At 34.1% G+C, this 217113-nt stretch overlaps 5 protein-coding genes and 7 long non-coding RNA genes across 17 annotated transcripts; 6 read left to right on the top strand and 6 right to left on the bottom strand.

Moving 5' to 3' along the window:
- The first annotated feature begins 6709 nt into the window (after positions 1-6709).
- LOC101899774 (protein aubergine) lies at positions 6710-21014 on the top strand. The gene is made up of 9 exons (XM_005191964.4): positions 6710-7099; positions 8975-9188; positions 11065-11567; positions 11628-11820; positions 11877-12004; positions 12068-12222; positions 18405-18794; positions 19239-19349; positions 19430-21014. The coding sequence occupies exons 1-9, from the start codon at positions 6992-6994 to the stop codon at positions 20328-20330; spliced, it is 2703 nt and encodes a 900-aa protein (XP_005192021.1). The 5' UTR covers positions 6710-6991; the 3' UTR covers positions 20331-21014.
- Positions 21015-44763: 23749 nt separating this feature from the next.
- On the top strand, positions 44764-146771 carry LOC101896025 (pseudouridylate synthase RPUSD2). Of its 6 annotated transcripts, none has more exons than XM_059130599.1 (11): positions 94877-95125; positions 125784-126640; positions 136977-137075; positions 143717-143804; positions 143871-144093; positions 145062-145149; positions 145223-145443; positions 145630-145820; positions 145938-146153; positions 146211-146422; positions 146529-146771. In XM_059130599.1, exons 2-11 carry the CDS (start codon positions 125870-125872, stop codon positions 146754-146756), a joined length of 2337 nt encoding a protein of 778 aa, XP_058986582.1. In that variant the 5' UTR covers positions 94877-95125; positions 125784-125869; the 3' UTR covers positions 146757-146771. The 6 variants fall into 6 exon arrangements, with proteins under 6 accessions (XP_058986593.1, XP_058986582.1, XP_058986559.1 ...); XM_059130576.1 differs by having other exon boundaries at positions 94877-95697; XM_059130586.1 differs by having other exon boundaries at positions 94877-95697; positions 125765-126640.
- On the bottom strand, positions 56588-57959 carry LOC131806494 (uncharacterized). Its single transcript, XR_009344058.1, has 3 exons — positions 56947-57959; positions 56752-56856; positions 56588-56689 (listed from the first exon to the last, which is right to left on the bottom strand). It is a non-coding gene; the product is annotated as an uncharacterized LOC131806494 (long non-coding RNA).
- On the top strand, positions 73599-74254 carry LOC131806486 (uncharacterized). The gene is made up of 2 exons (XR_009344053.1): positions 73599-74027; positions 74081-74254. It is a non-coding gene; the product is annotated as an uncharacterized LOC131806486 (long non-coding RNA).
- LOC131806490 (uncharacterized) lies at positions 73964-74562 on the bottom strand. Its single transcript, XR_009344054.1, has 2 exons — positions 74278-74562; positions 73964-74205 (listed from the first exon to the last, which is right to left on the bottom strand). It is a non-coding gene; the product is annotated as an uncharacterized LOC131806490 (long non-coding RNA).
- Positions 130276-131564, bottom strand: LOC109613423 (uncharacterized). Its single transcript, XR_009344056.1, has 3 exons — positions 130851-131564; positions 130697-130761; positions 130276-130561 (listed from the first exon to the last, which is right to left on the bottom strand). It is a non-coding gene; the product is annotated as an uncharacterized LOC109613423 (long non-coding RNA).
- Positions 146772-168902: 22131 nt separating the features above from the next.
- Positions 168903-175384, top strand: LOC131806467 (uncharacterized). The gene is made up of 2 exons (XR_009344050.1): positions 168903-169849; positions 175173-175384. It is a non-coding gene; the product is annotated as an uncharacterized LOC131806467 (long non-coding RNA).
- A 7098-nt stretch (positions 175385-182482) lies between these two features.
- LOC131805807 (uncharacterized) lies at positions 182483-182975 on the bottom strand. Its single transcript, XR_009343834.1, has 2 exons — positions 182793-182975; positions 182483-182728 (listed from the first exon to the last, which is right to left on the bottom strand). It is a non-coding gene; the product is annotated as an uncharacterized LOC131805807 (long non-coding RNA).
- Positions 182976-183083: 108 nt separating this feature from the next.
- On the top strand, positions 183084-185962 carry LOC101895853 (casein kinase II subunit alpha-like). The gene is given in 4 exon segments (XM_059132114.1): positions 183084-183098; positions 184853-185636; positions 185639-185855; positions 185857-185962. Coding segments are annotated over 4 exon segments (1107 nt in total). The 3' UTR covers positions 185948-185962.
- Positions 185963-191429: 5467 nt separating this feature from the next.
- Positions 191430-192273, bottom strand: LOC131806465 (large ribosomal subunit protein uL6-like). The gene is given in 4 exon segments (XM_059130562.1): positions 191430-191821; positions 191881-191937; positions 191940-192130; positions 192255-192273. Coding segments are annotated over 3 exon segments (570 nt in total). The 5' UTR covers positions 192121-192130; positions 192255-192273; the 3' UTR covers positions 191430-191489.
- Positions 192274-196843: 4570 nt separating this feature from the next.
- On the bottom strand, positions 196844-197645 carry LOC131805804 (uncharacterized). Its single transcript, XR_009343832.1, has 2 exons — positions 197169-197645; positions 196844-197103 (listed from the first exon to the last, which is right to left on the bottom strand). It is a non-coding gene; the product is annotated as an uncharacterized LOC131805804 (long non-coding RNA).
- A 16192-nt stretch (positions 197646-213837) lies between these two features.
- Positions 213838-216526, top strand: LOC109613422 (uncharacterized). The gene is made up of 4 exons (XM_059132113.1): positions 213838-213895; positions 214120-214298; positions 214378-214462; positions 214517-216526. The coding sequence occupies exons 1-4, from the start codon at positions 213838-213840 to the stop codon at positions 214849-214851; spliced, it is 657 nt and encodes a 218-aa protein (XP_058988096.1). The 3' UTR covers positions 214852-216526.
- Positions 216527-217113: the final 587 nt, after the last annotated feature.

Here is a 217113-nt window from a genome sequence, read left to right as displayed (position 1 = left end):
CAATGTTATAGGACTAAATTTGTCACGAATATTTTTCCTTATTAATGCCACTTTGTACTCATGCTCTAAATCCGAATACGAGGACAATGAAAAAAGACTAGTATTCATAATATATTTGTACACATGTATTTAAACACAAATCGGCAAATGAGGTAGGAGGAGAGATAGAAAATTGTGCTTATTTTAACCCCAAACCAGAATATAGGGAGGTGCCGTTTGCAAGTATATTTTATTTAAGAATATATTGCGGTATTAAAAATGTTTATTTCTAGTAGTTATAAGCCGTATGGTAAACCCATGGTAGAAGATTACAGGTAGATGCATCAACGCTTGGGAACATTGATATGTCAACATTTTTAAAACATTTTGTCAAAAATAAGTAGATTTGATTAGATTAGATCGGAGGTTGTTATAATCTTCTTTTTTCAAGAATTTTTACAAATTTCAGTAATTTTTCATTCAACATTTTCAATTTCAAAATCTGTTTGACAGTTCATTGTCCCAGCAGCTGTGTCGATGCGACTACCTGTATTCTTCTATCATGGGTAAACCCATGGTACAATGAATTTAAGGTAGGGCAGAACTAACATATGATTTAAACTTTTATTATTTTTCTGGCTTAATATGTCAACTTCATTTGCTTATGTGTGTGTCTTCTTTTCAATAATAAAAAATTGTTCAGAAAACATTTAAATTCGGGTGTTTTCAAAATGCTTATTGCAACGAATGCATCGACAAAATCTACAGTTTTTGTCGCGAAATAAACCATAAGAGATATATAGAACATGATATTGAAAATAAATTTTGACCATTCATTCAGTTATCGCGGTTTTAAATTATTTATTGAAAATCAATGCAACAAGTTGTTTGCTTTTTTATTGTTTTGATAGTAATTCTGACATTACAAACCAAACAGGTAGACCTCTATACTTGCAATTTTTTCAAAGTTGACCTACCTTCTCTTCATTGTACCATGGGTAAACCTAAGTTGGAGGGTACATATAAAAACAGGATTGGTTTCATGCAACTATGGTGGACTCTAAGTCTCTACATTTAACGCAAAAATAACAGCAGTAGCAAGGAACATGTCATTGTCATGTCAAATTGTGGTTTTCATATCAATTGCAAAATGCCTATCCAATTCTAATCAAAATAATAATTTTTAACAAAATTTGAAATTTAAATTAAAGTTCAAAGAAATTTGAATTGACAAGTGTATTTACAAACAAATATGACAAAAGTTTATAACCATATGATTGTCAATTACACATTATTAAATACACCTTGAGTTCCATAATAAAATGGAAATGAGCCATGCAAGCCTCACACGATACAACTGGTTGTACAACTTAGAGAGTACTCAAATTGTGTGTTTCGGTCACAAACGATACAACTTATGCAAGCCACGCTCGAAACACCTGGTTGTACAACTTGGAGAGGTTGTATTCAAGATTGTATCGTTTGTGGCCCGGTTGTACGAAGTTGTGTCTCGGTTGTACAAACAATCAATTTTTTTGATATTTGGTATGTTGTACCAATCGATTGTAATGTTTGTGGGCAAGTCGCAAACAATTCCATTTTGAGTTTATTTTCAAAGAGGCAACACCATTGTTTCGCACATCAAAACAAAACGAAATCCAATCAAATGTGTGACTTCAATGAAAATATAAAAAATTTTCTTAACTCAAAATAAACTGCGAAAAGTTGTACAAAGAGGTTGTATTGCAGAACCTACAAATTAGTACTAATTCTGCTACAATGCGTTCCCGTACTCCAAAAACTAGCTCTCGAGAAAAAAAAATGGCGATGAGTGGTGCCCATTTCTGCTTGTTTTAGCTACATGTATATTTTTTTTTTTTTTTTTTTTGGATTTCGAAACAATGGCCACAAACGATACTATAGTACAACAAAAATGTTAGGTAGACCCATGGTACAATGACTTCAAAGTAGGGCAAATTCGGGTGTTTTCAAAATGCTTATTGCAACGAATGCATCGACAAAATATACAGTTTTTCTCGCGAAATAAACCATAAGAGATATATAGAACATGATTTTGAAAAGAAATTTTGACATTTCATTCAGTTTTCGCGGTTTTAAATTATTTATTCAAAATCAATTCAACAAGTTGTTTGCTTTTTTTATTGTTTTGATAGTAATTCTGACATTACAAGCCAAACAGGTAGACCTTTATACTTGCAATTTTTTCAAAGTTAGCCTACCTTGTCTTCATTGTACCATTTTTTAAACGTACATTGCTGGACACCCATTAAAGATAATCGCCATGGATTTAAAAAAGCAAACTGTTTAGATCATATTTTTGAAAGAAATTCCAGGCATTTAATTCCTTTTTTCTCTACATTGCTGTAGTGTGGTGAAATTTTATATCAAAACAAGTGAATACATTTTGTATGTCAAAACATGGAATTAAACGGAATCCCATGTTAATAATTATTATGATATGTTCTCATTTCACTTTCAATCACGTTATTCGCTCTCAGAATAAGGTACACGAAGTAACCCGTTCATACGGCAGGATTCGTCGTCTCGTAAGTCATAGTAAAATAATTCCTTTTTCAAAAATTTTGTTTGTTGATTTTAATGGGAATTTATACGAAAATACATGAAATTCTCAATAAAATGGATAGAAGGAATTATTGTTTTTCTCCGAAAAAATCCTTATATCATTAATTTTGCAGTTTTCATTAATGTTGTTTAAAATACATGAAATTGTCACTAAAATGAATAGAAGAAATTATTGTTTTTCTCCGAAAGATTCCTTATATCATTAGTTTTGAAATTTTCATTAATGTTTACAACTTTTTGTATGCATGTTGAGATTTTGAACATATTTTTTGTATTTTTCTATTTTTAAATTCTGCTGGAGAGACACTTGTCAAGCAATTTTTCGTCCATACGAACATTTTAAAAATATTGCCTTTTTTGTTGGCAGTTTTCTGTGAAAATCTCAACTCGTGGACAAAATGCGCACCTCGGATGAGAGAGAAAACAAAATGTACCTTCGTTTGAATGTACATACGTCATTCAACATTGTTGTTTTTATTCAAAATTTTCAGTCCTCTCAAAAATTTTAAAATTTTTTCTATTTTTCATCTTAATTCTGAGAACAAGGAACAAAAATATTTGTTTGCTCAGCAAATTTTAGTTGTGTTCCAGAACCTGCAAATTAGTACTAATTAGCACTAATTCTGCTACAACGCGTTCGCGTACTCCAAAAACTAGCAAAACTTGCAGCTCTCTCGAGAAAAAAATGGCGCTGAGTGGTGCACATTTCTGCTTGTTTTAGCTACATGAATTTGGCCGAGCAGAAATGTGCATATTGTAAATTTGACATTTAATTGGCAGGGCTAACAAGGTTGAAAAATGTATTGATACATTTCAATAAAGAAAATGATCAACTTGAAAACTAAAGGAAAAACTAATATTTGTCGTGCAAAAAACAGAAAGAGAAAATATGGAGCAACTGATGTATTCACTTTTGGATGATTCCAGCAGTGAAGAGGACTGGCTGAATGAGGATTAAGATTATTAAATATTATTATAAATTATTAATTTTAACTTATCGTCTTCAATACTCATTTTTTAAATGTTGGCGCTCTTTTCAGTAAGGTTTCACCAGTCCGATTTAGGCTGTTTACTTTTGGAATTTTGACATTTTATCGCATTTCTGCTAATTTTCCGTTCCCTTATTTTTTGAACAAACCTAAATGAGAATGACATTTCGAACTGTTCTCTCTTCTGCTAGTTTTACTACTAAAAAAGTACTGGAACACAACTTTTGTTTGGGGAAATAAGTAGATATTTCTTAACTAATGGTCGTACAAGGAATAGAGAGAGAATCACGTGCCATTTGAACTTAGCATTACAGTTAGCAGCAAACATGGTAGAATAATATAGGTGGGTGCATAGACACAGCTGCTGGGACAATGAACTGTCAAACCAATTTTGGGATTGAAAATGTTGAATGAAAAATGATGACAGCAAACATGGTAGAAAAATACAAATAGATGCATCAACGCTTAGGAACATTGATATGTCAAAAATTTTTAAATGTCTTTTCAAATATAGGTAGATTTTTATTTGTTATCTTATACCACGTCATTCGGAGGTTATTATAATACGCGTTTTTCAACAATTTTTACAAATTTAAATAATTTTTCATTCAACATTTTCAATTCTCATTGTCCCAGCAGCTGTGTCGATGCGTCTATCTATATTCTTCTACAATGGCAGCGAACCCAAGTGGATTTTAGGGTGGAAATACATAAAGCGCATATTTGCCTGGCTTAAGTCATCGGCTGGCTTCTTCGTAGATGAACAAAGAAGTATTAGGTTGACTTAGTTCGATTTTGTCCCTAGGCTCCTTTTTTGATTTCCTAAGAAACCAGTCGATGACTTAAGAAAGCAATATAAGCGCTTTATGTATTTCCACCCTTACTCCATAGCAATACAAATGTCACGTTCTGTGATTATGATTCCATTTTTAGATATACAAAAGGTACATGAACAAAGAATTATTAGGTTGATTTAGTTCGATTTTGTCCCTAGGCTCCTTTGTTGATTTCCTAAGAAGCCAGTCGATGACTTAAGCCAGCAAAATAAGCGCTTTATGTATTTCCACCCTTACTCTATAGCAATACAAATGTCATGTTCTGTGATTTAATTCCATTTTTAGATATACAAAAGGTATATAGTTTTTTGATATAAAATTTCACTGGCGTTTAATGTGAACATATTTTGTCTTATACTAGAAACAAAACACCAGCAGCGATGGTTCGCAGTAAAGGAACAGTACGTTTTCCACGATTTTCTAGCGGTTGCTTGAAGTGTTGAAAGATTTGGAACTAAGGGAGCAAGTACATAAGAAGCTTGAAGTCATGGCTGGGCATATTTTGTGACATTTCATAAAGGAATTACAAAACCGCACTAAAATCCTGCCGTCGTTTTCCTTTATAATTTGACATTAATATGCCTAGCCATGACTTCAAGCTTTTTATGTACTTGCCCCTTAAAGCTAACAACTATATATTTAAGGGAATAATCATGGTAGAATTAAGAAGGTAAAGTCATGCAAACATATATTTACAGTTTATTTCAATTTTATTCATTTGACAACGTCTCATTGTCAAAATGATTATTTACAAATCCATTATACATACACAAATCAGAGATGGGAACTTGCTTTCTTTGCAGTGAAATTTGACAAGGTAAATTACAGAAAATGCAAAGATGGGAATGCTTATTTGAATAGACTTTACCTTCTTAATTTTACCATGGGAATAATGTGAAAACATTAAAATTAAATATTTAAGAACTATTCTTCGACATTTTAATCTAAAAATACAAATTCCAAAAATTTAATGTTTTTAAATTAAAATAACTTATTAAAAATTAATTGTTTTGTTTACATTCTTGGTCATATAACACTGAGACTTTTAATCCGGACAAAAACAAATGTGTATGCGGTTGTTGTTACCCGTATTATTCTACCAAGACGGGATCCATGTAAAAACCTGCAAGCAATCAGCTGATTTACACAAATAAAACAGTTTATTCGCCGTATAAAGAAACAAAGCACGTTAAAACTTTGCATTTTTCTAAGAATAAAATATGTAAGCCTTATTCTCATTGTTCAGGCTTGCAAACTAAACATAAAATAAAAAAAACAAACACAATTTCTCTCTGTGATCGCTTTTTTACAGAATTTTTGGTTAACAGACGACTGTCAGTAATAATTTGCAACAATTGTTACAAATTTTAGGGTAACATGATAGTAAAATATTTACTATATAGCCAAATCTGCTGGTTTTTGCTGGTACCTGTTATAATTTGTACTATGGTATGTGATGTAGAATAGTGACCATGGTCCAAGCAGAAGGTCCCCGCTCCAAGACAACTTACTAACAAATTTAATGCCAAATGCATTATTGTAATTGAAATCACATGGCAAAATATAAACAAATACCAAACAAAGTGTAAACAAATTTTGACATATCTTGTTTTAAATAATTTGCGGCAACACCTTATTATTGCGCCATGATTGCGACTTTTCATTAAGCTGCCCTCAGACACACCAACAGTTGGCCCAACTTGTGACAAGTTGGTACAACTATTGGTGCGTCTGAGGGCTAGTTGTACGACTTTTTCGAAAGTTGGTTAAAGTTGGTTGGAAATATCAAAAATTTTTGATAATTTCGCAAGTTGGGCCAACTGTTGGTGCGTGCGAGGGCAAGTTGTACCAACTTCCGTGTTTTCTTCATTTATGTCTTGACTTTGGTGAAGCAGCACATACATAAGCTGAGCGCTGAGCGCAAGAAGAGAAACTAAAACAAAACAAGAAAAAAAAACTAAAATAAAACATAAATAAAAATGAGTCATTGCGAAGAGGAAGCGTCAATGCGCGATTTTATAGAGGAATATAATTTTTCTGTTTATGAACCCACTGCTTTGACCACAATTTTTTCTTCAGCTTTTTCTTTCTCTGCAGTTGTCTTTCTTCTTCTTCCTCTAAAATTATATCAATTCCAAGTAGCGCAAGAGCATCCGAGTTCATGTTGACGCTTCAAAAATACTTTGTAAATGAAAAGTTGGTACAACAGTTGTATGAAAAGTTGGTACGTGCGAGGAGACCGACCAACTTTTTCATACAACTTACAAGTGACAAGTTGGGCCAACTGTTGGTGTGTCTGAGGGCAGCTTTAGACTGAATTAAACAAAAATTTGGCAACAATTTATTTTATTTGACTTACGGTAACCCTTAAAAGCGCGTCTGTTCAATAATATTCGAAGTGCTTAGCTTCAACAAGGCTATTTATTAATTTAGCGCGTTATAACGGTAATTTGACACCCAGAAGGCGTCATAGCTTCTTTCGTTAAAAAGAAATTGTAAAGATTGTAGGAAGAAATACAGTTTCATCAATCTTTGCGGGTGATTTTTTCAAAGTTCTAAAAAATTTCTTGGTAAGCGAATATAATGGATAAGCCGTCTGGAAGCGCTGGTCGTTCCCGTGGACGAGCCAATGCAAGCCAAGCACAATCTGGTGGTGAAGGTATGGCACGCGGTAGGCGTCCCCAACAATCCGTAAGTATAAATTCCAAGTTAATAATCGGTAATATAGTCTATATATTTAAAGAAATATTGGTGTCGTTAACTGGAATGCAACAAGTTGCATTTTCGGCGTGCATTTGAAGAGAACCAAAATAAATTCCATTTCACCCATACAAAACGTAAAGCATCATGTTCCCAAAGTATGTAAGAAAAATAAGCGCCACTCAAGCCAATGACTTAGCATTGAAATTGTATTTATCTGTGAGCAAATAGCACCAATTGCGCCCTAGACGTCGTATTCGCAATTAATCTAGGTTTAACTCACAAAAAAAAAAAAAAAAAAAAAAAACATTACATTGTTTCCCAAGCCTATGGAACATTTAATAGGCGACAATATGGGTCTTGTCATATGAGTGGATCATATTGACCCGAGCGGTGATATAAAAACCTTAAAAGTTTTTTTTTTTTGTAATTTTTATGTAGCCGGTTTTTGGTCAGTGTCCCAGGTGTTTTAATTTGGAATGTGCGCAACACCTACTTATCGAACAAAAGTTTTTAGATTATTTACGTCTGAAATATGTCCAATACCGTTACGAGATCCGAAGTGCTTCTAAATTGTATACTCTCCTAGAAGGTAGGAGCAAACCCTAGTTTATTTCATTTAATTATAATGTCAATAATTTCTTTGTTGAAAAATTGATGATAATAAAACTAGTTTATTTAGTTTTTCCTTTAATCATTCGTTAGATTTTACACATTTCTGCAGTAGTTTTCATTATAAATATATATATATATATATATATATATATATATATATATATATATATATATATATATATATATATATATATATATATATATATATATATATATATATATATATATATATATATATATATATATATATATATATATATATATATATATATATATATATATATATATATATATATATATATATATATATATATATATATATATATATATATATTTTTTGTTTCCATTATAAATATATATCCCCATACTTTTATTTAAAATGAGGAAAAGTTTGGCCAATTTTATGGGCATACACAGTCTAAAGTGGAACTCGTTTTAATATTGAATCCCGATTTTATTTATAATGGATATAGGACAACGTTTTTACATTTTTATATTCAATTAAAAAGACCACCGGTTATTTTTTCGTCATTAACAATGCGAATGTATTGCTAAGACTTGACGCTCTATATAAATTTACCAACCTTTCCCACTATGGTCAATTGTTTTTGTACGGTCGTACTACCCATATACGCAAGGTCCTTCCGTTACCGTTACAGAACATGTCGTCGTACAGGTGACAGGATTTCTATGGTGTTCCGAATTTTAACTACCAAACAAACAGTTTATATTAAATATTGAAATGAGCACAATATATCAAATTATAGTCTACAACTTGTCTTTTCAATATGGTGCTATATGTCAATATATATTTTGGTTTTGGTTATTTTGCTTCCAGATATTTGGTAACAAGACCTACATAAGGCCTTGTGTAGGGTAATGAGCGACAAAAATAAAGATTTCAAAATGATCAGAACTACTGGTAATGTAGAATGTAGTTTATTACATTATATATTATACAGCTCCCAAGTCTGAGTTGAATAATCTAAGTTCATAATCTGGGCCAAATAGATTTTCACTTTCCATTAAAAACATAATTATTAATAACTATATTAAATAATATAATAATGAAAGCGTGCAACGAACAAATATTTTAGTGGTTGTTGTTGTTGTTTTAATATTTAGGCTAATATTGCGCAAATTTTCAATGCGAACCTCAAATACGAATATTACTAATTAAAAATAATTACCAAATATAATAACTCATCAAATAATTTGCAATACATATATATATTTTTTTTTCGTCATAAGGTTCATCCTCCAGGTGGCGGACAGCCACCCACAGTAGGCGCAGGTGCCGGTTCATCAGCATGGGGACAGCGTCCAGTAGGTGTCGCTAGGGGAAGTTCTATAATGAAAGCTGCAATGCCAACATCAAATCCTCAACAACGTCCACCAGCACCAGCAGCTTTAGGCCGCGCTACTACACATAGGGATGTCTCTGTTGCAGAAGCTCCAGCGGGAGGTATGTTAATGTGTGCATACTTTGACCGTTTTCTCCCAAACTATTCGATTTGTGTTTAAATAGTCTTAGGATAAACAGTTAAAGTATATACTTCATTATTCATTATGATTGGTTATCGCCAATAGCCGATCGTATCGAATTTACATGATTTGCACATGGTATGTGTTCATAACATCTTCGACGAAGTTTTGCTTACGAGAAGTATTTTTTTTTCGTCGTTTCATAATAAACTGTTTCGTATGCATTTAAATATACTTGATTAAATTATGTCTAGAACTGTGTAGAGGTCACGAAGAACATTCAAAACGTTATTTTATCATTGTTTTTATTCATTTAACGCTTGCCTTATGTTAGATTTCATTTATGGATGCGTAGCTACACGGGATTCGGCAACTACTTCGCTCGGAGACCTTTGGTCCACTGTGTTCATCCTAGGAAAAATAAGTTATTGGTGGTTTAAAAGTTTCATCAGTCGATAGATCAATCGACTGGGAACCTTCTCGAGCTTATTCATCAGCCACGTAGCTTCCCACTATGTTGCTATGTCCTGTAACCCAACAAAGCTTAATCTTAATGAGGGCTTGCAGTCAAGAGTGGCTCTGGATTTAAAGGCACTTGGCTTGATAGTTTCAAAAGCCGACTGACTATCGACATATATAGTCACTGGTTCTGTTATGCATCTTCTGTCTTCTTGATTGCAAGAATCTTCGCCTGAAAAGCGCTGCAATTGTTATTAGGCTTATATAAGTGTTTAATCAATTGGTTGGGGCAGATTATTCTAGCACGGGTGCATACATCCATCTTAAAACCTTCTGTGTAAATGGCCAGACCGTCCAGAGGAGGTTCCCTATTAGGTATTTTAACATCAAGAGTATATTTTGACTTATTGGTATGTCCAGGATTCGTTCATGACACCAATAGGTCATAACTGATAATTTAATTCTTCCTTATGGTGTTCCTACATGAATTGAGCGCAATGAGGCCGTTTCTTGCACGCGCATTGATGTTCTTGTTCCAGTTTAGACGCTGGTCCAAAGCCGTACCAAAAAAATTAGCACACGAGGAAAGATTAAGTGCAACTCCATCCAGTACTGGCAGCGAAAATTAATCTATTTTGCATTTTATTGTAAACAGTTAGGAACACAATCAGACTGCTGTACTAGTGCCCTTTGCATTAGGTTTGAAATAGTTGGATGAAAACGACCACTTATCAGCACCACTGCATTTCGACATAAGTATTTCATTGATCACCAGAAGCCATAACAGGGGAGAGAGAACAATCTCCACTGACTGAACTTTGTCGTAGGCGTTCTGCGATATAAACTTATATTTCTTATTGTCGCTGTTAATGACTCTGGCTCCCATGTAGATTCACCACTCGTCACTGCTCGACTTCGTCGGGAACGTAGATCTACCGGATCTTCTCGTCGATCAGCAGCCGATTATCCTCGCTGATGATGTGAAGTCAGCTGAATAATTTACGTATACAAGACCTATATTTTCACCAATTTTTCGAAAAACATGATCTCAAATTGGCCACATCTGCCATCTGACCACTAAGTTTGGTATCAAAGGCATAACTGTGTTTGCACTTCAAAGAGAGACAATTCAGAATAGTGCAAAAATTACTACGTTTATTGTCAAAAATATTCTCCTTGGCTTACCCTTTATATACATTTGCAACTATTTTTGTTAATATATAAATTGCTGCACAAATTTAAATACATATTGTGGTATTTCTACAATTAATACATAAAGTCTTATTTTCGTTTTTTGGCGTAAGAATATTTAAGCGATTATAAAAACCTATTCTTTAGGTTTTCTCTAAATCGTTTAATGATGGAATATAATTTTCTGTAAAATCTTATATTTTAAGCTGTTGGCAAAGAAGATACCCGTGGCGCTGTACGAGGAAAACGTGTCATAACTGAAATAGTGCATTCTAGGCCACAAGGTCTCGCTACAAAATCCGGTCAAACTGGTGGAAAAGTACCAGTTCAAGCAAATTATTTCCGCATACTCAAGAAACCCAAATGGTCCATTCACCAATATCGTGTCGATTTCAGACCAGACGTAGACATGATTCGTCTTCGCCGTGCGTACTTAGCTAGTCATAAGGAATTATTTGGTGGCTACATATTTGATGGAACTGTCCTCTTTTGCACAAACCACTTCATTGATCCTTCAGATAATGGACAAAAAGAACTCTTAACCAAAAATCGGGAGGGTGAAACTATTCAAATCAAATTGAAACATGTCGGCATTGTTGATGTTACAGATGTACAACTAATACAAGTACTCAACTTAATATTACGAAGATCAATGGAAGGTCTAAAATTGCAACTTGTTGGTCGAAATTTCTTTGATCCAGGTGCCAAGGTAATGTATAGCTTTTGATATCGGAATTTATAAAGGAAATATGGTGATCTTTTATTGCAGATCAATATGGATAGTTACCGTATGGAAATTTGGCCCGGGTATCAAACGTCTATTCGTCAACACGAACAGGACATCCTTCTATGTTGTGAAATTACGCATAAAGTAATGCGTACAGCAACCGTTTACAATATATTAAAAGATTGCCTACGAGATAGTGCAGATTTCCAAACATCGTTTAAACAACAAGTGGTTGGTACGTATATATTGCCATATTTCTAGAAGTATAACTAATATTCAATTGATTCTTAGGAACGATTGTTCTTACTGACTACAATAATAAAACTTACCGTGTGGATGACGTTGATTTTCAATCTTCACCCATGTCGAAGTTTTCAACTAAGGATGGTGAAATTTCTTACATGGAATACTACAAACAGGTACTTAAATAAACTAATTTCATTGACTATTATAATACTTTCGTAAATTTATTTTATTTTTAGCGTTACAATATTCAAATTCGGGACCAAAAACAGCCGATGCTCGTTTCAAGGCCCACTGAGAGAAATATTCGTGGCGGTCAAGATGAATTTATTATGCTTATACCAGAAATTTGTCGTGCTACTGGTATAACTGACGCTATGCGTAATGATTTCAGGTAATTACTATATATTTCTGAGTTTGTTGTCACATTTTTTGAGCTTGCTTAAATTATAATGTTACACATCCTAAAGTTGACCGGGAAGCTATAGTTTGTAACCTCGTTTACTTTAATACAGCTGATTTGAGAATAAGCCGCAATAGTTCTTGAACAGTCTCCCATGTACTACTGACAGTTAGTGTCCTTGACGACTTTTAACTGGGGATGTCATTCATACCGTCCTACTTCCATACACATCGTCATAAGACAACCTGCAACCTATGACCATTGCTGTTCCTGCCTTCAAGTTTTACTTATCAATAATTCGATCTGAATTCCGAGAGCAAATTTCCGCGATCCTATACTAGTCAACCGCTCGAGTCATACATTAACAACTGCAAAAAGTTGTATACAATTTCGGATTTTCTGACATATTCGTTTCGGAATCTTGGGATGTGGCATTTTCTTTCAGCTCGTATTCTAGGACATATATGATACGTTGTTTGTGTCTTCAGGGAATTGAATATTGTGGCTTTGTATAGGTTCGAAATGTTTGTGATGTGCAAATTTTTGCGGAGCGTGTTGGTATTTTCCAATTGAATTGTAGAACGTATGTTTGTTGTGTATGGCGACAGTTTTCGGTTCGAAGTTTGGTCCGCATCATATTAAGATTGATATAAATCTGGTGTTCGTATTTTTGTGAATTATTACTCAAATTATATATGACATATAAGGTCTTATGCAGCTTATTCCTAACATTATCAAAGTGCATTTAAAAGGAAAAAAAAAATCTAGGTATTTATCATGATCAACAACCTAAATTTTACTTGTACACGGTATCAATATAATCGTTCAAGCCATGATTTTTGTCCAAATAGTCCTAATTATGGAAGGTTATGTTTATTTATCTCTTAGGAATGTGTTTTGGGCTAAAATGCATAAATGTTGTTATATTAGTTGATAACTTTACCATTATTATGACAACCACTCCGTGACCAAATTAATCTCACTTGGCATTCTTGATTTGGCTTTTGGGTGAGCTTATCTGCTATTGACATGAAAAGGTTATGCTTTTTTGAGATATTTCACCATATCGTTGACATAGATAATAATTTGGCCCCTGTGGCACTCCATACGCTGACCAATATTCACTGCCGTAATTTTTATCTATCTTTACCCTGAAGCTACGGCAATATAATTATACCCTACAACATTATGTGTTGTATGTAACACCTCGAAATATTGGTTTCCCACATAGGAAAATATATATGAATCTTCCTATCTCGCCGAGCTGAGTCGATCTAGCTATGTTTGTCCATCCGTCCGTCTGTCCATGTTAATTTGTAATCACTCTACAGCCCGATCTTCACGAAATTTAGATGAAGGTGGGGCTAGGGCCAGAATAGAAGCCTATTGTCTTTGGAAGTGATCGCATAATATTTAGAGGTTGAAATTAACCAAAAACTGAACAATTTCCTGATTTTGCAATTGCTCTATAGGTCGAAATTATAAACCAATCGAAGCGCAAGTTAGCATGAGTCTAAAGCTTGGGGTTGGGCAGAAGTCTTCCAATTTTGATGGTCATTGAGTAATATTTAGTGGGTGCAATAGACCATAACATTTGTGTTAAATGAAAGTAAAATTTTTCATTAAACCGCGAATATTTTCAATACCGGCGAATTCACAAATAGACGAATGGGTCAGTTCTGACCGTTACGTAGATGCCAATAATAAATATATCGGATATATATAGCGAAATATATTCAATGTGTATATACAAAGGAAGGGGATGTTAGCTAGAATGCTTATATCTCAAGAATGGGCTAGGCCTATTGTTTTCAAAGATGTCCGCAATATATTTAGGGGTCCGCAATATATACACAAAAAGTCTAAATTTGGAGATACAGATTCTTTCTTTTGGAGATGATCGCAAAATATTGTGAGGTTCAAATGAACCAAAAACAGAAAAAAATGTAAGGAAAGGGAAGGATTCTAGCATTTTGGATGACCATTGGATTATTTTTAGCTCTAAAATGGACCACAACAACTAACCCTGGTCAAAATGCTAAGAGTAATACCTGGACAGTGTTCCGTGACATAATTTCGAAAGCGAAATCTTCCAAAATGGATGTGGACATAAGGTAGCTTGTAACATATTGTAGTGTTGTAGGGCATCATATGGTTGGCCCCGCACGACTATAGCCTCTGCTTACTTGTTTTGAAAATACCAACGTGTCAAAAGCTTTGGTAAAATCGATAAACATCGCTAAACATTCCTTTTGTTCGCTTATATTTTGGGTTTTTAAGGCAAAGACTTCCCGAAATAATTTCTTCTAATACTTTCTTGAATTTTAAATTGGTGATATAATGCCACTCTTGAATATGTGACGAATTAAAGCATTTATAAGTTATATTAAAATGGGGGCAGTATTTTTGACATTACTTTAAGTTATACTGTCAATTATTACTTTGTTTTTAATACATCTTCGATTGTTTGCTCAAGATACATTATGTTTGGAATATTAGTTCGTATGCAAGGCATGATTTTTATTTCTTATACATGAACAACGTTTGATTTAAATTGTTGTGCGAAATTTTCAGTTATCTCTGAAATATTTTGGTTATAGAAGATGGTTTCGTATACACTAGTTTTGTCCTCAATGATTTGAGTTATCGTCTGTAGTAGGCAGTTTAAGTTCGAAAATTGGCCATGTCGGTCCACGTTTTCGTATAGCCCCATATAACGGTACCTCTGAACATTCAATATTTTGATTATTTTAGCGATATTGTAGTCCGGAATTGTTTCAAATTTGGTATCAAATGAGTAGTACAACCTATGACAAAAAATTACTTATGCAGGTCCACGTTTTCGTATAGGCTGTTAAATATTTTGTAGATTTATTCTTAACTTTTGTTTTTTTTTTTCGATAATAACAAGTTATCTCTAATGTTCTAGCATTTATTTCAGCAATTCGTGTGTCATGCTATGTTCTCATTGCCATTTCAATCACGTTGTTCGCTCTCAGAATTAGGTACACCAATTAACCCGTTCATACGGAACGATTCGTAATTCATAGTAACATAATCCGTTTTTTCGAAAAGTTTGTTGATTTTAATAGGAATTTGTAAGAAAACATATGAAATTCCCATTTTTTTAATATTTTATCAATATTCTACAATATTCATTCATGTTTTGACACTTTCCAGTAATTTTTGCAATTTTTACACCCTACAACACTATGTGTTGGGGGTATTATAAGTTTGATTGGACCAAAAATTATGTAACACCTCGAAATATTGGTTTCCCACATAGGGAAGTATATATGGATCTTCCTATCTCGCCGAGCTGAGTCGATCTAGCTATGTATGTCCGTCCGTCCGTCTGTCCATGTTAATTTGTAATCACTCTACAGGTCGCAATTATGGGCCGGGCCGAAATTTAGAATGTAGGTCGGGATAGGGTCAGAATAGAACCCTATTCTTTTTGGAGATGATCGTATAATATTTAGGGGTTGAAATGGACCAAAAACTGAAAAATTTCCTGATTTTGCAGTTACTCTACAGGTCGGAAAGTTGGCATGGGGCTTGAGCTTAGGGCTTGGCAGAAGTCTTCCAATTTTGATGGTTATTGGGTAATATTTAGTGGGTGAAAAAGACCATAACATTTGTGTTAAATAAAACTCAAATTTTTCATTAAATCGAGAATATTTTTAATCCCAGTGAAATCACAAATAGAGGAACAGGTCAATTCTGACCGTTACGTAGATGCCGATAGTAAATATATCGGATACATTTTTTCATATTTTTTTTTCAATTTGATTTAATATTGAATTGTATATTTTGTAATACTTTTTCACCTTAAAACACAGGTTGGGGTTATTGGGTTATATAAAAATTGCAATTATCGTCCGATCTTCACGAAAATTTTCACAAGGATAGGGTTAGGCTCAGAAGGGCCCATATGTCCCAATATATTTAGGGGTTAAAATGGACCAAAAACAGAAAAAAATTCCTGATTATACACTTGAAGCAAATCGACACGCCTGAGAGGGGAGTTAAGGACAGGGAAGGAAATATTGGGCAAATGTCCCTGTTCAAACTGCTAGGGGTAATATCTGGGCGGTGCTCCGTGACATAATTTCAAAAGCGAAATCTTCCAAAATGGATTTGGACATAAAGGTTCTTCTAACATATTGTAGTGTTGTAGGGTATCACATGGTCGGCCACGCACGACTATAGCCTTTGCTTACTTGTTTTTAATATATTTTTCAGTTTCAGTTTTTATTGCTGAAGAGAAACTAGTCAATCTATTTTTTGTCGATTCTTTGAAAATAGTGCCTCTTGTGTTTCCAGCTTTCTACAAATATTCCAACTCTTGGACAAAAAGCGTACCTCAGATGAGGGAGAAAACAAAATGTACTTTCGTTTGAATGTTCAAACGCCATTCAACATTATAATTTTCATTCATAATTTTCAGTCTTCCTGAAAAATTTGAAAATTTCATAAAATCTTTCTATTTTAAATTTTTAAATGTCATAATTTATTTTTTTGATATATGCTCTCATTTGTTAAAAATTGCACATATTTCATCTTTGTTCCACAGCAAATTTTATGTGGGGAATTAAGAAGATATTTAATAATCAATGGTCGAACAATGAATAGAGAACTAATCAAGTGTCATGTGAACTTAGCATTATTTTGTTTTTATACCCTCCACCATTTTATGTAGGGTATATTAACTTTGTCATTTCGTTTGTAACTCCTCGAAATATTTATAAAAGACCCTACAAAGTATATATATTCTGGATCAGCGTAAAATTCTAAGACGATCTAGCGATGTCCGCCTGTCTGTCTGTTGTAATCACGCTATCTTTCGAACGAATTGAGATAGAGGGCTAAGTTCGTAGGCAGGTTAAGTTCATAATTGGGCCATGTCTGTCCACGTTTTCTTATAGCCCCCAATAAAAAGGCATCTCCCGATATTCGGTATTTTCATGATTTAAGCGACATTATTTACCGGAATTATTTCAAATTTCGTATTTGAAGTTCGTAATGGACACTACAGCCTATGACAAATATTTTTGTATGCTAGAAAAAAATTGTATGCTGGTCCACGTCTTCGTATTGCCCCTATATAACTGTACCTCCCGATATTCTATATTTTCATGATTTTAGCGATATTATTTACTGGAAATTTTTAAATTTTCGTATTTGAAGAAGGTGCTACAGGCTATGACAAAAATTTTTGTATACCGGTCCACGTCTTCATATAGCCCCCATATGACGGTACTACTCGGTATTTTATGATTTGTGCGACATTATTCATCGGAATTGTAACAAATTTCGTATTAAAATTTTGTAATGGCCTATGATAAAAAATGCGTATGTAGGTTCGTATATCCTCTATATAACAGTGCATCCCAATATTCGGAATTTTGATGATTTTAGCGACTTTATTCACCGGAGTTGTTTCAAATTTGGTATTTGAAGTTCGTAATGGGTACTACAGCCAATGACAAAAATTTTCGTAAGCAGGTTCACCTCTTCGTATAGTCTCTATATAACAATTTTCATTTAAGTAGTATTTTCGGGAAGTTTTTTTGAAATTTTCGATTGGATTATCCCTTTTTACCAACTTTTTATTATTAATGTTAATTTTGAGCTCTATTATGAAAAATCTTCCTATAAACGGTATCACAGACAATCAAATTATTCTACAAAATTATTTGTCATAAAATTCTACTAAGACCCTACAAGGCGTCTAGATCATACTTCTTACCTGAACGCCAGGACTTCATATATTTAAAAGACGTACTTTTTGTGAGTTTGTTCAAAAATCTGCAACAAAGTAAAAAGTCTATATTTCGTAGCGATTGTATTTAACACTACGACATGCATTTATTGTACCTTTCGCAATTTAAAAAGGAAAATTCCCTCCAGGATTGATAACAGACAATTAAAATTAAGAAAGAAATTTAAATATATATAATTATAAGGTAATTGTGGTTGGGAAGGCAAGAAAAAAAGTAGTAGAAATTAAAGGTTTGTATTATCAAAGTGGGATTTGCATGTTTCATACAAGTTCAATTTAAAAAGAAGCATTTATCCAAGTATTAATTTATTTTTACTAGATTACTATCACAAAAAAAATAATATTTGAAAAGTCAACAACAACGAACCTTCGCTCTACAATTTTTCAGATTAATGAGAGCTATGAGTGAGCACACTCGGCTAAATCCGAATAGACGCATTGATCGCTTGCGAACATTCAATACACGACTCCAGAATTCGAAGGAAAGCATGGATGTATTGGCGTCATGGAATATGCAACTAGACAAACACTTGGTTGAAATTCCAGGACGAGTACTTCCACCCGAAAAGATTGTTTTTGGAAACCAAAAAAAATACATTTGTGATCAAAACGCTGATTGGTCAAGAGAATTTAGAAGCACAACCATGTTTTCCCACGTTGACATAAAACGTTGGTATGTCATCGTAGCAAGACGTAATATACGTGAAGTTCAAGAATTTGTTAAACTTTGCATTCGGGCTGCTGGATCGATGAAGATGCATATCTCTGAACCAAGATAGTAAGTACCACGTAAAATGTTCACCATAATGCTGTTTTGTTGCAAAATGGTCAGGCTAAATCCCTTTATTGTTGTTTTTATAAAAACAACGTTTGTTTATTAGTGGAGAATGATGGTAATGTTTACCAGGGGGTAAGGCTGGAAATACTAATGTTTCAGAAAGAGCCTCCAATCCTCATCAGTTCCCTTGTTTTTGTCTGGGAGTTATTTTAAAAATAACTCCTATGATAAAAAACTTTTATTACCCAAGTGACGAGATCGTAAACCTAATAGAAGAGGAAATTCCAAAATTATTTTGGAAAATCTAAATCTTACAACCGCACTTATAAACATTTTCATCTTTCTCCATTTGTTATGCTTTCGTTTTACATGAATGAAGTAGCATAACCATGTGAGTTTGTTTTGTCTGTTACAAATAAATTTTAATTGTTTATTTCGTTTAAGTGAGGAAATGCCTGATGATAGAAATGGATCATACTCTTCTGCAATAGACAGAACTACATCCCAGGATCCTCAAATATTGATGTTGGTCCTAACAAACAACAATGAAGAAAAGTAAGTAAAGTTATATCATATGTTAAATAGCTATGTCGCCTTCACCATTACCTGTATCATGAAATTTTTTTTTCGTTAAGGTATGCTTGCATAAAGAAGAAATGTTGTGTTGATAGGCCGGTCCCATCACAAGTCGTTACACTAAGAACAATTGCACCACGTGGTGATAAATCATCAGGCTTAATGTCGATTGCAACTAAAGTCGTTATTCAAATGAATGCAAAGTTAATGGGCGCTCCTTGGATGATAGAGATGCCATTGAGTGGACTAATGACCGTTGGATTTGATGTTTGCCATTCTGCCAAAGAAAAAAATAAATCATATGGTGCTCTAGTGGCTACGATGGATATGAAAGTATCAACCAAATATTATTCAGCGGTCACACAACATCTAAAGGGACAGGAACTTTCCAACGAAATATCATTAAACATGACTTGTGCGTTGAAGTCATATCGCGCTGTTCACGGAACTTTGCCGGAGCGAATACTCTTTTATCGTGATGGTGTCGGTGATGGACAACTGCATCAGGTGTTTAACACTGAGGTACAGTTTCTTAAAAAGAAGTTGGACGAAATTTACAAATCTGCTGGTATCGAAAAGGGATGTCGTCTAGCATTTGTCGTTGTATCTAAACGTATAAATACTCGTTACTTCGTCAATGGCCGAAATCCTGATCCAGGCACTGTTGTCGATGATGTCATCACACTTCCCGAACGTTACGATTTTTTCCTCGTTTCGCAATCCGTACGACAGGGGACAGTGTCTCCGACTAGCTACAATGTAATACATGACAATATGGGTCTAAGTGCGGATAGAATGCAAATGTTGACTTACAAAATGACACATTTGTATTACAATTGGTCAGGAACGTTGCGTGTGCCAGCAGTTTGTCAATATGCCCACAAACTGGCATTCCTTGTTGCCGAGAGTATTCACCGTGCTCCAAGCAATGGTTTAGAAAATCAATTATATTTTCTCTGAATAACAATATCAAATGAATTAAAATGCAAAGTGCCTATATATAAAATACGAATAAGGTTAAGCTTTTCTACTTCAACTCATGACTATATTTTTTACCAAATGAATACAATTTTACCAATGATATATAATACAACTAAGTTCCTCTCATTCCACAATTGATAATCATATTTTTGCTTAAAATAAATACTTTATTTGTGTACCTATTGTTTGAAATCTGCAAATAACCTAAGTGTATTAAATATACCAATAACAGTCTTGTTGTTATTCTGTTTCTTTTTGTTGCAACGACGGAAATTTAATGTTAAGAAGTAACATAATTACTTACAACTATATACGACGTAATACAAATATATCTTTACTAGAAGGTGCAGAATTACAATACCTCTTAACCCATAACAGAATAAAGTTAATAATCCTCTTGTCCCTTTGTTTAGTACCGTTTTCCATTGCTATTGAACAAAGTGTAAAATACCTTTAATGGATTTACTATACCCTTTTCATGCACTGAAGTTTTGTTTTTGTATGAATAACTGTACCTAAGGGAAAAATCAAATTATTTTTGTATTGCATAATACCGAATGAAGTCAAAAAAATGAATTATACGTTATTTTTATATTTTAATATGTACTTATTGTTTTAATTGTATAACAATGAATTTGAAATAATAAAAAGGTTAACAATGAATCTTCTATGTAATTAAAAGGTGTAATTTTAAGTGAAGTGAGGATTTGGAGAATATGAGATGAACTGTCTCTGTTTATGACGAGGTAGTAGTTTAAATTCAGAGTATGGGCGAAGGAGTTGAGCGTAACAAAAGGATACATAAAATACTATACTCGTCCAAGGCCTATAACCATCCATCACACTGTCAAAATTTTTAAAAATTTACAATTACATGCCTTTTGATGATGAGAAAATCAGCTGGTCTTATTGTATTGCCCATGGCCCAATTATTAGACCCCCTTCCGAGCCAGCTGTCTAACCAAATCACACAAGATAAACAAGTGGCCAACAAATTTAGTCTATCTTACAACTAAGTTTGTTGTCAAAATACATAATTGTGACATGAAGTTTAAAGAAAGTTAAATCACAGTAATTTGAAAATAACTATGTTTATATTCAATTTTTTCTCGGAATTTGTTTCCTTTTCAATAATTCGCCATCGCCAATCTGTTCACGGGGAAATGTGGCAACTTCGAAACAAATTCCCCCCATCGAGAACGCTATTTTAGAGGAATTTTGTCCGCCATTTTCTTTTTATACCCTTCACTATATTATGCAGGGTATTTTAAGTTTGTCATTCAGTTTGCAACACCTCGAAATATACATTTTAGGCCCCACAAAGTAAATATATTCTTGATCAGCCTAAAATTCTATTTCGATTTAGCGATGTTCGTCCCTCTATGGAAATCACACTGGCTTCCGAACGAAATGAAGTAGATTGATAACATTTTTTTATACCCTCCACCATACTATGGAGGGTATATTAACTTTGTCATTCCGTTATCATACCTCCTCGAAATACTCATGTCAAACCCAACAAAGTATATACACTGGTGGCCAAAACTAAAGCAACTGAAATTACAAGGAGAATGAATTCCCTGTAACTTTTTTAAAATGTAAGAAAATGAGAAAGTTTTTCTTGTTTTAAATTTTTTTATTCATTTTTAAAAACCTAAAATTCAAAACATCAAAATTCATTTTTATATAAAAAAAATAATGTATGGTAAAGTCAATTAATCCGATTTTGGCTTGGATAAAATAAAAGCAACTCTGTTGTACATTCAGATGATCGCTGCAATTTCTGTTATATTTATCGCTTTTTGCTTCCTTCGCTTGTCATAAACCCTTTTTGAGAAGTTTTTTACAACAGCAAGTATTTACTTTTCGTTTTTTAAGTACTGCCCAAAAAAGTTTAATAATGGCATGAATAAAATAGCAAATTATCAGTGACTATGAAAACATAATATCACAGAAAATGATTTCCGACAAATATTTCATAAATATTTCTGTAATTTCATAAATATTTCTGTATACTAAGTCGGTCTTATGAAACTGGATCAGTAGTAACATTCTATAACGGATGAAGGCAGTGAAAAACTTCAGCCCGTACTGATCAACAAATTGTGAGAGAAATAAAAAAACAACCATTTAAGAGTTCAACTGGATTGGTGAGAGATATAAACTCGGATATAAACTCGAGATCAGTGCGTAGACTAATAGTGGTAGCTGGTCTGCATGCCCGTAAGCCATCAAAAAAGCCATTTATATCTGAAAAAATCAGAAAGTCTTTCGGAAACGATAGTATTAAGTGGAATCGAGCTCAATGGAAAAACATTATTTCTGGGATGAGTCTACGATTAATATTAAAAGCTCAGACGTGAATAATTTTACGGTGAGAAGACTAAAAAATGAGCCGCAGTGTCGCAAAAGTACAGTGAAGTATGAGGGAGGGTCAAAAATGGCGTGGCGCTGTTTGTCTTTCTATGGACTTGGGCCTATCCATGAAATAAAGGAAGTTATGGATCGGTTTGTTTACAAAGATGTGTTGGACATCACGTTGTTCCCTTACGCTGAGTAAAATATTCGGCTCATTTGGGCGCTTCAGCATGACAATGATCCCAAACTTGCATCAAAACTTGTCAAATATTGGTTACGGGAGTCAAAAATTGATGTTTTGTCATGGCCGGCACAATCACCTGACCTAAACTCCATAGAAAACCTTTGGAGTATCGTAGACAGGAAGATCAAGCGAGATTCGGAAATAAATAAGCACAACATTTTCCAAAGAATTCGGGGTGCCTAGGAAAGCATACCCATGGATCAAAATGAGCGTGTTATAGATTCTATGCCTCGGAGGCTGCTATCAAAAATAATGGATGCTATCGACTAATATCCAAAAATTAATTATTTTAAAATAAAAAATCAAAAAGTTGCTTTATTTTTGACCAAGCAAAAATTAGGCCATTTTAATTTTTCATATTTTTTGTTCAAATTTTTTTTTTTGTATTTTTATACCCTCCACCATACTATGGAGGGTATATTAACTTTGTCATTCCGTTTGTAACTCCTCGAAATATTCATGTCAGACCCAACGAAGTATATATATTCTTGATCAGCGTAAAATTCTAAGTCGATTTAGCGATGTCCGTCTGTCTGTTGTAATCACGCTATCTTTCGAATTAATTGAGATAGATGTCTAAAATTTTGCACACATGTTTATTTTTCCAGTAGGCAGGTTAAGTTCGTAAATGGGCCATGTAGGTCCACATTTTCATATAGCCCCCATATAACGGTACCTCCCTATATTCGGTATTTTGATGATTTTAGGGACATTATTCACCGGAATTGTTTCAAATTTGGTATTTGAAGTTCGAAATGTATACTACTTCCTGAGACAGAAAATTGTCTGTGCAAGTCCATGTCTTCGTATAGCCCCCTGTAAACCGGGATCAATTAAAAGACGCAAAGTCTTTTCCGTTTGAACGTTTGTAAGACACTAAATTTATTTATTAAAAATATTTCTTAATTCCTACTTATTATAATATAACTTAACCTAAATTATCGATAAGGGCAAACGAGAGAGAGAGTGAGATAGATACCAATTGTACACATGCATATGCACCATGCCACTATAAACCTTAGGAGGAGGTCATAAACACGCATAACTATCTCACATGTGGCAAGCAAACATGCTGCACTTGCTTATCAGTCTGAGTAAAGATTACATCCCATAATCTAACTCCACCATACCACATGCAGCAATTGAAAATTCTGTATTATTTATTTCTATCTCGAAGGTCTGCTCACCACATTTTCTTATCTTATTTAATGTGGACTGTATTAAGAAGATCCCAGTTTAACAAATCCCTCTCATCTACATTAGGCAGCCCGGCTATTCTCTTTTATTATAAAAACATGTTCACTTATCCGTGAACATTCTTGGCAGGGGCAAAAATACATATAAAATATAAAAATTACAAAGATGAACAATAAAATAGATCTAATAGAATTGACATTTTAAGAGAAAAGATGTTAAGTTATAGCACCCAAGTAAATCCTCCATCTTTCCAGCCTGTCTCTCTTGAACATCCCACCTCCTTTATCTGCCGGCTTCAATTTCCAAGCCGAATCCTTTTTATCTGTCGTCTTCTTTCTGTAACCAAAGTTCTCATCCTTCTCTGGAAGCGCTATCTCACCGACCTTGGACAGTTTATCGTTCCAGCTTTCATAATTTTCTGTCACTTCGGCTTGTATTTTATTTTATTGCACCACTTCCACTAGGCATCTTCATTACAACTTCACATTCTTCCAGCATCTTATTATTCCAACGACGCAGATCGCTTTTCTTCTTAGTCTTCATCTCGCTGGCAAGCAGCTTATTTTCGACTTCTTCCAACCTCCCTCTGTCCAGTTTTCCAGGGAGGTCTTCCATATAAACCTCTTCAACCATCAGATCTTCGTTGATATTAACCGCTAATTTTGCAGCCAATTCATCAGCCTCGATTTTGGATGTTTTCTGCGATATGAGCAATTCTACTTTTAGTTGCAATATATCAGCTTCCAGCAGAAATATCCTTCTATCTTTCTCTTCACCAGCTTCTAGATTTGCAGCCAACCCGTCACGTTCGGTTGAAGCTGCAAGTCGTTCTCTTTTTGCACAAGACAACTCATCACTAAGTTGTCTTATTACCGCCTTCAAAGACTTGCTCTTGCGTTCCGCCTCCTGCTTAGCTGCTAGTAATTTACCCTTAGTATCCTCGGCAACACACATAGCATTTTCAACTTCCTCCTTCGAACTCGAGAAAAGTTTAAGGGCATCTTCCTTTTCATTTTTCTGTGAAATCAAGGCAACCTCCATTTCCTTATATCACCTTAAATTTTTCTCATTCCGGCTACCGCTACCTTTCGCTCGTTGTCCAATTCGGATGTTATGTAGGCCATTTGTTTCTTAAAGCCAAGGACTTTCTCTGTGGTCTCCACATTAAAAGCCTGCGTGACTTTAAGGATGGCCTTAACATCTTCCGAATACAGCCTCGCTGTCGCATTCGGCTGACTTGCTCTGATAGCAGCGGCTAGTTAGGACTTCTTTAGAAGCATCTCTAAAAACCGCCTATGAACGCCTGTACATAATATTACGTCTCTTGCCGCGTCCATAATTTTTTCTTTGGCGAAGTCAAATACGCCTTCTATGGCTTCTTCCGTCTTTAATGGACTCATTATTTCCATAATTGTACCCATCATTTCGAGAAGAGTGGCAGCCTCTTCCTTTATTTTCATCATTGGCGGCCATTTCACCGATTCGCCCTCCTGGAGATTCGTCCTTCTGTATGGGAACAATTCCAGCTGTAGTTTTTGCTCGGTAATTTTCCACTCTTGAAGACCAATTTTAGCCTGACAGAATTTCCTCGATGTTAAGGAAAATTCTTCAACATTTATCCTTTACCGATCCGGTTCGAAGGACCAATGTAACTGGGATCATTAATTAAAAGACGCAAAGTCTTTTCCGTTTGAGCGTTTGTAAGACACTAAATTTATTTATTAAAAATATTTCTTAATAACTACTTATTATAATATGACTTAACCTAAATTATCATTAAGGGTAAACGAGAGAGAGAGAGAGATAGATACCAATTGTAGGAGAAGGTCATAAACACGCATAACTATCTCACATGTGGCAAGCAAACATGCTGCACTTGCTTATCAGTCTGAGTAAAGATTACATCCCATAATCTAACTCCACCATACCACATGCAGCAATTGAAAATTCTGTATTATTTATTTCTATCTCGAAGGTCTCCTCACCACATTTTCTTATCTTATTTAATGTGGACTGTATTAAGAAGATCCCAGTTTAACAGATCCCTCTCATCTACACTAGGTAGCGCCGCTATTCTCTTTTATTATAAAAACATGTTGACTTATCCGTGAACACCCCCATATAACGGTACCTCCCGATATTCCGTATTTTGATGATTTTAGCGACCTTTTCCCCGGAAGAAATTTAAAATTTAGTATATGAAGTTCAAAATAGATACTACACCCTAAGACAGAAAATTGTCTGTGCAGGTCCACGTCTTCGTATAGCCTCCATATAACGGTACCTCCCGATATTCGGTATTTTGACGATTTTAGCGACATTATTCACGGGAATTGTTTCAAATTTTGTATTTGAAGTTCAAAATAGATACTACACCCTAAGATAGAAAATTGTCTGTGCAGGCCAACGTCTTTGTATAGCCCCCATATAACGGTACCTCCCTATATTCGGTATTTTGATGATTTTAGCGACATTTTTCACCGGAATTGTTTCAAAATTGGTATTTGAAGTTCGTAATGAATACTACAGTTTAAGATAGAAAATTATCTGTGTAAGTCCATGTCTTCGTATAGCCCCCATATAACGGTACCTCCCCATATTCGGTATTTTGATGATTTTAACGACATTGTTCACGGAATTGTTTCCAATTTGGTATTTGAAGTTCGTTATAGAAACTACAGTCTGTGACAGGTCTTCGTATAGGCCCCATATATCAGTACTTCCCTATATTCGGTATTTTGATGATTTTAGCGACATTATTCACCGGAATTGTTTCAAAATTGGTAATTGAAGTTCGTAATGAATACTACAGTCTAAGATAGAAAATTGTCTGTGCAAGTCCATGTCTTCGTATAGCCCCAATATAACGGTACCTCCCGATATTCGGTATTTTGATGATTTTAACGACATTATTCACGGGAATTGTTTCAAATTTGGTACTTGAAGTTCAAAATGAATACTACACCCTAAGACAGAAAATTGTCTATGCAGGTCCATGTCTTCGCACAGCTCCGATATAACGGTACCTCCCTATATACGATGTTTTGATGATTTTAGCTACCGTTTATTTCAAGTTTCGAATTTTAATATGGTAATGGCTTAACAAACAATGCCTATGTAGGACCCATAACGGCTTTATTTTGTATTTTTTAAATTTTAACAGAATGTTTTAAAGATTTTATTTTTTGAAAAATTTCAAATTCGTTCCATATGGTGGAGGGTATTAAAAGTTCGTTGAAGTTCGGTATGCTTTTTAACTTGTTGGTATTTAAAATGGACCTTGTAATTCCACGTTTTGGTATGGCCCCATATATCGGTACCTTCCTATATTCGCTATTTTAATGATTTTAGCGACATTATTTAGTGGAATTGTTTCAAATTTTGTATTTGAAGTTTGTAATGGATACTACAGCATAAGGCAGTAAATTGTCTGTGCATGTCCACGTCTTCGTATAGCCCCTGTTTAACTCAGGGGAGTGGGGGAAAGGCTTCGATAGCAGTGGTTACAACAAGAACTCTCCAGAGTTATTATGATGTGAGAGGTGATGTATAGGTGAGAGGTGTGGCAAGGGTGATTCGCGCGTGTGTAGTAGGATAAAAAGAAAGACAAAATCAAGAAATGAAACAAAGATAAATTAGTATTTTCTAAATATAATTTATGCTTTATTGTGACTCTTTCTTTTCAAACAACAAAATTACCTCTTTTCAAATATGGTGTTGGCGACAGTGGCCGTGTTGGGTTTCGCTTCAAAGACTAAAGACAAGTGAACGCAGAGGTTCTAGGTGATCGCAGAGGATCTCATGTCTGTCTACTAATACAACTACAACTACTTCCAATGAGAGCATGTGTAACAAGGTGAGGTTACCGACAACAACCAATGCCCAGCGACGATCCGCTGACTACGGTCTCCGCCAGGGGAGTTGTAGAGGAGATGCCTGTGCGCCAATCAGCATCCGTGATTGATCGAGCAAGGGAAGTTGAGGGGCAAAGTATCTAACTTATACATTGCCGCCCACCTTGATATACATGCATGTGTATCAACTAATTAAAGCTCAAAGGAATTATGTTATATATAAATATGTACAATAAGATTTACAAGGACGTAAGTTCAGTTTATTTGTGAGCATTTTATTCAAATCATTTTAATTCATATAATTGGATATCTATACCGCGGCAATTACAAATTGACGGGCCCGAAATTACCCAACCAAACGAGGTATATTTCGCAAACAACAGACTTAATTATGTAACACGACTAACTAGACGACTGGTCGCCGAACAATACCCTGAGCATTCGGACGCTTGCAACGCGTACCTCTTACCATCATTACCGGGATGTATCTCGACTAACGTTCAAACTAAACTATTACTCTTCTTTCCACCTAATGCAAAACTGAACAAAACTATGCCTTCAGTTTTCTATATCGATTGGCTAAATTTAATAGCGATTCTTCAACAATAGGTTCTGGCCGAGCAAAAAGGGAGGCGCCTACAAGGAAGTTTGCGTTAAAGCGGATTTTCATTCCTAAAAAAATGGACTCAGAACATTCTGAGGCGAATCACCAATTTTTAGGCTGTGAAGAAATTCAGTACGGATGGGAAGTGGGACAACGTAACGACCCTTTGAGTTTCTCGAAGTTGTGGATCGGTAATTGTCCTCGCAGAACTTGTCTGATGACGAAAGTAATTTGCGTTTGGGAACCTCCTCAAGTTCCCCAAAACGGAGAATGGTTTTATTGAGGCTGTCTTCCTCACTAAAGCTCAAAGTAGTCGCAAAGACCTGCAAGGGTGTTGTACCCCAGGCAACAATATTTGCGGATATAAGTCTGCACCCAACAGCATATCTACTGAACGACAGTCAAAAATGTTTGGGTCAGCCAACTGGAGATTTGGCAGAGAACGAACTGAAGCAGGGTCAGCAGAAAAGGATGGAAGGTTACTAGAAATCTTGGGGAGAACAAAAACATCGGTTTTCAACAAAATTGAAGCACTTAAGCGAGAACTTATTCACACCAGAAATGGTTGCAAGAGTGGATCGAGACGATAACTTCAATCTATTTTGAAGGTTCTCAGTTATGAAACTAGCCTCAGACGCAGGGTCAATGAGGGCTCGAACAGGATAAGAATTTCCTTCGTGAACAATATTTACAATGGCGGTACCGAGAAGGACTCGAGAGTTATGCGATGTGTGAAACACTTGACGGTTTACTACAGTCGGATTGGCACCAGTGGATGTAGAGGCAACATTATCTAGAATAGAATTGGAAGCAGTTCTAGGGACTCGGACTGTGGGCGTCACATTTGAGGAGGAACTATTTGTAGGTGTCGAACGATTAGGTTTATGCATAAGCGTATGATGTTTTTCATGGCATACATAGCAGCTATGTGCACTGGGACAATTACTAACAGAATGACCTCTTGACAAACAATTGAAACACAAGCCATACTTTTTTACAACAGTAATTTTTTGATCGAAAGACATCTTTTTGAAACGATGACAAGAGTAGAGCGCATGATTTTGATTAGGGCATAGAACACAACGATGTTTTGGATAAGATTTTACTGTATCAGGGGAAGATTTCGCCACATGTACCTTAACGTTGCGTTTGTTTGGGGATTTTGATGAATCTATACCTTTTATGTCCCGCAAACAGGCAAGCGTCTGAATTCTCTCCGTGAGGAACAAATTGAGCTGAGCCCATGACGATAAGGAAGACTTATCTGTGAGACTCTGTTCCCAGAGTGTCACCGTAAGTTTTGGCAGACCCTGAATACAAATAAAAACTAAAATAGGATCCCAATGATCCGTGACAATGTCATAGACTGACATGGCAGATAAACAACCATTTATGCCTCTCTGTAAAGTCTTATGACCTGAACTCGTTTCATTAGCTATTGATGGAAGATCGAACAGAATTTTTAAATGACTATTGACTAGAATTCTTTTGTTGTCATAAGCATCCCCAAGAGTTTTCCAAGCCAGAACAAAACTTTTATGCGTGAGTGGAAACTTCGACACAATTTCCCTAGCCTCACCTTGAGTTTTCTTAATCAAATGACACAACCTCTCAATATCAGTTAATCGGGAATTATTTATAAACATGGCAGAAAATAGATCCCGGAACGTGGGCCACGACAAAAAATCTCCGTGGAAATCATCTATATCGCACGGCGGTAAATTAAGATTATGCATGGTGTCGGAACCACAAGGCGGTAAACTCCAATTCGAAACTGAGATATCAGAAGTACTCTGAATATCTGGATAAGCCATATTGGATAAAGGCGGCAAACTATTATTCAGTACATTGTTTGGATTGGTAGTACCTGACTGTGATGTATTCGACCTATTGCATGACCGCGCCACAGAAACCTGATTTTGGGCATTCTGGGGGGTACTAACACGAATTTCAGATGGTGTGGAAGGAGGTGTTTTCGCAGACCTTAGTTTCTGCAACATTTCAGTTATTTCCGACAAACATTCAACGTAGTTTTCTCTAGTGGACTGATATTTCTCATCAGCAGAAGCAATTCCGTCTGAGGTAGTACCCTCAACGGTTATGAGATAATCGAGATACTTTTCATAAGTATCCTTGACCTTGTACCACAAGTCCTGAAGTTCGGTGTTTCGAATTTCTAAATTGAAAACCGTGTGAGTTTCTGCTTTAATCAATTTAAAAGCAGCGGCAAATTTAACAACATTATCGGATGCCCGAATAAATTGAGTTAGTGGAGTGACCGACATGGTTTTTAGAATTCAATTTCAACAAATACTAATCAAATATTCAGCTAAAATGAAGCACAATGACGCAAAGTCTTATTAAAAGCACCCAAATAAATGTATAACTGAAGAAAGTTTCAAAATAAAAGGCGAAATATTTGAAAAATCCCAAAACTTCCAAAAATTTACCAAAGAAATAGCAAAAAAGAACAAAAAGGTTATTTAGAATGAAATGTATTACGAAAATGCAAATAAAAATGAATATAAATATCCAAATAACAATTAAAATATATTTAAATTGGCGATATTTATCAAAAATACTGAAAAAGTAAGAAAAAATGATAAATTGTCGGTTTGTGCCGAGTGTAGGGTGCACGTATTTCCAACTGACAAATATTGATATGTACGCACGAACTAATAATTTCTTTAATATAAGCTAACCTTTTAAGATAAGTTACGAAAATATCGATATTTTTCTCGCAAACGAGCACTATGAAATGTACATATAATATGCCGAATGTAGGGTGACAAAAATTAAAAAAGTCCAACAACACTTTTTATCGACAATTATCAAAAACAAAATAAAAATTATTTTTCAAAATTTTATTTTTTATAATTCACAATTTTTTTCTACTTGAACTGTGCAGTGGTGAATAACGAATACCGCAAAAGCAGTGTTTGATGGTCGAACGGTGACGGGGGTGGGTTAACTACCACACTACGAGCTGACCGACGACAATGATCGCAACGGATATCGCACAAAAGAAAATAAAACACAAGCAGCGTCAGCAGAGCGCTCAGTGTGTGTGGGTAAGCAACTGCCTCGTTACGAACTAACCAACGACAACGAACCAACAGTGAGAGTTGGAGAAATAAATAAGTTGTTGTTATAGTTGTTGGTTAGTAGACTGACGCTAGAAAAAGGCGCTTGGAATTTTAGGGATTATTGTTATTGCAATGACAAGACAAACAGACCAACGAAAATGACCAAACAGTGTGTGTTGGGGCGAGGTACGGGGGGATTTAGCGATGTTGGTATGTTTGTATGTTAATTAGAAAAAGCGGCACTTGCAATGTGGTGATTTTATTCTCGTTGAGAGTAATACCGAATTGGTGAGATGTAAAGAGATCACTCGACAATGCAGAAATGTGTGGAGAATATAACAATAACCGAAAACAAAATTATGCACACTACAGCGGCAGGTTATTTTATAAACAAAAATATATTTCTTTTTGATAAATTCGAATTATTAAACACAAATTAACCGGGAAATTGGATTATTTCGCAACAAAATGGAAAATAATGCGAATAAATCTCGATTTAAAATTAAATCTTTAATAGATTTTTCAGCAAAATAAAATTGTTGTGGACTGTAAATTTAAAGATACCGCGACTAAGGGTAAAACAAAGGCGACCAGTACCGCGAAACAAACAAAAACTAACACCTTTTCACTTGTTTTTCAAAAAATAAAGCACTCTAAGCTCACAAAAACAAAATTCACTGAACTTACGTACCTTTTTTGATGTTGATGATGATGAATAAGATGATGTTGATGCGGTGGTGCGATTAATGAGGGGGGATGTATGTTTTGGAGTTGATTCCTTTGCAAAGAGATAACAAAAAAACAGCAATTAATATCCAGGCAAACTTCTCAACTTGGCAAATCCGGCTCGATGCGACCAAAATGTTTATGTAGAGTAATGGGGGAAAAGAAACAATAAGAAATAAAACAAACAAATAGAATTAATTTCTTTTCATGCAAAATTTGCTGGTTTATTGAATTGCTTTTGGTGTGTTTTCGACAATAAGTATTACCTCTTTTCAATATGGTGTGTTGGCGACAGTGGCCGTGTTGGGTATTCTCTCAAAGACTAAAGACAAGTGAACGCAGAGGTTCTAGGTGATCGCAGAGGATCTCATGTCTGTCTACTAATACAACTACAGCTACTTCCAATGAGAGCATGTGTAACAAGGTGAGGTTACCGACAACAACCAATGCCCAGCGACGATCCGCTCACTACGGTCTCCGCCAGGGGAGTTGTAGAGGAGATGCCTGTGCGCCAATCAGCATCCGTGATTGATCGAGCAAGGGAAGTTGAGGGGCAAAGTATCTAACTTATACATTGCCGCCCACCTTGCTAGAACTACGGGTCTAGCAATTAATATAACTTTATTATAAGTTAGGAGAGAACGTAAATTCAGATTCCTAAGTGAGCTATAGTTGCAGATTTTCAAATTATCAACGCGATATGACGAATTATGAATTGATGCGATTTACTATTACATGTTTAGCGCAAGTGACAATTTCAACAGATTTTGATTATATATGATACGATTCTTTTCTAAATTGGACGATTTCAATTCGTGATGCAAGATTAGGTTACAGTCGAGGGAGGTACTGAACCGGTAAGGATGTACCCGAAAATAGATTTTTGGGCCAGCAACGAATCCAAAACAATTTTTGGAGGTTCAGCTTCTAGAATTTTGGGATACAAGTCAGCGCCAAGTAACAAATCTATTGAGCTATTATCGAAAGAATCCGCTAAATCTAAGTTAGGAATCCGAGTCTTCAAATTGCTAATAGTTGGTGACGAAAACAACTTCCCCTTAACGTTTGGTAAGACTAATGCATTCGTTTCTACAGTCTTAGATGCATTTTTAGGGGAGGACAACTTCAGAGAGCAAATTTCCTTTTTAGATTTAGATTTTTCTAAAACACGAGTTGTAATGCCAAGTGCATTCTTGAGTTTCTTGCTAACAATTGATACCTTAGAAGAAGGGTCTACTATAGCACGAGCAGTATGACTTTTTTCATTATGAACCATATTAACTAGTGCAGTTCCCAAGAGCACATTATTTTCAATGGTTTTGGGAGACTGGCTGTTCGAATTATTTTTTGCAGAGAGAGGGTGCGTTTTAGACGGACTTTTGACCTTCGTAAAAGTCGGAGGGGGATTTGGACCTCGACTTTTGACTTTGGTAAAAGCCGGAGGTACCTTCTTAGATTTCAAAACTACTTTTTGCGATGTTGAAATAACTCTACTAATTTGTGGCCGGTGAAAGAGGCTGTGATGCCTTTGTTTCCACGATTTGCAACTATTTGTGCTGTGACAATTTTTAACAGCATGACCACGAGATAGGCAATTTATACAACACTTATTCTTCTTGACAACCGAAAATTTGTCCTCAAACGAAAGATTTAAAAAGGTTGGGCAGAGTCGAAGAACATGAATCTGGTTAGAACAAATGGGACAATTACTATTCGACAATGAACTAGTAGACCGAGGGACACGCACAGATTTTGGCCCATGTGCCAATGGCTTTTTAATGGTGAAACTAGATGTAAAACATGCTCTGATGCCAACGATCTAGTGGAGCAGCAAGAAAGTTCAACGCTTTTTGGCAACAACGATTTCTTTGTAGATCTAGAACTAACATTCTTTGATGACAACGACGAATTGGGAGAAACAACGTTGGTGGATGGATTTTTACACAAATTTTGAATACATTGTAAAGTTTGTATACTCTCTGTGAGAAAAGCATCTAGGTCTGGCCAGGAAGGTAACAACGACTTATTTTTGATACTTTGCTCCCACAAAGTCAAGGTGTTTAAGGGCAAGCGCTGCAAACAAATATGTACAATAATTGGATCCCACTGATCCGTGGCGACGTCATAGACGGCCATTGCAGCAAGACAACTATTTATTCCATTTTGAATAATTTTCAAACAATAGCAATTCTCTTTTTCAAAGGTAGCAAGCTCGAATAAACGTTTAATGTGACTATTTACCACGATGCGCTTATTATCATACGCATCCGACAAAGCTTTCCAAGCTAAATGGAAACTACTATTAGTGAGTGGAAATCTGCTAACGATTTCTCGAGCCTCACCGGTAGTCTTCTGTCGAAGATGACAGAGACGTTCAATATCTGAAAGGCGTGCATTTTTCACAAATAGGGTGGTAAATAAATCCCGAAACGTGGGCCAAGACACAAAATTGCCTGCAAAGACTTCTATTTCAAGTGGAGGTAGGGCGAAATTATTGCAATCGAAAGGCGGACTGGAGCAAGTATTGGTGGCAGAAGATTTGGAACAAGTATCAACGGGTGGAGAAACAGACTGCACAGGAACCGATAAGAGAGGTTCGCTCGAAAGCAAGCTTGAAGGTGGTGTTCTATTAGATTCATTACAAATAGCTGTGTTTGGTACGTTAGAACTGGGAGCAGGTAAGGACTGAGGAGCCTCAGCAGGAGAGCCAATTTCATTGAGTGGGGATTTAAAGGGGGACAAGATGCTTGTTTATGGTGGTCAAACACCAATGATATGCAATAAATGCATTATTGTACTTATCCTCAACGACATCAAAATGGTCAGTCTGTGCAGTCTCCGATGCCGTGAGGTAGTTTTTACACTCAGCGTAGGTGATCAAAACCTTTTCCCACAATTCTCGTATTTCCGAAATACGGATTTCAAGATTAAATACTGTAAACTGGGATTCATTTATCTGTTCGAAGTATTCAACAGACTTGAGAACAGTGTTAGTAGCTCTAATTAATCGAGTAACTGGTGTTATCGACATTCTGTTACGTGGATTAGACGGAAAAACAAAGCAAACAAATGCAACTACGAGAAATAAAAAGCTCCCTCAAGAAACCTCCACGAATTTGGTAAAATTGGGAATGAAAACAAAGCTAAATAGGAGAAAATTTAAGAAAAACTTTTCCTATATGGCAAAAACTACAAAATTTAAAAAGAATAAAATTGCTCCAATATTAACAAAATTAAGATAATTAATACTTTAGTAATGCCGAAAGTAGGGTGTATTCTTCCAAAAAATACCCAAAACCCTACAGAGAGTCACAAATAGTGTAAACAACTGTGATTTATTTACCCAAACAATTACGAAATAGCCACAAAAACAAACAGATTCAACTAATATGTGCTGCGTCAATATATGCACAGAATGCCGAATGTAGGGTGAATTTGTCAAAAAATTCCAAACCCCTACGTAGAGTTGCAATTGCAAGCAGAAGTTAAACAAAATCTAAAAATGTTGTAAAATTAACCAAAAAACGATTAATTTGCACCAATATGTTTCACTAAATATGTCTGCAAAGAATGCCGAATGTAGGGTGAATTTATCAAAAAATTCCAAAAACCCTACTACTAGTCAAAAATATTTCAGAAAATTATCGAAAAATAATTTCTAAATTAAATTAAAAAAAATTCAGAAATTATGCTGTTTTACCCCACTGTGCCGAACCAACAACGGATATCGCACAAAGAGGAATAAAACACAAGCGACGTCGGCAGAGAAATGACTATGCGTAAGCAGCTACGCACCCACACAAAAACCGACGCTACAAACGATCCAACAGTGAGAGTTGGAGATCAAAACAATTTGTTGTTATTTCTATTGAATATCAAACCGGCGCTTAAAAAGGGCGCGTGGAATGATGGGGTGTTGTTGTTGCAATTTTGGCAATGTAAATTCTCAAGTGAGAACTGATCAATTTTTCAAAAACAAATGAAGAAGGAATTGCGACAACAGTGAATGTGTGGTGGTGACCACGGCAAAATAACCAACCGACAGTGAGATAGACGGTTATTGCAAGAATGTTGTTTTTGCAAATGAGTGTTGCTCGTTAAAGGGCTCAACCTTTGAAACGTGAAGGGGGATAACAACAGCGACCGAATGTGTAATATGTATTTATGTTATGGACAAAGCGATGATGCAAAATTCTTATTCAACTAAATTGAGGGGATAGAGAAAGAACGAGGGGGAATAAAACAACATCAACAACTCGATGGAAGGAGGTTGTTGAGAAAACTCTGTCCGTAACAAAGAGATTACAAAACGAAATAGAATAGAACAACACCAAATATTTTTTTATGATCAACGCGACAACGGATGATCAGTACAAGAGAAGCTAATTACGAGTATTTTCACAACAATAGAGCTACTTGGTGTAGGGAAATGCACTTGATTAACACAAGAAGTGTTAATACGAGTCGACAACTGACTTGTTTTCAAACGAAAGGCAAATGTATGATCACCGCGGCGTTGGATGATCAGTACAAATAATATTTTTTCTTGTACAAAGACGAGAGTGGACTGTATATTGAATGCAACAAATACACGCGTAGAATAATTGAGATTCGACCAAACCGAAACAATTTTAATATGCACTATGAATCGCGGGTAGCTCACTTCAAATGGAAAACTGAATTTACGTACCTGTTTCTTAGTCAAATATTTTGGTGATGATATGATGAGAGATAATCCGATGATTTCTTCATGCAAACGAGGGAGCAAGAGCAAGTGATGGCTTCAATCCGGCTCGATGCGACCAATGTTTAACTCAGGGGAGTGAGGCGAAAGGCTTCGATAGCGGTGGTTACAACAAGAACTCCCCAGAGTTATTATGATGTGAGAGGTGATGTATAGGTGAGAGGTGTGGCAAGGGTGATTCGCGCGTGTGTAGTAGGATAAAAAGAAAGACAAAATCAAGAAATGAAACAAAGATAAATTAGTATTTTCTAAATATAATTTATGCTTTATTGTGACTCTTTCTTTTCAAACAACAAAATTACCTCTTTTCAAATATGGTGTTGGCGACAGTGGCCGTGTTGGGTTTCGCTTCAAAGACTAAAGACAAGTGAACGCAGAGGTTCTAGGTGATCGCAGAGGATCTCATGTCTGTCTACTAATACAACTACAACTACTTCCAATGAGAGCATGTGTAACAAGGTGAGGTTACCGACAACAACCAATGCCCAGCGACGATCCGCTCACTACGGTCTCCGCCAGGGGAGTTGTAGAGGAGATGCCTGTGCGCCAATCAGCATCCGTGATTGATCGAGCAAGGGAAGTTGAGGGGCAAAGTATCTAACTTATACAGCCCCCATATATCGCATTTGAATATTGTATGAATATTGCAGGTCCACGTTGTCGTTTAGATCCTAATATGACGGCAACATTTGGTATTTTTAAACTTTTATTTTTTTGAAAATTGCCAAATTCGTGGTGGAGAGTATTCAAAGTTACTTACTATTTTTTTACTTGTCTTTTGTTCATATTAATTAGCGGAATTGTTTTTTTTTTTCTTTCAATACCTTCAAAAAAATATGTATATATATATATATATATATATATATATATATATATATATATATATATATATATATATATATATATATATATATATATATATATATATATATATATATATATATATATATATATATATATATATTGATTTTCTCGTTGGAACATTCAACCAATGAAAAGAATTTAAAGAAAAGACTCAATTATTAAAAAACTCTTGAATTACTGGAGAAAGCGGCAACCGTGGATATACGTTTTCTTTTCTACATATCTTTAATTTGTTTCTAAATTGCTTCATTTCATTTCTCTCATGAAACAATTATGTAAATACTTTGTTGTTTGTTTTGCGATAGAAAATAAAACATTCTTGTCTACAAAGAAAATAGAACAACACTAGTTTTGTAAAAACTTTCGCAAATTTTTGAAATTGGTACCCAATGTGTGATCTAGAGATATGAGTCTTTAAACCCGGAAACCCGATTCTGTTTAGTACATTGAACCAAAGTTTTTTTGATACTCCCTTTGAGATTCTATGCCTCGGAGGCTGCTATCAAAAATAATGGATGCTATCGACTACTAGCCAAAATTTAATTATTTTAAAATAAAAAATCAAAAAGTTGCTTTATTTTTGACCAAGCAAAAATTAGGTCGTTTTAATTTTTCATATTTTTCTTTCAAAATTATTTTTGTATTTATATACCCTCCACCATACTATGGAGGGTATATTAACTTTGTCATTCCTCGAAATACTCATGACAGACCCAACGAAGTATATATATTCTTGATCAGCGTAAAATTCTAAGTCGATTTAGCGATGTCCGTCTGTCTGTCTGTTGTAATCACGCTATCTTTCGAATTAATTGAGATAGATGTCTATATAGCCCCCATATAACGGTACCTCTCTATATTCGGTATTTTGATGATTTTAGGGACATTATTCACCGGAATTGTTTCAAATTTGGTATTTGAAGTTCGAAATGTATACTACATCCTGAGACAGAAAATTGTCTGTGCAAGTCCATGTCTTCGTATAGCCCCCTGTAAACCGGGATCAATTAAAAGACGCAAAGTCTTTTCCGTTTGAACGTTTGTAAGACACTAAATTTATTTATTAAAAATATTTCTTAATTACTACTTATTATAATATAACTTAACCCAAATTATCGATAAGGGTAAACGAGAGAGAGAGAGAGATAGATACCAATTGTACACATGCATATGCACCATGCCACTATAAACCTTAGGAGGAGGTCATAAACACGCATAACTATCTCACATGTGGCAAGCAAACATGCTGCACTTGCTTATCAGTCTGAGTAAAGATTACATCCCATAATCTAACTCCACCATACCACATGCAGCAATTGAAAATTCTGTATTATTTATTTCTATCTCGAAGGTCTGCTCACCACATTTTCTTATCTTATTTAATGTGGACTGTATTAAGAAGATCCCAGTTTAACAAATCCCTCTCATCTACATTAGGCAGCCCGGCTATTCTCTTTTATTATAAAAACATGTTCACTTATCCGTGAACATTCTTGGCAGGGGCAAAAATACATATAAAATATAAAAATTACAAAGATGAACAATAAAATAGATCTAATAGAATTGACATTTTAAGAGAAAAGATGTTAAGTTATAGCACCCAAGTAAATCCTCCATCTTTCCAGCCTGTCTCTCTTGAACATCCCACCTCCTTTATCTGCCGGCTTCAATTTCCAAGCCGAATCCTTTTTATCTGTCGTCTTCTTTCTGTAACCAAAGTTCTCATCCTTCTCTGGAAGAGCTATCTTACCGACCTTGGACAGTTTATCGTTCCAGCTTTCATAATTTTCTGTCACTTCGGCTTGTATTTTATTTTATTGCACCACTTCCACTAGGCATCTTCATTACAACTTCACATTCTTCCAGCATCTTATTATTCCAACGACGCAGATCGCTTTTCTTCTTAGTCTTCATCTCGCTGGCAAGCAGCTTATTTTCGACTTCTTCCAACCTCCCTCTGTCCAGTTTTCCAGGGAGCTGTTCATTTACCTCTTTCAAAGTTGATTCATTTGCGGCAATTAGGTCTTCCATATAAACCTCTTCAACCATCAGATCTTCGTTGATATTAACCGCTAATTTTGCAGCCAATTCATCAGCCTCGATTTTGGATGTTTTCTGCGATATGAGCAATTCTACTTTTAGTTGCAATATATCAGCTTCCAGCAGAAATATCCTTCTATCTTTCTCTTCACCAGCTTCTAGATTTGCAGCCAACCCGTCACGTTCGGTTGAAGCTGCAAGTCGTTCTCTTTTTGCACAAGACAACTCATCACTAAGTTGTCTTATTACCGCCTTCAAAGACTTGCTCTTGCGTTCCGCCTCCTGCTTAGCTGCTAGTAATTTACCCTTAGTATCCTCGGCAACACACATAGCATTTTCAACTTCCTCCTTCGAATTCGAGAAAAGTTTAAGGGCATCTTCCTTTTCATTTTTCTGTGAAATCAAGGCAACCTCCATTTCCTTAATATCACCTTAAATTTTTCTCATTTCGGCTACCGCTGCTTCGCGCCCCTTTCGCTCGTTGTCCAATTCGGATGTTATGTAGGCCATTTGTTTCTTAAAGCCAAGGACTTTCTCTTTGGTCTCCACATTGAAAGCCTGCGTGACTTTAAGGATGGCCTTAACATCTTCCGAATACAGCCTCGCTGTCGCATTCGGCTGACTTGCTCTGATAGCAGCGGCTAGTTAGGACTTCTTTAGAAGCATCTCTAAAAACCGCCTATGAACGCCTGGACACAATATTACGTCTCTTGCCGCGTCCATAAATTTGGCGAAGTCAAATACTGTACTCATTATTTCCATAATTGTACCCATCATTTCGAGTAGAGTGGCAGCCTCTTCCTTTATTTTCATCATTGGCGGCCATTTCACCGATTCGTCCTCCTGGGGATTCGTCCTCGGTGTGCACCGCCACTACAGACTTCTGTGCTGAAGTCTCCTTCTGACTCAGCATCCTTTTATTTGGCTTATCAATTTCTTCTGTATGGGAACAATTCCAGCTGTAGTTTTTGCTCGGTAATTTTCCACTCTTGAAGACCAATTTTAGCCTGACAGAATTTCCTCGATGTTAAGGAAAATCCTTCAACATTTATCCTTTACCGATCCGGTTCGAAAGACCAATGTAACTGGGATCATTAATTAAAAGACGCAAAGTCTTTTCCGTTTGAGCGTTTGTAAGACACTAAATTTATTTATTAAAAATATTTCTTAATAACTACTTATTATAATATGACTTAACCTAAATTATCATTAAGGGTAAACGAGAGAGATAGATACCAATTGTAGGAGGAGGTCATAAACACGCCTAATTATCTCACATGTGGCAAGCAAACATGCTGCACTTGCTTATCAGTCTGAGTAAAGATTACATCCCATAATCTAACTCCACCATACCACATGCAGCAATTGAAAATTCTGTATTATTTATTTCTATCTCGAAGGTCTCCTCACCACATTTTCTTATCTTATTTAATGTGGACTGTATTAAGAAGATCCCAGTTTAACAGATCCCTCTCATCTACACTAGGTAGCCCCGCTATTCTCTTTTATTATAAAAACATGTTGACTTATCCGTGAACACCCCCATATAACGGTACCTCCCTATACTCGGTATTTTGATGATTTTAGCGACCTTTTTCCCGGAAGAAATTTAAAATTTAGTATATGAAGTTCAAAATAGATACTACACCCTAAGACAGAAAATTGTCTGTGCAGGTCCACGTCTTCGTATAGCCTCCATATAACGGTACCTCCCGATATTCGGTATTTTGACGATTTTAGCGACATTATTCACGGGAATTTTTTCAAATTTTGTATTTGAAGAAGAGGCGAAAGAAAACACATAACAAGTTGTTGTAAAGCTGAATTCGCCCTTAATAAATGCAACACAAAAACAAAGTTTGTTTATGTCTTCTTCACTAAAAATATTATTTTCTGATATTTCAAAATGGCTTTCTTTCTTTCTTTATTTAATTCATACTTAATACTAAAGCCGCCAAGGCCAATTAATTGTATTAATAAGGTACTCAATACCAAGTAGAACAATTCAAAATAACTTATAAATAACTATCACATTATTAAAAATCAAGTTATAAAAGGCTGCCAAGCCAAAACTACAAAAAAAAAACAAAAGTAAAAAAAATGAGTCAATAGAGGCATAATAATCAACAACAAGCAATTAAAAAGTTTTTAAGAAAGGTGAACAATAAAGGCGACAATAAAAAAATAAACTATTAAAAAAGAGTAAAATGAAGAAAATAAAAGCTCAAAACAACGAAAATAAAACTAATTGGGATAAATACCAGGGTACAGGACATGATACAACATTTTCAAACGAAAGGCATTATTAGAATGGGAAAAAATTCTAAGGTCAATAGGTAGAAATCGTTGAAAAACACGCATTATAATAACCTCCAAACGACGTTGTATTAGAAAACATATAAAAATCTACTTACATTTGAAAAGAAACTAAAATAATTTTGACATATCAATGCTCCCAAGCGTTGATGCATCTACCTGTATTTTTCTACTATGTGCAAAACGTACAATTAAATACTTTTCAAATTTTAAGTTATGCTATGTTCTCATTGCACTTTCAATCAAGTTGTTCGCTCTCAGAATCAGCTACACGTATTAACCCGTTCATACGGCACGATTCGTAATTAATGGTAAAATAATTCCTTTTTTCAAAAATTTTGTTGATTTCAATGGGAATTTATACGAAAATACATGAAATTCTAACTGATATGAATACAAGAAATTATTGTTTTTCTACAATAGATGTTTTCAACTTTTTGTGTAAATATTGACATTTTGAACATAGTTTTGTATTTTTCTATTTCTGGATATACATTTGTCAAACAGAAACGGTTCTTAACTTTAACTGTGATTCATATTTTATTGATTATTTATTTTTACTTTATAGTAATTAAATGTTGTGGAGCCCATTTTTATTAATATTAATAAGAAATAAATAATACATAATAATTGGTAATTCAATAAAACAAACGCTCTTGAAAAAGTTGGAAACAAGCCAACGAAACGTTGAGAAGAATATAAAATAAATTCGTTTATTTTCATTTAATTAACCTGACCATAAAAGTCCAATAAAACCATATTGAATAAACTCAACATTGGTCAACAAAATACACTTCTGAAACATTTTTTCTGCCTATACAAACATTTTGAAAATATTGCCCCTTTTGTTTCCAGTTTTCTGTGAAAATTTCAACTCGTGGACAAAATGTGCACCTCGGATGAGAGAGAAAACTACGCTACGAAAATATGCCTTTCAAAATTGTACTTTTCATTCATAATTTTCAGTCTTCCCAAAATTTTGTAAAATTTCATTAAATTTTGAATTTTTAAATGTCATAATTTATATTTTCGATAAATGCTCTCATTTGTTAGGGATGGCACACATTTCATCTTAGTTCTGAGAGTGATTTGAATGGAACAAAGAACAAAAATCTTTGTTCGCTCAGCAAATTTTGTGTGGGGAATTAAGTAGATATTTCTTAATTTATGGCCGAACAAGGAATAGAGAGCGAATCACGTGCCATGTGAACTTAGCATTATTTAAGTTAAATTTAAGAGAAAATTTAGAGTGAATTGCCAGTAAAAAAAAATAAAAAAGAAATTGAAAAAGTTTTCCATTTGCAATAAGAAATACCGTGAGTCATGAGAGCTATGACTTAGTCTTATCTAAACTACTAGCCCCAGCTCTCTGTGGTCTGTGAAAACTCTTTGCATGGTTTGGGGAATTTGCATCGGCTCTGCTACCAAGAGGGCTTTTACTGGTGACGTTATTGGTGCTATGTTATTTTTTTTTTAAACTATTGATCGGCAACACTTGCTTCTGTTGTGTCATGTACCGGAGTCGGTGTAACCTCTGGTTACGAACATTGGCTGGTATATTAATGGTATTTGTCGATGACACAGAAGATATTTCAGTTGTGGTTTTGTATAAACATTTCGGGGGCTAACTATCAACATGGGGCTGTTACAATGGTCCCCCGAGAGTCGTATTATTACTTGGCTTAATTTCCACACACAACGTAAAATGTAAAAAAACACCTCGTTTCGCAAACTTTAAATGTCATGGCGAATGTATGTTTTTCGCCCTAGATGCCAATTTTGACATTTGAGGGTACCACAAAAGTTGCTTTGTTGTAGCATTTCACGGATGAGGTTACCTGTTAATCTACCATGAACTGTACTTTCTTATCATGGTACAATGAAGAGGAGGTAGGCCAACTTTGAAAAAATTGTAAGTGTAGGGGTCTACCTGTTTGGCTTGTAATGTCAGAATTAGTATCAAAACAATAAAAAATCAAACAACTTGTTGCATTTAGTTTGAATAAATAATTGAAAACCGCGATAACTTAATGAAAGGTCAACACTTCTGTTCGAAATCAAGTACTATATATCTCTAAAGGATTATTTCGCTACAAAAACTCTAGATTTTGTCGATGCATACGTTGAAATAAACATTTTGAAAACACCCGAATTTGAATGTTTTCTGAACAATTTTTTTGTTATTGAAAAGAAAACCCATACATAAATAAATAAAGATGACATATTAAGCCAAGAAAATAAAAAAAAATTCAAATCATATGGTATCATAGCCCTACCTTGATATTATTGTACCATGTTTCTTATTACAATTTTTGACGCCGACAAAATTAGTGTCGACTTCGTATTTTAGGCCCACGTTTCTATGTTTGTGATCAGCTGACATTTGTTGTTTACAAATATAGTTTGTATAGTTTGTCTTCATTTTAATTTATAAATGTCCATTGAATTATTCAAAATACTCAAATTTAATATATTAAAATCCACTTTCTTAAACCAATTTTCAAAGAGATTTGACGTAATACTGAGTGCAGAAAACGTAAAAACCTATCTTCTAAATATTAGCCAAACACACCAAAAAAACAATATTAAAGTATTTGGCGATATTCGACACGGCCTTAAAACTGAAAGTTATTTCGAAATGTTGCTTAATAAATTATTGAGACATGCTCAAACCCAACATAGTGATTTATCCAATAATGATGGCAACATAATTTTATGCAAAGCAAATATATTTCCTGAGACTGTTTTGGATACAGTCCATGTTAATCAATCTGAAAGTGCGGATGTTATAGTAACAACAACTAGCCCAGAACTGGAAGAGTGCGTTTGGTTTTACGAAGTTAAGGAAAAGGAGTCAGAAGTCGAAAATAAGGTATGATTAGTCTTTATCATATTATCCTAACATTAACCATTCTGAAAGCCCCCAAAACTATGTTATTTGTTCTGAGTAAGATATATATTTGACTTATGTTGAATTAAGAGGCTATGATCGGATTGAACTGAAATATTTATCACATGTGGGAATTTTTAATTTGATTATGGCAAAGTAATTTTTTCGAGGGAGAAATACCCGGTCATTCGACCCGAAAGTTCGCAGTTTTTATCCCATTCTATTGAACCGATTTATGCAATATTATTTGAAAGCTTATAGAAGTTATATAGAAGAATAGTTTATAGTTATGTGCCGTAAATTGTTAAAATTCCTCAAAATGTCTTAAATTGGCCCTTTATTAGATAACATATATAGTCAACATGTTGCCTTTCCGTTTATGTCCGCATTAGTTTTGGATATACCCATTATTATGTGGATTAGGTCCGCTACTTTCTACTACTTTACTTTGGGGATTATGGCCGATTTTTTCTTGAACATAATCCCCATTTCATTACAGGGGTAGTGACCGAAAAAATGGGATTATGTCCCTAGGGATTATGAAACGGCACTGAAGGAAATACCTAGAACTATAATATTTTATTTTAATGTCTAATAATTCAAAAAGATGCCTGAGAGCATGTGTCAATTTAATTACTGCAAGTAGCCTCCTTATATTCCAGTATGCTGTGTAGACTAAGAGTTCCAGTAGTCGACATTTTAATGATTTGCATCTCTTTAACCGTACCTTTCCAAGAGCAAAATTTGTGTTACATAAATTTTATATAGGGTAAGTGTACCAGTAGTCGGCACTTTTAGGATTTTCGCGCTTTTAATCGCTCACCATTCTGAGTGGAACTTTTCAATTATTACAAAGTTAATTTATTCAGATTCGAAATTTTGTATAGTTTTTGCAATAATAAATAAAGTTTTAATAACTTTTTATTAAATTTCATAAATTTGTAGTTTTATTAAAACAATGCTTTTTTGCCAGTTGTTGTTGTTGTTGTAGCAGTAGTACATGTGTGTGTTTGTGTTCTGCTAATCTGGTTCCAGCTCCAGGTTTAGAAATTCGGCTACTTTAACGGGCTGTAGCCAGAGATCCTCTGGAGTGAGTTGGGTAGGTTTGGCTGAGCAATTAAAAAGGTGTAGCGTATTGTGCGGGCCTGTATCGCACGCCGGGCAGGCGTCACGCACATCTTCATCAATTAGTGCCCAATACGAATTGAGGCGACTACACCATCCTGAACGTAATTGCGCCAAAACTACCCTGGTTTGTCTAGGCAGCTGACGTTCTTCGGCTGCAATGGATGGGGGGTGGACTCCGAGGACGGCATTCACTTTATAACTGCTAATAGCATCCGCGACTGCATCGGTGTGAATGCCACTCAGACCTGCCTGATAGGCTTCTTGATCTAGAGGCTCTCTCTTGTAGCGCTGGACCTCCCTCTCTAGATCATGTATGTCCTTCCTGACACGCCTGGGTGGGGGAGAGTTATCCACCATATGATGGTTGGGATGACTCTCACGGTAACACCCAAGCAGGTACTGCAACGAAAGCATATGATTATGCTGACGTAAGGGAAGGACTTTCGCCTCCTCATGTAGATGGTCCACTGGTGTCATGAGGAGGCACCCTGTCGCAGTTCTCAGGGCAGCGTTCTGGCAGGTCTGGATATTCTTCCACTGCGTAGCACTAGTATTCGCAGACCACACTGGAGCCGCATAGTTGACCACAGACCGACCTATCGCGTTATAAGAGGTCAACAAGGTTTCTTTGTCCGCACCCCAAGAGCTGCCGGCTAGCGCCTTGAGGACCTTGTTCCTACTTTTCATCTTGTCGCAGATAGCTGTGGCTTGCGCGGACGACTTGAACATGCTGTCGAACGTTACCCCAAGAATCTTGGGGTAGTTCGTGGTCGGTATTAGATTCCCCTCGACCTGAACATTCAGCTGTGTTCTCATCTCCGCAGACCATGTGGTAAAGAGTGTGGCCGTTGATTTCGTGGCGGATATTTTCATATTCCTCGCGTGGAAGTATGCGGCAAGCTCCGCGAGATAGGGGTTCAACCTTTCGCATATGTCATCGACCACTGGACCCGACGCCATGATCGTACAATCATCCGCATACGTTACGATCTCAATGCCGTCTGGAGGGCTAGGAATTCCGGAAAGGTAGAGGTTAAACAGTTTCGGAGATATCACCCCGCCTTGGGGAACTCCCTGTTTCACTCTACGGGCTTTGGACTTCTTGTTCCGGAATTCCACGTACGACTGGCGTCCACACATATAGTTGATTATCCAACGTTTCAAACTTGGCCGGAGGGTAGTTCTCTGTACGTCCTCAAACAGTGTGGCATGATTGACCGTATCAAATGCCTTTGATAGGTCAAGGGCTACCAACACTGTTCTGTCACACGGCCTGTTCTGGTTCAGTCCTCTACTAATATGTGTGGAAATGGCGTGTAATGCTGTTGTGGTACTATGTTGTGGACGGAATCCATGCTGGTGGTTGGCAACTGTATAGCTTCCTCTAATGCTGGGGAGGAGTAAAGCCTCAAGAGTCTTTGCTACTGGCGACAAAAGCGAAATCGGCCTGTACGATTCGCCTTTACTGGCATCCTTGCCTGGCTTCAGTAGCGGGACCATCCGGCCCATTTTCCAGGTTTCGGGCACTATGTGGGTGGCTAGCGACAAATTGAGAACTTTCGTTAAGTACTCGACTCCCGGCGTATCCAGCTGCTTCAACATTACCATTGAGATTCCGTCCGGGCCCAACGCTTTGGATGACTTAGCGTTACGGATGACATTTGCAACATCACCCATCGTAAACTGTGGTGGTTCCTCCTCGGCGGGAAGAGATCTGATACGACGTAGTACTCTTCGCTTCGCCCTATCGCTCTCGGGGTGCTCGACAAATTGTCGGTTAAAATATTCCGCGCACCTTTTCGGATCAGTCACCGTTACGTCGTTAAAAGTGACTGAGGTCCTATCATCTTTTTTTCCAGGGTTCGAGAGCGACTTAACCGTTACCCACAGCTTACTCATATCGGTTCCAATGTTGCAGCACTTCAGATGGTCTAGCCACTTTTTCCTCTTATGCTCCTGTACCAACCGGTTGACTTCCACTGTCAAATCACTGATTCTAGGATCAGTAGGGTTGGTACGACGGAGATCATCACGCTCGTTTGCTAATCCCGCTGCCTCTGCTGGGAAGTTTGGTCTTATCTCGGGTATTCGACCAGCAGGTATATAGCGAGCGGCTGCAGCTCTGATGATGTTTCGGAAAATCCTTTCTGCTACCCGAACATCAGAAGGGTTGGGCAGTTCTCTGAAGCGGCGGTTGGTGAATTCTCTGAACTCTGGCCAGTGAGCTTTCCCATGGTTAAGGAAAGTGCGGCGTTCAGAGGTTATGAAATCGGGCGACCTGCTTATGGAGACGATTATCGGGAGATGGTCTGAGCCAAGAGAAATGACGGGTTGCCAAGTCACGTCATTTATCAGACCGGGTGACACTATGGTGAAGTCTGGCGAACTGTGACACTCTCCTCTTATTCGGGTGGGGGCATCCTCGTTAACCGTGCAGAATGTGGAGCAGTCAGTCTGCTCTGCCAGCGCTGATCCCCTCTGGTCATTACCTAGGACGGAATGCCACAACTCATGGTGGGCATTAAAATCCCCTAGTACCAGGCGGTTATTGCCTACCAGTAATGGGCTAATATCAGGCAAATAACGCGGTTCACAGCTATTAATCGGCGGGATATACACATTAAGCACCTCTACCTCGGCAGTTCCACACTTGACTGCTACCCCCATACATTCCATGTATGGGTCACTAGAGACTAGCTTAAGCGAGATAGGTCTGTACTGAACAGAATGGTGTAACAGGAACGCTAATCCCCCACCTCCACTTCTGGTGCGATCCTTCCTTAGTACGTTGTAACCATAACAACGTTGTAGGCTGCAATTTTCATTCAGCTTGGTTTCCTGCACCGCTGCGATCTTAATATTCCTCCGACTCATAAATTCCACTATCTCATCTATTTTGCCTCGAAGTCCGTTGCAATTGAATTGCAAGAATGATGCACAATCTGGAGTTGGAACAGCAACATGTGGCGTTAGGTGCTGCGGTGTTGGTTGCTGTTCTGGAGACTGCGGTGGAGTGCCATACTCCGACGACGTCTCTGACGAGGACGACGAAGAAGAGGACTCGCTGGGGACTACGTTACTGCAGCAAGTCGCAACATAATCCCTTTCGCTGTAGTCTCGCAAACGCCTTAATCCGGAACAGTTCTTGAAGTGCACCCACTCTCTGCATCCATTACATCGCACAGAGACAGATCTGTGGTGGATGACGTTCTGACAAACCGAGCAGAACCAAGGTCCGGGGTTTTCCTCAATCCCGGCACGGACCAATAAAATCCGGAGCAAGCATTCCGGGATATGCTGCTCCCAATGCAGAAAAATAAACAAACACAAACATGTACATACTGGGTTGGCAGCCGCTGGCCGAAACTGGAATCTTGTTGTTTCGGGTCAATCCGGTATCGTAGAACCCGCTGCCGTGGGATTGTTGCCAGTAGTCGGCACCACTTGCCAATTGTCGGTATGGCATGTTCCAACAGTCGGCATACCATTTTTTTTGTAAGAATAATTAATAATATTAATAAATTAAATCATTAAAATATAATATTTTGGTGTAGTTAAACTGACTCGACGTCTTTATTGTACCTTTCTTAAGAATATGGATTGTTTGGGACCTTCACAGACAAAAATTTAATTTTTATTAGAATAAATCATCTTTTCTTAGCGAAATTGTACACAAAGATAACTGACAATATATTTGAAGTAAACAAAATACATTTAGTTATAAAAGTTTCATATATTTGGGCTTAAAAATAGAAAGTGCCGACTACTGGGACATGCCGAACTTAGGCACACTTACCCTAACTATAATTCGAAATTTTTAATTATAGATGAAACAAATTGTTTTTCTATTATTCTATTATACGTTTTAAAAGTTGCAACATTATCAATTGTAAGCATGTGGTGCTCCTATAGGCGTCATGTAATATAAATAATAAAGATCAAATAAAAGCACAAACACCGGAAACATTAGCAGTGTAATTGTTCTTTGTCCTTCTCAAATTCGAAGCTTTTATGGATTTTTCCGAAATATTCATGGTGTAATCAATTACAGAAATTAAAAACAGCGAAATAAAAAAGGTATTTTGAAACTTTGGAACATCATATCTTGGGAAGTATGGATTTCCCCAAAAAATTATGTAGTAATCTGTTAAAAGCTTATTCAATTTAATTTTCACGTAAAGTTGCATATTCTTAATTTTTAGTTTTAACACAAAACATTATGACCACTGGGACATGAGTACTCTAGAAGCACTTGCATAATATGCGATATAATTTATTAATATGTCCAAGCACTGTCAATTGTTACCATTATCTTGCGGAACAACATTTTCAATATGGGTATCGAACTATAATTTATCTTCGATCACAACCCCCAACAATTTAATACTATTCACAATATCCTTTGAGTCAAAACCAAATTAGATGACAATCAGTCGGTTAGACCCCATCCATGTATGCAGCAAATTCATTGGCCAAGTAAACTTCGCCAAAAAAATATTGAATTACCAGCAGATGTTTTAAAAACCAATAGTATATCCGCAAAGAATATGGGTGGCAATAACTGTGAATTGCCCCAATAAGACCATTCAAAAACATTATTAATAACGTTTTGTCTAAAACAGAGAATTGGGAGAACACATTTTACCACATAAAACAAAACCTTGACTTCGTTCTGTTAAATGAGAATGTATAAGCTTGAACGCACTTAAACTGAAGTCATAACAATTTATTAGCTTTTCAATTAATATTTAAATATATCAAATATGTTTTCTAGACCTAATAACAACAGAATTTTGAATTGTGACAAAAGATTGCTCTCAGAGAGACTTCTACTCACAGATTCCGTTAGACCCATCAATAACATTAAAGTACTTCCAAAACTTCGAAATCCGTATTGTCAGTTATTTGTTTATTTAGCTTCAATTGTTCTAGGACGTATTAAACGACTTTGGACAACACTAGGTGTAGGGCTATTGGTCTATAACTATCTCAATGTTTGAAGTTGGTTTATAATGCATTTCCTAAAATGAATTAAAATAATAAAAGCATAAATAAATGAAATAAATACAATAAAAATAATAATAGTAATAATAATAATAATAATAATAATAATAATAATAATAATAATAATAATAATAATAATAATAATAATAATAATAATAATAATAATAATAATAATAATATAATAATAATAATAATAATAATAATAATAATAATAATAATAATAATAATAATAATAATAATAATAATAATAATAATAATAATAATAATAATAATAATAATAATAATAATAATAATAATAATAATAATAATAATAATAATAATAATAATAATAATAATAATAATAATAATAATAATAATAATAATAATAATAATAATAATAATAATAATAATAATAATAATAATAATAATAATAATAATAATAATAATAATAATAATAATAATAATAATAATAATAATAATAATAATAATAATAATAATATAATAATAATAATAATAATAATAATAATAATAATAATAATAATAATAATAATAATAATAATAATAATAATAATAATAATAATAATAATAATAATAATAATAATAATAATAATAATAATAATAATAATAAAATAATAATAATAATAATAATAATAATAATAATAATAATAATAATAATAATAATAATAATAATAATAATAATAATAATAATAATAATAATATAATAATAATAATAATAATAATAATAATATAATAATAATAATAATAATAATAATAATAATAATAATAATAATAATATAATAATAATAATAATAATAATAATAATAATAATAATAATAATAATATAATAATAATAATAATAATAATAATAATAATAATAATAATAATAATAATAATAATAATAATAATAATAATAATAATAATAATATAATAATAATAATAATAATAATAATAATAATAATAATAAGAATATAATAATAATAATAATAATAATAATAATAATAATAATAATAATAATAATAATAATAATAAAATAGCTCATTTAAAGCAGTAATTCCATATTAAATAAAAAAAATATGTAGGACATTGATCAGGTGATATCTACTTCTCATATTCTTTATATATCACTTTTCTGAAATTGGAAAAATACATAGTACACATAATTAAAGAAATATGTTTCTTACTCCCATTTCGTTTTAAGATCTCCACAAGTCTTTATTGGAAAATATATATAATTTTAAGATCTATTCCCTTATTCTTATTCAATTATATCTACGATTACATGTAAGAGAGAATGTAAATTTATGTGAAATAATATTAAATAGGTTATAATATTTACTTATTCTCATATTAAATTGGAACATAACCTTATTTCTGCATGACAGTCTCAATAACTTTTAAAATAATATTTTCAAAAGCATTATATAAGAAAAAAATCAACAATTCAAGGATTTTATTGGATTTTCATAAAAGTACTTTGATTTCGACGGCTAAACTTGATTTCCTATGACCAGATTTACCGTCGTTTTTTAAATTAAGAAAGAAGCCGGGTGTATTCATGAAATATTCTTCCACATCTTGTTAGTACGTTGTAAATAAATTTCGAAAACAGAATGAACGTAGTATTCTAGTATTTCCAAAGCTGTTTCATTGTATTTCTCGTAGTTATATTCCGCAACATGAAGGCTATACGCGAAATGCAGAAGACAAAAGTGGTAGGATCAATTGTCGTCCACATCCGTAAATATGAATGAGTCAATAATGGCCGAGACTTTCTATACCTCCTGGCTTTTTACAAAATACTTTCTTCATATTGCACACTTTACAACGTCCTTCCCCAATGCTGGCCAACGATTCTTGCCAAAATTGAGATCAATAGTAAGCTAAAAGATTTGTAAAGAGCTAGCCCATCAACATTTATATCAAAGTAATTGATAATATTGTTTTCAATTCACTTTTAAACTTTTCGACTGATTATTTAAACCTTTGTGAATATATGAACCTGGGGAAACAGTTCTATCGACACAATTTTGATTATTTATAAAACACTATCCATAAGGACTAACACTATCATTAAGATCTGGATTATGTGAATTGATAGATTTTATGATATTTTAAATAGATTAAAACTGGAATGTGTTCCCAGTGTTAGAGTTAAAAATGTCCATGAATAACGACTGAGTTAAAAATTCAGGCTTAACTATAGACTATACCAATTACACTGTTGCTAGGCCTTCATATACCTTAGATTGTCGTAGATCTTTACTTCGACAAGATTAAAAATAATTTTAAATCCAAACCTAAATCTTTTTATCATTTCAATAACCTAAAACGATAGGTATTGAAATGTTACAATAAGTATTGAAATGTTATAATAAGGAATTTGTCACAGGCACATATATTTTGAATTTTTCGCAGATTTTTTTGCCACAACCTATTCCAAATACAAACTGCAAAATCAAAGATTCCTATCCATATAAGTTGTCACAGAACGATCAAAATTGTATGCCTTTCTTATAACGTCAAGAAGTATCCAATAGTTTGTGTAGTTTAAAATCGTTTATATGTCCAGTTCCGGATGGCATACCTAATATTATTCTTAAGTATTGTTCAGACATATTAGCACTCCCTTAAACTATATTGTTTATTTTTTTCCTTATTCTTATTATATATACATAAAAATACAATTCGCCTCAGCGCCTAGTTGGCTTTTGGAGGCTAGCTGGCAATATTATACCAGTTATTAATTCTTCAATATAAACATAACTTCTTTAGATATAAATTTTCTATATCTGTTTATACATAAACAACAAAATCTAATTATGTCTTACGATGACAGAAGTATTTCTATATTACTAATCACTATTGTCTCATCTCCCGTTTAAACGTTGAAAGGTCACATAACTGCTTTAAGAAAATGGGAAATAAATTATTGCTTACATAGGACATTGTATTTCTTGATGTATAAATCATTGGTAAATATGTCAAATGAGAATGAACCAATGACTGATAGAGCATAATTTTTGATTCAATACTAAGCTTGTTTTTAAATTTGTATAAAATGACAACACCAGATGATGTCTTAGACTCTGAGTTGCAAATGTGTTTCTCCCATGACAAATTTTGACTTATATATGCCAAGGTAATTTATGACCTCAGATTCAAAAATTTCATGACCGTCTACATGAACACTAAAAACGTCATCATTATTTAAGGCATATGATCGGAAACGCACCAATTTTGTTTTAGGAGGATTCAATATTAGTCGGTTAACTCTTAAATATTCACAAAAGCATCTTTTTCTATTTGTCTTTTCAATACCCTAGAACTGCTATATTCGTAAATAAGACAAATATCATCTGCAAACAAGAACAATTTTAAGAAAAAAGTCATTCATGTACATTTTAAACAATAAAGGCCCAAGAATACTTCCCTGTGGAACTCCGCATGTTACAGATAGTATGTCACTAATAGCATCCCCTATTTGAACACACTGCTTCCAGTTATGTAAATAATTTTCCAAGAGTAAGCACGTACTAGAAGAAAATCGTTCGAGTTCTACCAAATCGAATGCACTGGTAAGATCAAAAAACATTCCTGCCACCCCTTTATAGCCTATTATTTTCAATGGAATTTACAGTTATCATTTCATTTATTTTGCTAAAAACGCAATCAATACGGAATCTTCCAACCGGGCGTGTAACCAAATTATGACAAGATACTATGTTTACAGATGTAAAATTGTCAAGAAGACAATTTCTCCGATTATTTAAACAAAGTAAGTTAATGTTCAAATCTCCCATAAATAAGCAGGGAGAGTTATTAACTCCCAATAGAAGGGATTCCAATTTAGAAATGAACTTGTAAAATGAACACTTTTGCAACCTGTGTACAGAGTATATAATAAGTGGTTTGTTGTTGATTAGTGTTATTCGGCAAACAAAACATCATGACATCAACAAAATCATGACTCTGATTATTTATTATTCCATATTTTATGTCTTCCCTTATATACACGGTTGTCCCACCATATTCATCATCTCTACAACAATTAATTAAAGAAAATCCTTCTATACGATACAATTTTATATTTCCTTCATTAAACCAGGTTTCCTGCACAGCTATAATTGCTAGAATACATTTTAACTTCAAAACCATTCCCCTAAACTCATTAAATTTGTCTATTGACGAAGTACTTCTGACATTCAAAGACAGGATATTTAAAAAATTACTATCTTCTTCATCATTCTTCAATGAAAAATATATTAAATTGATTGATATTATAAAAATAATTAAAACTCATCAAAAATTAAATAAAAAATTGAACAATTTGAACAATTAACAACAATTTTATTTAATTAGGTGAAGCAAAAGCATCTTCATCCTCTTCTTCGTATTCATCACCAGTATTAATTTCATCTTCATTGGTATCGATTCTTCGTTGACAAGGAGACATTCTAATTCGTCTGCATAAAATATTGTCAAAATCTTTTGCATCATTCACACGTCCCAGTCAGCATTTTTTGACATTTTAATCATATTCGAGTCTTTTTTGATCCGGTTGCGCGATTAAAAAGCTGGAATATGAGCGCATTTTCTGATCATAAAAGACTCAGTTGTCGGGAGAAAAACGTGACCTCCTGCGACTCTTCTAAATAAAGCACATATGAGTCTGCCTCTAGATTAGTTAAGTCTTTTTCGACCATTTTCTGATCGTTCTACGAGTCTTTTTCGAGTCGTTTTCTAATCATTTATTGCGCTAAAACGCTTAATCTTTTTCGATCTTAAATTAATCTTTTTCGAGTCTTTCTTAAGTCATTTTTTGATCATTTATGTGTCTTAAGTCAGTAATTTATTAGTCTTTTAAGTGTCATATATCACTCATATGTATATTCATTTAGGAGTCTTTTATGAGTCCCCTTTGTCTTAAATTCGAGTCATTTATGAGTCTTATATGTTTACGATTCTACGAATCACGTACGTGATTTCTATATATTCGGATGTACCGTAAAAAAGAATTTAATTATATATGTTCATACAAAAATTTATTTAAAATAAAAATAATTCAGCTTTTATGATTATAATTTGTACTGTAATATCAATAAATGCGATTGTAAAAAATATAGTAAAAAATTAAATAAGAAAATGAAAAAAAAATTAAAAAAATGAAAAATCAAAAAATAAGAAAACAGGAACTGCAATTGGGCCGTTTTCTATTTGTAACGCGGTCTCTAGCGTGAACAAAATGTTTTTGTAGGATTGTGTTAATATCCTTGTCGTTACTTGAGTATTTGAGATGACACATATCTGAAATAAAATATGTACAAGTCTGTCCATTTTACTAATACGTGTTAAAAAGACAAACTTACTTTTGATTACTGTAAATAAATAACACTTTTCTGCACTCAGATTTACCCTGTCCCCTTCCAGCTGTATTGGCAGGCTAATTTATCGGTTTTTGCAATAAACTCTTTCTGGAAATAGATTATCAAAAAAATATATAAGTATTAATAGTTTATAAAGTAGTGAATTAATCAATCAAATGCCCAATTTTCTATACTTACAAATCAAGTTCTGTCTCATTTTGCTTCACCAATTCACGTTTCTGGCAATTTTCTTCATTTTTCTCATATTCAGTTTACGTCTTTTGTGCCTCTTTTTGCCATCGTTTTTATTTTAGCCTTTTCTATTTTTGTAATTTAACTTGCTGACATTTTCTTTATAAAAATTAATAAATAAACAAAGAGATAAACGTACACATTTTCATATTTTTTTCACTTTTGCTGTTGACGCCTCCATGCACTTTTTATAAATGAACAGTAATTCAACTTTTTGATAGTCAGTCAACAAACAAAATGGCCCTTGCATAACAAAACAAGCAGTATTTATGCACTTATCTGTGCAATATATGATCAAAAATGACACAATTTTGATCACTTTTCAAACAGCTGCCAGATCCTTTTAAGACTAATCATTTTTCATTCTCTAGATGATCGCAATTCGATAATAAATAACGGAAAAATTGTCACATTTTGCACATCTCAATGATTGATTTGCGATTCCCCTACATTTTGTTGTTGTATATTATACTGATCTCTTTTCACTCATTAGAGAGAGTCATTTTCGAGTCTCTTTTCGATCATACAAGTCAGTTAATCATTTTTTGGTCACCAAAAGGACTCGAAGAAGACTCACCAAAGTGATTTTTTCAAAAACAATCTTCCAAATGCTAGCTGGGGTATTGCCTTTGCATTATCATCTCATCTCACAAAACACTTCCATGTTTCACAAAAATATGTTTGTATCCGGCAGCTCTCAACGATTTCGTATAACTGAATAGATGCGAAGATTCTCTGCTTAAAAAATCGTTCACATAGACTCCTTTTAACATATCAAACTGTTTTAGTTCGGGTTTCTCATCCATCAGTTAATTTTAGATTTAGAATTAGCAAACTTTACGATAAGAGATGTTTTTTTTTGTCTCTTTTCCTCCTTTGTCTACATAAAATACTTGGTCTATGTCATCTTTTTTAATATTTGCGACCATTTTATGGCAATTTCTAAACACATATCAAAAGCGTCATAGTCATTCTTTAAACGACTGTCATTTAAAAAATTCACAGATAACTTAACTCCTTCACTTCAAAGCACCACTTAATTGTTTTTGTTTTGAACTACTGTATTCATAATTTCATCACACTGAGATGGCAAATAGCAGAGGATTGGCCAAATTAGGAGCCCTTCTAAAATTGTTTGAAAACTTATTTACTGCATTAATTTCACTCAAAATTCAACCTTTATTGAGTCCATATCAGCATGGTTTTCGTAGTGGCCTCTTAACTATAACAAATCTTATACAATTTATGTCAACAGTGATGAAAGGATTTGTTCAGTGTAATCAAACTGACACAATATTCACTGATTTTAGTAAAGCTTTTGATAGGGTTCGGCACAAACTTAGTCAAATGGATATCATCTTCCTTAAAATATAGATCACAACTAGTTTTGTTTGAAGGATATCTATCTAAATCGATTAGCGTCCCATCGGGAGTTTCAAAAAGAAGTCACATTGAGCCGCTTTTCTTTCCTTTATTTATTAGGAATTTACCTAATTCCATAAATTATTCGAAATTGTTAATGTATCCAAAGATGTTAAGTTATTCAGTTCCCATAACTGTGAGAAACTGGCTAATTACCTCAAAATGATTTAGATAGCCTTTTTCAATGGTGTAGGTTAAATTGGATGTGAGAAACTGGCTAATTACCTCAAAATGATTTAGATAGCCTTTTTCAATGGTGTAGGTTAAATTGGACGGATTTAAATGTAAGCAAACGTAAACATATGTGTTTCCCCAGATATTCTTCTCTGATACTGGAATATAATATTGACTGTCATTCACTGTCATTCGATCTTGGCCTCTTGATGGATCCAAAATTAAATTTTAAAATTCCATTTAATAACAATGGCAAATAAAGCAAATGGTGTTCTAGGTTTTATATAACGGTGGGCCAAAGATTTTTCTGATCCATATATTACAAAACAGTTATTTACGTCTCTTGCTAGATCTATATAAGAATATAGTTCAGTTGTATGGGATCCACAATATGCAATATACTCAGATACAATAGAATCAGTTCAAAAACAAATTCTGCCATTTGCCTTACTAGCAGGCAAAAATTAATTAGAAATTAGTTGAACTGCATGTTGCCACAAAAAATAGTATTGGCATGAGTTTAGATGTTATTAAATCTAGAATATTTTTTTTTAACAATTAAAATACATATGTTTTATTGTTAGACAGATTAGCGGATGAATCAGATTTTGTAGCTGGTTTTCAATTTCCTACTCAATTCCCATTATGATGCGGATCATGGTGTGTACGCAATAAAGGCCAGCACAAGACGAGTTGTATGAATTATGCTTTTTTCGACAAACTGACTATGTCAATTCAATCATGTGCTATGTATTTGATAGGCAATAACAACCAACAACATCCCCCATTTTGATTCATGTGTGTCATTGTCTAAGGTTCGATCGTGGCATGGCTGACTCGAATATTTGCATGGTGTTTTCTATCAATGGAGGGTGTCGACGTTGTCATCAAATTTGACGATGACACGAAATTGTGTGTCATTTGTGTACGTGTGCTTAAATTGAGAGAGAGTGTGTGTGTGTTACTTTCCACGGTGAGGATATGTTTTTGCGTGTGCTGTAATTTTGAAGTAACAAATACCGCGTAAATATAAAATTGAATACCAAACCAATAATTTAAAAATATTCTTATTATTATTAGATGAGGGCAGATATGACTCTCATTCAATAACAAATAGAAAGTACATGATTAACAAAATATGCATAGACATCAACAAATGAATAGAAAAAAATGGAAAATATACTGGACAATACCAATTTATTGTTTACGTGAATTAAAGTAGCACTCATTTTCATTTACACCTCAGTACTAGAGACAAAAATGTATGAAATTATAATCAAAATAAGAAAAACCAAACCGTGTTTTTATTAAGAAAAATTGTCAGGGGATTATTGTTTTTAATAAGGATTGATATTTTGGATTGTTTCGTCAATAACCACGAAATGTGAAAATTTTGAGTGAACCAATTGGAAGTACCTGAAATATGTAAGTAATCCCAAGAAATATTTTAGTTGTTTTCCAGTACTTTTTTAGTAGTAAAACTAGCAGAAAAGAGAATAGTACGAAATGCCATTCTCATTTAGATGTGCTCAAAAAATAAGGGAACGGAAAATTAGCAGAAATGCGATAAAATGTCAACATTCAAAATTCCAAAAGAAAACAGTCTAGATCGGACTGGTGAAACCTTACTGAAATGGACGCCAAAAATTAAAAAATGAGTATTGAAAATAAGTTAACGTCGCTTATCAACCTTTGTTGACACTAGACTTTTTCGCGCTGGTCGCTTTTTTTCACAAACAAACACAACAACAACAAATCAACACAAAGTCAAAACACAAACAAACCTCCATTTTTTTTTCTTTTATCTTGGTTAAAAACAATTTTTGCGAAATTTTTGCCAATTTTTTTATTTCCTCCACCTATTGGGGATACCAATAAAAGAAGAGCCAAAAACATTGAAAACGATAATAAAAGTTTTAAAAACAATAATGGCCATCCAATAAAAACACCAACACCAATAAAATTTCATCCCAAACCACGGACAAAATGGGCACCGAATACAATTACAATTCGCTAAATGATGGAAATGTACTGTATACACCAAACCATCCAGGGCCATTTTATGTCATAGTGTCGTCAGAAACGCCAATCAGCTCTAGGAGGAAAAACTGCGAACTCCATTTGTATATACGTCTAAAGCAAATCAATCTCACTAACTATGCTTGCAAGTGTGTGGGATATAACACTTTTAGAATGACGTTCAACAATTTTGAATCTGCCAACTTATTTGCCACAAATCCCAATTTAAAAAACTGTTGGATTAAAAGCATACATCCCAGAGAGATTTGTTCAACGTTTTTATATTATCAAAAATGTACCTACGTGCCTTTCTGCAGATATTATAAAGAAAGAAATTATGCAAAACAATGAGTGTGTGGAAGTAGTCTTAATTTATCGCTTTACTAGGAAAAATGATTCTGGTTTAATCGTACCCACAGAAACGATAAAGATTGGTATTATTTTTGATGGAATTCCTACGAAAATATATATGTGTGGAAAAAAAATAACACTGGACTTGTATGTACCACCTGTTCGGCTGTGTTTAAACTGCGGCCGTTTAGGCCACATTGCTCTTCGTTGCAGGTCGACGAAGAAGTGTCTAAACTGTGGAAAAGATATTCTATGTGCTACAAATTGCAGTAAGGAAAATAGATGTTTAGATTGTCGTTCTACAACAACCTGTAAAGAACTATGCATGTCTCCAAGATGCATACTTTGCAACAAAATAGATCATTTTGCAACAGATTCCAAAAAGTGTTTGAAGTGGAAGTCTGAAAGAAATATAAGCAGCATTATGGCGCTAACAAACCTATCTAGAAGGGAGATTCTCCAAAATTATCCAGAGAGAAGAAATCGTTTCCACATTCTTTCTGAACGTGATTTTAATAATGAGTTCCCGCCTCTCTTAACAAACAGGACTCCAAAAATTAATATACATGATGCAGTTAACAAAAAAATTACAAGTATTAAATATAGCAAAGTTGCGGCTCCAATAACGAAAAATCAACATGCCATTGCAAGCCCAATCCATGTAAATCCAACCAAAGCAGTATTTGATCATCAAAATTTTTCTAAAGTGACAGAAATAGAAAGAGCATTAGCATCATTTTCAAGGCAAATGTCCACAATACTAACGTCTCTTAACTGCACAGAAGGTCTTGATGTTTTAAAGAAATTTCAACAAATAGTCATTCCAGTATCAGCAAACAACCAAAGCCCATATCCATCAGAAGCAAATGAAGAAAGCCAATTAGTAACATCCTGAAAAAGATAAAGTGTGATTATTCTGAAATAACTGCAAATAAATAATAACAATTTGTTTAATTATCCATGAACATCTTACAATACAATATACAAAGTCTTAAAAAAAAAACAAAAACTCTCTGGACTTCCATTTAAGAAAACTTAACATCGATATATGCTTCCTGAGTGAAATTTTCAATATAGATGAAAAACAAAATTCAACAACTTTTCAAAATTATAATATAGTTTCAAAAAAGAGAAAAGATAATTATGGTGGCGTCGCGATAATTTTAAAGAAAAATATTCAGTTTAAAAGAATCTCTTTTCAATCAACACTTGACATACTAATTTGTCAAACCACTAATTTAAACAATAACCTCACTTTAGTGGATGTCTATTTCCCACATTCCGTAAAAAGTATAACCATTAAAAATTAACTTGAAAAAATAACATCCTTCCTCTACTCTAATCTAGTCCAAATACATTTATCTGTGGCGATTTTAATGCTAGACATTCGGCCTTTGGTGATTTTTTTGATTCGCAACGTGGAAAAATGCTTAAAGAATTTTTTGATTATTCAAACTTTCGATGTTTAAATGATGGAAGTTACACTTTTAAAAACGAATCAATGACAATACGGGATCTGTTTTGGATCTATCATTTACCAACTCAACTCTGTCACTATCTTGGAAAGTTCAAAAAACAATAATTGAAGGAAGTCACCATCTCCCAATAATTCTGAAATTAAGCGATACTATTTGCAACGCCAAAAATGTTCTTAGCGAAAAAAAGCTCATAAGAAATCTTGCAATATTAAAATTGAATCCGGACTTCGAGGAAATCAACTTCGCCATGCATGCTGAAATCAAAAAAGCTATGTATGTTATTGATAACAAAAGAAATCCAAAACCTTGGTGGGACCCTTTTGTCGAAAAAAATTTAGATTGCAAGTAGCCGCGCAAAAGAAATATGATTTGCATAGCCATTAAACATTTTAAAAACGCCACAAAATATGCAAAACGACAATCTTTTAAATCAAAAATTACAACTTTAAATATGGAGCCTAACTCAAAATCATTATTTCGTCTGGTAAAAGGATGTAAAAACAGTTTGTCATGCAATGACGGTGGGAAATGGTCCGAAAATAACAACAAAATATTTTTAATACACCTTCCCTCCAAACACGCAAAGAATACCCGTCGAACTCACAATGGAAGAATTCTCATCTGTCTTAAACAGTAAGAAAAAACCTTCAGCTGCAGGGTTAGATGGCATAACATATGAGATGATAAATAACTTATCAGAATCATCTAAATATAATCTTTTTCAAGCAATGAATTCAGCTTGGAAAAAATGTGAATTAAGAGAAGATTGGCGAAAAATCAAAATTGTTCCAATACCAAAAAAAGGAAAAGATCTGGAAATATTCACAAATTTTCGACCAATATCATTAATATCAGTTTTTCTCAAAATTATAAACCTGATGATGAAAGAAAGATTACAGTCATTTCTTCAGGAACAATATATTCTTCCGACCAACACATACGCATACAGGAAAAACTTCTCTTCATCCATGTGTATCAATCATTTACTATACACAATAAATTATCATAAGGAAAAAGGAGAAAAAGTAATTCTACTGTCTATAGATATTGAAAAGGCCTATGATTGCGTAAATCTATTAATTCTTTATAAAATTTTGTCCGAGATAAACTGCCCGGAGGATATCAAAGATTGGATAATAAAATTTCTTAAAAAACGCACAATTGTTATGGGCAATGAAATGATAGATATATATAATGGATTACCTCAAGGCAGCTGCTTAAGTCCAATACTTTTTAATATATATATGCTTGGTCTACATGGGATTGCAGATTAAAACACATATTTATTTCAATTTGCGGATGATTTTATTTTACTATCCACTCACAAGGAATTTGAAATGGCAAATGAAAATCTACAACATAAAGCGAATCATTTTTACCATATTTTATCCCGCTCGAATCTTAAATACAACCCTGATAAAACCTTCGTCATGTATGTAGCAAAAGGCCTTCGTAAAATCCCAAATATAAAGTTACAAAATACAAACATAAACTCTGTTGAAAAAATAAAATTTCTGGGAAGATATATTAAAAAAAGTTTATCGCTAAAGGAACACTATGATGAAGTAACGAATTCCTGCACCAACTCACTAAACGCATTAAAAATGATAAACGACACCAAAAACGGATTACTCCCACACATATCAATAAATTTAACAAAATCCCTAGTGTTCTCTAAGACGGAATACGCAATATCATCTATGGCCCACATGCCACAATATCTCAACAAAAAGTTAACTAGCTTTCAAAATCAAATGCTTAGAAGAAGCCTTGGACTTACCCCTTCCACACCAATACACAACATCTATGCACTGGCTGTTATGCTTCCTCCTGAACAACGTTCTCAGTATCTTGCAGCTAAAGAACTAATAAAATTCAAAATGTATAACAATACGCTGTACAACTGCATCACCATAGATTCCTCCGTAGAAACAAGTTTGGGTTTTATCTACAACAAATTTAAACACATCCTTGACCGAACTATGATAAATCAAAAAAGGATACCTTCAAAGAAAATAAGCTTTTTAGATGATCTCTTTAAGGCAGTAAAGCACTCCAAGTCCAATGAATTTTTTAGAGCAATTCTTCAAGAAAACTAGTATGTCTAAAAAACCAGGGTCATTCCATATGGTCAACTGATGCATCAGTCACAGACAGTAGTACAGGTTGTGCGGTCTGCAACATATCAATGAAACAAAATTATGCTTTCAGAATAACATCAAAAACCTCTTCTCTAATGGGAGAACTACATGCCATAAATAAAGCAATTGATATAATGATCGAGGAAAACTCGCTCAAAGCAGTCATTCTTACGGACAGTAAAAATTCTGTCTTACACTCAAGACATTAAAATCGAGGCCTCAGACATCTGCACATTTTGTGGAATCACTGAAAGAGAGGATCACAAAATTTTTATTTGCCCAAAATTCTGCAACGAAAGGAAACAATTTAAAATCTTCGAAAGGTACAAGGACTACGGGAACGCGTTGTAGCAGAATTAGCACTAATTAGTACTAATTTGTAGGTTCTGGAACCCAACTTTTATTACAAAAAATGTATTTTTTCATATATCGGAAAAACAGGTAGCGATTGCGCTTTGCCTTCATCCCGTGTGTGTCTTTTTCGTTTGCAATTGTTTCATAATTGTTGTTGTTTTTTTATAGAACATTTTTGTATGACATACTATACAACATCCCCCTTTATTGGTCATTACATGTTATGACGATGGGTTTAAGTGTGACCGACATGACGTTATGTGTTTGATCAAACAGGGCACAACATGACGAGCGTCTTCTCTCCATGGCATAAATAGAGAAAATTGTCACATTTGCAGCCCTTTAGTACGCGATCCCTACGTAAAGGGAGGTCTCTCCTCGGTCGGTAGGGATGGGAATGTTAAGCGTGGTAAGGTTCGAAGAAATAAAAAATCGGGAATATTATACATATTTTTTTAACTGTCGTCAACTTCTACATCGTTCAGTTTTTGGTTGCACACAAAGATTTTCGTTTTTATTTTAACAAATTCTTTATTATTTTCTATATTTTATATAATTATATATAACTTATGAAACAAAGAATACATTTTTAATATTATATTAAGGAATTACCCATGGTAGAATAATACAGGTAAGAGCAGGTGCTATTGTACAACAATCGTATCAACAACCACATACAAATTTGTTTTTGTACGCAATACAAGTGTCAGAGTTATGTGTCCAAAAATGTAAACAAAATAATTAATTTTCAATAAATCATTTTAATTTCAAAAATGTGCATTTTTGAAATTTGGAATATTAAATTTAAAATGCAGAAGAAAAGTTCTTAATTTGTTTTATTGTAATACCCCTGAATGTATAGTTGTTAGCTGTTGGTCATAATCTCTCAACACTTCAAACAATCGCTAGAAAATCGTGGAAAAAGCAACATCCCTTTCAAGTTGACACCAAACAGCATACATACATAAAGTATTCTTCTACGCGACGTGGTGTCGCTGCTCCGAACCATGGCCTTTGGCGTTTTGTTAAGTACAACGGCGATTTTTTGTATTAGCAAAAAAACATGTTCACATTGCCCTGCAGTGAAATTTTATATCAAAAAAAGGGTATACCTATTGTATATCAAGAAATGGAATTAAATCACAAAACGTCATATCGAGTTTGACACTAGTATTACTATAGAGTCAAATCAGCTGGGACTTGCTGTTACCTGTAATAATTATACCATGGAAATTATGTCTTCTCGCACAACATAATAGGCTAAATGACATATTTGTGTTTTGAGATGTCGTGGAGTTGGCATACAACCGACTGCAAAAACAAGAAATTCGTTGCACGAAAAAAGAACACATCTGCAAATTAGGGTATGCAATGGTTAATTAATGTAAAGTTTTGAACAATTTCAATTATCCGTTTGATTCGTTAGGATAAAAGCTGTAATACATTTTTAAAAATGAATTTTAGTATTTACTTTTTGCGAAAATTGCTTTACCTTTCCCATTCTTAAGGTGATGATGCATACGCAGATTGGTATGGTGCATGTCATATTAATATCAAATTTTATGATACATAACCAAACATGCAACGCCATGATGCCAAGATGTGGATCACCTCTAAACACATTTTATAATTTAACTCATATAAGGCATAATTTAATATATTTAAAAATGTAACGAAATGGCCTACTGCGTTGTAAGTCCTCAGTAATGTAAATTGTGTATGAAAAAAGATTAAAGGTATGTGAAAGAATAAGAACTACTCCCCAATAAAAATAGAAGAGGTCGTTATGAAAACATTTGTGTCCAGATTGATTTATATTCACTGAATTTTGTGTTATCGAACAATTTGTTAAAATTTGTTCAAGTTATTGAACATTTGTACATACCTAATTATTTTTATTTATTTTTATTTTCATCAAAATTCTTAACCTCTTATCATTTTACAGTTTTCCTCTATCAATTGATTTATAATGTATTTATTGTAACTTTAACATAAGTTCAATAAGTAAAGGTTTTCTAACATAATGTATTATTTGAAAATAAACCAAAGTTCAAAAATTCCCACAAAATGGAATTTTGTTGGGTGTGTGCAAAAAAGTTATTCAAAACCCCAGAAAATCTCTCTAATACTATTTTTTGCAGTTGTAATTTGTAAATGTATAAAAGAAGGATCACTTTGTATATATTTTCTGAGGACAGTAATCCTCAAATGTCCAGTTCAAGATAGTAGAATATTATTCCGGCTTTCATGAGCATAAATCTGATTAAAATATCTCGGGAAGTCAATACAATAGTTAGTCAAATAATAACGTAATAGGCTCTGTGTTAAATTATTGTCAAAACAATTAGTGAGCATTCATAGAGCGCAAAACAGTATTATGACTGGATTAAGTCATCGCCTGATTTCGGCGTAAAAAAGCGGTTTTAGGTTGACTTGTTCCATCATTTTTACTTGTTTACTTTACGATTCGTCATTCTTTTACGAAGAAGCCAGCTAATGACAAAAAAAACCTTTTATGTACTCTCACCTTAAGTTCGGGCGGACCGAACTTTTAATACCCTCCAATAAATAAAGAAAACATTTCCACTGTAAACTACAAACATCAGTAAGACCGTTTGGATAATGCAGTTCAAGTTTTCAAAAACAATAAAGTGAGTAGAACGGGTACTTATATAAACAAATTTATACTACAAGGATTGTTATCTATTGTGAGTCCTTAATTCCAAATTTTAAAAAATTTCTTAGGTAATTGTGACTTTGTGATTATTAAAATACCGAATATCGGGAGATGCCGTTGTATGGTGGCTATACGAAAACGTGAACTTATATATACAATGTTCCGCCACCGGAGCTTAAACCCATTCCGAACTATAAATACCATTTACCTATTACGAACTGCAATTACTGATCTTGATTATATATATACTTAATGGGGTCTACGACGAATATTTAGAGATGTTACAAATGTAATATACCCTCCTTTCAAGGTGGAGGGTGTAAAAGCTCGCCTAATTCACTGGGAAATATGTGCATTACAGGGTGAAATAAAATAATTTTTACTTCTTTTTTAAATTTCATTGAATGAAAGCAAAAAATGTCGGAAATAGCATCAAATATTAGAATAATAAATATTAGAAATAGATTTGTTCGAATTGGTCACCTTTGGCACGAATTATGGCCTTCGACACTTTGGTGTTTTTTGGTGCCAACCTTGCTTTCCAAAATACTCCAGACACAATAGTCCAATGGATTAGTATCCGGAGATTTTGGTGGCCATTGTGCGCTGGAAATGAACCTCATTTTGTAACAATTCTTGGGTTGCGCGTGCTGAATGCGATGGTGCTGAGTCTTGTTGGAATGTCCAAGGTCTGCGGCCAAAATGTTTGCGTGCCCAAGGCTTAAATACACCTTCCAGAATATTTTCGCGATAATGTTCGGCATTTATTCTGATGCCACGGTCGATTAATACGAGCGGAGAGCGACCATCGGTTGTTATTGCGACCCACACCAACGCCATGGCCGGCGCTTGAGTTCTGGTTTCCAACCGAGGGTGCACATTTTCAGCTGACCTCTTTGGCAAGTAAACACGATAATTTTGTTTGTTTACAAACTGCTGGACAACGAATGTTTTCTCATCGGAGAAAACCAAATTCGCCAGTTCACCACTATTGGCCAAGCGCAGCAACTCTTAAGCTCTTTTAAGTCTATTTTCTTTCTGTTGCGGTATAAGTTCTTGCATTTTTTGGGATTTCAATGGCTTTACCCCGAGCTCATTTTGTAATATTTGCCGAATGGAATATTGCGATACGTTCAGCTCACGAGCCATTTTTCGGCCACTGTGACCATTGCGGGTTTCGATCAAGTCGCTTCTTTGCTTTTCGAACCATTTCTGCTCTTCCGTCCACTTCCTTGACGTCGGGCTACGCTACCAGAAGTACGGTAACGGGCGATGGTACGAGACACAAAAGATTTATTCACATTTAAATGCTGGTGTGCTCTAACGATAACCACTTGTGGTTTTCCAGCCAAATTTAAATAAATCACACTATCACGCTTGAATTCCATTACGAATAACTTATTTTCTGGAAAATTCTCACCAAAATGCTTTTGTACGCTTTCAAACAATATAATGAGCTGTCACTGGAATAATTTTAAATGCTGCCGGACGAGTGGCTTAGAAATGACAGAAGTCTGAAGTTGATTGCAGTTTTTTCATCACACCCTGTAGAGTTTTATCTAACGAAGACTTGTGTTGGTAAAAATAGGAAAAAATGAGTTAAATAATACCCCCAAAGCCAAACTTGAATTGCAAAAATCTTGCGTTAGCATTACATGTGCAATAAGTCTAAAATAAAAATATTTAATATTTTTGCTTGTGTCAAATCATGGACCGACATTTAAAAGCTTTCTTATGAAAAATTTTTATCCAGTGATTAAAAACAATTATGTTTAAAACAGGGTTTAAAACTTGAAATATTGAAGGATTTGTGCAGAGAGTGATTCTATTGTTTGAGAATCGAAATCACCAAATAATAGCTAAATTATTTGGATTGCGTTTGAATAGGAATCGTGATAGTTAGAATAGAAATCTACAGTTTAGTGGTGGAAAAGAACCAACCAGTTAGATGCCCCAAATCACCGTCTCGTTCTCTTTCCGAAATGGTCAATTTTTATATATTTTACAATTTGCTTGAAAAATCTTGTCCGTTCAGCAACCCAAAATTGTTTCGAAAGACATTTATCGCACTAGGCTGCGAGTTCAAAAATAGAAGGAGTTGACAAAACATGGATGCATTTTGGTATAAGTACTTTTTCTTGGCATACAATGTCAAGGAATATATACTGGGAGGGCCGGTCTACATGATATGTAATGAGCTCTGACATTTTTGTAACTTTTTTACATAATAATCGATATTGAAACAAATTGAATAAAAAATGACAGTTTCATTCCCATTCGGTCGAAAAACTTAAGAAGAAGCAATAAATTGCAGTATGTGTTTTGGGTTCTGAAAATGTAGAATTTCGAAAATTAATATGATTGTCATTTGTATTTTGATAGAATGCTGTTTCATATTTCCCAATATCATAAAATATCTATGCAAGTCGTAGACACCGTAAAGTATATAGACACCGTAAAGTAAGCAAAAATATTAAATATTTTTATTTTAGACTTATTGCACATGTAATGCTAACGCAAGATTTTTGCAATTCAAGTTTGGCTTTGGGGGTATTATTTCTCCGTCAGATTAAACTCTACAGGGTGTAATGAAAAAACTGCAATCAACTTCAGACTTCTGTCATTTCTAAGCCACTCGTCCGGCAGCATTTAAAATTATTCCAGTGACAGCTCATTATATTGTTTGAAAGCGTACAAAAGCATTTTGGTGAGAATTTTCCAGAAAATAAGTTATTCGTAATGGAATTCAAGCGTGATAGTGTGATTTATTTATATTTGGCTGGAAAACCACAAGTGGTTATCGTTAGAGCACTCCAGCATTTAAATGTGAATAAATCTTTTGTGTCTCGTACCATCGCCCGTTACCGTGCTTCTGGTAGCGTAGCCCGACGTCAAGGAAGTGGACGGAAGAGCAGAAATGGTTCGAAAAGCAAAGAAGCGACTTGATCGAAACCCGCAATGGTCACAGTGGCCGAAAAATGGCTCGTGAGCTGAACGTATCGCAATATTCCATTCGGCAAATATTACAAAATGAGCTCGGGGTAAAGCCATTGAAATCCCAAAAAAATGCAAGAACTTATACCGCAACAGAAAGAAAATAGACTTAAAAGAGCTAAAGAGTTGCTGCGCTTGGCCAAAAGTGGTGAACTGGCGAATTTGGTTTTCTCCGATGAGAAAACATTCGTTGTCCAGCAGTTTCTAAACAAACAAAATTAACGTGTTTACTTGCCAAAGAGGTCAGCTGAAAATGTGCACCTTCGGTTGGAAACCAGAACTCAAGCGCCGGCCATGGCGTTGGTGTGGGTCGCAATAATAGCCGATGGTCGCTCTCCGCTCGTATTAATCGACCGTGGCATCAGAATAAATACCGAACATTATAGCGAAAATATTCTGGAAGGTGTATTTAAGCCTTGAGCACGCAAACATTTTGGCCGCAGACCTTGGACATTCCAACAAGACTCAGCACCATCGCACTCAGCACGCGCAACCCAAGAATTGTTACAAAATGAGGTTCATTTCCAGCGCACAATGGCCACCAAAATCTCCGGATACTAATCCATTGGACTATTGTGTCTGGAGTATTTTGGAAAGCAAGGTTGGCACCAAAAAACACCAAAGTGTCGAAGGCCATAATTCGTGCCAAAGGTGACCAATTCGAACAAATCTATTTCTAATATTTATTATTCTAATATTTGATGCTATTTCCGACATTTTTTGCTTTCATTTAATAAAATTTAAAAAAGATGTAAAAATTATTTTATTTCACCCTGTAATGCACATATTTCCCAGTGAATTAGGCGAGCTTTTACACCCTCCACCTTGAAAGGAGGGTATATTACATTACATTTACATTGCAGTTCGTAATAGGTAAATGGTATTTATAGTTCGGAATGGGTTTAAGGCGGAACATTGTATATATATGTTCACGTTTTCGTATAGCCACCATACAACGGCATCTCCCGATATTCGGTATTTTAATAATCACAAAGTCACAATTACCTAAGAAATTTTTTAAAATTTGGAATTAAGGACTCACAATAGATAACAATCCTTGTAGTATAAATTTGTTTATATAAGTACCCGTTCTACTCACATTATTGTTTTTGAAAACTTGAACTGCATTATCCAAACGGTCTTACTGATGTTTGTAGTTTACAGTGGAAATGTTTTCTTTATTTATTGGAGGGTATTAAAAGTTCGGTCCGCCCGAACTTAAGGTGAGAGTACATAAAAGGTTTTTTTTTTTTTGTCATTAGCTGGCTTCTTCGTAAAAGAATGACGAATCGTAAAGTAAACAAGTAAAAATGATGGAACAAGTCAACCTAAAACCGCTTTTTTACGCCGAAATCAGGCGATGACTTAATCCAATCATAATACTGTTTTGCGCTCTATGAATGCTCACTAATTGTTTTGACAATAATTTAACACAGAGCCTATTACGTTATTATTTGACTAACTATTGTATTGACTTCCCGAGACATTTTAATCAGATTTATGCTCATGAAAGCCGGAATAATATTCTACTATCTTGAACTGGACATTTGAGGATTACTGTCCTCAGAAAATATATACAAAGTGATCCTTCTTTTATACATTTACAAATTACAACTTCAAAAAATAGTATTAGAGAGATTTTCTGGGGTTTTGAATAACTTTTTTTGCACACACCCAACAAAATTCCATTTTGTGGGAATTTTTGAACTCTGGTTTATTTTCAAATAATACATTATGTTAGAAAACCTTTACTTATTGAACTTATGTTAAAGTTACAATAAATACATTATAAATCAATTGATAGAGGAAAACTGTAAAATGATAAGAGGTTAAGAATTTTGATGAAAATAAAAATAAATAAAAATAATTAGGTATGTACAAATGTTCAATAACTTGAACAAATTTTAACAAATTGTTCGATAACACAAAATTCAGTGAATATAAATCAATCTGGACACAAATGTTTTCATAACGACCTCTTCTATTTTTATTGGGGAGTAGTTCTTATCCTTTCACATACCTTTAATCTTTTTTCATACAAAATTTACATTACTGAGGACTTACAACGCAGTAGGCCATTTCGTTACATTTTTAAATATATTAAATTATGCCTTATATGAGTTAAATTATAAAATGTGTTTAGAGGTGATCCACATCTTGGCATCATGGCGTTGCATGTTTGGTTATGTATCATAAAATTTGATAATTATATGACATGCCACCATTTCCATTGAAGAGTTTGACAGGGGCCAGTTCCACGATATAGTGAATTTTAAATAATTTATTTCAATAGAATCACCCAACCCTAAATGAAAAAAAATCAATTCTGTATACGTCATTGATCTTAAAGTTCCGCGGATATGGACAAATTAAACAAAGTTATGGTGTTTTTAAGACAGTATTTTTAACACTCTATTACATTGAAGCCCATCTCCTCACAGTAAGGTATTGTAGTAGGAATAGTTATCATCACCGCTGCTCTGAACGTTCTATTGGAAATATTCTAATAACAGTGTGGATGGTAATGCTATGAAGTCGCTTGAAGATTTGTGTCTAATATTATAACTCTTATGTCAACTTTTCAATATTTATAGCGGGCAAATGATGTGACCAATCCTTTCCCGTGCCGCTGTTCTGAAATATTTCGTGACATTAAGCATGTTGGATTTAACACAAACACATCACGAAAGAACAGCCAACAAATCTAAACAACCCCACTTTAATTCACACAACAAGCACACCCCGAAACCAGTCTATTTTATATATTTTCCTGAAAATTAGGGTATAGAAATCTAAATATTAATGCGTCAAAGTACATACAATTAAAAGGAACGACTAAAATGTGAATATTAGCCTAAACACCAATAATCACACACACACACGCACGCAGCACTCGGCACTAGCCCAGTCACATACTTTGCTTGGAAAAAGTGTGATCTCACTCATAGTTTAATTAAATCACAAAAATGACCTACATCTTATTAACAGCCTGTTCCACGATCTCGAAAGAAAATTTGTGCGAACGAAGGCTACTCACTCACTTTCGCATAAGAATGCGTTCCACTAACTTTCGTTCTTTCTTTCGCATAGCCTTACGTGATTCAGTGTTGCAAAATATTTTTTGGCAAAATTAATCGCGAAATAAGGCAAAAAAAAGCGCCAAATGTCTAATATAAACGCGAAAAAGCAGCAGTGGCTCTGTCTCAACTGACAGTTCAGTTGTAAACAAACAAATTGTAAATAAACAAACAAAATAAAATGTCTAGTGATTGTGTTCAGATTATTTGTGTTCTTAAAAAAGAAAAAAATGAATATTTCTGTAGCCCTATTTTTTATGGATGATGAGGAGGAGGTTCAAATTGTGCCACGGAGGCATTTAAGAGATGCTTCGAATTTATTTGAAGTACCTAACAACCAGTAAGTATGATTGTATTTTTACATTTTTAAAATAAAAAAATGATTTTTTCTAGGTTTGTGTCTTCCAGTGGTCTTCATGGGATTGCCTGCTGCTTCCAAAAATTGGCACTCCTCTGGCGAACTTAGGATTCTCCCCCATATACTCAACTATTGCCCGCAGCTGTGTAGTTTTTTCGTGCTGGAATTGAGAAAATAAAAAAATATATATTTGTTGTTCACAGATTAAATTGCATTTATTATTTTTACTTACATTTTTCTTTCCATTTTCAATCAAGAAATGTTTATGTTAAAACAATTTTCCTTAATTTTTATCATTCGACAGCAAACACACAAGTGACTGATTTTGACATTTGTGTTCGCATGCGTACGAAAGAAAAAAGATAGTGGAACGCAAAATTACACTGAAACGCTTACGTTTTCGTTCGCTTTGATTTTCGTGCAAATTTTCGTTCTGATGGATTTTAGTGGAACGGAAATCAGCTGTTTGTCGTGTAAAAGTTGTGCGAACGTGTTCTTTCGACATCGTGGAACAGGCTGTAAGACTTGTCACGAACCTTGCCAAGAACAGGGCTTGCCCAGTATCGTTCACCCTATTAAATTCTTATTAATTGCAATATACTGAAATCAGCAGGACAAGGTTGCCATGCAAATGCCAAAAAGGTTGGGGGATATTTGGGAAAAGTATAGAGTTTAATATAGGTATTACTACTCATACATTTTTACGTAACACGGTGTCTCACGTCAATATGGAAGAATTTTGAAAATGAAATTGTCAATGAGTTTTTATTCATTTTATATTCTATCGTTGTATACCTGAAAGCGTTGGCAACCTTGGCTAAACTGGCTTTATAAGAGTTTTATGTACTTTTGTGAACATGAGTGTGTTGATTTCTGTTATACGATAATTAGTTTGGAAGTAGGTGTGTGTGATTCCTTTTTGCCTTCTGTTCATCATATACCAATGTAACGTATTTGCAAGCTAACTTACCGCATGTTCGCTGGTATTGACTTACAACATTGGGGTGAATCATTCACTTAGATCGCTTAAAAAAGGAAACAAATAAAAATATTAAATAAAAAAAGGTCGGAAATAGCATCATATTTTATAATAAGTTCAGATTTGTTCGAATTGGTCACCTTTGGCTCGAATTATGGTCTTCAAACGGCCCATGAAACCGTCACACGCTGCCCGAATGTTGTTTTGCGATTTACTTTGGTCTTTTTTAATGCCAACCTTGCTTTTCAAAATACTCCAGACACAATAGCCCAACGGATTGGTATCCGAGGATTTTGGTGGCCATTGAGCGCAGTAAGTAAAGCGATGAACCTCATTAACCATTCTTGAGTGGCGCGTGCTGAGTGCGATGGTACAGGTTCTGCCATATAACTTTTTTTGGAAATTCTACAAAAAAAAAAAAAAAAAAAAAAAAAAACACTGAATATTTTCTCAAAATTCTTTTTTTTTTTTTGATTTGATTTTAAATTCCTTTCGGTTATCAATGAAAAAAAATATTTCCCGTTAATGAAAAATAAAAAGGCAGCTAGACACTGTCAAACACTCACCACTATGCGACTCGTTTCGCCGTTGGTTCATTAGGCATATTTGATCTGGGTGATGGCTTTGGAATGTAGTATTATTTCGAAGTTATTGCAACTAAGCCCATACGAATTAAACATCAGAAAACATCCAAGTTCGGCTCAGTTCTATATTTTCAAAGTAATTTTGCTATATTTTTCATATTTCTCATTAGCTAAGTGTTATGAGCTGCTTTGAGATCTAAAGTTTGCTTTGAGATCTAAATTTTTGAAAAGGACCGCGAGTCAGTAATTAGAGTTATTATCATATTGGCATTATACAAAAATTCGGTATGGTCAAAAAGTTCAGCACGGCCAAGCACAAAGCAGCTTTAATTGTGATCATAATCTTCTCGATACCCCTACGATACTTAATTACATACCGTTACATAAATATATATAAAGTAACTTTATTTCACTCTCTTTTATGGGAGAAGTAAAATCACCACCTTTGTACTGCTGGTATGTGTGGATCGAACCAATTGATTTCACGTGGGTTTATCAGAGGATTATGTTTCAAAACATGATATTAGGACACCTGTCAATCACGACATAGACGTCGTTCACACTGAAATGTTTTATGGACATTTTATATATTCTTTAAAAATAAATACCACATGCCATCGTGTGATCTTACATTCACTATTTGTTTTCATGGAAGACTAAAAATAACTTGGATGATACCCTAATATCTAGCTATTCTACTCCCAACACAATGAAGACCTCTACCTTCCCAATACAATCGTACGTCTTCAGTGTGCGTGTATGTGCTCAGACCACCACCGCAAACGATTTTTATGTGGTCTTTGGCGTGCTCCTGAGTACGCGTGTTTGTCGGTGTTAACGTCAACGTGTATATGACTGCTAGCCGTTTGCCCAGTCAGTCCCTGCTATATTCATTCCTTCAATTCCTCACCACTGCCGACGTTCGTATTACTAATGAAGCGAATTGTTTATTGTTTTTTTCCTTCTTTTCAGTGCTTCACGTGGTGGGGGTGCTAAGTGTCACGTGACGTCAGATATACAGTGGGAGCTGAAATAGAACAAACACAAAACATAGCCCAAAGTAGAACAATTTCGAAATATATATGTAGCTTAAGTAGAATAGGATTTTATCGGCAAAAAACTCTGTAGCATTGGTATTGGTCAAAGTTGGTCTAGAAGAAAAACATTGTTGGTGTTGTAATTGTATATCACTAAATGGTAGGGCTGAAGACCCTCTTACATTTAATACAATTTTTCTATCCTGAAAGTTATACCCAAAATTCCCGAATAACTCATTTCAAATAAAAAAGTAGGTGGAAAATAATCGCTTGTCTCATTAAATTTTACAAATCAAGCCAATTTATTTTCCTCATTACCAAAACCGATTGTTGTGAGTTTCAGACTCAGCGTCGACAAACGGAGAAAATCGTGGACTTTATTGACTCAGATGAATATTTTGAGTTGTGTTCAACGAAATGAACATCTCATGGTAGGCCAAAAATTGGTGTTGTAATTTACTCACAAGTGGAGTCTATTCTTCATTTGACAAATTTTGCAATATTATGATTTTTGTAGTTGTGTTTTACTCTTGCACAAGAACAATTAATTATAACTTTAATTGGTGACGTTAGGGATTAGATAAGTAGAAAAGCTATCAAGTTTGGCCTGGGCGAACATTTATTACTGCTCACCATTTAAATAGTACCACTTACGAATTATGTCTATAAGTGCTGAAGTCAAATATTCGACAGCTAGGGGTTGTTTCTCTAATTCAGAATTTGCGATAAGAATCCGTTGTAAAACGTGATTCATATCGGACTTTTGCAGAAAAACTTCAAATACCGAATTTAAAACTATTTTTTTTTTTTGGAGAAATGTGGCTAAATTGATCAAAATATCATCTGACGATCGACAAGGTTCAGACATAGAAGTTTAAACCCATAAGAATGTCTTAATACCATGGTACGAAAATAAACTATATCAAACGTTTGTAATTGTTTCGTTCTGTATTTTCTCGGAGTACAAAATCGAACAAACCCGATATTAAGATAACGAGGCATGTTTTTCATTTTGTGGGTGGAAACAAACATAAAACTGGAGTATACTTGGCTGGATGACGTAACATTGTAAATTAAATAATACTAAACTCATAGGAAACGTTTCGCTGTTTATTAACTTAATACAAATAAAGGAAAAGGCAATACTAAGTTAAATGCATGTCTTTTTATTCAATTATTATGTTCATTATTCAGTGGAAAATGTGAAAAAAAAATGTTGAGCTAAAAATCAAATCAAACTCAAAATATATCAGTCGTCATTTGGCACAGCAAACGTTTGGAAACGTTTCCTAGCGATTCGTTCGCAAACGATACAGTTCGACAACTCATAGCAGAAGTACATAAGGAAATCGTATTGTTTGTGTATTTCTGGCATTGAAATGTTGTGGTTTTTGTTTGAATTAAAAAAGATTGAAAATATTTAAAAGCTTGCGACTTCGTTTAAGGTTACGTTTTTTGTTTCGTTTGTTTTCGTTCGCCGCTAAATACATTACATTAAACAATTCTCTTATAAAGTCGGCCAAAATCGTCAAAGTTCCGAATAATGGAAGATAATATTAATGCGAAAACGTGGTTCAATATGTAGATCTACCTGCAGACAAAATGTATAAAATTTCCGCTTCGGATATGGTTGATTTGACCGATTACTCGCAGTTTGAGTTATCCAAAATATACGACATATTCGGGAGGAAGAAAGAGGGTTTGGACTCCCCTCGTCGATCATCGCCGTTTGTAAGACAAGGCAATATGGTCATTAAAGTTTTCTTAATTCCGCAATTGTAATACAATGTAGAGGCTCATAACTTGAAAAGTACTCAGGACCTCAAGAGAAACTTGTAGTAAAATTTTCAAATCGATCCGAGAGGGTGACCAAAACCTTAATTAAACCCAAATGCGTTAAACCGCTTGTGGATATATCAGATGATTGCTATATTTTGTCGTTCACTGTATGAATTAGGTTGCACACAAATTAGTAATGGACGAGAACATTTGAGTTTTCCAAATGTGAGCAGTTGACCGATAGTGGTGGTGGAATACCTGGCTAACTCACTAGGCTCCGTTTTCTTTTGGCGGCTAACTGCGAAAATTGCTGGTCATCCAATTTGTAAAGTGAAGTTCGCATGCCAATGGAGGAAATGTGTGTCCACATACATCCTCGCATATATATATATATATATCACCATTTGCGTGTGGCTCGTATTGATTAACGGTTTTAAAATCTAAATCTAAAGGATATTGAATAACACGCCCACCCAATACCTGACGTACGTCTTCGACGTTTTTCACCACAAGAGTTGAATACACGTAATTAAAGTAATGTTACCGAAATACGTCGAACATATACATTTTTGAAGTTGTAACCTTTTCAACTTTGACAAAATTTGTTCTTCCTACGTTGTATGCTGAAAATAAAATACGAATCATAGATAAAATCAAATTTCAAATTTAAGACTGAAGAAGGCCATTCAGTACAACATTTCAAAATTTTCACAATTTCAATTTTAAGACTGAAGAACGCCATTCATAACAACATATAAACATAATGCATAATGTTTTTGATACAAAAAAATCTAATTATTTCAAGCTGGGGCACTTTGTGGAGAGCGTATTATGACTACTAAAGAAATCTATTGATACAGATTGTTCCAAAAGCTTTTAAATGCAGATTTGTAACAAAGTTTTCAAACAAAAGTCGTTACTTTAATTATTATACCATCCACCCAGGAATAAAGAATATATTTGATTTGTCATTTCGTTTGTAACGTTTATAATGGCGTTCGCCTGTCTGTCTATTTGACGTAGAGATAGTTTATAACTTGGATGGTTGGTATGGAAAATAAGGTAACTCCTCTAGAACTGTACTTCCTGATATTCAGTATTTTGAAAAATTTAGTCTCATTTTTCAACGAAATTGTTTCAAACTTGGTATTTAGAGTTTAGAATTGTTCCAACTCATCAACATTGTGTATATACAGGGTGAGATAAAAAAATGGCAACAAAGTCAAACGCCATAATTTTTACATTTTTTTTTTTAAATTTTATTGAATGAAAGCAAACAATGTCGGAAATAGCATCAAATTTTAGAATAAGTTTAGATTTGTTCGAATTGGTCACCTTTGGCACGAATTATGGCCTTCAAACGGCCAATGAAACCGTCACACGCAGCCCGAATGTCGCTCTGCAGTATTTTGACCCATTTCCGGCTATGCGCTTGCTTGAGGTGATCGAAACGTTGGTATTTTTTTAGTTCCAACCTTGCTTTTCAAAATACTCCAGACACAATAGTCCAACGGATTGGTATCCGGAGATTTTGGTGACCAATATGCGGTGGAAATGAAGCGAGGAATCTCATTTTGTAACCATCTTGAGTGGCGCGTGCTGAGTACGATAATGCTGAGTCCTGTTGGAATGTCCAAGGTCTGCGGCCAAAATGTTTACTTGCCCAAGGCTTTAATACACCCTCCAGAATATTTTCGCGATAATATTCGGCATTTATTCTGACGCCACGGTCGATTAATACGAGCGGAGAGCGACCATCGGCGGCCCACACCATCTCCATGGCCGGCGTTTGAGTTCGGGTTTCCAACCGAAGGTGAACATTTTCAGCTGACCTCTTTGGCAAGTAAACACGATCATTTTGTTTGTTTACAAACTGCTGGACAACGAATGTTTTCTCATCGGAGAAAACCAAATTCGGCAGTTCACCACTTTCAGCCAAGCGAAGTAACTCTTTAGCTCTTTTGAGTCTATTTTCTTTCTGTTGCGGAGTAAGTCATTGCACTTTTTGGAATTTCAATGGCTTTACAACGAGCTCATTTTTCAATATTTGCCGAATGAATTATTGCGATATGTTCAGCTCACGAGCCATTTTTCTGCCACTGCGACGCGGGTTTCGATCAAGTCGCTTCTTTACTTTTCGAACCATTTCTGCTGATGTTGCTGTTTTCTTCCGTCCACTTCCTTGACGTCGGGCTACGCTACCAGTAGCACGGTAACGAGCGATGGTACGAGACACAAAAGATTTATTTACATTTAAATGCTGGTGTGCTCTAACGATAGTCACTTGTGGTTTTCCAGCCAAATTTAAAGAAATCACACTACACGCTTGAATTCCATCACGAATAACTTATTTTCTGGAAAATTCTCACCAAAATGTTTTTGTACGCTTGTAAACAATATAATGAGCTGGAATAATTTTCACAGCTGTCGGACTAGTGGCTTAGAAATGACAGCACTCTGAAGTTGGTTCCAGTTTTTTCATCTCACCCTGTATGTCCACGTTTTACTATAGCCCCCATATTACGGTACCTTCATATATAATATTTGGTACTTGAAAATCGTAATCGGCTCCACCGCCGATGTCAGAATATCTGGGGCGTTTCAGGGGTAGCAGTCGAAATATTGAAGTCACTCAATTCTTAAATGTAAAAAAATAACAACAATTGTAGGATATTTAACAGTTAAAAACTATTTCATAATAAGACATGGGTACATATTACATGATGACATCAGTGGAATTCTTGAAAACTATGAAATAGGTTTTCGAGGTCGAGTGGGTTGACTGCGTTAATCAGCATGTTGACTATGCAAAAGCGTGCTGAGAGCCAACTGGATAAAAAGACAAAACTAACTCTTCGTTGTCTATATAATCATTAGTCTATGATATATATACAACGGAATGCTCCCACCACGTATCATCGAAAAAATTCGAATCTGCAGATGCCGTATATGTTGTTTTGAGGGATATGAGTGAACATATTGAAGTCACTAAAAACTTAAAATGTTAAAAATCCTAACCACCACAAATAAAAAACTGTCCCATGCTTGATAACATCGAAAATATTCAATCAAACAATTGTGATCTTTGCAAGTTCAAATAATATTTTTTCGAAGTCGAGTGACACTTGATCGCGCAAAAACTGTTGTTGCAACATCTGTTAGCAAACTATATTGAAAGCTTTCGTTGTCTATATTTTCATTAGCCTATGATGACATTACATCGTTGCACGTTTTTGACATGTTTGGGAAACAATGCGTTGAATTTGTTCTTAGGTGAGTATGACTCAATTTATTTTAATTTTAGAGATATTAATTATTAAGAGTTTACACAAGCTTACCAGCATAGGCCCTTATCCTCACGAAATTTTGCCCGGAGTAAGGGTTGGGGTCAGAATAGAAGCCAATTGTTTTTGGAGATGATCGCAAAGTATTTTGGGATTGAAATGGACCAATAAAAGAAACAATTCTGAATTTGCAGTGCTCTACAATTGAAGCTTGAAGTTTGAGTTCAGGACAGGCCATCTGATAATATTTAGCGGTGAACATGCAACTTTTGTAATAAATTGTTTTGTATACCTAATGTCACCGGTCAAAAAAGTAAAATTTTTGGCATTAATCCAAAAACAAAATTGAGAAAAATGGATTTGGGTCTAAGAGGGCTTTCCAATACATTATAGATTTGTAGGGTATCACATGGTCGGCCACGCACGACTACAGCGTTTGCATACTTTTTTTAAATAGGAAAACCCCCTAAAAAACAACTGCATTGATTTGATTCATATTAACAAGGTCAGAACCAATTTAAAGTTAAAAGTAAAAAAATCATTAGGTAGGAATTTTCTATATAAAAGTGACGATTTGTGGCATTCAATCTATCTATATGAAAACAATTATAAGTGAAGACAAGGTTTTCCATTTTAAAATTGTCAATTTCGATAAGAAAACAAAACAACCAGCAAAAAAATCTTTCGATAATGTGAAATATTGTGCATCATTGGTGAATGAGAAAAGAAAACCAACCTAATGGTTTGGCTGTTGATTCAATTCTGATTTTCTTACGTAACTTAACCTAGTCGCAGCCACACAATTGTTCTTATCTATTCTAATACTGAATGGAGAACATTGCAGGGCTGCTTGACATCTCATTCAAGTGGTCTTGTGCATCTACTGAGCGCATCGATATATGTGCGTGTGGGTCATAACCTTTATTATCTCTCACATTATGGTATGCGTCAGCGCACAAGATCACCGAATTCTTCACATGTGATATTTTATGGCGGCTGGGAAATATTTAATTTTAGAACATTTATGTTTTATTGCTATGTACAAAGTATTTTGTACAATTGGAAAGCTAAAAAACTTATGACTTTCTGATTGCGATTCTGATGTACACTCAAATTGAAGTAAAGAAAAATTTATTTATCGTATTATATTACTGATACGATGTAATTTAATTTTTTAAATTCCCATTATGTACAAAAACCTTCACACAAACAATTGTAAAGATTGATCCTGCTGGATAACTTTTTTTAACAACTGATATTTAGTTATGCTGATTGAAATTATTAAGATATTCCAGAACAAAAAATGTTGGCCAAAAAAAATCGGTCAGTGTAATTTTTTTCTGGGTTGTCACACAATTTAAATACGTGTGCAAATAGTGTGGGGATCGATCTTGTGGCGAATGAACGTAAAAAATACGACTTTTTTTAAATGATTGCAAATATATAGTCTTAATCTCAACTCGTACTAAACATTTATTTGATTTCCCATTTAAAGCCAAATCAATAACGCAAATAAACACGACAATAGTATAAACACAAACAATACTGACATAAATCATGACATCATCCGCAAATACCAAGTCCACCCGACGGATTTCGAAATGAAAACAAACATGAAAATGGAAAAGAAAATATTTACAGTTTACAACAACGCCACGAAAATATATTTGTCCATATGTTTTACGGAAACTAAACACGAAAGTATCCCGTTGACCATTGGAAGTCCTCATCATATATTCAACGACAAAAAATAAATTATTGCGTTTGCAAAAAATGAAAATAAAATGAACTATTTTTCGCCAACTAACAGTCTTGTTTGGGCCGTTCCATATTTAAACACTCAAACCAAACAAAGTGGCCAGGAAAGTATATACTGAGAGATCTACTTATCTTCAATGTGATATTTAAAATCCCAGCATTAATTAATTGAAGTCTCCCAACCCGAATAGACTTTCCTTTAAGACCACCACATAAAGGATTGGGCCGACATATCGCTGTATGAAAGAAAGAACTTAGCTTTTTTACGTTTAAAAATCAAAGTAAAATATATATTTGGAATTTATTGTTCTCACAGCATAAAGCATTCAGGTTAGATCTGAATAGTTACATCTGGGACATAATATGCCGATTTATGTCAAAACGAGTCGAAATGGTTCCCATCACATATCTGATAAGTCGATCCGTCTGTCTGTCTGTTTTTGTTTTTAATTTTATTCAATGAAAGCAAAAAATGTCAGAAATAGCATCAAGTTTTAGAATAAATTTAGATTTGTTCGATTTGGTCACCTTTGGCACGAATTATGGCCTTCAAACGGCCAATGAAACCGTCACACGCTGCCCGAATGTTGCTCTGCGGTATATTGGTCCATTCCCGGCAAAGCGCTTGCTTGAGGCGATCGACACTTGGTATTTTTTATTGCCAACCTTGCTTTCGAAAATACTCCAGAAACAATAGTCCAACGGATTGGTATCCGGAGATTTTGGTGACCAATGTGCGGTGGAAATGAAGCGAGGAAGCTCATTTTGTAACCATTCTTGGGTGGCGCGTGTTGAGTGCGAAAGTACTGAGTTCTGTTGGAATGTCCTAGGTCTGCGGCGAAAATGTTTACGATCCCCAGGCTTAAATACACCCTCCAGAATATTTTCGCGAAAATATTCGGCATTTATTCTGACCATCGGCTGTTATGGCGGCCCACACCATCTCCATGGCCGGCGTTTGAATTCTGGTGGCCAACCGAAGGTGCACATGTTCAGCTGACCTCTTTGGCAAGTAAACACGATAATTTTGTTTGTTTACGAACTGCTGGGCAACGAATGTTTTCTCATCAGAGAAAACCAAATACGGCAGTTCACCACTTTCGGCCAAGCGAAGCAACTTTTTAGCTCTTTTGAGTCAATTTTATTTCTGTTGCGGTGTAAGTTCTTGCATTTTGTGGAATTTCAATGGCTTTACCCCGAGCTCATCTTTCAATTTTTGCCGAATGGAATATTGCGATATGTTCAGCTCACGAGCCATTTTTCGGCCACTGTGACCACTGCGGGTTTCGATCAAGTCGCTTCTTTATTTTTCGAACCATTTCTGCTGATGTTACTGTTTACTTTACTTTTACTGTATACCCTCACCCCGAAACTGCAATTTATAAGAGTTGTGATCATTTAAAATGTTGACCCTTTGTAGGCACAGAAGGAGTGGACCGATATTGCCCATTGTTGAACTCGATGTAAAAATCTTAGAAAATGTGAAATAAGATCTAGATTAATGAATGAGTAGAATGGACCACTCCTTCTGGCTCCTCCCCCGGGTCAACGGGTCAACATTTTGAATAACCGATCGGATTTCATTTAAACTCCGAACATCTATACCATCCGAATGATGGGATATATGGGTCCATTTCTTCTGGTACCTCACACACAATGGGTCAAAAAATTATAACTCTCATAAATAAGCATTCGATTCATTTCGAATTTCCACATTCCAAAATTTTTACTAACCCAAGATCTGGTGTAACGATGATAGGCCCACCTCTCCTGGTACCTCCCCCACAAAGGATGACAATTTCAATACTTGTATCTATCATAACTTGCGAAACAATTCATTTTTTTCAAACTTCTGATGTAAATTATGTAATATGGAATTTATCGGTTCACTCCTCCTGGTACGTTGGGGAGGTTAAAAAATTACAATTTTGATTAACAATTATTCGCATGAAATTGGAAATAAATGTTCGTCTTTCTTAGAATTTTTGCACATCGTAATAGTTTTATAAGTACTAGAAGAAGTGGAATTATTCGGTCCACTACATCGGTCTGTGTATGTGTATGTTCTGTAAATGAACCGAGCAGTGAACCAAACCATTTTCTAAAAAAAAACTTTTGAACCGGATATCAAAAAAATAATAATCCTCATAATTTTCGAGTCCCAATTGGTATTACTTTTAAATATGTAAAATAATGTAAATACGCGGCATAACGTTATTTTTTATGAAAACGTGCGTGTGAGAAAGCGACACCTACAGATAGATAATACAAATAGTTTGCCTCTCTAGCTTTTTTAGATTTTGTGGAAATTGATCTTTGCACGTGGCAGCAAATTTTTTCTCACTATAGCTCTGTTCTTGAATGGGTTAATACAGGGCGTTTTTACATTCGTCATTAATCTTCAAAAAATGTATCTGTTTTCAACCGAATATTAAAAAATACCGTGCCCAAAATAATGTTGCTTCGAGATGAGGATTTGATACGGATCATTGGGGACATAAATGTTTTATTTGGCTGGCTATTTGGGATATAGATTTGTTTGCTCAGCGTGTTTGTTATATGATTTATGTTTTTAATGTATTATGTCGGGTTTGTAATTCAAAAAACGATCTAAAAATAACGTTTGACAGCGGGTTGACGTTACACAGAGTTGTTGACGGCTGTTCTATTTGTTTGCTTTTGTTGGAATATCTCATTAAAATTTATTTTCCGTGAAATGATTGTTTGGTTGGTATCCCATTTAGCCGTTGGATGTTATTTGAAACTAATATGAGAGATTTGTTTTATACGACCCACCACACTGCGCTGTGGGCATTTGAGAAAAATATTAAAAACCGCAGATTTATTTTTTTTTTCAATCTTTGAGCGAGCAGTTTAAGTTATATGTAACAAAGATATATACGGTAGATTTCGGATATAACCAACATCGGTTATAAGCAACTACGTCTGCAATGAACAATGCATTTATTCCCATCGCAGACTCCATCGATTTCCTGGCGTACGACATCTCTTATAACGAAACAAACATTTGATCCCACAAGTAAATTGTATTCGTCAAACCAAATATTAAAACAATCAGGTTCTTAAACGTGCATAAAGAGGTAATCTTTAGAGCTGGGCTGATAGTACTACGGTCAATTTAGTAAAAACCTAAACAACCTCATTAAAATCTTGTAGGGACAATATTTGTTTTTATTGAAAAAAAATTTAACGCCTATTACGTTTAATTAATTGTTAATTTACACACTCGTATAATATGGCTTGTTCTTTCTTCAAGTCCAATTAGTAAACCCGCTATATAAAAATTTCACATTTTTCCACAGAAACTGGCCAAAACTGGCGTATAGAGCACTATGTTACATTAATAGAACACTTTCCATGTCGATTTGGATACTTGAACATAGCTGCCACACATAATTTCCTCTGATTTATTTTTTTTCTGATAATTAACTGCGGAATATCCAACACATAGAGTCGAATTAGATCACATACATCCTTCAAATACTTTCGCCAAATTTGGTGAAAATAAAACACAGCTCTCATATATATCTGTATTTGAATCACATTGAGGCCGCAATACGCATTTAATAACGATCCTAATTGGTATTTTCTTCTTTACGAAAATCTCAAAATAACCATACATTTGATACGAAAGTTTGGCGTGAAGGCAGAGTGGTTTAGGGTGTCATATATTCGACCGTCCGGCCTTTGCCCCTTCCTTACTGTTTTTGTTATTTTTCGTTTTCTAATGCCATGTTAATGGGAATCTTTGAACATCAAATTTCATCTCTATACTGTAGGTAATTCAACCCAGGCCATTAATTCTAACAAGGGCTTGTAACACGAAATTTTTAGCTATATTTTGTTCATTGATATTACTTATTGGACTGTTTGTATTATGATCGGGATACATCCAATAAAATGTATTAAAAGCTCGCTTCTTCTGTATTAAACATATATTAGATATATGGAGATGCATCGCAATCAACCAAGTGTGTCTCTTGGTAGGTAAAAACTGGGGAAAGATTTATTCAGGAAATCTACGACACGCCTTCAAAGCCGAAGAGAATTGTTTTTATATTCTTAAAACTGGAATGGAAACGGGTTTCACTCTCTACACAAATTCGAGCGGGAATATTCCTGCGAGTAGAAAACTGAAATCGAGTATATATACAATTAGTTTCGAAATCAAGCAGATCGCATTCTTGCCGATGGCTCTTTTAGTTTTGTGATACCATTGTTTTATTAAATACGCGTATTATTGGACCAACAGCCGCAAACGAAACAAAAACAAATACGCCAAAGAGCGTTGTAGCCAATCTAAAAAAACATATGATAGTGTGGTTGCATTTGATGTTTTTGTAGCAAACAATACATTTATTAACCACTCAATCCACTAGATCAGATGGAAAGGTTGACAATATCGGCCGACCCATAACTTATATGAATTGTGAAATAAGAGCGGAATTGTCTTCAAATTCCGCATATCCTAATATTTTACTAACACAATATCTTGTGTGATGAACGGATATAACGAACCACTCCTTCTGGTGCGGAATAAGAATGCAATTCATTTTAATATTTCTACCAACACAAGATTTTTGTGAAGGCGGTAGATCTCGAACCACTCCTTCTAGTGCCTACCCATAGAGCGGTCAAATAATTGCAATAATTATGTATCTCATAACTTGCGAAACAAGTCAGAGATTCTTGGAGTGTCTAAATATTTCTCTCATCCAGAGGTCTGATGTGAATGTGGAATATATTTGTCACTTTTTCTGGTTCCTTCCCCACATAAGATAAATATTTTGATTAACAATTATTCGCATAAACATTTATTTTTTTTAATTTTGCACATCTCAATATTATAATTAGTAGTAGACGGAGTGAAGTACATCGGTCCATTATATCAGGAATCCCACGCACATTTCAACATTTAAAAAAAATCATATAAAGCATAAAAGGAAGTAGTCGATATAGTCCAAATTTGTCATGTTTTAATACTTATTTCGAACTTATGTCAGATACGAACTAGAAAATATTGGCCCACTCATTCGGTACCATCTCAATAAAGAGTCAAGTCAAAATATATTCAAATATACGCCTATTTGCTGAAGGTATACAGGGTGAGATAAAAAACTGCAACAAAGTCAAACGCCATAAAATTATAATTTTTTTTTTAATTTTATTGAATGAAAGAAAAAAATTCGGATATAACATCACATTTTAGAATAAGTTAAGATTTGTTCGAATTGGTCACCTTTGGCACGAATTATAGCCTTCAAACGGTTGATTGAAACCGTCACACGCTGCCCGAATGCTGCTCTGCGGTATTTTGGCCCATTCCCGGCGAAGTGCTGGCTTGAGGTGATCGACACTTTGATATTTTTTTTTTGTGCCAACCTTGCTTTCCAAAATACTCCAGACACAATAGTCCAACGGATTGGTATACGGATATTTTGGTGGCCATTGTGTGCTAGAAATGAAGCGAGGAACCCCATTTTGTAACCATTCTTGGGTGGCGCGATAATATCCGCCATTTATTCTGATGCCACACTGTCACCATGGCCGGCGCTTGAGTTCTGGTGGCCAACCGAAGGTGCACATTTTCAGCTAACTTCTTTGGCAAGTAAACATTTTGTTTGTTTATAAGCTGCTGGACAACGAGAGTAAACACTCATCTGAGAAAATCAAATTCGGCAGTTCGCCACTTTCGGCGAAGCGAAGCAACTCATTAGCTCTTTTGAGTCTATTTTCTTTCTGTTGCGGTGTATGTTTTTGCACTTTTTGCAATTTCATTGGCTTTACCCCGAGCTCATTTTTCAATATTTGCCGAATATTTCAATATTTGCCATTTTTCGGCACTGCGACGCGGGTTTCTATCAAGTCGCTTCTTTACTTTTCGAACCATTTCTGCTGATGTTGCTGTTTTCTTCCGGCCACTTCCTTGATGTCGGGCTTCGCTACCAATATCACAATACCGAGCGATGGTATGAGACAAAAAAAGATTTGTTCACATTTAAATGCTGGAGTGCTCTAACGATAGCCACTTGGGCTTTTCCAGCCTTTTTCTAACTTCTAACTTTTTTTCTGGAAAATTCTCATCAAAATGCTTTTGTACGCTTTAAAAAATATAGTGGGCTGTCACTGGAATAATTTAAACAGCTGTCGAACGAGTAACTTAGAAATGACAGAAGTCTGAAGTTTTTTCATCTCTCCCTGTATATCTATCGGCAAAACCGACTTTTGCTTTTTAGCTTGTTTAATAGTTTAGCCGTTGTTTTTATACAGGAACGAAATATGAATATTGGTGTGAAAAACAGCGAACGAAAAAAAAAAAACGAAACTATTAACGTACCCTCTCACGAAGACAAAAACTTTTAAATTTTTTCTCAATCGTTTTGTATTCCACACAAAACAAAACCGCAAATATTTCACTGCCAGAAGTACACAAACAATACGAAATTTGCTGTACGAAATGATGACAGGTACATTAAGAGTTGTTATTCTTAATATTGTTTTTGTACTTTTTTACATTGTATGATAGTCCAAAAAATTAATAAAAAAATAATTTTAACATTTAATTTGTTTGTACATTATTTGTAATGAGTTAATATACAGGGAAACATTTGCAATGAGTATTGTACTGTTTCATTTCCAATGTTGCAACATCCAGCAGAGTACATTTCAGTTTTGTTTTTTGTTTCCACTCATCTACACAAACAGTACAAAATAAGAAACAAGTCCCGTTATTTTAATATTGGGTTTTTTCGTACTTTGAAAAAATACAGAACGAAACGATTGCAAACGTTTCCAATAGTTTATTTTCGTTCCCTGGTGAAAAATATCTAAATTTGCATCCATAGCGTATATTTGTTATCAATATTCCTTTCTTTTTGAAGAAATCCAATGTACTTAATGAAAGTGCAATTTACATTTAGATTGATCACGATTTCGTTGATGTTGACTAGCGAACGAAAACAAACGAAACGATTAACGTATCCCTCTCGCGAAGACACAAACTTTTAATTTTTTTAATCGTTTCGTACTCCAAACAAAATAAAACCACAAACATTTCAATGCCAGAAGTACACAAACAATACGATTGCCTTAATGTACTTCGTGTGTGTGCTGCCGAGTTGTATCGTTTGCGAACCAATCGCCAGGAAACGTTTGCTGTGCGAAATGATGACTGGTACATCAAGAATTGTTATTCTTAATATTGTTTTTTGCGCTTTTCACATTGTATGATGGTCAAATAAATGAATAAAAAGGAATAATTCTAACTTTTAATTAGTTTGTACATTATGTGTATTGAGTTAATATACAGGAAAACGTTTGCAATGAGTATTGTATTGTTTCGTTTCCAATGTTGCGTCATCCACCAGAGTACATTTCAGTTTTGTTTTTGTTTTAACTCATCTACACAAACAGTACAAAATAAGAAACAAGTCCCGTTATCTTAATATCGGTTTTGTTTCGTTTCGTACTTCGGGAAAATAGAGAACGAAACGTTTCCAAGAGTTTATTTTCGTTCGCTGATGTTGATTCTCTCGCCGAAAACTGTGATGTGAAATAGTTTTTTCCGTTTTTTTGTTAATTTTTATTTAACTCTGGATTTAAGTTATTCGAACAGGGAGATCCGATAGTTTGAGGTATGATTCAAACAAAGGGACGTGTGAATTACAGCATCCTATATTTGAATTGAATATAATAAATTGAAATGGTCAAAATTTGTATTCCAATTGTTCCGGAAGGATATTACTGTTTTATTAAGTTGTTTGAAATCTATATATGTCAAATCTGATTTTCTTTAAATTTGTACCAAAATCAATTTTATTTGCACATATAATGAGGTATATGATGAAAAAGAAACGTGAAATCGAAATTGGTTACATATGTGAGCTATATCTAAGTTTGATCCGATTGAACAATTGCAACAGTGGGCGTCCTTAGTCTCAAACAACTAAGTGCAGCTGTTTGTCTAAAATTAACATTTAATTGATTATATGATGGAATATGGATATAATAACTTGACTCCCCATGCCAGGTGACAATAGTGTTGCCAACAACATGTCAACGTAGAGCGAGTACGAAGGAGATCGCTGACAAGAAGTACCTACTATTACTATTAAAAAATAGATAATATCAAAAATCGCGTGCCTTATAATTTTGCTTAAATTACAGAATTCACAAGTGTGAACCTACAGTTGAATACATACATTACCTTGGTCATTATATTATGAGTAAAAATCAATTTTTCAACATTTCTGTGTAGCCTTTATCGATTAGGTTTTCGTGATGGAAAATTAATTCTCGTTTTTCTGATACACATCTACGCACAATAAAAATTTTATTTGGGCTGTAAGATTTCACATTTATTTGTTCAAGAAAAATACTTTTAATTTTTCACTTACTTTCAAAATCGTGTAACCCTACCTGCTGTTAACTTCTAACATAATTTGTATTTGCCACACACACACACACACACATTTCAACGCAAATGATTTCAAAGTGAGCACATGCGGTGGAAGTTGCAATGAAAAGGATGCCATGCCTGGTTCGCAAACACAATGCAACCACTTATGGTTATTTTACTAAGTAAAATTTACTTAATTTAAATTTTAAAAGTAAATGTGGTGTGCATGTGTAGGTGGGTGGTTAGTTGGTTGGGTATGTTTATGCGTGCATGCATGCATATTAATCATAATACATAAGCAGAGTTGAAAAGTAAACACAACCTAAGTTTGTGATGGAATTCATACGAAAACACTACCAACATGTCGCATAGTACTTGTATTGTTCAAACTCATACACTTGTGTGTTCGTTCGAGGCAGACGGTCTGGCGGACATGCTGTTAAGTGTGCCTTAAATATTTCGAAAAGTTGCCACCGTTTTATATGCTGTCAAAAACTCCCTTATTTTTGCCTATTCCGAAAAAAATAAAAAGTCAGTATGTGATTGGAGCTAAATTCAGTTTTGTTTTCATATTCTACCTATATTTTCTCTACTAAATGTATCTCTTGATGAAAATAACTATTCGGAGTGTCACTGATCTTCGGCTACACGCGTATTTTGGGTTTGTAGGGAAGGCAGAAGACTTTTCGATTTTGTTTCCAACCGTAACATAATAAATATAGTTCGATGTTCCCAGGTAAAAGCCCGTATTTTTCATCGTCGATTTCTATAAACGTATTGAAGCAAAAGAAAGAAAAAAATAGGCCAAACTATTGGAAGGGGTTGGTGTGTCATATATTATCGACTTTAAGAAATGGTAGGATGCTTACAAGGGACGTCAAACTCACATTTTAGTCAAATACAATCTGTAGATATAAGTAAAATATATATTTCTTTTTAACGCTTTCTCAATTTTGTTCGGCATAGTGGTTTAATGTCCGCACAAAAATCTATGTACCAGGAAAGTAAGTAAAATCGCTAAAATTGATTAAACAATTTTTTAAATTTTTAACATATTTTGCAAAACATGCCAACGCAGTTTTTTTACAAAAATGTTTATCAATAACAAAATTATCACAATTTAACAAAACAATATAAATTCAGGGTTATACAAATAAAAGGAAAGCTTAAGATGTTACCAGTCGAACAATATTCAATCCAATCTATTCAGTTAAGCTCCTCATTACCAAACTATATGTCTTCTAACAAATTGTTGCTACCAATCTTAGCTACCAAAAAATCCATCAACTAGCCCAGGTTAAGACATTTAAGACGTTTATTTAAATTCGTTAAAATTGTTGAAAAATGCATATCAAAACAACCTCCGATTGGCGTCGTATAAGAAAACATATAAAAATCTACTTATTTTTGAAAAATCACTTTAAAATTTTTTACATATCAATATTCTTAAGCGTTGATGCATGTATCTGTATACTTCTACCATGATTCATATGAAATGTACGACAAAAAGACTATATGTAATATATGAAAAAAGGAGAATACATGGAACCTACACTTCGATTAGCCGGCTGGGGACCGATCCGACCATAAATAGGCTGAAGAAGAGATTCTTATAAGTTCAATATTGTCATTCTGTTTGCAATATTTCGAAGTATTCCTTCGAGATCAAAAAATGTGCATACAATATGTCACTTTACACTCACAAAAAATTCATATCTTTCAATTTCTTTCTAAAAATTTCAATATTGTGTGCCTTGTAACACTATTTTAATTCTATACATTGTTAGCTGAAATATAATGCGGAAAAATGTCAAATTAATGTAAATTAGACACTAAATTAAAACTGAAATAAAAACTAGTAAAATTTTCAGGTGTCACAAAATACTTTAAACAAATCACATTTTTCATTTATTTTCCCAGAAAATTTTCGAAAAATGGTACTTTAACTAATAATAAAGTCTTTGTACAGCTCTTGTATAATCCAAGTCGATTTAATGATGTCAGTCTGTCAATATAGAAGTTAAAATTTTCGAGTTAAAGTAATAAAATGTGACATAGATGTTTGTTGTACTTCCACAGTGTTTGACATTGAAAATGCTCCACATTTGGGTTTAGCTCCATATAAGTATACCTCTGGACTAGGTTTCACATGGCGGACGAAATAAAAAGTTCGACCCTGTCGATTTTTTACTTGTTAAAATTTATTATGGTTCGTCCGAGGTTTGTATAACTTAAAAAGTATAATTCAAGATAAAAGAATCAAAAATATTAAATCCAAAATATAAGTTAGACCTTAAAAAAATGAAGATCAACTTGATTTTTTACGCGACACTTTATCAAAAAGGACCGCGTACCCTTTTTTACTTTATAAGTTTCAATTGTCAAAAGTGAACTTACATTCGCCAAACGTATCAAGAGCTTCACTGCTACCTATTTACGGATTAAAAATCAACTTTATTGTTTGACTGCTAATAAAAGAGTGACATAAAACTATTTTACATATTTTAAGTGAGAATGCAATTCTTAAATTTATTTGACTTTTTATTTTTACTTAACATTTTGACTTTTCATGAAATCATGCCACTCTTTTGTTTAAAAATTAGTTGTTGCTACCAAAAAGAAATTCTAGTTCGAAGTCAACTACCGATAATGTAAGCTATGGATTATAAAATAATTAATCGGAATTAAATGTTGGGAATATTTAAGACAGACGAATGTCTGTCAATGCAGTTTCATTGGAATTGGGTTAGCAGCTTTTGCAACTTTATTGTTGCTGGACTGGGAATTATTCTTTTGAATTATTTTTTAGGGAAATTATATTTTATTGGGTTAACAACTAGTTATTTTTTCAGGACTATGTTCTCATATTTCTTATGTTAATGAAAATTTCCCCCACTTTTTGAGCTTCTTCACAGCTAGGTGGCATCTCTGTTGTGGCCACCAATAATTTATGGGGGGCAGAATATCATTTTGTGCTGCTTAGAACACAGTCGATGGTCGCTGGCTGGTCGGCCCGTGGTCGCAAATCTGAAGTTTAGTCGACAGTAATAGTTCGTTACGTTAAAGTGTATATCGGGACGGCACAACGCGCATCTCATTTCAAAAAGAACTGGCTCGCGTGAACGTCGTCGTACTACACTCATCATATTTGTTTTTTATTCGGTTTCGTTGAAAATCTATTTAATTTGTTTTATTGAGAATTACTACTCCAGCATTTTTTTGCGTTCTGTTATTTGCAATGTAAGGGAACAACAACAACAAGTTTTTAAACAAATAACTCCAACAACAAGCACAATTTGCGTACCTACAACAATAAATGAAAATTACACACTGATTACAACGACAAACCTATCAGAAACAATTAAAGTGCCTTGATTCGAGCTGTTTTTTCGGTGTTTATTTTTTCGAACTTGTTCATACATTTGAATTGTTTTGAAATTGTTGCGCTTGGCTGCACGTGGAAGGTACCCACTTTAAAGTGTTAATTGAAATTGTATTCCTCTCGAGCGCCAAATACATTCACATGGATTTGAAACTTTAGCTTTAGTCCGTGTCGACGAAAAGTACTTGAGAAATGTTTCAAGTTGTGCGCGACGTCTGACTGTGGCAATTACAAAATCGTTAAAATCGTGTATACTTGAGCTGTTTTTTCCCCAAGCGAATAGTTAAGCGAGTACGGGCAAAAGTGAAGTGAGGTCGAGAATACAATACACGTCACAAGTCGGATGCAAAGCGTGAGCAAGAACACGCAAACAGTAGAGAAGTGAATATCGAAACACGGGAATGATCACCACAAACAGGGAATCTCCAACGTAAGACAATAGTTAGTTACTGTTGCAATACTACACTACATATGTATATAGCTATGTGAATACGTATGTATGCGTGTAAACGACACATTGTGTGCAACGTTAATGCAAATATCCAGCTGACTGCTTCTGCCTTCCGCTCATTCGAGACACCGCTCATCTTAATCACTCATTGCAAATGAACATCGGCCCTTGCTGCCCGATCGATTCATCGAATGAGCACCGAGATTTCAATTAACCATGACAGGTGTAAACATTAACAATGCTCAATGCCTTGAGAATTAGTGATTGTGATTTTGAAAGTGGCTTCAATTGTTTTTAAGCTTATGAGGTAGCTATTTTTTGTGATATTTTCGATTTCATTATTAAGCAATCCATTAGACAATTAAGTTATGAAGGTTACCACAAGCAAGCGTTTTTTGGCCAAACTCTAATTCGACGCTTGGTTTCATCTGACTTCCGTTGAGTCCCACGTAGCATGACATTAAATAGTAACTTTATTCGTTGCATTTGGTTTGCTAGTGCTGGAAGTGGGCACAGGACATTTGTTGCAGGGGTGAATGTGGTGTGTTCAACAAATTAATTCGCTTGAGTTCCATGATGTTTATTGCACCCCCATTCCCCCCCCCCCCCCCAAACACATTAGATTGTTCTACCTTTCCACTGTACCATCCTTAGCACAATTGTCAATTGGTATTGTGTCCACAAGGAGTGTGTACAAGTTGGCAACCACTCATACCAGGACGAAATAATTGTTTAGAGAATTAGGCAGAGAATTAGATACTGAGAAACGCAGAAGTTTGAAAAAAAATTACGAAATTAGTGTGAATCACATTTTAACGATTGGACTGATTTTTCTCACATCAAGCAGATAATGGAGTACGGATCTAATGAAATGAGTAAACTTTAATTGAATTATATGATTAACCACTTTGCTAAAATTAACCAAAGTTTGAGGAAAATATTAAATAAGGCCTCTAAAATATGCTGATTCTATGACGGTTTCACATAGCTGATGCACCAAACATGATATGTATGTCCGATTCCAATAAAATTTGAAATAAGTGACGGAATTTGGTACAAAAATGAATTTGCCAAATTATATTGAAATCAGTTGAGGCTTGGATATAGATTTATACAGGGTGAGATAAAAAAACTGCAACAAATTCAAACGGCATCATTTTTATATTCTTATTAAATTGTATTGAATGGAAGCAAAAAATGTCGGAAATAGCATCAAGTTTTAGAATAAGTTTAGGTTTGTTCGAATTGGACACCTTCGGCACGAATTATGGCCTTCAAACGGCCAATGAAACCGTCACACGCTGCCCGAATGTTGCTCTGCGGTATTTTGGTATTTTTTAGTGCCAACCTTGCTTTCCGAAATACTCCAGACATAATAGTCCAACGGATTGGTATCCTGAGATTTTGGTGACCATTTTGCGCTGGAAATGAAGCGAGGAACCTCATTTTGTAACCATTTTGGCGTGTGCTGAGTCCTGTTGGAGTGTCCAAAGTCTGAATTTATTCTGATGCCACGGTCGATTAATACGAGCGGAGAGCGACCATCTGCTGTTATGGCGGCCAAAATATAAAGAAATCACACTATCACGCTTGAATTCCATCACGAATAACTTTTTTTCTGGAAAATTCTCACCAAAATACATTTGAACGCTTGTAAACAATATAAAGAGCTGTCACTGGAATAATTTTAACACCGACGAGTGGCTTAGAAATGACAGCATGTTAAATGTTTTTAGAGGAAATACCAAGATGTCATTTAGACTTAAATATGTTAAGCCATATTTTTCAAATGTTGAAAATCGACCCTTGCTAAATCTGGACTTATATTGACTATTCTACAAATTGTCAAACGTAAATACTAAAGTATAGCTTATTCGGTTGGAAAATGTGTCAAGGGACTTTACAATAACTAAAGTTAACCGGTATCAATTTATAGGACCTAATCCAAAACACGAAACATGAGTGGCACCAGTAGCAGGCAAAGTGAAAACCAAACCAAAAAAAAAAAACCAAAAAATCGACGGGTCATTTCAATTGAAGCAAAGACATACTAATACTAATTCAATCAGTAGAAAAAATTCATTGAAAAGTCTTTAAAATGTGGTTGCTGACGCAAGGTGTCCGTGATAGCCATCGTGTCCTACCACCTATCGCACAACAAATTCGCACCAATTTAATAATTTCACAGCACCAATTTAATAATTTCACAGCCTTAATAGCATTTTGGGCAGACAAACAATAATCTACATTTTGTACAATACAATACAACAACACACTATATTAACTTTTTCCATAAAGCGAAGATCATTGCTTATTTTTAACGGGGTGTGTATATTAATTACAAATCTATCCATTCATTCACGGGACGTCTATGTACATTAGGTCGGAAAGCAAAACAAATTGCACTAATATATTACTATGGGAATAAAGAAAAAAAAAGATGATTGTGTTAACATTGAATAACACTTTTTGTGGGAAACGGGACACAATAGCTGTCATGGATATATAAACACAAAAATACGACTGGTGGTGGCTAACGCATGTTTGGGATAATTTATCACGAACAATTGCCTTGTACATATGCCTGCCTGATTGCAGACTAATTGATTTTGAGTGTTTCTGATATTGCATCCACACTTTATGATTCTAACGAACATATGGTTGCTGCTACCACACAAAGTCGCATTGCATTATCGAGCCACGGGCAGTAAGCCCTTCTGCATCGATGTGTTGCAGAAACACACAAACAAATAATAAGTTAATTCTGACGATGTTTCTATTATCCATACCAAGTCGATTTTGCGATGTCCGTGCATTGTCAGTGGGCAGGTCATGTCCATAAATCGGCCAAGTCGGTGCTATGGGTCCTATATCCTGTGGCAAAACACGTATTCCCGTAGCACCCATATAATAGTACTTCCAGGTACAAGTGACTAAGACCATCAAACAAATTTATATTTGTATTGTAAAAACTTTATTCAAAACTATTTGCATTAATATTTTTTTATTTTTTTTTAATAAAAGTAAATAAATTATTTATTTAATTTTTGAACTTAACGTTCCGCTTGTCTCTTTCTAACTTATTCAGGCATTATTGTTTAAAAATCAATTAGTTTCAATTAAATTGAGATTAAATATTGTCACTAATTATTAAAAGAGTAGACATCACATCACAGAATTTTGTATTATCTGACCTAATTGTGAATAATAATGTAATAAAAAATATTCCAGCAATAATTCAAATCTATATCACAGAATACGTATTCGTATTTAATTAAATGTATTTCTGGGACATTTTTATACCCTACAACACTATGTGTAAAATAATAAAAAAAATATATAAAAATATCTGAAAATATTGGTTTTGTAACATTATCTCATATTTTTTCAATTTTGTCATATTTTTGGCATATTTTCATTTTGAATTAAACATTTGGTAATATTTCTACAGCTAACAAAACTAAGTAGTTGGGATATCAGGATATAATATACAGATCGCATTTATGGCTCGATCCTTACGAAATTTTGCATGGGGATAAGATGAGGGTCAGAATAGATGCCTACTCTTTTTGGAGATGATCGCTATATATTTAGGGGTTGAAATGGACCAAAAAAACTGCAAAATTGTCAGCAGGTCGTAATTATCTCCCGATCCTCACGCCCATTTGCAAATTGTTACCGCACCGCCCATTTGTTACCGCACATTGCAAAAGCCAAGCAGTTCCGGATGGCCATCCAAAAATATTCAATGTGTGAAATAGTTTGCCAAATTTTGTAGACTAAATACGAAAATGTCCATTCCAGCGACATCTACCAATAAATTGGAAATGATCAAATTCGTTTAAGTTGCTACTATCCGAAAATTAGAGAACGAAACATGATGGTTTTCTTTTATTATTTGTCACAATATCTTGTAGAGTTCTTTCGAGTATCTCGCCTATATAAACTGTATGGTTTATTATAGTGTTGTAGGGTATTCAACGGTCGGCCCCGCTCAACTGTAGCCTTTGCTTACTTGTTTAATTTAACTCCTGAAGAGAATACAAACAGACAAAACAGAACTTTCAGCAAATTCACAAATTTGCCGATGCTTGTTGTAATAGGCTTACCTACTTGTCTTTCCCGCTCGCTAACACGAAAAATAAGACAAGAATTCTAAATCGGACAATACATACAACATTAGCATATTTTTTTAATTACATTCTCATTTCATTAAGGTGCGCACCTGATCTGGGAACTATTTTCAATGGTTAGAACTAGAGATAGAAAGGTATTCTGTTATTGCTACAAAATGGAATAATGTCATCTGTTTGTGTGTTAAAATCATCATAGAGTCCATATTATTTTCTGTAGATCATTTTTTATTTGAGAACTGTGTTTTTTATACCCTCCACCATACATAGTATGGAGGGTATATTAAGTTCGTCATTTTATACCAACATTAAGATCATTTTATTAGACCCAACCAAGTATATATATTCTTGATCAGCGTAAAATTCTAAGACGATTTATCCCTGTCCGTCTGTTGTAATCACGCTACAGTCAAAACGAATTGAGATAGGAAGATAAAATTTTGCACAGATCTCTCTTTTGTCTGCAGACAGGTCAAGTTCGAAGATGGGCTATATCGGTCCACGATTTTGTATAGCCCCCGTATAATGGTACCCCGATACACATTTTTCAACGGAATTATCTAAAATTCTACACAAGGAGTTCTTTGTCCACAATACCGTATATCCCCCATTAAACGGTAGCCCCCGAAATTATTTATTTTGATGATTTTAGCCACATTTTTCAACTTAATAGTCTGAAAAATCACACAAGGAGTTCCTTGTAAGTACTTTATCCCTTGGAAGAGAATTATCTATATAGGTCCACGATATCGTATAGCCTCCATCTAACGGTACCCCCCATATTTGGTATTTTGTTTTTTGTATTTGATTTTAGCCACATTTTGCAATGGAATTGTCTGACATTATACACAAGAAGTTCTTTGTCAGCACTTTAACCCCAGCAATAGATTTGTCTATATAGGTCCAAGTTAAAGCTTTTAACAAATTTTTTAATGGATTGTATTTTTTTGAAAATTTGTTAATTCGTTCCAAATGGTTGAGGGTATTCATAGTTCGGCCCGGCCGAACTTAATGCTTTTTTACTTGTTATACCTTAGCTTTTTTGAAGGCATTAACCAACCCGCTTGATGTACTGTTGGAAGTCATGAGTTACTAGATCCTTACCTTCTAGACCAAATTTATCACCGATAATTGGAAATAAAAATGGTGAAACTAGATAGAAGGAAGACAGAAGGAACTACCTCTACTCATACATAGCATTGTCAAAGCAGACACTCAACATTTTTTATCCGAGATTATTATTTAATAACCAATAAAGTATATAAATATATTTCTGACCACCTTGAAATTATGAGACGATGTAGCGATGTCTATCTGTGGTTATCAACTTGGATGGCTAAAATTTTGGACACATGCACGCACACGTTATTCGATATTTCGATTTAAAATTTGGTATTGAAACTTCGTTTATCTACCAGGCTAAAAAATAACCCCATATCAGTAGTAGAATTAGAAAAGCGACTTTCATTGGAAATGTACAAAAAGTCATTTTTTCAAAAGTAAAAAAGTTCGGTTTCTATGAACATGGCACTCTCACACCTTCAATCACCTAGTTTTGTTTTTATTCGTTTAAGATTTTGCGATTAAAATCATATTATTTTTCGCTATGCGCAATTCTAATCCAAAAAACAACATTTTAAGAAATGCCCACATGTTCCAATCGTACGATACCTAAATATAATAGAAATAGGACCACTTGATGTGAACTAAGGAACTACTGTCAATAGTATCTAGTTGAATGTATTGCACAGCCACTTTTAGCTGAAACATATTGTCACAAACTTTTCAGAGGAGAAGAGTGTGTTTTAATGCATATCTATGTCTGTGAGTGTTTGTTACCACATGTGTTGGTTACACTATTGTATGGTAATTGCGGAAACTCTAAAAAGTCCATGGTATTGTCACATAAAATTCTAAAAACAAACATTTCCATCACCTGCTTGTGTGTATATTTTCAGGATGAGAGAGAAATAACACAACAATCCCAACGTTGTAACATTAAATACCCTTGTTGTCTTTACCCGGATTGCAAAAAAAAAAAAAAAAAAAAAAAAAAAAAAAAACACCGCTGGATCTGCAAGCATTTACATACATTCATTTATACATATGTAGTTTTATTACACCTCATCTGCTGCCTGCCGCATCACATCCTGGTTGCCCATTGAAATATATCATAAAGTTTAGGAACTTTGCGGAAACTCTTAAATGGTATCTTGCAGGCATAGATAAGTTCAGGTTTTATTACATATTCATGCCTAAATGACAAGAATCGCATGAAGCTTGGTGACTTTATTTTGAAGGAATCACATAGTGTAACCATAACCTTCATAATCATGATTCTTTGGTAAGCATATGTTGCGAGTTACAAAACTGTTTGGTTAATTATAACAACAGAATAATTAAAAAAACAGCAATTACCGATAGTGTGTCTTACAGTAATTCATATTTATTTGGCAATCTCTTCAGTAGTTCGCCGTGCGGGGCCGACCATGTGATACCCTACAACACTACAATATGTTAGAAGCGCCCTTATGTCCAAATCCATTTTTAAAGATTTCGCTACCCATATATTACCCTTAGCAATTTGACCAGGGACATTTGCCCAATATTTACGCACTCCGTCGTGTTGTTAGATGTTGTGGTCCATTTGACAGCTAAATATAATCCTTAACTTTAATAACTTTAATTGTATGATCAGGATATTTCTCTGTTTTTGGTTCACATGAACCCCTATATATTTTGCGATCACCAAAAGCAAGAGACCCGTGCTTGTCTACAATATTTGGCTATATTCGTCCACGAAATCAGCATCAGCAAAACCAGAAGTTCGCCTTTTTTGTACTTCGGATATGATCTGTATGTAATGTTAGTATTTTTTCACACAAATGTAGTTGTCCATTCTGCCCACTGTCCTAAACTCTAACTTCATGCGAGATTTCGTGACCTTTGGTTTCTATTTGTGACACTTATAACGGCTGCAAATTAATAAATATTTTTAGTTTTTGGTCCATTTCAACCCCTAAATATATTGTGGACATCTTAAAAACAATAAGCCTAGCCCTTCTGAGCTTAACCCTACCCTCATGAAAATTTTCGTGAGGATCGGACAATAATTGCAATCTGTATATAATAACCCCAACCTGTGTTGTAAGGTAAAAGAATATTACAAAATATACACTTCAATATTATAAATCAAAATTAAAAAATCGCATGCGATAAAAAATTTGAAAAATTAAAAAAATGTCACAAAATACTACAAAATCTATATTAACTTCATTATTGGCTCCTTTTTATGAGATTTTTTAAATGTTGTACTTTTATGCCAGAAGGGCATTCTGAATTGACAAAAGTTGTCAAAATCGGTAAAGCCATTCTTGAGATATAAGCATTTTAGCTGACATCCCTTTCCTTTGTATATACACATTGTTTAGTTAACAGAAATGTTATGGTCTATTCCACCCACTAAATATTACCCGATGACCATCAAAATTGGAAGGGATCTGCCCAGCCCTAAGATCAAGCCCCATGCTAACTTCCGCTCCGATTGGTCTATAATTGCGATCTGTAGAGCAACTGCAAAATCAGGAAATTTTTCAGTTTTTGGTCCATTTCAACCCCTAAATATTATGCGGTCATCATCAAAAGGATTCTATTCTGGCTCAAGACCCACCTCCATTCTAAATTTCGTGAAGATCGGACCATAATTGCGACCTGTAGAGTGATTACAAATTAACATGAACAGACGGGCGGACATACATACATCGACTCTGCTCGGCGAGATAGGAAAGTTCCTATGTGGGAAACCAATATTTCGAGGTGTTACATAATTTTTGGCCCAATCAAACTTATAATACCCCCAATACACAGTGTTGTAGGGTATATACAGCGAATTTTTCATTTTCCCAAAATTGTATGCATTTTTCTGAAATATTTATGTTTACACTGGGATTCAAGTAGGTCAGAAGAACACTATGTTTCTATGAAGTCGATGCAAAAGCTTGAAATGGGAGTAAATGTTTTTGTTAGTGTTAATGAATGAAAATGTCACTGTTTCTTCGTTCTCACTCAAGAAACTCTCTGAATCCAGAAAAAAAATCAAAATTACTGTCTATTTTTACATTTGATATAAATAAATATTAGCAAAACTAAGAGGACTTTAAAAAATGTCCAGCTTTTAGTATTTTGGTGGTACCATAATTTTGCACATAAGTGTCTTTTTGTGATAAACAGATGACATTTGCGGCCCCCGCGTGTCTTTTTAATCAGGTCAAATCTTTATCTCTATTTTCATTAACATATCACAAAAATCGGTCCAATCGGTAAAATAATACATACTTCTTGTTATGATCCAATTCTGGTTTGTGGGTGCCAAATATGCGTTTGGTTTTTCTGGGTCACTTCGTAAATTGATTTTATAACGGTAAATATAGAGAAAATCCGAGTTTCTTTAATTTTTTTCAACTTCTATTATTCTTTTCTTTGAAAGGGCCGAGTGCTTCTTTTCAAAAAATCAAATCTTCAGTTTTTATACAGTTCGTCAGTTTTTCTCAATTGTATGCGGTTTTGTTTTTGTTCAAAACAAAAAATATATAACTCATCTCCTTCTCAACCGATTTTAATGACTTTTTCTGTTTCTGAAAGCTTATTAAATTCCCTTTTTATACCCTTCACCATAGTATGGAGGGTATATTAAGTTTGTCATTCCGTTTGTAACACCTCGAAATATACATTTTAGACCCTACAAAGTAAACAGGATAAAATAAAAAAATAACTGAAACAAAGTCAAACGCCATAATTTTAACATTTTTTTTTTTTTGATTTTATAGAATAAAAGCAAAAAATGTCGGAAATAGAATCACATTTTAGAATAAGTTTAAATTTGTTCGAATTGGTCACCTTTGGCGCGAATTTTGGCCTTCACGGCCAATGAAACCGTCACACGCTGCCCGAATGTTGCTTTATGGTATTTTGGCCCATTCCCAGCGAAGCGCTTGCTTGAGATGATCGACACTTTGGTATTTTTTAGTGCCAATCTTTCTTTCCAAAATACTTCAGACACAATAGTCCAGTGGATTGGTATCCGGAGATTTTTGTGGCCATTGTGCGCTTGAGCTGCGAGCTCATTTTTCAATATTTGCCGAATGGAATATTGCGATATGTTCATCTCACGGGCCATTTTTCGGCCACAGCGACACGGGTTTCGATCAAGTCGCCATCTTTGTCAGTATCACGGTAACGAGCGATGATTCGAGACACAAAAGATTTATTCACATTTAAATGCCGGAGTGTTCTAAAGATAGCTACTTGTGGGTTTTCAGCCAAATTTAAAGAAATCACACTATCACGCTTAAATTCCATCACGAATAACTTTTTTTTTCTGGAATATTCTCACCAAAATGCTTTTGTACGCTTGTAAGCAATATAATGAGCTGTCACTTGAATAATTTTAACAGCTGACGGACGAGAAAGACAGCAGTCTGAAGTTGGTTGCAGTTTTTTCATCTCTCCCTGTATAATACACCATACAAAATAATTCAGTGATTGTCAATTATAATTATACTAATTAAACAAAAATCATAAAAATAATTTATTACATTTTAACACATTCGTTTTTATACTTTTTAATAAGTGCCTCCTACACTCGAATTTGTTGTCACATTTGTTCGTTCGATGAAGATTCGGGGGGTAAAACAAGCATAGTATTGACGATCTGTTGATTTATGCTCCCCACATAGCCATAAATGTTTGGAAAATGTGTTCATAAATTTATGGGTTTCCGCGAGGAAAAGAAGAATTTAAATGGAAATGCGTTACTGACTAGAGCAGAGAGGGGAAAGTAAAGCATACTGTTTTGATTTTTATTGTCAATAAATTTTAATTATTATTTCATTCTCATTAACTCAAAAACAAATGTTCAAGTTGAACATGGGAATGGAAGCAGTTCAACACAAGTACATTAGGCTGCTAGCTGCAGGCCTAAAAATAAGGGCGTGATGGGATTTTGTCTAAAATAAACAAGCTATTATAGTTTTTAAAACTGTTGGTGCATTTATTTCAAACCGATTTTTGAGGACAAATTAGAGAAATTAGTTTGAGAAAGCAGTCATAAATGTATTTATTGATAAAAAAGTAATGGGTGTTCTAATTCTGACCATGAACAGATCAAACGCTTTAGCGCACGACGGACTTTTTTACCACCTTTAAAACGTGCGATAATTGTCTGTCATTCAAATTTAAATATCGGTGTATTTAATTAATTTAATTATTGGGCTGAAATAGAATTAAATTAGAAATAGTTTTTTTTTTAATTTAAACAACAATTTATTTTATTTAATTTTGTTTAGATAATACAAATTTCATCTTAAAGTTATTCATCAAATACCTAATTTGGCATTTATATTTGTATACCCTCCACCATACATATATATTAAGTTCGTGATTCCGTTTGTAACTCATCGAAATAATAATTTTAGACCTAACAAAGTAAACATATTCTTGATCAGCGTAAAATTCTAAGACGATTTAGCCCTGTCCATCCGTCCGCCTGTCCATCTGTTGTAATCACGCTACAATCAAAACGATTTAAGAAAGGAAGCTAAAATTTTGCACAGATCTGTCTTTTGTTTGCAGGCAAGTCAAGTTCGAAGATGGGCTATATCGGTCCACGATATCGTATAGCCCCCACATATCGGACCCCCCCCCCCCCCCGCTATTCGGTATTTTGAAGATTTTACCCATATTTTTCAATGGAATGGCCTGAATTTCTACACAAGGAGTTCTTTATGAGTACTTTACCCCCTGAAGGAGAATTGTCTATATAGGTCCACGATATCGTATATCCCCCACATATCACGGTACCTCCGATTTTTGTCTCAAAATCCACACAAGGTGTTCCTTCTGAGTACTTTACCCCCTAGAAGAGAATTATCTAAATAGTTCCACGTTTCAGTATAGCGCCCATATAACGATACCCCCCGATAATCGGTATTTTCATATTTTTTTCTGCATTATTCACCGGAGTTGTTTCAAATTTCGTTTATTAAGTTCGCCTATGACACAAATTACTTATGCAGGATCATGGTTTTCATTTAAGCTGTATATTCTGACGAAATTTTCTTCCAAATGGTCGAGGGTATGAAAAGTTCGGCCCGGCCGGACTTACCTGTTTTTTTACTTGTTTAGAACTCAAGATATGTCTCTGTCTGTGGACCAAAACTTACTTTGCCTTTAATTGTTAGGAACATACATAGTGTTCAAATCAGAACTACTAACATATGTCCTAGCAAATGAACTATGCCAATTGGAAAAGCAAATTAGCAAAATTATTACAATTTGAAATCTTTTGGAAATATTGTATACATTAATGAAAAATTAATTATTAAGTATAAAACGTATATTCATTGAACAAGTAAAAAAGAGAACGGCCCTTGTAAGCCATCATCCACACCAAATATGCCTGATGAGCCGCTTAACCAACGGCGAAACGCGTCGCATAGTGGTGAGTGTGTGATAGTGTCTATCTGGCTTTCCTTTTCACTGCAAATTTCAGATCATTAAGCTCGTCTCGAAAGAGAAAACAAACAATAAATCATAAAACATATGATCTTCGCCTTAACAAGGCAAAACTCAAAAATTCAGCCGAGCCTGGCTGTGGGATTTGAACCGCGGACCTCGGTGTGCAGCCAACTAGAAGTTGCCGTCTCTACGTTCAGAGCCATTAACCCGTCTTCCTAAAGCAGCACTAAAACAAGTGTATGCATTGGAAGCAATGTAGTTGTTGTGAACAAAAAATCCATCACTACAAAAACAAAACTTTGCTGTGAAAAAGATCTGCCAATAGAACTTGAGTCGAACCTGGAGAGTTTCTAGTGTATAATTCGCATATGCTAATTTGCAATAAGTTCGAAATATATACTACTTTCCAGAGAACGGCCCTTGTAAGCCATCATCCACACCAAATATGCCTGATGAGCCGCTTAACCAACGGCGAAACGCGTCGCATAGTGGTGAGTGTGTGATAGTGTCTATCTGGCTTTCCTTTTCACTGCAAATTTCAGATCATTAAGCTCGTCTCGAAAGAGAAAACAAACAATAAATCATAAAACATATGATCTTCGCCTTAACAAGGCAAAACTCAAAAATTCAGCCGAGCCTGGCTGTGGGATTTGAACCGCGGACCTCGGTGTGCAGCCAACTAGAAGTTGCCGTCTCTACGTTCAGAGCCATTAACCCGTCTTCCTAAAGCAGCACTAAAACAAGTGTATGCATTGGAAGCAATGTAGTTGTTGTGAACAAAAAATCCATCACTACAAAAACAAAACTTTGCTGTGAAAAAGATCTGCCAATAGAACTTGAGTCGAACCTGGAGAGTTTCTAGTGTATAATTCGCATATGCTAATTTGCAATAAGTTCGAAATATATACTACTTTCCAGAGAACGGCCCTTGTAAGCCATCATCCACACCAAATATGGCAGTTATCGTTATAAAAGAGGCTATACCAAAACGTGGACATATATATACAAGGTCACAGAAACTAGAACTAAACTACAAATGCCAATGTTTAGAAAAATGTGTTCAAAAATTGTGGCGAAAAATACCGAATATCGGAAGATACCGGTATATGGCGGCAATACCAAAAAGTGGACCGATATATCAATAGCAACCATCCTAAAAACAGTACAAACTGTTGTGCCAAATTTTTAAGCAATACGTTAAATAATGTGGGCTGTATCGTGATGTCAACAGACAGACGAACTTCTGTAAATCGACTTAGAATTGTGTCCTGATCATGAATATATATATACTTTATGGGGTCTACGTCGAATATTTAGGGATGTTACAAACGGAATGACAAAGTTAATATACCCTCTTTTCAAGTAGGATGGTATAAAAATGGAGGTACGATTCGTCCATTGATTCAAACTTGGATATGTTTCTAAAAATGAACGCAATGATGAATAACTTAGCCAACCTGAAATGCTCATTAAAAAAAAAAAAACAATCAAACAAAATATTTTGCTTGGGTTTCTTCCTGAGAGTGGTAATTATGAAGAAAGGCTAATTATTCTCCTGAAGTGAAATTATTGGTTAAAAGTGGGGCCAATTTGGCAATGCGGAGTTGGCTGGGTGCATTTGTCGCAGCTCGATATTAGTACCAACTTCTCATAAGCGACTCTCAAGTGTAAAAATGATAAAAATCTAGAAATGGATTGTCATGGATCTCGTCGCAAGTATATTCACATTTACATATGGAGGGACGTTTCCTCATTGTTTCAAAGCTTTAAATGCAGTGTTTCATATTACAAGGGCAAGTGGCCAGTGTTACAAATGAACGAAATAGTATGTGTGTGTTGTGTGTTGATGCGTTTCCATATAACGTGGTTAGATGGGTAGGTATTGGGCATTCGGCTGGAGATGTACCTTGGTCACAGAGCAAAAAGCTCACAACAAACAAGATGATTTAGTCCATTGCCACATAAAGAAACAACTGCCAAACAGCCAAGACAACACTGCCGTCAACTTATTGGTACACATGAGCAAAATGAAAGATGCCCGCCGTGTTGGATTTAAATACAAGAGAAAAACTATTATATGTGTGATATGTACGTATATATTCAAATGAACTACTGCCTATGTATGTCTAAATGTATTACTGAACATGCATAAATATGAACGAGCACCCTTCCATCCATCCACCCATTCGTTTATACATTCAATTTTTCCCATCTAAAATTCTTACATACAGATTTACATATGTATGTATATGTACTTGTATGTATTTTGTGTATTGTCTGTTTGTTTTACCTATTTTTAAATGCGAGCATCTCAACAATATCAACTGCTAGACAGTGAATATAGAAGAATAAGTAGGCATGGACATATTCTATAGCTATGTACAACTATGTATATGAATCTACACGTTTACAGACATGCATACATGTTTCTGTGTGGGCGATGTTAATTATGTGTTATCAACTCACGCACTAATGCGTTTTAGGACTGATTGTTTACTTGTCACCGGGATTTGTTTGAATTATTTAACATGGAGACATACACACAGACACATACGTCACCAACACTTCGGATGGAATTTATCCCCGGGGGACCTCGAATGGACATTCATGTCGCTACTTAAATATAGAAAAATCTTAACTAATATTTTCCTTACATTACAGAAGAGGGGACACTAGCTTTGATATCTGGATTTATTTTTTATATCATTCTTCTATATTATAACAACCATATGTAGGTATACAAGTCGAATACGATATTTTAGATGTGCTTGAAAACAATTTAAATTTGTATAAAAGCTTATCACCTAAAAAAATATAACATTCTCAATATTAACGATGATAGTCGTTCTATGGGGAAATGACAAAAGATGAACATATTGGACATCATGACCTATACTAGTTATATTGCAAAATTTCTACCTCAATTCAGTTGAAAGCTTGAGCTATTAGAACGGATAAACTAACGTAACATAATCAACTTGGAATATTTGTCATGAGATGGTGACATACTAAATGTCCCTTCTTTATATATTATATGACTTTGTAACAAGGTACGAGGGCAGTTCGGAAACTTCTTAGCCTAGCACAAAAAGCGCGTTATAAACAGAAACAAGTTAAGTGTTTTCGTTAAATTTTTTAAATTTTGTTTCGATCTGGCAACTCCTTCGTATAGAAAGAGGTGTTCAAAAAAGACACATCCGCATTCAGAAATTTTCTTTAATTTCGTACTAACTATGCTCTTTCATTGATAGGCTAAGAAGTTTCCAAACCGCCCTCGTAGTTATCAATGTTAATTCATTTTAACCGCTGAGGCATATGCAATTAATTGAGAAGGCCCGTGGAATGAAGTTTTGAAACCAAATTTTCTTTAATTCACACTTTTATTCATCATTTTTATCTACAGGGCGAAATAAAATAACTGCAACAAAGTCAAACGCCATAATTTTTATTTTTTTTTTTTTAATTTTATTGATTGAAGGCAAAAAATTTCGGAAATAGCATCAAATTTTAGAATAAGTTTAGATTTGTTCGAATTGGTCACCTTTAGCACGAAACGACCAATGGAACCGTCACACGCTGCCCGAATGTTGCTCTGCAGTATTTTGGCCCATTCTCAGCGAAGCGCTTGCTTGAGGTGATCGACACTTTGGTATTTTTTTAGTACCACCCTTGCTTGCCAAAATACTCCAGACACAATAGTCCAACGGATTGATATCCGGAGATTTTTGTGGAAATGAAGCGAGGAACCTCAATTTGTAACCATTTTTGGGCGGCGCGTGCTGAGGGCGTTGGTGCCTGTTCCTGAGTCCTGTTGGAAAGTTCAAGGTCTGCGGCCAAAATGTTTACATGCCCAAGATACACCCTCCAGAATATTTTCGCGATATTATAATTTTAGGCATTTATTCTGATGCCACGGTCGATTAATACGAGCGGAGAGCGGCTATCGACTGTTATGGCGGCCCACAGCATCACCATGGCCGGCGCTTGAGTTCTGGTGGCCAACTGAAGGTCCACATTTTCAGCTGACCACTTTGGCAAGTAAACACGATTATTTTGTTTGTTTGCAAACTGCTGGCCGACGAGTGGTTTCTCATCGGAGAAAACCAAAATCGCCAGTTCACCATTTTCGGCCAAGCGAAGCAACTCTTTAGCTCGTTTGAGTCTATTTTCTTTCTGTTGCGGTGTATTTTATTATTGCAATTTTTGGAATTTCAATGGCTTTACCCCGAGCTCATTTTTCAATATATGCCGAATGGAATATTGCGATGTGTTCAGCTCACGAGCCATTTTTCGGCCACTGCGACACGGATTTCGATCAAGTCGCTTCTTTACTTTTCGAACCATTTCTGCTGATGTTGCTGTTTTCTTACGTCACTTCCTTGACGTCGGGCTATGTATCACGGTAACGGGCGATGATACGAGACGCAAGAGATTTATTCACATTTAAATGCTGGAGCGCTCTAACGATAACCACTTGTGGTTTCCAGCCAAATATAAAGAAATCACACTACCACGCTTGAATTGCATCACGAAAAACTTTTTCTGGAAAATTCTCACCAAAATGCTTTTGTACGCTTGTAAACAATATAATGAGCTGTCACTGGAATAATTTTTAATAGCTGTCGGACGAGTGCAGTTTTTTATCTCACCCTGTATTGCACTTGCATAAGAAATCTGAATTGCACTTGTATAAGAAATCTGAATGGATGGCAATATAAATATATTTTAAAAAACTATTCATGTTGATTCCAACTTAACAAAAAACTGAGCGAAGTTCTGTAGTGAAATTGTTATATCTGTTCTAAACGAAACCACACTATTTTTGTGTTTATCACGTTTCAGTGATAAATATGTTTTGAAATAATCATGTGACCGAAAACAATGCTACAAAATGTTTTCAACAACAAATGTCCATGGAAACTTTAGGTACAAGAAATATATACAAGTTAAGTGGACGGACAGTGCCATAATTTGTATGCTATAATCCCTGTATATGCTTTTAACAGAAAATACACAGGAAGAAATAACACAGCAATCTCCCTCGAAATCTGGGCGTTTCTTCATCTCTTGTTGTTTTTGCGTGATTTATAGAAATCATTCAATTAAAATACTATTCATGTCATTTTGAAAACATTTTATTTTGGCCAAGGAATTTGTACTATATGTAGAATATAATGATGGCAAATCTTTATTTCTTCAGTGTACATATATATTCCTGGTGAAAGATTAAATGAAAGTGCTGGCAATATTCCAATTATTTTTTCTTTCTCAAATTATATTTGTGACTGGGTATAAATCTGTCATTTCATTTTGTGGACTGCCCAATGAAATTTGACACATTTCACCGTTGTCAATCTTCATTTTAAGAACAAGTATGCAAAGCGGTATTGGGTAGAGGTCGACCCTGTGATGCCGTACGCCACCATTCCTAGAATTGAATTATGTATACATATGTGCAGGAACGTGCAAAATTCAATAGGTTAATCAATACCATAGGATTTTTAAATATATCCTAATGCAATCATATTGGCTTCGAAGCGAATTTAGGAAATGTAACAAAATTTTATGCGTACACTGATCGGTTCCAAACCCTTCCGTCGGAATTTTCGTATGCTTTATCAGGCCTTTCACCCCTAATTAAACCCCTTACCTGGTGGATGCCAAAATGGTATACGAAAAAAGGAATAAAAATTAAATTGTCAAAAGCCGAATCATAACGAAAGCAACTATGCCTCCATTAATATATGCAATCTAAGCCCCGGATGTGTCTCTATGACAAAAATCCCATTTTTTAAAGGACCATTTTGTTTAAATTGCTGGCAAAATAAAAATAATACAAATATGTTGTATCTGTTGTTCGAAAATAGTTTTGAATTTTGTACGTGTTTTGTGTTTAAATTAACAACTTTTGTTATTGGTTACATAGCAAATACTATTTGTCATACTAATACTAGTAATTAGCACGCTGCAATATTAAAAAAAAAACAAAAACAATAGGCTATAAATATTGATTATCTCCATAAAATCACGCCGGCCGTGTATTATTGTAATAAAAGGCAAGAAGTCTTTATAGTTCGATCGACATGAGATTTTGTATAATTGTTTTGTGTTCAGGCACGAAGCCTATTGACTTTGGTGGAAATCGGTTCAGATTTACATGCAATGCAACTCATATATATTATTCTCTATAATTTTATTTTAATAAACAAGCTACTTTTCTCCAAGTGAGAGATTTTTAGCTCTGACATAGCTAGATATTCTATGATAACAATGATATTTTTTACGATATATCACATTTTGTCTATTTTGTTTGAAATCGGTTCAGATGCAGCTATGGCTATCATAAATGTATTTCAGTCGTCAGTCACAATGACATGCAGTACGAGCAAAGACATAAATGAATGAATATGGGGCAAAAATATTGACACAGTAGACATATTCTGTAACTTTTTAATGGCTTTCGATTCGAAAGTAAGAATACTTTATTGAGCATTTCCCTTTAACGATACAATTAATAACATTTATATTCTCTAGCAATTAACAATTGCAATAGTTGTTATTATCCTTTTAAATGCAGCACAAAAGTAGCCGTTGTTAATTTATCGACAACATTTTTAAATTTTGGATTTGCCTTGTTGAAAGTTGAATACTTTTGAAATGTTATCGATAGTTCATCTAAATGTTCTATAGAATAGATAGTTCATCTAAATGTTCTAACAGTTAACAGAATAGCCCCATCGTTACTTCAAATATAATATATATACAATAAAAAAATTTATTGGCATATTCGCTATAGCTCCAATATATATGTTTCATACGATTTGGTGTTTAAGATCCTCACATCCGTAATATGCATTCGACAACAATGATATTTGGTACCAGATATCTTATAAAGCTCGGAAATACCTTTATCAAATTTTATCGAGAACGGCTAAGATTTGGATAGCTTCCATGTATGTATATCCTTAATCCGATTTAAGGTTTATTGTGCAAATAATGGCTAATATCAGCCCAAATTAAGTGAATTTCGGGACGTACGTTCCCATTTTGTGCAACTCGGCTCCGATACATATATATTTTTAATATAACACTTCTCCAAGTGATATCATGCACTCTATAGCAAAACTATAACTGCTCTAAAGCCAAATGTTGATAGGTTACGGGAGCTCTACTAAATATGCATAGTAGTGTAGGGTATTATGTAGTCGGACGGGGCCGACTTTTTCTTATTGGTTTTAATCTAAAAATAATCGCTTTATAGTATAATAAATGAATGTCTCATGTTATTACTACAGGGAACCCTCAAAGATTTTTATACCCTCAACCATTCTATGGAGGGTATATTAGCTTTGACATTCCGCTGGTCATAATAGACCCTACAAAGTATATATATTCTGGATCAGCGTAAAATTCTGAGAAGATTGAGAAATGTCCGTCTGTTGTAATCGCGCTATCTTTTGAACGAATTGAGATAGAAGGCTAGAATTTTGTATATATGCAGGTTAAGTTCGTAGGCCATGTCGGCCCATGTCCTCGTATAGCCCTGTACCTTCCGATATTTGGTATTTCCATGATTTTAGCGCCATTATTTACCGAAATTATTTCAAATTTCGTATTTGAAGTTCATAATGGGTACTACAACCTAGGGCAAAAAAATTTTGTAAGCAGGTCCACGTCTTCGTATAGTCCCCATATAACGGTTTTCATTTAAGTGATAGTTTTCGGAATTTTTTGAAAATTTCAAGTTCTTTCCAAATGGTGGAGGGTATCGAACGATCTTAGCTGCGTTTTTTTTTTTTGTCAAAGTTGGTCCAACCAAATAGTCTGCAGATTTTTATGTGTTTTCATTGGACTGCAAAACTTCCAGTATTAATGTAGGTCCATCCCAGCGTACCTATCTATGCCAGACTCTACATAGTTCTAATGAATTATAATTTTTAAGGCTTCTCTAAAACCTCTCTAAAACTACTTAACATTGAACGATAAATCAGACGAATTCTTTTTTGGCAGACTGGTTGCTATTGTGATGTCAACTGTTACCGGGCAATGTTTTTTCTTTTTCAAACAGAAGAGCGATTGTTTCGTTGCGTCTAAGAAAATGTTCGCTGACGTACAATGAAATGATTCCTATGGAAACGCCTATGCATATATCTTTGTCCCAGGGCCAAAGCCTAAAAGAAGGCAAAAATATCTGAATTATTATATAGCAATCTTATAAACAACATTAAAATAATATACCTACCATAACAACAAATTCATTAACACTCCTAGTGCTACCTGCCCAAAAAAGATACTTCTTTCGGAACATAGAAAACAACACGTTGCATTCAATATTTAGATCTGTCAATTATCTGTCATACCGATTGAAAAAATAACACTGTGAACCACAGTGGAGCGTAGTACACCGTAGATTTGTATGCCCCTATTGAACATTTCCCATATGTAAAAACATTTATCATTAACGGAAGATCTGCAGTGGAAGTTTTGTTAGTTTAAGTTGTATATGAAAAAAAGATAGATATATTTTTAATAAATAATATTATCTAAATGATAATATGGAATGTTAATAACTTATTAACTTTTTTGAAATACTAAACATATTTACGAATAGCTCGTATTCGGGACTAAGTAGGCAAAATTGATAGATAAAAGAATACGTTGGGCCTTTACGAGGATATAATGCGGATCAAATGGCGTGTGTCTGAAATGGCACTTGAATGCAACAGTTTGTGTGGGAAATTACTGAAATTTTTCTTCTATATTTTTATATATGATTAATATATGATATCTAATCATAGACAATCTTAGACTATCCACCAAAAAATTCGGCTGTTTCCGAAGAAGATAGAGAGAGTGGGAGAACTAGGGAAAACCTTAATTTTATACCTATGATATTGTGTGTTGGGGGTATTATATGTTTGATTGGGCCAAAAAGTTTGTAACACCTCGAAGAATTGGTCCTGGACATAAAATGTTATATATGGCAATTCCTAACTGAGTCGAACTAAGTATGTATGTCCGTCCAACTGTCCATGTTAATTTGTAATCATTAATGGCCCGATCCTCACGAAATTTCGCATGGTCAGAATAGAAGCCTAGCTGATTTTGCAGTTGCTCTGCAGACCACAATTATAGACAAAATTTGCACGGGGTTAGAGTTTAGGGCCGGACAGAAGGTCATCGATTAATATTCAGAGGGTGGAAAGGACCATAACTGTTGTGTACAAAACCACAAAAGTTTCCATTAAATTGCGAATATTTTTTTTATCCCGGAGAAATCACAAATACACGTTAAGGTCATTTCTGACCACTACATTGATGGTAATAGCCAAGATACAGGATATATAGCAAAATATGTACAACTAAACATATACATGAAAGGGATATTAATTACAGCGCTTATAAGTCTAGAATGGCTGGAACGATTTTCTCACGAATTCAGAATGGCCTATCGACAGAAAATAGGGTAATGTCTAAAGAAATCGATTAAAATATTCCAATACAAAAGGGAATTTTTTTCGTTAAAGATATTTTTTGTAATTTTTATATCTCACGAGACATTTTCATACGCATATATTCTAGTTTTATTAATTATTCACAGAGATTACAACAAAACAAGTTATTATTTATTTATTTTTAAAATTACTGGCCTCTATTTTGTATTATTAGAAAACCAGAGTTTTCAACTTCTTTACTCACTTTACTTAATTCAAAATGAATGAATGTGGGAATCTTCTACTATCTCTTATTTTCCTTTATTCTAAACCAATTCAGAATTGAGTAAATATTTTCTATAGTGAGTGAGACATGCAAAAAAAAAAAAAAAAATAAAATGGTGATTGATGAGGTTCAATCATTTGGATGCACCAAATGTTAATAATTAAATTCAAAAAGGCGTTCCATCTAGATTTAGAACATTTGATTTTTTTCCCATTTCCCACACTTCACATTTTACATTTACTAACGGTGGGATTGATCATATCAGCTTTTTGAATTTACAGTTTGACTCTGTTACGAATATAAAATGTCGTTCAAAGAATATAATTCGCCCATTTCGTACAGTTTCATTTTTTTGCTATCGTAAATAGTAATATTGAGTCGATCGTTCATTTTGTACTTCTGTGCGATCGCTAATATGTAGTAATATTGAGTCGATTGTGGTTTGCATAGTGGACACCTAGACAGTTGGCAATGGACGCCACTGTTTTTTTTTTTTTTTTTTTTGTTAAATTATGTTATTTATGTTTATAATGCCATCACATACCTCAATCTCAGTCGGAATTTGAGTGCTCGCTGGGCATCTTTTTTCGCCGCATATTGAATGTCACCCAACGTATAAGACACTTGAAGAAAATAGCCAATATACACATACATACCATCGTACATAAATCATTCGTGTACGAATCTTTGTATTCATATAAATATGTATTTATTATATGTTCACATACATATAGAGCAGCATGCCAAGGAATAACGCAACGATTTTTAATACACGTATACTAGTAATTTGTTCTTGTTTTGTTTTTTCTGGTTTCATTTTTTTTTGTAAATACGGAGAAAATTTTGAAAATTTTAAATTGTCTTACGTCTACGTACAGATAGATTTGTTGCTATATGCGAAACAAACAAATCCCACTAAAACACAGTGGGCTACTGATATTGGTATGTTAAGAATAATACGAGAATCTAGCAACTGTTCCGAATAATAGCGATTAAAAAGAATTTCCATGTAAATTTAATCGATAAAAATCAGCGAATCCCCCATAAAGACGTCAGGTCTGTTAGATTGCAACATAACATTAGTTTATATATCTCAATATATTATATGTCTTGCATAGAATTATCAAAGACATATGATATATAAAGATGAGACATTCCATTGCTGTTATATTTCCGCAGATGCCGTTGGTAGTAGAAAATAATATTATGTCACCATATCATGACTTAACAACATAACATTGTGTTGTCTTCTAACATGCCAGACGTTCTTATAGGGGATTCCCTGAAATTTACGGATCCAATGTTTCTCTTAGGCAATATATGGTCAAACATATCATAATAAAAACATCAAAGTTATAGATATGGATTCGAAGAAAAATTCCCTATACATTGAATCAAAAAATCGTTTAAAAATCCATAAAAATGTACTCCTTTTTTAATAGAACATAATTCTACCATTTTTTTCTCATTCTACCATGCAATCTACTTCAAACATACAAACAGTTGAAAATGCAATCTCAACTGCCTGTTTTTTAAAGTTACTTTCACTCGAATCGTTCGTATTCAAACGTATCCGTTTTGATATGTGTTTTTATAAATATTTAAAAAACTCTCGTCCATTTTCGAAGTGTTGATATTTCAGGGTTTCCATAACCATTATTTTGTTATTTGTTTTATTTAATTTCGTTAGAAGTTGTGCTGATTGTGGCAACCCCAATAAATTCCTAATTTATAACTAACTTGCTGGCCCGGTCCGCCTGTAATTTTAGTCTTTAATGCTTATTATATCCTCCACCTTGGAAAGGAGGGTATATTAACTTTTTCATTCCATTTGTAGCATCCATAAATGTTCGTTATAGACCCCATAAAGTATATATATTCATAATCAGCATAAAATTCTAAGTCGATTTGTCCGTCTGTATGTTTGGTTGTTTAAATTACGATGCAGCCTACATTAATTGACGTAGATCATCAAAATTTAGCAGAACAATTTGTATTGTGTTTAGGATGGTTGGTATTGAAAATGAGATCTATAGGTCCACGTTTTGGTATAGTCCCCATATAACGGTATCTCTCGAAATTCGGTATTTTGATGATTTTTGCCACATTTCTCCTCGGATTTGTCTAACACATATAACGATACCTACCGATATTGGGTATGTTGATAATTCTAGTCACACAATTGTTTCAAATTTGGTATTTTAGAAGGTTTGATAGATGACAATCCTTGAAGTATAAAATTGTCCACAGAGGCTCCCGTTTTGGTATGGCCCCATATACGGTGTCATTCACTTTATGGTTTTTTGATAAGTTAACTGCATTATCCAAACCTTTCTGGTACATGAAGTTTAAAGTGAAACACGTTTGAATTCAGATACTTTTATATAAAAATGTTTTCTTTACCCTAAGGTGGATGCTAATAATAGTTCTGCCCGGCGAACTTAATTTTTTACTTGTTTTTAAAGTAATATGTAGTATTTGTCATTGAAATTGCTCGTTGGAGACCCCATAATGTCCGTATCTTTTATCATAGTATAATTCAAAGACGATTAAACAAATGTCCGGTTCCTTAAATCATATGATGGTTATACAAAACGTGATCAGTTTTTGCAAGGATGGTTTCTTTCCAAATTACCAACATTTGCCGAAATTAGTATGAAAATATGGTTAAAATGTAAGATATACTTGAAATCGGATTGTATCATAACCCAGGGGTTATGACCCATATCATGAACTGCAAAAGTGATTTAAGGTATCGTGAATGTTTAGGAAGAATTTCTGAAAAAATAGAAATTCTTTTCCCTCTTCTTTTTTGCGCCCTTTATATTCGGTATTTCACTGATTGCAGTCCCAATGAATTTTGCATATTGAGTTCTCATTGGACGGATTATTGTCATGTGAAAGAAGTAGGTAGGTCCACGTTTTGAAATGAGCCCCAAAACGTTTTGCCAGTTTTTTTTTTGTTTGTTTAAATGTGTTCGCTTCTTCCAGCTGAAGCACGATGTAGATCCTGGAATTGAAAGCTAAACGACAATTTCAGACGCTATTGCGTACTATTTCATTTTTGATGTTATTCATTCAGAATTCAAAGCAATAAAAAATGCACACTTCTATATAATTTTTAAATTGAGAAAATTTCACGCCAAAAGGATTTTTTCTTTTATATTTTTATTGGCATATTTTACGCAATTTTTTGCCAAGATTCCATTCCGAAGATGTATGAATTGTGAAAATCCGTCAAAACGTTCTTGAGTTATAAGCATAGTAACTAATAAACAAATTGAAAAAAATATCTTCAACTTGTTCGCTGGTTTTTTACAGCGAATGTTTAAAGGACCTTACGAAGTTTGGTCCTTACTATAATTTTGAAATTTGATTCCATTGAAAAAAAAAAATGTTCTCTATTTTTCCCGATTTTAGAGTTTCTGGAATGCAATAGACTCTTTTTTGATTTTTTTAGCAATTTTGAAAAAAGTAATTATCTTTTAACTTTGGTTTGACCACGTTAAATTATTTTGACATCATCTATTTAGGTCCGCCACTCCATAATTGTCGTCGCTTTATACTACCAAAAAAAACTACACATCATATTAGAATTCAAAAAAAAAAAAAAAAAAAAAAAAAAAAACTCCAAATGTACATTCCAAAATAGTAAGTCAAAAAATTTGCAAAATAAAGCTTTACTATTGTACAAATTCAAAATGAAAATTTTCAAATTTGACATTTTTACGCAATTTTTTTTTTTTTGGATTCTATCTATTTCTGCCAAGAGACAATTGAAAAATGTCAAGAAAATATTTAAAGAATTAGTTCCTGCAAGATCCGCAAACAAAAAGTTGATATGTAAAAGTAGTTTATATATAAATTCCCCGTCATACACATACAATGTTGGCGAGATTCTGTAAAAAACAGCAAATTTCTGTTCAAAACATTGGGTCTCCTCTTATCGTTTTTTTTTTATGACATTTCGTTTGTAGTTTTCGGCACAAAAACCAAAAATACAGGGGGAAGAAGCTTTATTGCGTTTGTCAAGCACAGAAAAAACATACACTATAAAAACCCAAAATATATTTTCTTTCGACAAATTTCCAAACTAATGAAAAAATAGTGTTACAAAAACAGGCTGTAAGACCCAATTACACATTAGAGGTTAAAGTGCTAAATTGTTGTTATATGCTCTCACAGAAAAAAAAATACTTAAAAAAAGTACGTCAAAATCATGTCAAAAACAATAATCACGCTACAAAATGCAAACGAGTATAAGAAAATTTTAGATTGGTTTGATTAGAAACAATAGATATCACTTTGAATGAAATGTCAAATTAGTTGTTTGACAGATTTTTACTTTTACTCGCCCAAATTCGTGACGTAAAAAGCTTCTAAAGAAAAACATATAAAAGAAGTGAACGGTTGCAAAATCTGTTTAGAGTGCGGGAACGCATTTTATGTTCGACCAGGCAATAGATGGCCGAAGACCTGGCTAAAATGCCTTAGATATGCATGGTTTCAAGAATCTTGTACATAGAATCGATAAAAATCAGTGAAAATCTAATATATATATATATATATATATATATATATATATATATATATATATGTATATATATATATATATATATATATATATATATATATATATATATATATATATATATATATATATATATATATATATATATATATATATATAAATATATATATATATATATATATATATATATATATATATATATATATATATATATATATATATATATATATATATATATATACCACTACCAACGTCAACTATTGCATCAAAGCACGTCATCTATTGAATCCCATTTTTATATATTTTGCCTTTGTTTTACATTTTTAGCATACTTGAAGGTTTTCTCATCATGTCATAAATGGCATTACATTATGGCCAGATTACACATTAAGTTAGAGTCATACTTCCTTGACCATTCCTGGCCAATCTCTAACTTTTTTCCACTACACTGGAAAAGGTGCGTGGATCAGGAAAAATTGGTTTCAACTGCATATGTCTGCATTTATGGTTCCTAAACTTTAAAAAGCGTCAAATGTGAAATAATCTTTACATGTGAGGTATACCAAACAGAGGGACTTGTTGCCAAATTGCATCCGAATCTGTTGATTTTTTTCTAATATTACAAATCCCGCAAATTGGGCGTACAGTTGGTGACAAAACCAAAAAAATATGCAATGTTGACAATTTTTGGTAAATCAATTCGTTGCCCTATCCGAAACATAAATGTTAAATGTCAGGAAGATTGATTAAAAAATATGGTAAAACCCTTCAATGATTTCAAATCAGAGGTGGGGTTCTATGTGGACTATTCCTAAACGTGGACCTATCTTTATCAGTTTTTTTTTCGTTAATTACTCTATACTCATTATGAAGCTGTCTTATCGATTATTTGCATGGAAACATTATTGTCACATCTTCCGAAATATGTTGAACAACTGTGAGGTGTGGGAAAAATGAATAAAATAAAATGTTGGATAGATGTTGTCCTTTTACTTCTCTCTATTTTCGTACGAAGGAGTAATGTCCTCCTTACTCTCCTAAAATGACTTACTGAAAAACGACAAAATTAACAACATTGTTATTCCTGGGCAGTTTTAAACAACAAATGTTCTGTTGCAGACCCAGCAAGAATGTTATCATAAAAACCGAATTTGACTTTATGATAACGAAAAAATTTTAAAAGCAGGATCTGGTATAAAGTAAAATGTAGTTCTTATCGTCTTATCTTATCGTCGTATAAAAAATCGAAATTGTTAAAAACTGTTATACAATAGCAAATTCGAATAGAGTGAAAATATACAAGCTACTAATATCTAAAATGTTTAAAATTTTGTGTTCCCGTACGAAATAAAAAACTTGCAAAACTTTTGAGATTTATTAAACGCTAACAATATATGAACATCAACAAATTTACAAACAAACATAATCCTGGAAAAATGAATAAATTAATTTTCCAAATCAAATTGGCTTTATGGCAAAAGTTATTTCTAATTCTCCCACTGTGAAACGGATTCTTGTTGAGAAGTATGTATGTATGCTTTAGATGTATATTTTAGGTCGCTATTATTGTGTCGACGGTGTCTACGAGAAATTCTAAAGATGAACAATGTTAGAGAAAATAATTTTTGTTTTATTTTACTTAATATAAGGCGGTCTATAATACTTGGTATTTTGCATACATATCTGCGTCTATCTGTGTATCTGAATGCTGCGTCAATATACGTGTTCTATTGACCCGTCTGTCGAAAAAAATCAATATCATCTTATTTACATAACAAGCACTATGTCCGTCTCTAATTAGTATATAATAATCTGCATAATAATCTACCCAACACCCTCTAAGTTGGGAAACATGTGTGGATGTATGAATGTGTGTTACCCTGATTGTTATTTGCAAAGTGATCTCAATATTCACTTAGTTTTGTAAAATTGTCTCAAATAAGGTCAATATCAAAATATTCTCATAGTTCACACAACAAATCGTAACACAGTGCGTCAAAATGCCTGAAATATATTTTAAGATTTGACCGGTCCGAATCGGCCATCAGACATGGCATAGCGCTCACAACACATTTAATTAAAACAACGTTTATTACTTGAGATTATATCTACATATTTGCTAATACAAATTTAAAATGCTGTTATAATTTTGATGTACACTTGGCCAATTGCTTTGAATACAGTGTTGTCATTATTATGTTCCACTTACGATTTTTATACCCTCCACCATTGTATGGAAGGTATATGAAGTTTGTCATTCCGTTTGAAATACCTCGAAATATACATTTGCGACCCCACAAAGTATATATATTTTTGATCAGCATAAAATTCTATGTCGATTTTGCGATGTCCGTCCGTTTATCCGTCTGTGGAAAATTACTCAAAGGTATATTTACATTTACAAATGTATATTTAAATTTGACTCAAATGTATATTTTGTCTGCAGGACCTTTCGTATTGAAAATGGGCCATGTAAGTCCACGTTTCGGTATAGCCCTCATATAACGGTACCTCCCGATATTCGGTATTTTGATGATTTTAGCGACATTATTCACCGGAATTGTTTCAAATTTGGTATTTGAAGTTTGAAATGGATATTACAACTTAAGACAGAAAATTGTCTGTGCAGGTCCACGTCTTCGTATAGCCCCCTATAACGGTAACTCCCGATATTCGGTATTTTGATGATTTAAGCAACATTATTCACCGTAATTGTTTCAAATTTGGTATTTGATGTCGTAATGGATGCTACAGCCTATGACAGAATAGCCCCCATATAACGGTACCTTCTGATATTCGGTATTTTGATGATTGTAGCTACATTATTTACCGATTTTTTTAAGTTTTGCATTTGAATATTGTAATGGCTTATGACAAAAGTTACCTACACAGGTCCATGTCGTCGTATGGACCCTAATATGCTACATTCGGTATTTTTAAGATTTTAACAGAATTTTTAACGGATTTTATTGAATACATTCAAATCTGAATTTACGAATTTAAAAGCAATATTAAAGTACTTACTTTTTAAACTGGCCTTATGACATTTAATAATGCCAGACTCTTTTCATATTATATGTTGTACTTAGCAATTCCGCATGCGGATTTCCCTAATGATAATATCGATCGCTCGTGGCACAATTACAGCAATTGAATTATCGAACGAGATTAATCACTTACAATCACAGACAAAACTAATGTTGTAAATTTGCGAAAACACCTTCAAGGGGGAAAGCCGTACTTTTTGTGAATCCGTGTCAAGGTCTACAATAAAATAAAATTTTAGAGAGATGCTGTCAAAGACAAAAATATTCTCCAACACATACCACAATTGAGCTTGACAGAAATACTCGAAGTATTTTACTCTTTATGTAGGCGCTATGCATTTTGAGGATTTTTTGTTTACCGATATGGCATTATTTGATAATGTCCATTTGTACCCAATCGTGATTATTTTTTGTTACCGAACTGAGCCGAAATCTGATAGAGCAATTCACAGTGAGCTATATTCTCCATTAAAACCCGCTAGTAATATAGGTTTATTTACAAGAGTATCTATTTTGGATTATTCTCGCATTTTTCAGCCTATTGAACACACAAACCCAGAAACCATCACTTTAAAAGCAGCAAGTTTTACCCTTATATGTCATACGCAGGTACATTATATAATTCCACTTTCAAGTAGCGATCTACTTATTGAACACGATTGTATGGATCATATGTACATTTATTAATAGACTGTATATAGGTCCATACTAATTCACTAAATTCGTGGACACCATTATATATTGACATTTGCTTCTGATCAGATTTCTTCGATATATTACAAATTTACAAGCCCTTCACACAATGGTGGAATCTGTACGGTTCAGTTGTCTGCACAAAACATACTCATGTATATAAATGAAATTAATTAGGTTAGATATTGCTGAACGTGAATATTTTGTCTGGGGTATGTTATTTCTTTACTTCGCAAGGCCGATCGGGCATTACTACAGAAATTACTTAAATTTCGGGATACTTTAAAGTGCTATGTACATATGTAGTTTTAGTGCACACTTTTCGACCATAACTATTCGGAATGCAGAGTTAAATGTGTACATGTGTCGGGTATTTGAAAATGGAAATTTGGTAATTTTAATATAAGCCCTGGAATTTTCGAACAGATTTTTGTGATAATAAAAACACGTAGCTGTAAAATATCAGGAAGAGAATACAAACATAATTTAATTGCAAAAGGCAAACAAATAATATGCAATATCAAGGAGGATCGTGGTACCTACCATGGGGTATACCAATACAGAAAATGATTCCAATGGCATATGGCCAGCCTGGATCTACACCCATGGATTCGTATTTGGCTACCAACAATACGTCTCTAACATGTCACGTCCTAACGAATCCACACCAGGGTAATGTGAATACAAACGCGGTCAGTCCCATTCAAGTGCAGGCCAATGCTGCGACGAATAACTATCATCAGCACGCAACATTTAATCCGCATGCAGTGGGAAAGCTGGCTTGTACAACTGCCGTGGATAACTTGCATGGAAGTAATGCATCCTCGACGAACGTTCAGCGTCCCGGATCCGCCTTAACTTCGTCAATTCTGAACGGCCATCCACGAGCCATACTTCCAAATGCCCCATTATCGAGTACCCATTCACCACACCAAAATATGTTAATGTCATCATCGATGTTTGCGCCCCTCACACTGCCACAGTATATAGCATCGCCCACCGCGGCCGCCGCAGCCGCTGTAGCTTTAAACAATTCCATGACGGGAATGTCCAACAACCGACCAAGCCTTCCCGATTGCACCCGATTAATTTCTCAACAACAACAGCAGCAACAATCGAATCAAAATACGACATCTACCTCCCCACTGGCATGCATTTCATCTTCGGCGTCCCCAAATCCAGCGGTTCCAACATCGCTTAGCCTTAACGTTGATGTGGTCGCAATGCGTCATCATATAAACAATGTAAATGTGGCCAACAATCTTCCAATACCCCTTACAAAGGTAAGTGTGTTAACCTCTTTCCAACATTCACTTAATCAAACTGTGATTAGCTTAACGACAACGGGTGACGGGCTATGTAGCAAATGCATCCACCCAGCTTGCTTGAATAATCAAAAACGTTATTGGCCTGAAAGATAATGTTGGCAGTGAACGAATTGGAAATACTCAGGAAAACCACTCAGAACACGCCGCCACCCATTGAATTAAAGTCCGTCATTACCGTTGACCTGAAGAAGACACTAAAAGATTTTGCATTGTTTGTGACCATAATCCGTTTTTCTTTAATTGACAGGCATCGGTTTAATGGACAGCTATAATTTAAAAGGCTCTAGTAGGACCTAGTTGGAATCATATTCAAAACACAAACAATAATTTTGACCGTGTGTCGATTGGTACTTTGAATGTAGGACTAAAATTAGAAAATAAGATAGTAATATTGAAAAACAATGGGACTTTTTGATTTTTTGTCAACAAAACTTAACACATCCAAAAGTTTCTCAACTTTGGTTGATATGGAGTTATGCCCCTGCGTATTTTGATAATATGGCTGTACAAACTGCCTAATAATCATGAGGTGTATTAAAAAAAAAAAAAAACTTATGTCCTGTGCCATCCTAAAGCTATTACCCATGTTTTAGCTACTAAAAGTCGACAAATGAGTAGGAAATACAAAATATTTGTTTTAATTTTAGAATCAATACTTATTTATCTGATGTGCATTTTGCGGAAACAGAGGTTTAAAAACGTTGCTGTCAAGAAATATGTGTCCCTTTCATTCCGAAAATAGTAACAGATGCTATATCCAGGGATACTAACGGACCTCATTTAAAAAGGTATACAGCGATTCTAATTTTCCTTGTTAAAACACGGATGCCTATCTTAAATTTGTGCAATTCATCGCCGCTTTGCAGTTTTTGTTTGCACTATAATGCAGATGGTGCTACATATTAAGCTGCTATCAGACGATAAGAGTTTTACATATGTAGTGTCAAATTGTTCATATGTAGAAGTTGCACACATCGTGTGATTTCAGTTGTGAAATACACAGATGAGGAAATCTCAAGCACCGGCCGAAGCTACTTACATAATGTTTAAGTCTTAATAACCTGCCAATGTCTCGAAATAAATGAAGAGGTTAATTAACTGCGGTGGCAAATAGCGCAAAATGTTCCCAATTTTTCAAGTGGAATATAATATATAAGCAATACTAGAGGGCAATCAGAGGGATGACATTTTTAAATATTTCCAGAGGAACAAATCGTTGGGTACACAAAGCGAGTTTAGCATATATCACCAAAATCACAAGTGGTAGCAATGTACATCAGTACATCATCTCTCGCAAGTCCATCATCAACAAATTCAACCCTTATAAATCATCAACAAATCAGTGTTAAAACATTATTTATACATATTTTGTTATTATGTTTTTATGTTATTATGCATTATAAAGAATTTTAGACAACATTCATATTTATAAACAACTAGCTGGCCTGGTTGGCGTTGGCATAATAAATCACAGATCTGACTTTTGTAAGCGGCACAATTTTTATTATAAGTAATGACTCCATAGTAATTTCTAAATAGAAATAAATATTCATGGCAAACATTATTATAAATGATCACCTACCGTCGGTTTTAGATATCTTAAATAGCCTGATCTTATTTTTCAGCATTATGCACCTATATGATATAGAACATCTATAATAGCCCCATGTGAAAACTCAGCTTCCGAAATTTTATGAATTGTGAAAATCCGTCAAGCCGTTTTTGAGTTATAACTAACATAACTTCTTTAATATGAAATGATATTATTCGTATAGTTCCACTTACCCAATAAATACATAAAATTTATAGATAACAGTTTTGTCCGTTGTCGCTCTACACATCATATTAGAATTCAAAAAGAAAAAAAAAAAACACTACAAATGTACATTTGAAAATATTAAGCCAAAATTGAAAAAAAATTATGCAATATAAAATATTACGACTGTACATATCAAAAGTCAAAATGAAAATTTTCAAATTTCACATTTTTAAACGATATTCTTCGATTTTCTGCCAAGAGAAAATTCCGAATTTGTCTAAATCGTTAAAATCTGACCAGCGGTTCTGGAGTTATAAGCGTAGTAACTAATACAACTTTCTTTTATATTCATAGATTGACATGAATCCATAAATATAAAAAAAATATATAATATTCGGTAGTTTTCTCTTTGGAGTTGCGCTAAGAAGATGGCATGGAATCTGGCAAAGTCCCACGCACCAACCAGTATCATCAGGCATATTAGATGCTTCTAGCGGCTAGACGAAGATCAAATGAGGAAAGTTCCATTTATAAATTTATAGTTCCATTAGATAAATGCATGGCGTTATCAATGCTTAACATATACAATGATAGGATTTCTTCCGACATCATTTGTATTTATCTTCCAGTTCGGAAGTTTTACAAGAGAGTTAATTCCAATTTATATAAAACCTTTTAAGTCTTCCTGGAACCTATTCTAAGTGTACTCGGGATAATAATTCTATGCTACTTAAAAATTATCTGACACCTATTGTTTAAAATGCATATCATTGTGTTAAAATTTAATTAGGGCGCTGTCTATTCAAAAATATCTCTGCCAAAACTCATTGATGGTGGTAACTAAGTTCACTTCTTTTTTTATTGTATATAGTTATTTCTATTGTATATCCCAAAATTTACATATCTTCTGATATAGACAAAATGTCCACATCAAAGTGTGGAAAGATTTCATCCAAGAAAATAACATTGAAACAGATGATCCAACTGGTGAACAAAAAATTGTGTTATGCCCATTCACAGTGTTTAAGTTGGCCTTCAACTTCCCGAGTCCAGTCAATCACGGATGCTGATTGACACAACGGGCATCTCCTCGGCATACTTCCCTCGGCGGAGACCGTAGAGCGCAGATGCCACCGGGCGGTGGTTGTTGTTGGTTAGCTCACTTTGATACATACGAGACTCTGCTCTCATTGGAAATAATTGTAGATGTAGTAGTAGTAATCGACATTGATCCTCGGCGATCACTGCGATTGCAAGAACCTCAGCGTTCACTTGTCGTTTAGTAGTTGAAACGTAAGCACTAAGGTCTCTGTGCCACCCCAAATTACATAAGGTAATTTTGTTTGTTTGCTCGAAAAGAACAACTCAATAAACCACCAAACTTATTTTGAATTAAACTAATCACTACTTGTGTTTTATTTTTATTTGCTTTCTTTCACCTCCTCACAATTCCCCGCCTAAACACACGTTAGCGATTTTTGATAGTAACTGAAAATTACGCTCACTCTCAATTTAATAATGCACATCATTGATGTAAAGTTTTACTGCACAATCTGGATGGAAAGTCACCCGAAGAGTTTAAAACATACATACATACAAAAAATATTTTTGCACATACATCTTCCATCTGAGACCACAGACAATGTAGATGCGACCCATCCAAAGCCTGTATACAATTTCTACTTACATTTACACAGCGATGGCCTAGGCCTTCAGACGAGTCCGAAATCTACCGACAATGTAAGCGAATGTTGGATGGCTCCGAAATCTATCAACATTGTAAGCGAAGGTTGGATGGGTCCGATTCCATCTTCATTTTAGATTGTGGAACTTAAATTTCAGCTGTTTTTTATTAAAATATTCGTATTATAGAACAGTGTTTTCGACAATAAAATATTCTTATTATAATTAGAAATAATGCATAAAAACGAAATTCATAAAACTTATTCAAAAGACGTGGGAAGAAACAAAGCTTATACTAAAGGAAAAAAAATTAAATTTTCTAGTTTTTTATTCTAGGACATTGTTCGGAAGTGTCTGGCCTTAGGGATTTCGAAACAATTTCTAATTTTTTTTGGCGTAATCCTTTTTATTGAATCCTTCACATATGACAGCTTCTGAAATAAGGATAGAAAATATAGAACAATTTTTTTTATATTAAACAGTTATACTATAGAATAGACTAATGGACTACATTTTAAGGTAATATAATATCACTTTTCAATAAATATGTAAGAAAAAATTTAACTTACCGAAAATAACCATGATTAAAAGTTTATATTCCTTAAACGCCTTTTTATTTTGGGTACCATCATAGCTGTAAGATAATATTATAGAAATGTCAATAATTTTGCAGAAGTTTTTAATGAGGCCATCTGGTGAAATTAGAATTTCTATGATACTAACCTGAAAGAAATTAAATTATTAATGGATTATAACGGAGAATTTTTAATATTCTTACATATTTTCCAAAATCTTCTACAATTTTTGAATGCATGGAATCTGCTCATTTAGTACAATATCATTGTTTTCCAAACAGTCCGTCCTCAACTGTGCATTTCTTTTTAAATTGTCTGCTTCCACTTTCTTTAATCGCCTTAAATTTCTCCTACTGAATCCTGACATTTTATTTAACTTATTTAACACACAACACTTACTATATTCTTATTCTATTAATTTATTTTATTAACTTTTTTTCAATATTCACAACTTGCACTTTCAAAAACACTTCACAGAATAAAATTTTGCTTTAAAAAAGAAAGAAGCATCAAAAATAATAACGGTACAACTCCGGCTGCAACAACTCACACAAAAAACTTTACAAAACAATACAAAGGCATCCGATTCAGATGCAAGTGCGATGGACACATTTTATTATATTTTATTTTGTTCTTTAATTCTAATATGGATTTTGTTCCACAATGTAATAGCAATGCGACTCATCCAAATCGGATGCCAGTTGTATGCTATAAACCACTGTTATTTCATTTTTTCCTATTGACAAAACAGCATACATTTGGATGGGTATTAAATTGTAATGGCTAGCGGACTGCTGGGAATTGTAAAACGTAATGGAAAATGGAATTTCATTTTTCTCTTCAATAATCTCTTTATATGTTTTCGCTCAGCTCTCGATCAATAATATTGACGTTTGTTTACTATCAGAAACTTGTCTCAAGTACGGAGAGGCGGAGACGTTGTCATATTGGTAAAAAAAAAATCCTTCATTTTTAAGAATTTCCTATAATTTCCACTAAATTAATTGAAAATATTGTTCTAGAAATTGTTGGACAAAGAAAAAGAAGATTAATAAATTTGGAACTAAAACTGGATCTATTAAAACGTTTTAGATCGGGAGAAAAGGTTGTTAATACAAGAAGAGCTTTTTGATTAATTTGTCAATTTGTCACACCATTCCAATCTAAACAAGATACAATAGGAATAAATGCCACTTTGGATACATGATGAAAGTAGGCGAAGAATGCCACTGAACAAGGACTTTAGTTTCTATTTACTTCGACATTTAGAAAGTTTATGCATCTAACAGGGTGAGATGAAAAAACTGCGACCAACTTCAGACTGCTCTCATTTCTAAGCCACTCGTCCGACAGCTATTTATATTGTATACAAGCGTACACAAGCATTTTGATGAGAATTTTTCAGAAAAAAAGTTTTTCGTGATGGAACTCAATCGTGATTTCTTTATATTTGGCTGGAAAACCAAAAGTGACTATCGTCGGAGCACTCCAGCATTTAAATGTGAATAAATCTCTTGCGTCTCGTACCATCGCTCGTTACCGTGATACTTGTAGCGTAGCCCGACATCAAGGAAGTGGACGGAAGAAAAGAGCAACATCAGCAGAAATTGTTCGAAAAGTAAAGAAGCGACTTGATCGGAACCCGCGCCGCAGTGGCCGAAAAATGGCTCGTGAACTGAACATATCGCAATATTCCATTCGGCAAATATTGAAAAAAGAGCTCGGGGTAAAGCCACGAAAAATTCAAAAAGTGCAAGAACTTACACCACATCAGAAGGTTTGATGTAAAATGTGATATAAGTATTCGATATTGATAAAATTTGGCATATCGCCATATTTTTGACTTTATTAAAGAAATTGTGAATATATAATGCAATGGGGAAATCATAAAACAAAATCGACTATGTTTTTTCTCAAAATTTGAAAAAAAAAAACGATTTGAAAACAACAATCAGGGACTTATTTCGAACTTATATTACTTTTCGTATATATAAATATATAATCAAGTGTTAAAACTTGATATCTGTTGGAATACCGATTAAATTATTGTACAGATTTGAATAAGAGAAACGTTCTGAAAAGCCAGGTATATAAGTGGAACGTTTGTAAAATTTTCCTGGTTTTTGTTCAAATATAAACAAATGAATATAAACAAATGTAATTATTATAATTGTTAATTATGTTCAAAATTTTGTTTTTGTTATTTGGTATTTGTTTTTTTAAAGTTCAATCCCTGATGATGATCGTCGATGTCGATCGAAATATTGGAAATAAAATGATGAAACAAATTAATTGTTTTTTATTCTACTGACCTCAAGCCAAATTAAATAAGAAAGAAAATTGAGTCCAAAGGTCAACAAAAACCATACAAACATCAAAACACGGATGGCACGCCGTAAGAAACGATAATATGCATCTTTATAAAAATATTAAACAAAAATACAAAAACAAAACACAGAATATTATTAAACAATTCTCAAAATGTAACATCAGATTAACAACAACATTCCTCATCAAGTGCAGAGATGCAGGTATTATCCACAATTTCATCTCCAACACAACTAAACACATATACAATATATTTAAAACCAATAAGACAATACCAATAAGCACCAAAACAACAGTAGTTAAACTTCTATTTAATTTCCATTTGAAAATACTCAAGCTTGTAATACTGGAAAGACACAAACAATCAAGCATTACCGATAAAACCATAACCGACATTAAAGATCATCTTTCGAATCTCTTAGAAAGAGAAGATTTCAACTTACTCATTGAGAGTGAAGATATTATTCTCCATACACAGACCGTTAAACAAAAAACGACTCATATAAACAAACTAAAAACCTTAAAACAACAACAAAATTGCTATCTCAATATACAACATAATAGAGATTGGTTCGTTAACACTACGAACGTTGACATACCAATGAATGTTGAGTGGTTACTCTCACTTGGGCCTAAATTCTCATTACCCACAACAAAGACGACATTTCCCTTCTTCAACATTATCGCTGAGGGAGAGGAATTAATACAGACATTGGATAACAAAGAAAAACAAGAGAAAGCTAGAATATAATTTTATTACGCTCATCAATGATCACATCAAGAAGACAACATTGAGTAAAAGAGAACGACTTATACCACATACAGTGGGACATATAAACAAATGTTGAAGACAAAATAAGGAAATACTTATACTTTACTCTGACAAAGGGGGAAAAACTGTAGCGATGCTAAAAACGGACTATGAAACAAAAATGAAAAAAATTAACAATATTGTTATGGATATGTGTATGTATAGATGTCTGAGGAAAGATCCAACAACAGGATTACAAGAAAAGAATAACAAAGTCATGAAATTGTTTGACTTAAACATAATATCTGTAAGTGATACATTTCGGTTGCTAACAAAAACATCGGTTCCTCCAAAAATATATGGACTACTAAAAATCCACAAGCAAGGAATCCCTCTGTGCCCAATATGTTCGTTCAATAACTCGCCAACTTATGAATTTTCAAAATATATGGCATCAATTTTAAAATGTTTAACCAGGAAATCTGAATATAATATAAAAGACGCTGTAGGATTCAAATCAAATGTTAACCACCAATATATACATAACATTGAAATACTAGTATCGTTTGACGTTGTATCTTTATTTCCAAGTATTCCTGTTAATTTGGCAATTAACACAATAAAAGAAAAGTGGAACATCATTTAGGAATACACGAATATGTCAATGAATCTATTCATAGACATTTTAACGATATGCATAAAGGACTCCAGATATTTTGTATATAACGACAAAATATTTGAACAATTAAAAGGGATGCCAATGGGATCACCTATTTCCCCTATAATTGCTGATATTGTCATGAAAGAGTTACTCGATGCAACCATGAAAACATTAACTTTAAAACCAAGAATATTAACAAAGTATGTCGAAGACATATTTTGCATTGTCCTTCTGCACAATGCAAAATATGTCTTCGACATACTTTGTTAATATTCTTGGTTTTAAAGTTAATGTTTTCATGGTTGCATCGAGTAACTCTTTCATGACAATATCAGCAATTATAGGGGAAATAGGTGATCCCATTGGCATCCCTTTTAATTGTTCAAATATTTTGTCGTTATATACAAAATATCTGGAGTCCTTTATGCATATCGTTAAAATGTCTATGAATAGGTTGACAACACCTTGAAGACACTGAATATGTATAACAAAAACATAAAATTCACAATGGAATGTGAATAGGACCTCCAATTACCATACCTTGACGCTGTTGTACTAAGACAAGGCAACCTTCTATTTCTAGACTGGTATCAATAACCAACGTCTTCAGGAAGATTAATAAATTTCCATTCCAAACATCCACGTAGAATCAAGGTAAATACCGCCACTAACTTTATTCAGAGAGTTCTAAACATCAGCGACGTCAAATTTCATTCCGATAATATTAACAAAATCAATAATATCTTAAAGATGAACGATTTCCCTGATAATACGATTAACGAACTTATAAGACACGTGAGATACAAAAGACTGGACAATATTTACAAACGTTCCACTTATATACCTGGCTTTTCATAAAGTTTCTCTTATTCAAATTTGAACAATAAAGAAAAATATCAGTTAGCATTGAGAAGCACCAACACTAACAACAATTTTTTCAGCAGAACAAAATCAAAAACTCCTCAAGATGACAAATCCAATGTTGTATACAAAATAAAATGCAATGGCGATGGGTCCAACGTATGCAATAAAGTATATGTTGGGACAACAAAAACAAAATTAAAAACACGGTTAAGTGGTCATAAATCTGACCAAAAAGCTAAAGACAAATCACTTAAACAGAAAACAGCACTTGCCGCACACTGTGCAACAACGGGACATACTCCTAATATTAAAAATGTTGACATATTAACACAAGAGAACAATTACAAGCGATGATACATGTTGGAAATGCTTCACATAATTAATGTCCCCGTTCAAAATAGAAAGAATTACAAATCAGACACAGAACACTGTGCGCAAATTTATAGAAACAGAATAGAAAGACACCGAAAAGTTTAGTCTGAAAATCTCTTTAATGTTATGTGGAAGTGAAATTGTTTTTAAGAATATAAACAAATGTTATTATAATTGTTATTTATGTTTAAAATTTTAAAAAACTAAAATGCATGTTATTTGTTTTTTAAAGTTCGATCCCTGATGATGATCGTCGATGCCGATCGAAATATTGGAAATAAAATGATGAAACAAAATTAATTGTTTTTTTATTCTACTGACCTCAAGCCAAATTAAATAAGAAAGAAAATTATATTTTTAGGATTACACGAATGAAATAAATATTTTAGGCATATTATGGCGTTTATATACTGATAAGAAATCAATATCACCAAATAAAGATTTTTAAAATATGTTTTCTTTATAAAACAAAAAGGACATTGCAACACGGGTGCAACATCCAGTTTTATGAACGCGAACAGATTTGAAACCACCTTTTTTCTTAGACCATACATTATAACCGATCATGTGTTTGGAAAGATCTGATCCGCTCAGCTCTAACAATCGTCATCAATGGAAAGAAGAAAATAAAAACTTCGTTGAAGGAACGAAGGGACTGCTAGCGGACAGCAAAAAACGAAACAAAATATGAAGTATTTGGTTGTGCACCCCTCACAAAAGGGCCAAGACTTAAAGTAGTATTAATTTATTAAGATGTGTCTTAGAATATGCAATGTCAAAAAACAGATGCGCCTGCCTTATGAGCAGAACTTCGAAAAAATCGCACGAATCCGAGTAAAGAGTAAAACTAGCTCGAAGTACAGCGGGAGCAATCTTGGGAATAGAAAAAAATGAGCAAACCCATTTTTCGTATGTTTATTTTCTGAAACCGCAGTAGCAAACAAAATAAAACCAAAAGCGTTGAAAAGCACTGTCGCTAATCTGTACCAACAAAGCATGTGATAGTGTTAATGCTTTTGTAAACACTCTCGAGTAAAAAGGAGCGAATCTGTGCCCTGCTCATGAGTAATAAAATATGTATCAGACAAGCAGGACAGTTTACTCATTTTTCTTGTACAAATGACAAATTTAAAACAAAAATATTTTAATTTTCGGGCCATTATAGCTTATTGCAAGGATAATATTGTATTACTTCGCGAAAATAACTAAAACATCTCTAAAATATAATTTTCCTTATTATACAACAAAGTTCTTCTTTATTATTATTTTTAACAAACAAAAACATATTTTACTTTCAGATATTGTCTAACTTTGATGACTATAAAGAAAAGAAGAAACCCAATGTTTCAGAAAAGCGGAAAGTCGAAGACAATGAGCAATTAAAAGATTTGAAAAAGGTACGTATTTATCTGCATTAAACAAGTTGTTTCTTCATTCAAAATGCAACAAGAATTGATGGACATCAATCAATAAAATGTTCAAACCAAGTTTACGAAATTTCTGGCTGGTATAGCTTCAAACATGTTTAATGGAAAATGTGTTCACTCTAACAATTTTTCGGCTGCCTACAATGCAATCGCATGAATGCGAACTGTCAACTGGATATTTACATAAACTGTTGTAACGTAGTATCGAAAGAAAATAACAATCGACTATTTTTTAGCAATATCTGTTGAATATGTATAATAATGAAATTAATATTCATCTAAAAGCAATACGTCTAAAAAATCTGATACACAGAAATATAAACGATCATTCACTTCATAAAAATCAAATTCACATTCAACTAGCTTCGAACACCAATTATAGAACTCACTTTTTTTGGCACTATGAATACCCGACGGTACGACACAAATGCACATTTTTTCATCCTCAATGTGTGAGCGCAAAAAAAACATCTCATAAAGAGAGAAACACACTTCATTTATTTTCTTGTCTTCATTTCTTTGAACAAATATAACCACACAAGCAGAAGAGAAACAAGTAAAAAAGCTGTAAGTTCGGCCGTGCAGAACTCTGAATACCCTCCACCATTTGGAACGAATTTGTGCCAAAAAAATAAAATCCGTTAAAAATTCTGTTAAAATGTTAAAAATACAGAATGTAGATGTTATATTAGGCTATATACGACGACGTGGACCTGCATAGGCACCTTTAGTCATAAGCCATTACAACATTCAAATGCGAAACTTGGAAAAAAATGGTGAATAATGTAGCTAAAATCATCAAAATACCGAATATAGAGAGGCTATATCAAAAAGTGGACCTGCACAGACAATTTTCTGCAATAGGCTGTAGTGTCCATAACGAACTTTAAATACCAAATTTGAAACAATTCCGGTGAATAATGTCGCTAAAATCATCAAAATACCGAATATCGGGAGGTACTATTATATGGGGGAAATATGCATACAAAAATGTATGTCATAGGCTGTAGTACCCAATACGAACTTTTAATATGAAAATTGGAATAATTTCGTAATATAATGTCGCTAAAATCATAAAAATACGGAATATTGGGAGGTACCGTTATATGGGGGCTATACGAAAACATGGACCGACATGGCCCATTTACGAACATAACCAGCCTACTAGTAAACTATGCATGAATGCAAAATTTTAGCCTTCTATCTCAATTCGTTCGAAAGATAGCGTGACGGACGCACAGGAGGAACTAGAATAGTACAAGAACTAAATACATAGAAAAATGAAGATACAGACAACGAAATGCTCTTACCGTTTATCTTCGAAAAATATCGAATCAGCAGATGTCTATATCGTTTCAGGTTTGAGTGAGAATATTGAAGTCACTCAATTCTAAAACGTTAAAAATAATAAAAACTGTAGGATACTTGTCAGTTGAAAATTTTTCTATAATAAAAGAAATGTGAAAATTACGTGATGACATCAAAAAATTCGGGAATAATCAAGTAAAATTCTAGAAAAACGATAAAATGTGTTTTCGAAGTGGCGAACTTTTCAACACTTTTCAACTTTTTTATGCTGAATTTATGAGCGTTAAAACAGTTACAATTAAAAGCCGAAAGAAACTAATATATGGCAGGCTTCTATCGTATTCTACTAAATTTGACGAATGCATTTGTGTCTGAATTGATATTCATTTAAATATTTTCCTATTTGAGATGATATTACACTTTTTAGGCACAATAAACGTGAAATTGGATGAAGATATACATATATGGGAGCTACATCCAAATCTATGCTGTATCTGATAGTTGGCACAAAATATCGTTGTAGTGGGGAGTATTTTACGGGTGTGAGGGAGTAAAATACAATATCGGATGAAACACATATATGGGACCTATAGTATATCTTCACCAAACCGATCTCGATAAAATTTGGCAAACAATTTTGACACACTTGTTTCTAGGCTCAATTTCTTTATGTGTGCCAAATTCCGTTCTATTTGGGCTAATATTACACATTTGGTTCACAATAAAAGGCAAATCAGACGATGATATACATGGGAGCAATATCTAAATTTTGACCAATTATCTCCAATTTCTAGAGGATTCGTACTTGGACCAAACAAATGTATTGCACAAAGTTTCATCAAGCGTTGTGAGGGTCATTTCAAAAAGTGGACCTGCTTCTTTCATATGACAATAATTCGTCCAATGAGAACTCAAAATGCAAAATATATTGGGACTGCAATCAGTGAAATACCGAATATAAAGGACGCAAAATAGAAGAGCGAATTCGACATTTAGTAAGAAAAGGATTTCTATTCTTCCAGAAATTCTTCCTAAACTTTCAAGATACCTTAAATCGCTTTTGCAGGTCATGATATGGGTCATAACCCACGATAAGGGTACAAACCGCTTTCAAGTATATTTTACATTTTAACCATATTTTTCATACTAATTTCAGCCAATTTTGGTAATTTGAGAAGAAACCATCGTTGCAAAAAATGATTACGTTTTGGTATAACAATCATATGATTTAAGCTATTTTCGGGGTCGTGGACCATTTTTTTTAATTTTTTTTCGCCCTTATTTGGCATCTTGGTGTCTATCGGGGTATGAAACCTCTTCGCATATAATTTTCAATTTTCGGAATAGAACCCATCTTGGTCTTGACCACATTCTTCAATTGGTTTGGCTAAAAAATTGAATTCAGGTTACCCTGGAGTAGAGAACCATCTTACGGATAATTGTCACAAAGGCATTTATTTAGGTTTTTCCCCACATTATTGTACCCGCAAGTCCACATTTCCAACTAATGTGTGGTCAGAAAAGAAAATTTTGTACTCTACTGAATTTGTAACCCCCAAGAAACTATTGGTTGGGAACGTAGATTTGGGATGTACGTCTATATAAAATAAACTCCGAAATGCCAAATGGGTACTCATTGAGTGGGAAATTGTGGCAAATTCCGGCTCATTTGAATGGAAAATGTTGCTAAGCTCTTTACAATCCCAAAAATTGAGCTGAGTTTTCACATGGGGCTATTATAGATGTTCTTTGTCATATAGGTTTTTAACACTCAGATTAAAGCATAATGCTGAAAAATAAGATCAGGCTATTCAAAATATCTAAAACTGACGGTAGTTGAGCATCTATTATATTTTTTGCCATGAGTATTTATTTCTATTTAGAGATTACTATGGAGTCATTACTTATAATAACAATTGTGCCGCTTACATACGTCAGATCTGTGATTTATTATGCTTTAAAAATATGTATTAAAGACTAAAAGTACGGGCCAGCAACGCGAACCGGCCCAGATAGTTATTCATAATTTATTCATAGAAATAAATATCCATGACAACAATTTCAATACAATAATTTTTTTAGAAAATGTTGATCTTTAGTTGTGGTGGTGCAAGGAGTGGACCGTTTAAACAAATGTCCTAAAACTGGTTTCAGGTCTAAACCCCTTATCTCGATGAGACCCATTTTGGTCGTTTCAAATCGTATAGCTATATGGCCAATGGTATAATATGTATCTGTGAGTTGTGTCTAGTCATTCTGCTACTTTTTTTCCACTATCTTGATTGGGGTGGAAGTCGTCCCTTTGAATCCGTTTGCCTTTATTAGGTGTTTCTCGTGTTATCCAAGGCTTTTTTAGACATACCTCCTATTTCGATTTCGGTGGTTTACTAACGTAGCCACCGATGGTCATTTTAGATATTCGCAATTTTTTGCCAACGCGTTTCTTTGCGGTGAAAAGGAAAGCTAGAGAGACGAAATTACAAACTCGACACTGTGCGACGCGTTTCGCCATTGTTAATGCGGCTTTGCAAGGGCCGTGCGTGCGTACAGGAAGATGACATTCTTCATTTAAAATGATCTACAAAATATTGTTTATGGCAATTGTCAATATTTCATTTCTGGTAGCCTTATAGTGTATACAAACGGACATTTTTGTTTGTGTATATTTATTATGGCGAATTATGCTATATGAATGACGGCAGCGTTACCTTAAATATTTCGTAATCCCGACGTATTTGGGTAATATTCAGGGCCTTACCCAAAATTCGACGTAACATACACAAATGTTCAACTTCCCCACTATAGTAAAATGTTTTACACGTCCTGTATGTAATTAGGAAAAAATTTAAATATTTTATTATCTTTTATGACCTGGGTTAAAAAATAATCCAGTGGCGTCCATGATTATATTGGCTCAATAAAAGTACCTAATAAGAACAATAATTAGCAAAAGTAATTGTTTCCCAAAATCAAACACGCGTAAAAATTTTTATTTTACGCCAGGTTCATATCTTTAAACTTACCAATTAATAAAGTTGTAGAAACTGATAATTTTCAAAATTCTCCCATTTCCAATTCGTTATATTTTCCAATTACAAACATTTACATTTTGTGTATTATTCGTTTCTATTTTCAACATACAAAAAAAGAAATTGTTCAATTGTCAATGTTGAAATTGTTCAACTTTGAAGTTTCGTACGTCCGACGTATTTGTTTAACATTTATATAAATACATGTGTTTTAATTGTTTGGCAAAAAACGTATCCTGAGTACGTCGGATTTTAGGTAATGCTGTAAAATAAATGTACTATTTGCTTTCGGATATATTTTTAACATCTGTAATCAGTTTTCGTGAATTATTATATGTTTTCTGGTCCTTGAGAATCGTACCTACAATTTTCTAAGAACCTTTTTGTAGATCATTTTAATTGCGGAGAAAGGCATCTTCTGGTATTAGGAAGCATGAAATAATCTACCAAAAAATCTTGTCCGATTTAAATCGAGAAATATGACCACAAAAATAAGCAACACAAGCCGCAACAGATAAATGAGTCGATTTCATGATGCACTTCGACATTGTAAGCACAAAATTCGTCGCGCCATAATTAGGAATTTCGACCTACGGTGAATCTGTATTACACTCGCATATATAGGATGAAAAGACTGCAACAAAGTCAAACGCCACAATTTTTACATTTTTATTTAAATTTTATTGAATGAAAGCAAAAATGTCGGAAATAGCATCAAATTTTAGAATAAGTTTAGATTTGTTCGAATTGGTCACCTTTGGCACGAATAATGGCCTTCACAATGAAACCGTCACACGCTTCCCGAATGTTGCTTTGGGGTATTTTGGCCCATTCCCGGCGAAGCGCTTGCTTGAGTTGGTCGTCACTTTGGTATTTTTTAGTGCCAACCTTGCTTTCCAAAATACTCCAGACACAATAGTCCAACGGATTGGTATACGGAGATTTTGGTGGCCATTGTGCGCTGGAAATGAAGCGAGGAACCTCATTTTGTAACCATTCGTAAGAGGCGCGTGCTGAGTCCTGTTGGAATATCCAAGGTCTGCGGGTAAAATGTTTGCGTGCCCAAGGCTTTAATACACCCTCCAGAATATTTTCGCGATATTATAATATTAGGCATTTATTTTGATGCCACGGTCGATTTATAAGAGCGAAGAGCGACCATCGGCTGTTATGGCGGCCCACACCATCACTATGGCCGGCGCTTGATTTCTGGTGGCCAAACGAAGTTGCACATTTTCAGCTGACCTCTTTGGCAAGTAAACACGATCATTTTGTTTGTTTACAAACTGCTGGACAAGGAATGTTATTTCATCGGAGAAAACCAAATTCGGCAGTTCACCACTTTCGGCCAAGCGAAGTAACTCTTTAGATCTTTTCTGCAGCGGTGTCACTGGAATAATTTTAACAGCTGTTGTAAGAGTGGCTTAGAAATGACAGCAGTCTGAAGTTGGTTGCAGTTTTTTCATCTCACCCTGTAAATTTTTTGTTTAATTCCTTCAACTTTGCACACAATGTTCTTCCTGTAGATATTTTGTATGAGCTTGTCATTCGGAAGTCACTAGTGACATTGGCAGTAGTTCTTACGTAGGCATTACCAGACATTGGAACTGATGTGTCAGTAATCCATTAGGGTCATATGAGGACATTGGACCTTGTTACTCAGCAGTCAATTTGAGCTATAAAAATTCATTAGTACCAGAATTGTTGAACCAGTTAATCCGAATTTGAGGAAATATTTACAGAATTTCATAACTAGCTGATTTGCACGGCGAATGTAATACTAATTAGGTGTGTCCTGCAGGAATTGTCCATCTACTTCTCTCTAAGAGAGTAAAGCAAATGGAATCCCTGCAAAAACTAGCAATCAGCTGGTTTGTCAAAACAAAACCATTTGTGCATCATAAACAAAGGTTACTAATTAATCAAGATTTTATACTGCTTGTCCAAAAATAAATCACCGGAAAAGGAGAGGAGGAAGAGTTGCAATTGAGTGCAGGAAGAAATTTGTGCAGCAAGATTTGCGATCTCTCGCTAAAAGAACTTTCAAAAATTTTCTATCAAATCGCCCCCTTTTGCAGATCTTTCGTGTTAACAGTAGTAACACAATTTGCAACAATTGTTACAAATTTTAGGGTAACCAGAAGTAGGAATATATGGATCAATCCTATCATGAACATATTCATGTCTGTTACAATTTTACTAATATTATCAAGTCTTCCTATTTCTTTATTTGAATAAAACACATAAACTTATAACGATCGTTTTTATTTTTAGGCCAAACTTGAAACAAAGGCTCTGAAGGCAAAAAGGCCAGGTTTTACCGATGAAAGATATCATGAAACTTCTTATTATATTGAAAACGGTAATGTTTATATTTGGCTTTTGTAAATCACTGATTTCTGACATAATTTTTTTGTATATCCTTCAGGTTTACGGAAAGTTTATCCCTATTATTTTACCTTTACAACATTTACAAAGGGCCGCTGGGTCGGAGAGAAAATTCTAGATGTATTTTCGCGAGAGTTTAGAGCCCATCCTGCAGAAGAGTACGAGCGCTGCATTAAATCTGGCACTTTAACTGTAAACTATGAGAAAGTGCCAATTGATTACAAGCTTAAACATAATGATTTATTGGCGAATATTGTTCATAGGTACTCTTATTTAATATATATTTGTTGTTGTCATGGTACATTAAGGAGGAAGAAAAGCTTCGTAGAACTACAGAAATAGAACTCTGTGGCTAGGACTGCTTCCTATCAGAAGTATTCAATGAAATATACAACAAATGGTCTGTTCCAGATCTGCAAGAATGTAAATGCTTTTACTACGATAAGCGATTTTCCCTTTATGATATCGGAAAAAATGCAAAACTAGTAGATTCTTGCAGGTTTTGGAACAAAGCCAAATTGTTTTTATTTCTTTAATTTTTTATCTCATTTTAAAAATTAGTTAAATAGCGCGAAAAATGAATGAAATTCCTGGATTTTCTTTCAAAAATATGATCTAAACTTTTTATTCTTTGAATTCAATGGCAAATCTGGGCAATAGCTTTAATATACGCCCTGCAATGTACGTTTCTTCCAATTATAGTAAAATAGTTTAGTTTTATTTTTCAAACAATAAACGCACACTTGTGTATTGGATGTGTATTATATAATAAAGCAGATATACTTTAGTATCGAACTGGGTAGTATGCATACATTTTAAAAAAGTTAATTTTTTTACTTTAAAGTGTTGATAAAAAAATTAAAAATCATTTCTGAATATAATAATTTATGAGTTTTTCTACTTGTTTTGTTCTACTTTCAATCATATAAAACTCTGTCAATTAAAAAATGTACTATTATAGATATTTTTGCATGTCTTTCTCTATAAATTTGAAAAGTTCTGCCAGTTATTGTGCGGAGAAATACATTTCTATTTTGGGTAAATTTAAAATAAATTACAAGACACATATTTTTGTACGACAGCATTTGAAATATTATATATTTTTATAACTTTTTATTGCGGATACAAAATCAGAAACCTGTGTGCAATTTTTAATTGTAATTGATATGATTATCGTTGACCTTTGGATTATCTATCTAATGTAAATATATGATAACTTTATTGTTTGCAGACATGAAGTGCCCGTAACAAGCGAACCCATTACAATTGTTCACATGGACGATGATATTGTTGTTGTGAATAAGCCCGCATCAATACCAGTAAGTGAATTCGCCCTTTCAGAACATAAACTTTTATAAGAATGGATTGGATAATATATTTATTTTTATATAGGTGCATCCTTGCGGAAGGTACCGTCATAACACAGTTGTTTTCATTTTGGCCAAGGAATTTAATCTTAAAAACCTACGAACTATACACCGCCTAGATCGTTTAACTTCGGGACTTTTATTATTTGGCAGGAGTCCAAAAAAGGCACGACTATTAGAACACCAAATTCGCAACAGACAAGTACAAAAGGAATATATATGCAGAGTAGAAGGAAACTTTCCAGAGTAAGTTTAAACATTTCGGTGATGTATGTCGTTGTACTTTCTGCGAGCATTTCATTTTGAAAGCCGTTCCTGAGATAATTTTAGTAAAGCTTAAAGCTTTGTTCTCTTTGAACATATTTTTTACAGCCTTAATAAAAAATGTATTTCTCTGTATGAGGTTCATTGGTTATTTTTATTTTTTCTTAGAGGTATAATCGAATGCAACGAGCCCATTGAAGTGGTTAGTTATAAAATTGGCGTCTGCAAGGTGTCACCAAAAGGAAAGGAATGTAAAACAACATTTCAAAAATTATCATACGATGGCAAATCCAGTGTAGTGTTATGTAAACCATTAACTGGTCGTATGCATCAAATTCGTGTCCATTTACAGTATCTAGGTAAGCAAAAGATGCAGAAGTCTAGGCAATTTCTATATAAAATGTTGTTTGCAAATTTAGCATTTGAACATTGGACTCAATAAATATATTTATTTATTATTTTCTCTTCCCTTTAAGGTTATCCAGTTGCGAATGATCCCTTATACAACCATGAAGTATTTGGCCCACTTAAGGGTCGTGGTGGTGATATCGGTGGCAAAACCGATGAAGAATTAGTACGTGATTTAATAAATATTCATAATGCTGAAAATTGGTTGGGAATCGATGGTGATTCGGAACTGTCATTCTTTAAGCCACATAAAGGTGACTGTGAGGTAGACTCGTTGCCTGTTGGTATGGATAAGTAGACGATCGTTCATAATTTGGATAAGCAGCCTAATATTTTTTTAGGTAATCATCCATTATGTGAGGAGGATAACGATGTCATGTCACGTGAAACTTCCCCAATATACTCGAATAGTCCGAGCATCGTGGACATGAATCCCGAAAATGCCACAAACTGTTGTAATGCAGTCGACAATTTAACAAATAAATTAGGAGATATGCAACAATCTTCCGATCAACCCGAAAATGAAGTGCATTTATCAATGAACCATGTGAAGGTATGGTTTTGACACGCTCTTTCACTCCATTCTTTGACATCTGGAGGATTTTTACAACAACATATTAATTGAAATTGTTTTCGCATGTATTCCACGTTCCTTTTAGGTTACTGTTGCAACTCAAACTGATCACGAATCGCCCGATACGACCTTTAACGCCGAAAAAGTTACCTTGGACAAGCATTGTTACGAATGTAAAGTGCGCTACAGAGATCCTAAGCCAAAAGATCTGATAATGTATCTCCACGCTTGGAAATATAAGGTGAATATACTTAAAACATATAAACATATATATAGATACTTGGCGCTATGTACTTATTATATTACCATTTAAATTTTAACGAGTTTCCAGATCCCGTAACAAAGGTAATTATTAGAAGGAAGATAGGCTAATCGGTCTATAGTATTTAGGTAATGTGCGATTAGGTTTCTCTGCTTTGGGAATAAAGGCACAAAGCACAAACGACGACAAGCTTAAAAATCTCCTGCAAGATAGCCAACACTTACTCAGATTAATTTAATAACATTGCTGGTATAACGCCATCTGGACCAGGAGATTTGAAGCGTTGAAATTGTAGATCGCCCATTAAATTGCTATAACTTTCTCTTCCTGTTATAAGACCTCTATACTATTTTCCGAAGAATGGTAAAATTCTTAGTCCACCAAACCGGCTAGAATTTCCTCCCAGGGTAGGTTATTGGACAAGACTTCTCATAACTCGAAAGAAGGGTAATTGTTGGTGTCGTAACATGTTTCTACTTTCCTGTTCTAACTCCAGGTTAAAAAATTGGATGGGGAATATAATCACTCAGACCTGCCTTTTATAAGGTTGGACTTCCTTCTCCATATTGTATATCATACAGACTTCGAGAAAGTCGTAACCCTAGGCAAATGATAAGAGTTTTTGATAGAACAACGGGGATTGAATATTTGTGAAGCTTATTGTAATTGTTAATGCCTGCAGATCTATCATCTGAGAAATGTTTTTGTGGTTACAAAGAGTAAAGCTAGAACAACAAGCAATAAATGCATTTATTTCTATAAAAAGAACAGCGGTCTTAAATTTCGCTATTTTGCAACAACAAAAAATTCATATTCAATGAAAATATTTTCATTTCATATACTTTAATAAAGGAAACAAATGTCAAAGAAAAAATTAAGAAAATATATTTCATTCCATATTTTCATTCATTATGATCAGCGATATAAAGCGAGCGGCTGCAGCTTTGTTGATGCCTAGGAAAAATCTTTCTGCTTCACAATAAGCAGAAGAGTTGGGAAGTGATCTTTGTATTGGTTAAGGAAATTGCGGCATTCACAATATTACCTTCCTACGAAGGGTGAAATACGAAAATTTCCACTAAGCCGCGTATATTTTTAGTACTGGCGAAATCACAAATGCTCGAAAATGGCACTTCCGTCCGTTACATTGATGCTCATATCCAAGATATCGCATATATAGCAAAATATATACAATCTCATATATCAATGAAGGGGGTGTTAGTTAGACCGCTTATAACTCAAGAACGAATGGACGGATTTTGACACTCCTTACAAATTCCAAATGTCCTCTTGCCAGAAAATAAAAAAGTGAATATATGTTTTTTAATTTTTTGTCATTTTTTATCGCATGAGATTTTTCATATTTAAGTTATAATATTGAATTTTCATTTTGGTAAAATTTTTTACCTTACAACACTATTTTTTGGGAGTATCATATTCTCAAGAAATTTTGCATGGGAATAAAGTTGGGGTCAGAATTAACGCCTATTGTTTTTCAAGATGTATCTTTAGGTCTTCAAATGGACGGCCCTTGAATTATATTTAACGGGTAAAATGGACAACAACTTTTGTGTAAAATTGTTCTAGATACCTATCAGCAAGATATAGAATGTAAATATGATGAAAATATCTCCGGTTGAAAAACAAAGGTAACATACGATTAAAATGTGTTTGGACCTAAGGAGGTTTTCCAATACATTATAGTGTTGTAGGGTATCACGTGTTTAAAAATAAAATTATTCTAGATTTAATAACTTCTAAACTCATACCAAAATCTACATTAGAATACACAGAATTTAAGTCAACACACGTTTTACTAAAATATTCGCCCATTGAATAATTCGGGCGGTGAAGGTCGGTATGTAATAATACGCAAAACAAAATTACTATTCCAATGTAATCAACGTAAGCCAAATAGCAGAAATTGTTTTTGCACGGATTCTATTTCATCTATGTATATTGCATATTGAGGATCCCATACAACAGAACCGTTTTCTAATATAGGTCTAACAAGAGTCGTAAATAACTGTTTTCTTATATATGGATCAGAAAATTCTTTGGCTCTCCGTTTAACAAAACCTAGTACACCATTTGCTATATTTACTATTGTTATTATATAATTTTTTATAATCCATCAAGAGACCAACATCGACAAATGAATCTACAGTTGATAATAAATGATCGTCAATATTATATTGCAATATCAGTGAAGAAGATCTGGAGAAGCACATTTGCTTAAATTTAAATCCATACAATTTAACCTGCACCATTGAAAAATTGCTATGTAAATCATTTTGAAGTAAATTAGCTTGTTTATCACAATTATGGGAAATGAATAATCGAATCGAGCAATTTATGGAATTAGGTAAATCGTTGATAATTACAAGAAATAGAACCGGTCCAAGGTGATTTCTTTGAGGAACACCCAATGGAAGGTTAATCTATTTGGATAGATACCCTTCAAACGAAACTAGTTGTGATCTATCTTGTTAGTAAGATGATATCCATTTGATAAGTTTGTGCAGAAACCCATCTAATTTAATTTTTATATTATGAGTTCATAACCCCATCAAAAGCTACACTAATCAGTGTAGATTGTGTCAGTTTGATTACACTGAACAAATCATTTTATCACTGTTGACGTAAATTGTATAAGATTTGTTGTGGTTGAGAGACCACAACGATAATCATGCTGATATGGACTCAATATAGATTGAATTTTGAATGAAATTACTGCAATAATTTATTTTTCGAACAATTTTGGAATGGCACCCTCTATAATTTGACACATTTGTAAGACTACCAGACTTATGTAAAGGAAAGTGACCAAATTTAAGTGAATATTTAAACAAAATAGTAAAAGGGAGTGTTAATATGTTTGTCATCCGGGCTAAAGGAGAAGGACATACAAATTTGATCAGTCTGTGGCAACTTATAAGGATATGAATCTTTGATTTGGCAGGATGTTCTGGAATAAGTTTTAGCAAAAAAAATCTGCGAAACATTCAGCAATATCTGTGCCTGTGACAAATTCCTTATTGTTACATTTCAATACTGAGAGCTTTGAGAAAACTTTTCGTTTTAGGTTAACGAAATCATAAAAAATAGGATTGGATTTCAAATTATTTTTAATTTTGTCGAGGTAACGATTATACAATCCATGGTACAATGAAGAGAAGGTAGGCCAAGTTTGAAAAAATTGCAAGTATAGAGGTCTACCTGTTTGGCTTGTAATGTCAGAATTAGTATCAAAACAATAAAAAAAATCGTACAACTTGTTGCATTTATTTTGAATAAATAATTGAAAACCGCGAAAACTGAATGAAAGGTCAACACTTCTTTTTAAAACCAGGTTCTATATATCTATAAAGGATTATTTCGCTACAAAAACTCTAGATTTTGTCGATGCATACGATGAAATAAACATTTTGAAAACATCCGAATTTGAATGTTTTCTGAACAATTCTTTGTTATTGGAAAGAAAACGCATACATAAACAAATAAAGATGACATATTAAGCCAAGAAAATGAAAAAATTGAAATCATATGGTATCATAGCCCTACCTTGATATCATTGTACCATGATACAATCTACGATACTCTAAAGTGTATTTAGACCTAGCAACGGAGTAATTAGTATAGTCTATTGATAATCCTAAAATTTTATATTTATGAAAAAGCTTATTATTAGAATTTTTTAAACTTGTTAACTCAGGTGTTATCCATGGATATTTATTGAAATTTTTAGCTCTAACAGTTGAAACGCATTTTAATCTATTTAAAATATCATAGGCCCAATGTATGGAGGAAATGAGGGTATTGTGTTTTCGAAAATCAGTTTTTTTTATAATCAAGGATAGTTTTAAATTAATCGAACTAACTTTCTTCAATTACATAACTGTGAGTCATGGAGATATATAAGGATGGATGGTATATATCTTCAGGAGTGCATATTTGAGGAATTCTGAATATTTCAAAATGACTAGTCGTAGCGTTGGCAGAATATGGAAAAGGCGGCAGTTACAAACGACACACCTTAGAAAATGTCATTAACTTTGATATATGTACGGGAGAAAAACTGCCAGTGTTACAAAAATATAATTTTAATGCAATTTTATGAAAAGACATTTAAATTTCGATAAATCTGCGATATTTATTTGGATTCAAGCAATAGGGACGGAATATTTAAGTGTCTCTGGTTTTTCAAAAATCTCGTTCAATAATAAAGATATTTTGTCGCCGTCTATTTGTTCTTATAATTTTCATTGAAAAATTTTGACTAACGTCTTGCTAAAAAGAAAGCCTTGGAATTTAGTATATTATTAAAAAAGATCTACACCAAAATCTTCTGAATCGCATGATGCGCATGCGATTTTCAATACAACAAATCAATTCCATTAAATTTTTATGCGCTTTGCGAAATTCTATTTGGCGACCAAGCTGTAGCTTCGACGGCATTTTTTGGTTGCAAAAAAGTGAAATTTCCATAATTTCCAAAAGTGTATACACTTATACGCATGCAATTTCAGAGAAGAGAATTTTAGATTTTTAGTACAGACACATATGTGTGTGCGACTGGGAGCGCCCACACATGCAACAATAGAATGAAGAGTAAATTCCGTAAAAGAGTTTTCCCTCGGAGTAAAAACAAGCTTTGTGCTTTGGTTGCGCTATAACCACTTCGGTTTGTCCAGGCACCCTCATTCTTCAGACACGATGGGTTCTGAATGATATTCATGGCAGTATTCACTGTGTATTCTACTATGATGCGTTCGAGTGAATACTATTCATTCTTGCTTGAAATATAGGCTCTCTTTTGTATCACTGTATCACTAGATCGTGAAGGTCTTTCTAACCTATAATAACAACAAAATTAGCGTTAATGTAGCGTTTTTTATTTGCAAGAAAACTGACTGATTTGTCGAAACTTTTGAGGACTGCTGTGCTAGCGCACTGTTTTTAGCAGGCTGTTTATAGTTCTGATTGTGACTTCATTACCACTTCTCGAAAAGTGTGCAAAAGATTTAATTTAAGAAAAAATAAGTAAGCAAAGGCTATAGTAATGCGGGCCGACCATGTGATACCCTGCAACACTATAATATATTGGATAACCTCCTTAGATCCAACCACATTTAAGTCGATTATTTGAAATAATGCCATACTGTCCAGCACAAATGTTACTTTGGTTTTCAACCGGGGATATTTACATTCTATGTCTTGGTCCCATTTTGTGGCCCATTTTACCCGTTAAATATAATGCAAGGATCGTTCAAAATGCTACACTTCTGCGCTGTCCTAAACCCTAACCTCATACAAAATTCCTTGTCGATTGGTTTTTAATTGTGACCTGTAGGGTCACTGCAAGATCAGGAAAATTTTAATTTCAAGATACATCTAAAAAACAGTAGGCTTTAATTCTGACCCTAACTCTATCCCCATGCAAAATTTCTTGAGAATCAGACGATAATTGAGACTCCCAAAACATGGTTTTGTAAGGTGAAACATATTTAATTGGCATCTTCTCGCGTAATTTTCTTAGATTTTATCACTTTTTGTGGCAAGAGGACATTCCGAACTTGTAAGAATTGTCAAAATTTCGTCCATCCAACTAACATCCCCTTCATTGATCTATGAGATTATATATTTTGCTATATATGCGATATCTTGGATATGAGCGTCAATGTAACGTCATTTTCGTGCATTTGTGATTTCACCAGGACTAAAAATATACGCGGCTTAGTGGAAATTTTCTTATATTTTTACATAAAAGTTATGGTCTATTTTACCCACTAAATATTGTCCAACGACCAAACAAAATGGTAGCCTTCTGCTCAGCCCTAAACTCTAGCCGCATGATACATTTCGCATCGATTGCTCTACATTTAGAACCTGTAGAGCAACTGCAAAATCACAAAATTTTCTGTTTTTGGTCAATTTCAACCCCTAAATATTATGCGATCATCTCCAAAAACAATAGGCTTCTATTTTGACCCTAGCCCCACCTCCATGTTATTTTGTGAGGATCGGGCCATAATTGCGAAATGTTGAGTAATTTTGTAATCACTCAACATTTCATGGACAGACGGACAGACGTCCGTCGTCTCAGCTCGGCGAGATAGGAAGATCCATATATAGTTTCCTATATCGGGGACCAATATTTCGAGGTGTTACAATCAAACTTATAATACCCCCAACACATAGTGTTGTAGGGTATAAATAAAATCGATTGGTTTCAATGCTCTACTTTGATTTCATTGTACCATGCTAATAACAATGTACATAAACTAGAACGCAATTGTTAAATTCTAAATAAATCAGTGAAGGAAAAAACAATCGTGAAACTTTATTATATCGTAAAGTAGACAGAATGAGGTTATGTATGTATGCAGATGGCAGGCGCGGCTTTGCTGGAACAGCGATCTTTAAATGAAATTTTCAATGACCGTTTTGCATAAATGCTACGGTATTTCATTTATGTTGCGTCCAATTTCCTCTTTTAAACTATATACTCCCAAGAACCCCAAAGAGAAAAATCTAAAGTTGTTAACTTGCAAGATCTAGGTGCCCAATTCTGGTCTCCAAGACGTGAAAAAAACGACCGGGAAATAACTGATGCAGCTATTGAATTGTTCCTCTGGCTGTATGACGTGTGGCGCCGCCTCGTTAAACCACATGCTTTCCACATTCATTTCTTCAATTCTAGGCAAGAAAAAACTTGTTATCATTTCACGTTGGGACATTCTTTTTATTAGGTGACTTTAATCTATTCCGGTATTTTTTGTTCAAAAATTGAAAACTATTTATTTTACCCTGATACAGGATAGGGTAAGTGTACCAGTAGTCGGCACTGAGTGAAATCTTTCAATTGCAGAAAAATAAAGTTGTTCAGATTCCAAATTTTGTTTAGTTTTCGAAATAATAAACAACAATTGAATTTGTTTTTATTAAATTGGCAAAATTTGCAATTTTACTAAAATAGTATTTTTTTTCCAGTAGTCGGCACCATTTTCCAATGATCGGCATGTCTATTTGCCAGTAGTCGGCATATAGTATTTCAGTAAAAAATTATTATTTTGTATTTTTTATTTCTAATAGTATAAAACAATGCTATATTACTAATTCAAAGTTCAATTAATTAATTTCGTTTTCAAATAGTGTTTTATTAGTTATCATTCTAAACCAAATATAGGTAGAAAATCAGGAATAGTATGATTACCTTCAGTAACGCATGGATTTTCAATTAAAACAAGTAAAAAAGCTGTAAGTTCGGCCGGGTCGAACTTTTAATACCCTCCACCATTTGGTACAATTTTGGCAATTTCCAAAAAAAAAAAAAAAAACAATAATAATATCCGTTAAGAATTCTGTTAAAACCTTAAAAATACCGAATGCTTACACGACGACGTGGACCTGCATAGGCAACTTTTTTCATAAGTTATTACTATATTTACATGCGAAACTTGAAGAAAAATCTGTTTATAATGTAGCTAAAATCATCAAAATTCCGAATATGGGAGGTACCGTTATATGGGGGCTATACGTAAACGTGGACCTGCACAGACAATTTTCTAGCATGGGCTGAAATATCCATTACGAACTTCACACGCGAAATTTGAAACAATCCCGGTAAATAGTGTCGCTAAAATCATCAAAATGCCGAATATTTTCTGTTTTATGCTGCAGTATCTATTACGAACTTCAAATACCAAATTTGGAACAATTCCGCTAAATAATGTCGCTAAAATCATCAAAATACCGAATATCGGGGGGTACCGTTATATGGGGGCTACACGAAGACGTAGACCTGCACAGATAATTTTCTGTCTTACGCTGTAGTATCCCTTAGGAACTTCAAATGCCAAATTTGAAACAATTCCGGTTAATAATGTCGCTAAAATCATCAAAATACCGAATATCGGGAGTTCCATTATATGGGGGCTATATGATAACTTGGACCTACATGGCCCATTTACGAACTTAACCTGCCTACTGGCAAAATATACATGTGGGCAAAATTTTAGCCTTCTATCTCAATTTGTTCGAAAGATAGCGTGATTACAACAGACAGACAGACGGACAGACAGACACACAGACAGACAGACGGACATGGCTAAATCGTCTTAGAATTTTACGCTGATCAAGAATATATATACTTTGTTGGGTCTGACATGAGTATTTCGAGGAGTTACAAACGGAATGACAAAATTAATATACCCTCCATAGTATGGTGGAGGGTATAAAAAAATGAGATTAAATAAAAAAGAAAAAAGTACCTTTCTTATATTTGGAATTTGTGAATTGATCTCTTTCCTTTCTTCAAATATGCTACCGCTATCTAAAACGTCAAATAGCTGATTTAAAAAACCTACTTAATTCAGAAAAGTTGGTCAAAAATCACAAATAAAAACGAATGCCGACACAAAAGATTTTTTTTTTATTTGTGTAGTTTTTGGATAATTTTTTAATAGTTTGGTGAAATGGGTCAAAAATTATATTTTTCTAGTAATCGGCATCCCCTGCCGACTACTGGCAAATCTCTTTTTTTCTGTTCCTAATGTCGGCATTAAATAATATAACAGAAAAATGCTTGATTTGTAAATTTTTTAAGTTATAAAATGATCTTTAGACTGTTATTTACTTTAATAAAATATTTCTGATTCCAATAGTATTAAATTTAAATTACTTAAATCGATTATTAAGTTGACACCACCACTAATTGTTTCTTTACAAACAAGCACTATCGCACGCGTTGGAAGACAATCACTGACAAAAAGCGTTATTCTCTCGTAATAAATGATCGGAGCTCATTGTTTTTTTTACAGAAAGAGAGCAAAGAACACTGTTGACGTTTTTTTGCAATAATTTCATTATTTGGTCAATTCTATTCTTAGTTATTTAAGTTTAAATTTCAAAACTGCCGACTACTGGGACATGCCGACCTTAGGCGCACTTACCCTATTTACACTTTGTAGGGTCTAACATGAGTGTTTCGAGGAGTTGCAAACGGAATGACGAAATTTATATACCCTCCACAGAATGTCAAATGGCAAATGTGGAAATGATATAACCTTGTTCATTTTTCCATTGAGTACCTAGTCAAAAACAAAAAAAAAACTTCATAAAAAAAAAAGTCTGCGAATTTTCCAGTATTATGAGATTCAGTAGTAGAGAATAATGTGAACCTAACGAAATAGCAGATATGTTTTCAAAGTACGTATTTCAAGTATTCTACTAATGGTAGTTTCCTCGCATCATATCGACTTGACAAATTACTAGAACTTGTCATGTTCACACTGGATTCTCAAATAAACTCTAAATTTATATTATACAAGCTGGAGCAGTCCGCGTTGCCAGCTCGTACTTTAAGTCTTTAATTCATATTTTTAAAAGCATGTTAAATCACAAATCTGACTTATGTAAGCGGCACAATTTTTATTATATATAATGACTCCATAGAAATTTCTAAATTGAAATAAATATTCATGGCAAAAATTATAGTAGATGTTCACCTACCTTCGGTTTTAGATGTTTTGAATAGCCTGATCTTATTTTTCAGCCACATGTTTTAATTTGAGTGTTAAAAACCTATATGATATAGAACATCTATTATAGCCCCATGTGAAAACTATGCCCAATTCGTAATGTTGAAAAGATCCAACGTTTAGAATACCCCGCTGCGTGGTATTTTGTTTTGTCCACATCATAATTAAGGGCAGATTGATTTCAGAATAGTAAAAGGTTCTTTTACACCTATTACCGTAAGAGGGGAAATATTCTTTGTCATTTAAATTATGCGTCGGAGACCCCATAAAGTCCATATTTTTCATCATAGTACTTAATCACAATTAAACAAATTTTCGGTCCCGTGCTACTTTCTAATATTCGTATTTTTTTCCTGTTTCTGCCACAATTTCCCACCCAATGAGTACCCATTTAACATTTCGGAGTTTATTCCATTTAAACGTACATCCCAAATCTACGTTCCCAACCAATAGTTTCTTGGGTTTACAAATTCAATAGAATACAAAATTTTCTTTTCTGACCACACATCAGTCGGAAAAGTGGACTTGCGGGTACACTAATATGGGAAAAAACCTAAATAAATGACCTGCAAAAGCGATTTAAAGTATCTTGAAAGTTTAGGAAGAATTTCTGGAAGAATAGAAATCCTTTTCTTACTAAATGTCCAATTCGATCTTCTATTTTGCTCCCTTTATATTCGATAGTTCACTGATTGCATTTAACATCGTACTGCGCACTCATTTTATTTTTAATATTATTCATTTAGAATTCAAAACAATAAAAATGTACACTTCAGTATAGTATGTCAAATTAAAAAAATTCACGCCAAAAATATCTTTTTCATTCACATTTTTATTGGCATATTTTCACGCGATTTTTTTGTCATGATACCATTCCAAATTTGTATGAATTGCTAAAATCCGTCAAGCCGTTCTTGAGTTAAAAGCGTAGTATCTAACATAACTTTCTTTTATATGGTGAAAATAATTCTTTATTTTGTTCACAAAAAAAACATTGAATTCAATATGATAAGCCAAATTGAAAAAAGAAAAAAAATCTTCAACTTGTTCGCGTTTTTTTACAGCAAATGTTTAAAGGTCCTTACGAAGTTTGTCAATAGAATATACTATTATTTTAAAATTCGATGCCATTGAAAATTTTTCTCGATTTTTTCCCCGATTTTAGAAGTTTTGCAATTATTTTCTTTTTTCGTGATTTTTTTTAGCTATTTTAAAGTAGTAATCATCCTATAACTTTGGTTTGACCGCGTTATATTATTTCGACATCATCTATTCAATCTCGCCACTACAAAATTCTGTACTACAATTCAATAACACCTCGAAATATACATTTTAGACATCATTCACCGGAAATTTGGTATTTGAAGTTCGTAATGGATACCTAAGACAGAAAATTGTCTGTGCAGGTCCACGTCTTCGTATAGCCCCCATATAACGGTACCTCCCCATATTGGATATTTTGGTGATTTCAGCGACATTATTCACCGATTTTTTTCAAGTTTCGTATTTGAATATTGTAATGGCTTATGATAAAAGTTGCCTTTGCAGGTCCACGTCGTCGTATAAACCCTAATATAAGGGCTACATTCGGTATTTTTAAGATTTTAACAGAATTTTTAACGGATTTTCTTTTTTTGAAAATTTCCAAATTCCTTGCAAATGGTGGACCGGCCCGACCGAACTTACAGCTTTTTTACTTGTTCTATTCTACGATCCAAACTGTAATAGCGATCTTTTACTTTATGTTGCAAATTTGTGTAATAGTGTATAGAAGACGGGTATTTCAAATTAAAAGGCTGCAAATGCGACATATTTCTCTATTTATGCCATGGAGAGAAAACGTTTCCTGTTTAATCCAACGCATAACAGTACGTGACATCCAACCAAATGCTCGATGTCTCGTCATGTGCTCGGTCAGACTCAAACCCATCGTCATAACACGCATTGACCAATAAATGAGGATGTTGAATAGTGTCATACAAATGTGTTCTTTCAAACAATAGCAAAAACATGATACAATAATCAATGAGAACGGGGATTCACAAAATGAGGAGGAAAACCCACGCTACCTGCATTTACGATTGCGCTTACGAATTCTTAGTAAAAATAATAATGTTCCTTAATAAAAAAATCCATTTGATTTCCAATATTGATAATTGTGGAATACCATACATTTTTGCTCTGTTCCAGAACTGCAAGAATGTACAAGATATCATCGACAAACTTGCAAAACTAGTAGATTCTTGCTGTTTCTGAAACAGAGCATTTGTCCACGGTATACCTCTGGTATAAATTAAAAAAAAATCTACTTTAATTCAGTTAAAAAAGAAGTTTAATAAAATATCAAAAAAAAAAACCTACTGTTTCAATGCTGTTTCTGTACAAAATTACAAGAATACGCAAGTTTACAAGAAAAATATGAATTCATTCATATTTTTCATTTTATATTTCTAAATGTGATTATTGCTTCACAATAACAACGCACGCACAAACTCTACTCTACCGTCGGTGTAACACACACACTCAATTTAAGCACACGTACACAAACGACACACTATTATGTTGATGACATGTTTCGCTGTCATTGTCGAAATACTGTTTTTTTTTTTTTTTTTTTGAGAACACCATGTAAACAGTCGAGTAGATCATGCCATGGCCTTTGACAGTGACAGACATGAATCAAAATGGGGGTTGTTGATGGGTGCCAATGGCAATCAAATACTTAGCACACGATTGAGTAGACAAAGTCAGTGTGTCGTAAATAATACAGTTCGTACAATTCGTCTTGTGCTACTCCTTATTTCAAATCATAAATTATATTGCATTTTTTGTCACAGAAAACAAGTTTTGCGTAATTTTGGAAGGATGATATTTCCGTTTTTAAATATGATATATTATTGATATATTATTGAAAAATTACATTATATTATTTTGCCATGGCTTTGAATGTTTATCTACAATGTATCTACACTTTACAGAATGAAATTATTGTTACGGCACAAATAACTGTTTATTAAATAAACAATAACAAGTGTAGTAGAACAATAACAAGTGTGTAGAACCTGCAAGAATGTACTGGTTTTGCAATTTTTTCGATATCACTAAGGAACACAGCAATTGTGTCTAGGTTTGTTGGTATTGCATCGGTCCAAGTTTTTATGTAGTCCCCATAAAACGGTATTTCGGTGATTTTAGCTACATTCTCTAACGGATTAGACTAAAATTTGCTATTTGTAGTTCGTAATGAGTTTAACCACCGGTGTCAGAACATTGTCTATAATGGTCCACGGCTTCATTTAGCTCTCATATAGCAACAGCCTGATACTCGGTATTTTGATAATTTAACTGCATCTTAAATACAGATACTTTTATTTATAAATGTTTTTTTCATTGCAAGATGAAGGATATAAAAAGTTCCGCCAGATCGATTTCTGTTGCACGCAAATGACTCAGTGATGCTATGTTGTCAAATTTAATGTGGCGTTCTTATAAATAACTTAAAAATACAGAATAAATTTGTTTCACATAATAAACAATCTTCGTTTTCATCATGGTCCAATAACAGTTTCGTAAAACTGCATAAATACAGCCCTGAGGCTATGCTCGCATTCTGTCAGAATTTTTCAAAATTATAAGCAACAAGTTGTTTTCATTTATTTGATATTTTTTGTTTATTTTCAAAATGAGTCAAATAGCGCAAAAGATGAATAAAATGCCTGGATGTTCTCTCAAAAAAATGATAATCGGTTATCGTGGCAAAAAGTTTTACATCTGCGTGACGTTTTGCTTTGAAATGCGCATAATACTTTACATTTGGTCTGTTTTAGAACCTGCAAGAATGTACTGGTTTTGCAATTTTTTTCGATATCACTAAGGAACACAGCAATTGTGTCTAGGTTTGTTGGTATTGTATCGGTTCAAGTTTTAATGTAGTCCCCATAAAACGGTATTTCGGTGATTTTAGCTATATTCTCTAACGGATTTGACTAAAATTTGCTATTTGTAGTTCGTAATGGGTTTTACCACCGGTGACAGAACATTGTCTATATTGGTCCACGGCTTCATTTAGCTCTCATATAGCAACAGCCTGATACTCGGTATTTTGATAATTTAACCGCATCTTAAATACAGATACTTTTATTTATAAATGTTTTTTTCATTGCAAGATGAAGGATATTAAAAGTTCCGCCAGATCGATTTCTATTGTACGCAAATGACTCAGTTATGCTATGTTGCCAAATTTTATGTGGCGTCCTTAAAAACTTAACTTAAAAATACAGAATAAATTTGTTTCACATAATAAACAATCTTCGTTTTCATCATGGTCCAATAACAGTTTCGTAAAACTACATAAATACAGCCCTGAGGCTATGCTCGCATTCTGTCAGAATTTTTCAAAATTATAAGCAACAAGTTGTTTTCATTTATTTGATATTTTTTGTTTATTTTCAAAATGAGTCAAATAGCGCAAAAGATGAATAAAATGCCTGGATGTTCTCTCAAAAAAATGATAATCGGTTATCGTGGCAAAAAGTTTTACATCTGCGTGACGTTTTGCTTTGAAATGCGCATAATACTTTACATTTGGTCTGTTTTAGAACCTGCAAGAATGTACTGGTTTTGCAACTTTTTTCGATATCACTAAGGAACACAGCAATTGTGTCTAGGTTTGTTGGTATTGTATCGGTCCAAGTTTTAATGTAGTCCCCATAAAACGGTATTTCGGTGATTTTAGCTATATTCTCTAACGGATTTGACTAAAATTTGCTATTTGTAGTTCGTAATGGGTTTTACCACCGGTGTCAGAACATTGTCTATATTGGTCCACGGCTTCATTTAGCTCTCATATAGCAACAGCCTGATACTCGGTATTTTGATAATTTAACCGCATCTTAAATACAGATACTTTTATTTATAAATGTTTTTTTCATTGCAAGATGAAGGATATTAAAAGTTCCGCCAGATCGATTTCTATTGTACGCAAATGACTCAGTTATGCTATGTTGCCAAATTTAATGTGGCGTTCTTAAAAACTTAACTTAAAAATACAGAATAAATTTGTTTCACATAATAAACAATCTTCGTTTTCATCATGGTCCAATAACAGTTTCGTAAAACTACATAAATACAGCCCTGAGGCTATGCTCGCATTCTGTCAGAATTTTTCAAAATTATAAGCAACAAGTTGTTTTCATTTATTTGATATTTTTCGTTTATTTTCAAATGAGTCAAATAGCGCAAAAGATGAATAAAATGCCTGGATGTTCTCTCAAAAAAATTATCCAAAGTTTTCAATATTCTTATTCCACAGCAAAACCGGTTAATATCAATAATAATTTTTTCAAATGCTCTGTTCCAGAACTTGAAGAATCTACAAGTTTTGTATTTTTTTTTTTTTTTTTTTTTGATATCTTGAAGGGAAAATCGGTTATCGTGGCAAAAAGTTTTACATATTTTTATATTTACACAAATAACTGTTTATTAAATAAACAATAACAAGTGTAGTAGAACAATAACAAGTGTGTAGAACCTGCAAGAATGTACTGGTTTTGCAATTTTTTCGATATCACTAAGGAACACAGCAATTGTGTCTAGGTTTGTTGGTATTGCATCGGTCCAAGTTTTTATGTAGTCCCCATAAAACGGTATTTCGGTGATTTTAGCTACATTCTCTAACGGATTAGACTAAAATTTGCTATTTGTAGTTCGTAATGAGTTTAACCACCGGTGTCAGAACATTGTCTATATTGGTCCACGGCTTCATTTAGCTCTCATATAGCAACAGCCTGATACTCGGTATTTTGATAATTTAACTGCATCTTAAATACAGATACTTTTATTTATAAATGTTTTTTTCATTGCAAGATGAAGGATATAAAAAGTTCCGCCAGATCGATTTCTGTTGCACGCAAATGACTCAGTGATGCTATGTTGTCAAATTTAATGTGGCGTTCTTATAAATAACTTAAAAATACAGAATAAATTTGTTTCACATAATAAACAATCTTCGTTTTCATCATGGTCCAATAACAGTTTCGTAAAACTGCATAAATACAGCCCTGAGGCTATGCTCGCATTCTGTCAGAATTTTTCAAAATTATAAGCAACAAGTTGTTTTCATTTATTTGATATTTTTTGTTTATTTTCAAAATGAGTCAAATAGCGCAAAAGATGAATAAAATGCCTGGATGTTCTCTCAAAAAAATGATAATCGGTTATCGTGGCAAAAAGTTTTACATCTGCGTGACGTTTTGCTTTGAAATGCGCATAATACTTTACATTTGGTCTGTTTTAGAACCTGCAAGAATGTACTGGTTTTGCAATTTTTTTCGATATCACTAAGGAACACAGCAATTGTGTCTAGGTTTGTTGGTATTGTATCGGTTCAAGTTTTAATGTAGTCCCCATAAAACGGTATTTCGGTGATTTTAGCTATATTCTCTAACGGATTTGACTAAAATTTGCTATTTGTAGTTCGTAATGGGTTTTACCACCGGTGACAGAACATTGTCTATATTGGTCCACGGCTTCATTTAGCTCTCATATAGCAACAGCCTGATACTCGGTATTTTGATAATTTAACCGCATCTTAAATACAGATACTTTTATTTATAAATGTTTTTTTCATTGCAAGATGAAGGATATTAAAAGTTCCGCCAGATCGATTTCTATTGTACGCAAATGACTCAGTTATGCTATGTTGCCAAATTTTATGTGGCGTCCTTAAAAACTTAACTTAAAAATACAGAATAAATTTGTTTCACATAATAAACAATCTTCGTTTTCATCATGGTCCAATAACAGTTTCGTAAAACTACATAAATACAGCCCTGAGGCTATGCTCGCATTCTGTCAGAATTTTTCAAAATTATAAGCAACAAGTTGTTTTCATTTATTTGATATTTTTTGTTTATTTTCAAAATGAGTCAAATAGCGCAAAAGATGAATAAAATGCCTGGATGTTCTCTCAAAAAAATGATAATCGGTTATCGTGGCAAAAAGTTTTACATCTGCGTGACGTTTTGCTTTGAAATGCGCATAATACTTTACATTTGGTCTGTTTTAGAACCTGCAAGAATGTACTGGTTTTGCAACTTTTTTCGATATCACTAAGGAACACAGCAATTGTGTCTAGGTTTGTTGGTATTGTATCGGTCCAAGTTTTAATGTAGTCCCCATAAAACGGTATTTCGGTGATTTTAGCTATATTCTCTAACGGATTTGACTAAAATTTGCTATTTGTAGTTCGTAATGGGTTTTACCACCGGTGTCAGAACATTGTCTATATTGGTCCACGGCTTCATTTAGCTCTCATATAGCAACAGCCTGATACTCGGTATTTTGATAATTTAACCGCATCTTAAATACAGATACTTTTATTTATAAATGTTTTTTTCATTGCAAGATGAAGGATATTAAAAGTTCCGCCAGATCGATTTCTATTGTACGCAAATGACTCAGTTATGCTATGTTGCCAAATTTAATGTGGCGTTCTTAAAAACTTAACTTAAAAATACAGAATAAATTTGTTTCACATAATAAACAATCTTCGTTTTCATCATGGTCCAATAACAGTTTCGTAAAACTACATAAATACAGCCCTGAGGCTATGCTCGCATTCTGTCAGAATTTTTCAAAATTATAAGCAACAAGTTGTTTTCATTTATTTGATATTTTTCGTTTATTTTCAAAATGAGTCAAATAGCGCAAAAGATGAATAAAATGCCTGGATGTTCTCTCAAAAAAATTATCCAAAGTTTTCAATATTCTTATTCCACAGCAAAACCGGTTAATATCAATAATAATTTTTTCAAATGCTCTGTTCCAGAACTTGAAGAATCTACAAGTTTTGTATTTTTTTTTTTTTTTTTTGATATCTTGAAGGGAAAATCGGTTATCGTGGCAAAAAGTTTTACATTCTTTCAGTTCTGGAACAGACCAAAAATGAGTCGGGTACACTTAAAAAAGATTGTAATCAGCTGATAGCTTTACCTTACCATTTTTCACAAATCGTTCTTTCAATTGACTCATTTAAATTGCATAAGTAAATAAACACATACATATGTTTTCAACACGTATATATCTGATCTTTTATTTACAGGGCCCTGGATGGGAGTATGAAACCAAATTGCCTGCATGGGGAGCATCAGATTGGAAAGAGATAAACTAGGCGGATACATAAAATAAAACATCTACAAATTAAAACATTTGTTTTTTAATTCATTACTTATATTACAATTTATATTGTATGATAAATATCAAAACCCTATACAAATTTAAATAAATTCTGCAAAACAAGCAAAAAATTATAAATGTATAAATTTAAACTTGAAACACGACGATGACGTGGCTTGCATGCGTTCATGCAGTAAAACACCAACGATGTTCATTTCAAAATTGAACTATTCTTCATTCGTGGATATTTCCTGTCTATTATCAATCCTATTAACTTGGACAAGCGTAGGTTATTTGATGTTAAGCATTTGATGACCACTAGACAGTGTTGCCAGCATTGAGGAATTTTCCCCAATTGGGACGAAAAATTCAAGTTGGGGACTTAAGGACTTAGCGGGGATCTTTTTAGAAAATTGCGGAAATTGTGAGGATTTTTTTTTTAAATAAAAATTCTAACTACCTTACTTATTTTGATATTTACATTTGTCACACATACGTAACGCATCAAGAAAATACATTCCCCACTAACCAGATAAAGTTGTTATAATTTATACCAGATATAAGAAATGGATTTGCTATCTTGTTATCTCTTTCCATACTCTGTTTTTGCCTATAACACATACACATTGCGATTTGGAAAAAGAGTCTCGATTGCAGTGATGTCAAAAAAGGTATATTTGTAGAACAGTTACATTGATATTTGCAATGAAAGTGCTAAAAGTTGCATGATTGTTATACATAGAAGGTGCCAACCAGCAATGCATGTATAGAACGAGTTTTTTCAGTTATGAACTCAGTATGATTTGCGTGGTATTTTGTTTTGTCCACATCATAATTAAGGGCAGATTGATTTCAGAATAGTAAAAGGTTCTTTTACACCTATTACCGTAAGAGGGGAAATATTCTTTGTCATTTAAATTATGCGTCGGAGACCCCATAAAGTCCATATTTTTCATCATAGTACTTAATCACAATTAAACAAATTTTCGGTCCCGTGCTACTTTCTAATATTCGTATTTTTTCCTGTTTCTGCCACAATTTCCCACCCAATGAGTACCCATTTAACATTTCGGAGTTTATTCCATTTAAACGTACATTCCAAATCTACGTTCCCAACCAATAGTTTCTTGGGGTTTAGAATACAAAATTTTCTTTTCTGACCACACATCAGTCGGAAAAGTGGACTTGCGGGTACACTAATGTGGGAAAAAACCTAAATAAATGCCTATGTGACAATTATCCGTAAGATGACTCTCTACTCCAGGGTAACCTGAATGCAATTTTTTAGCCAAACCAATTAAAGAATGCGGTCAAGACCAATCTGAAAATTGAAAATTATATGCGAAGAGGTTTTCTACCCCTATAGAAACCAAGATGCCAAATAAGGGCCAAAAATATATAAAAGGGTCCAAGACCCCGAAAATAGCTTAAATCATATGATGGTTATACCAAAACATGATCATTTTTTGCAAGGATGGTTTCTTCTCAAATTACCAACATTTGCTGAAATTGTTATGAAAAATATGGTTAAAATGTAAAATATACTTTAAATCGGTTTGTACCCTTATCCGTGGGTTATGACCCATATCATGACCTGCAAAAGCGATTTAAAGTATCTTGAAAGTTTAGGAAAAATTTCTGGAAGAATAGAAATCCTTTTCTTACTAAATGTCCAATTCGATCTACTATTTTGCTCCCTTTATATTCGATAGTTCACTGATTGCATTTAACATCGTACTGCGCACTCATTTTATTTTTAATATTATTCATTTAGAATTCAAAACAATAAAAATGTACACTTCAGTATAGTATGTCAAATTAAAAAAATTCACGCCAAAAATATCTTTTTCATTCACATTTTTATTGGCATATTTTCACGCGATTTTTTTGTCATGATACCATTCCAAATTTGTATGAATTGCTAAAATCCGTCAAGCCGTTCTTGAGTTAAAAGCGTAGTATCTAACATAACTTTCTTTTATATGGTGAAAATAATTCTTTATTTTGTTCACAAAAAAAAACATTGAATTCAATATGATAAGCCAAATTGAAAAAAGAAAAAAAATCTTCAACTTGTTCGCGATTTTTTACAGCAAATGTTTAAAGGTCCTTACGAAGTTTGTCAATAGAATATACTATTATTTTAAAATTCGATGCCATTGAAAATTTTTCTCGATTTTTCCCCGATTTTAGAAGTTTTGCAATTATTTTCTTTTTTCGTGATTTTTTTTAGCTATTTTAAAGTAGTAATCATCCTATAACTTTGGTTTGACCGCGTTATATTATTTCGACATCATCTATTCAATCTCGCCACTACAAAATTCTGTACTACAATTCAATAACACCTCGAAATATACATTTTAGACATCATTCACCGGAAATTTGGTATTTGAAGTTCGTAATGGATACCTAAGACAGAAAATTGTCTGTGCAGGTCCACGTCTTCGTATAGCCCCCATATAACGGTACCTCCCCATATTGGATATTTTGGTGATTTCAGCGACATTATTCACCGATTTTTTTCAAGTTTCGTATTTGAATATTGTAATGGCTTATGATAAAAGTTGCCTTTGCAGGTCCACGTCGTCGTATAAACCCTAATATAAGGGCTACATTCGGTATTTTTAAGATTTTAACAGAATTTTTAACGGATTTTCTTTTTTTGAAAATTTCCAAATTCCTTGCAAATGGTGGACCGGCCCGACCGAACTTACAGCTTTTTTACTTGTTCTATTCTACGAAGGATGATATTTCCGTTTTTAAATATGATATATTATTGATATATTATTGAAAAATTACATTATATTATTTTGCCATGGCTTTGAATGTTTATCTACAATGTATCTACACTTTACAGAATGAAATTATTGTTACGACACAAATAACTGTTTATTAAATAAACAATAACAAGTGTAGTAGAACAATAACAAGTGTGTAGAACCTGCAAGAATGTACTGGTTTTGCAATTTTTTCGATATCACTAAGGAACACAGCAATTGTGTCTAGGTTTGTTGGTATTGCATCGGTCCAAGTTTTTATGTAGTCCCCATAAAACGGTATTTCGGTGATTTTAGCTACATTCTCTAACGGATTTGACTAAAATTTGCTATTTGTAGTTCGTAATGAGTTTAACCACCGGTGTCAGAACATTGTCTATAATGGTCCACGGCTTCATTTAGCTCTCATATAGCAACAGCCTGATACTCGGTATTTTGATAATTTAACTGCATCTTAAATACAGATACTTTTATTTATAAATGTTTTTTTCATTGCAAGATGAAGGATATAAAAAGTTCCGCCAGATCGATTTCTGTTGCACGCAAATGACTCAGTGATGCTATGTTGTCAAATTTAATGTGGCGTTCTTATAAATAACTTAAAAATACAGAATAAATTTGTTTCACATAATAAACAATCTTCGTTTTCATCATGGTCCAATAACAGTTTCGTAAAACTACATAAATACAGCCCTGAGGCTATGCTCGCATTCTGTCAGAATTTTTCAAAATTATAAGCAACAAGTTGTTTTCATTTATTTGATATTTTTTGTTTATTTTCAAAATGAGTCAAATAGCGCAAAAGATGAATAAAATGCCTTGATGTTCTCTCAAAAAAATGATAATCGGTTATCGTGGCAAAAAGTTTTACATCTGCGTGACGTTTTGCTTTGAAATGCGCATAATACTTTACATTTGGTCTGTTTTAGAACCTGCAAGAATGTACTGGTTTTGCAATTTTTTTCGATATCACTAAGGAACACAGCAATTGTGTCTAGGTTTGTTGGTATTGTATCGGTCCAAGTTTTAATGTAGTCCCCATAAAACGGTATTTCGGTGATTTTAGCTATATTCTCTAACGGATTTGACTAAAATTTGCTATTTGTAGTTCGTAATGGGTTTTACCACCGGTGACAGAACATTGTCTATATTGGTCCACGGCTTCATTTAGCTCTCATATAGCAACAGCCTGATACTCGGTATTTTGATAATTTAACCGCATCTTAAATACAGATACTTTTATTTATAAATGTTTTTTTCATTGCAAGATGAAGGATATTAAAAGTTCCGCCAGATCGATTTCTATTGTACGCAAATGACTCAGTTATGCTATGTTGCCAAATTTAATGTGGCGTCCTTAAAAACTTAACTTAAAAATACAGAATAAATTTGTTTCACATAATAAACAATCTTCGTTTTCATCATGGTCCAATAACAGTTTCGTAAAACTACATAAATACAGCCCTGTGGCTATGCTGGCATTCTGTCAGAATTTTTCAAAATTATAAGCAACAAGTTGTTTTCATTTATTTGATATTTTTCGTTTATTTTCAAAATGAGTCAAATAGCGCAAAAGATGAATAAAATGCCTGGATGTTCTCTCAAAAAAATTATCCAAAGTTTTCAAATGCTCTGTTCCAGAACTTGAAGAATCTACAAGTTTTGTATTTTTTTTTTGATATCTTGAAGGGAATATCGGTTATCGTGGCAAAAAGTTTTACATTCTTGCAGTTCTGGAACAGACCAAAAATGAGTCGGGTACACTTAAAAAAAATTGTAATCAGCTGATAGCTTTACCTTACAATTTTTCACAAATCGTTCTTTCAATTGACTCATTTAAATTGCATAAGTAAATAAACACATACATATGTTTTCAACACGTATATATCTGATCTTTTATTTACAGGGCCCTGGATGGGAGTATGAAACCAAATTGCCTGCATGGGGAGCATCAGATTGGAAAGAGATAAACTAGGCGGATACATAAAATAAAACATCTACAAATTAAAACATTTGTTTTTTAATTCATTACTTATATTACAATTTATATTGTATGATAAATATCAAAACCCTATACAAATTTAAATAAATTCTGCAAAACAAGCAAAAAATTATAAATGTATAAATTTAAACTTGAAACACGACGATGACGTGGCTTGCATGCGTTCATGCAGTAAAACACCAACGATGTTCATTTCAAAATTGAACTATTCTTCATTCGTGGATATTTCCTGTCTATTATCAATCCTATTAACTTGGACAAGCGTAGGTTATTTGATGTTAAGCATTTGATGACCACTAGACAGTGTTGCCAGCATTGAGGAATTTTCCCCAATTGGGACGAAAAATTCAAGTTGGGGACTTAAGGACTTAGCGGGGATCTTTTTAGAAAATTGCGGAAATTGTGAGGATTTTTTTTTAAATAAAAATTCTAACTACCTTACTTATTTTGATATTTACATTTGTCACACATACGTAACGCATCAAGAAAATACATTCCCCACTAACTAGATAAAGTTGTTATAATTTATACCAGATATAAGAAATGGATTTGCTATCTTGTTATCTCTTTCCATACTCTGTTTTTGCCTATAACACATACACATTGCGATTTGGAAAAAGAGTCTCGGTTGCAGTGATGTCAAAAAAGGTATATTTGTAGAACAGTTACATTGATATTTGCAATGAAAGTGCTAAAAGTTGCATGATTGTTATACATAGAAGGTGCCAACCAGCAATGCATGTATAGAACGAGTTTTTTCAGTTATGAACTCAGTATGATTTGCGTGGTATTTTGTTTTGTCCACATCATAATTAAGGGCAGATTGATTTCAGAATAGTAAAAGGTTCTTTTACACCTATTACCGTAAGAGGGGAAATATTCTTTGTAATTTAAATTATGCGTCGGAGACCCCATAAAGTCCATATTTTTCATCATAGTACTTAATCACAATTAAACAAATTTTCGGTCCCGTGCTACTTTCTAATATTCGTATTTTTTCCTGTTTCTGCCACAATTTCCCACCCAATGAGTACCCATTTAACATTTCGGAGTTTATTCCATTTAAACGTACATCCCAAATCTACGTTCCCAACCAATAGTTTCTTGGGGTTTACAAATTCAATAGAATACAAAATTTTCTTTTCTGACCACACATCAGTCGGAAAAGTGGACTTGCGGGTACACTAATGTGGGAAAAAACCTAAATAAATGCCTATGTGACAATTATCCGTAAGATGGCTCTCTACTCCAGGGTAACCTGAATGCAATTTTTTAGCCAAACCAATTGAAGAATGCGGTCAAGACCAATCTGAAAATTGAAAATTATATGCGAAGAGGTTTTCTACCCCTATAGAAACCAAGATGCCAAATAAGGGCCAAAAATATAAAAAAGGGTCCAAGACCCCGAAAATAGCTTAAATCATATGATGGTTATACCAAAACATGATCATTTTTGCAAGGATGGTTTCTTCTCAAATTACCAACATTTGCTGAAATTGTTATGAAAAATATGGTTAAAATGTAAAATATACTTTAAATCGGTTTGTACCCTTATCCGTGGATTATGACCCATATCATGACCTGCAAAAGCGATTTAAAGTATCTTGAAAGTTTAGGAAGAATTTCTGGAAGAATAGAAATCCTTTTCTTACTAAATGTCCAATTCGATCTACTATTTTGCTCCCTTTATATTCGATAGTTCACTGATTGCATTTAACATCGTACTGCGCACTCATTTTATTTTTAATATTATTCATTTAGAATTCAAAACAATAAAAATGTACACTTCAGTATAGTATGTCAAATTAAAAAAAATTCACGCCAAAAATATCTTTTTCATTCACATTTTTATTGGCATATTTTCACGCGATTTTTTTGTCATGATACCATTCCAAATTTGTATGAATTGCTAAAATCCGTCAAGCCGTTCTTGAGTTAAAAGCGTAGTATCTAACATAACTTTCTTTTATATGGTGAAAATAATTCTTTATTTTGTTCCCAAAAAAAAAAAAAACATTGAATTCAATATGATAAGCCAAATTGAAAAAAGAAAAAAAATCTTCAACTTGTTCGCGGTTTTTTACAGCAAATGTTTAAAGGTCCTTACGAAGTTTGTCAATAGAATATACTATTATTTTAAAATTCGATGCCATTGAAATTTTTTCTCGATTTTTCCCCGATTTTAGAAGTTTTGCAATTATTTTCTTTTTTCGTGATTTTTTTTTTAGCTATTTTAAAGTAGTAATCATCCTATAACTTTGGTTTGACCGCGTTATATTATTTCGACATCATCTATTCAATCTCGCCACTACAAAATTCTGTACTACAATTCAATAACACCTCGAAATATACATTTTAGACATCATTCACCGGAAATTTGGTATTTGAAGTTCGTAATGGATACCTAAGACAGAAAATTGTCTGTGCAGGTCCACGTCTTCGTATAGCCCCCATATAACGGTACCTCCCCATATTGGATATTTTGGTGATTTCAGCGACATTATTCACCGATTTTTTTCAAGTTTCGTATTTGAATATTGTAATGGCTCATGATAAAAGTTGCCTTTGCAGGTCCACGTCGTCGTATAAACCCTAATATAAGGGCTACATTCGGTATTTTTAAGATTTTAACAGAATTTTTAACGGATTTTCTTTTTTTGAAAATTTACAAATTCCTTGCAAATGGTGGACCGGCCCGACCGAACTTACAGCTTTTTTACTTGTTCTATTCTACGATCCAAACTGTAATAGCGATCTTTTACTTTATGTTGCAAATAGTGTATAGAAGACGGGTATTTCAAATTAAAAGGCTGCAAATGCGACATATTTCTCTATTTATGCCATGGAGAGAAAACGTTTCCTGTTTAATCCAACGCATAACAGTACGTGACATCCAACCAAATGCTCGATGTCTCGTCATGTGCTCGGTCAGACTCAAACCCATCGTCATAACACGCATTGACCAATAAATGAGGATGTTGAATAGTGTCATACAAATGTGTTCTTTCAAACAATAGCAAAAACATGATACAATAATCAATGAGAACGGGGATTCACAAAATGAGGAGGAAAACCCACGCTACCTGCATTTACGATTGCGCTTACGAATTCTTAGTAAAAATAATAATGTTCCTTAATAAAAAAATCCATTTGATTTCCAATTTTGATTATTGTGGAATACCATACATTTTTGCTCTGTTCCAGAACTGCAAGAATGTACAAGATATTATCGACAAACTTGCAAAACTAGTAGATTCTTGCTGTTTCTGAAACAGAGCATTTGTCCAACGTATACCTCTGGTATAAATTAAAAAAAATCTACTTTAATTCAGTTAAAAAAGAAGTTTAATAAAATATCAATAAAAAAACCTACTGTTTCAATACTGTTTCTGTACAAAATTACAAGAATACGCAAGTTTACAAGAAAAATATGAATTCATTCATATTTTTCATTTTATATTTCTAAATGTGTTTATTGCTTCACAATAACAACGCACGCACAAACTCTACTCTACCGTCGGTGTAACACACACACTCAATTTAAGCACACGTACACAAACGACACACTATTATGTTGATGACATGTTTCGCTGTCATTGTCGAAATACTGTTTTTTTTTTTTTTTTTTTTTTTTTTGAGAACACCATGTAAACAGTCGAGTAGATCATGCCATGGCCTTTGACAGTGACAGACATGAATCAAAATGGGGGTTGTTGATGGGTGCCAATGCCAATCAAATACTTAGCACACGATTGAGTAGACAAAGTCAGTGTGTCGTAAATAATACAGTTCGTACAATTCGTCTTGTGCTACTCCTTATTTCAAATCATAAATTATATTGCATTTTTTGTCACAGAAAACAAGTTTTGCGTAATTTTGGAAGGATGATATTTCCGTTTTTAAATATGATATATTATTGATATATTATTGAAAAATTACATTATATTATTTTGCCATGGCTTTGAATGTTTATCTACAATGTATCTACACTTTACAGAATGATATTATTGTTACGGCACAAATAACTGTTTATTAAATAAACAATAACAAGTGTAGTTGGAAATTACATAGCAGGTCTACTGGTGTCCGTCTGTTAAAAAACACCCAATCTGTGTGACGTTTTGCTTTGAAATTCGCATAATACTTTACATTTGCTCTGTTCTAGAACCTGCAAGAATGTACTGGTTTTGCAATTTTTTCGATATCACTAAGGAACACAGCAATTGTGTCTAGGTTTGTTGGTATTGCATCGGTTCAAGTTTTTATGTAGTCCCCATAAAACGGTATTTCGGTGATTTTAGCTACATTCTCTAACGGATTTGACTAAAACTTGCTATTTGTAGTTCGTAATGAGATTAACCACAGGTGTCAGAACATTGTCTATAATGGTCCACGGCTTCATTTAGCTCTCATATAGAAACAGCCTGATACTCGGTATTTTGATAATTTAACTGCATCTTAAATACAGATACTTTTATTTATAAATGTTTTTTTCATTGCAAGATGAAGGATATAAAAAGTTCCGCCAGATCGATTTCTGTTGCACGCAAATGACTCAGTGATGCTATGTTGTCAAATTTAATGTGGCGTTCTTATAAATAACTTAAAAATACAGAATAAATTTGTTTCACATAATAAACAATCTTCGTTTTCATCATGGTCCAATAACAGTTTCGTAAAACTACATAAATACAGCCCTGAGGCTATGCTCGCATTCTGTCAGAATTTTTCAAAATTATAAGCAACAAGTTGTTTTCATTTATTTGATATTTTTTGTTTATTTTCAAAATGAGTCAAATAGCGCAAAAGATGAATAAAATGCCTGGATGTTCTCTCAAAAAAATGATAATCGGTTATCGTGGCAAAAAGTTTTACATCTGCGTGACGTTTTGCTTTGAAATGCGCATAATACTTTACATTTGGTCTGTTTTAGAACCTGCAAGAATGTACTGGTTTTGCAATTTTTTTCGATATCACTAAGGAACACAGCAATTGTGTCTAGGTTTGTTGGTATTGTATCGGTCCAAGTTTTAATGTAGTCCCCATAAAACGGTATTTCGGTGATTTTAGCTATATTCTCTAACGGATTTGACTAAAATTTGCTATTTGTAGTTCGTAATGGGTTTTACCACCGGTGACAGAACATTGTCTATATTGGTCCACGGCTTCATTTAGCTCTCATATAGCAACAGCCTGATACTCGGTATTTTGATAATTTAACCGCATCTTAAATACAGATACTTTTATTTATAAATGTTTTTTTCATTGCAAGATGAAGGATATTAAAAGTTCCGCCAGATCGATTTCTATTGTACGCAAATGACTCAGTTATGCTATGTTGCCAAATTTAATGTGGCGTCCTTAAAAACTTAACTTAAAAATACAGAATAAATTTGTTTCACATAATAAACAATCTTCGTTTTCATCATGGTCCAATAACAGTTTCGTAAAACTACATAAATACAGCCCTGAGGCTATGCTCGCATTCTGTCAGAATTTTTCAAAATTATAAGCAACAAGTTGTTTTCATTTATTTGATATTTTTCGTTTATTTTCAAAATGAGTCAAATAGCGCAAAAGATGAATAAAATGCCTGGATGTTCTCTCAAAAAAATTATCCAAAGTTTTCAATATTCTTATTCCACAGCAAAACCGGTTATATCAATAATAATTTTTTAAATGCTCTGTTCCAGAACTTGAAGAATCTACAAGTTTTGTATTTTTTTTTTTTTTTTTTTTTTTGATATCTTGAAGGGAATATCGGTTATCGTGGCAAAAAGTTTTACATTCTTTCAGTTCTGGAACAGACCAAAAATGAGTCGGGTACACTTAAAAAAAATTGTAATCAGCTGATAGCTTTACCTTACAATTTTTCACAAATCGTTCTTTCAATTGACTAATTTAAATTGCATAAGTAAATAAACACATACATATGTTTTCAACACGTATATATCTGATCTTTTATTTACAGGGCCCTGGATGGGAGTATGAAACCAAATTGCCTGCATGGGGAGCATCAGATTGGAAAGAGATAAACTAGGCGGATACATAAAATAAAACATCTACAAATTAAAACATTTGTTTTTTAATTCATTACTTATATTACAATTTATATTGTATGATAAATATCAAAACCCTATACAAATTTAAATAAATTCTGCAAAACAAGCAAAAAATTATAAATGTATAAATTTAAACTTGAAACACGACGGTGACGTGGCTTGCATGCGTTAATGCAGTAAAACACCAACGATGTTCATTTCAAAATTGAACTATTCTTCATTCGTGGATATTTCCTGTCTATTATCAATCCTATTAACTTGGACAAGCGTAGGTTATTTGATGTTAAGCATTTGATGACCACTAGACAGTGTTGCCAGCATTGAGGAATTTTCCCCAATTGGGACGAAAAATTCAAGTTGGGGACTTAAGGACTTAGCGAGGATCTTTTTAGAAAATTGCGGAAATTGTGAGGATTTTTTTTTAATAAAAATTCTAACTACCTTACTTATTTTGATATTTACATTTGTCACACATGCGTAACGCATCAAGAAAATACATTCCCCACTAACCAGATAAAGTTGTTATAATTTATACCAGATATAAGAAATGGATTTGCTATCTTGTTATCTCTTTCCATACTCTGTTTTTGTCTATAACACATACACATTGCGATTTGGAAAAAGAGTCTCGGTTGCAGTGATGTTAAAAAAGGTATATTTGTAGAACAGTTACATTGATATTTGCAATGAAAGTGCTAAAAGTTGCATGATTGTTATACATAGAAGGTGCCAACCAGCAATAGTTGTGTTCCAGTACTTTTTAGTAGTAAAACTAGCAGAAGAGAGAACAGTTCGAAATGTCATTCTCATTTAGGTTTGCTCAAAAAATAAGGGAACGGAAAATTAGCAGAAATGCGATAAAATGTCAAAATTCATAATTCCAAAAGTAAACAGCCTAAATCGGACTGGTGAAACCTTACTGAATAGAGCGCCAACATTTAAAAAATGAGTATTGAAGACGATAAGTTAAAATTAATAATTTATAATAATAATTTATAATCTGATTCCTCATTCAGCCTGTCCTCTTTACTGCTGGAATCATCCAAAAGTGAATACGTCAGTTGCTCCATATTTTCTCATTTTGTTTTTTGCACGACAAATATTAGTTTTTCCTTTAGTTTTCAAGTTGATCATTTTCTTTATTGAAATGTATCAATACATTTTTCAACCTTGTTAGCCCTGCCAATTAAATGTCAAATTTACAATATGCACATTTTTGCTCGGCCAAATTCATTCTAATTAGTACTAATTTGCAGGTTCTGGAACACAACTAATGCATGTATAGAACGAGTTTTTTCAGTTATGAACTCAGTATGATTTGTTGGAAGCTCTTTTGAGAATAAATACTCAATTTTCAAATAATTCCATTTGCAGCAAAAATGTTGAGCCTACTAAAGAAATGTTAAAGCTTTATAATTATAAGAATTTACATAAACCAAATGAGACTGAATATGACGACGATTTGGAATTTGAAGTTTTTGACGTGGTTGCATTGCAACTTTAAAAACTGTAGTCCATGAAATTAAAATGATCCATTTATTTCTTATTTTCTATTTTATCTTATTTTACATGTATAATATGCAAGATAAACTAGTCTATGAATTGAATTATATGTACAAAAATATTTTTATACCCTCAGCCATATGGCTAAGGAGGGTATGTATCATTTGATAGGTCAAAACGTGCCAAGTCGAAAAAACGGTTTTAGACAATAGGATCTAGCGATGATCCAAATTTGGTGCATCCCTATACTTTTGTCAAACTTAGATCGAGTTTGGAGATGGGCAAAATCGGTCTACTCCATCAAGCAAAAGATCGAAATTTTGAAGTTCATAAAAAGCGAAATTAACATCCGATTCCATTCCAATTATATGTACAAAATATTTTTATACCCTCAGCCATATGGCTAAGGAGGGTATGTATCATTTGATAGGTCAAAACGTGCCAAGTCGAAAAAAACGGTTTTAGACAATAGGATCTAGCGATGATCCAAATTTGGTGCATCCCTATACTTTTGTCAAACTTAGATCGAGTTCGGAGATGGGCAAAATCGGTCCACTCCATCAAGCAAAAGATCGAAATTTTGAAGTTCATAAAAAGCGAAATTAACATCCGATTCCATTCCAGGCTTGGTACATCTAAATATTTCGATCAACACAAGATCTGTTATGAAGATATATATGATATATATCTGCGAAACCCTTCTGGTACAATTTGTATGAAAATGGAATACTTCGGTCGACTATATCTGGTACCTCAAGCACATTCCAACATTCTCTAAAATTTATTATATATTTCAAATAAAGTGAAGGAAGAAGCCAATATAGTCCAAACCGGGCACGTCGCAATATTTATATCATATGTATTCAGGTCCGACGTGAAATGGTCAATATTGATCAATTCCTTCTTAACCTACTCCATAGAGGGTAGACAATTTGAATAATCATAACAGAAGTCAAAATATATAAATGCTTGGGGATTTTTTTGGAGGAAATTGAATTAAATTTGAGGAGATTTGGGGAAAACGTTGATTTTGGGGACGAGAGACAGAAAAATACTGGCAACACTGCCACTAGAAGAATGGATAATTTCTTGTAAGATCATACTCCTTTTATACACATTTCCCTGCTTAAAACTACAGTAGCTTAAAAGGTAGTAGGGTTCAGAGATGTGAACTTGTGGTACTATTTACAGGGTTACATTTTAACCTTTAAGTTTAAATTTTTAAAAATTAGTGAAAACCTAAGCGCAATGCAATAAAAGAATAGTGGAATTCATGGTTAAAAATATAAAAGTAACTTAAAATAAATAAATTATAGTTGGTTTGCTTCAAGCTATATATTTAAGTTCACATCCTTAAGTAAATCGTCTTTGTACTTCGTCCGTAATGTCAAAGGTGTAAAAAATTATATTTTCCAAGGAGTGACATTTGTAATTGCCGCCTTTGCCGTAGTCTGCCAACACTACAAGAAATGAGGATGACGTCCTCCTGTTAAATCCACATTGCACAAAGATAAATTGCTTCACAAACAGAATAGTTAGTCCGCTGTTGTTTAAGAAAAAAATTTTTCCCTCAATCGAAGGTTATCATAATACACGTTTTTCAACTGTCCATAGGAAACATCGGCATTTGTAATAAAACATAACTAAATAAAATATAACTAAAACCGTTTGTCCCTCTTTATTTGCGTAACTGATAAATGATAGCTGATCACATACAATTGGTGTGTTCACGATAATTTATCATAACAGTATTTATTAAAAAATGAAAGCGCCATTTTCGTATAAATTTAGTGTTGATTCCTTCGGATGTCAACTACCCTACATTCGGTAAAAGACAATCAATTATTTATAAGACAATTACGTAGTTATGTTGAATTGAATAACCTTTAATATAAATATTACAATTTATTTTTAAGAAATTTAATTTTAATAGAATAATCTAAGGGATCGGTAGAGTACATCTATTATTTACAGACTTTGCCTGTCACAACATACGTAGTTCATTCGGTTTGTTTCTGATTTGCATTTAAAATGTCACTCACTATTTTGGATTAAAAAGTATACCTATATAGGCAATTCTCTTCCAGGAAGTATGGCAATTTCAATCAGAAAATTCAATCGAAATATTTTGCTACAGTCACTTAAATACCGAATTTTGGGAGGAACCGTTGTATAAGTGATATAGGATATCGTGGACCTATATAGACAATTCCATTCCAGGAATTAATGTTCTCTACTCGAACTTGAACTGCCTGCATACAAAGACAGATCGCTGCAAGAATTTACGCTAAATCCACTTAATTTACGCTAAAAAATATATATACATATACTTTGTTGGGTCTAAAATTATTATTTCGATGACTTACAAACGAAATGAAATATAATAGAAAATAGAAATACCTACATCAAATACGACGTTGCCTACAACTTGTATGGAGGGTATATTAAGTTCGTCATTCCGTTTGTAACTCATCGAAATAATCATTTTAGACATAACATAGTATATATGTTCTTGATCAGCGTAAAATTCTAGTTTAGCCCTGTTCGTCCGTCCGTCTATTGTAATCACGCTAAGGTCAAAACGAATAATTATAGGAAACTAAAATTTTGCGCATATCAGACTTTCGTCTGCAGGCAGGTCAAGTTCGAAGATGGCTTATATACCCATGATTCCACGAGCCCTTTTTGCGTCGGTTTGATATTCAGTAAAAATAACAACAAATGTTTTGATTTTCTTGTATGGGTGTGTAGCTGCTTGCTTTTGTGCGGTATTCGTGGTTGGTTCTGCACAGTAGGGTAAAACAGAAATTTATCACACTTTTGCAGAATACCTTACAGTTGGCGTTTTCAAACTGTCAATTTCCTTAACGTTGTTGATACTGCAGCAACTATAGTAAACTTCCACCTTCTTTTATAACCTCCACCATTCTATGGAAGGTATATTAGCTTTGTCATTCCGTTTGTAACTCCTGGAAATATTCATAATAGACCCTGCAAAGTACACATATATTCTGGATCAGCGTAGAATTCAGAGACAATCTAGCAATGTCTGTCTGTCCATCCGTCTCGATATCTTTCGAACGAATTGAGATAGATGGCTAAAATTTTGCATACATGCATAGTTTACCAGTAGACAGGTTAAGTTCGTAAGTGGGCCATCGGTACCTCCCGATAGTCGGTAATTCGATGATTTCAGCAACATTATTCACAAGAATCGTTTCAAATTTCGTATTGAAAGATCTTGATAGGTACTACAACCTATGGCAAATCGTATGCAGGTCCACGTCTTCGTATTGGCCCCATAAAACGGTACTCCCGTTATTCGGTATTTTCATGATTTCAGGGACATTATTTTTCGGAATTATTTCAAATTTCGTATTTGAAGTTCGTAATGGATCCTACAACCTATGACAAGAATTTTTGTATGCAGGTCCACGTCTTCGTATAGCCTTCGCATAGTCGATATTTTGACGATTTCAGCAACATTATTCACCGGAACCATTTTATATTTCGTATTTAAAGTTCGTAATGAATACTACGGTTATGATAAAAAATTTCGTAAGCATGTCCACGTCTTCGTATGGTCCCCATATAACGGTTTTCATTTAAGTGATAGTTTTCGGATTTTTTTTTTTTTTTTTGAAATATTTCAAGTTCCTTCCAAATGGTGGAGAGTATTAAAAATACGGCCCAGCCGAACTTAGCTGCTTTTTACTTGTTTTAAATAAAATTAGTTTCTGTCACAATGCACTACAACTCTTAAATCAGCACTGATTTTTTTAATGTCATTACCTAGCAGATTTTCTTCAGTTAATGAAATTCAAAATTTATCTTTGCCCAACTTCCACTAAAATCTTTTTTTTTTGCGAGTTCTACCTAAAATTGTCGAATACACCTCTCACCCGCTTTACTTGAGCTGCTAATACTGTCATTAGAAGTGTAGCTTATTTTGGACATATCGACGAATCACAATACCCTGTGTACAGTCTTGAGATTCCAAATTCAGAGATTAGGGAATTGTGGAATAAAGAATTGTGCACCTATGGTGAGTGTAAAAATACCTCACAACGCCCTACACTGAGCAGACTAATAGCTTTGATGTTGTTGACGAAAAATATAGTACTGCTTGCATTTCATATTTTATATATTTGTTTATTAACTAAAAGCATTGCCTTGATTTTGGTCTTATCATTTCTTTTTTCATAACATTGATTTTAAACAGCTGGTTTGTTTCTTTTGTGAAATAATTTATACAATCATCAACATTATAAATATCGAAGGAACGAGTAGCTGATAATATTGGAAAACAAGCTGAAGTAAAACATTTTAAAATGACTTTCCATGTGCCGAAGAGCAGCATTTGAGTGGTGTAGTGTGTATGCTAAAATTAAATGATAAATTCAGGAAAATATCGTTAGATGAATTCCATAGCTGACCACGCATTAGTGCACTTAGAGCTCGTCGAATGGGAGTAGGGTCTTGGACTACCTATAGTGAACGAACGGGAGTGAGAAAGCTTTCAGTCCTTGAGCGAAAAGAATGATTTGTGTAATCATCAATTGGACAATAATTCCACCTTTACTTTGTTTACAAAAATGCGTGGACTCAGAACGTGATTCTTTGGGAGGAAGGGTTTGGAAGGGTCTAATTCGTTTCTTTCTGCATGTTACAAACAAATGCACAGAGACATAATACAGTGTAGCGCAGGGTATAACAATAAGCTATTAACCTCAATAAATACCGGCATAACAAAGACTTCTTACAGGTTTAATAATTATTTATATTGGCAGAATAATATTTATTGAAAGACTTCATTTTGATTATATTCTTTAATGATTTAACACAAGGGTTGACATTTCTATAGATTAAACCAGACAGATGTTTGATATTAAAACAATTATTATTTCCTTATCAAAATGTTAACGATGATCGCATATGTTTGTGCATTTCTTTTCAGTTTAACATTATACGTTTCACAATGTGAAATCAACCGTAAGAGTACGCTGACCTTAGTTATTTGAATCAGTCACATATAGAGTATCGTTCAACAATAGTTAGTTATTCAAAAATTCGGTGAAATTACATGTTCTGCAAAGTATAGAGAACTTGTCAAATCATACCTCTTATTTAATGTGACGGAAGACCGTTTTTATACCCTCCACCTTGTAAAGGAGGATATATTAACTTTTTCATTCCGATTATAACATCCCCATACATTCGTCATAGACCCCATAAAGTATATATATTCGTATTCAAACTAAAGACAAGGGGACTGATGAGGATTGGTGGTTCCTTCCTAGACCTAGGTATACCCTGCTTTACCCCTGGTAAACATTACCATCTTATTCCACTAATAAACAAACGTTGTATTTATATAAACAACAATAATGGGATTTGCAAGAACAAATTCATATTCATATTCAGCATAAATTCTAGGTCGAATTAACGATGCCCATTTGTTGAAATCTAGGTACAGCCCACAATATTTGACGCAGAGCTTCAAAATTCGGCATAACAGTTTTTGGTTGGTTTTGAAAATGAAAAACCAAAAAATAAAAATGATATATATGTCCACGTTTTCGTATAACCCAATATAACGAAACCTCCCGATATTCGGTATATTGATGATTTTGCCAAATTTTTCCATGGATTTATATAAATATATCCCCAGTTACTGATGTATGCAGAAGATGTAATGATATTCTTAACACACAAGTCCGGTGAAAAACCAGTTTTATTGCAATATGAACTCAACAACCTGTTTTCATGGTGCTATTTAAATTTCATGGACTTAAATTTAAAAAAATGTAAACACATGTGCTTTTCACGATCTGTTCCTTTATCAACTGTGTATAATATTAACGGGAACATTTTAACATCCGTGAAATCCTTTGATTATTGGAACAGTGGCTTTGCATTACCGCCCTATACTAGCAGACTAAAATCAATTCGATTACCTACACTAAAAAATAGACGTATTATGTTCAATACCATAATGGCATATAAAATCTTAGATGGTAACGTACCTTCGGTCTCTCTTATTTCCTCTTTCAGAATTAATATCCAATTTAGATTAGGCAGGTATTATCAGTTTTTAAATATTGAGTTTCACCAAACTAATTACTCTATGGGTGAACCTATAAGTAGAATGTGTCTAGACTTCAATTCTTTGTATGATGTCGTAGATTTTGGTACTAGTATTGACATAACAAAATATAGAATAATTATGTATCTAAATGAGTAGCAATAAATTTTTTTCCACCGGCTGATGAAGTATTTTCTGTAGCTGGTATTTCAATGCCTACTAATTTTCCACCATGGTACGGATTATGGTGAGTACGCGATTCCTACGTAATGGAGAGGTCGCCCGACGGTCGGTTGGGGTGAGAAAGAGTGGCGTTGGGAACCTTCGAACGTTCGAAAAGAATATGGTATTTGTAGCTCATGATGGGTTCCAGCTCCAGTGGTGGAATATTGTACATATAGGTCCACGTTTTCGTATAGCCGCCATATAACGGTACCTCCCAATATTCGCTATTTTGACGGTTTTAATAACATTTATTTACGGATTTGTGTAAAATTGGCATTTGTAGTTCGCAATGGATTCCAGCTCCGGTGGCGGAACATTGTTTTTTAGCGCACAAATAACGGTAACCACCGATATTCGATATCTGGATGATTTTTGACATATTTTTAACGGATTTGTCTAATGCTATGTTCTCATTGCACTTTCAATCAAGTGGATCGCTCTCAGAATTAGGTACACGAATTAACCCGTTCATACGACATGATTCGTAATTCATAGTAAAATAATTCCTTTTTTTCCAATATTTTGTTTGTTTATTTTAATGGGAATTTAACGAAAATACATTAAATTCTCACTAATAGGAATAGAAGAAATTATTGTTTTTTTTTAACATTTATTATATCATTAATTTTAAAACTTTCATTCATGTTTTTAACTTTTTATGTGAATGTTGACATTTTGAACATATTTTTCTATTTTTAAATTCTGCTGCAGACACTTCTCAAACATTTTTTCTGCCGATAAAAATATTTTTAAAATATTGCCCCAGTTTTTGTTGGAAATTTCAACTCGTGGACAAAATACGTACCTCGAATGAGAGAGAAAACAGAATTTACATTGTAGTTTTCATTCCCAAATTTTTTTAAAATTTCATTAAATTTTTCTATTTTGAATTTTTAAATGTCATAATTTATTATTTCGATAAATGCTTCCATTTGTTAGGGTTGGCACACATTTCATCTTAGTTCTAAGAGTAATTTGAATGGAACAAAGGACAAAATTTTTTGTTCGCTCAGCAAATTTTGAGTGGTGAATTATGTAGATATTTCTTAGTTAATAGTCGTAATAGGTTCTAGCTCCCGTGGCGCATCATTGTATATATATTTTGATAATTCTAGTCACATTTGCCCATGAAATTGTTTCAAATTTGGTATTTAAGAAAAATTGGTAGATAACAACCCTTGAAGTGTAAAATCACCCATATAGGTTCCCTGTTGGTATGGCCACCATATAAAGACGTCATCCACTTTATTGTTTTTTGAAAAGTTTGAAGTGGAACATGTTTGAATCCAGATTCCTTTATACAAAAATGTTTTCTTAAACCAATGATGGAGAGTATTAACAGTTCGGTTCGGCCGAACTTAATATTTTTTACTTGTTAGTAGTATAGCTTCTAAAAACAACCCTTCTAACATTCTTACCAGACATCATAGACACTGCAAATAATACTTCAAGTGCCAACCGAAAAATATTACACCTTACTGATTTGGAGAACATATTATATACCAAAATGCTCGTAAGAGCTTCCACTGTCATTTGGCATTCACGGGTTCTTGAACCTTCTTAAATGGAGACTTCCAGAGCCAGATTTCCGTCCTGACCATCAGTTGAATATCACAAAAATGGGTTTACGCGGTTTGCTGAAAGTTTCCAAGTATACTACAACATCGCCTGAAAGTAATATAGGCTACATAATTTTTTAAATCAACTCGATATATTTCGACTATTTCAGGAGTAGATTATTAACCGGGTATTTTGAAGGGGTTTACCGTGTCCTAGGTCTTCACAAATATATACAGAAGCGAGGTCTACGAAATTCGATTTCATGGTATATTTGTGAGAATTCCACAAACGTCCCAAGGAGAAAACAAATATTTTCATAAAACACTGACTTTGTCGAGTGCCGCAAGCGTATATACGGATGTGAATGCACATAAACTGGATGAATATTTGGACTGTGAAAATTATGTCGTTGACTGGGTCAATCAACACGATTACCAATTAGTAAGGAAATTGGGCAGAGGAAAATATTTTGAAGTGTTTGAAGCTATAAAACTGACCAACATTAAAAAATGCGTTGTTAAAATTCTAAAGCCTGTTGAAAAGAAGAAGATTAAGCGAGAAATAAAAATTTTGGTAAACTTACACGGAGGCACCAACATTATAACACCGTTAGCCATGGTAAAAGACCCAGTATCACACACTCCTGTCTTAATTTTTAAACATGTTAATAATACAGATTTCAAGCAGATGTACCAAACACTAACAGATTATGAAATACGATACTACCTGTTCGTGTTGTTGGAAGCACTCGATTATTGCCACAGTATGGGAATTATGCACCGCGATGTGAAGCCTCACAATGTTATGATTGATCATGAAAATCGCACATTGCGTTTAATAAATTGGGGTCTAGCTGAATTCTATCATCCTGGCCAAAAGTACAATATTCGGGTAGCATCACGCTATTTTAAAGGGCCCGAATTATTAGTAGATTATCAAATGTATGATTACTCTCTGGATATGTGGTCATTAGGCTGCATGTTAGCATCAATGATTTTCCGCCAAAACCATTTTTCAATGGACATGATAATTACGATCGACTTGTTCGTATAGCGAAAGTCCTGGGCACTGAAGAACTGTATGCTTATTTGGATAAGTACAATATTGAATTAGATCGAAGATTCCATGATATTTTGCAAAGGCATTCACGCAAACGGTGGAAACGTTTTGTTCATTCCGACAATCAGCATCTTGTGTCGCCAGAAGCACTTAATTTTCTTGCTTTTACGTTATGATCATGTTGAGCGTTTAACTGCACGTGAAGCAATGGCTATTGTTAATGGCCAAATTAAGTCCAACAATCAACAGTAGAAATACTAATTAAATCAGCAAACAATATGGTGAAAACGTTTCAGATTTGGATATAGCTCCCATATATATTCTCGACCGATTTCGTTTATTTGATGCACCAAACACGATATGTATGTTCGAATCCAGTGAAATTTGGAATGTGTGACGGGATTTGACCAGAAAATAAATTTGCCAAATTATATTGAAATCGGTTCATATTCGGATATAGCTCCCATATATATTTTCGGCCGATTTTCCTTACTAATTGGTAATCGTCTTGATTGACCCAGTCAACGACATAATTTTCATAGTCCAAATATTCATCCAGTTTATGTGCATTCACATCCGTATATACGCGTGCGGCACTCGACAAAGTCATCGTTTTATAAAAATATTTGTTTTCTACTTGGGACGTTTGTGGAATTCTCACAAATATACCTTGAAATCGAATTTCGTAGACCTCGCTTCTGTATATATTTGTGAAGACCTAGGACACGGTTAATAATCTTACTGCTGAAATAGTCGAAATATATCGAGTTGATTTAAAAAATTATGTAGCCTATATTACTTTTAGGCGATGTTGTAGTATACTTGGAAACTTTCAGCAAAATCTGTTCAGCCAGGAAACAGGAGGTAGCAAAAGCCATTGAAAATAAAAACATCGCACAAAGCAATGTAAAAAAGTGATTAAAAATCAGTCAAAAATTGTATATGGTAAAACCTTTTCTAGTTTATATATATATATATATATATATATACATGCATGGTACAATGAAGAGAAGGTAGGCCAACTTTGAAAAAATCGCAAGTATACCTGTTTGGCTTGTAATACCTGTTTGGCTTGTAATGTCAGAATTAGTATCAAAACAATAAAAAAATCAAACAATTTGTTGCATTTATTTTGAATAAATAATTGAAAACCGCGAAAACTGAATAAAAGGTCAACACTTCTTTTCAAAACCAAGTTCTATATATCTCTAAAGGATTATTTCGCTACAAAAACTCTAGATTTTGTCGATGCATACGTTGAAATAAACATTTTGAAAACACCCGAATTTGAATGTTTTCTGAACAATTTTATATATATATATATATATATATATATATATATATATATATATATATATATATATATATATATATATATATATATTTTGTAAATATATATATATATATATATATATATATATATATATATATATATATATATATATATATAGATATATATATATATATATATATATATATATATATATATATGTGTGTGTGTGTGTGTGTGTGTGTGTGTGTGTATATACATCGGCCGATTAATGTTCTTACTTGCCAAAGAGGTCAGCTGAAAATGTGTACCTTCGGTTGGCCACCAGAACTCAAGCGCCGGCCATGGTGATGGTGTGGGCCGCCATACATCCGATGGTCGCTCTCCGCTCGCATTAATCGACCGTGGCTTCAGAATAAATGCCGAATATTATCGCGAAAATATTCTGGAGGGTGTATTAAAGGGCACGCAAACATTTTGCTCGCAGACCTTGGACATTCTAACAGGACAACAGGCTACCAGTAGAAATGACAGCAGTCTGAAATTGGTTGCAGTTTTTCCATCTCACTATAGTACGTCACCACCTTTCTTTTTTTGGTTTTGGTCTTGTAAGCCCCGAATATGAGTTAATTCGCCAGTTTTTTTCCATATGTAAGGAAAACAGAAAAAGTCCAGTATCAACATTCCCCTTTATAGAGGAAGATGCTTTACATTTTGAAACATGTTTGCAGTTTCCGGAACCAGTTCGTCAAGTTTCTGCTTTATGTCATTTAGGTCGGACCCGAAATTCAGACCCGCGAATTACAAGAGATTCTTGTTTTTGATTTTGATTCTATTATGGAGGCGTGTAACTTTGGGTCAGCAAGATATAATTGCTTTAATGTTTCTTTAAGTTCCTGATTTTAAACACACAGCCTGGCATTGAAGGCTTTAGTGAAAATATTCATTCTTAAAATATTTTTTAATAAATTTTCGATCGTGAATTCAATTTTTGTGTACCTGTTTTTTTCTCTCTCTTTTTTAAGTATACGGCCACGGTAGAATTAAGAAGGTAAAATCATGCAATCAGATGTTTAAAATTTTTTTCAAAAATGTTCATTTCACAACATCTCATTGTCAAGATTTATAGTTATAAATCCATAGTATACACAGAAATCAGAGATGGAAACCTCTTTTTTATTCAATGAAATTTGACAAGGTAAATTACATACGACCAAAATCGCCATCGTCCGTTATCGACATTGTCTGACAGCACGAAATCAAAATTAATGTATGTGATCGTCTAAGGGGCACTTACGTCTGTACTTAAAGGCTCCACAGATCGTAGCTACATGTTTTCCGAATTCGATTTCATATCATATCGATGTTTCGTATCATAAAGGGACATCGGTTATTGTAATAAAAAGTTCTGCAACAAGGCAATTATTTATTATTACAAATTTTGGGATCGCATAAAATTAAGAGTTTTAGAAAATATGTGTTCTCAATTATTGTCCCAACGATATATTTAATTTCCCAAATTTCACCCAGATCTGCCTAACATTTTCCACGAGGTCTACGTTCTGATATTGGAGGATATAGCATGGTCTAACATTGGTATGTAAAAATTTAATTTTTGTTCAAAAATCGGATGAAATTGCCAGAAAACATACAAATTCGGGTTTTTCAAAATGTTTACTGCAACGTATGCATCTACATCTACAGTTTTTGTTCGCGGTTTTCAAAAAAATTGAATGAAAAGTCAAAATTTCTTTTCAAAATTATGTTGTATATTTCTCTAAGGTTTATTTCGCTACAAAAACTGTAGATGTTTAGATGCATACGTTGCAATAAACATTTTGAAAACATCCGAATTTTGATATTTTCTGAACAATTTTTTTTATTATTGTAAAGAATACATACACTTATACAAATAAAGTTGACATATTAAGCCAAGAAAATAAACAAAATAAAATTGTATGGTATCATAGCTCTACCTTGATTTATTGTACCATGGTAGTACCGATTCGTTGTGTTAATAAAAATAATATAATCATTAATACGAAAAAAATAGGGCTGAATTCGATGTATATAACTTTGTTAAAGATGAACGGTGCTACTGCTCAGCTCCAGAACTGCAAGAATGTAAAAATTGTTACTACGATTACCTATATCGAAATTGATTAACATTCTTGCAGTTCTGGAAAATTTGTTTATCCGTATTCAGGATTAAAATACCTACCTGTGATATAAATTTCATAATAATCCGAATAGCCCCTTAAATCAACTTGCTACTATTTTTTTTTTTAATTGGAGAAATTGATTGCAGTTCTGAAACAGCCCAAATTCAAGGTGTACTGAATAAGGTGTAATTGACAATATGATATGTCGAATCTCAGAATAATTTGGGTTACTCGGGTCTAGATGGTTTATTCCACCTCATTCTTCCAAAAAAGCAAAAAAAATTAAATAAAATGTCATGTTTGATCTTAAAATAGCTTCCTTTTGCAGTCCATCGATGCCAAGCAATTCTGAAAACGTGTTGCGATGAATGATATTTGACAGACTTATTGGTCCCGTTGGGACAAACTAAAATTATATGCTTAAAACATTCTTTCCCAAGTTTTTATTTAAAGTATACATGCGATTCTTATCCAGCTACATGCGATTCTTATCCAATAATGGGACAAATGGTTAAAGATGTTTTCTTATTCAGTCCTTTTTATTCGGAGACTTGTAAGTAGTTGTCAATATCCAAAACTTGGGAAAGAGGGAGCCAAACTATATTCAATTCATTAAGGTCTACCACTATATGACCGTTGCCATTTGGGTCTGAAGGCTGCTACTTACTTCGTTCCACAACGTTCAAAGTTCGTTCACGCATTCAACAATTTTATGGAATCAATTTTCCAATGAGCCCCGAAAAGATGTGATAAAGTCACGTAATATACTGCAACCTAGCAAAGAAAAAAGGATGTATTTCCATTTTTCTTTACTTTTGGCAATACGTTGGGTGAGATACTAAAGCTTACGCCTTAAATAGACGTAAATAAATGTTTCGTTATATATGGATCAGAAAATTCTTTGGCCCATCGTTTTACAAAACATTTGCTTGATTTACCATTGTTATTACATGACCATGACTGGGAATACATAAAGCGCTTCTTCGGAAATGAACAAAGGAGCCTAGGGTCAAAATCGAACTAAGTCAACCTAAAACTCCTTTGTTCCTCTACGAAGAAGCCAGCCGATGACTTAAGCCAGCCAGATAAGCGCTTTATGTATTTCTAGCTTAATATCGACACATATTTTACCATAATATTCGTGTCTACGAATTCTTTTGACAGTTCTCTAATGTTTGAAAGGACGCTGTTGTAAATTTTATAACATTAACATAACATCCCATAGTCAGATTAAAAATATCTACATGTGAAAAAAAAAAACTTCAGGCCGATGTGAACATAGCTTCCCATAATCCCGAGATTATGGGTTCCCAAATACATATTTTTCACTCTGCTATTTCTCACCCGATAAACGAATAAGAAACTTTGAAATACCACACGTAGTTCTTTTTATTCTCATTGCAGCAACAGAATTTAACGGGAACCATTTTTTTAAATTTAATGATTTTCTTCAAGTAGCGGGCTTTGACTGGAGCTAAAGATTTTATTCTCTGGGTATGTCCATTACAGTCTCTGCGGACCAAAGTTTATTTAATACTTTCGGCCGGGTCTTGGGATTTACTGCCATTGGCAATGTCCTACACTACGTATATTTTCAATTTTGTTTTCAATGATCGCTTTAGAAACAGTGAAATTAATAAAGGCACTTGTGGATATTTGGAATTCTATTTCTCGGAAAGTATAAATTTCTCCCAAAAAATGTACGCTGTTGTAATCAGGATAAGATCTACATGTGGTAGTATCTTTTCTCGTTTATAGGTTTAGAAACAGCTAAGTAAAAATAGGTATTTTTGTACCTTTGGAACCCAATATCTCGGAATGTATTGATTTCAAAACAAATTTCGGATTTTTCCGCCAGCTGGGCGTACACTAAATTAAAGCGTGATGGGTTTAATCAATTGGTCCGTGCGATCCGTGCAAATATATTTTGTATTTTGGGGAAAGGATTTAATTTACACCCAATTCAATGATGTATATATATCCATCATTTTGCAGCTTTTGCTGAACACTTCATTCTGTTCATCCATATTTTCACATTTGCCTTTGGAAAAATAGTTTTTAAAAAAAAACCTACTTCACTTAGTTAAATTAATACCGTTGTTGGCTCCGTATCATTAACACAACTACAATACTAGAATATTATTTAATTTCACTAATATTTTCAGATGGACTGTAATTATCCGAATTAAATTGTGAGAAAATATTCGAGTAACCATACTCTCTTAATATTTTAAAATATATTATCTTTCAGACCTAACAAGTCCAATATTTTACGACGTTTCGTATTTGTAAATAACATAGGTTTTTAAAGTTTTTAACAGCTTATTTTATTTTTTTTTTAAATAAAATAAGTGAAGCTTCTTTAAACTTCCTCCTTGACAACTGTTGTCTTTTCAGAGACGTACAAACCGTCCAAGAACTTACGGATATCCTTGTTCTTGACGGTGGTGGATTGTTGAATGAGGGCTGCAGATCCCGAAACTGCCTCAATATCATTACCTTCCACAATAAGTTCGTCTTTTTGGGCAGTCGAGTTGACGACAGTAACGCCTGGAGCCATTTGTACACGGCGGATGTATTTTTCTCCCAAGAAATTACGAATTTCAATGACAGTGTTGCCCTCGGATGTAACGCAGTTAATGGGGAAATGAGCGTACACAGCACGCATCTTATATTGGAAGCCGACAGTCACACCTGTAATGTTTTTTAATTACTATTGGGGCTTAATAAGAATGTATTCTGTTTATACATACCTTTGATCATGTTTTCAATATGACTGCAAACAGTACGTACTGCAGCCAATTCTTTTTAGCTCCAAACCATTTTTCAACTTTAAGTGTACGTTTGTTTACCATGTACATATCCAAGGCCAAGTGCTTGAAGCTGCGTTTAAGAATACCTCTTGGGCCCGATATTGTAACAACGCGGGCCTTGACGGACGCCTTGATATTCTTGGGGATCTTAACGCACTGATTGGAGTTAATAGTCCTCATGTTGATAACACTGTAAGACAGGGAAATTTTGAAACAGATGAACCATTTCAAAGAAGACAGTTTAATTTGTAAAACTTGAAACTAAATGCAGGAAAATTGAAAACAGTATATCAGCTACGTAGCAGTAATTATACATTTTAGATCAGACAAATATCAAAATAAACAAATAATTAGGAATTAATTGTTACAAATATTGTACGCATTATACAACTTAACATGTGTATCACGAAATTTTCACATTTTCAAAACATTTAATTGACTATAGCCTCCGATTCAAAACAAGAAAATTTTTATTCTCAAAAAACACGAACTTACAGTTTTAGGACCGACCGGAAAAAGGCGGACAGAAAAAAGGTATTTTTTGACGTTTGTTTGAAGGTAGTTGCCACCCTGTGAATATAAATAATAGTGTTACCACACACGGATATGACATAACAAAAAGATAGATTCTGTGAAAACGTCCATTCTAGTAACCCAAAGTTTACACGAGCTAGTGTATTAGATACTAGCATGAGCAGGTAGGAGTCATAGTACAATAAGGAGGTGAACAGCTTTGCAAAACTACAGAAATACACCTCGAGGCCATACTCGCTTTCTGTCAAATTTGCATACAACATGTTTGTTTCATTTATTCGATAGTTTCCCTAATTTTCAAAATGAGTTAAATAGCGCAAAAAAATTATTAAATGTCTTGATTTTCTTTCAAAAATGTGATCTAAAGAGTTTGATCTTTCAAATCCATGGCAAAACTGGCGAATAGCTTTAATGCGCGTTCCACAAAGTAAGTTTTTTCCAATCATTAATTCTGAAAATATTTTGTTTTTATTTTTCAAAACAATAAATACATACACAAAATTGGAAGAAGTTAGAAAAAAAAATTAATCAGCTGGTAGCTCTACCTTACCTTTTTATTGTACCGTGGTAGAAGTCACATCGACGCAGTTGTTGAACTTTCAAATCAATTTTGCATTTGACATTTTTTAATGAAAAATTATTCAAATTTATAAAAATTGTTAATAACTGCATATTATAACAATCTCCGATTGGCTTCGTGTAGAAAAACATATATAAATCTACAACATTTTTGACATATCAATGTCTATCTACCTGTATTCTTCTACCATGAACAGGAGTACATGGTAGAAGAATACAGGTATATGCATCAAAATTTGGAAACATTGATATGTCAAAATTTTTAAAATGTTTTGTCAAAAATAAGTAAATTTTTATATGTTTTCTTATACGACGCATATTGGATGCATTTTTAAACAATTTTGCAAATTTCAATAATTTTTCATTCAACATTATCAATTCCAAGATCGGTTTGACAGTTCATTGTCCCAGCAGCTGTGTGGATGCCACTACCTGTATTCTTCTACCATGCATGAGCATTTTCTTATGAAAGGCGGATGTCTTAGGTTCTCGCAAATCGCAAATATAATTATTTTAAGTTATTATTTAATGTTTTTTTTACATAACAATGTTTAACGTTTGACGTATCACCTCTATTCTTCTACCGTACCGTCAGCTGTTACGATGTGAGCAGCTAATGTATTGTATTGGCTATACGATTTTCTTTATTTATTCAACATAAATCTACACGATTTACAAAATACTACTTCGCAACCGAATATACACTTATGCAATGTTCCGTATTTTTTAATGGAAATCGAGCTTAAAACTAAGTTCAGACAATTTTAGTAAAATTAAGAAGATAAAGTCATTTCAATTAAACATTCCCATCTCTGTATTTTACCTTGTCAAATTTCACTGTTTAAAGACAATGTTTCCATCTCTGATATGTGTACTTACAATGAATTTACCTTTACTCGTTTTGCAACTTTTCCATATTGTAAAGGTAAATTGGATATCGTAGATAAATTTTTTGCATGCTTGCAGTTTTATAATAGAACAATAATAATGAAAACCTGATAATGTGCATTTTGTCCTTTTACTATTCCAAAGTAAGAGATAACCAAACTGGACTATAAGGAAGAGAAATTAAGGCAAAGTCACGCAATCATATGTTTACAATTTTTTCAAAATTATTCGTTTGACACCATCTCATTGTCAAAATATATATTTATAAATTCATTGTAAGTCCACAAATCAGAGATGGAAACCTTGTCTTTTTGCTCATTTAAAATAAATGTTTTTTTTTTTTCAGAGATATGACAAGCTTTTTTTAAATGTAACTAGTAGTCATTACATTTTTTTCAAAAATGCATCTTTATTTTAGTTAAAAATAAACAGATCGAATTTGAATTTAATTTCATGAATTAAATCTTCAATTCAGTTCTTTAATATAAAAACACTATCTGCGTTATATATATTTTTAATTGAATACATTTTGCTGTTATTGTCATTTTATCAGTATAAAATATGCAACATTAATTTAGTAAATTTTACGTTAAAAGGTGATTGGAAGGAAGTCTGACCTGTTGCTTATCGGACAGTTCATATTTAAATGAAATTTGTAATAACGAAAACAATTTATTCATCCTACAGCATCATGTTTTTATCTATCGTAAAAATGTAATATCCGGCCTTATAGTTGCTCTCATGGCAGAAGAATTTAGGTAGATGCATCAACGCTTGGGAACATTGATGTGTCAGAAGTTTTGAAATGTTTTTCAAAAATAAGTAGAATTTTATATTTTTTCTTATACGACGACAATCGGAGATTGTTATGATATTATTTTTTCAACAATTTTTTACGAATTTACATAACATTTCATTCAAAATTTTCAATTTCAAAATTAGTTTGACAGTTTATTGTCCCAACGGCTGTGTCAATGCGACCACCTGTATTCTTCTACCATTGTTGCTCTGTTCCAAAAGTGCTTTTTACTACGGTAAAAGCTTTATCAAACAATATTTTATTTGTGTGTAGAGTCAGATTTTGCATATGTAGATGTTGCCACATAGTATGATACATGGAGGACAAGTATTAATGGATTAGGGAATAACGTGGCCCAATTATAAGCTCGACCAGCAGGCAAATTCTCAAAAAATACAACTCTTCACCTACATATATTGTCAAAATTGAAAAGAATTCAAGTATTTCGCCTTGACATAATCACATTGCGGCGAATTTACATTTTGTCAATTTTGGCCATAAATATTTGACATATAAGTTGTACACAATACAAAAATGAAAAAGCTAGGTTTTAGACAAATTACTAAATATTTTTGGCACGTTCACCATACCACAGGTGGGGGGGACTTAAGGGACATGAGTACAACTTCACCAGTTACCAGTTTTTTTTTGTTTTAGCAAAAGTTAATACATCGAAAGATATGGGCACTTAAAGATTCATAAGTACTAATTTGAAAACCGAAATACAGCACGAATATCATTGTGATGTGCTAAATTTACTGGTGACAACGATGCACAAGAAAATTTCTCTTTAAGAAGCTGATGGTTTTGTAATAAAATGGCCAAACAAAATCTTCACCCACTCGCGATTATAAAATGTATACTTTTTGGGGAGGTGCCAGGGGAGGAGGGTCCATGGTAGAAGAATACAGGTAGATGGATCAACGCTTGGGAACGTCGATGTGTCAAAATTTTTTAGATTTTGCTTGTATATGTTTTCCTATTGGACGCCAATTGGAGGTTGTTACGAAATTTGAATAATTTTTCATTTAAAAATGCCAATTTTAAAATTGGTTTGACAGTTCACTGTCCCAGCAGCTGTGTCGATGCGACTACCTGTATTCTTATACCATGGGAGGGACCATATTTCTATTTCTCTGCAGGTCAAAGTTTGGCAAAATTTTAGAAGTTACCATAGCCTGTGAGTATTGAGACGACATTGTCCATCTACGAACAAAAATAAAAGAAAACATTTTTGTTGTTGCAAAATGGCCAGGCTTTATCTCTTTATTGTTGTTTTTATAAAAAGCAATGTTTATTAGTGGAGAAAGATGGTAATGTTTACCAGTGGGTAAGGCAAGGAATACCTAGGTTTCGGAAAGAGCCACCAATCCTCATCGGTTCCCTTGTTTTTTGTCTGGGATATTCTCCCCAGAATTTATTTAAAAAAGACTTCCATGACAAAAAACATTTTTTACATAAATGACGAGATCGTAAAACTCAATAGAAAAGGAACCAAAGAATTAAATAAAACTAAAATTATTTTGGAAAGTTTTCTAAATGGGGCTGTTGAAAAATGGGGCTAACACCATTAAAATACAGAACATCGGAATGTTTTGTTATATGGGCGCAATAGGAAAAAGTGGACCTTTATAGACAATGATCTGTAGGAAGGTCGACCCGTTACAAACTGTTAATTGCAAATTTGGAATAATTTTGTAGAAGAATGTGACTAAAATCATAAAATATTGAATATCGGGAGATACCGATATATCTCATTTTCAATACCAACCATCCTATACACACAAAATTTCCAAGCTCTTTGTTAAATAATGTGGACTGTATCATGATTACAACAGGCAAACAGACTGACACAGCGACTTAGAATTGTATGCTGATCATAAATATATATACTTTATGTGGAATTAAATTAAGTTTGGACGCTGAATACAATCGATTTTATTATTTTTTATTTGCCTGGTTTAAATTTGCGCATGTTTGTGTTCTTTTCAATCATATTAAATACGTTAAGAAAATATTAAAATCCAGTTGCAATCAAAATGCGTATTACAACGTATGAAGGGACAAAAATTACAGTTTTAGCGAAATAAGTCTACAGTGAAATAAAGAACATAATTTTGAAAAGACTTGTACACCTTTCATTTAATTTTCTAATAATAATAAATGTAACAAGTTATTTTGTTTATTTGATAAACAACTTTCTGCATTTGTTGATAGTAATTCTGACATTACAATCCAAACAGGTAGGCCTCTTTGCTTGCAAAATTTTCCAACTCATCGTACCGTGCATTAAACTACGGTCACCTAGACAGCGAGAATTTAATGCCACAATCTCCAGGTTACAGCAGCAGAAGTGATCAAGTCTGATGGTTAAAGAAAAATATAAATATATAAAAATAATATTCTGATGTTGGATCGAATGTTTCACCATAAGTGTTGGGTATAAGTTTTGCTGGGGAGAGTAAGTCGTTTGAATTCGTGGAGTGACTGGAAGAACATGCCGAGATGTTCGTAAAAATGATGCCTGAGGTTCTCCACGGATGGGCATTAATGTGGTTCCGCAATAATCGCAAGCCATGGCAATCTTGGGAGGCATTCCGAAAAGATCTTTTAAAGTTCTTCCTCCCTCCGCAATTCATGGAAAACTTAGAAGACGACATACGCCAAAGGAAGCAGAAGCCTCGGGCGTTATTTAAGGACTACATGTCGTCCATGCAAGACTTGATGAGGCATACCGATTACACGGAGGAACAGAGAGTGGAGCGAATTTAATAGAATGCCCTACCTGAGTATATGTGGTACATCAGGCGGAAGTATTTTTCCGATTTGGCGGGCCTCCTGAAGATGGCGGAAGATCTCGAAGATATACCATCCATACCAAGTACTGCCAGAGACCACCACAGACACATCGAGCATGTAAAACTAAGAAAGGACCCAGAAAGAGCTTACAACCCCGCCACTGTCTGCCATCGATGTGGTCAAGAGGGACACGTCGCAGCCAGTTGACGTAATCAACAGATTACGGAAAGTGGTTAGGACAATAGAGTGTTGCCGAAAACGTTTGGGAAACGAGCGTCGAGCCTGCATGGACCTAGGGAATGTGGGTTCAATGACGGTTCCCCCTACAACCGAAGCACAGCCCTTTATTTCGCGGACTCACGTCTAATTGCCAAGATTTTAATAAAGAATGACTTGTATTCGGCCACTGTCGACACCGGAGCAACCAGAAGTTCTGAAAGCGAGAAAATGGCGCAGATAATTGATCTCAATACATTGAAGAGCGTGTCAGGAACCACAATCAGGCTAGCAGACGGGTCCCAGCGAGAAATACAGTAAATAATGACTACAGAGGTATGCTTTGGTAAGAGCCGACAAAAAATTGGATTCTTTGTGATGTCAGATGCCAGTGAAGACATAATTCTTGGATTCTTGGATCCGGGCGGAGCTGTGATATACTCTTAAAGCAAATCAACGTGCAGGTACACACTCAGCGAAAAATCTGCATCTCGCGGTGACATCGACTAGCAACATAAGCCCGGTGCTTTACAGTCAGAGATTCCAAGGCAACAACATGACAGAAAAAACGGCACAAAGGGTTCCAAAAGCGGAACCAGTACCAAAGACAACATGCATTTCGGCGAACGACAAATATCGCACAGCTCCGAAGCTTAGGAAACAAGTCCTTAACGCACCATCCAAAAATCCGCGACCCGCGATCTCGCCGAAGTCAGTCCAGAGAACGAAGCCAAACAATTACTCAATTACTTCAATGAGGAACCCAACCGTTGCCTTCCATCGCAACGCAGCTACGAAGACTCCAGGTAGTATCACAGTACTTATGAAAACTTTTAAAGAGGAAACCTCCAGACCCCCCGAAGAACTAAGAAGTGTTGCGGCTATACCTGCGAGATTGGAGTATGACGTTAACTTCCTTTGCGAAATAAGACTCTCCGCGGAGAGTAATATAAGCGAGTAGTTACCGTCGAAAGCTGTAAACTCCGAATATTGGTAGGACGCAAGGGTCACGTAGTTGTCATACCTAGAAATTAAAGAACCCCACCCAGGAAAGGAGAAAGTGTGACGGCAAAAATCCTTCGTAATTTTTGCCTACACAAAACGCTATGAGAAATTTTCCAGCCAATTATCACAACAACAGACAGCATCACTCATCACCATGATTGGCGGTGATGAGCATATGTGATGTTGTTGTGATAACTAAATTTTGTAAACAAGTTCCCGTTACTCCACTGCGATCACGTGGTGGGGCCGGGTATAAAAGGGCAGTCGATGGCAGAATAGGGACAGTCAGTGCCAGACCGTAAACGTGACAACACCAGCTTCGATCCTTGTAGCGAAAGATCTCTTGCAGCCGTATCCCTGAATATCCTGTAGCCTGCTTGAGTACTTATCCAGGTCTCTCGCATAGAATCCATCTTGAATCCTGAACACCCTGTTCCTGTATCCTTGTCCCGTTCCTTGAGTACTTATCTAGGTCTCGAGTGGAAGAACCCCCAATCCCGACCCGAAGACGAGTAGGATAGATGTTTAAATCTATAGGTTATATATAGTTCAAGTTCCACTTCAAATAAAAATATAATATAAAAAAGTAAACCACTGTCTTTTTCTTTCTCAATAAATAAAATATCTGTCGACGATCTATACTGGCCCAGGGGGAGAAATCCTGTCGTTACAATGTTAGTAAAGTTCAATTTCATAGCAAGCTACCTCGGATCTCTTGTGTTTATTGCCGAACCCAGGAATAATAATACTTATGGATATTTACATGATAAAATAATAATATTAGAATGAAAAGATGTAGGTAACCAGGGGCTCAATTCTCGTTCTAGGGACATGTGAAATAAATATATAATGTCATATGAAAAAAATTATAACATAATATATTTCATTTCATGATTCCGAAGAACAAGAATCCAGTCCTAGAGAAGGGAACATATTTACCAAAATTTACACATAAATAAAATTTAATATTTAGAGGCCATATCAACGCTTGCAGGACAATATAAACACAATTAATAGATATTCAATTTATATACAAAATGCAGTGTGATATAAATGGAATCTTTTAAATACTGCCCGAAAGAATTACCCACAAGATATTAAAACAAGACATCGACAAGTTTTCACGCGGGTACTGGTATCAATTAAATTTGAAAATATAGGTTTTGGATGAGTTGTTCCCACTTCATTGGTACCGGTGTGTTGATTTTGAACAGATCTACAGCGACAAAGGGAATTTGTAGAGCGAGAAAAAGAAAGAAAAAAAGGAGACACCTGGAGAAGTTGAACAACGTTGCAGGCTGGGAGCATGGTGGAATCAAGAAGTTATCTCTGTGCAATCATAGATGTTAAGTTTGCACAATAAAACCTCGGGGAATAAGTGTCGGCGAAGGCCGACGATTAGATGTGATACAAACAAAAAGCCAGCTGTTTAAACGAGACGAATGGTTTCGCTGTAGAATTAATTCTCGATCCGGCTCGAGCGACCAAATGTTTAAGTGGGAAGAGAAAGACAACCGAATGGTTTGGCTGTTGATTCAATTCGAATTTTTATTTAAAGATACTTTTCTTAAGTGCTACAAAAACTATTCTAACTTAACCTAATCGCAGCCACACAATTATTCATATCTATTTTTAGATTTAATAGGGAACATTACATGGCTGTCTGTCTCTTCATTCAAGTGGTCTTGGCTATCCACTGTACGCATCGATACTGTGAGTGTGGGTCATGACCTTATTATCTTACACATTATCGTATGCGACAGCTCACAAGATCACTGAATTCTACATATGTGATGTTTTATCGCTGGGGACTGATCATTTTCAAATATTTATTTTTATTTATTAGATTTTCCCAGCGCCTCACCCACACTCAAAAGTATGTACAAAGTATTTGTACATTCTCCCGGGCGGCGTAAATGCGTATATTTTATTGGACTGAATTAGTATTTAAAATGGATCATGAAGAAGATTATATAAAAATATACAGATATTTAAACTTAAAAATAAAACTTTAACTAATAATTATAATATATTATTTGGATGCAAGTGCTTACAGGAAAGACTTCTCTATCCAGCTTCTTCCAACGCTACCGTCACCTTTATCAGCCGGTTTCATCTTCCAAGTCATAGAATTCCTTGTTGAAGTATAATTTAGTAGTTGCTGGCTGCTATAATTCAAAGTGCACTTTTTTAGGGCATCCGAGTTTAGCTCGTTGATGATGTATTTTACACGCGGTTTTTCAATGAGGATTCCCGGGGTTTGTCATTGTTACCTTGCTGTGGAACCGAAGTTGGTTTCGCTGTGTAATAATCCTTTTTTCACTTTGCCTCGCTTATCTTCTCCGAAGTTTTCTGATCCTTCTGAATTATCACATCTCTCTTAGATGGTTTTGTGGCAATTGGGATCCACTCCAAAAATGTTTTCGAATTCTTGCAGCGATGCATCGATATACGCTGGCTTACTTTCTTTGTCATGTGATGCTTCGAGTTTTGCCACCTTGACTTCCAATTTTCTATTTTGCTGTTCCAGATCTTGTAGTTGCTTTTTCAGGTCATGTCGTTGCTTGTCAGACTCTTCTCTAATGGTCAGTAGTACATTGTCAAATTTATCGACCAAGGACTGCAACAAATCTTGAAGCCTCATTTTGGTATCATTCGCTTCTTTCAGGTCATTTTCTAATAGGTTTATTCTAGTAGTTGATTTGGTCAATTGGGATGTCATGCTACGGCTTTCCTCTTCCTTAGCTTTATCGTTGTTGCCCATATTTTCCCCTTTTCCTCCAAGTGAGGATTTGCCGGCGGGAACATGTACATTTCCTCAAAATCTTGAGCGGCCACATAAACGCACCAGTCACATTCGTAATCATGTGAATAAAACAGCCAATATCTTCGGGCCATCTCGAGAGTCTCCCGGTCACGATTATACCTTTCATCTTCTCTGTTGTCATCCAAAGGGCATTTTATATCACCCTTTGCCTCTTTTTCACAGCTTGTTGTCTGTGAGGGCCTATGCTTTGTTGTCGGGCCAAAGTTGGGAAATACAATCTTCGCACAATCCTCAGCCTCCATTGCTACTTCCTCCGGACTAAGGAAATAGAACTCACATTCGAGGCTCCAGCCATCTGGTGGTTTTAAACTCTCCTCAATTTCAGCAGGATTTCCAACCCACTTACGGCCTCGTGTTCTCGTGGCCAACAGTTTACTCCCTAACTCGAGGGATTTATCTACTGCTGCAGAACATTCCTGGATTCTCTGGGGAATGTCCTTCTTAAAACTTTTTAGCTTTTGAACGTAATAGGCGTTTTCTATCAGAATTTTGTAGCGATTCACACTGTGAATATTTTTAAATTGGCTTACCGATGCCAATGTTGTGCAGAAATAATCTGTCAAAACTAAAAAACTTGCTTCTTTATCCATTATTCCGAATTCCTTTTGAATTTTAGCATTGGACAATTTGATGTCCTCTTTTCAGTTTGTTTTATTTTTTACTTGTCCCCTTTTAGTTTTTTTGTGTATATTTTTTTGCTTTTGCCCCTGTTGTTTTTGTTTGTTTGCCCCTATGGCTTTTTTATTAAAATGCCTCAGTGGACTTTGTTTTTTGTAGAAATGCTCCTATTTTTCTGAAGAATAGCTACATACACTTGTAGAGAGTCTCATACCACTGGTGGGAGAAAACTCCTGCAATTTTCTTTTTTGTGGTCGCTAGCTCTTTTCACTTTATAAAAAAGTGAAGGCTCGATTGAGCAAATGTAAATTGAAAAGAGACGCACGACCTTATGGTTTGGCTGTTGATTCAATTCTAATTTTTATTTAAATATACTTTTCTTAAGTGCTACAAAAACTATTCTAACTTAACCTAATCGCAGCCACACAATTATTCATATCTACTGTTAGATTTAATAGGGAACATTACTGCCTGTCTCTTCACTCAAGTCGTCTTGGATATCCACTGCACGCATCGATACTGTGTGTGTGGGTCAGGATCTTTATTATCTTACACATTATCGTATGCGACAGCGCACAAGATCACTGAATTCTACACATGTGATGTTTTATCGCAGCTGGGATACGGATCATTTTCAAATATCAGGTTAAGGTATGGAAACAAAATTATCTTTAAATTAGAACAACGACGTGTACTAGAGTTTACAATAAAGCACAGGTGATATCAAGCAACTGAATGATTGCTGCATGACAAATCAATCATATGTGAGTATATGAAATCTGTCTCTCGTACTACAACAGGGTATAGTAATTAGGAGTAGACAGAATTTAACGGATATAAGCTTTTAAATAAAATAATCGAATTTTAAGTAGTCATCATTTGACTCGAATTGCTCACGATAGAGCTATCTCTACGCAAAAGAGTGCGATGTCTCTGATTGAACTTTCGACAATAATAACTGCTACCATTTTTGAATTAGTGTCCCTTACATAAACTATGCCTTTTCCCCAATTTAAATCTTTCCACCAGTGTACAATTTACGAATCGAGAACAAGCACGTAATCTATGATGCTTCTCCGAGAAAGGAACGCAGCTAGAATTATGAGACAAACGTTAGGAGGAGTCATTATATTTCAGACAGTGAGATACTCGAGAGGACACTTGATTGCGGTTCAAATTTACAAACACAGAAGAGTATCAATTCTCTCTTTCAATAATGCATCTAATTCTTTCCAAACTGAACGAGACGCTTTAGTTTTCACATTTTGCTCCCATAAAGCGTGAGTAAATACCACGAGCAGATCCCCTCACATCGAAAATTGCTATTGCCGAAAGACAGATATTTATCCCGCGTTGTATCGAATTAAGTCCCGAACTAAATTCCTGCTTCAACAAAGTAAGATCGAACAATGACTTCGAATTCCGGCTGCTTCTTAATCTTAGCAATAAATCAATAACTTAATAAAATAATGGTTACGAAACACTGACATATCAAAGTTTTTCGGCAGTGGACGTGAGCTTCCAAATTTAAAACGAATACGTTTGAATACGAATGGTTCTAGTCGTGGCACAATTAATTTTTACTCAAACAATATGTTTACAGTTTTTCACAGTTTCAACATTGAAAACACCGCATTGTCAAAAAGTATATTCATAAGAACATTAAGTAAACAAAAATCAGAGATGGTAACTCGGCAGACTTTTTCACATCTTCATCAATTAGTGCCCAATAAGAATTGAGACAACTGCCGATATCAGCGAATGTTTAGTGCATTTCTTTGAACGCTACTCAGACCTGCCAAATAGACCTTTTGATCAAGAGGCTCTCTCTTGCAGCGGTGGACTCTAGATCGTGTATGTCCTTCCTGACACGTTAGGGTGGGGCATCCAAGCAGTTATTGCGATGAAAGCATGTTGTTATGCTGACGTATGGGAAGAACCTAGATGGTCCATTGGTGCCAGGAGGTGACCTTGTCACAGCTCTCAGGCCAGCATTCTGACAGGTTTGGATATCCTTCCACTGCGTAGCACTTGCATTCGTAGACCGTCGCATTGTAAGGGGTTAACATAGACTTTTTCGCGATTGCAACTAAATTTCCCTTGACCTGCATATTTAAATCTGTTCTCATCTTTGCCGACAATGTGGTAAAAATGTGGCTTTTGGCTTAGTGATGGAAATTTTATTTTCCTCGCGTACGATACATATAGATATACGATACATATAGTTGATTATCCAACGTTTCAAACTTGGGCGAAAGGTAGTTTTCTCAACATGCTCAAACAGTGTACTATTTGGAATCTCTATCTATAGTGTACAATTGGAGGCTTACATAAAACCTGAAATCGTGGCGGCTTATGTTATCATAAGCTATGTGCATCGATGAATTTGGTCGTCCAGGCTCCGATTTTCAGAATTGTAATTGGGGCATTCACGTTATTTATACAGAATTTATAGTTAGTTACTAGTTTATCAATTTATTGGTCCGCTTCAGAAAATTACATCAAAACGAAAGTGTTTGACATTAAAAGAAAAAGTGGAAATTATTGATACAACACAGTAAATTAAATTAAAAAATTAGTTTATTAACAAGTAAAAAAACAGCTAAGTTCGGCCGGGCAGAACTTTTAATATCCTCCAACATTTGAAGGAACTTGAAAAATTTAAATAACTTCCGGAAACTTAAATGAAAACTGTTATATGGGACAATACAAGGACGTGGACCTGCTTACGATTTTTTTCATTATTTAACGGACTTATTTCAAATTTTGTATTTGAAGTTCGTAATGTGTGCTACCGCCTAGGACAGAAATTTTTGTATTCAGATCCATATTTGAAATTCGTAATGGGACTATAGCCTATGACAAAAATTTCTAAGCCACATCTTCGTATAGTTAGGTAGTTTTCGGAATTTTTTTGATATTTCTTAAGTTCCCTCCAAATGTTGGAGGATATTAAAAGTACGGTCCGGTCGAACTTTGCTGTATTTTTTAATTGTTTGTTGTACCAACGTTCATTTTTCCATATATCTCATTGTTGTTTCCCTCGCACTCTATAAAGTACGTTGTGTTTATCTTCGATGTTTATTTTGTTTTTTAGTGTCGCTGAACATTTTTGGAGTGTTTTTCGTTTTTTGCGCTTGTCGTATGTTTGGTTTTAGGAACTTTTCCGATATGTGTAATATGTAAATCATCGACTTGTATGTTCAACCCTCATTTTTCTGCTTTGGTCTTGTGCGTCTATTTTCAATGAAGTTGTTGTTCTTGTTTTAGCTTTGGAATTTTTCGTCAATTATATTTAATACTCTGCGACCAAAAATTTTGGCAGTGTTAATTTTTATTTGTTTCAGATGCTTTGTATAGAAATTTATGTTTCTACCGGAAGCTGTCGGTTTTTGGTACCAATCAAATTCTATTTTCTCACTCTTCCTACCAACGATTGTGTCCGAATAGGGAATGCTTCCATGTAATTCTTCTTCCATCGTAAATTTGATATTGTCATTAAAGCTTCTTAACGTTGTCAGCGTCTTGCACTTGTTTCAGAAATAACAAGAAGATCGTCGACATACTTCGTCACAATCGTCAGTTTTGTTGTAAATTTTTCCAAACACGTGTCAAGAAGTTTCTCCATAACCAAATCTGCTACGAACCCATTGGCAGTCCTTTCTTTCTTTGTACACTTTGTCGTCATAATTGAAATAGCTGTTGTCCTTAATGCAGAAAGTAAGAATACTGAAAAATAAGCTATTTGTCATATTTGTGTGTTCTTTTATTTCGTCCCATGTTTCTTCTATTAAACGTATGCCTAAATCTACAGGAATACTAGGATACAGGGAAACAGCATCAAAGGAAACCATTCTTTCCATTTTTCTGATGGTAACATGCTGTAGTTTGTCCTTATAAGCTATAAAGTCTATGACGTTGTATCCATGGCATAATTACAGAAGGTAGAACAAAGCAACCCCCTAGATACATTTTTTTCTTTTGGTGCCCCTATTCGGTCAAAACATATACACATTTTGTGTATGTGTGTGTATTGTTTTGAATAAAATTACAATAATTTGAAATAATTTTTTGAAATTTAGTTGCAAAATAAATGCTAATTTTCGACGTGAATGGGTATCAAATTGTATAATTTTGTGATATAAAATGTATTGTCCTACTATTTTTAGATTCAAACCCCCGAAATTCCATTCTTGTTTCGCGGGTTTTCCCAATATAAGGATTTTGGTAAAAAAATTAAAAATAAACGAAACCAACTGTTGCATATTCAATTTTTTAACACTATAAGACTCCAGCATAAAGTTGCTTTTTTCTTGTTTCTTTGAAGTTGAGCAGCTTTTCTTATTGAGCCACGTTTGTAACTAGAATTGCTGTTAAGATTTTTCAAAATGTTGACGATATTTCTACAGAGTTTAATCGATAGAGAATTGACTGAAGAGCAATTTGGACGCAGAGGGTAATCTTCTTTGTGGATTTTAGGAAGTCTAGGAGCTGTACCACATCAGTTCTGAGTCTTTTATTTTCTAAAACTGAATAAAGTTGTTTTTAAACAGTTCATCCATCAGTTCATTATTTCGTTTGATCAAATGTGTTGTAGTCATTTATTATGTTATTCATCCTGTAGTCATTTTTGTTCATTGCATTTTATTTGCGGCAATTGTTGGTTGTTGCATTAAAATATTAAAAATATATAACAATTCGCTGGAATTAATTTTTTTGAAGAACTTTGAAAAAAATTATTTTCGAGAAATTATTTATCAAACGAGTGTTTATAAAATATTTTTTGATTCAGAAAGATATTTATTAATCGTTTTTTTTAAATCTGCGAGATTTTTTTGATTGATTTAATTTTTTTTTTTCATTTGGCTTCAAATCTTATTGGGTGAAAACGCAGCTTTTTAATTTTTTTGACTCGTGCAAGCAACTTCTGTTTTTTTTATTTTCACAAATAAATCGCCGATAAATTTAGTACTCTGAATCCAAAGTACATATTTTTTGACATTCCATTTTTTATTCTTTTCAAGTTTTTCTGGGGACTTTCTTAAGTTTTTGTTGCAAAATTTGTTATAAAGTCTCACATCACAGCCAAAATTATACATGATAATTTTCGTCTTGTGTTAATGACCTGCTGGATTATACATCCATTTTATGCATCCTGCAGCACTCGAGACATCACGAGTTAAGATAAATTCATTCTACGATTAAGTTAAGCGGTCTTATGTGGGATGTCGAGACTATGTTTTAGAAGACATAAACAATCAGAAAAAAACAAGATGAGGACTCAATATCTAGAGGCCATCGATTCATACGAGAAAGCTATCGGCACATATAATAGTCGAAGCTTATACAGAAGGAAGATAAAGAAAAGTCGAAATGAGAGGCACTTTTGAAACAACAATTAAGAACGGAAACACCGTTGTCAATACTGCCCTCATGTGACACCGACACACCATGTCCCACTCAATAATGATGGGTTCGAGATAACCTGGAAGAATTTAACTGAGAGATATTAGAATCGGAGAATGCAGGTCAACGAGCAACTGAACATTTTATTCAATTTACCAGCTGTTAAGTGGAAACATTGAAAGTCGACGTTTCAGGATGGGACTCAATACAACATTTTGGAAATACCATTCACGATTGTTAGACTCTTTCTTTTGGGCAGAATTTAATAATACTTTGACCCACAAACTTAAAATTTTAGAATCAGTTGGTAATATAAAGCCAAGCTTTTCGAAATCGAATACTCAGAGTCAGATCAGGATTGAACATAATAAGGTCACAAACAGTTTCCAGACCAATAATTACTAAAGCAAGTAAATTAATCAACAAACTAAGGCACATTATCAGAATACGTGTCAAATTTGTAAAGCTTATAATTTCATATGGGATTGTAATCGATAGGATTAATCTTGTTAATATTTCACATTTGTGTTGTGGTCTTAAATATTTACAGTCGGATCACCCATGAAATCTATTAGTGTCTTGTTGGCCTAAATTACTGTTTTTGGATGGATAATTGGCAGACCCTTATTGGAAGAAGCTCACAAGATTAGAAAAATGTCACTCTGCAGCACTATATCAATTGATGAAATTTTACACGCTTTTGCCGTTTAAAAAGTGTGAGGAACTTGGAGACTCAAGAAATATTGCCTTCTCATAATTCTATAGAATGGAAACTCCTTAAAAATACAAAAATCTTACAAAAAACTTACTAAGTAAAAAAGAGGTCAATGAGTTAACAGGCATCCTTACGGGGCACCTGGGCCTACAAGATAGGATATGCAGAAAACCGCATATGCAGGACTTGTGGGGAAGATGACGAAACATTGGAACACTTTCTCTGCCAATGCCCAGCGGTTTCAAATTTCAGATCCCAATTCTTAGGGAACGATTCCATACCAGACCTTAATCAGACCATGGTAAATGATATAAAGCAGTTACGAAATTGCATAAAGGCAACTGAATTTCAAATATAAAAGACTGTAAACTGCCCGCCTTCTTCAAAAAACTCTTAGTCCAGAGCGCACAACAGGCCTATACTGGCTTAAGTGTATGCCCAACATGGCATGCGGCGAATTGCTTCGCTCCTCTTTTCAGCCTAACCTAACCTACATGCAGGTCCAGTTTTACAATAAGATATTACACATTTATAATGCCGACGTTACCAAGATGTGCCGACAGATTTTGTTGGACCCTAGTCCAACACAGTTTCACGAATATTATTTAGAAAATTTTCGTGAAATCCTATTGAGGATTATGAGTGGTTTACGGTAACATTTGGGGTTAATTTAACACGCTTCCTAGCATTTAGAACTCTCATTCAATTTGCAGAAGATACAAAAGACACATCCACTAGCACCGAAAATAATTTTTATGACATTATTTTCAATCGAAGATACCATAAAGTCTCACAAGAAGTTAGTAGCCGCTATGAAAATTGCCAAATTGTTGTAACTGCCAAACTAGTCAAGGCTTGATAAGATTAACTGTTTTTTTGTTTGAAAATAATTTTTTTTTTAATTTTTACACGGTTTTTGTAATTGAGGCGCAAAGTAATGAATAATACTGAAAAAATCCGCCGGAGGAAATTTAGAGATGCTTTGGGCCCCTTGTGCTACCACAGTGCCGTGAGAATATTTAATAATAAATACCTGTGCTTACTCTTAAATAATAAAAACGTTATAACATTTCAAAATATTTACATTTTTGCACAGAATGTCTTTTTGAGTTTTTTTTTTGTTTTATTTTGTGCTTCAATTTATCATTCGTAATGCCAGATTGTTTAGTTTTCATTATGAATAACGTTTGTTGGAAGAAAATCTGGGTTTCAAGAAAAAAATGATGTGGCAAAACTTTGTTAACAATTGGCATCGTCAATTGGGTTAATTTTTTTAATTATATAAATAAAAAGAAAAAAATGTAAATTTAAATGTGTATTTATTCACCTTGAAACTTTCAAATACTTGATATCCGCGCTATCAGCCAAAGTGATTTAAATTCGCACTTACAAAACAAATACAATTTCACTTGCAAAATCCAAAGTGGTTTCAAACCAAAAAAAATGCGATTTCGCTTTCTAAGTACGGAATTAAATTCACTTTGGGTGATAGCGCGCATATTATATTACACTACAAACAAACAATACATAATTGCGAAATTTTTTCATCCCGTTGCAACTAGTTATTGATGGTAATTGTCAATTTGTAAGCATTTCCCTCGCAGTACATTTTTTAAACGACTCTACGTTTTGAACAAACATAGTATGTTTTATATGTCTCAATGTTAGAATTTATTCAGTCCATTGCATTTATAACAAATGCCGATAGAAATAAACTGTTTAGCATCACGTCTGGTATATTCAAAAAATTTAATAGCTTTTAGGTGAGTGTACATAACTAGCTTGGCCTCACAGGAGAGTGTCACAGTTCGCCAGATTTAGACATTGGGTCATCCGGTCTGATAAATGACTTGACTTAGCAACCCGTCATTTCTCCTAGCTCAGACTATCTCCCGATAATCGTCTCCATCAGTAGATCGCCCGATTTCATAACCTCTGAACGCCGCACTTTCCTTAACCATTGGAAAGCCCATGACTCAATAAGAAAGATTGCTCAACTTCAAAAAAGAATACCCATCTGTAATTATTGTCACATTTTCTGTAATTTTCCTTGTCACATTTCTCTACATAAAACAGGTTCCCATCTCTGATTTGTGTATGTACAATGGACTTATAAATACAAATTTTGACATTGAGATGTTGTCAAATGAATAATTTTTGAAAAAATTGTAAACATATGCTTGCATGACTTTACCTCCTTGTTTCTACGATGCTCAACTTCAAAGAAACTAAAAAAATGAACTTTGTGCTGGAGCCTTATAGTGTCAAAATGACTTTTAAATATGCAATAGATGGTTTGGTTTATTTTCCATTTTCACAAAATTCTTATATTGGGAAACCCGTGAAACAAAATGGAATTTTGGGGTTATTCCACAAGATTGGATCTAAATAGTAGGACAATATGCTTTATCCCAATATTGTACAATGTCCTGCCCAATTACATCGAAGTTATGCATTTATTTTGCAACCGAATTTGAAATAATTTCAAATTAACGGAAATGATATTTAGGGACATCGCCGCTTGCTATATACCTGCTGGTCGAATGCCCGAAGTAAGACCAAATTTCTTGAGCTCCGGCGTACTAACCCTACTGATCCCAGACAGTGGACGTCCGCAGATTGATACAGGAACATGATAGGACAGCAGTCGCATTTAACGACGTAACGGTGACTGATCCGAAGAGGTTCGCTGGCCATTTTAAACGCCAATTTGTCGAGCAGCCCGAGAGTGATAGAGCGAGGCTAGGAGTACTGCAGCGTATAAGAGCTCTTTTCCGCCGAGGATATACCTGAATAGTTTACGATGGGTGATGTTGCGAATGTCTTCCGAAACGCTAAGTCATCTAAAGTCATGTTGAAGCATCTGGATACACCGGAGTTGAGTATATTGAGTGATAAATTGAAAAGTAGGAACAAGGTCCTTAAGACGCTAGCCGGCAAGGTCCTCCGGGTTCGGATAAGGAAACCTTGTTGACCTTTTATAAAGCGATATGTCGTTCTGTTGTTAGCTATGCTGCTGCAGTGTGGTCCGAGTGCAATGCAGCGGTAAAGTATTCAGACCTGCCAGAATGCCGCCCTGAGAACTGCAACAGGGTTCCTCCTCATGACTCCTGTGGACCATTTACATGAGGAGACGAAGTGTTTTCGTTGCAGTACCTGCTTGGGTGTTATCGTGGGTCATACTAACCAACATATATGGGGCAGAAACTCCCCAACCAGGCGTGTCAGCAAGGACCAGCATGAGTCTTTCCCTATTGGATCTGATATTTGCAAATGCTAGACATTGTTTTCATCATCTTCCCGTATGCCCTGTATATGCTGTTATCTGTACAGATAAGCTTGTAGGCCCAGGTGACCCGTTACATCCCAGTTACCCCACTAATCTACTACTGATGCGTATGTTAGAACAAGTCTAACTACGTTTTGAATATCCATCCTTGAATAAAACTCGTCTGCATAACAGACTGGTTCAAATCCTTTGTTGGTTAAATTCCGTAAAGACTGTTTATGGAAGTGTAACATAAGGTGTGTCTGCTTACTTTTCCTGCAGGAATTGTCCAGCAACATCTTTCTGAGAGAGTAAGGTAGTTTTATTATCTTTTGCAAGGAAATTGCGAAAAGTAAACAGACAAGCTTCCTGCAGAAGCTTGCAACTAATCAGCTGATTTGTCAAAACAAACCAATTTGTCCCCCATTAAAAGAATTAAACGAAAGGAACCACCACCAATTTCACAAGTTTTATAAATAACAAGTAAGCTAAGGATATAGTCGTGCGCGGCCGACTATGTGATACCCTACAACACTACAATATGTTAGAAGCCCCCTCATATCCAAATCCATTTTGGAAGATTTTTTCAATATTTACGCACTCCGTCGTGCTGTTAGTTTTTGTGGTCCATTTTACGGCTAAATATAATCCAATGGTCATCCAAAATGCTAGAATTCTTCACTGTGCTTAACTATCTTCTCAGGCGTGCCGATTGGCTTCAATTGTGTTATCATGATTTTTTTCTGTTTTTGTTTCATTTGAACCCATATATATTTTGCGATCATCTCCAAAAGCAATTTGGCTATAGTCGTCGACGAAATCAGCATAAAAAGCCAGAAGTTCGCCTTTTGGGTATTTCGGATATCGCCTGTAAGTAATGTTAGTATTTTTGCACACAAAAGTAGTGGTCCATTATAACTGCTGTCTTAAATTCTAACTTCATGCAAGATTTCGTGTCCTTTGGTTTCTATGTGTGACCTTTATAACATTTGCAAATCAGGAACATTTTGAGTTGCTGGCCCATTTCAACCCCTAAATATATTGCGGACATATTTGAAAACAATAGGCTTAGCCCTTCTGAGCCTAACCCTACCTTTGTCAAAATTTCGTGAGGATCGAATGATAATTGCAATCTGTGTATACATAATAACCCGATGACCATCAAAATTGGAAGGCATCTGCCCAGCCCAAAGCTCTAGCCCCATGCTAACTTTTGCTTCGATTGGTCTATAATTGTGACCTGTAGAGCAACTGCAAAATTTTTGCATCATTTTTCAGTTTTTGGTCCATTTCAACCCCTTAATATTGTGCGATCATCTCCAAAAGAAATAGGGTTCTATTCTGACTTTAACCCCACCTACATTTTAAATTTCTTGAAGATCGGGCTATAATTGCGACCTGTAGAGTGATTACAAATTAACATGGACAGACGGACGGACGGACATACATAGCTAGATCGACTCAGCTCGGCGAGATAGGAAGATCCATATATACTTTCCTATGTGGGAAATCAATATTTCGTGGTGTTACATAATTTTTGGCCCAATCAAACTTATAATACCCCCAACACAAAGTGTTGTAGGGTATAAAAAGGAAATTGACAATAAAATAAAAATATGAGCAATAAAAGGAAGATAGATATGATGTGTTCCGCGGAATCTTTTAAACCTGTTGCTAATGGCATTTGTCTAAAAATGCTGGAAAAAGTCTTTTATTTTCTTATTACATATTAATATTTACTTTTTTCATATTTTGTAAAGTTGTTCTCCAAAAACAATTAGTCTTGCTAATTCCAAAACAATATTTTCAAATTAAAATCACAAAAAGAAATTAATAAACAATAGAAAAAATCTGATTGAATGACGATGAATGAGAAGAAGAAGAGTTGCAAGAGATTGCAAGAAGAAATTTGTCCAGCAAGAATTTGCAAACTCTCACTGAAAGAACTGTCAAAATTTCTCTCTCCAACCGCTCTCTTTTGCAGAACTTTCGGGTTAACAGACGACTTCCAGTAACAATTTGTAACAATTGTTACAAATTTTAGGGTAACCATACACACCTATAGTGAATGATGGCAACCCCAAAAAAAATGTCAATTGACGTTTGCTGACATTTCATAATCCTCGATCTCTTCCTTTTGTGACTAGCTTTGAGTAAACAAGTATTCTTTAACATTAAAATTGTAATTTTTTATTTTAAGACATAAATATTATTCAATAAATGAATTCCAAATAATAAAAGTTATGTTAATTGGCGACGAGGATGAAACATCGACTGGAGTACAAAGTGAAACAGAGGAAAGTAAGATGGCTTCAAATACGGCGATTTGACAACAGTTTAATGTGGCTGCGGGAAATTGGCAGATTTATCTAAAACAGATGATTTTTTTTCATGGCAAATGGTATAGCGGACGAGGATGCAAAAAAGGCGATATTTTATCTTCTTGTGGGCCAGATACCTACGTACTGTTGAAATCCATAGCCACTCCAGATAACGTTATGGACAAAACATTCTCGTTTAAAGAGCCGTGGAATTGTTATCCAAACATTTTGCCCGCCACCAAAACCAGATTATACAGCATTTCCAGTTTTACCGCAGAGACCAGAAAGAGGGAGAGACGGTTCCCGAATTTTTGACCGCTTTAAGAAATTTGGGCCAATATTGTGAATTCACAGATTTGGGTGTAATGCTGCGTGACGGATTGGTGTGTGGATTAAGAGATAGATGAGAGTCTACAGAAATGATTGTTGTCAAATGATAAACTAACACTCAAAATTGCACAGGAAGAAGCCATTGCCAGTGAAGAGGCCCAGACGAATTTAGCCGCATTGAAAACACCAGTTAACCAGCAAAAGATAAACAGAATTGGTAACGGCAGAGAAAAAAAGAGTAAAGCAAAAAATCATCCAGAGATTGTTTTAGATATGGGGGTACACATTCGCCAGACCAGTGCCGGTTTAAAGAAGATTACCACTTCTGCAAAGAACGTGGAGATATTGAAAAGGCGTGTATCACCAAAGCCAGGTCGTCCAGGAAAAAACTCTGGAGGAGCAATGGGTAAGAATAATGTTAACCAGATCAAAATACCCCCGAATGACGGAAACCAGGACTACATTTTGTCAATGAGTGGAGTAAATGGCATATCGATCCGCAGAGAAGTGAAAATTTGTGAAAAATCTATTGAGGTGGATATTGACTCTGGTGCCAGTCACTCAATTATGAGTGAAGATAATTTTATAAGAAGTTCCGTAACCTAAAGTTACATCCAGTAAAACACATCTAAAAGCATGGGGCACAGAAAATAATTGCCAAATTTGTGGCGAAGAACGAGTTCCAGTTTCTTTGGGTGCTATTAACTGGAAGCTGATACTGGTAGTGGTACGTGGAAGAGGTCCATCCTTAATTGGAAGAAATTGGTTTGAGTAATTGGGAATTTCCATAATTAGTCCAGTGCACAGCATCGAAGGTGGGTTACCAGAAGAGGTAACTGAATTCAACACAATATTCGATTCAATGGAGGAGGATGGTGTGCTACGTTCATTGACGAATAGCGTATGGGCTACTCCAATAGTTCCAGTTTTAAAACCAGATAATACCATACGCACCAGATGATTTGTAAAGAAACATCCCCTGCCAACCAACATGGAAGTGCTAACAACTTTAGCGAATTGTAAATGGTTTTCAGATTGGGTTTAGATAGAGCGTACACTCAGGTGAAAGTAGGCGATGAATCAGCAAAAATTTTAACCATTACACACATCGTGGATTGTTTGAGGTTACCAGATTACCGTTCGGTATATCCACAGCACCAAGTATTTTTCAACGTATGATGGAAGGCCTGTTAAGTGGCATAGATGGCGTTGTGGTATATCTTGATGATATTTTGATTGGTGGTAAGACGGTTCAGGAGATGTGGGACCGAACAAAAGTTGTTCTTCGACGCATACAAGATACCGGTTTAAAATTAAAAAGAAGTAAATGTGTTTTTCTGTTCAAGAGCTATGCCTTTTGGAGTTCAAGGTAAATCGAGATGGTGTGAAACCAACAGATGAAAAGATCAGGGCAATTTATCAAGCACCTGAACCAACCGACAAACAACAACTGCAATCATTCCTGGGATTAGTAACATTTTACGAACGATTTTTCCGCAACAAGTTAAATGTGTTGGAGCCGCATTATCGTCTTTTGCAAAAAGATGCCAGCAAGTTTTGATCAGGTAAAGAAAAATCTTCAATCTGAAAATCTTTTGGTTCGTTATTCCGCAGAATTGCCATTGATTTTGAGTGGTGATGCTTCACCATACGGAGTGGGGCAGTCTTAGCTCACGTCATACCAGTCTTAGCTCACGTCATGCCAATTGCTTTTGGGTGCCGGACTCTCCAACCAGCTGAAAAGAACTCTACCCAGTTAGACAAGAAGGCACTTGCGATTATTTTTGGCTAGAAGAAGTTTAACCAGTTTTTGAGTTGAAGAGAATTTACGATCTTACTGATCACAAACCGTTGTTGGGACTGTTTAATCCAGTGAAACCCATATCTGAGCATATGTCACCTAGGATGTTGAGATGGTGGTTGATGCTAGGGGCATACCAATACAACATAAAATATAGAGAAGGGAAGAAAAACGAAAATGCAGATGCATTAAGCAGGCTACCATTTAAAGAAGTAGGTGGAACAATTCCGAATATTCCTGAAATTTTATATTGTACAGAAGGCAAAGACCAGTTCTTAATAATGTTTGCCATTGTTTGCTTTGGGGTACAAGAGTAATAATACCCACAATTTTCGTTCCCGTATTTTGAATATGTTGCATGAAGTACACCAAGGTATGTCAGCCATGAAAGCTACCGCCAGAAGTTATTTTGGTGGCCAGGTCTCAATAAGGACATCGGGATGACGGCGAAAAAATGTGAGAAATGTTCCCAACAAAATAAACACCTCCAGCGGCAGAACCAAACCATTTAGACCGTGGTCGAGATTACATTTTGGGAACCAATATTCTTATTATCTTCGACTCATATAGCAAGTGGGTAGAAGTTAAAATAACCAAAGACACCAGTTCTATAAAAACAATTGAACTAATGAGAGATGTATTGGCATCACATGGGATACCAGGCACCATTGTATCCGATAATGAACGAAATTTTGTGTCAGGCGAGTTTGAGTCATTTTTGTCATCAAATGACATGATACATACGAACAGCACCGTATCATCCATCATCAAACGGCCAGGCGGAAAGGTTCGTACAACAATAAAATCACTTTTAAGAAAATGCCAACATCAAGAAGAGTTTAGAAAACATACTTATACGGTTATGAACAACATCCAATCCAACAAATGGAGAAAGCCCAGCAGAAATCTTGATGGGAGGAACCTAAGAACAATTTTTGATCAAATACACCCGAGCAACAACAAAGCTGGGGACAATTTGGCAATAGAAGTAGAAGTGGAATCGGTGAATAGGAACAGAAGTTTCAATTCTGGAGATTTGGTATGGACACGGAATTTTGGCAGAGGTA

The sequence above is a fragment of the Musca domestica genome, unplaced genomic scaffold (assembly GCF_030504385.1).
Source record: "Musca domestica strain aabys unplaced genomic scaffold, Musca_domestica.polishedcontigs.V.1.1 11, whole genome shotgun sequence".
In the NCBI taxonomy this organism is placed as follows: domain Eukaryota; kingdom Metazoa; phylum Arthropoda; class Insecta; order Diptera; family Muscidae; genus Musca; species Musca domestica.
The sequence above is the reverse complement of the archived record's forward strand: the minus strand, read 5'-3'. Positions and strand labels throughout refer to the sequence as shown.

What these genes read in the sequence shown, in the direction of transcription:
- LOC101896025 (XM_059130599.1), top strand. Translation starts at nt 125,870, where the DNA reads ATGCAATATCAAGGAGGATCGTGGTACCTACCATGGGGTATACCAATA. An exon ending in GGTAGACTCGTTGCCTGTTG is followed by an intron (nt 146,154 to 146,210) that starts GTATGGATAAGT and finishes ATATTTTTTTAG; the next exon opens with GTAATCATCCATTATGTGAG. An exon ending in TATCAATGAACCATGTGAAG is followed by an intron (nt 146,423 to 146,528) that starts GTATGGTTTTGA and finishes CGTTCCTTTTAG; the next exon opens with GTTACTGTTGCAACTCAAAC.
- LOC109613422 (XM_059132113.1), top strand. Translation starts at nt 213,838, where the DNA reads ATGTTAATTGGCGACGAGGATGAAACATCGACTGGAGTACAAAGTGAA. An exon ending in ACAAAGTGAAACAGAGGAAA is followed by an intron (nt 213,896 to 214,119) that starts GTAAGATGGCTT and finishes TCGTTTAAAGAG; the next exon opens with CCGTGGAATTGTTATCCAAA. An exon ending in GCAAAAGATAAACAGAATTG is followed by an intron (nt 214,463 to 214,516) that starts GTAACGGCAGAG and finishes AGATTGTTTTAG; the next exon opens with ATATGGGGGTACACATTCGC.
- LOC101899774 (XM_005191964.4), top strand. Translation starts at nt 6,992, where the DNA reads ATGGATAAGCCGTCTGGAAGCGCTGGTCGTTCCCGTGGACGAGCCAAT. An exon ending in TGCAGAAGCTCCAGCGGGAG is followed by an intron (nt 9,189 to 11,064) that starts GTATGTTAATGT and finishes TTATATTTTAAG; the next exon opens with CTGTTGGCAAAGAAGATACC. An exon ending in CATATCTCTGAACCAAGATA is followed by an intron (nt 18,795 to 19,238) that starts GTAAGTACCACG and finishes ATTTCGTTTAAG; the next exon opens with TGAGGAAATGCCTGATGATA.